The 288,358-nt window shown below is 38.5% G+C and overlaps 3 protein-coding genes across 9 annotated transcripts; 2 read left to right on the top strand and 1 right to left on the bottom strand.

The window, feature by feature from the left end:
• The first annotated feature begins 96,946 nt into the window (after nt 1-96,946).
• HTR2A (5-hydroxytryptamine receptor 2A) lies at nt 96,947-123,178 on the top strand. 7 transcript variants are annotated; one of them, XR_014589303.1, is made up of 7 exons: nt 96,952-97,358; nt 97,828-98,483; nt 102,485-102,685; nt 115,796-115,879; nt 118,139-118,938; nt 119,536-119,604; nt 120,295-123,178. XR_014589303.1 is itself a non-coding variant. In XM_083854827.1 (6 exons), exons 2-6 carry the CDS (start codon nt 98,084-98,086, stop codon nt 120,301-120,303), a joined length of 1,494 nt encoding a protein of 497 aa, XP_083710953.1. In that variant the 5' UTR covers nt 96,952-97,358; nt 97,828-98,083; the 3' UTR covers nt 120,304-123,178. The 7 variants fall into 7 exon arrangements, 6 of the variants coding, with proteins under 6 accessions (XP_083710952.1, XP_083710951.1, XP_083710953.1 ...); XM_083854827.1 differs by lacking the exon at nt 119,536-119,604; XM_083854828.1 differs by having other exon boundaries at nt 119,536-123,178.
• Nucleotides 123,179-133,977: 10,799 nt separating this feature from the next.
• ESD (esterase D) lies at nt 133,978-144,690 on the top strand. Its single transcript, XM_083854453.1, has 9 exons — nt 133,978-134,039; nt 135,361-135,436; nt 136,353-136,441; nt 137,940-138,038; nt 140,692-140,816; nt 141,137-141,256; nt 141,433-141,531; nt 143,262-143,429; nt 144,465-144,690. Exons 2-9 carry the CDS (start codon nt 135,369-135,371, stop codon nt 144,543-144,545), a joined length of 849 nt encoding a protein of 282 aa, XP_083710579.1. The 5' UTR covers nt 133,978-134,039; nt 135,361-135,368; the 3' UTR covers nt 144,546-144,690.
• A 1,776-nt stretch (nt 144,691-146,466) lies between these two features.
• On the bottom strand, nt 146,467-261,802 carry LRCH1 (leucine rich repeats and calponin homology domain containing 1; the record flags this gene model as incomplete). The annotated part of the gene is made up of 19 exons (XM_083854422.1): nt 146,467-149,055; nt 166,440-166,517; nt 168,013-168,150; nt 171,546-171,655; nt 181,730-181,805; nt 183,039-183,086; nt 185,094-185,207; nt 185,905-185,941; nt 188,823-188,906; nt 189,965-190,027; nt 191,527-191,647; nt 192,769-192,874; nt 195,805-195,889; nt 197,759-197,886; nt 199,072-199,208; nt 199,702-199,807; nt 204,964-205,090; nt 207,952-208,096; nt 261,568-261,802. The coding sequence occupies 19 exons, from the start codon at nt 261,800-261,802 to the stop codon at nt 148,942-148,944; spliced, it is 2,052 nt and encodes a 683-aa protein (XP_083710548.1). The 3' UTR covers nt 146,467-148,941.
• Between the last annotated feature and the right edge of the window lie 26,556 nt (nt 261,803-288,358).

The following is a 288,358-nucleotide window of genomic DNA, read 5'->3' as shown; positions in this document are numbered from 1 at the left end:
CTGGGAAACCATGGGTAGCATAAGCGAAGCCTTGTCCAGGAAAACTCAGTGTAAGGGTCACCTTATACCCCTAAAGTTATCAGCTAAAATATTAGATGATCTGAAAGAATAAGGTCATACAGATCTCTTGGGAGCTGACCAACCTTTAACTTGTCATGAAGAATAACTCTTCTTTATTTAGTTGTTCCTTCTTAGATTATCCTACCTTTAAAACCCACTGCCTTCTCATTTTTGTTCTCCCAGTGCAAAAATAGCAGTAGTTATTGATTTGCAGCCAATGTGATTTTTTGTTTGGATTTTTTTGTGCATTTCATAATGCTTTATGTGAAGAGGTTATGTTCCAAAATTAGGAGTGGCAAAAGGAAGAGGAAATTTCACCTGGACAGCAACATCAAAAAACACATGAAAAAAAATACTGGGGAAAAATGTTGCACTGACAATTGGGAAAAACCAAATTTGTAGATTAAGTACATGGGTCTGAGGTTACTGGAGTGCTGGAGATAAGAGAGTTTAATGTTTCCACTAGAGGAGAATCTATTACTTTTTGTAGATGAGTTTGAATAAAGAGCTATTTAACTTTGCTAACATTAGAGACTGGGTAGTTTCTACTTCTGCAAAACCGAAACCTCTTGGCAGGATTCTTTTGCTGACTTGTCAAAAATACTCTTATTTTAAAAAAATAAAAAATGAGAGTTTTTCCTTGATTTTGTGAGCCTGTCTATATCAAACAGTAAGTACAGTGAAAAATGCAGAGTTTGGTTTTCACTAAAGACATCAGAAGCACAGAAGAAGAGTGGGGGCATGGAGTTCCATCCTTTTCAGAAGAAGAGGTAGATGTGGACCATCGATTCTTCCAGGGACAGAGCAAATACTTCATGAAGTTTCCTACTGGATTCTTCTAAGTGAGATTGAAAACAGCATACTTTTTGACAAAATGTCAAGGGAAATATAGAACTGGGATATATGGCATTTGGATATTTCTTCTAGAACTGCATTTTCCAACTAAATTTCTTACAGAATTCATTGCAAATATAGGACAGAATACCAACTTTCATCACACAAGCTAGAACTTTAAAATCTAAGAAACAATTTGAACCTGGAGATGCTGAAGATGTTTAAATCTTTTACTGAATATAGGGGTTTAAATAACAGCCAAGGAAAACATGACTTTCCTTATAAAAAGGTACATGGAAATAAAAATAGGAATCTCTTTGCTTTGAAAACCTTTAAAACCAGCTTCAATATTGATGTGCATCTTAATTTGTCAAATATCTGCAAAACCAAAACAAAAAGGGAAGAGGTTAAAATCGACAATATATAATATCCTTGATAAAGTATATTGTACAGCTAAACATGATGCAAAAGGAGTAGTAGAGTAGATTTTAAAAATATAATTTTGACCAAGTAAAAGCTTTTTTGAGGTTCTTCTAATGTGTTCTGCACTTCTTTACACTTCCCTCTATTATTTTCCACAGGGTAGAACAGAGCTGTCATGCAACACAAAGGAAGTGGGTTAATAACAGCAATTATACAGAATGTTTGAAATAGCAGCATAAGGAATGATCATGTCATTCTTTCCAAAGTGTACTGTACGAGCCTTACTTGTGGTAGAGCTCAGATCTATCCCTCTGAAATAGGCAGAAAGTAGGACAAAGCTTTGTGAGGAATCAGCCCAAGTGTGTGAAGGAAGTAGGATTTGCAACTTTCTTTGAAACAATATGTTCCTATGAGCCTTTTTTGTTTGCTTACACAGCAGAGATGTTGAAAAGACAGGATCTTAATCCAGTTCCTGGAAACACAGAGCAGTGGGAAGCATTATTGTATGTTCTTAGAAGTGCTGCTGAAATCAATGAGTACAGTCTGATTCAGAGCTGACATTTCCTGTTATTTGTTAACTGGACAAACTGCCTTTACAAGCTTTTCTCATTAGCTGCTTCTTTTCTGGCATGCAGAAAAGTAGCTTCTGCATTTTTTGTCTTTGCTCTTTCCTTCTGATTTTTAAATATATTTATTTATTTAATTCATTGTCCAACACAGACACTCTAAATCTCTTTGCTCTGACATGTAGAGCAACAAAATCACTTGCTGCTCAATGCATTCTGATGACATTATGGATCTGCTGCATCCAATAGCAGTAACATGTTTCCTCAGAGTTCAAGGTATATTCCAACTTGTTGGCAAACTCTGCGTTAAAAACAATTTAGGCACATAAATAGAAATAATTATATTAATATTACTGTACTATGGATATAATTCTTGAGCGTTGTAGATCAGCAAAGATCTAGTGATGACAAATCAGGGAAATTATGCTGATTTATTCCTTAAGCATCAGGCTCTACTTAGAATGATGACAAACTCTGACACAAATTAGCCATTTTTTTCTGATATATACCACGGAGTACTATCTTGATGCAACAATGATTTCTGAGCTATATCATTGCTCATCCTTCAGTGGATTTTACTCAAAACGTAAGAGAATTAATTTTATTCAGAATATTCTCTACATTAGCAGTTCTACCATGTTCATCACAAAATATTGCCTATGCAGGAACCCTACAGGAAAATGACATTATTGTTGATACTTTTACCAAGCCTACAACAATATTCGAGAAACTGACACAGACTAATGAAATGTATTTAGCCCAAACATCAGAAATGAGTCCACATCAGTCATTAAAGAATACCACTGGGAAAAGATTTATGGATTAGTTTGTCTCCATATGTCTCTGCATTGCCTGTGTATATAATACAGTTTCATTTTTTTAGGGAGATTGTTTTATTAGACACCTGACTTTTACATGCAAGCTACAGGTATTGAACCCATTTTCTGTCCTCTTTGGTAAAGAAACAAATGTTTCTCATATTTAGACATGATCGAATATTCCCTCTGAAAACAAGGATATAAAAGTGGAGCTGGATCATCTCAGGCTGCATGTTTGAGTATCCCTTGTCCCATGTCTTGCATTGCCATTTGCCAACATTGAATTACCATTAAGAATGGGTTTCCCAGCACTTGGTATGCAGATCTGGAAATACCATAGAAGGGCCACTTGGGAGGGATCCAGGCATCTAGAGATACAAGGGATTGCAGGGACAGTTGCACCACACTGCAACTTGTGCCTAGGATGTGTACCCAAATTCCTTTTCCAGAGAAATGAGGGTGCAGGAAGGTAGGGCTGGTTGCCACTCAGATTTCTGCCATTCAGCTGGGACATGGCTGACATTTGCATTGATGAGGCTACACTAATGACAGCACAGCCCCCGAGACTGGAGGGACCAGCTTCAGAGGGTTAATTTGCAGACAGGGATGTGAAATTCCTGCCTTTGACAGAATAGCCTGCCCTTACACTCAGTGGAAGAAAAGGCATCTCCAGAGAGTGAGACATCTGACTTTTTTCTTCTGCACTCTCTCGGCACCCAGTTAGAGGATAGTTCTGTCAGTCAGTGACCAAAAAAAAGTTTGAACATTTGAGACACATGAAGATTTGCCAGGAGAGTTGTCTTATTGAGGAGCTGACAAGGAGGTCTTTGTCTGAAGCACCCATTTTGGCTTCAACCTAAGGGTGTTGCAGAGTTACTGTGGGTGGCCAGAGCTTCTTGGGTGCAAGCAACAATGTGGAGTCTTTGGCCCTCTGTTGCTGAGGACAAATTTCTTTCTTTACTCCCAGCCTGCTTCCACCAAACCAAGATCAATATACAAAAGGAAAAAATTGGGACAGAGCAATATCTCCAACTCAAACTACTGTGTTTTTTAAATAATTCAGGTGATAACAAAAGGTACTCTTGGCAGATAATATTATTGTACTAGACTGGTTAATGGTTTGATTTTTTTATAGGGTTGTTTGGTTGGTTTTTCAACAGGATACAATTTTATTAGCATCGAGTACCTTGAATGTAATCTACAAGGCACAAAATAAATAGTAAAACTGACTGGTTGTAAAATTGAGTTAGTTTGAATGTTCTTCAGCAGTATGTAAAGTTTTTGTTACCAGAGCACTCAACATCAATACAGAGGCAAATAATCATTTAGTAGGCATTTAAGCATTTAAGAATCCATGGGCTAGTTCTATCTTTGGTAGGATCAATAAAATCACTTGTACTGCATACGGCTTCCTCCATGCAGCAATTCACATGAAGGACTCAGCAATGGGGAAGTTCTCCAGTGTGTCTGGTTTTAAATGTTCCTATTCCTGCTGCCTGCCCAGGAAAAGAAGTAGGAAGATAGATGAAGGTAATTGAACAGTAAGAGTAATGACACTGTAATTTAGAGTAGTTAAAAGGTAGTGGAAAGGATGGCATTAAAAACAAATATTGAATGTATACACATCTGTAGAGTTGTAAGGAAAAACAGTGCTGTGGCAGGATGTGAAATGATGCTTCTGTTGTCCTGAGCTTTCCAGTGAGGCATGGGATGAAATCCTACCTGGAGCTGAGTAAGGTCCCTCTGCCTTAATTAGTATTCTTTAGTACAGAAAAGTACTATGCAAAGAAAATAGAATTATATTCTCCTATGGTCTTCCCTTTATGTCTCTAAACTACACCCTATCTTATGATATTTTCATTATCAACTATCTGATAGCTGGTAGGGAAATGCAGTCTATCCCTTACAATAAAAGGGAAGTAAAAGCTTGTTACAAGTAAAAGCTGTCTCTTTAAAAGACATTGAGCATTACAGCTCTAAGATTTCCCTTGGCAACTATTCAGGCAGGCTGCCTAGTGGTATCCACACTCCTGGATGAGGGTTATGGGATGCCTGTGTGGAGCCACGCAGAGAGGACATCTAAGCTGATAAGAGGTGCTATGGCAGTAATGTCACTGTTGCCTCTCAGTATCAGATGTGCTAATGTTCCTGCTGGAAAGAGGTGCATGTCTCTTTTGTTTTTTTTTAAAGCTGAATTCACAGCTTCACAAAGTGCAAGAGTTTCTAAATAAAATTATTTAAAGTGCCGAAATCCCCAGCTGAACCCCCACCAAACCAGCAGTCTTGCAAGGTAGCCGTAAAGGATTTTATTTCCTTTCTTCCTTCTCCCCAGCCCAGAGATGAGGGATAATCATTCTGAGCACACATGGGAGAGCCAAGCAGCACCCACCAAATACAGCCTCATACTTGAAGCAGGTTCAGATAATTTCAATTGGAGAGGGAAATGAACTCAAGACCAGCACAGCCTCAGCAGGTGTATTGACCAAGAGATGATCAGACACATTAGCAGGACGTGAGAAAGAGAAGTCTGGCTTCTTCTAGAGCAAAGAAGCTGCTGCACACTTCCCAGCTGCACTCTGAAGACACCAACTGATTTAAGTACAGGTGGAAGGTGGAATATGTGTAGGAGTATGTGTGTGTCCTTAGCAGAGACACAATTGTGTAGCTTCTTAGCACTATCTTGAGGAGTATTCTGCTCATGCCCAAAAAGAGATGTCTAAATGTCACATGACCTTTAAAAATGAAAAAGTCTGGGCAGTAACTAAGAAAATGGGAGTTTAATTAGGACCCAGCTTAGACATATACCATTTCTCTATGTCCTTTCATGCCTCTGGTGTATTAAACTTAACGACAGTTGGCATTTCTCCATTTTAAAGTTGTTTCCTAAAGTATGTATGTATGCATATATAAATATATATATACATGTATTTCTTGGCACACTGAAACTTTCATCCTCCCATTTCAAATTTTCCCTCAAGTCTCCCTGCTTCTGGGTAGCCAAAATCCAGCAACTGTGACCCATGAGATCTTATCCCCTTCTCTACATCTTCAGTTGCTCTGTTTAAGATGTGCACATGAAGATGCAAAGACAGCTGTTATTTTGTTCCCAAAACATTAGAGACTGTTGTGGAAAAATACTGCACAGATTTCTCTCATTGCTACTTTCATGATGTTCTTTCTGCTTGATTTTTTGTGTCTTAATCTTCTCTGTTCAACAGCTTAAAATTAGAAGTGCTGGTTTTTAAAGAAAACTTAAGAATTCCACTACTGCTTAAGAGATTCCTTTTTATGGACTACATACTTTTTTAGCACAGTATAGCACTGATGCCACAAGTTATTTAGTTAAAACATTGAAAGTAGAGAAAACAATGTAGGCTCAGTTCTATTGCATCAAACTCTAGGATCTGAAGCACATTCCTCCTAATCTCTCTGTAGACAGAGGATATGGAAGATATGTTCCTGGAGTGATTGATTTTCCCCTAAAGCCCAAATACTCTTGGAGATGCCTGCAATTCATTGTGGATAGCATCAAAGCGTGGGATGCAGCACCCTCAGTTAGATGTCTTGCATTAGAGGGAGGAATGTGGATTTTAGGTGCCCCTGCTACTCACTGCTCAAGACAGCATCCCATGTCACTGGGGTATCTCACTAAAACAGATGATCTGTGGCTTGCTTGCAGACCTAGAGCCTTTGCCCATTTTTCTGGTAGTTATGCTACTGTAAACATAACAACAAATGGAAATAAACAATTAACTGCAGGAACACAGCAGACTTTCTCCCTGTTGGACAGCTAGCCAAATCTTGTTCTAACTGGTGTTAATACAAATAACTTGTTTCTGTCGACAGAAATTGCTCTCAATTCAGCTTGATATAATTATAAAAGGATCTGTACTGTTCTCCAGGGTCTCTTCAGGTTTAGAGATTTTTAAGAAATCAAGAGCTGTCATTATCATTTTTATATAGTTTTTGACATTATATGCTATGTCAAGCTAAGAAACACCGCACCACCATAGTAGTGGGTAACAATATGACAAAATTATTTCTTACATAGCACTACAAATGACTGATTACTCATATTTTTGGGATTTAAAATTATAAAAAAGACAAGTGTCTAGAATTTTACGAGGAAATCAAATAGAAGCTGTTAGGTATAATTATTTTATATTCTTGAAAGGAACACAAAATCTCCAAAGTTAAGGGCTCTATATACAGAACAGAGGATTTTAAAAGAAAATAATGAAGAAATCTACTTTTTAACCTTGTATCAGCTGATGTCCTGCAATTATCTTCCACTCATTGGAGTCTGTGAGTCTTGCAGCCTGATTATAGATAGTTCTGCTGTTGTAGAATTTGCATTCGTATTTTGACACACTTTTTTTTTATATAGCAGAAGGAAGGTGTGAGCACAGACTCCAAAACCAAATGTTGATGCTGGTGTGTGCAGGAACATGAGCACCACAAAAAAATACTGCTGCTTTTTCTAAAAGACATTCAGACTGCTTGAAGATACAGAGCTCAGATCCAGGAAAGCTGGATACCATCCTTCTCAGTTCTGCGTATTGTTGGGAAACTTTACTCAAAACAGAGGTAGGGCAGTTTTAGGGCATAAGTTTAAGGATTACTGCAAAATTTAGGTGCTTAACCTCTCTCTAAAATTCATCTGTGCAGTGGAGTACATTTACAGCAAGACCTAGTATTGTTTGCATAAACAAAAGTCAGCCACAATGTTTTTGTGACTCTCCAGATGGATGTCTAAAATGTCTTGAGGCCTTCTGGGTCTCCTGATTTGGAGGAAATTGATAACGTAGGTATTTACTTAAAGAAAAAACCTTCTGGTATTTGGGTACACACCAAGATCCTAAGCAAGGAGCAAATGTCATCCCCTAACACAGGTGTGCTCAGTGTCTGGGGCAGCAGTCACAGGCAGCTGTGCCAGAATCTCTTCTTAGAGATGGTTGCCTCCATTCAGTTTTTGACAGTTGAATTCAGCAGAGGCCTGAGATTTGAGCTCCCCTGAGGTTTGGGTCTCCTGATGTACAGCAGTGCCAACACACAATAATGGTTTGTTTCAGTTTTGCTCTTCAGTAGGGAGAGTTAAAAATGAGCATAGGAAGGTTTTTGATAACTTTAGAATACTAATTTTATTCATAGCAACACAGAGGCCAATGAAGAACATGGTGACAGCCTGGAACACCATGTGGTGTTCCTTGTTTTTCTTGCTAGAGTAGCTGGAAAACAAAGGTTAGGCTGGGCTGTGACTCTCTCATGAGTGCTGCAGCAGTAGTTCTTGTGCTCCACCACTATTTGTTTATTTTAGCACCAAAAAGAAGACCAGAACAGACTTTAAGAATATTTCTTCTAAAACAAGAAAGGGAAGACGTAGCAAAACTGCAGCCTTCAGCTAATTTATGTTTATAAAGTCATGCGCTATATTTCATATACAAGAAGGGGGAAAAAGACCTCTTTGAAGGTAAACTTCTGGTTAGTAATTTCAACAAATGAGAAGAGGTGTTTCAGGGTGTCCAAGACAGTCATAGGGATTTGGCACATATTACAAGTGCCATCCTGCAGAAACAGCTGTAGAGGATACAAAGAAATGTACCAAAAGGCACCAGAAAGCTAACCTATCCTGTCCTGGTCACCATTATCCAGCAATTTCTTCTTCAGTGAAAATCAAAACCAGATTGTTCTGTTTGAGTTCTGTGACCTGCAAGAGGGCTTTCTGAGAAAAGAGTCCAAAATGTGGCAGTACTGAGGGCTGGGGAGCAGCCTTTCAAGGGTATCCTTAGAAAGATTTGCTGCAATTCTACTCTTCAGAAATAGTATAAATGCTATGTTAGCGACTCTTAGGTGTCACTCAGACTTTTTCATACCTTGATTACTATGTTTCACGGCTGGAGGATGGTTCAGTTTTGCAGTGCTCTGTCAGATACTTACTGGCATAGTAATGTGGAATTCATATTGAGCTCCTGAAGTCTTTGCATTTCCCACTGCGTTTACAGTACCCACCCATCAAGAGCACTAATTAGAGGGAAAACATAGCTTATACCAGTCTTTTTTTTTTTATAGCACCCCTAAGCACAAACTTCCTATTCCTAATGCCCTTTTCTCTCATTAAAATCCAATCAACTAAAAGTACTTTTTATTAAGTGGCTCATGAACTAACTTCTTAAATTTTCGAACAAAAGGATTTGAAGGCTATGGCCTGCTTGAAACATTTGCCAGCAGTGTACCTGGAGAAAGAAGAGGTATGTGTATCTTCAATTCACAGGAGAGATATTGGGAAAATAGCCTCCAGAAAGGATGGCTGGTGTTTCAGAGCCTTGGTACCTGCTGTTCAATCCCACCATGAATCCTCCACATTGATGTTTGCAGCTTTGGAAGAAGAAAGTGAAAACAAAAGGCCAAAGCAATGACAAGGAGGAGAAGCATATTTAAAAAGTGAGAACCAGAAAACAAGCAAAAATGAGTCTTTGCTGATACCAGGTGCAGAGTAATTGTTTCAGGAAATTCTCCTGTCAGAAAAACTCTGCCACAAATGACAGGAGAATGGGAAGGCAACTCCAGTACTGGCTAGAATATTTGCATTCTTACTTGTGAAATAGTCTCGCATTCACCTAAGTAAAGCATTCATTTAAACTGAAATCCTGTTGCGGAAATGTGCAACACATGATCAGCTGGAAGGTGTCATAGGACTTGGCCTGCCATTGCTGATACATCATCTCAGGGCTTCAAAGAGATTTATTGTCACTTGTGAGTGAAGAGGACAGACACACTGAGACACATTTCCTATGCCTCCTCCAAACCTATCCCCATAAGTGCCAGTCTTCTTCCTTAAATCCAATTTGAAGCACTGATTGGAAATTAAAAATATTTTTACATTTTTTTAAAGAGATCAAAATAATTTTTCTGCGAAAATGAGGATTTTCATGTTCCTGCTTGTGGGATCAAAGCCAGCCTTGTCCTGGACTGGGTGAGTTTGTTTTCCCCTCATGCAAGTTACTATTCAGAACATTATGGGCTCCTGAGTAGCTTAGCTATCACGTGGTGATGTTGATGGAGAAGAGATGTCACTCGAAACTCCAGGTTTTAGGTTGCCTTCTAATAAACAGCACGTAAGGCTGGTGCAGGCTCGCTCAGGAAGGAGAATACAGCTGGACCAAAATGCCTGTCTGTGAATCCACACGTGCCAGGCAGCCTGACAAACAAGGTCCATTATTAAAACCAGAAAAATACATGGAGACACGGCCTGCTGTCCTGCTCACAGAGCATCATGTCTAAGTAGCTGCCCTTCCAGACAAACGCCCCTAAGGGTGAACAACTCCCCAGAGATAGGCAGCCCTCTCTCTGATATGTTGCTTGGCATTTGGCATTTCAGTAGGAGCAGAGGGTTAAATGACACTCAGAACCTGCTCTGACTCCAGATTATGAGCATGGAGAGAAAAAAAGGAGGAGAGTTCAATTTTGCTTTTATTAGATCCTCGCTGCCTTATTTTTTTTTTTTTTTTTTTTTTTTTTTTTTTTTTTTTTTTTTTTTGGCCAGGTTTTTAAAGGCAAGAGCCTTAGAGCAAAAGAGGGAATGAGTCACAGCAATAGCTTCTCATTAAAATAATGACAAGACTTATAAACAGAGGGAGCTCACTTGGCCAGTGTTCCTGCCATCCACAACACTAAGCCATAAGAAATGAAACAAGAAAAAAAGTCACATAGTGTGCCTTGGACTAGGTGTTCAATTAACCTTAAACTGGAAATGCTAACATTTGATTTAAAAACAAGATATACACTTGCACCAGTTGCCTTGTATGTGCATAAGGTAAAAAAGAAGTGAAATCAAGTTTTAAGCTCTGCAGTTTGCACCTTCGTGTGTATATGCACTGGGTAGTAGCACCTCTGTTGGACTACATTTCCAAAGGCGAGGAGTTTGTCACTGTTTTCATTCCTCTCTTTTTAATACCAAGTCAATTACAGAGGTATCTCCTGGGTTATGGTAGGTGCTGAACACTTCTGAAAAAATACCCTCTCAGTAAAAGCCATTATTTGCCAGCCTGATTCCATAAATATCAACCTGCCAGAAAAAAATGAATTCTGCAGGGCCTCATCCTAAATCCTGCCTCCAGAGAATATTCCCTGTTTAGTATAGAAGTATACATGAATGATCTTCATCCAAAGAGATTAAAAAGGAAATAAGATGTTAATTTGCAGAAAACATCTTATTGCAAAGCTGTTCTAGGTCTACAGTGTCAGCCACAAATTGCAGGGAGAATAAGATCTTTGGAACTGAGAAAATAATACTGAAATTGTTTTTAAACCACAAACACTCAGCAGGGTTCAAACCAGACTAATTTTCAGTAGTGTTCCTAGCTAATATTTACAAGCTTTTCAAACTGAAATTTTTAATTGAAAGGAATGAAAGCTGCAATAATAACTTTGAAACATTTTGATAACATTTTATTTTAGATGTGGACTTGCAGTTCCTGGTATGATTGACAAAAACTATGGACATAGCAGTATTAACAGCAACTAGTTTTAAAGCAAAGATTTGAAGAACAAGTTTTTCTAGCAACAACTGCATGTAATTGAGTAAGATCTCTACCCTCTCAGACTGATAATTTTAAGTGTTGGAGCAATTCATGTTGAAGCCAGCTTTGGCAAAAGCATCTAGCATTTGCAATGTATCTTTTTGTCTCATAAATGCCTTAAAAACAGCAAAAGCTCCTTCAGCTCATGGTTAATGTAAAGAAAATGAGGAAAAATGTTCCATTCATTTCATCTCCTTTGTGTAAAGGCCAAGGTTTAACAGACAAAGAAGAATTATGTAGAATTTAACTATTTTTATAACTGGTAATCAGAACAGCTCATCTATACAAAGAATCTTAACAACAGAAAATGAACAGAATGTTAAAAGCACTAAAATCTGTAAAGAAATGTAAGGCTGACACAAAAACAGCCCAATAGATTAAATGACCCAAATATGTGGTCTGTCCATTAAATTTATCCACTACAAAATGGACAGCATTTCTATATGATAAAACATGACAGTTGAGCAATCATTTACTCGTGGCATTGCTCAGCATGCAATAGAAGTACAAGTAGAAAAAAAAAAATTCACTAAGTAGCCTTTGCTAATAAACAAGGCATTATTATCCTGGCAATGGAAAAATTAATTGCAAATAGTTGAAGTGGGGTTTTAGGGGTTGGGTAGGGGGCTGCTGATAGACTGTAACAGAGATATTTTTGAGCCTGCAGGTAAAAGTAATTTTCTCTACTGTTTTTTTGAGAGAGATGTTTCAAAAGTAGTAGCTAAAAATAAAAGGACATCATTATTATCAAACACCATCAAGCTGACAGACACTTCTGTATTAAGATGCAAATAAAGTCTTCATGTCACAGATGATGACTCCTGTTATTTTCAGTTCTTTGCCAAACTTGAATGTTTTAGGGCAACAGTTTTCACAAGAAGAAAGTGCCTTAGTTTGAACACATTTTTTTAAGCTCTCTGTAATGCCATTTGGCCTTTTCAAAGGGAGGGATAAAGGAAAATCTCTTGTTTTGCTCATCACAAGTTTTACAACACATTTTTTAACTAAGCCCTGGCACTGCCACACGACATGTCCAAGATGACATTCATCTCTACTGACTTGGTACCAAAGCTATTTGTGCAATCCCTGTGCAAGTTCATTGACATCTTGGCTTCAGTTCCAGCCAAGGCTGATGTGTTCAACACCTTATTTGTCTTTGCAGTATATATCTCCCAGACCTCTGTGCTTAGTGGAAGGCTTAAGTTGCAGAGGAACAAGCAATGCAGATAAATTGGATGCTATTTGAGAGAACATGAGCAATAAAAGACTTTTTTCAATTGTATTTGAAAGACTGTGCAAACTGAGGGAAGTCTTTGACATCTGAAAAACTGCATCCTCTCACCAGAGAGTGGAAGTCTTCATCAATATACAGACACGCAATGTTGTACAAACAGTCAAAAGTCTGGTATTTTCTAAATGTGTTTGCCATTATACTCATCACCATTTTATGCTATTGTTTTTGTAGTTTGGATTGGTGAAATCTTGCAGTAAGCATTGTGCCATTCCTAGCTCTCAGAAAGGCATCCAAGTGAATGGAGAATGTGCATGGAAAACAGTTTGATATGCTCATCAGCTGAAACTGAAACGAAATTCAAATAGCAAAATTCAAATAGTGCTGTTAAAAAGGTAAACACCTTCTAAAGAAATTTTAGTTCCAAGTGGTTTAATATGAAAGAAACTATGCTATTATTGCTAAAAGCACACAACTTTGCTCTCTTAAATACTAAGAGAAAAAGGAATGTTCATCTCCTTTCCCCAGGTTCAAATTTTTCACAGCAGTATGTACCCTCTCCTCCAAAGGAAAGCAGGTTGGCCATCTAGTATCATTCCAAAGGACAAGAGACAGGTCAATGCTGAAGATTAAAAAACCACCAAAGCCCATTACACAGTGGGAAAGAACAGAAAGATGGATCTGGAGAAAATAAATGCGGAAAACTGACCTGAAGGCCTCCATGTGATTAATCCCAATTGCGCAACCTTCTGAATTGTAAATCCAAGAATACATTTGAACACTTTCTAAAGCTGGACTTTGTCAACCAAAAGATCTGATCTATGCAAGTAGTTTATTCACAGGAGACAAAAAGAATTGATGCTATGGAATGAGTAATGCAGTTACTCACGGTTCTTATTATCCAGTGTCCCAAGCAGGAGAAAGTATGAAAGTAATTGATGAAAATCAAGCCCTTTGGGATGCGAATATCAAGGCAACCACTGAAGAAGAAATTTATGATCAATAACTGCAAATACAGCAGGTAGCTCAAGAAGAATCCCTTCTTACAATTCTGAATTTTAGTAACAGTGAAAATGTCAAGGAGACTGAGAAAACCTTCCTTCTACCAGTAAACTGACTTAAAAATAAATGAATGATAGAGGTTGAATTGAATAATAATTGCAGTCAAATAGTCTAATATGACTGAAGACAATATGTTCTTCAACAGAATAATTACCTACTTATGCAGTATTGTGAACAGACAAATTACATATAAAAGCTGTTTCTCAACATTAGTAATATTTATCTACATAGAAAAAGTCCCAAAGCTCAAAATGGCACTAATAATTATATGCTTCTGTAAAGGAATTCCACACAAATTAACATTTAAAAAACATCCAGCTTTTAAATTTTGGACATGCTACTTAGTACGATTTTGTATATGAACTGAAAGAACCCCCAGCACATTAAATACATTCTTGATTATTCATTATACTTTCTTAGTGCTCTTAATAAATGTGATGGCCTAGTTTGACCCAATTTGTTCACAGGCCTTATATCTAATCTCCCTTTATTTATGAACAGTTTTTCTCCTGAAGTTCTTCAGGAAATGAAATGCTGGGATTGGAAATCTTCAGAAGTGGCTTGACAAAAAAAAAAAAAAAAAAGAAAAAACAAAAAAGAAAAAAACAAAACAAAAAAAACCCAAACCAAACAAAAAAACCAACCAACAAACAAACAAACAAAAAAATAAAAAAAAACCAAAAAAAAAAAAAACAAAACCAACCAACCAACCAAACAAAAAACAACAACAAAAAAGAAAAAAAAAAAAAAAAAAAAAAAAAGAAAAAAAAAAAAATCAAAAATCTGAGCTACAAAACATACCAGTTTTGTGTGTCTCTATACTGAATCCTTACATTGGTTTCTCAGTCAAAATATATCAAATGGACTTGCAGGACTGAGATGGCTCTTTGTTGAAACTTAATTCCACATCACATACAGATTTTAAGAAGAAAAAGTACAATCAAGGTAATTACTCAAACCTCTATGATGAAGTTTATAAGGAAAATAGGTCAGTACCATAAGTGGATTTGACATGAAATCTGGCCTGGTGTAAATCCCACCAGCATAATTACAGAGAGGTCAGAAGATCACCAAGAGAGGCAGTTCATCACTCAACACTCACTTTTCACCATATTTGAATTCTGCAATATGCTATTTTCTTGTTTTATAGAGCAAGAAGTTATTTTCTCATTTTCTTGGTTCTAGAATATTTCAGATTCCTCTACCAAACTGGGACAAAACCCAAGAACCTTAAAGAGAGCAAAACTAAACAAACAACCTCCCTCCCCTACAAATATAGCTTTAGAGTAGTTGAAATGATTGCTTTTAGATGCTGATCTTTTTCATTAAAAAAATCTTACTTTTCACTGTAATTACATTTCAGAAGGAAAGTATTTCTGAAATGAAAAAGCAGAGCACTTCTTTTTGAAGATACTGGAACAAGATATTAAACAAATGTCAAATTTTTTGACTTGGAATAAAACACTGAAAGCAATCCTCTGTCATAAAAAAATACGGTTTTGACAAAGTGGCATTTTTAAGCTAAAAAAAAGTTCTTTCTTGTAAATCACTTTCAGCTCTATGCACCTCCAGGATGCATTGCAATGAGCTGATCCTTATATGATTTTCTACATGCATTAGGAATAAAATCAATCATGGGCTGACAAACAGATGGCCTACTATGATCTTTGGACTTCTAAATGTAAAAAATAAACAAAATGAAGACCATCAAAAGGATATCTTGTACTGTAATATGTATGAGATGTAATATGTAGTATGTAGTGTGTAATATGTAACATGTAATGTAATATGTAATATTCAGAGAGCTTTAAGAATGCTTTTATTTTTGATTCTATCTGGAATACTACAAAATGATGACCAGAATATGTTCCTTGTTAAATAGATTAATTTCCTGTACTATCCCCATTACTTTTTTGATATATATTCAATTACATATCTATTACTAGGTGTATTTCAATTACGGAGGATGACACCACAACTTGAAGAATTATGAACTGAGAGCTTAATCAGCCAACTAAGTACCTGTGAATATAATTTGTAAGTATAATGAGTTAATTTTTCCTCCATACTTACAGCTTCATACCCCCAGTGACTGCAGTGCTCAAGTGGAAGTGGGAGCTGCATGTGGCCCTCTATCCCAACAGCAGCCAGCAGGTCACCGCAGACTGCCTGGGTAAGTTATGTCAGAGTGAGCTGAGATAACAAAACACTAGCTGGGTTTTTCTTGAGCAGGAAACCTGGGGCAAAAGTCTGCCAATTTCCTGCCCTTTTTGACTTTGGAACTCCAGGAAAGATGTCAAAATATCCCAAACAAAATTTTAAGGAACTCCAAATGTAACATTAATGAGGTGGTTTCACAATGACTACTGAACCATGGTGCCTCCCAGGGCAGACCCTCAATCTTGGCAGGGATGGGAGGAGGCTGGCATAAGGCAAGCTGTGCCCAGGACACCCTGTCCTCCCTTGAGCAACAGAGTACTTGGATCTTTGCCATTTTTTTCTATACATGTGGTTTACAGAATTCGACTGCACAGGAAAATTAGATGTCAGTGGCCATTTCACTCCTCATTTTCCTCTTTCTGCAGATGGAAATTTCTTATCTGATATATCTGATGCACAAAATGGAAGGCAGGGCAGCATGCTATCAGAGCTGGTAGGCTGGAGGAGCTGAAGATGTCTTGTCATTTGTCATTTTGGACAAGGGAGAAATGGCACAAAGCAGCATGGTTAAAAGGCAATTTTCACATAAAGAACTCATGAAAGGAAACCTGGCTGACAACAAATGGATTGGAGGTCGGAGGGAGCACCAGTCAGTCACCACAGACACATATTATTTTCCATGGAAATACAGCTGAAGAGGGGGAGGGGATGGAGGACCAGAGTTGGCTGAAAGCAGAGCAGATGGCTCAGGCAGTGAGAGGGCAGTGCCGTCCAGTTAGCAACAGGACAATTTGCAAAGTAATTTTAGAGTATGCTGTCACATTTACTTGTCCCAGTCATGTGATAAAATAGGAACAAACCTTCTTTATAAGTGATGCTTTGTTGTCATTTATCTATTTGCTTATACAAATATGTTTATAGCTCCATAAACCTTGTGCTGTGGCTAGTGATAAAGCTGTAAAACGTGTGCCAAAGCAAGAGGTGAATGATATTTTTAAAGCCACTAAATCTTTTCTGTTGAATTTTAATTTGGAACAGATTTCTTGTCATTGTTGTTGTTATTATTATTTTATGTTGTACATTGTTATTGTATCTTTATGACTGTGATGTATGGAGCTTGTCACTGAATAAAAAGATGTCCCTCAGCCCAAAGAAGGTCATTATTTAAATTTAAGACAAAGATTATCAACAACATCAGAGAGATGAAGAGGCTTCTTTGAGGAAACAAGTTCTAATTGGCAAGATGGGAGGGAATTTCAGATTGCCAAAAAAGAGAATCTTTTCCACAGCTTTTTATAGATATTAGTAAAGGAAAATTAGAAGTATTCTGACTGACATCAAGATAAAGTAGATGTTTATGGCATTATATCCACAGCATGGAAGAGAATGGAAGAAAGTTATCAGAAATGTGTTCAGAATTTAGCAAGCAGGATATTGGAAACAGCAGAGCAATCAAAGAAAACAGTGGTCTTTGAAGAACTGAATGACAGGTGACAGGCAGAGTAGGGCCTGGCCATGACAGGCTTTGAAAATAGACGCATCACTTAAAAAAAGTGAGATAAGAGAAACAAGATGCAAAGATATGGGAAATAATATGTAAGTCAGAACACCCTGAATAGGTAAGAGGAAAAATGTGTTTATCAGTGCTGGAGAAAAAACGTGTTGCAGCGAGTAAGACAAGCTGATAATGAGAGCTGTAAAAGAGATTCAGCCATGTAGATGGAGATTGCAAGCATGAAATTGATGCAATTGCTGCTCAGGGTGAAGTTCAGAATGTCAGGAGATGCAGAGAAGCTACAGATGACGTTGATGATCAGGCTAGAGATGCAGAAATGGGTACTGCCTGAAGGAATTAATAATAAAAGAAGGGAGTAATAAACCACTCTGGTAAGTATAGGTGAAAACTGCACGTCCATGAGGAAGTGTCAGAGAAAGAGTCTGAGATCTTAGTGTGTATCAATAGAATAAAACTGGTTAGAGACGTGGGCTGTCTTGTTGGAGATTGAAGGAAGATCCAAGGAAAGACAGTCAGAGCAACCAGAAGAAAACAATGTTTTTGGTGGAATAAGTCATGTAAACGATGACAACAAGTCAGCAAAGGTACCCCTGTAGCAAAAAATGCCAAGCTCTTCTGTGAGGAGTCACTGAGGAAGAGCTTAAGGAAATGGTGCAAAAGATGGAAACCACCTGCACTAGAAGATACAACCAAAATTTAGGAGTAAGGCTCTTTCCAAGGGACAGGGAAAGAGATAATAGTTGGAGGAGGCAAGTAAATTTGAAAGAAAAGTTTTGAGATGTATGAGATGGGAAGTTTTCTGCATGTCGAGAAAAGATGTCCAGGGAAGTGTGAGAAGAAAGAGTAAGTGTAAATGAAGGGATAAGAAAGCTGGGGTCACCAGTAAGGATTTAGCAGGACAAGGGAATTTTAGCATTGTCTTAGGTATTTGATTCTGTGTTAATGACTTACTACTCATGGGTTTGAGAGCTGCTTAACTTGACTGCTATCCAGTTTCTCCCCTGCAGAGCAGAAAGAATCATAAAAGTTTTTTAAAATGTGAATTGAAGATTTTGCTCTATCATTCTGTTTCAAAGTCAAAGTGCAGTCAAAGGAGGAAGATTATAGAGGATAGTAGAACCAATATATTTGATTACTTGTCACAATTTAAAGGTCAGTCATGATGCTGGATTGTCAAAAGATTAGATCCTATACAGGAGAAATTGAAATGATAAAACTACTTTTTTAACTCCACACAATGGAAATGACAGTGTCTTCTGTGAGCTGAGTGCCATCATTTTGGTGTTGGCTTCATAAGAATTTTTTTCTTGGAGAAAGAAATTAGGAGGGCTTGGATCAAAGACTATGACTCCAAAATCACATAAAGGCATAGATGTTTTGCTCTTGAAGACAAGTGCAACAATAAAATCAGTGGGTGGTATATTACTGATTAAAAAAAAATCCTCTATGATTTAAGGCAATGTCTGCATTTTACAAGATGACCTGGTAGATAGAGAGATCCAAACTTTAAAGTTGGGGTGGGTTTCCACCCCATGCTGACCTCTGTATCACCATCTCTTGGTCCTTGACCATATGGAAGGCTGATGAAGTAATACCTCACATCTTTTTAACTGCTATGAAGACAGGACAGAAAGAGGAAGATTCAAAGGGGAATCAGAAGAGGAAATACAAGATAAGGTCAAACTTTTAGATATTTAAATTAAAGCAGTTATATCATACATTTTTGGGTATGAAACCCTTACCTAAACATGAATATGTTTTACTATTTGAGATGCTTTAAGTACAAGTCTGTCACTTCACTGTAGGTAATGAGGGCATGGGCTTCCCTTAGATATGGTGCCACATTTGCCAGTCCTGATGGAGGTCTCTGATGTTCTGTGAAGCCTCAGAAGTCTCCAGGGCGTATGTGTGGACAACTGAGCAGAGGCCCCCCTTCTGTCTGCAAAAGGAGGGGAATGTGGATATTTTAGTCTGGGACAAAAACCCCAAACCCAAACCACATTTTGAAATCAGAATTTTTCTTTATCTATTCATTTCCTTTGTCCTTTTCCAGAAAGAAATTTGGGATTTTTTTTTTTTTATACTGTGCTGGTTTACTCTGAAATAAAATGGTCATCAGGATTCATACTTAACAGCTAAGCCAAAACATGTTGTTTGTCATTTTAATGCAGTTTTATTCTCACATTTTAGACACTTAATTGGCACTTCTGGAACATGAGTTGTCCTCAGACTGGCACATTCACTAGGTACTTCTCTAGTAGTGCCTTTTCCTGTTGTTTGATCATAAGACGAGCTCTTACAATCAATCTTACAGATGATTATTTTGGAGCAGAAGAATTAAATTGATGGCTTGGATTCTTTTTTTTTCCAACCACAAATATTTATGGCAGAGATATTTATTTCTGAAATAATTACATTAGACTCCATTTGTGCTCACTGGGGAGAAATAAGGACACAATTAATTTGACCTATTTTGCTCTAATCTCATTTGAGTAAGATAAATTTTGTCCTAGAGGTGCCTATTAAGGGAGCTTATGGTGACAAGAGCAGATGTGAATGCCCCTGCTCTGGATATCTTGAAGTGTCACACTTAAAATGTGTAAATAGTTCTACCTGTAGGCAGATTTCAGAGATTCATTAGGTCATTGGTAAGATCTGATTAACTCTGATGGTCTGGATGGCCTAAAGGGCACGGTGATCACACATCAGCACTCACCATGGGCTGGCATTGGACACAGCTAACTTCTGTCTTCCATTGTGTCACCCCATGGCACATCTGGCTTGGCAGAGGGGACATAGGTGGGCAGAGGGCACAATGTCCACAGCCAGGGACAGCTGCTAAAGGAAGGTAAACCTGTGGGTGACCAAGGCTCTTATTACAAAGGGTGCTGTCCCCTCATAGGTGGCAATGAATGTGCCTGGGACACTGAGGTTATGGAAGGCCTCTGACTTGTGAGAGAGGAGAAAGGAAGCAGGCATTCCTGATGCTGATCTGATGACTGTGAGAAACCCACTCCACAAGACCCTTAGTGTGTCCCCAGATCCTTCCCCTTTCAGTGGCTGTGCTGGAGGTGCCTTTGCAACTCTCCTGGCTCTGTTGTTCGTGTAACTGCTGAAGACCAGAAACCTCCAACAGGGCAGCAGAAGTAATAATCCTTCACAGTTTTTTTCCTTAATCAATTACCATTTACAAGACAAAACTAACAACTCCAGCTGCCAGTGGATGCAAGCCGGAGAAAGGGACAAGCACATTAAACCTTTTAGACTAAGCAGGAAACAGAGAATTTAGACAGACTTAGGAGATCTCTGCCTCACATGGAATACAGGTATTAGTGATTTGGGTCTCTTTTCTGTGTCTTTGCTCCTTTTGTATTTGTGGGCCTTCTCACTAACAGAACACAAGAGAAAACTTGTATGGAGGTACTTGTCTGGAGCACAAGGAAACATTTGGGGAAAAAATTAGGGTTTGGAGACCTGAATGGTAGCATTTGTCATGGAATTGCCCAGGGAACAGCACATTAATTGAAGCAAATTGAAGGAAAGTGTACACTCTCAGTGGTATATCTGTATAGATACAGAAGTGACTAGTACTTAATTACTTTGTGTGTTTAAAAGGGAGTTGCTAACAATGAGAAAATGTCGCCGTGATCAAGCTCTTTCCACTCTGAGATAAGCCAAGCCAACAGGGAAAAGTGTTCCTATGTAATTTTTTTGCACTCCATCACCTACGTCTGTCAATCAGAGATTTCAGATTAATTTCTTTAATGTCACACTTAGCAGAGAGCCTGCTTTGTATCCACCTGGATCAGTCTCCTGCACTGGGTCACTGTTGATGCTGCAAGAACAAGGGCTGTGTGTGTGTGCAAGAACTGCCCCTTGCAAGAACAAGAGCTGGATTTCAGCTGGGAAGGGGAGACATCCTCTTTTTGACAACTGCAATTGGCAGGGTTAATTAAAATGTTAATTAAGGGTGGGCTGCCCTCCTCAGGGCCTGCCATACTTTCGTAAGTCTTTGTCCCTGAAACTGCCCCCTACACTGTGATTTGCAGGAATACCAGTTCTGGTGAGTGAGAATTGGTTGGGACAGGGAACAAAGGGAGAGCATGGCAAATGTGTGTACATCAGCCCAGAGCCACTGAACCACTAAATCTGGAAAAGACCCTTTTATATCATTGAGTCCAACCATTAAACATGGCGTTTCAAACCAGGTTTGCTTATACCATAATTAGAAATATTATTAAAGATTTTAAAAACCTGAAATTCCAAATGCAGTTAGTGTTGCTATTCTCATTTATAATTTTCCATTTTTCTTATTATTTTAAAAACAATGGCCCAAGTGTTAACAAAGTGAGCTGAAGTTTGTTCATCCTCCCCTTCCCAAGCTTCTTATTAACTCCTAGTCCTACCCCTCTAATGGTCTCTCTTTCTCTCCCAAACTGCTTAATGTGTTAGCAGCAAATTGTGCAGATGTCACTGTGGATGTTTCCTAGGCCACCTTGGAGGTTTACATGTGCAGAGGAGTTTTGTGGGCTGCAGACTGTCATGCTGTAACAGCACTGGAGATTAAAATAAATTTACTTATAAAACATTAGAAATTGTAGAGGTTACAGTTTGATTGTAACTTGCCTACAGCTTAGCATGAGTGGGCCCTGATCAAAACTTAACTTAAATTAATTCTGTTTGTTAGCATGAACAGCTTAGCAGGAGCATAAACAGAGAAATATTGATATTTCCAGATAAAGGTTGAGACACTGGAGGGCCTCAAGACTGGCCCAAGCTGGAAGATAAGAATGCAGTTCCTGCACCCTGGCTGGAATGCAGCTGACAAGCTCAAAACCTCTTCCAGAATGATTCCCCACACTCATAGTGTACAACGTTAGCACATGTTAAGGGGGATGAAATGGGCACGGAGTGGAATGGAGTGGAGACACAGCTGCCAGGCTGTGTTGAAATCCTTGCAGGAATGGGAACTTGATGGTACCAAGTAGCTGATAAACCACAGCTGACAGCCAAGGGAGATAGCAGAAGACGCCTTGTGGTGGAAGCAACAACTATGGTGAAATCACTCTCCTTGGATGAACTTTTCTTGTTATAATCTATTTGAAACACTAACACACATCTCCATCCAAAAGGCATCCACCTCAAAGTATGACCACCTGTCTCAGGCAGGCCCTCTGTATTTTATTGACTATACTCTTAAGAGCAAAGTGAGAGAATTTTACCATGTTGGGAAAAAAAAGACATGGATAATCAACTCACATGGTATGTTACCCTTTCCTGACTCCCCAGCAGGTACAGTGATTTAAATACAGATCTCGTCATTGTGATCACTGAAACTGCGGGTGGGAAAAGAGACAGCTACAAACTGATGGAAATGTTGTCATGGCTTGAAGTCATGCCTACAGTAGGTTTCTTGAGCCAGGACACCACTGCAAACTGGTCTTCTGCAGTGGTGGTGTTTATTCCAAAGTGGCGGTGTTGCAGGAGTACTGCTGCAGCTGCAGAGCACCACCCTCCTCAGCTTGCAGGACTGATCTCCTAAATGCTCACCTCTGCTCTCTGGGCTTATACATGCCCTGCTCATTTCTGTTAACACTGCTGGAGCCCTGTTTGCTTCATGTCACACCTGGAGCACTTTGCTGCTTCTGGATTGTCTGCAAGCACACAACAGGGCACCCCAATAGCACCTGGCTTCACTCCCTGCTGCTGCTTGCCCATGCCCAGAGATACCTGTACCTCATCCCCCTGAGGACTGTCACTATGAAGTTCCAAGGGTTAAAGCTTTCCAGCAGCTCCCAACGCTCACCCTCATCACTGTCACTGTCAGCACTTGGGTGTGTTGGTTCCTATTCATGTGACGTATTTCTGAGCTGGAGACAGAGCAAAATAAAGAACAGGCCCCCACTCCCTTGCAAAGGAAGGGCAGATAGGTAAAGAAAGGAAGGGGCTGAGGGAAGTGAGATAAGGCCTGTGCAGCTAGAGCAAAATACACAGTCCTTTGAGCAGTAGAACAAACTAACACTGAGCTCCTTGAGGATTTACATTTTGAGGAAAGTATTCCTATGTGGATGCTCTGGTTTCTAACCAGAAAATAACCCACCGGTCCTTCTCTTTCTGAAATATCTGAAAGTACTTCTTCACTTAGTTCCCTATATTTGTGAGATACAGAGAGAATTAATGATCTTAGGAACTTCACTCCTCTTTCCTACATGGCTGAAATTAGCCAATTCCTTCAAAATATTACCAGGAAAAGGCAGAAATATATTTACAGCACCATTATGTACACCACATTTCCCATGGGAATTGGGCTAAAAATAAGTGGATCTTTGTTGCGTTTGGATATTTTTCTGTAAGAAATCTGGCCCACGATACTTCAGAGTTCTCTTGCCCAAAGACAAGGCTATGCAAAGGAACATGTAAGTTTTTCAAAGGCTTAATACAACAGCTTCGGAGGGTGTGGTGTGAGGGGTGTCCTACACAGTCAGTGCTCATGGAGGGACCACACCAGCTATCCAAGCTCCTTTTCTGCCTCACACATCTGTGCCACTACTCACACCTATTCTCTTTGCAGCTATGAAACCTGAACACTGGCCTTTCTCCCACATAACAGTGGTTGGTAAAACTCACCTGGTATTTACCTGGGTATTTATGCTCCCATGTAACTTATAAATGGCCCACCTCACTGGGATAGTGATGCAGAAATGGAAGAAATGGCATATGGTTACTTCACAGAAACACAGAATTGGCTATATTGAAAAAGACCTCTGAGATCAAGTCCAACCTGTGACCAAACACCACCATATCAGCCAGACCATGGCACTGAGTGCCACGTCCAGTCTTTCCTTAAACAACTCCAGGGATGTTGTCTCTACCACCTTCCTGAGCAGCACATTCCAATGTTTAATCATTCTTTCTGAGAAGAAATTCCTCCTAATGTCCAACCTAAACTTCCCCTGGCACAGATTGAGACTTTGTCCTCTTGTTGTGTAATTAGTTGCCTAGAAGAAGAGACCAACCCTGACCTGGCTCCACCCTCCTTTCAGGCAGTTGCAGAGAGCAATAAGGTCCCCCCAGAGGCTGCTCTTCTCCAGGCTAAACAATCCCAACCCCTCAGCTGCTCCCTATAGGACTTCTGCTCCAAACTCTTCCCCAGCTCCATTGCCCTTCTTTGGTCATGCTCCAGCATCTCAGTGTCCCTGTAGTGAAGGGCCCAGAACTGAATGCAGCACTCAAGATGTGACCTCAGCAGTGCCAAGTACAGGGGACAATCACTGCCCTGATCCTGCTTGCCACGATTTTTCTGATACTTTCAAGCACCGGTAGCGGAGCATTGGTAGCAATTCTTCCTGTATGGAACACCTCTCATAGTAAAAAGCCCCACAGCATGCTGGAGAATACCTAGTTTCAGCAATCTTGGGGACCTCAGTTATGATTGGGGTATTTTGAGAAATTATTTCTTTTAAAAACTAGCTGAAAACTTATTAGAAGAATAAAGACTTCAAAGATTTCATTCTAGGAATAAACTTCTCAGTCATATCCAGTAACGGGAAGCTGACTCCTCTTAGAAACTATCATTACACTATTGGTCAGAGAAAGTTGGTAAGGTTCTTGTGTCCACCCTAAAATCGTCTCTGGGGTTAAACAACAGCATTTGAGTTTCTGAGAAGTCTCATCTTTTGGGACTTCTCCTTTGTCTTTGAACTCACAAATTAGAGTTTCCAAAAAACTCCAAGGAATATTTGGAGTGACATTGAAATCTGATTTATTATGTTTGAGTGAAGATGCCATTTCCTACTAGTAATGTGAATCATACTGTGTGTGCAGTAGTGTGGATAGCCTGGACTGTGATCTTCCTTATATGTGCCAAACTCAGAGAGTTATTTGCAAGAGACAAAATTACTGGGAGAGGGAAAAAACATGGGCAGCAAGCAGTGGGGAAAGGGTGTGAGAAAGATCTTTGAATGTGTTTCCCTTCATTCTTCATGTGGAAATATGCCATTTCCACATCCCATCTATTTTTGCCAGGAATACATAAATTGTGCTTGATAGCAACAAATACCTCGAAGTTGCGTTTTCATTTCAGCACATCAATAATATACATTTCTAAATATTTTACTGTGCAGAGCAGGCATTGCAGAAAATGGTTACTAACATCAGTCAAATATGTTTACATTCATTCTCATGTCACAGGAAATCACAGTGGACGTGTCTGCACTGCAGGCAACTGCTCTGGACCATGGAGGTACTTCAGCTCAAGTCAAGTCCAGTTGAGACAGCAGTCCAGCACGACTGCAAAGAGCTCAGTGCAAACAAGAAGTCATTAATAACACAGCTTCTCACTCTGAAGGGTGAGTTGAGTTCAAAGTAGTAGAATAAAATCACCATGGTCTCTTCACAAGGTATTGCAGTGGAATCAATATGGGTTCTTGGCAGATAGAAACCACAGGACTTGAAATATTGGCCACTCCCAAGGCAGAGTCAGGGGAACATTAGAGTTGGTTTTGCCTCATTTAACCTGAAATCATTAACAGTGCAGTGTTTAGACTCAGGTAATCCTCTGTGGCATGATTCACTTGCCTACATATAATCATGAATGCTATGTTAAAAATCCTAAGGTATACTCCTGCAGCCACTTTTAGGGAGTGTGAATCATCTGTGCAGATACACTGCATCCCTCCAGCCAGTGAAGGCAGAAAGACATCTCTGATGTGGGAGTAATCCCTAGGTCTGGGTGTCTGAGGCATGAGTCAGGAATGTGAACACAGGCATCCAGTGCTACCTGAGATGCCCCAGAGTAAACCTGGATTCTCACATACTCAGGTGCTCTGGGAAATCTCCAGTTTCCTAGAGAACTGAATTGTATCCATAGAGGAATGGGATGAGTTTCTGCCCACAAGTACTGTGGCATTCTCCAGTTGGTATTCTCTCACCAGCTGGAAAGGAAGACTAAACAAATGGTTTAGATGGGTTTTGGCTGTTTGAAGGTGGGTGAGATGAATCCCCATGCATAGAAACAGCACAGATCATGTCTGCCACCATGGCAAACCACATCCTCAGCTCCACAACTGCCTTTAGCCTTTGAACCCTCTAAACCCCTTGTTTAGAACAAGATACTGGCCAAAGAAGGCTCCTCACGCAGTGAGTTCAATATAAGGGCAACACTCTTGCCTTGAGTTACACATGCATACACGAGGACAACTCACCAAGATCAAAGTGTAAAGAAAGGGAGGACTGGTTTGGAAAAGATCCAGACATTTAATTAACGAGGTTATTCCTCCATTAATTGCACTAAGTGCTGTCAGGATTCAGTTGTCAGGAGCAGAATTGGAGCTGAGGGACTTTGTGGGACACAGAAGCTGCCAGCAAATGAAATTACAGTTGGACTCATCTGGGCTCTGAAACTCTTCCCCATCAAAAAAATGCCACCAGCTGACCCATGGGGAACAACTTCACACCCAAACAGGAAATAGTAATGAGTCCTGGAGTTCCTTTGCTACAGTTCTCAGGAGTATATGCACGATAATTGCTTACATTTTATAATAATTCTGGGGGGTTTTTTCCTACCATACTAACACCTGCAAGTTTGCCTGATGTCTACAATATGCTCCTTCCTCCTGAAATGCTGTTATTAGTGCAGACCTGAGTAAAGTTTAATGGTAAGATCCCAGCACTGTGCAACACAAAACTCCTTTTTTGTTGCCCTGTTGATGAATTTTGGAGAGGTTTGATGAGGGAGGGACCAGTATCTGGCCTGATGGAAGAAAATGCCAATGACTGAGTATTTTTCTCATGTTACCAGTAGAGTCAAGAGAAAAGGCAATAACAGAATGCATATTTCTCTATGAACCCAGATTGGACTGACTGGCATGTTGGACATCAGGAAAACGCTGATGGTAATGTCAAAATGTAGAGCTAATGGTAGTTGTGTTCAAATAAAGCAGGAAGCTCCAATCCTGCGTGTTTTGTGTCATCTCCACTCTGGAGTCTGTCTCCCAATATCTCCAATGCTCTAAGGTAAATTTTTATCACAGCAAATACATTTTGACCAGTGTCAAGCAGATGCAGTATTTGCCTTAATTCCTAGCCTAGGCTTTTTTTTTTTTTTTTTTTTTTGGTATTTCAATGTGCCACTCACCACCATAGCATTCCTCATTCAGGAATAGGGAAGACTCCTGCCTTTGTCTCTCCACACCTAGAGCACATTAAAATTCCTTTGGGATAAAGATCCTGCTGACAGCCACTATGTTTTCATTATTTCATTATATATATTCATCATGCCTAATTATCCACAGTGCTTTGATGTATGTCAGGAGGCTGCATGGTATGTCCCTGCAATGATACCCGTCAGAAACATCCAGTTCACAGCTGTCATATGGTATATGCCATCTGCTTAGACAGCTGGGCACTGAGCTGAGCAAGAGCAAAGAAAAGGACAAGAAGAAGTCAGCAAGATTTGGAGGAGAGACTGAGCTTAAAAGAACTTTCCCTTCTATACAAATGCATGATACAGGCATACAAAAATATAATTTTAGTCTCTCCACCAAAACTGCAGGTTGTTCTCTCCTACCTTAAAGTATTTAATGTGCGCTTGTATCCACATCTCTTCAGAACCTTGACATTTACTGCAAGCAGTTAATTTACTTTTTATAAGTAGATTCAATCTAGGGACTATTTCAATTTGTCTTTCAGTGATAGGACTAAAGCAGTGGCACAAAAAAAAACACCTTAGAGAAAAGGTATTGGTTGAAAGCAAGTAAATTCTGGAAAAAATTAAGCATAAAATGCAGATTTTTCATGGCTTGGGTTACAAAATGGCCCTTGGAAGGGACTCAGCAAATGTCAGGTGTATACAGAAAAGACAAGTCAGAGCATTCAGGCTGCTTTACATGACTGCCAGCAATAGCAGACTCCATTGGGATCAGCAATGCAAAGCAGCAAGAGGCAGTGCACGATCCACACAGGGTGTTGCATGTTGCTCATCCAAAGTGCCTCTCACTCACTGTACAAACTTAACGGGAGGGAACTTGAGGAGGTTTTAAAATGGAGATTTTTCTTTTTTCAGAAGCAGGTTTGGGTGGGAAATGTTTTCTCCCTTCTGCTAGAAATCAACATAAAGAAAGAGTGCCCTGAAAAAAATTTGAGAACTCATGACATTTATTTTCATTTTAAAATTGACTTAATTAATATAACTAATACTGTTAGTGTAATTTGTTGAACATCTGACAAAAATAAGTCTTTGTGATTTTTTTTAATGCCAGAAATCTATGACATTGAGACTGCATAAAATCTTCCTGAACAATGAGGGTTTTGCCAAATCAGAATTTTTGGGGGAAAAAAAAAAAGAAAGAAAAAAGAGAGATAATTTTCTATCCAGCTTTACAAGGAACTTTTGAAGAAATAGCAGCTCTGTATAGAAAAGAGGCCTGCAGTTTAACCAGATCATAAACAGCATCTGGCACAGAGAGCTGTCAAAATGTAGTTCACCTTAGGGGAAAACTGTCCAGATGTAGAGATATGTTTGACTGCATAATGACATCTGTTATGCAAACCAGGATTACAAACTTAGATCTATATCTGTTAATGGGAAAGACAAAAATTAAGCTGAACTAAATGATAAGAAACAATTCAAGATTACAGGTTTAATTAAACAGGAGATAAATGGTTTTATTCCTGAACAGTTCATTGAAAAATGGGATCTGATCAGAACAAAAAAACAAATGAAAATACATCAACGTAAAGGATGTAAAAATGAGGAAAAATGTGCACTTGCAGCCCAAAAACCAGCTGTGTCCTGAGCTGCATTAAATGCAGTGTGGTTGGCAGGATGAGGGAGGGGATTTTGCCCTTCTGCTCTGCTGTGTGAGACCCCACGTGGAGTGCTGTGTCCAGCTCTGGGGTCCTCAGTGCAGGAAGGATGTGGAGCTGTTGGAGTGAGTCCAGAGGATGGTCACAGATATGGTCAGCGGGCTGGAGCCCTCACCTACAAAGATAGGCTGAGACAGCTGGTGGTGCTCTGCCTGAAGAAGAGAAACCTCTAAGGAGACCTTAGAACACCTTCAAGCACCTAAAGGGGACTACAGGAGAGCCTTAAATTGAAAGAGGCTAGATTTATGTTACATATTAGTAAGAAATTCTTCTCTGTGAGAGTGGTGAGGCACTGGCACAGGCTGCCCAGAGAAGTTGTGGATGCCCCATCCCTGGAAGCATTCAAGGCCAGGTCAAGTGAGGCTTTGAGCAACCTGGCCTAGAAGAAAGTGGGGAGTTGGAACTGGATGATTAAGGTCCTTTCCAACCAAAACCATTCTATAATCCTATGATCCTATGATTCTATGATTCTATGAAACAGTGAATGACTCAAGTGAAAGGCATTGTAGGTGGATCAGGATGGAGCTACCCTGACAGAGCTCAACAGCACTGGGATATTTGCCTAAAGCTTTGTGGAGTAGCTCATACAAATGAAGACCATAAACGCTACATGAAATTTTTTGCCAGAGGCCAAGATAAATAACTACATTTTTTTATGGCTATAAGTTAAAAAATCATAGCAATAAAAATCTTCTGCTAGATCAGTCCATGGAAAAAGAAAACACTAAACCTGGGAGGATCCATACAGAGAATGCAAACTTGAGATAGAAGACAACTATGTTTATTTTTATGGCTTACTTTACCTTTGTCTTTAATAATGGAGCAGATGAGAGGATGCTTAAAAGATATGAATATTCAAAAAGGAAAATTTTAACAGATAAAAAACAAAGATAAAAAAAATTGAAGTTTGGTATGGTGAAACTTTTGGAGCAGTTGATCTTCAGCCATGAAGTACTAGATTGTGAAATTGCAAGTCCTGCAGCAAATCTTTTCTAAATGATCCTATCCATCTCTGGCTAGTGCATTAGCATTAAAAATTGGCAGACACGACACTTTTATTTTAAAAAGAGAAGAAAGACCCATGAAGTTACAGGACTATTAGCCATGTTTCTAGTGTATGCAAGGTATTGGAACAAATTTACAAAGAAAGACCACTTAACAAATTTGAGATAAACAGAAAATGTGATACAATACAACCTGAATTGATAGAAATAGATTTTGGCAGATGAACTTGGTATCTTTCTGTGATATATTGGATTGTGTTCAAATGAAAGAATGTGATAAATACAACCCAATCCACCTTCTGTTAAGGCTCACATACATTCCAAGAACAAATTATTAGTGCTTACAGCAAAGACATGGGAAATTATTACATTTAGTTTTAGAAAAAGATCTGGCTCCAGAGTAGGTAACATCACTGAAGGAAGGTGAACCAGCCAGCAAAACGCTGTTTCTGAGAGTAATGTGATCATTGTTCAATGTAATCAGCCAATAACAGAGCACAAAAATAAATAATAATAACAATTAATGACACAAATCATTGTCAGAGATGATGTTAACAGAGAGGAAGGTTAGAATGCCATATAGGAGACAGCTGATAATCTTGAGCAATGAAGCAATAAAAATCAGATTAAATTTAACATCCCAAGGTGCTAGGTCAGGCACATAGACACTAATAAAAGGATTTGCTGTAAGCTGGAGGCTGAACTGTGCTAATGTGAGGAAAGGAGAAAGCCCAGACTGGAAATAATCATTCACAGTATGGCCATGAGTCATCAACGTGATTCAGCCACACAAAGGTTGATGCAATTGTGTGACATATCAGGAATGATGTTTCCAGTACAAAGACAGATGAGAACAGTAAATCAATAAGGATTACACCTGGACCATGACACAAACCCAGCCACTTACACTCTGTATGGTCAGTCACCATAAATATCAACGGGGTAAGAGCATATAAGCAGACCTTGTTAGCCAAAGAGGAAAGAAGCAAAAAAGGGGACCTGGAAATTCAGGCTGGAAATGAGAACTGCTCAGAGATGGTAAGATACTGAAGAGACTTGCAAAAATCTGTCTGCTGCTCTTGGCAAAAAAGGCTGTAAGGCACTGCCTTGCAAGGGAAGCTCCTAGAGGCAGAGTGCCAGGTAATAAGAGGCAGAGTAAGATGTGCTGATGATTTTGAAGCTCTATTTCTCATCTCAGACACTTCTCTATGAGCTTCCTCAGGAAGGAGTACTAGCCAGTCATTTGGTCTTTTTAACTCCACTAGAAGTGAGTGGTTCAAGAATCATAGCTGCAAGTGGCTTTATGACATATGAGCGAGTTTTAACGTTTTTAACTCTTACTGCAGGAAAGCCAGGTATCTCCCTTCTTGCTTATGCTTTGAGGATTAAACACTTCTCTTCTATGACCTGGCTCAATCTAACCAAATACTCTTGCACCAGCCAGAGACGGATGAACTGGGCTTTGGAACTGATGGAGAAGTTTTTCCTGGTTTGAGGAAGGTTTTTGCTTGCAAATTTTCCCACAGATGCCATGCCCCTCCTCCCAGCTTCTCAGCAGAAAGTTTGACACGAAGCTGCCACTAAATTGCCAGTAATTAATTTTATGTTGTGTTCCCTGGACTAATTTTTACTGATTTTGCTTTGCAAGGAGTTCATTTTAGGCTCATGAGTGACAATTCTTGTCACAAGGAGCAGATTTCTGATTAATTCTTTCTGCTCTAGATTAATTTGCGTGACAATCATTTGTGACAAAGATTAATCTTTCAAATGATTACTGTGACAATTTTCTCCACAGAGACAAGCCATCACACTGGTGCTGCTTTACTCTGACCTTGTTTTGTGACTTTGGGAAAGTTATTGTTCCCTTAAGGTTCATTTTACCTATCTATAAATCTATGTAAGTCATCTGCAGAGTCTACTACATATCTCAGGACATGGGAACTTAATAAACTCTGAAATGATCAAAGGGAAAAAGATGATTGGAAAACAATCTGCAATCTTCAATCAAAAAAGGTGATAGCTGTAACTTCACAAATATTGTCATGAAAAGTAAAACGAAACATAAAAGAAAAGAAAAGTTGCCTGTATTTTTTCTGGAAGATTTTTATTGGTGTGCTTCTAAGAATTTCGTTACGTATTTTACAAATTTTCACGAAATCCACATTTAAAATTTCATGAAAAGAGTTGGTGAAGTGATCAAAGTTCTGCTTTAGCAAATAAATAATTTTAATTATGCTGAGGAAAGTTAACCTGCTTTTCTTTAGCAGAACTGCAGTGCTGCCTATTCAAACAATATTTTGAAAAAAATATTAAATTTTAATTTAATTTTAATTTAATTTTTTAACATCTTGCAAACATTGGTCCACATAGTCACTTTTGATGTCTGCAGAATCTCTTCTTTACATTAAAAAAACTCACTATGTAGAGAGACAGGGTTATTCTTAGAAAACACAGAGAGGGTGTGAGCAGCAAGATGGAGAAGGCAATATTTTCTGTTAACAGGCTCTTGCTCTCTCATCTGTTGTTCATATTTGAATAAACGCATGCTGTGCAGTTACCTTTCCTGTTCAAATGTTGGTGTCTAGAGGAGTATCCAATTGCCAACATGTGTTGGCTCCAGAATACACTTCACAGAATGGCAAAGTGTATGGGATCCTTTTCTAAAAATTATATCCACAGCATTAAGGACTCTCCAGTGAGGACTGTCTCTTGCAGGCAAGGAACTTCTCACAGGTTTTCTGCATCTGAGTTTCCAAAGTATTTCTATTTTATAAGAGGTAGATTTCATCAAATTGCACAGTGGAGGCAGCAAGACCTAAGCTCAGATCAAGACAAACTGAAAAGAACCTAAAGGAATCTTGCCCAACCCCAAGCACATGCTCTTTGCCTCTCTCACTGAAAAGTCATACCCAAGGTGAGGGCTGGAGGGGGTGATGCCCTGGCCTGGCCTTCAGGAGGCCCCTGCTGGTGTTGTGCACCCCAAGAGGGCAGGGCTCAGCCACACTTACTTTGGGGAATAAACTCCCATGCAAGACCCTCATGGTCAAGGTTGTCTTTAACCCTAGGGAGGACCTAGATGCAGATTTCCTGCAGGACACACCCACCAGGGTGGCTGATGACACTTCCACTTGCAAACCACTGCAGGACGGCTTGAGCTGGAGCTGGCTGCAGGTCCAGTCCCAAGCAGCTCAGGGCTCCTGGTCCTGGATAGGGAGAAAATGGTCCAAATTCAAATCAGTATCCATCCCATGGGCAGAGAGGCACTGGCATGAATGCAAATGTTTCACATGCCTCTCCATAAATCTCAGTAGTTTCAGAGTTTATCTGAAACCTTTAATGGAGAGGAGAGCCTTCTCTGGGAACCTGGAGTTAGGGATAAATGCTCTGTCCCTATAGACACTTGTTAGCACTGCTGTCCTGCAAGTTTTTTATTGGAATGAGGTTATTGCTCCCAGCAATACAGTGTCACAAAGCTGGACAGGTACAGCAGTGGACCACACACTGAACAGCTCCAAAAATGTGGTCAGTTTTGTGTTAGCTGGTTGCACAGTCTCTTCCTGGGTTAAATATGCTCCTGCAGCTAATGGGACTGTGATGAAGTCAGAAAAAATCATGTCCAGTTACAAACCATGCAAATGGTATAATAATAACAGAAAATATTGTGATTTCTATGATAGATCTGACACAAAAAAAATTCCCATGTTTTCAGAAAATCAGAGGCTAAAATCTGAAGGAAGCTATTTCTGTATCTTGGCTGAAAGTTAATGAGCTTGATGCAAAGCGTGAGCAAAGAAACATGGTGAGAAATTAAAATCTTTCAAGAATCATTAAGAGCAGACATCTGGGTTTTCTAAAGTTCATTTACACTAAAACTAATTTTCCAATGTAAAGCCTTGGCAACCACCTTAAGCAGTAAAACATTTGATGCTGCTGATGTAACCAAGGCACTCTAAATGAAAACTTTTCTTGTGAAATATTGTCTTAGCCCTTAATTCAGTTTAAAAAAACCAAGCAATGTATCTCATGGATTTGAAATTCGGTAAAGCATTGTAAACTGCAGTTAAACAGGAGATTGCAGATTAAATCATGGTTTGACAGGAAACAGCTATGTGGGATATGATGGGAAGGAAGGAGGAATTTCCTTCAAGAGGAAATTTTGATGGTATGGGGTTACTGATGGAGCTCAAGAACCAGACAGAAATAGCAGTGATCAGAGCACTATGTCCAGGTCCAGGGTGACTTTCGGGCTCTTTCTGAGGCAGTCACTGAAAGACAACTTCAAAGCTAAGCTGGATTGAAGTGAGATGATTCCAGAAAAGGATAGAGGTTTATCACTTTCACAGTCTTAGGTAACAGTGACACACCTCTTGGATCTTGAATGGATGTTGGAAATTCTCCACTTAAAAGCTTTTCAGGAAAGGTGCTAAATGTATAGTTAAAACATTTGTATGATCATATCCTCACATAGGCAGTGTTTATATGAGCTGTAGTTAATGAGTGCTGAATTAAGACTTTGGTCACACTGCATTGCTTAACACAGACTCAGTGCCTTCACCTGCAGAAGAGACTGGCCAGTCATGCTGTGGCTGACATCAATGCTTAGGCTCCATGGGCTCCTTCCCAGAAGGTGCTGATCCCAACTGCCAAGGAGTGTTAGAGTTTGTATATGAAGCTGAACAACATACACCCTTTACTGTCACAGTGAGTGTGCAAAGCCTGGGGCAAGGAACACCCTTCGCCTTAGCTGTACTTCAAGCAGTGTTTCTGAATCTGGCAGTTTAGCTGTTCAGAACAAAGGCTATTTGCCTTTATAAAGGAGAATACTTAAAATATAAAGAGAAAGCTGAGACTGGCCAGACCTTTTAGCCTATGAATAAATTTTACAGATCTTCAGTGACCGGAAAAGAGAAATCTGACTTAACTGTCATCTAGAAGATAGGCAGAGCAAAAGTCAGGCCATGGTCATGCCACGCAGTCTTTCTTGCAGCCTGTCTGCTTTCACTTTGCAGCAGATAAAGTGTCCTTCTGTAGCTGTCAGTGATTGTATAGAGAAATAATTCCAGTCCCCTTGCAGTCCCTCAACAAAAGACTATCACTCAGAAAATCAATTACTTCAAGGAAAAAGCTGTGGCTGTCATAGGAGACACAAAACAAAGACCATGCTATGTCAGCCAGGCAGAATTTGCACAGCCCTGGCTTGCCTTCCCCAGCTGCTGGATGTGCATTTTCTTAGGCTGCCCTTTGATTCCTTGACATTCTGAGGCTTTGCAAAAATATATGCCAAATTCAGAAGGAATATAATATTTGCTACCTTTTCATCAAAGTTTATGAGAATAAGTCAATATCACTGATGATTAGGCTGGGTAATATCTCCGTAAGGAAGAACCACTGCAAGAGACAATAGGATGTGTGGATTTGTCCCATGGCAAATGCAGTTCCATTATGGCAGGACTCAGGATATGTTTGAGGCTGCCCTGAAGGCAGTGTCCAAACATTTGTTCTCTAAAGCAGCCGAGCTGTGCTTGATTTTTGCCTGCAGTGCTTGGAGCTTATCTGTGCCTTGTAGACCCTGGGCAGCAAATCCACCAGCATTGGTTCCTATATTGGCTGTTCCTGGCCCTTTGACCTTCCCTTTCTTTTCTCCAGCACCCTTAAATAAATAAAGACAATCCCAAAGGAAAGAGAAGCAGGACAGAGACTGCTGAGCAGGGTGACTCTACTTCAAAAGTAATAAGGGAAAGCAGAACAGTCCTTCGTGACCTTAAAAGACGCCATTGTTCCTTCCCACACTTCTCTTTCCTGCCTCCTCTAGTCTCCACACTGATTCTCTGAGGACCTGAATGCTCTAAATGAAACCAAGGCAGTATTCTGGCATTCTGGCAAATAGAAAGATTAAAATAGAAGAAGTCTGGTAGTTTTATTGTTTGTAGTGTTTTTTTGGCTATTTGCTATTTGGCTCATTTTGCTGATCCTGTCTACAGCACAGGCCTCATGCAATGCTTCTGTGAAGAGGTTGGGGTTTATCTACATCAAATAAATTTGCCAGCAGGCAAATATTCATGTAACTGTACCTTGAAGTTGCCTAAGTAATTAACGTAATTAAAATAAATTCAGAGCAGTAGGTCCTTACCTGCAAAAAGTTAAACTTCTTTTTTCCTTTTCAAATCCTAAAAAGGAAGCATGCTGAAGAAAAGCTTCTAGGGTTTTTTTTTACCCACTTACATTAAGTCTAATAAAAAATAAAAAAGATGAAATAACTACAAAGCCATCTCAGGAATCCTAATATTCAGAAAATCTTAAAGCTCATTTCAGACCTTTGTACTCATATTACTCTGTGGGCTTTGTAAGAAACTACTGTAACTGAATTCTGCAAGAGAACTCATGAAAAGAAATGTGATTTTGCAATACAAAAAATCCCTAAGCAAGTAACTTTTACCCATTCCTTCTCAATTTCCCATAAGTTTCATTCACATACTTTTGTTTGTACTCATGTGTACCAAGACACCTGCCCCCAAGAAGTTTTGGACCATTTGTATGCAACAGGGAGGACAAAGGACATCAGCAGCTGTGGCCTCAACATGTATCTTGGGTTTTTAAATTGTCTTTTGTATCTTCTGGGAGTGGATGCTGTGTTGGATTGCTTGTCTTGTGATTTTGACTCACCCTTTGTAAATGTTTGGCAAAATTCCTGAATTTCCCAACTTTTATTTTCCTTTCTTGATAAGCTGTAGTCCTGCTCTTTATCCACTTGTCAGCTTTAACTTTAGTTCAGTTTGTTCACATGGAACAACAGATAATGAGCTCCACGTTGATTAATACATTCCTATCCTTTTAAACTTTGCTGTTTCCCCTGGTGCTTTTGCACACATTTCCATTCTTACTCTATTCACACCATTCTTCTTATTTTATAACAAATTTCTACAGTGCTTATGGAGTCACTCCCAACTTTGGACATTAGAATGGACAATTAGTTACAGGCCCCCAAGATAACCAAATTCATTTGGTGAGCACTGAGCAGAAGCCCTCAGCTTTTTTTTTTTTTCAACAACCACTAAAAAAATATATTGGACATGATGACATAAAAAGTTGAATCTCATGCCTCACATAGCACTTTTTTTTTTTTAACATGCATACAATTTTTTAGATAATTTGCCCGTGGTTAATGCTGTGAGTCCTGTTGTAGACTCTTGAAAATGCATCCACGCCTTCTGTATTGGATTTTCTAGTGCAGGCACACTGCACCTCAGTTCTAGTGGAGGCAGATCACTGCTGAGGCACTTCTGCACTCTGTGATTCAGCCCTTCTCTCTATGACGTACAAGCAGGAGTCTCAAACAGCTCTTCTTAACCTCTGGCAAAAATTGCTTTCTCCTAACAGCAGGATCATAAGGAAACAACAAAATGTCATTATCAAAATTATTATAGTAGGATGACAGAATGCATCTCCATAGTAACAAGTGGGGCTAATGCCACCCCTTGCAGCATCACAGGCAGCCACACAAAAGTTTCTTTTCCTTTCTGAAAGAAAAATTCATGAAGGATCTCAGTGGCTGCTCAGCCCTGGGAGGTGGAGAGCCAGTAAATGCCTCTTATGGCCTCTTAAAGCCTGCCTGCACTGGGTAGTCAGATATCCTCACAGCTATGAGCAACACCTGATGCTCCTTAAAATTGCTTTAAAGGAAGTAGCAGGAGAATAGTTCCCTGCATGAGCCCTCTTCTGTTCATCCTCAACAGAGCAAACACAGTCATATCCCCTGCAAAGTACACTTTGTATTTGCAGTCAGTTAATTTTAAATAATTCTGTGTTTCATTTTGGAAGTGAAATGTATTGAGTGGCCAGGTGAGGATGTGGACAAGAAACTTTCCTTATCTCCCTAACTACATCCTTTATAACTATCAACATTTTGACAATTGTAGATGTACTATGTTTCAGTAGAATTGAATATGGATAATTATTTGTTCCTTGAAAATCCTGCAACAGGAAGAGGCTAAAGTTTCAATCCTTAATTTAGCTGAGGTTAGAATTTTGCTCTTTTGGTGCTGTTTAATCTGTTGTTCATCTCTAAGTTAGACTTTCAGCTAGTATAAATCGGAGTAGCTGAAATGATTTCAGTACATCTGTGCCATTTTCTCCCCTCAGTACCTTGTCCTTCTGCTTGTCATGTTGGCTTTGTCTCAAGGTTCCTATGTCTACAAATGCTCCTTGCAGTTCCCATGACAAAGCTGAGAAATACATGCATGCATTTAGAAGGAAACTTATCCCCAGCATGCACAGTTCTTCACTCTGAACAGCACTACCAGCCTCCGGGTGGATATTCTGATCCTAACACATACAAACAATTTCCATAAATGTCACTGCTAGGTACCTGACTCATCCCCCTAGGAACAAAGCAAACTTCCCAAAGTAAAGCCAGGGTGATGATGAAGACTGGCACAAATTTTCTGCTAAGTACTTTTCTTTGTGCGTTTCTGTCATTATATGTGAAAGAAAGTATGCGGCCTTGAGACTTGATTCTCCCTCACTTTGCTAGATACCTGCTGGGGCTAATTCATGTGCAGCCATGGCATTATGTACCTTGAAAAGATGGTGTGCTCAGGTCTCCTTAGGCTCCCAGCTTTTCTAGAGAGTGTGTGAGGTAAAATGATTAATGGGAGTCTGTGAGCTCTTAATATAACTCACATTCACAGTTTATGGCTTCTCCCCTGTAATACAGTTTATGGCTTCCTCCCTTTCCATGCAGTTTTTCAGGCAGAGAATCCATGTAAAGAAGATTTACCCTTCTTTCAACATGAATTTTGCAGACGTAAAAGCCAATCATCTGCTCTGCATGTGCAGAAATGTTTTCTGATACACATCAGACATAGCTATAAAAATAATGGAAGATATCTGAAAAATGAAACTGCAAGCAATGCCATGTAGACATGGAATTTGGTGACTAGAATACTAACAAATGTCTGATATACCTAATCTGTATTTAAAACAATGTTATAAGGAGATAGTAAAATATCTATATAGAGATTTTTTTTTTTAATGTGGGATCTATTGATAATGGACAGGTTTATTTGCTAGGCAATGATTTTCACCTTAATAATTGTCTGATTTTACTTTATGGCATTTTATGACTGTTATTATGGCACTACTTCTGGAATTAAACTATCTGATGTTCATTCCTTCACACCACTGAGTGCAGGTCATCATTTTCAGTAGGAAAGCGGTGATCTTAAAGATGGACCCTTTTCCATTACTTCTATCCCAATTTCCTGACAGTAAAATTATACATGCTGAGCTTGAGTCTCTGTTTCTGCTTCTGCCAATTCACACTTATTGAACCCACTGTCCAAGTTTTACCTAATTTGACAGCCAGTTTGGCATGGGCAAGTAAAAAGCTTTTCAGATATCATATGTCTGAATATGTGAGAGTCACCACTTAGTATTGTCTCAGGGTACGAGATGAAGAATTCACATATGACCCTTTCTGCCTGGAACCAGCCCACCCACCAGTGCATGGTACCTCCAGCAGCATCACTGCAGTCATTGACTTTGTACTCACCTCTCCATAAACCCAAGAGCAGGCAAACTTGAAGAAGTGTATGTAAGTGAAGTGTAGGTAAGTGAAGACTGGAGGAAATACAGGTGGTTGTGGGAGGGCTGAAACAGAGACAAAGGAAAAACAGAAAAGACATGGAGGTGAGCAGAGAAGTAAGAATATAGAAGCATTGTAGGGGCTGGATGGAAGTCAGAAAGATAAGAACAATCAGATCTATTGTTCTGGGTTTGATTAAGGATTTGGGGGAGAGAGGGTCCCCTTTTCTTGAGGAAAGGCATTTATAAAATGAAGCTGGAAACCTTATTGCATCCTTATTCATGTTGCTAATCTGATTCTTCCCTCAAGTCTGCCTTCCCAGGAGGCAAAGTTTGAGAATATGTGGAACAGATCCCGAAATCTTCCTTTCACAAAAAAACTCATTCTATCTGAAGCATTGTATTTCCTTTTTAAAGCTGTGATTCCACCACACACTCAGGCTAGCTCCCATGGCTGGTCCAAGAATGCTGACTTTCATATAATCTTGATATTGTACTGCTTTGTTGGATTTTGTGCTTGTGACTCAATCAACCAGTAATTTATCATCTGTTATTGTTAGCACATTTTAGTATACAAAGAAGAAAGAATGGAAACAGCTTCAAGAGAAGGGAGAGAGCATATAGTAAAAATAAGGTAGAATAGAAAGCAAAATAGAAAAGTAAGTAAAGTAGAAAAGAAAAGCAAATAAAATGGAAAATTGCAGCCAGGCTAACCCTTGTTTGGGAGATTCTCCAAGGAAGCCTTTTATGCAAGCATGAAGTGTTCTCAGAATAATCCATCAGGAGCTTTTTAGACATTCTGACTGATGGAGTTACAGTGACATTTAAAAAACAGATGCATGGCAGATCTTCTTTATACTGTTGATTTAGGAACTAAAAAGCTTCCCAGAAAAGGTCCTGAACCAGAAAGGCTCAGAAAATTACTGGAAAAAAAAAAAAAAGTAGAAATAGATAGGGTCTGAAAAAACATAATGAGCAAATGTAGAAGATAGAAACAATGATTTAAATTAATTATAATCTGTGACATAAATTATTAGTGCCTGTACTACTATTTTAGTAATATAACCACAATTTCTGAATGAATTTATTTCTCCTAAACAAACACATTATGTGGATCCACAAAACTCTGTCATCTAATTATAACTTCAACTTCTCCAGGATCTCTTATTTGGGAATCTGTTCATTGGTGGTAGTGGGAACCATGATGCAGTTTATAGAAACATACTGAAAGGGGAGAGGTGAAGGAAAGGCACAGAAAGATTTCTTGCCTCAGTGGTATAAAACAAATGAAGTGGTGGAATCTGCTAGCAGGCAACAACCTAGGCCTGGCTTCTCATACTTAAAACTTTAAATTTTTCTCATCCCAAGTTGCTTCAAATAAATAAAATTTGAAGGACATGCTGTCAAGCAATACACTCTTTACTTCTCAGCAATCTCTGTGTGATGTGTATTGGCCAGTGCCCTTGGGGAGTTTTGGAGCAAGGCTGGAATGATACCAGCTCATTCCCGCCAGCCTGGGAAAAAACTGCTCAAGAGCTGCCTTCCTAGAACTGTCTCCCCCAATTCTGAAAGCAGGATTTGAATATCTGTGAGCTTAACCCAATTTTCCTGACAGGCTGACAAAACAGAGAGGGCTTTGAGCCCTATGTTGCAGCCCTTGGGATCAGGCTAAATTCAGTCCCACTTTTGGGTTTAGTTCAGGCTTTGGCTATTTTCTGTGTGCTTTTTCACTCTCCCTTGATCTCTGTTGGTCATTCCTAAGAGTTCTCTGTACCTCAAAGGCTACAGATCTGGCCCTATCTGACCTTAGGGAGCCTAATATGAGAGAAAATTTTTATTTTATGTACCTCAGTGAGACTGACAGTTCTTTCTGCTTTTTTCTTTTTGGTTTGTTTTGGGTTTTGTTTGTGTTTGGCTTTTGTTTGGGGGTTTGGGGTATCTGGGTTTTTGTTTGGTTTTGGTTGGTTGGTTGGTTTTGGGTTTTGTTTGTTTTTTTGTTTGTTTGGGTTGAGGTGGGTTTTTTTTGTGGTCTTTGGTTTGCTTTTTTTTTGTTGTTGTTTGTTTGGTTTTTGTTAAAACTTTTGTCTTTATTCTCAGTTTAAAGAAGAACTGGATACACAAGCAGGTACTGAATCACAGAAGGGTGGAGGGGAAGGAAGGAACACTAATTGAAGATTGTTCTTGAACACTCTGTAAATCTTACTTTGCATGTTAATGTGGGACTTTGGTGAAATAAAAGCTATATGTTGCTCTTTAGCACCAGGAAAGTTCCTCCGTTTCTCTGTCATCTGCACAAACATCTCAAAGTGTCTTGGGAGTGTCCAGAAACATCTGCTGGATGAAAGGAAAAATAGTTGTTTCATGGCATTAGGAAAATAATCAAAAAAATCTCTCCATTTGTACACTGTCTATTTTGTACATAAGTCAAAATGACCCTGTGCTGTGACAAATCTGGAACAGAAAGTTAAAGATGTCTGATGGTATTGCTGGACCTAATTCCCCTCCAGATTTTGCAAATGTGCAAAGCTGGTCCCTCCTCTGTTCAGCTTGAGGGACGTGGACTGCTGAGCTTCCTCCTCCACTTCTTTCTCACCTTGACTGACTTTCCACCAAGAAAAAAAACTTTCCTTATTACACCAGGGATATTCTGTGTAACAACCTCTAAATATTCACCTTATATATGTCCTGCAGTAAGTGCTTAGCAAGCTCTACTTAAACTCCTCCAATAGCATGTAATATTAAGCCCGTATTTTTTCAGTATGACCATTTTCCCTCTTTACTTCTTCCTAATTTACCTCTGCTCATGATCCAAAAAGGGTCAAAAACTGCTCAGCCACTTGGCTTCATAATTTACTGTTTATCATGAGACTCTTTAGACCATGCAAAAAGAGGATTTAGCACCAACCTACCTCACAAGTTTTTCAGCGCCATTTTTGAGGCATGGCTTCCTCACTTTTTCAGACAGAAAAAAGGAAATATGGATGTTCTTCTAAACCAGCACTCACATTCAGTGTGATAGATCCACTTTGTCCTGGCATTATGCCATTTTAACATGTGGGATGCAAGTACTTTGCTGCTTAGGCAGACCACTGTGAAGAGGCTGATTCCCAGCCAGGGACACAGAAAAGCTGGTCTCAAAGGCTGTGTGCCTGTACTTAGTGATGAATAGGAAATGAGATTCTCTAGTCTATCAATCTCTGATTTGGGTTACTTTCCATATCTCTAGTCACCTCGGGCATGTTTGAAGAGGGTTCATTATAATGAAATGTCCCACTTGCATTGACAGTATTACTTTGCAATAGAATTACAAGGGTTAAGGGTGCCTGGGTATTCTCTTTAATGAGTCTTCTCAGCCCATCTGAATTTCTGCAAGCTGATCAACTGGTCTGAAGGTCATTTACATCAGTGTGTGACACAGCTTGTAGAAGGACAGCAGCAGTAACTGTTAAATATTGAGATTATAAGAGTTTGTGGAGCATTAGGGGATTTTTTTTCTTCCCAAAGAGAGAAGGAAAAAAAGCCTCATAATCTCCTGCTTCTAATGTAGGCTGGTGCTGGTACTCACTTTTGAAATGAGTTAGAGGCCCTCAACAAATACCTCATGTGAGTAAATGAAATAAAGCTTCCTCCTGGCTCCATAACCTGCCCAAGGCACACTTGCAAAAAGTGACCTACAGAGCTGCTGGAAGAAAGGGACCAGATATCTCTTAATGGGAAAGTCTGCTGAGTTAGTAAACACCTCTGGTTATGATAAAACTGTGAGCCCTTTGTTATTTTTTTCTTGAAGATTCATGAGGAGACCTCTTATATATAATAAATGGGATTGTTTTTACTGAAAGATATTGTAAACACTAAATATATTTCCCCAGTAAAAGAAAGAGCAGCAAGCCACCAATACACATTATCTATCAATCTTGATTGCTCACACATCTGAAGTGCTTCCTTTTCCTTCTCCTGCCTTTGGTGCTAACATGTCTTTGTGTATTATTTCAGGTGACAGAGAATTACTGTAATTCCAAAAATAATTTATTATCTCCCAAGAGCAAAGGTCATTTTAATTTGGAACAAATAAATGTCAAATAGTGGATGATGTACAGGATAATAATTCATGGGCAGCCAGCCAGAGGAGATAGCTGTAATTACATTCAAGTTCAGGATGACACAGAGAGCCGGAAGATGAAAATCTGAATGTTCTTAGGCAAGTTATCAGAGTTCATTTTGCTGCAGGATGTGCTGTTATCTGATCCCCTAATCCTGCCTGTGCCCTGAGCTGATCTCATAAAAGAAGAAAACCTACAGGAAGAGGGGTCCTATAGATGTCCCTCTTATCTGAGAGCCCAGCAAGCACTGGGCTAGCTCTGCGGAAGGCACATGCTGGTCCTGGTGAGCTCAATGCCCAGTGGAGCTAAAGCAGGTTCCAGCAGAAGTGAAGCTTCTCAGGGTCTCTGGAAGCAAAATCACTAAGGAGAGAAGCATTAAGTGCTCAAGAGGACCAGAGCTCTTCCCAGGACAAAACTTGCTGGATAGTGTGGGACACATAAACACACCCTTTACTTCCCCTGCCCTGCTTTTTTTTAATTTGCTGCTTTAATCTATTCACTAAGTTCATTAAGACACCCAGCTGCAGTTTTGACAGACAGGTATTTAAAAGAGTCAGTGGAGACCAAGGCTTCCATGCAGCTGACAGTCTTTGATTAAGCCAAATAATTCTCTTGGATTCATTTACTGCATATGGATTCATTGACTGTGTGCTCAGATCATGAGTCAGGCATCGTCAGGGCCACTTGGGATAGCCCCAGGTATCTGAGACACCTTGCTGGACCTGCCTCCCTGCAATAGATACAGTAGGAGACCTTCATACCTTTGAATTTACTTTTGTGAAGCATGACTAATGTCAGGAAATAAGCTCTCAGCACCCAGCGCATAAAAAGCATTTCAAAAATATTAATTTTGTCTGATGTATTATTCTCCTTTCCCCCTACTTCTGCAAAAATATCTAATATTTGTCAGGGCCACAGACAGTCTCCAGAATGAGACAGCTGATTTGCCTAATTCAAAAAGGCAAACGTTGTGTCTTATAGCCCTGTTACTACAGCTGTAATAGATGCTATAATTAGAGCTATAGAAGGTGATGAACTGGAAAATGCAGGCTAAGATAGGGCTTGCTCAGATATTTGGAGGTTTTTGGATCTAGAAATAAATGAGCAGCTCCTTACTACATTACCTCACTATACAGAGAAATGCTGTTTGTGAGGCTTGTTTGAACATCCAAGATTTCTTCCTATTTAAGGATGTTCTAAGCTAAATTTTCATTCAGCCCCATTTAGAGCCACAACTTGAGTAACCTATTAATTTTAAGGAGTAGTTAACAGAAAAGAAACAGTAAAAAAAAATCATCTTTACACATGTAGTAACAGGAGATAATTCTTTAGGTGCACACAGAAGATTTTCAATAAACCTGATGACAAACTCACTTTCAAATTGTGGAGGAAAATTAAGAATTTATGTCTTAAGTGAAGCAAAATCCAACTTTCTGAGAACTTGGTAAACACAGATTTTTTCCTTTTATTAGAACTCTGTATATTACATGTTTGAACTATTCCCAGGACAATAGAACTGCACATGAATAAGTAGAAAACTGCAAATTGCAGAGCAGATGTTCTGCTGACCTCCTCCCACTGGAATCTGCTAGCTGAGCTGCTTGGCTTATTCTCTCTTTCAGCCATCAATAAATCAGCACATCAAGTAGGTGGAAACAGGAAACTTTTAACTAAGTAGGCAGAAATTTAATTGCAGAATTCCCAGCAAAGTTGAGATAGTTTAATGGAACCACATGTATTGCAGAAGGATTGCAACTTAATCCCTAGCAAGTTTTTATAATGTTCATCATTATTCCCTTGGCATTCAGCACTTGGTAATATGACACTAGAAAAAAAGGATTTGGGATAAACAGGGAACGAGTATCTTAATGGTGAAGTTCATTAGGCTGAGGAATAATGTTCTAGAGACATAGTAAAAGCTTTATTATTTAGTGAGATAGAAATTGCCTAGACAGAACAGTGGAAAAATGCAGACAATAATTGTGAGTTCCTTACCCTGGCACACCAAAAGAAAAGGAAACTTTTCACGTATGTGAACATGATAATCATAGTAAATGATTGTAATCCCTAAATCCTATGATACACTTGTCAAGTGATATAGTTGTCAACTAACCATGTGGCTAAAAGTTGTGTTGGAGATGTGACTATGTGATGCCATGAATATTCACTGTGTAGCCCTAGGAAGTATCACAATCTATCCTGCGTCTCTTCACTAATATTTAATAAACTTTGTAGTATTGCAAATGTGGAGGAGTTTTTACTACTTTAAGATTCATGATAATTTGTGTCACTATTGATTCAGACCATATTAGCAAGAATATGGTCTGAATCAATGTGCCTTTTTAAATGTGCCTTGAGGTAACTAATCTGCTTTTGCACTGTATGTTAGGTCGCACAATAAAAAAGTGTTAAAACCACAAAACCACCACAATAAGATTCAGTGCTGCATAAGAAAGAGATTTTGTAGTCTGAAGCAAAGTTGGCCAAGGCTTCTAATCATGAAGGCATTGCAGAGGATCTATCACCTTGCACACAAGCAATCCTAAGGGGGTATATTTAACAGGTATCCTATTTGCATACTCATCAGATATTGCCCTTTTGCTTTGCTCACTGAGCTTCAGCTGACTCGGCACATCTGCTTTTCCTCTCGCTGCGAGCATTTTATCTAACAGGGTGTCAAAGCTTGTGCTGCTGAGGAAGACTCAGTGGGAATATTTTCAAGGTGCTGAGACTTAATAAAATGTTTTTGAGAGAACCGTCAGTTGGTTGTTAATTTAGGAAGTTTTTATTATGAGTAAACTGATTACAAATTGAAGTTTGCTCTTTCAGTGTCAGACATTCCAAATTGAGATTGTGTGCTGGAGGACTGTAAAGATTATCAGACCACCACATTCAAAAGGATTTTCTTTCTCAGAGAAAGGGTATCTTTGTTTGTTTCAAGGGGGCAAACCATGCCTATGACTCATCTGTGTCTCCTTCTCCTTCCATCCAAGAAATTCAGGCTCCTCATTAAGTGGAGAGGAAGAATTTTCATGCTGAGCAGAAGGGGATTTCAGGGCTAGGAAATTGACTCTAAAAGTTGTTTTCTTGTCAATCTTTTATCCTCTTCAACAATTACAGGGCATGGAAATAGCTCAGGACAGCACAAGCAATGGATTTTAAAGCTGATGTTGCTGTAGCTGCACCAAAGCTTCCCCCTCCTGTCAATTGAACTGTGTAGAGAGACAAGTACATGGAGTGTTGGTAAAAATGCCAGAACTTGACCTAGAATTAATTCCTGTATTATTGGCTATGAGAAAATATAAAGAGCTCCAGAATTCTCTTGCAATTAATTGCTAGATAACTGACACAACACAATTAACATCTTTCTTTTATTAATGCCAATTTTTCAAATCTGAATGTTTATATCACTGACTCCAGACTTGCAAAGCCTGTGTCCTGAGGCATAGGAAATGAACAAACTGTTAATAAAAAGGCAATAAATCCTCCTTGCTGGATTAATTCTGTCTTTCTGTATATCTCTGAGATGCAACAGCAAGTATCTTTCTCCCCTTTTGTACCGAGCTCAGTACTTCACTAGCAGCCTGCTACAGATCTTTCTGTGGTGTGACATGAAATGGGGGCACTGAGAAGTGGTTAAACCTCTGTCACATCCTGTCTGTTTGTGCTCCTTTTTCCCCAGGAGGAGTATCCAGGTGAATTGTTCCTCCATCCTTCCTCTATATCACCTCTCTGATGTTTTGCTAAGGGGATGTGTTAACCCCACTGCTAACAGGACTAGAATGAACCTCATCATGGTTTATAGAGGAAATCATACAAGGATTAAGCATAGGGTTGGATTCAGTGCTAGGAGATGTACTCCTGAGATTTACAGTGAGGAAGACTGGAAGAGACCACCTGATCCAACCCGATGTGTTTCCTGAGCCAGGAGCTTTGATACTGTTACCTCCATACTAAGCTGGATCCCTTCGGCCTGACTAAACACAGTCTTTGAGAAGGGCATCTATTCTTGGCTGCAAAAAATGAAATGACAGAATTTATCATCTCCTTCGTACCCAGTGGCCTATCACCTTCCCTGTTAGAAGTTTGTGTCTAATTTCTGCTTTGAATTTGGCTTCACTTCCAGCCACTAGCTCTTGATGTGCCTTTCTCTGCTACATTAAAGAGCCATTCAGTAACTGGTATTTACTCCCCAGGAAGGTTCTTACATGCTATAATCAAGCTGTCTTCTGATCTGTCTGATAAGATAAACAGATTGAGCTCTCACTGTTCTCTCTTTTATTTCCCCTTCCAGACATCAAAACATATCTGTGGCTTATTTCTATATTCTTTGTAGTATTTCAACATCCCTTTAAAAATGTTGACATCATAAGGTATACATTATTCCACATCAGTCCCAATAATGTCACACAGAAAGAAAAGTCAATTTCCTCCTCCTACTCACTATTCTGTTGTTTATACTGACAAGAATTGAATTAGCACTTTTTGCTTCTATATCATACAGGAGCTCCTGGTACTCCATTTCCTCTTAGAAGCCAATGCTATTTGCAGTCAGTGCTTTCCAGGGTACAGAACACCCTTCTGCAAGAACGGTTTGCACTGCCTGCTTCAAAATGAATGATTTGGTTTGTCTAGGGTTTACCCAACCATACCAGTAGATGAATCTCTTTCTAGTTTTAGCAGTCTTGTTATTCTTGCCAGTATTTCTTGCCAGTAGTGCATCACTAGGGATTTTGTATTAGATTCCTAAAAAGGTGAGACAATTAAACACCATGAAATTTTTCACCAAACTCTACAGAAGTTCTTACAAGTAACCCTGTCTGATAAAGACCCTCAATGACAATTTTTTGAGATCTTTGAGAAAGACATATACGAAGTTACTCATTATTTATTTTGTTGATACCCTAGAGAGCTCCTTTTTTCTTCACCATATTGTGTGATACTAAACTAAACAATTTGGGGAAGTCTGAATGATACACATCTGTGCAATTGCCACTGCCAGCAGAACTTGTAATCTCATAAAAAATATGAGAATGGGGTTGTCTGAAAACAGCTAGATTTTTAAGGTATATTGACTGCCATTAATTGCTTACATTTACTGTGTACTTATTCTTAGGTCAGCTGGTATGCTACTTTGCCTGTAGCAGATATACTTAAATGTCTGTGAAACTTGAAGGTCATCCCACTGCACATTTAAATATTGGCACGGGAGAAGCACTTTCAGGATCTTGCACTTCCACTAATTTAATGGGGAATTACTCTGCTTACAAATGTAAAATATAATTATAATCTCTTGATTGGAAGTAGTGCAGGACTGACAGTTACAGGAATATATGTATATTCTGCATCCATTAATGTCCTGATTTCAGCTGGGACAGGGCCAATTTTCTTCCTAATACTTGTGGTTTGGATTTAGCACGAGAACAATGTTGATAACACGCTGATGCTTTAGCTGCCACTGAGTATTGCTTACACTAAGCCAAGGGCTTTTTCCATGTATCCTGCCCTGCCAGTCAGCAGGGGCACAAGGAGCTGTGAGGAAACACGGCCAGGACAGCTGACCTGAACTGGCCAAAGGGATATTCCATACCATAGAACATCATGCCCAGTATACAAATTTGGGGCATTTGGTCCACAGGGGCTGATCACTGCTGTGAGATGGGCTCAGCATTGGTCAGTGGGTGAGAAATTGTATCACTTGTTTCTCTTGGGTTTTATTCTTTCTCTTTTTCTTTTCCATTAATGGTGGTGGTGTTATTAATAACATTAATACATTTCACTTAATTTCAATTAATAAACTGTTCTTATCTCAATGCACAGGTTTTACCTTTTTCTGATTCTCCTCCCCATCCGATTGGGCAGGGAGGGAGAGTGAGTGAGCAGCTGTGTGACACTTAATTTTTGGCTGGGTTTAAATCACAGCAATTAAACAAGGTAATGCAACATCCTGCAGCAACATACACTTCATAATTCTAAGACCTCACTCTGCACTCTCTGAACAGAGTCTGTAAAACCTTTTTTAGTATCTTTGCATTTTTAGCACCATTATTAAAATTCCCATCTAGCACATAATCTATACCAGTGCCGAGGATTGTTCCAAAAATATCAGTTCCTTGATACTGTCCTCTAACTCAGAAACATACAGGCTTCCCCCAATGCCTGCCACTTTCTGTTGGTTGCATATTCTTCTGAAGTATTTCCTTCCTTTTCCATGCATGAAAAAAAAAAATTCAGGACCCATAGAACCTTGCAATCTCGGACCACTTCTTTGAAGAAGGTGATGAATGGCAGCACATCACCTTCAAATACATACTAAAATTATCAGACAAGTACTAAAATCTAATACCTCTATGTTTTGTGCATGAACCACAGCAAATGCTGGATATTTAACTTAGCTTACCATCATGTGACAGAGATTTTAGCTAACCTGCACCACATTGCCACACAGAGTTTTTAGCATACAACAGGAGCTTAGACAACTGATGTAGGTGTAGACATCTGAACTGAGCGTTTTTATTTTCTTCTTTATTTCCTTATATTTATTTTAGAATGTTGTCATCTCATACTGAGTTAATTGCCAAGATGGGCTAATCTTCTGAGACAAAAGTGGTCTCTGTAGTCCCTTAAAACTTTTCAGTCTCATAGTGATGGTGTGGTTTTTTCCTTTTAGTTGAACTGCTCATTCTCAACATGTTTTGAATAATTTTAATTCCTTTCTTTTACCCTCAAGAGTAAAGCAGTGTTAATTTTATCCTTTTTTTCATATCTACCCAACCTTGCAGTAGCACTGCAGATGTTGAGGCAAAATTCTATTCTTTAAACATTCAGTTCTGCCTTTGTGCCACAGCATCAATTGTAGCTCAGAAAAAGACATTTGTCATTAAAAGAGAAGTTTGGGCTTCAGTCCACAAGGCCACCAATTTAGTGAAGCTTTCTTCAACACAATTGTTCAGTTGTCAAACCATAATTTTCAAATTATCTTGTACAGCAACATGACTGAAGAAGGGTTACATCTATTATTCACTTGATTAACTTGATCTTCTTGATGCTAAAAACATCTTTGCAGTTTCTCATACCAAGCCTCAATCTTATGTGTGAGAATCTACTAATAACCCATTAGACAGTGCACTTTTTCACTCATTAGACCTCCTTTTTTGTACTGTTTGTTCCCATTAGTGAGACAAGAACAAAGAGTTGAGCTTTGTACTTGAAATGGCATGAAGTGTCCTGTGCAGCCACTCATATTTCCTGCAGATTTTGATCCCTGCCTTTATCCTCTTAACTCCCAAAAGAGTTATGTCTTCTGTATGATGGGATATCTTGATCTAGACACCTCTGCTGAGCTACAAGAGTGGAGACACCCATTTGAAACTTTTGTGTTTGGGTCCCCACATCCTGAAGTGTCTAGTGAGCTCCTGGAAGGTTAGGATGTGAGGCGGAAAATAAAGTGAGACAAAGAGTAAGTTGGGGATATGCTAACACAGGTTGTGAGCAAGACCTGGTTTTGCAATTATTATCACAGGGTTGTAAGGTTTTGTGATCGACCAAAATATGCTGCAATACTGGGATCTCCACAATACAGCTGTGTGTAAAAGGCAAGCTGTCACCATCCAGATGAAAAATAGACCTCGTTGTCTCACATAAAACAAGGTGTAACACTACCTTTTCATTTGCAAGCAGATTGATTGGTCATGTACCTTGAATATGCCATGTGCACAAGAAAAAAATTTCAGCACCAGGCCCTGAAAGATGGCACCTGCTTTGACCTCTTTCACCTAAACTCTACCTCTGGAAAATACACTTTAGCAATATAACTTCTGTTTTGGTCTTGAGCAAAAACAGGGTTTATTTATTATCCCCTGATCCTGTATTTCTCAGAATCAATGGGACTAGTGATTGGCAGAGTTTAATCCATGATTTTGTGTTTATATTTCAGTTGTGCAGTTCTGAAATTATATTTTAATTCTATGCCATATCCATCAAGCAATTCTGTAGTAAACTGCAGGTAAATCTCTATTGAGGGCTATTTCCAATGAATCGCACTAACCCAAATATTTATTCAGCAAGTTCCTCTTGACTCTAATGTAGAAAAGTCTCTGTTTCTCTGTCCCTAGGAAACAAAGTACAAGTCAGAAAATGCATTTGAGGCAAACAGAATTATTTGATCATGATCATTAAACAATTGGTTAAATAGACAGATTTGACCATTTGTTCTTCATTTCTGTTTTACTATCTCTGTAGTCATAAAAGTTGTCAGTGTACTCATGTAACCTTCCTTGTTACAATGAAAAAAATGGTGATTCTGAGTTTTCAGTTGGATCCACACTTGAATTTTGCCAAAATGGCAAATTTACATCATAATTAAAGTGCTTCAAAATCCCCTTACCTTTATGATTGCAAAATAGGTTCTACATCCCCTATAGAAATGGATGCTAATTAGGAGAACTTTTAACAATTACACAATCAAAGTTTACAGGCTTGCTGGAGGAAACATGCCTACGTGAGAAGGCACTGATTTACATAAACTCTCTGTCAAACATTTTTAATCTTTTCTTCATTATTTGCAGGACTCTGCTAAATCAGACCTTAGGATTTTCACTTTACTTTCCAGGGGAAAAAGCAGATTTATTCTCTGCATTTCTCACTGAGATTGAGAATAGTACTGATTTTTTCTCACTTGAGTCTTAACATTCTTTGAGGATTAAAAAAATTAATGAAATCCTGATTGCCAGTGTTTATATATGCCTACAATTGGGCCTCATCACAAGTATTTTTCACAGATTTAAGGTTAATAATGCATGATTCCAAGGTAACAATCATGACTTCTTACACCCCAGCCATGGTGCCTGGGAGAAGGAAGGGACTTATCCTTGTGTTCTACCCATTCTTCATCTTTCCTTCTTTTCTTCTGTGCTGGAAAAACTGCTTGTTGTTTCTCTTTAAGTCACCCCCTGCTCATTTTTTGTTATTTGCACTTACTTGTCTCTTTCTACCCTTCATCCAGACCTGCTGGCTGTAACGCTTCTCAGGCAACATGAAATTGTGAAAAATGGATTCATGCTGTTTCACACCTTTCAGCACAGTTTTTAAACAAGAGAAAATCAAAACAAAAGCTCTTTTTCAAGTTAAAAAAAAAATGGAGTAAACTAATTAAATTTCTTTCGTATCTTTTTATTGTTCATGCAGGTTCTTTCTCCTCTCTTAACTCCCTCTCCTGAATTTCTCCTTTCTATCTATAATAACTTTTATTTAAAACTTAGGAAGACAAATTGCCCAAACTGCTGGGCTTGTTCATGGGAATGACTTTGCCAAAACAAACTATTTTTCAGCCTTTTCAGAATATAAATTATTCAAGCCACATTTCAAGTCCTGGCCAAAATCCAGCAGGATGTTTTTAAGAAAGTAGTCAGATAGTTCCTTTCCTCTAAGTAAACTCCAGTAAAAGAGAAAAAGAGAAATAAAAGAGACATTTGAAAAAAAAAATACCTCCAGCAATACCTCTATCACTCTGCCTGAGATGATTTTCATATGCCAGCCCCTTCCCAGAGACTTATAGACAGAAGGCCATCCCTTTCCAAACCCTTGAAGGTAGAAATACTGAAAAATCCACTCTTACTCCACGATGATGTATTGGGTTAATTATGGTACAGTGATAAACTGTGGCAGACACAAACTCTTTGTCATAGTACATTGCCACGTTGTAATACTTTCAAATTATTCTTAGGCTTCCTTGTGCTACTGATGCATTTTATTATAAACTCTTCCTTTTTTAAGATTTATGCTGCAGTTCTGGCCTGTATCGTGGTAAGTGACACATGGTTCCAGGTTCTGAGAGAGTTCATGGTTTATGAAAGAATTTATGCTTCAAGTCAAATATTTCAGTTGTAAATTCTGCCTCAGCATCCTTCAGGCACCACATAGACACACAGCTGTGTTCTCACCACTGCTGTAGCCTTATTTCTTTCTACTATAACCTTTTGAACAGAGTAGAGAGATGTGGCAGGCCACAGCTTCTTACAAGCAAATAGCTGATCCTGCTGGGTGGAATGAACCTGTGCACCCTGCTGTCCTTTTTGGGAGTTTTCTCCTGTAAAATTAAAACCTCTTATAAATTGTACAAATTTGGCATCAAGGAAAAAAAATCTAGAAGTTTGGCTTTCCTGCTGTTTTGCTGAAGTGCTGAATGATTAGCTTTCCCTGTGGCAGTGAAAATAGTGTGGAAGCTGTCTAAACTTTCTCAGGGAAATCCCTGAGGTGTTGAAAGAATCAAAGGAACCCTCCACAATCAAGAAAGAAGATCATGAGCTCTGCAAGCTCATTCCAAAGGTAAAAGGAAAGCACCCCAGTGCTCACCAAGGAAAGGATATTGCTGTGAGGATGCTCACAGTAGATTTGACCAACCTCAGTGCAGCCAGTGAACAAACCACACTGAAACCTTCTGCTGTGGCTGACAAAGACATAAAGGGCTGAGGAATGAGTAACCAGGATCTGCCCTAGCAAAGAGCACAGACATTAGGCAGGGTCCCTGTCCCACCTCCCAGCACCTGAGAAGATGAAGCACATTGTCTCTGAGCACCCTTAGCAGGAAGAGTCCCTCCACTCACAAGCATCTAAAGCTTTCTGCAAACATGTGAAAGATGGCACAGACAAAACTAAGGAAAGTGCAAAAGAAGGTGCTGTGTAAACAGCAATTGCATCCTGATCCTTTGAAAAGGCATAGCAAAAGTCCATCTCATTCCTTTCATCTCTGTCTTACTGATGTTTATGAGGCAATGGTCCATAGGTTGTTTTGTGTTTTCCCTTCACTCATAGTTTTGATCCATTGTAGCAACTACCCACATCCCCCTGAAGAGCTGACTGGGACTCTTAAGAATCCTCTTCCATGCTCCAGCATGAAAACACCATCTTTAAAATACTTCTGTCATTCACAGTTTTTAATTTAAAGTTTATCTAGCTCTTGTCCAGTGATCTGCGTCCTCCTCAATACCTCTCAGATCTCAGAGAAGGCCTGAAATCACGAATCTTGGCCATAGAATAAAAAACCTCTCAGTCCTTCTGGGCATCTGTCTGAAATACAACAGTGACTAGAGAGATTCTGAGTACAGAGCCTAAGCTGCAAAACCTCTTTACAGGAATTCTCTTCCAATCATGGGGGAAAGTGCCACAGTGCTTGTAAAGCAAATACTCAATTTGCATTGCTGTCCACAATGCCAGTAATTAACTCACTGGCTAATTTGTTGTTAGATGCAACTAATGGATTCAAGATGAAACATGTTCTTGTTTTAAAATGAGCTGGTCTTTGGTATACTTCCTTCTTGCACAGAATCTGAATAACTTTACACAAATGCCCATGTTTATAAATTCCTTAAAGGCAAAAATAAAATTCTGCATGCAGAGATATTCCCACCTTTCATAAGATCTGACATGTTTCTATTGCAGCTCAGTTTTCAAGTTATATCTATTATTGAATGCTATGGATCCTCTTTTCCTACTCCAGTAGAAAATTCTGAATGGCTTTGAAACACAGAAAGCAATGAAAGGCAATTCAGTTGCCATGAACAACCCAGAATTTGTCTCCTCTTACTAAACAGCAAAAGTGGGTAGCAATATGAATTTTAAAGGTCAATAATACTCACAGTTAGGAAGGGGCAAGACCTTCTGAATTTACAGGAGGAAGCTCTTGATCCCACTTTTCACAGTATGACATTTATTTCCTCCTCTTTCCTATACCCCTAAGATGATTTTACAAACAGCCACACAATTTGAGCTGTATCAGCAACCTCCCTTCTGCCCAAGGTCAGAAGGAATCTAAGGGAGCCCTGAGTGGGTTCAACCAGGATTATTCCCAACAGCGTATGGATCAGGTGGTTCAGATGTGTTGACAAAACACAAAGAACAATTACATTTGTGCCAGTCTCACATCCCATTGCAAGAGCTGGCCATGAGAGGTTTTCTCTTTAAATGCCACTTGTGCCTTACAAATTAATTAACAGAGGAATTTGCTTGCACTTCATTTGTTCTCTTCTTTACGTAAGTGACCTTAGAGGGTTGCATAACCCAGCACAACACTGTGATTCACTGCAATGCTCTACCATATTTAGTCTTATTAGCAGCTATTTGAGAAATGCTGCTGCTCACTCTGGAGAGACATCATTTATAGTGCTATATAAAGGTCTCTATATTTTTCCCTCATGAAAAGGATTACTGCAGCATTCTTATCTGTAATGCAATCCAGAATAGGGAAGACTCATTGATTTTTGAGGAGGCGTTTTCAATATGGTGACCTGTTCCATACTTTCATTTGAAGTCTAATTATAGAACAAAAGACTAGGATGGGAAGTGCATGTTGTAGAGGAAAAAATCAAATGCACATTTTTTCTTGACATTTACTGAGAAAGAAACCTTGCCTGTTTTCTAAATGTTAATGAACAGCACACACAAGAAGAACCAGGGCATTTCTTCACAGAGTTAAATACCTACCACGCTTACACCAATTTCAGCAACAGTATTCTGAAAAATAGGGTGAGGGCTGAATTTTTGCTCCTAATGGTAGCTCTCTTACTAGAGAGGAACAATCAGAAGACAGATCTTCACTGCACGAGCATTTTAACATCAAAGTCAAGGAATAAATCCCTTGTCACTTTGTCCTCCTGCACTGTGACTGTCATTTTCTGGATTTTGACAAAGCTAGTCCTAGTCTTGGTGCAAGTTGAAGAGGAAAAGAAAGCTTGGTGCTAATGTTAGGCTATTTGCCAGAAATCCCATAATTTTTTCAGCTTTAACCTGTGCATTTTATAATTCCCTTTGCCTCCCAAAACTTGAGACAATTCATCAGATTTGACACTCTGCCAACTTTAAGAGGAAATTATTTTTCTTGGAAAAATTAAACCTTTGATTCTGGTTAATCTTGGGGTTTTTTTTAATGGGGAATACCCATTTCCTGCCCCATCAGAGCAAACCTCAACCAGCCCCTACAGACTTTATCAGAAGCAATATAATTTTCAAGCTGTGAGACATTAGGAAAATCCTGGCAAGTGAAGAGAAAATTTCATATAAGGCACCTCTTAACAAAAGTAATATTCAAGGGCATTCCCAGGAAGAAGCAATCGTCTTTGGATATTTGGATCTTTGTAACTTTTTCCTTTTTCCATGGAGAAAATGAAAAAAGGAGGTGTCTATATTGCATATGTATCTATATTGGATTCTTTTAAAATAAGTATTTTTATTCTTTATGATTGAGTTATGCCTTTTCTTCTGCTATATAGGATGCACATAAAACCTAAGAAGCCACTGGAGTTGCTTGGTAGTTTCATGAAAGTTTTAAAATGCAATATGTATGCTTCACAATTATTAAATTTTTTGTATTATTTCCAGTGTCACTGTTATTTTTCTGAGTCTTGTGGAAGAAAGAGAAGGAAGCTAAAAGAAAGGGGATTTTTAATTTTTTTTTTTCTATAGGGTAGGGGATAAAAGAGGTGGATCAATTCCTAACCATTTAAACTTTGGATCCATGTGCAGTAAAGACTTCAACAGTACTGTCAATACTATGATGATCAATTATGCTACTGTGTGATATGATACAAAGGTGTCAAATACTGCTGGAGGATACACATCTTGCTTTTTTAGCCCCTCCATCTTCAGGGGGAACATGCTTCTCAAAACCATATATTCTCAAATCAGCAGGGCAACAGGGTTGTCACTGTCCCGATCACAGCTTTGCAGCCACCTCCACTGCAGCTATCACTCAGGAGATGTTCCCATGTGTTTCCACCCATCAGACAAGTACCAGATCTCATCTTCAGAGTGTCAGGAGCTTCCTGCAGTCAGAAGATTACAGTGTGATAGCAGGTTTAGATGAGTCAGCCCGGGGGCTATAGAGATGACAGATAGGATGGAACAGTGCTCAGTCACGACCTTTCAGATCAGAGTCCTCTGAAGCAACATCCATTTATTGTAACAGCTGCCATCTGTGGACATGTTGATTCTGTTCTGAGTCCAACAACCTCCCCCATCACAGTTTCCTTGTGCCCTCTGTCTGAAGTGGAGACAGGAACATCAGGGAATCGAGCAAACAGGACTGGACATAAGGAAGTATTTTATTACTCGGAAGTTATCACAGAGCTGAAACAGATCCCTGAAGCAGTTGTACAAACACCACACTTGAAGGTTTTTGGAATTTGTCTGGATGAAGCCAGAAGTGCTAATTCTGGATTTTTTTGAGTGGAAGGCAGGGCTTTTTGACTTCCTGAGGTAATTTTCCATTTTTAAGCTTTTGTGAAATGCACCTCAGGTGTCCTGAAGGTAGCCAACACCTCTTTTCACACTAATTTATAATGGAGTTGGAGCTACTCCAAGCTCTGATCATGTGTTGCCCATCCAAACCTCACAACACTGGGCTAATGCTTTCCACTAAAGAACAGGGCTCACAGTTCTGATGACTGCTGTGATTTCAATGATGAACTTTTCTTTGCCCAGTGCTGTGACTACTCTACTTAGCCAGGATTTACTTGCTGAAGGTCTTCTGGTTTAGCAAAAACTTTTGTTGAATTTCATTGTTAATTCAGTCCCCCATCCCAATGTCCCTTAGACCTACATATCAGACAGAGCAATCTATAACAACAATGGAAAATAAAATGACTGTGGGGTAGTAAAGAAAAGGTAGCTACAACAAAAGTTGTAAATATAGACATTTGAGCAGAGCTGAAAGAGTAGTTAGTGTCTTTTTGTCACACTGAAAAAGATGGAGCCTTGCAGAAACCTGCTGTGACCCCATCGATTATGTATTTTTTGTGGACTGCTAATGAACTGGAAGTATATATAAATTTGCAGATAACATGAAGGATAAAAGTGTATAAGCACTCCGGAGGACAGTTCAAAACTAAAATTAATCTGAATAAACTGAAAAAAGAACCCCAAAGCGTGAAATCTGAAGGGTAGAATTCTGCAAAGAGAAGAGCGAAGGAGATACTGAATAAATAAGTCTAAAATGGGAAATGATGTAGCAGGGAGAAGTCCTACAGAGCATAATGGATAAGTAAGAAAATAAGAATCAACATGTGAACCTGCAGGGTAGAAAAGACAGGTCTATATCTCTATTAGCAGGGGAGTGACACATAAGACACGGGAAGTAATTATTCTGCTCTATTTGTAACAGAGTAAGCCACAGCTGGGACAGTGGGTACAGTTGTGATCCTTGTACACTGAAGAAATGTAAAATTATTGGAGCCTACAAGAGGGACAAGAAACTTAGAAAATATGATTTAGGAGGAAAGAATTGCTTATGAATTTTTGTTTATGCAAAGGATTGCTGTAGAGATAGTGATGATTCACTTTACTTTTTGCAATGTCTCCACCAAACAGCTACTAAAAAAAGTTAAGATCTGATTCCTCCCCGAAAATGGATGGATGGACTGTATGACACCTTTGATGTCCTCCTCTACTCTTCCAGGATACAATGAGTTGGACACAACTGCATTGTGTTCTGAGGAGTTATCTTGTTAATCCTCTTGGAAATCCCTTAGCCAGTTTTGTGGATAATTGTGTGAGAGCAGTGTGAATGAAGCAATTAAAACTGAGGACCAGCAGGCAAAGAAATATTGCCAGAAACTCCTGCTCTGATCAATTCTACTGGCTATATTTAAATCCTGCTTCATCCGACACCTTGCACCAATATCCTGTGTCATCTGCAGGACACATCTGTATTTCTGGGAATTGCTTAATTCAGGCTCTCCAACTCCCTTCTCCTCACACAAGCAGCACATCCTGCCACGTACACTCTGTTACCCCCCCTACAGAATTCTTTTGCAGAACCTAAAGTGGCCTTAGAAAAGTGGCATGTTGTAGGCAAAAGGTTTTCAGCTTTTTGAATAAGACTTTATTGCTGGGTAGTCATGGGAACATGGCTTCCTTCAGTTCCACGTCTGTATAAATGAGTGTCTCATTGTTCTAGTTCATGAGCAATGAGCTATGATTTGAGAGGTAGCACAGAGGGTGAGAAACCTCAGGAAAAAGCTCTTCACAGAAAAGATGTAATCTTAATACTTGCACAAACCTCATTGCTGTGTTTTCTTTCAGCAACTCAGAGACTTTATTGTATTTTATAATTTCAGTACTTGTCTTAAGATTTCCCCACTCCATTAGGAAGAAAAGCATTATATCTTTCTGCAGATTGGAATGTGGGTTGGAAAATCAAGCAATGTCCATGACTGAGATAATGATAGCAAATCTTTCTACCTGCAATGCTCTGCCAGCATGTCCTACCCTTCCAGGGCCTACTGGTGATGTACATCACTTCCACTGCACTGTGTAATTCTGATCCCATGTTAAATTTATTTCATTACATATTCTGTACAGTCTGCAAACCCAAAAACTGGTCTGTGAGAAAACATCATTGTCTAATGACTGTCCCAGTGAAAAATAGAGGATAGCATCATCTATTGCCTGCTCCAGGTGTTGGAATCCTACATCCCTTTATAACTATCCCTGTGATATAATTCTGACTGCTATTACCCGAAATGGAGCCCTTTTTCTCTGAGTATTCCCCCTGCATGAACTATTCTATGAGATTTCCTGAATAAGTTGGACCTTCACTGGGGAAACCAGACAGACTCCAAACACTGTGGTGTGGATAATTTTTGAAGTGTGGCTTTGTCTGTTGTTGATATTGAGGTTCTCCTCCTGGGAACAGTTTGGTGAGTGTTGTACTGGTAACAGGTATATATATAGCTAAAAATAATGACTGTAGTTGTTGCTTACAAGCTACAGTTTCATAGTAGCCTGTAACATTTAAATATATACTAGCTGTTACAATTAATTACTGTTACTATTGGTAGATATATACCTATACACATATTTACTTTTCTGGCACAACCTTTGAATAACTTCATATATACATTTGCCTTATTAGGAGTAAGCATATTTGCTGTAATAATAATAATAATAATAATAGTAATAATAATAATAATAATAATATTTTGCACCAGTCTGTGATAAAGATATTTAGAAAATGAATCTTACATTTCCTCATATGTTATAAAATCATAACAGTGTCACAAACTCAAACCCAGTGTCAGAGTAACTTTTTAAGTTGCAACTGTTGCCAAAAAGCAGGACTACAGAAATTACTACAATCAATACCAACAGACTCATAATTTTGACCTTTCTTACTTTATTTTCTAACATGCACCAAAAAACTATGAATGACAGCAGTGGAAAAAGTTAAGCATCATAAGAATACAGAGTACAGCCTCGTTACTGTCCCTACCACTGGCTGTAGCTCTCCTGATGAGTGTGACCATTTGATGCAGTGTAAATATTACAGAACTGATTCTCAAGATGGGATTTGAAGGGAAAATAGCAGAAGAAATGTAAGTTGAGGGGTGGAGAGAATTTTTCTAAAAAGCCTAGCAGTTCTGGTAAAAAGAAGCTAAATACTGTTGTTTCAAAACAGGCAGCAAAAGAGGAGAGGAAACGGAGGCAAGCATGAGAGATAGGAGAAAGCAGAAATTAAATAGCAACCATTCAAAGGCACAAAAAGGACCTTCAGACTAAAGTACCAAAAAAGTATGGTGGGCTGTTGTGATCATAGGCAGGAGGATCATGGCTGGTAGGGGGACTGGGAAAAATACTGTCCTTCAGCCCTTCTCTTGTTCCCACCATCATCCTACCCTGGGAACAGAGCAAAAAAGTCTGAACCTCTAGGCCAGTGACTTGTTTCATTGCACAAAGCAATGGTTGTCATTTACTGGAAAGACCTGGATCTATGTGGAGTGGAGATTTGCATCAGTATTACTGAACATGACACACAAAAACCTTGTACCTCTCTAGAGCTGATGTCAAGTAGCTGATTTCTCATCACTGTTAGAGACACACAGAAACTAGCTGTTCCATCAATAGGGAGCAGCTTTTCTTCCTGGACACTTTGGCTTCTTTCCCTGTCTCTAGTGACATATTTGCACATGCTGGAGCTCATTATACTGCTTGTGGGTTTTGATGTAGTTTGGCAAATAGATAATTGCAATTCAGAATTTGTGCCCATTTGTTCAGAATCACTGTCTCACCAACAATGCAGAATAAGGGCTTGCAAAAATTAAGGAAGTTGGTAAAACAGGCTTTTATTTCCAAATTCCTCTGTCTGGATGAGAGGAGTCTAAATGCACCCAATATACCCATTCGTGTATTCTGGTTCCTTCAGCATTATAGCCCTGTCTGCCAGGACATGTCCAAGGCTTTCCTCCTTTTCAGTGGCCAGTCCCAGTGTACCACCAAGGTGAACCAGAGATTTCGCAACCCATGACATGCAGAAGCCCACTCTTCTTGCCATCAGAAAGGTAGTGATAGACTTCAGTCGCACAAATCTCCTTTCATTGATAAGAGCTGATTTTAATTCCCACTCATCTGATGCATTACCCAAGCACTTCCTGCAGCCCAGGCTAGTCCAGACAGAATGATATTTCCCCATGCTTTAAATGAGTTCACCTGGAAGAGCTCATAATAAGAAAAAATACACTGAGTTGCATTCACTGAGAGCCTTCAGCTGCTCTTTTTTCAAATTATTTCATCAAAACTAATGAAAAGTTGATCTGATTTCCCCTAGCTTCACCTCACTTCACTTCATCCCTGAATAGTACTAAATCATCAGCAGATACTGGTTTAAATATGAATGTTTCTGGAGGGAAAAACTGTTTTGCAGTGTTGTCACATTGTATTTGTGGGGGTAGATATGAATGATGTGTGCCTGCCTGTCACAGGAGTGCATTCCTGGCTCCTCCTCCAGGTCTGTGAGCTTCTGTCCCCTCAAACTCACTCACCCACCACAGAACTTCACAGTCACCACATACTCTGGAATGTTAATCCAAGAAAAAAGATTCAGAGCTCTTGCTGTCCACAGTCATGACTCCCTATACACTCAGTGAGGGGTGGTTGTTGGGGCCCAAAGCAAGACACAAAATCCCAAAGATTTGAGCATAACAACTCACACTCACAACACCACCAACTTCTCTCCAGCCTTGCACTGTCAGAGTTACCAGTTCTACAGCACTGGGGAAAAAAAAAAAAAAAAAAAAAAATAGCTTAGTAGGTCTCTTGGGCTTAGATTTGGGGGTAGGCAGCTATGTTTGGTATTGTTAATACAGCTGTGGTTGTCAGAGCAGTCACAAAATGGTTGTTTTTAAAAGGCAAGAACCAATGTTCTGAGATAAGCCTTATGATACAAAATTGTCTGGTTAAATTTTTCTCTGTGTACAGGGGAAGCTGATGGTGGGCACTAGCAGAAAATTGTTTTAAGGATGTCATATCAAAATTCTAGCAGCACATATATTTGCAAAAACCACAAGGGCATAACTTGATTTTGTGGACAAATTATGTAACTGTCTGCATTCTTGCTCAAACAGAGATTTCAATCATATACCTAAGCCCTGCTTAAAATTATTTGCATATGTATTTGTCTTTAGAGGCAGCCATACCACTGTGATAGGGAATACAAATGATGTTTTTAATTTTATGGATTCCAGTTTCATTCAAATTGGACTTAGCTGCCTGCGCACATCTCAACAGATATAAATTTTGCTGGCAGGAATAAACGCAGCTTAAAACTGTGTGATGTGAATTTGGCTTCTGCTTCTTTTTGCTCGTTGATTTTTAAAAAACAACAGCAACTCACAGGGTGATCATTAGACATATATCTACATTATTTATTAGCTTCAGCTTTGAAGTTATCTACAAGGACTCTCAGGTACATAACAAACATTTCATCCACATTAGAAATATCTACACAATATTCCTCATCAAAGTAGAGCTGAATTACAGCTTTATGGAGGATACCTTTTCCTTCTTTCTGGACAGGAGAAGAACTGGGAGAGGCATGGAAAGGTGGGTGATTGCTGGTAGTCTCCTTGTGCTAAATACTACCATAGGGAGGTAAGTTCAGCAGACCAGACACGGGTGGACCATGCTCTGTCCCTCAGTGCACGGACTATATGAGACTGGTCTGGATGGGTCAGTGCACGGACTATATGAGACTGGTCTGGATGGGTGAGGAAATCCATGAGCCCACCTGCAGGTCTCTGAGCCTGATCCTATTCTAGCCCTAGGAAGGAAGAGGAGTCCTAGACAGAATAGGGTTACTGGTCAGGGGAGGACATCTTATCTGACTTTGAGAGCTCAAAAGAGTCAGAAGCTTTTGTCTGGACTTTTCTTTTTAACCCTTGCAAAGGGTGAACACCCAGTAATAGGAGAAAATAAATGATGGCAGGAGAGAACGAATCCTTATTGTGATTCTTGTTTTTCCTTCCCTGGAAAGCTCAGGCAGCTCCTACAGCTGGGATGTGAGTCATATACTGCACTTCCATTAACGTTGTCATGTCTTTTCTAAGGATGCTTTGCATCACTACTGTTCAGTAGTGGAGCCTCGATCTCTCTGTTAAACCCAAGCCTGGGTGTTTCTGGTTCATAAGCAAGATTTCTAAAAGCTCAAGAAGTGACACTCATTATGACAACTAGTCCCTAAAATAAGGTTGTGAAAACAGGTTTACCACTCAGCTCTGGGTGTATTAGCCCAAGGAACTATTTACATTTATTTACTATTGTTGAATGCCTCTAAGAAAATTAGGTTATCACTTCATACAGATTAATCAATTACTTTGCTTCAACCTACACACGTCAGATTTCATTACATTCTCATATACTTTACATCAGTGACTATTTGAATGAGGAAAGTACCAAAGATAACAGAGGAAGAAGTGTGTGTTGCTATATGCAATGAAATTTTATACTGAATACCATGATATTATTATCATGAAACTGAAAGATCAGTGTTACATTGCCTTCCTTTTTTTATACAAACAGAAACTTAAATATAAATCCACTTAAAATTTAGTACAAAAGGTGACCACTAGGAAAGGAAAGCAGAAAAAAAGAAAGGAAAACTTCTACACAATTTTCTAAATGTTGCTAAATCTCTAAATTATATTTGTCTGAATCATGGTCAGTCAATATCACAGCAGATGCTGCCTGACAATTTCAATCCTGTTATGAACAATATTGCCAAAAACATTCAGTCTTCTGTATTGTACAAAATCTAGCACACAGGGATAGTTGCTCCCAAATCCTTAGTTATCATCTCACTTTTGTCACATATATTATTTTTGAGACCACAGGGCAGAAATTAACAACAGAAGTTCGTGGTCCTTCTCCACTATGGAACAAAGTAATTTTTTTGAGTGTTTGCCCACAGTAAAGGATCATAATGATTCTGAAAGCAACACCATAAATAACAGAGAGGTGGTAAAACAGTGTCAAGAGGCTTTCATTTTAGCCAAAAGTAGATCAATGTACTTAGAACTTTAATATTGATCAAAAGACGAGACAACAGATTTCACTGGTTTTTAGCAGGTCAGAAGAGTAAAGTGTTCAAATTATTAGCTAGATAAAAGAGGTACACTTTGTAACACTGCAAACCACAGGAAAATAGATACTGATCTTCACATTAGCCCTGAACACAGTTTTCCTGAGCCACTGTGTGAGCAAGCATCTCACATCTCCAAGGAATGCTGTCTGCTCATTTAGCTGCAGAAGACTCAGGCATATTCCCAGTTAGCTTCTTGCTAACAAGAGGTTAAAGAGATCTTGCTAACATTGTACATCATTGAGGACCTTGAAACTGGAAGTAGATAATCAGCAGCTGATAATTTAATAGATTCCTGAGCAGTGTCTGGAAGTTCTCTAGGAGGGAGGCTCAGCTTACAGGTCATCCTGTCAACTATTTTTACCCTAAAATAAAAGACCAACCAGACTAAATAACCTCATGGAATGGGCACAACAGCACTGATTTCATAAACTGCAATATCCCAGAAGGAAGCTACTAAATGCATCTACAGAATTCCATGAGATGGAGATATTATGACACTCTTAATACCAAAAATCCTTTTATACACACTTCAGAAAAGGGCATTTATAGGTAAATGAAGGCTCCTTAAGACAAGCCTCTTCATTGTTGGAAATCTACTGTCATCAATATACTCTAGAGCAAACAAAATGAGAAATTATTAAACCTTCAATTAAGCACTGTCAGATATATTTTAGTTACATGAAAGCAATACCATGCAAGATGAAACATTAGACAGCTAAGAGAAACAGAAGATATAATGCCTTGGGAATAAAGGAAAAATATTTCATATAGAGTATTATGAACTTACAAATGTTTCAGTCAAGAATAATATGCAATGTATGAGATGGTCAGATTCAATCCCTGTCACTGATAAGTGCTGTTTTCTCTTTCATATTCCATACTGAGGTTGCACAGTAGTGCCAACAGACCACAGAGGGCCCTTGAAATGACTACAGACCACTTTGCAAGAGGTTGGTAGCCCCCATAAGACAGGATGAGACATCCCATTCTAGCTAGACTCCTTTTGCTTTTTAAAGCTGCTCTAATTTATCTCTACAGTTTGCAGGAAACCGTCAAAATTCAGAAGACAGAAAGCCCTCGGGATAAAGAAATACTTTCTCCCATCAAATTCCATTTAACTTTGTTTGAGTTATAAACTGTTAAAAACCACAAGATCCCCATTAAAGCTTGAAAACCTAAAGAAAAAAAATATTTTTGGCAAAGTGACAAAACAAGTTTAAAAAGAGGGAGGGAAGAGGATTTTGTGGTTTAGTGCTCTGCATGACAACCTGCTCCTAAGGAGGCTGAGGTTAAGGTTAAGGTTATAATGATTTCTTTCAAGTTTTTCTTAAAAAAAAAAAAAAGTTTAAATTTATAACCACCTGAACAGTCTTGGTTCTGTAATTAATTCTCCAGATCCATCATGATATAGTCTACTTTTATTCCTCTGTGCTATTTTTTCCCTTGTTGTGATCAGATTCATCCCACGTAGTGTAATGATATTCCTTGCAGAGGGGAAAGAATAGTGATAGCACATGCAGCCATGATATGATTTTTCCTTCATTTATTGGGCCCTTGTAATGCAGTGCTGATCAGGTCTTTTTCCCCCACTACAACATACAAGGAATATTGGTGAACTCTTATGCATTTGATGAATTTTCTTTTATAATTTCTGACCATTTTCCCCTAACTTCCTGTTTTTGGTGTGTCACTGAGTTGTTTTGTTTAATTTAGTTTTGTCTATAAACTTCCTTACAGTCAGAAAAACTATTGTCATTTAATCAATGCCCCTAGCACCATAAAACTTTTATTATTGGTGCACTTTTTTCACAAATAATATATTTTAAAATGTTGCAGCTATCTTAAGTGATGAGCTATCAGAACTTTTATTGTAAGATTACTTCCCCTTTGAGATTTTACAGATGGAAGTTTTTTGCCTGACAAAAATAGCTTCTTTTAAAAAAAATTTAAAATTCGCATTTCTTCCTTATAATTCCATGCCTTTGTTTCTATGTCTTTTTTAAGCACCTTCACCTGGTTCACTGCTTGTAATACTCAAAACTTGGCAGGCAGTAAAGTTTTCATTTAATCAGCATATACACAAGTTAAAGCTTTAATTTAAGTTTAAAACTCTTAATTTAGCTCCTCAAATATTTTCTCCCAAGTACCAGGCACTTTGACAGTGATGTTGCAGGGGATCAGACACTTCTAAGTTCTAATGAACAAATAATCTGAGCTGCATAATTTAGCTTCAGAGCATACTAAAATCAAAATTCAATTACAATTGAGTATGACTGCAACCTGCTACAAGTGTTAAATAAAGTAAAGGCAGATAGAAGATTATTACAGGCAATTTTAAGATAGATAGTGAGCCCTTAATTTAAGAGATTTTTTTTTTAGCCCTTTCCTTTCTTTTATCAGTGAAAGGAAGATGAATCAATCATGAAACCTGGCCAGAACAACAGAACCATGTAGCTCTTAGATAAATAACGGTTTCAGAATAGAATTCAGCATCATAAAGTGTAGCTTTTAAATCAAAATTTTAGAAAAGGTTGTGGACTCCCCCTCACTAGAAATATTCAAGAAGAATTTGTATGCAATCCTGTGGATTGATGAGCAGGGAGGATGGACCAGATGACTCACTGTGGTCCCTGCCCAGCTGTCCCTGGTTCCGTGAACACAACCACAGGAGTTCCAAAAAAAGAAATCTCTCTTCTTCTAATATGTTCTAATATGTTCTGAAATGCACACTTGAAATTAGGAAATCACAGACATGGCTTCATGTTTGAACCTTTTGAGAACTTTGAGACCATTGTATGGCTCTGACATGCAAAACATCCCTTCACTTACAGCACAGGCTGATTGCACACAAGTGAGAAACTCCTAAAAAGACTGATGAAGAGCAACTGCTGCCCTACATGGATATCAGATATTTTACTGCAAAGGTTTAGTACACAGTGTGTGCACAGTAGAGCTTTGAACCTGGGAATAAGTCCTTTTACTTGTAGAAGAGAAAGGCCCTTGGCAGATGTCAGTACACTGTCTCAGCCTGTCCTTGGTAGATGAGGGAGCCAGAGCCAGGAGAAGTGATGGGCTCCCTTCATATTCAACCTCCAGGCAAACCATTTTAGAGACAACTGGGGTGGAAGATGACATGGAGAGGAAAAATCTGAAAATTGCCTCATAATTTTGCTGTCAAATCAAGAAACCCATCAAAAAGTTAGGAAGAGCTGAGGGAATTATTATTCCGTGGGGACTTTGCACAACTGGAGTGGAACTGTCTGTTTCTGGAGATGGCTCTCATTCCTCCAAACCACACTGGTGTATGAGGGGAAGGCCTCTGGGCAGGATCTCAAACAGCAGTTTAAATCTACAGAGGACACTTAAAACCAAAGGATGTGGCACTTTCTTATAAATTGTTTACAAAAATTATTCCACTTGCCATAGCAATGCAAAAAGCAAAGAACCACAGTTGAATTTGTAACACGCACACAACTTTCCATGTCTGAAGAGGTCTTTGTGCTCAATGTTCATCCAAACCAGACTTAACTACTGTCCGTAAAGCAAAAGGTGTTTATTATCCCAAGATACTGTGGACTGGAGTGACTGATTATATTAAAGCAGGAATTTGCACATTGATTGCAATTGATTTAGGAGTAGTTGATGACACTGCTTTGTCATATGACTGATGACACAGTAGAGATTGTGATAACAGTATTTTATCAATTAATCAAGATATAGTCCTTAAACTGAGTCAGAGGAACAAGCATTCTTGGAATTAGTATAGAATTGACTTTGCATGGTTCAATAGAGAACGCAATAGCTCCCATAAGACCTTAATGTACTTTACAGAGACACATTTTCTTAATTGCTTGTAGGCATATAAATGATCATAATAAATTCCTAACATGAGACAAAGGAAAACTGTTGAAACATTTAGCCAAAGAAAAGAAAACAGCCACCACAGATCTGTACCACATATTGCATATATATATTTTTAAGCAGGTCCCTCTAATTTGACAATGAAATTAATAACATTATTCCAAGTTTTCAATAAAACATTTTATCTTCATAAGACAACAACTTCAGGCATCCTTCACAAAATATTAACTTGCCATTCAATTGAGAAAGATTTTAAAGCCAATGTAGAAAATGGCAAACTTTTTCTACAGCCACTGATGATGCAAACCATGGATATTCAAAAACATTTATGATAAACTGTTTTTTACTGCATTATCAATATTCCATGATGTTCAACTAGCTTCAATTTGGTCGTGCATCATCTGTGACAACATTATGACTCTACTGCTAATGATGACTTTGGGATACACCTTTCTGCCCACAGATAAATGGAGAAGGATAACAAATGGCTTCTTGCCAGCTGCCTTCATCTATACAACACAGCAAAGCATTCAAAGCATAAATCCACAGATGGAACTGTGGGCTATATAGAAATTATTTTGAATTTTTTTTTTCTGGAATTCCAAGTTTCGTAACTACTGAAGACCTTCAGTTTGGTCTGTTTGAAAGCAGTGAGGTAGCCTGCACCGTGGATCTTTCCATGTCTCGTGATTGACAAAATATTAAAATGGTTTTCTGTTAAGAGGACCTCCTACAGAATGGTGGGATTTTCTGCCTTGAAACTTTTAAGTTATTTTAAAATAGTACTTTTTGAGAAGAAACAGACATATTTTTGGTGGCTCTTATTTCTCTCAAAAACTGAATACTTCTTACAACCCTTCCAAAATTAGAATGCTCCATATGTGATGAAGTTTATGAACTCATTGAAAAGTAAAATATAATAGAAAAAACATTAGGTTAGTTCATCAAGAATGCCATTTCTATTTAAAAACATGATATGACAAAGCAGGTAAAAGTGGAAGTAAAAATTGTTTAGAGACATAAAATGAATAGAAATTTCTCTTTGAATTGAGGAACAACAGTATGTCATCTATATTATCTTATCCACTTTCTTAAGAAAATACAATTACTTTTTAAGGAAGAGATAAAGATTCGTGAAAGGTTGAAACCTGACAAAAAGCTAGATCATCAAAATATATATGTATAAAAAAAAATTTGTGTACCAAACAACTCAGTGAGTGATTTACACATATTTCAGGAATTTTACATTAGAAAATAGGTGATATTCAAGCTTAAAATCTTCTTGTTTCAGTTTATTAAACCATATGGGTCAAGAACCACTTTATTATGTCCAGCTTAAGTTACACCGAGACTGGTTCTTCCAATTTTGAGGGGATTGTTTCAGTGAGCTAATTTCTTTCTAGCTCTTAGATATCCATTCCATAAAGCTGTAAGCTCTACCCTATTCTTCATTTTTAATCTCAGTAAATGTTTCAGTAAGATATTTTCTCAATCAGAAACACATTGTCTGTAGAGTCAACAACTTTTTAAAGAAACCCCATTTATTTATTCTGTAATGTATCCATGTTAGCTTTTCATTGCATATAGGAAAAAAGGAACGTTTGTGTTGACAGATTCCACACAATGTACTGACAGTTAATGGAATGTGAAATGTGGGCATAAAGGCAAACTAAATGAAAATGGCCTTTAACATGTGTGTTTGTTTTGCTAGCACATGGCTTGAGAAAATGTGCATTCATTTCAAATAGTTGTGCAAAAAATCATCTGGTGTTGTGAAACAAGTTTTAATCCTTGTTTACAGGTGTTGAGATTTACCTTTGCCAGTTACACCACGGTATAGTTACTGTTGACACTATAATGGACACACAGCTGTAGCAAGGAGAGGACAAAGGAATGGCATTTGTTGTAGAAAATACGATAAAAACACCAAATAGGATAATTTTCATTTTCTCCACTCTCCCTGCTTATCTTTCCTTTCATACATGTTAGCACACTTCTTGTATATAAAGACAAATCTATGTGTTTCTTTGAAATAAAAATAAACAAATGAAAGAACTCGAACTTGGAGTTCAAATTTTAGTTCCTCCAAAGGTGTTTGCAAACTCCACTCAGGTAAGAGCTCCATCTCTGACTGCTCAGGACAGAGCCCAGTGCTGTGTGTCAGATGCAAGGAGCACAGTCAGGTTGGTGTGGGGAGGCTTTTCTGCCTACCTCCCTGCAGATTCCACAGGATTCTAGCAAGAGTGGCAAGAACAGGTACTCCCTGTAGTCATCCTTTATGAGAGACTTAACTTGATGGCAGACCCATGGCAACAGATTTTCCATTATGCCTTTTATGCAGCAAAACAGCTCTGGTACTAAAGCTCTTCTTACAGCTGGGCTTAACTTTGTCAGAACTCTGACAGGGAGCAAAATTATTCTCCTTGACAGAGCAAGGTCCCCAAGGGAGAACTCAAGTACATGCATGGAGGGAAGTGATTAGAACTCATATTTCAAACCTCTCTACATAAGGAGTGAGGGATTCTCTATTTGTAGTTGTATGCTTTTTTTTTTTTTTTTTTTTTTTTTTTTTTTTTTTTTTTTTTTTTTTTGCCTCCCTGCAGAAAAAGAAAATCTGAAATACATCCCCAAAGCCTGACAATAACTACAGTTTGAACTTACTCCGGTTTATAGAGAGGCAGGTAGCAGATCTGTGACTTCACTTCAAGCTAAGGCCAAGTTCTGTCTAAGGTTTCCTGTGCAGCTGTGATTTGGAAAAAAAACAATACCTCCCAGAACTTGTAATGAAGATTGTTGTTCTCTGTGCATGTCCACTGAGATTAATTTGATCAGAATTAGTTGTTTCATCAAAAGGTTTCTAGCTAGTTGTACCCCAAATTTATCCCATTATAACTTAGGAATTTAATTCAGCTGCTCAGCTGAAGAAAAATTAATAGGTAGGATGAAGTCATCATGGCAGTGATGGTGTAAGTTAAGAGCTTGAAGCAGGTGTGAGAAGCCCAGCTAGCATCCAACAACCAAAAAAACCCCAATTCTTAGCCTCATACTCAAAAGAAAAATGAAGAGTACTTGGAACTGTATGATTTACCATTCTCTAACCAAGACAAAAGAAGAGAAAAAAAGGAATATAACAGTTAGCAGAGGAAAAGCAGCTGCTGGGGTAAGCCAGCCACTCCCAGCCTGAAATGAAAAACTGGAAATAGTATGAAAGTGATCAGAACAAAGAACCTGTGACACCTGGACCAGAAAGCTGAATGCACACACAGCCTGTGTGTTGTATACTCATGAACCCCTTAGCACTCCATGTACCCCAAGTACCCACTGCTCCCTGCACAACAGACAAGTCAGGTGGTATTAGAAGGGAGTACTTATCACTGTTTAGTTTTGTGCAATTTTGTTTGTTCCCAGTAAGTTCTCTACCTTCACTACCAACTGTTTGATTACTTGCTGTCTGGGTATATCCCTTCAACTAAACCATGGCAGTGAAGCAGAGAAAAAAGGCTGAGGGACCAGAAGACGAAAAGCTTAACTGAAGGCAGAGTTTCTTTCTAAAAGGAAAAGTCATAGGTGAGAAAAAAGTAACTGTAGGACAGTGTTCAGTCAGTGGAGTGTAGTTTTAAGTGCAAATTAAAGCTCAGAGGAAAGTGTAACTCTGAAAGTGGGGTTGATGCCAATTAAATAGAAGTGCAGCATGAAACTCTCTGCAGAAGAAACAATGGTTCCACAGCTCTGTCGCTAAAGTCTGTTTCCTTCCTTAGAAGAAGCCTTTCCCATTAAAAAAGCCGCATTGCCTTGTTCTCATCTCAAAATAACTCAAAATTTTCTTCCTTTGGTTATGACTGTTCAGTTCCTTGTCATGGCAGGAAACCAAGTTAAACTGAGTTGCTGTTGTAATTTTCTGGAATCAATTTGAGGTCCATGCAAGCTCATCAGGGAGAAATATATAGAGCTCCATGGGGTATTAGCATGGACTCTGTGTGTAAATCCCTTCTTCTCCACACCTATCCCAAAATAGTGCCAGAAACAAGACAAGAACACTACCAGTACTTACTACTATTGAATCTATAACTTCAATTTCTCAAGTAATTTACAGAGGATTAAAATGCTGCTAACAGCTCCAAAATCCAGCCTCCAAAATTATTGCTGCCACTTTTGACCATATGTGTCCTAAAGATAACTTCTTTTCTTCTATGAAAACTATGATTAGGAGACTCAGTGAACCATATATTTTTAAAATTACCCCACAATTATTTCTCTCTGTTTGCTACTTTGCAGCTCTTACTGTTTCCTGTGGCATGAATCTCCATTCCCTGTCAAAGAATTTTGTTATAACTTTGCTTTTTAAGACCCTGACTGGAGATTGCACCAGGATATACATCCAGGTAGAACCAGGGAGCACTTGTTGGTCTGTTTACCACTCTGTCACTATCTCTGTTAACAAAAGAAGGACATTACAGAAAAAAATTAATATTGGGAGGTTAGAGTAGATTAGAAACTGACTATGAGTCAAGAACATGCTGCTGGAAGAAACTTCAATCCAATTGTGTGATGTACAAACAGAGGTTCATAAGTGGCAAAGGATGAAATGTTTCTGTCCCACACAGCACTGTTGAGAACCTGTCTGGAGTACAAATTTGTAAAAATGTCATGAAGATGACAGAAGAAAGTAACACTGTTTCTTAGAGCTTTAGAAAACAGACTGATGAGAAATGATTTTCAAGAATTTTGTTGCTTCTATCAGAGGAGAGAGACCTAAAGAAAACAAGACACAGAGGTCAAATGTTTTCCACATCTTCCAAAATAAACAGTTTTCATAAAGGACTGCAATCAGTGGTTTCATTTTGCACCAGGCATGGAATAGAAGGTTCTTTGCCACAGAAGATAAATAATCAAATATAAGAGAAAAACACTTTCCAAAGGTGGTGATATGGTGAAACACGAATACTAGAAATATAAGGCACTTTCGAAGTGGTGCCAAGAACACGCACTTAATCTTCCCCAGAGAAGGAAGGTGGCTAAAAGGACTTTTTCATGACCCTAACAGGATTAATATTTTCTTTAATTTGTGCACAACATAAATTCTACACACACAGCTTTCAGAGTATCCCACCAAACTGCCCCCATAGCCAATTGAAAAATGTTACTGTCATCACCAGAAACTCCTAGAGGGATTTCATTCATCGAATATCTGTTGGTATTAGCTGCCAAGTAGACAGCTGTTCTAGTGGTGAAGTCCTCCCTTTCATGGTTCTGCTTCTTTTGCTGGAAATGTTTCTTGCTATTCTAGTACATATTGTAGATAATCACTTTTTTCTCCTCATTTCTGCTTATAGAAATTTGCTGTCTTCATAGAACTCAAGCATCTTTTGTTTTATTTTACACTGTATATAATATAGATATATTCTCTCTATAAACCATATGTTAAGCTGATTTTTACAATGGAACAGCTGCCTTGGATTTGGTGGGATGATTCAAAGAGCTCTCAAGGGCACTCACTCTAAAATCACTGGAGCAGGTTTGTATTCCTCTGATAGTCGCCGGTGAATGTTCAGCAAGCACATACCTACTCATGATATGATATGAGCCAGGTGTTAAGAGGAAAACAGGATGGATATTTGAATGGGGAGGTGTTATTTCAGTGACTGGTACTGAAAAGAAATTATTTTTAAGCAGGAAGTATTGATTCAATCCCAACCTAGATTTTAACAAAATTGTGTCACATGTACAGTATTTTCCTGCCTTAGCCTCCTGACTGAAAAAAATATTAAATGAAAAAATAATGCATAATGTACTCCTAATGATTTATCCTGTAAAATTGTGGTACCCAAGCTCAGCTGAGATCTATAGTCATCATCCTAAACCTCTTATCACCTATAGTGTTCACACACAAATTATATTCTCTCCAATCTCATAAATTCTAATTAGCTTTAACTCTGACGCCTTACAATTTCTGATTAAAGAGATCATAGTGTCTCACTTTGCTGCAGGATCCCTCAAGAAGGAAAATAGAGCATTTGAATGATAGTCTGATATAACATTAATAACTGACAAGCATTTTGTTCAGACCTGATATCCTTAATTAAGAAAATTACAGTTGTCCCATTTGGAAGTTCCTAAGAAATAATATGACAGATAAAAGTAAAACATTTACAAAATGAAAGCAGCCCTTTAGCAATGTAGTTTTGATGACTACCCTGAAGGAAAAATTCATATCACAAATGTATTTTGTACTAGTGCAGTTCACCATAGAGAAATTTAGGAGCTGGCATCTGAATTGCATACTTACTGGTTTTAACTGGAAAAGTGCTGAAGGGTTTACTGCATTGCTAGTATGACATGTTGCCTGCAACCTGGGGAACCCACTTTTCCTTGAGTTACTGTTTGGTCTTCCTTTATCTAATGCTGCCTTTAAAGATGCAAAAGCCAGTTGCTTCTCACAGTTTACAGTTTGTGCCATTAAAGACAATAATCTGCCATACTCAGTGCATTCTTCCCTTCTGTCCTAGGCTTGTCCTTTTTATCCCCAGCCTTTATGGCATGACTACCAATTTGCTTTGTACTTCCTGCTGGCAAACCCTTGTGCTTTTTTTCACTTATGCAGGCTTACTCTGCTCCTCAGATAGGCTTTTTGAGTGCCACCTTGGAAATTCAGCTTGAATTTCCCTGGGCTAAACTCAGTTTCACTTTGACTGTACATTTCCAAATTTTTTTCAGCATTACAGCAGTCTATCTTCTTAACTCCAAAAGAGACTTATCCTATGTCAACAACGGTAACATCCATTTCCACTACTGTAACTTAAAGCTAGACTGTTCGCCATGTCTATCTGCACTGAGGCAAACCCTCCAGAATGATTTAGTGTTCTTGAAGACATGTAGGATACTCTGTACACAAATAATGATGTGCAACATGTTGACCTGGTTTTAAAAGTATCCTTTCTGTAGGAAGTGTTGACCAGAAATTTAGGAACCAATATATTTTGCTTTATATAAAGCAAAACCTATAATGCATGGAATTCTTTGCCATCACCTTCCTCACTTACTTGTTTTTCTTCACTTCCTCTCTCTTTCTTTCTGGTGGAAAATAGTAGGGGAAAGAGTGAATAGGAAGCAGTGGAGTGAATGGGGCAATGTCTCAAATTTTCCTCCTTCTAAAGAGTCTCGTTTTCTTGCTCTCCCTTCCTCTGTCTATTATAAGCACAGTTTTAAAATAAGAAGGAAGAAAGTAAAAGAAGTCCTGAATCTTTTCTTTTTTATCTTCCCTCTCCCTTACCACTAAGAAGGGGAATAAGCCAATGAGATGCACATAAGAATGAAGAGATCTTCCATATTTTTAAGACATTCTACTCCAAAAGCTTCCCAAATTAAACCAGCTTACTGAATTCTGATCATGGATATCTGTAAGGTGATAAGATACAGTGATTTTCTTTTAAGTAAAGTGAGCAACTTGAGATGTTATTTTATGCCTGAAGTTTGACTTTGATACTCATTAAAGATCTTCCTCTTCCAAAGGTGACAGTGAAACAGCAGCTGCGGACAGTTTAGTTACAGCTGAATCTGCAGTAATGCCTTCTCAGGAATCCCCCTGTCTTAAATATTCATGGAGTTTTTACCCTCTACCTGTCTTTCTTCTCAACTTTAATTTGCTCTCAACCCTTTGCAGCATGACACATCTCCCCATGGAATTCACCTCTGTATTACAGAGGGATATTTGGCTTCCCTAAACTGAGAAATTGCATTTCCTCTGCTGAATCAGAAGATGCTCAGATCTGTGTCTGAACGGGATTTATTGTGCATTCAGTGAAATGCTCTGTGAAAGCTTCCTAAGCTGTAGAAGAGCAAGGATCAACAAAGAGTCCAGCTTCAGGAGAGCAGAGCAGAAATTCCACCCCATTTTTCACGGGATGGGTGGCTAACACAGCCACCTGCTTGTGGCCACATCACATATTCTGCCAATGGGGCCCCACACAGCTCCTGCCATCTTTTTCCCCTATGAAACCTCAGTCTGTGCCAGACACCCACAACACCAGACAAGCACAGGATGGAGACCTGCAGCTCCAAACCACTGAGCAGTGAGCTCTGGATATTTATGGTCCCCACTGATGCAGCATCTCCAGTGTCGGGCAGTGAAGGTGTCAGGCACAACACACAGCTGGGTGAGTAAGAGAGGGAGGTTTGTGCTGCCAGGCTAAACTTTAAGGGGCATTGCAATTGCTCAGCACTATGCAAAGTGTGAATCAGCATAAAGTAGGTAAGAATTATTTTTGTTTTCCTCAACCCTTGAAGCTCTAAATTCTGTTGAGTGCAGCTAATTATAGGATAGTTCTTTGCATAGAGAAAAACATGTTGTTGCAAAGGAGTGCCCATATTTATTATCATCTCTCGACAGAGGTTTAAAAAGCCTGCTTATAAAGTGTTTTCTAGTTTTCCATTTAAAAATGTGTCTTTGTTATCAGTCTATTGCATTTCTCTCTGGCAAAAAAAATTATATTAACTTTCCCCAAGCTGTGCCAGTTTTACCCATCACAATGATCAGTGAGCTCTTTCCCTGCCTTTATCCTGATCTATGAAATTTTCCACACAATTTTCTCTCCCAGTCCTGGTCAGGAGGGGAGCAAATTGCACAGCTGGACTTGGTGAACTTGACATGTAGCCAACAGCATGTCTACTGGAAAGACTGTGTCTGCTCTCAAAATTGTGTAAGGTGATTATCACCACATACCTGCTCAGAAGCAATTAATCCCTGCAGGTGATGACCAAGGTGATCATGCACGTACTTGCTAGTATAGATGAACCCATTGAGGAACTACATGGAAATAGCCAAGTTTATCATTTATTCTGAGCTGAACACTCAATTCCCAGCTTACCTCAAAGGCAGAAACTCTGTTTTAGTTCACCCTTTATTCGATAAAAGTTATTTTGCTTTTCTGTCAAGTGCAGCAAATTATTTAAGCCTCAACTTTACTGGAAGGGCAATTTAATTAATTCGTGGAGTTATTCTTTTAATTGGATTTGGGTGAATCAACTTTTCTGAAACTCAGAAAGGGGGGTTATTGGCTTGACTTCACAGATGCTATTCTTACATTTTAGCTAGCACCAGAAGCAAGGTTATTTCTCTCTGAGGATGTCAGTCTGAGACAGTGGCATCCACTGCATTTTTATTGTCTTACTAATATAAAAATTCAGGAAAATTGAATGGTAAAATCACACTCTCTCCTTCTGGATGTATTTTTAAATGATGGAAATATTAATTAGACTGACACCAAATTGATCATCAGGCTATATCCTTAACTGTCAAGGAAAAAAAAAAAGTCAGTTAAAGGGCAAAATATTCACATTTTGTTGAAATATTCTTGTCAACTTCATCATGCAACTATGGTGATTGATCCACCTGAGCTCAGGCTGATAGATGACACCAGAGTGATGTGCACAGAAGTGGTGTCAGTTGCATTTTCCGTATCAAAGTAAATTCAGTAAAACAGTGAAGAACACCCAGACTAGTCTACACTAAACAGTGCGTTCCTCCTGTATTCTGGCAGGACTAGGTAGTTGAGAATATATACAAAACTAGGACTGAAGCAAAAAAAAACTCTCAATAACAAACTTCTAACCTAAATCTTGAGATGCAAGACATGCAAGACACTATCAACAAGATATGCCAAAGGAAGGATTTTTCTTAATCTCTTTTTGTAGCAGTGAATTCTTGAGTCATTGGGAAGCACAGATCTATTATAGTCTCATCTCCAAATATTAGGAGCTTCTGGATGGTGCCGTAATGTAAACAATGCTCCTGCTTTCACTCCCTTTTCCTGCTCATTGCACAGACAGTGGGCAGTGTGTTTCTGTTTATGTACCATGTAAAAGCCTTATCTGAGTTTGGGACAGAGCACATGGTCCCTGATGGCCCCAGGGGTGGTGTGAAATGAGAGCAGGACACAATTCTTTCCTCCAGAAGTTTCTAAGTCTGGTAAGACAAGAAATACTGTAAAAAGAAACAGAATGAAAAGGGGTGAAATAATGGCATGCTGCCTATCCACTGCCAGAGCTGGAACTCTGCGTCTCTTAAAACCCTGCAGGATGATTTTACACCTGCTTCTACAGGATCAGCAGTGAACTGTGTCAGAGCAAGTCCCTCACAAGGGGGACATTCAATTCTACCAAAGAGATTTTGTATCTGCACTTTTTAAAAACATGAAAACCCAACCCCACAATAACATAAAGTTCTTCTAACAGCAATTAAGACAAAACTGGAATTCAGGTAAGGCAATGAATTTGCATTCTATGACTGTACTTGTAAACACCAAGGTAGATGTTGACATTCAATTCTCTCACATTTATATTCCTAAGAGAAATTATACATTCAGTTTACACAGATTTATTGCCTTAATTGCTTAGCAGGTCTTGGTATAATATTTAAAAGGTTAAAAAAAAAGTGTTTTTAATATATATTGTGAGGTCCTGAGCCTCATGAATTGCAATTATAAAGCCTTCCCTCAAAAACAAAGAGCAGTCTAGAAGTGAATGTGCACAAATGAAATGGCTTCAGAGATGGGAAGAAGAGGTAAGGGCTGTTTTAAGATACCTGCAAAAAATCACATTTGTGGGGGTAAATGCTGTCTTCTCTGAGGGTAGAAATATTGGTGCACAGTTGCATCTGAAGTCTTCAGGTATGAACTTCTAATTGCCTTTCCTAGGCAAAGACCTGTGAGGGAAGGGAGCTTGTGGTTCTGTTCCTAGGGAAGTCTGATAAGATCATCCACTCCCAAACACTGGGACTAAACTAATGTTTTCCATTCATACTTTGTAGTAATGGGAAAATTAGGGGGGTTACTAAAGAAAACTTTTTTTGCACAAAGCTTTGCTCTCTTTCAAATGTTTTCAGATTCTGAGGAAAAAACTTTTGATTTTTCTTAATCAACTATATATTCCTATTTTCCCAATGAAATGTCAGTATTTTTTAAAGAACATTTCTTTCCCAAACACTTCTAGTAGATATCTTATGCCAGTGACTTATTATGTAACTGATGATAATTTAGAGGTTAATATATGATCTTGTGTAGTGCAGGTTAGCTCTGCTGAAGTCCAACAAGCCACAGTCAGGCAGAAAATTTTCCAAGATACTGTGAAGTTTGTAGCCCTGCACCATACTGTCCTCTCTCTGGTGATGTCAGCCTCTCAACCTGCAGTGATTAATGTACTGAGTCTTACACATCTTCCCCATTCAGACCAGGGCTGCATGCACCACAGGCCATGTGAGCACAGGCAGGAGTGTATTCCCTCTTCCTAATTCCTTTGCACATTTCCCACTTGCAGAAGGCCTGAATAGCTTATGAGCTGCCCACTGTGGCTAGATAGGAAATTGCTTCAATCAAACAACTTCCCACTCTGCGATGATGATATGTGCTGTGACTTCAGTGCAGGACTCCTGCTGCTAATTTAGCTTAATATGAACTTGCAACATCACAAAATCATTTGGCAATAGCAGTATTAGGATTCCAACCAGAGCTGTTGCCATGACATGAAGGGGAGTTTAATCTTCTAAACCAGAGAATGATGTTTTAGTTGGAAATGCTATTGACTGTGAAGAATTTAATCTGAAAATAAGGATATAGAGTTTTTCAAATTACAGCATGTCCATCACCAAACCAGTATGACACTATACTGACTGTACTGTAGTTTTTACAAATCCTACCTTAATACCATAATCAGTACCTTTATTTTGAATTCAGGTTTTCATCTGATTTTGATGGGAAAAGAAATGTCAGAAAATGTATTCTCTGTGCTTCCTCAGACCAATATCGCTCTGAAAAAAAAAATCCCTGTGACTGTACAAGTAGAAAATAAAGCAGCATTTAAGGTTTTGTTGTCATCTTCTAGACTATCACATTAGAGTTGGATGATAGAAATTAGAAAAAAAAACCTCTCCAGACATTGAATCTATGCAAAACACTTGCTGTCATCTGCCTGTTTTCTAAAATCCTCATTCACAAAGTTTCCTGGGGTAGATTTCTCCAGAAAGGGAAGGAGGTAAGATAATGAACAAAAATTGTCTTTTTGCTTCAACCTGTTTTTAGTCTACCCTTTTCTTTGCTTAGACTTTGCTATTTTCATTTATTCTGCAGAGGGTTCTACAAATACATCGTATTTATATTATCCCTTCTTGTATACCTTTACTAACAATCTAATAAATTGAATCTTGCCTGTTAAGCCCCTACACTCGATTATATAGCACCAGATTGGGGTTTGTTTGAGACCTGGTATGTCCTGTTTCCATTGTACAAAAATACTAAATAGTGTATGTATGCAGAGGCAGACCCCATCTTCGATCCACAGAGCTTCACCAGGTAGGAATGAAAAGCAAACTGGACACTCCAACCAAATCCAGGTGAAAAAACTCTACCAGCTCTCAAATCTATATAGATTCCAACCTGCTTTCATTTTCACTAAGGGGCAACTTTGGGGGACAGCCTTTTACACAGATGAAATTTAAAGTTCAGTCTAGAATTTTCATTCCCAACTACTCTATGCTGGATTTACTTAGGAAAAGAGAAGATCTCACTGTACGTTTCCACCAAATTGTCACTAATGCTAACCTAGTCAGCACCTCTTCACTCACAATAGGTCCTCCTCAGATTGCATCCACTGAGCCTGTCCTCTCTCAGGGCATGTCTAACTCTTTATCGTTGCTATTTCTCAGTGCCTTGTGTCCTCCACTTTTCTTCAACAGCAGCACTGCCATCCCTACGTGGGTTCCAGGGTGGGCCATTGCTTGAACAATAACACCATGAGGAGAGGATGAGGTGGAATCTCTCTTTCCAACAACGCTGTAGCCAAAGCTGGTCACAGAAGGCATTGCCTTTTCCAAGCCTGACTTCTGTCTGCTCTTCTGTCATCCTTCACATCAGACTAGCTAGAGAGAAGAGACTGGGAATTCTAAGTCCTTTAGCAGACCATTTAAAGTGATAACCTTCCCTTTAAGCAAGTGTTCTGTTTTATTATAGGAGCTCTGTAGCTTGACCAGTTGCTGCTGCAGACAGAAGATTTATACATCTTAAGCAAGAAAAGAGACTTGCTTTTCAAACTAAAAAAGGATTTTTAAAATTTTATTTAAGACAAAACTTAAACTATTAAGCTGTTCCAGTGTGGGTGTAAAATATACCATCAGATCCAGTATAGTATTTTGTAAATAAATCTGAGAAACAGAGACATGGGACTTCTTGCAATTTCAGATCAGTTTTTGAAAGCAATTTCACAAGGCACTTCTGTGGCAGGCTGTACATCCACTCAGAAAAGCAGCACAGGGAGTGAACAAAGGAGTGAAAGCTAGGGTATCCAACTGTACCGAGTTCTGCAATGAAAACACATTCAGTAACCCATAAAACATACTGATAAGGCTGAAATCAGCAGGTGCAACAAATATAGATAACAACATTCCACAGACCAGGCACCCCATGGGCATAATCTGCCCTGTAAGTCTGCCCAAGCACAGGTTCTTCTTTATTTTTTTCCAGGGGTCAAGAACAATTCAACATTTCTTGAGGTTCTGAGACATAAAGAAGCTGCCAGAATTACCCTTGGGGCCAATGCAACTTTGTTTTGCTCATTTAGTTTTATGTGTAGGACAGGGAAGCACCAACAAATATTTTCCTGCCAGGAGCAGGAAGGGGGATGGTTACTGGTTCAGCAGCTTGGATTGCTTCACACAAAGGAACTACCCTTGCTCCTGTGCTCAAGCAGTCATGCAGTTAACACTTATGCAAATGCCTGTCCATATACCATGGGACCTCCAGCTGTGCAAAATAAGATTGCTTGCAATGTCCAAAACCCTGCCCAAGCACATGCATCTGGAACAGGGGGTGGCCACACCACAATGACTAATGAATCCAGACTATCAAATAATCAAGGAACTTCCGGCCTTAGATGTGTTTGGGAAATCCTACCACTGTGCTCTGGGAAATTATATTCACTTTTTGTCCTGGATGCCTATGCGTGCGGCAGTGCCAGACTTAAAATGGGAAGGGTCAAGTTTGCTTAACCCTTAAATACTTGTTTGCTGGGCACTGTTTTCAGCAGGAAGATCTGGATTACGCATTTAAAGAAAAAGAAAAAAACAAACAGAAATGTGACTAAAATCCTATGAGTAACAGAGCAGCTTAAGAAATGTGTAAAAACTGCTCAGAAACAGAACAAAACAAAACAATCATTATTTTTGCACTCTAGTCTGTCCCTAGTGGGTTGTTTGCAAACCCCAGTAGGTTGCTTGATACTTCTCTGGCTGTTACCTGCTGGGATATTTCTGTGACCATTCAGCACCACAGAGCTAAAACCAAAACCAGCTGGCATATAAGGCTTCCTTATGCTAACTGCAATAGTGAGTATTTTTCAGAATATCTGTCGTCCTGGAGGAACAGGCAGGATCCATGAAGATGAGGTGGTTTGCACAATTTTATCCAAATATTGTAGATCCAACTGCATTTCATGCACACTGCTGGGCTTCTCCTTAAGAGGCTTGTTTCTGTTGTATCACAGTGCTCCCCTTCTAGTGCTATAAACTAAAAGAGGAATCCTTGAATAGAGATTCCCCTTAGAGTTTGGAGTCCCCTAGCTCCCCTGAGGGGAGCCTTTTTAAACTTATTAAAGCTCATACCTCTGGCAATCTGTTTTGTAACAGTGCCATGTCAAGTTATGCCAAGCACATGCTGGTTAAAGACTTTTCACTTTAATGTCTCTTCAACTCTGCTCCATCTTACCGTGCCACATCTTACCATCCCCATCAAGCTGCAGTCTCAGTACAGAAGAACTTCCCAGATCATTTTCTGTCTTTCAAGTTACAAATCCAGCTTTCCCATGCTCTCTGCTGCACCAAGAGGATTACTTTCCTCACCCTCCACACTCAGCAGGAGATCAAGTCAGTTGACAGTGGTTCAGGACCTTTTCTTTTTCTCCCACTATCCCTTAGCTGCCACTGATGTATCACTTCTTGCTACCTATTTGGCCTCCCCAGTTCATTGGGCTTCTAATGTAATCATGGCTATACTTTCTTCAGCTACCCTGCTCAAAAGCACCTACTTCCCACCAATGCCCAGCCCTTCAAAGATTTTTATCTTGCTTTATCCTCTTCACCTGTCACAGCCCCCTCTCATGCCTCACTTTTCCCAGAACCTTTTTAACACAGGCAGGGTTAATGATGAAACGAAACAGCTGAGAAATGGGAAGGGCAAAAGCTTTTTTTTTTTTTTTTTCCACTTTCCTTCTCCTGTTTTTAAGGGAAAAAATGCAAACACAATTTAAAGGACTAAATATGGCTGAAATTACACTGGAGGGGACAATCTGTTCCAGCTCAGAAAGTGGTGGGAAGAGAGTCCAAGCAAAAGCAAATTGTCTATCTCCTACTGTAAAATGAAAGGACCATAGTATTAATTGTCTTCAATTCTGTATGCAAGGGTTTTGCAAACCTCTCCTGGCTGCTGAATTACCATCAAAGCTGAAATGCTAAGATGTATGCCCAGTGAGAAACTGTAAAATCAGAACAGCACAAAAGATGCGGGGGCTGCAGGAGGGAAGATTTAAAAGGCTAACTATGAATAAAACTGAGCTTAAACACATCTGCAAAAGAAAAGGGACAGCGATTTTCTTATCAATATTTGAAGGGTCTGCACACCAAGGGGAGTTACCTCCTCCAGGAGATAGGATGCAATTAGGAACAGTGGATGAAATCACAAGGTGAATTTAAACTGCCCACTGTGAAGAGGGAAAAAACAAATCCTCTTTACAAAGGAAGATATTTTAGGAAGCAGGCATCCCATTGCTTCAAGTGTGGAGAACTGATCCAACAGAAACACATTGCTTGCTTCAGTCCTATACTGCCAGGGGCGCACAGTAGCTGACCAAATGGTGGTTTTGTATCTGTTAATTCCATGTTCTGGATTAAATGATCACAAATTCACTATCTGTATGTATCTCTTAAAGCAGTTTACAATTGTATTCCCAAGATAGAGTTGGGGTTGTTCAGCCCGGAGAGGAGACCTTATAGCACTTTCCAGTACCTAAAAGGGGCTACAGGAGAACTGGAGAGGAACTTTTTACAAGGATATGTAGCCACAGGACAAAAGGTAAAGGCTTGAAACTGAAAGAGGGAAGATTTACCTTAGATATTAGGAAGAAATTCTTTCCTGTGAGTGTGATGAGGTGCTGAAAGAGGTTTTCCAGGGAAACTATGGATGCCACATCCCAGGCAATGTTCAAGGCCAGGATGGATGAGGCTTTGAGCAGCATAGCTTAACAGAAGGTGTCCCAGCCTGTGATTGTCAGTACATAATCTTTAAGGCCCCTTCCAACCTAAATCATTCTATGGTTCTGTGGCTGACTCTCTGTTCCATGTGCCACAGCCTGGCACCACTTCACTTTCCTCTGTTGCCAGCACAAGTGTTCCTTCAATTATTAATGAAGGAGTGGGGTTTTTTGAAGCTTTTCTTATCCAAATATATTAAATCTGTCTTGGAGTTGTACTACTGTGTAATTAAATTTAATGCATTTGGGTTGGAGGCACAAATAAGGAGGATGCTGCAGTAGCAGCAAAATGATGGGATTTTTCTCCAGCTGATGACACACACCAGAGCATTTCCAATTTTCAAATTGTGACTCTAATGGTTCATTCCTGTTCTTTAGCAGGAGGCATGTGTGAGACAGAGACACAAGGGGCAAGTACTGAGCTGCCTGTTTTGTAAAAGTCAGTAGCTACACAGCATATGTGAACCGAGATCAATAGCTCACCCCAGCAACTGGCTGGGGGACATTCAGAAAGCAGACTTCAGGTGGTAATTTGCTATTTAGTTTGGACAGTACAGAGCTTACTGATCTCCCTTGTCGGCACACAAGGACATTATGGGAACTTGGAACAACATGTCTAAACATATAAAGAGCAGCAAGAGGATGGAAAAATTAGGAGTCCTATCCTAGACAGCTGCAGGCAGGAGCTTCACCATTCCTCAGCTTCATGTTTGCATTTTTCTGGAACTCAGGAAATTTCCAGTCTGGACAGTGAGGTGAGTAGCACTGACTTACTTATCTTGGAGAACCACCTACAAGTCCCAGTAAGCAATGTACCCCCATGCCAGGAAGCACTTTGAAGAGTGCAGCCCATAAAATAGGATATGGATCACATATTTTTAGATTTTCTGAGATAGTTCATGCATTTTGACACAGGAACATCTGTCCCACATTTTCCAGATTACGTTTTCGGTTCTCTATTAACTTTACACTAGTGGGAACATTAATGAACAATCACTGAATTCACTGTGAGGAAATAGAAATTCTTGCTCTTACAGAGTCTTCCTTTATTTGTCTTGGCTCGTGCCATTTTCTTTGTTCACGTATCACCAGCACAGGATCAAGCTGGATGCACCATTTCAGCAGCCTGATATTTAAGCACATATTTACAGGAAAAAGGTATTTTCAGGGCAGCTCCCAGGATTCGGACTCTGCCAGGCTGGCAGATCCCAGGGGTTTCAGCCATTGTACAGGGCCACAATACAAGGCTCATCTCCTGTCAAGCATTTGGGTGGATGCCCGATTTATTTTCAGAGGCAAATTTTTGGCTTGAATCTTGCATTTTAATGCCATGCATTAAATGAAACACTACACAGAGAACATCAAGGAAGAAATTCAGCTCTCTTGTGATGAACTGATTCCTCCTACCATGTGCCAGGTATGTCTCATTGCCTTGAAATTTTCCATCACCACAGAACATTTTGATTTCTGTTTCCCTTATGGTGGGCTTCTTGGGCACAAGGTATAAAGCGAAAATGGCAGAAGTGTCCCCCTTACAGCAAAAGTGTCTCTTCAAAGTCAACATGCTTTAGGCACTTCTGTCATTTTCACTCTCAAAATGCCCTTCACACAGCTCCTGACTTCAGTAAACAGTATGTTGCTAAGAAGTGAGTTGTTTTCATAATAACTCCGTGAGGCAACCAGGAAAGGAGATACATGTTTCCCACTGCCTTTTCTCCCTTGGGTTGTGCAATCCCAAAACGCCCTATAAATAAAACCAGACACATATAAACATACAGGCTCCAACCTCTGCCAAGCAGTCCGTGATGAGACTTCCAGGGGCACCCGGAGCCTGCCTCTGCAACCCAAAGATCACAAATCCTTGTTCTGAATTTGCTCCTCATTTTAACCTGTACAACTAATTATGACTTCTTGTCCACACATAGTTTTTACTGAAAGCACACATGTCCATTCCAAGCCTTCCTTTACAAAGACAGGTTCTTGACTGTTTTCTCTCAGACTGTCATGGGATTTCCATTGTTCCAGGTATTAAAAGTCAGTCTCAGTCAGGAGAATATACTGGCAGAGGGCCATGGGAAATGGCAGTAAGAAGATCACTAAGGACCAGACTCTGGACCTGGCTAAGATAACCTGTTTTCCTCCTGAAAACATGCCGGAGTGAACACAGGAGATTTTCCATTTACATTGCTTTACCAGGGATTTGAAGGACACTATGCTCCCTTGCCAAGCTCTTCTTTTCTTAGCACAAACAGGGACATGGATCTAAGTTGGAGTAGTGCTTCTACAGTATGCCCGACAAACATATGAAAAAAAACCAGTCTAAGAAATCCTGAAGAATAAATGGGCATTAAAATTAGTACTCGATAGAACATGAAAGCCAAGAACACATTAAAATTTTAAAGAGGACCATGGACCATGAAGATTCTTGGAGTTCTGGTTTTTTTGCAAATTTTGCACTTGAAGTAACAAACTTCAAACCATGGATGTGGGAAAAGGTCATTCCCAGGCTTACAATGGAGTTTTTGTCAAAGACTCATCTGACTCTGCATGCCTGATACCTGACTCATGAATCTGCACATCAGATCATGATAGATCTTCCTTCCTTCCCCTTTCTGTCCTTCATCCATCAAACACCAAATCCTTCTCTAGCTTCCTATATACCCTTCACTTTCTGTTTTGCAGGTCCTGCCACTTTTCAACAGTCCTTGCTCCTGCTATCTCTTCACCTTATCAAACTGAACATCTACTTTGACATATGCATTTTGAAGTGCCTTCCATTTTTGCTCTCTCACCATGTGAGAGCTGTGGCACAGGTCCCAGTTAGTCACTGCCTGCATGTCCCAGGAATTGCTGTCTGGGCTTTCCAGGCTGCCTCCCATCCTTCCTGTGGGCAGTCTGAGGGTGCTCATGCATCCTCCCTGCCCTTGCAGCCATGGAACTGGCAACCTTGATGACGTCTTTCCTTGATGTTACCTCACAAGGGATAGCTGCCAGGGCTACACCATGTGCCAGCAGCTGTTCTCATGAGGAAACTGCATGTTTTGGAAAGTATTCTGATCCACATTAGTCCTAGTACTGTGCCCAGACACACACGTATCTTTCTTGCTCTGGGTTGTGCCAGCACATCTCTTAGGACTTTCTCACAGATGACCAGGGCAGAGCAGGAGCTAACTGGGATTTATTGGTGTGCATTAGCTCAGTGACCCTGCATGTACCACAGAAAGCTGCTGTGCCCTAAAATATGTTAATAGGTGCTATAAAATCTTGTGGCTGAAAGAGAGGGGATAACTTCCACCATTCAGCACTTTCATGCTTCTAATGGTAATGACTGTTCCCTCATTCCTTTCTCTCATCAGTAGCTCTCAAGGAAGCATCATTAAGATGGCATATTCCAGTACAAGAAAGACATCAGGCTCGGTTCATTTAAAAGACATATTTCAATAAAGCTAATTTAACATTCACATCAGAGCTGCCCACAGGGATTCTTGTGCCTGCCCTGCATGGCTCTAATACTCAGCTGTAGCTCCTGTTTACACAACATGGGTGTGTAAGAGCTGAAGATGCCCAGTGAGTGTAGATTTTCCTAAAAGACTCTTGACATAAGTCAGCCTTTTATTGCACTCCACAATACAGTGGTGCTCTGACACATGTTAGAATGATATAAATTAAGTTACATAAAACAATCATTTCTTCACTTGCAGTCCAAATTACTGTACTTGCTTCCCAGGTGGAAAATGATAGTAAACTTGATATTTGGATCCTCAGTGGACTCAAAAATGAGTCAGAAGAAAATTACATCTAAAATGTTTACAGAGATGTCAAACTTCAGTGGAAAAATATTTTATATTTTAGTAGTATTCCACTTGTTTCTCTAAGTGATTCAGTGCTTAAAGTAAATACATTTGATTGCCTTAATTGTTCTAAAGAAAAACATTTGGATTCCAGTGATATTTAGGAACTAGGACTGAGATAAACCAGAAATGAGTGTCTATTAAACTAGGTAAATAATAACAGCTCCTTTTACAAATCAAGCTATTGGGCTTTGTGATCTCTCTAGGACCTTCACAGAAGAATTCTGCAGGCTCTGAAGAGAGTATCTGTTCACATGTTATATCTAAAAAAGAAGGTGGGAATTAGCTCCATCACTAAGCTAAAAGGTCACTACATTTCCCCCAGAACATCCTAAATTATAGTAAAACAATTCTGTGAGAAACACAGTATTTTAAATACTGGAAGTTACAGCAAAATATCAGCACAGTTGTTGGAGTCAACTAGTTCAGACAGCACAGTCTCTAGATGTAAAAGACAATTTACATAGGTGGAGGTAGCACAATTCTCATACTGCATTTTGTGTATCTGTCTTGGCTTCCACTGTTTTAAGAACCAGACACTACTATGAAGGTACAATCAACAGTAGCACATGTGAATTGTCACCCTACATGAAATGAATAGAGGTTGGGATCCAGCTCAGCAGCCCACTGAAAAAACTGGCCCTAAATTCACTGCCACAGCATCAGTGGAAGCAATCACCTGTCCATGGCGGGAGCTGTTTCTCTATTCACCTGCAATTAAGGTGCACATCCACGTTAAACAGGCAAACTGGATCCCATAATGTAGTGCCAACCAACATTCCAGGCAAGCCATAGTGACTTGCCATCATGACTGATATTTAAGGGTTCCATCATGACTGATATTTAAGGGTTTCCAGTGCGTCTGTGTTACTTGTTTGCACCTCCTTGCCAGTCCACATTACCCAAACAACCTTAGTTTAATGCAGGACTGTTATGCACGAAGAAAACAATTTTGCTTATTTCACACAAAATTAGATCTACTGGGGAATGTCTTTTACAGAACTCTTGTTTACATCCATTAAAGATTTTCTAATCAGTTAAATATAACTAAACAAAACCTGATGGCAAAAATCTTAAGTTTGTCAATGAGGAATAATTGCATATTTCTAGAAATATAGCAGATATTCAATAACAGACAATTCAATTCATGCTAATTCATGTACTGCATAATGTTTTCCACTTTGATGGTTATAAATTACACACTGTAACTTAATAACTTGGGAAAATGTGCCATCCCAGGAATAACATAGGAAAAACATAACAACAATCACCTGCCAGATGTAATAGAGAGTTGTAAAAAATAGCAGCTACATTTATTTATGTATATATATGTTTATATATGTAAAACTTCTGGGCTGCAGCTGTTTGATTCTGCCAAATGTATGGAAAGTAAAAATATTTTAATCATTCTTGTGGTACTCACCTAATTCACAGCTTTGTGATACTGTCTGCCACACATCCTGGGCGAACCCAGGAGCCTCTAGAAAGTACAAATATATTTGAGTTAATCGCTCAATTGCCACCACACAATGCTGCAAATCCAGAAGAGATGACTCATATCTTTGGGTCCAAAATTGATTCTTTTTCTCCTAAATGCTTCTCCATCCATCAATGTCCAAGCATAAATGTAAGAAAGTCCTTATGGATTCATTTTACTCTTGCATTTCTGTTTACATGCTACTTGAGAACTAAGAGTAAAAAAGTAGCCCAGAGAAATAAGGCCAAATCATAGCCTGGAACACACAAAAATTGATATTGGTTTTGTCTTCCTTTTGTTTTCCCATGTCTTTGTTCTGATCATCAAAGTAATGTAAGTTTTTTGAAGAGGAGGAAGGGAAGGGAAGGGAAGGGAAGGGAAGGGAAGGGAAGGGAAGGGAAGGGAAGGGAAGGGAAGGGAAGGGAAGGGAAGGGAAGGGAAGGGAAGGGAAGGGAAGGGAAGGGAAGGGAAGGGAAGGGAAGGGAAGGGAAGGAAAGGAAAGGAAAGGAAAGGAAAGGAAAGGAAAGGAAAGGAAAGGAAAGGAAAGGAAAGGAAAGGAAAGGAAAGGAAAGGAAAGGAAAGGAAAGGAAAGGAAAGGAAAGGAAAGGAAAGGAAAGGAAAGGAAAGGAAAGGAAAGGAAAGGAAAGGAAAGGAAAGGAAAGGAAAGGAAAGGAAAGGATAAAGTGCCCCTACCATCTTCTGCAGTGTCTATCACATGATAAAAGGTTTTTAAGCTGTAAGGTTCCCCAGAGATCATGCGGTCTTGGCAGAAAGTTTCCCCCCTACACAAAGCCACCTTTGCAATATGGTGTATTGGTTTTGGTCAACCCATTAAAGAGATGTAATTTCACTGGATAACAGCTGATGGGAGACAGGCTTTGGATGATGACCAGTGTTAATTGTGGGCAGGAAGTGCATCTTTAAGCAGTAGGCTGAAGTAAATGAAGTGGAAAAGGCTCACTGCTGCTTGGAAGTTTAAACTGAGGAAAAAAATAGTGGAAGAGATTCAGGTATTAATGCATGGAATATGGAGCTTTATATAATGGAATTTGCAGTGATGTGTGTCAGTATGCAGTAAAATTTTACCTACAAAAAAGCTGGCCAAATTGTAACTCAGCTGACCATAATGCAACATAATATTGTCTCAGAGCAAGCCAACCTATCAGCCAGTGAAGCTGAAATGAAAATATTCAAAGCAAAACAAGTTTTAGTAAATCAAATGTCTGCAGATGACTCTTGTGGTATAAAAGGTCATTGCTGGGTACAGAGCAAGACATAGAGAGGAACCTTTCCCTTCAGGTTTCACTGAAATAAAGCATAGATTTATAGAGAGGTTTCTTTAAATAAGGCTGCAGAGTTCCTTCTTAAAGCATCAGAGACCTTTCATTGCTTCAGCATAAAAGCTTAGGGACACTTCCCAACAGTTCAGCCTCTGGTGGGAAATAAAGTTTCCACAAAATCAACTTTCTATTCAAGAAAAAAAATCAAATCAATTTTGCCCAAAGCATTCAGGTTTCCTTTGGGAAAATCAAAACAAAATATTTTCTTCACTACATGGGCCTGACCCAAACCAAATGTTTCAGTTTATTTTTTAGCTGAACAAGAATATTTTATTTCAACTCAGTTCAACTTTAAACTGCCTCTGGGTGTGCTGTCATGGTGGATATAAATTGCCCAGGAGAATCTGGGAATAAGATAATTTGCATCCCAGCTAGTTAGCTGGCTCATAAGAAAATATTATTAATTCAACAATATTAAAGCATCATATTTAGAACAACAAGACTGAAGCAATATATTTGGATTCTTCCAAACCAAAGTCCTTCATAGCTTTTCCTTCCATAAAAGAATTTTGATACGGGGAAAGAAATATTTAAACAGTTAAAATCACACATGAGAAAAATAAATAATTCTGACCCTAATTTCCAGCCAACTAATAATTCCATCAGTTTTATGCCAGAGTAATTCCATTGAGCTCCACTGGAATGACACAACCTAAAGGTGTTAAAGGTACAGTGTTTCTAATCTGACCTCAGTGCATGTGTTTAGGCAGATAAAAGATGTGTCTTAAGGTGCTCTGGGTTCTCTCTCACATTTAACTTCCTCTTGGCAATGTAAGTATGCACAGGAACATGTTGATCCTGAAATAATAATGTGGTTAGAAAAGATGACACCCCACAAAGCCTCAGATATATGGCACATCTTTCCAAAACTCATGGATGAATGATACAATCAGGTTTTTAAAAGCAAGCTATGAATTCAGCTTCAGCTGGGATTGAACACAGATTGAAACTAGCATTAGTGTGTGGGATAGACATGAAAATTTAGAGAGCTTCATTTATATACATATATATGTGTGCGTGTGTGTGTGCATATTTTCTTATTACTTAGAAATTATAATTAAACTGAATTATTCCATCTTTCCCTTCAGCCCCAACTTCTAGTATTCAGTTGTCATTCAAAAGCAATCCAGAGCAAATTAATACCGACATTCAGTTTCACAGCCAAGACCCCTACAGCACTGCACCAGTTACTCACCTCAGGTTTACAGTCATCAGGACACAGGGCTCTGGTGCTGTAACACCCAGCTTGTTCAGGATCATCACCTGTGAACAGCAAGGTTGAGGGATGCTGTTCCAGCATTGTTTTCAGAAAACTCATGTCAAGCTGTTCTCACCTCACTGCAATGCTATGGGTCTAGAAGGCTGAGAGGTCCAGAATGAGCTTAACTGCATCAAAAAGAGAGGAGGGTTTTTAGTTATTAGCTCTGGTTTGTAATGTTTAGCCTCTGATTCATATCCAACAGCCCCTAATGAATGCAAACAGAGGCACCAAACAGTAGTGATCTTGACCAGAACACAAATTATTCACATTCTACTTGCCTTTTAGATATCAGAGTGATTGATTAACATCTGCAGTTACTACTACATTTACTGATTACAAAATCTATGCAGAACACCAGAGAGCAATGGCAAACTCAGAAACTGGGGAATTTTACACCTGAAACAATCCTGAGAACACCAAATTTGAATTATGTAAACTAGGTTTTTAACTTCTCCTCTTTCAGGGGAAAATTATTGAAAAGCAGCATTTCTAGGAAGTGTTTATGTGCACCATGCCAAGCATAAAAACCCTGCCCAAGAGAAGAGAATAACGTCCTACAAAAAATTTCCAAGCAGAGCCAGGGAACAGGGGAGGGGCTGTCATGAATTTGTTACATTGGTGCCTTCCAGAAATTAAAAAGCAGCATGCAGTCTGTTCCCATGCCAGCTGTGTTTCTAGAGACTGCTTTCTGTCTACTGCAGACCACATTATTGCCATTTTAAGGGAAGATTTCACTTAATTTACATAGGCTGAGGCAGAGCACAGCTGTCTGCTTTTAGCACAGTCGCGCTGCCTGCGATTGCAGGTCGCAGCGTGAGAGGCTCTGCTGCTGTCGACTTGCAAGTTCCTTTCTTTAAAATGGAAGATCATGGGACATACAGTTTTCCAGAGCTTTCCACCTTTAGGAAAAGCAATGGTCAAGGCTGGTTTGGACATGACTGATCACTTAGGAGTTGTTGCACACTGAATTCTCAAGGTAGAGCTCAAGCTTGGTTTTGCAGAAGGATGAGAGCCCTGGTACCTTCTTTTTGTTGGGCTCTGCAAACAAAGATTGGACATTTCCTTTGCTTGATACCTGCAGTGATACTGTCTGGAAGGAAAACAATTTTCAGGTTCTTGGGAGGGGGTGAGATGAGTGACTTTTGCAGTCAAAATAAGATAAAAATTCTGAGATAAATAATACAATAAGCTCATGATCAGTTGCACATCCAACACACTTCGCTAGAAGACATACGATCACGGATTTATTTCTGATATATCTACCTACACAAAACTAGTTTCTGATTTATCCATGCTTCATGTCCAAACTTTAAAACAATTTCAATATGCCTGTGGCCCAGTTTCACATATGCCAAACTGCTTTCTGTGAGGAGAGCTAAGATTTCAGAAGGCACTCAGACCTTGTGGTAGATACTTATGCGCTTACAGCTACGCCAAAGTAAACAGTGCAGTCCATAAATTAGGAGCTTATGACTGTAGCTGCAAAGGTCTTAGGCAAGGCTTGCACTTCACTTTTATGTTCTTGATGTCCAGAGAGGAGCTGCAGTTTTAAATGAGTCATTGCACACCTCCAACCATAGTGTTTATCAAGGTCCAACTCAGGCCAAGTTTGGAAGAAATTAACTTCTGTAGATGGTATGCAAATATAACTATAAGTCAATTATCTTACTTCATAAATAGTGAACAGCCAGGGCTCATTGATCTCTCCTGCAGGGCAGTGGACTGTTTGCCAGGGTCTTTTCTTTGAGTCATAGCTCTCAAGGTGACTCCTCAGAGCTGAGAGATTCCTTGACTCAAGAGATTCTCAGTAAGTGATTAATAAATCGCATGCTAAACTTTGAAATCTTAGCTAAGTGACACAAAGGATTGATTGTACACATATAATTCTTGAGACATAAATCGTTGACTAAGTCTGGGACTAAGTTTGGAATAAGGCACACATAAACTTTCTTCTGAGAAGGAGCTTAGAACACAAGGAGGTCTTTTCTGAATCTCATGACTCAACAAGAGACTCTCTTACTCCCTGTTTTGTCTGACCCTGTCCTCTATGCCACAAATAATCAAGTGCACCTTGCCATCAGATCTTATGAAATCCTTCTCACATTTACCATGAAGCTTGGCAAAATCACTGGGTTATATCAATAAACATATTGCTACCTCTTTCCTAGGAGTGACATCCATGACACACCCAAGACTGCTATGCTATAGCTGTCAGAGCCCAGAGATAGCCTTCTAAGAAAACAACAGGACACTTGGGTTCCTCACAAAGGTTGTATGTAGCCCTAGCCAAGGGGTCTTGTGCTCTGTTCTGCACAGAAGCTGCATTCAGCACAAGTGGAGCCCACCCTCTGCATCAAATATGCACTCTCATGTTCATGGGGATGGTTGCAAAATCCTCTGGAACATGGATGCCAAATTCACTTGGTGAACACAGTAACCCATCTGGTTATTGTATGAGAGAGGAAAGTTCTTCTTCTGGTTTCTGGGTGAGACTGCCAGGGCTGAAACATTTCTTGCTAAACTCAACATAATCACCTTTTTTTTACCAGTTTGTGCTGTCTGATAGTCTTCTGGCCTCACCTATGGGACTGGGAAACTTTAGTACTGTGATGACACATTTCCAAGTCCCACATGGGCATTAGTGGGAGCTACTGCCTTGTCTGCCCAGTCTTGTTGGGTTCATCTCTGAGTAAACTGCCTCCAAAGAACTTTACTGTGAAAAGCTTTCTGTAGCTGTGTCCCACTGATCTGAATGGTCTTCAGTGTGTGCTCTGAGACTCACTTTGGTATGGTTTGGGTCCATGAAGAGATTACCACACCTCAGCTGAGCTGTAGTAACGCTACATGTGTTTGAAGCTCCCTGGGATCTGCAGCAGGGTTAACGGTGCTGCACACAGAGCTGAGCTGTGGGAGCCTGAGCCTGCCTGTTTAAAGCCATTGCCCTCAGCATGAAGGAAGTCAGGATGTGCAGGTGAGCAGCAGACCCATTCAGCCGAAATTTTGACAAATGTAAGCCTCAGAAAGTCTGGGAGATGGGGTTTTTTAGGTGGCAGATTGAAGAGTTGGTTATTTCTTAATGTGTGTCCTGGCAGCAGAGGTACAAGGCAGAAGCAGTGTCAGGCTGTTTTGTTTCCCCTTTGCTGTATGCACACTTTGTTCACAGAACTGCTTCATTTGGGATGCCTGCTTGGGACAGCCTGCTGGAGTTAGCTCTTGAATCCAACTCCTGACAAATGACTATGACATCAGAGTGACTTCAATTTTTTATAAATATCTATTGCCAATTTGATTCACACGTCAGCACAGACCTGGAGTTAAAACTGAAGGGGACTGAATATTACGCCTGCCTTTTAAGGCTGGTGGAATTTCCCCTCTTTATGGAGAAAACTTCTCACTTACATATTTCACTAGTATCTACCATGGCAAGCCTTAGGTTTTGTCTCTCTCAAGCCTGCATCCTGTAAATCCCTGTAATTGCATGCAGCTGTTTGTGAGGCATCTGCTGCCAACAGAAAGTGTGCATTGAAAAAGCCCCCAAGCAGAGAACCTCTAAAATAAGTGCTGAAACACTGCTGGTTTACCAAAAAGACCCTCTCTGCTCTGCCCTCCCCTGCCCTCCTCTGATGTCGCTACCTTGCAGTTTATGACATCCAGAGAGTGGGAGGTCTGACAAGCCAGGCAGCAAGGAAGAAATTCCATTCCTGTTGCAATCAGTAATTCCTCCGTGGAGGCTGCTTTCTCGTGAGTGTGTGTGCGCGCTTTCTCTTGTGTCACTTCAAGAAGGGCTCTGATATTATTACTACTTTAAATATAGCTTGCCCTGGGGCGGGGAAATGCACAAGGAAAGAGCCGGCAAGCAGCCTATCACTCAGAAGAAAAGAGCAAGCCTCGCAGCACAGGAACTGGCTTCACTCAAGTGTGCAGTTTAGAAGTAAAAAAACTATTTGAAATATCACCGTTGTGGAGGAGGCTGAAGAAAAAAGACACGGAACTGGCTAAACACGGAGAAGAATATGGTAAACCAAGGGGCAAAGTCCATCTATTTGCAGTTTGAAAGTGGGCTCTGAAGTGCAATGTAAGTCTTCCTTCAATTGTATTCTTTTATAACAGTATCTAGTTGTTTAATTTTCATTCCGAAGCCATGCTGGGTGAAAAAGTACAATTAGCTACAAAAATCAGCATGGACCAGAATGTGTACTCTCTGATATGAGGCTGAAAATGATTCTGAAATACAACAGAAGACAGACATTATCAGCCATATTATGGAAGATGCACTATAAATAAGAGCATATTTAATTATTTCAAGAGAAAGATGCTGGAAGGAATCATTAATCAACTTTCTTAATAGAGAAGCAAGAGCTTTGCTGTTTAATATGGCAAGCTATTTTAATACTGCTGTGTTTAAAATTGTGTGATTACAGTTACCAATAGCAATAAGATGTAGCTCCAGAGGGGAGTTCTAGCAGTTGCAAAAGTTTTATATCTTTTATTTCTCCCACATTTTTGGTCTCTGAAGCCTCAAGTCCACATTCTCTATCCTACAGCCCGGTTTTACTTTTCAGCTGGATTTTCACTATGCCAACACTGGACTTCCTATGGAACTGAAAACAAAACATTTCAGCTTTTGGAGTAATTCTGGTATGTTTTTCTACATCACACTAGTTGCAAAAATACAGTCGACAAAAGATTATGCTCCCTCAACTTCTGGCATGGAGAGCTGAGGAATATAATGCCCAATGGTGACAAAGGGTGATAATTTCCTGTTTTTCACAATTTATCTCTGTGGTTTTGGACTTAGCAATGGATATTCTTTGTGATGGAGAGAGCTCTGTGAACCCAACTGCAAACTCCTTCATACAAATAAATCATGAGAGAAGATTCTACAGAAATGTTTATGGAGCTGGAGAAATTAATATATCACATCTCTGCAACTTGACTGTGAACTCTGACAACTTAACCAATCTTTCATGCGAAAGTAACATGAGCCCACCGTGCTGCCCTTCACAGAAAAACTGGCCAGCTTTGCTGACAATGATAGTGATTGTTTTAACCATTGCTGGAAATATTCTTGTCATCATGGCTGTTTCACTGGAGAAAAAACTACAGAATGCCACTAACTATTTTCTAATGTCACTTGCAATAGCTGATATGCTGCTGGGTTTCCTTGTCATGCCTGTGTCCATGTTAACCATACTGTATGGTGAGTATTAGCTGTGTAACCTTCTGCATGTATTGACAAGCCTTAAACATTGCATGCAATAACATCTTGTTGTTATTATGATTTCATTCTATTACCACAGAAAATGGTTATCACTCCATATAAGTTGAAATATATGTCCCTGCTTAATAGATGGAACAGGTGAAGTACTTGAATCTTTTCCTACTTTATATTTCCAGTTACAGGCCTTTTAAACACAGTCCATAACATTAGTTTATTACTCAGTTGTCAGAGGAATTGTCTCAAAGTGTATATGAAGATGTTTTGTTCTTTCTGTTGCTTTCAGGTTTTTTCTCTGGGTCATAATTTTCACATTCCCAATGAGAATGTAGGGTCCTGCCAGTTACTTTGCTCTGCAAATGTGCACTGAAACACTAATGATTACTTTTAGATTCCAAGTAGGCAGCCCCCTCAATTATTTTTAATGAAGTAATACAAATGTAAATAATTTTCTTGCCACCAATACCCTGTTTAGACATCTACTTGCTAGCAAATGCTGGAATAAATATTGCGGGAGTTAAGAAAAGGATGGGCAATAATTCTGCCTGTTCAGTAACATTTACAAATGCAAAACTATAATTTCTTAAGAGAAGTTTTTTAAGTTAATAATGACTCACAATTCATGCCCTTGCAGGTGATTATTAGCAGATCATTCTTCTCATTTTTACCAAAATCATTTGCAGCACAGCTCGTGCAGGAACAAGCAGCACCCTATATGTGTTCAGCACCAATTTTGTCAGGCTAAACTTCAGAAATTAGTCTTCCAGTGCTACAACTGAACTGCTACAGTTCAAAGAGAAGCTAGACATTGTCAGAAGGAAAGCGAGATTGTTTGGAAAGATTTCTATTACTTCACTACTTCGGGACTTAAGGTCCAAACATGAGCCTGTGACTAAAGGGAAATTTAATCCAGAAAGTGGGAAGTTTATTTTCCGTTTTCAGTATCTCTACACGGGTCGCCCCCAGTAGCATTTGCAAACTGCATTTGGCATCAGTGATGGTGCAACACTGTGATTTACCGTATTGGGGTGTGATTATCTTTGGCGGGAGAAACAGCGTGAAACAGAAATTGTCCGATGGGTGAGATTTGAGCGGTGCGCGATTCCCTGAGACAAGCAACAGGGACTCCTGCTGGCCAGGCTCCGCTGCCGAAGGAAGAGGCGCCCGAAATCCGTGTCTCGGGAGGGATTAGGGGGTTGGGGGCTGGATGCCTTTCCCGCTGGAGTCCCCGTCCCGGAGAAAGGCTGCGGCGGCCGGGGCATGGGAGCCGCAGGGCACCCCAAGGCACAGGGGAGGGGCTGTGTTGGCTTTGCCTCCTCCCTCCCTCCCTGCTTCTTCCCTCGCAAGACCAGGAATGTAAGCAGCATAACTTGGGGTGAAAAATCATCTGGTGGCAAAAACTGGTACCAGGAGAACCATGTCGGTGTGGTGCAACCTCCAGGATGATCAGTGATGGCATGGAGGGACACCTCCCCTTCCACAGGAGCATTTTCTTGGCTGCTCAGCTTCAGCCACATCACCTGTGCTGACAGTGTTAAGCTCAGACTGGAGGCCTTTGCACACACCTGCTCAGCCGGGACAGTTCCAAGGCTGTGGAACGTGAGGGCTCCACCAGCCCTTCTGCAGCTCCTTGAAGGGGTATGGTGATTCCTTTGCTCTAAGGAGAGATGATTTTCTTCAGAGCATCACAGCTACTGTGGGCAATTCTGGTTTGGGTGCCCAGCCATGTGTCTGTGCCAGTCTGCACCCTTTGGGCTGGGAAGGGTTCTCCATCCACTCAGCAGCCCCAGGCTCTGCTGGAAAAGGCAGCACCCAGTAAGTCCTACCAAAGTGGATGTGTCTATAGAGCAGAAAACTTCCTAGAGGATGTTATCTATACCCTTACTAAGGGTGCACCTTTTTGCATCCAGAGTTTCCTCCTTTCATGCACTTTCTCCTTTCTTGAATGCATAGTCTCTAAGGAAGTTTATCTGCCAGATGCTGTTTTGTCCCTGCCCCTTCCTGGTTTATTGCAAAGACAAGAAGTCTAGAAGGATATGACAAACGTGTTTCCAAAGGTCACTGAAGCAAGAGAACAGATATATGTTGTCAAGTGTAAAAATACTTTAACAGTTTTCCCTGTGTAAACTGGCCGGGCCTGGCAGAGAGATGCTACTGGGAAGTCATGCCCCTGAAAGCCAGCCATCACATAACACACTCCAGGGATCAGATTTCCCAACAGAAGAGCAGAAAACATGATCAAATACATCCATAAGTGCTGTATGGCTTGTCAGGGTCAGCTGGTACTACAGCAACCCAAGAACACCAAGAAATAGGTCTCCTCAGTACTCACTGAGACTAAATGTAATAAGGCACAGACCTACATCCTCCACCTCTCCTTCCATTCCTGCTCTAGCAAATCTTGTACTGTATCTCCAAAGGAGACAGGCACTCCTCAAAATACTAACATATTCTAACAATATGAGCTTTGGCATTTCCCCATGCCACATTATCACGGGCAGCTTGGGTAATACGCTCTAAATTAAATCCCTACAAGATAAGGACCCTGATAAGTGCAGAATTTTCTCCAAGAACAGCTATTACTGGTTCCCTGCAGGAATAGATGAGCTTTTGAATGGGGGTCCTGCAGGGCTCTGCTTAGCCTGGGTCTGTTCAGTGCTGTTCTGAACATGTATAGTGTGTGGAGTGAGAGCTTACACAACTTTCCAAAAGCACCAGGCTGGGAGAGGTTACAAACACTCAGAGGGACAGGATGAGAATCATCAACAAGAATCTGGACCCCTGAAGAGAATGTCTGAAACCAAAAAATAACATTCAGTGAGGATAAGTGCGAAGGTAAAAAAGCAAACCAACCTCTGCTGGTGAAATTTGTCCAGGCTTCAAGAATGGTGAACAAGATCTGGTTGTCAAAAGGTATCATTAGCTAAATGTGCTTCACTAGCATGATATTTTCATACAAAAGGCACTTACCATTCCATGTTGTATAAGTAAAGACATTTCCTTCAAGATCCATGAAGAAATCTTGTATTTCACTTAGCATCAGGAGCCCTCTGCAAGAGTACCAAGTCCTGTTTTAGTCACTGAATGATGGACAAGATGCAGATAAATTAAACAGATTCCAGGGCAGAAAAATAAGAAGGAAAAAATTTTAAAAGCATGATCTGTAAGAAAAAGATAAAGTAGTAGGCTTTTCTTAGACTGGAAGACAAAAAAAACCAAAACCACAAAACTAGGCAAGCCATGATAGCCATCTCCCACGAGCTTTGAGAAAGGAAAGTAATCAATTAATCTTCATAGGTAGTGGAAAGAACAAAGAAAAAGTGAGGGCTTAATTTGCAGCAAAGAAGCTGTAGGTTGGATATTGGTAAACACTGATGCATATGCTTTGGATTACATTCCCTGGAAGAACCTATCAATATTCATTGACAGAGGGAATATCCTTATTTAGGTGTGTGGTAGAGGCCTAAAGACAGGTGAGATAAATATCACTGGTATGCAACAAAATAATTTTTCTTTTTTAGCTTCCATTAAATCCAAAGTTTTACTTTCAGAGTTAAGGCAGCTTTGCATATCAGCAGGTGTTGATAATGCAGTAATTACATGGATAAAAAGTCCTAAAGCAAAATTGAGAACTTGCAGATTTACAATGACAAAATTGCTTCTCTTTTTATAGATTTGCTGCCAAAAATGTTTAATCATAGCACCAAGCACTAGCATTATGCAAATAGAATTAAAAAGAAAAAACATATGCTGCCTGTAGCCTGGGAAAGAAGCAGAGTTAACCCCAAAAGCTACAGTTAGAAGACTGCAAACAAAAATATTTTCTTAAAACAGTGTCAGGCAGCTTCTAAACGTATCACTTACTACTGCTCAGTACTTACTACTTATTACTACCCTCCCAGAAGGATATATGTGCTAAGACACATGTCACAGCAAAAGATAGATGCCACATCTTTAGCTGATGCCAACTTTCTCTTGTGCAGGATACGAATGGCCTCTACCTAGGAAGCTCTGTGCCATTTGGATCTACCTGGATGTGCTCTTCTCCACAGCATCCATCATGCACCTCTGTGCCATCTCCCTGGATCGCTACATCGCCATCCGGAATCCCATCCACCACAGCCGCTTCAACTCAAGAACTAAGGCTTTTGCCAAAATAATTGCTGTTTGGACCATATCAGTTGGTAAGTGAGGCAATATTTCAGCATGCAATTGCAGATTTCCAGCTTTTGAGAGGATTTGACATACATACTGCAGTCTAAAACTTTATTCTCTGCCTGCAGTATTTTGCTTCCCACAGTCTAAGAAGTGCTGTAATGTAGTGATTATGCAATGGAAATCAATGACAGTGGGACATGGAGGAGAACTGAGCAGCACTGAAAGAATATACATTAGTATTAGAATGACTGCATTCAAGTTCATTTTAAAGATGTGTTGATTTCCCATACTGGGAATTTTCCCATCATTACCTAAACATCTGAAAAGAAAAGAAATATATATGTCAACTAAAAAAAGTCTTTCCCTCTTTTATCTAAGTCGGTTGTTCCCAATTTCTTATTTGGGTAATTTGCTTAGAGATTTTTCCCATGGGCAGATTTTCTCTGCCTTTTTCGGTGAGTATGGTGGGGAATTTATGCATCCTATTTAGGAGACAACAGATACTGTGTACAGTGAGAATGAGAGGAGTCTCTCCAGAGGACAGTTCGGAGTTACAGTCTAAAATAGGTGCTCTGAATGACCCAGTATACAAATCTTTGTGCACTGGCAAAACCCAGAGCCTCAAGACTAGGAAGGAGAACACTGGTCTTTCATTCCCATGGTGGCAGCATGTCCAGAACAGTCTTATGGCACGGGAGTTGGAAGAGTTTGGTGTCTGGTGCCATCCAGGATTTCCTCACACACTTGGGATGGAGGTTTTCAAATGCTTTGAAAACACAGTTTTCAGTGCTTGTGGTTTTGTAGACCCTTGAGCATTGGCAGTTCACTTATTCAGAGGCAGGAAAAAAAAAATCACTCTATTACCCTGGAAGAGATGTGAGCTGTCAGCAATCAAAGGTAATTAGCTCCTTCCCTGGCTATTACAAATTATTGCAAGTGGTAACTGTAATCCCTTACCACTCTTCCCAGAGGAAGGAAAGGAGATGATGCCTAACATGCTGCCAGCCTGGCACTCTAAATTGTCTCCTGACCTCCCTCTTGATCCTGGCCCACAGTCTGAGAAAAAGCAGTCTAGGATTGTTAGCATTTAAAATAGCTGCAGAGCAAGAAATTGTGAGAGTCTGCACTCAATAGGACAGTTTTGCATTCTCCATGACCTGATGAGGTTCAATAGTATCTGGTTCTGGGGGGCATTCAACTGAGCAGATGTAGATGTCTAGCACAGGCCAGGTGAAGTCCACTCTAAAAATACCTGGCTCTCAACTATATAGGAAGCCTATAGCAAATCAGATGTAGATGTCTTCATTGAGATTAGATGAATCATATCTTGTCTCTTCTACAGTCACACTTTTTAAATCCAGTAGAAAACATATTACCTACTCTGTCCAGTTTCTCCAATTTTTGAAACTTCTAAGTGCAAGTATTTTCAGTGCATTTCTCTATACAGCATAAATAAGTCAAGCACTCCTTAAAATTGTGCATGCTGTGTTTGTCTGCACTTGTGTGTGGTGCCTTGTGCTTAGTGTGTGTGAAATTACTGCCCTGGTTAAATGCAAATTCACAGAATGATCAGAATGAGCATTCCAGTGTTCCACTCTGCTCAGCATCTTTTCTCAGACAGGGGCTTACTGACAGAGTATCTGAATTAGCTCACTATTAAAAGGAATCCAGAAAAAAAGGTGTTATTTTAGCCCTATTAGTTAGAACATGGTTTATGTCCTGTAGCAGGAGAGTTTATTTCTTTGATAGCTTGATGTTTTGTTTAAAAAGTTATGGCTTTTCTTTGCAGTAATAACTAGTAACATATCCATTGTAAAAACACTATTTCCGCTCTCTGGAGAAACTGTCTTCTAACAGTGACGAGTCACAAATGTTGTTATTATTATGGCAAGTGATAGCAATGATAACAACATAATAACAACATCCTCCTGATCTGCCACCATCCAGCTAACAATATATAGGAACTGGGTTTCTGAAGGTACTTTCTGTATCATGAACTAACAGGAAATGCTTTCTGAACAAAGAGGTGCTCCATGTATCATTTACCAGGCTCTCAGTGTTACTTAGAGTGACAGGACTATAAATGATTTAATTCTTTGCATTTTCAAACGCCTATGACTGAGAACTCTCACTGGGATGAGTGAGCTGAGGATGGTGAGACACTGGCATAAATTGCCCAGAAATGCTGTGGATGTTCCATCCATGGAAGTGCTCAAGGCCAGGTTGGATGGGTCTCTGAGCAACCTGGTCTATTGGAAAGTGTCCCTACCTGTGGCAGGGCAGTTGGAATGATATTATCTTGAAGGTCCTTTCCAACCCAAACCATTCTGTGTTATTTGGCATAGGTAGAGCTGGTCTTGAGTGCAACACACCCTCCTCCACAGCACCTGCTGTGGCTACCATCTCACTTACAGATTCAGATCCAAGGTTTTGCTCTCCAGCCTCAGATAGATATCCTCTGACTTCCCCATGTGCCTACAGTTTGCAGCTGAGCTGGTGACTTGTGAACTCTTGTGAAGTATGAGATGGAGGTAAAAAGCAAGAGAAAGAAAAGAAAGATGTTGTGTTCCCCTCTGCAGATTTCATTTTAGCAGAGGAAGAGAGGGGAAACAGCCAACAGTTGTGTGTTGGCACCACATTCAATCAGTTTCACTGACCGTGCAAACAGCTCAGGCTGAACTAAACAGCACTGATGAACATACAGGGCTGTCAGATGCTGCCTTCTACCACTCTCAATACGAAAACAAACCATTTAATCCTACCACTTGTCTTTCATCCTTCTGTCTTTCAATCCATTCTTTTTCTACAAAAGGATCTTTCTTCTATTGCCATTAGAATTTAATTTCACTGACAGCCTTAGACAAAAAGTATTGCCAGGGATTTCTGGAAATCCAGGAACATTATATGAGCTGGATTGCCCTTATCCACCTGCTCACTGACTCTTGCAAATACTTCTAGCTGATTTGTGGGGCCTGAAGAAGTTCTTCTAGTGCTTCTCAACCCACCTAGATTATAATTTCTAGTGTACCAAATTAATTACACTTTTGTTCACCAAATTTGTAATTTTTCTTTTATTCACTAAATACACAAATAAATTCAGTCAATTTTAACCAAAGGCAATCAGTGATCTTCCTTCCATTGGCTTCAGTGACATATGAAGCATTTAAAAAACAGCAGAAAAAAAAAGCACAGATAGTTTAATTTACTTGACTTCTGAAATCTTGATTTTCTCAGTTAAAAAAAAAAAAATAGTGCTAACATTTGTTTTTGCATTTAGTGGAAGAAGAGCATTTAGCCAGAAGCCTTTGTTTCACTAGACCATGTAATGCCACAGGCAATTGGTTTAAAATAGATTCTAATTACTGTAACAGACTCTAATCGTGTCTTTAATTCTTAAATCATCCAGTATGCACAGTGGCTAGATAATTAGATTATTCGTAGCTGTTGAAGGAAAAAGCTCATTAAACCCTGAAAATTATTCCATTTGTTTTAAACCACAGAGGTCATTATTGGGAACAGGTGTAAAAAGCCAAAGGATTTCCCTCTGCTGGAAAGAAGTAGAATTTTGAATAGAGCTGGAACCTATAGACTTGTGAATAGAGCCTATACTGAAAAATACATGAGAAATATCTTGGAGTCCTAAATAAGCCTAACAAGCATTGCTCTGCAAGAGGTGAAGAGTGCATCATTCCCTCCTTGAAAGGGTAGCATAAAAGAATTACAGGCATGAATGTTAAGTCCTTATATATAACATCCCTCAGTTCTTATTTATCTCTATTCCTCTGTTAATGGTCTAAGTAATGTGAAGTCTGATGAAGCCCAAGAACTCTAAGCTGAGTTTTCTCTTATCATTTCTCACTCAGCCTACACATCTGTTCACTGCCTTCAGGCAGTCTCTGCACTCCCCAGTCACTAACAACTTAGATTTATTCAGTACTTTTCATGCAGGAAAAAGAAAAGCCCAACATGGATCTAGATGAAGCTGGTAAAATATCTCCCACCACATAACTCTAAAATTTTGCCATTGCTTTTGAGGCTTTGAAAATAAGAAATACTGTAGTACATGAAACAATGTTCTCCAAAGTGCAGGGTGAAGTTAGCTCCAGGTGTACAAATTCCCAGTGCAACTGAGCCCCCCAGCTAATTTGGCAGTGTGACATTTTCTGCTGGCACAGAGGCTTACACCTCCTTCACAGGCAGCCTGCAATTTCTCTGCATGATTTCTTGCTGCCTTACAGCATATGAAGGGCCAGGGAAGCAGCAGGGATTGGGAGAGTTCAACCACCAGTGCCTCTGGATTGTGTTTTGCTGACAGCTTTGGCCTCTTTAAGCTCAGTATTTTTCAGTCAAGGGCAGCTTTCATTTCAAAATCCCTTTACAGTCTTCAAAAAGCACAAACAGCTAATAAGCCGCAGGTTGGGAGTCCCTGTCCTGAATCTACTACACACCCATTTCTTCCTGGTGACATAACTTGCCATTTCAATCAAGTCTAATTAACGGATGCCTTGGCATAGGAAAAGATCATTTGTTAAAACATGGAATATATTGCCAAAATATATAAAATTGCAAAGAACTACACAACAATCTGTACTCTGGCATATAGATTTAAAGCTTAGAACCTAAATTTGGAGGTCTTGGAGCTAAACTTAAAATATCTACTACACTACCCTCTTTCCCATCTAGTCATTCACTCTGCTTCCATTTTGAAGACTTGACTTTGCATTCTTAGCAATTTTTTATAATCATTTCCCCAAGGAACATTTCTCTTATTTTTATCATACTCGTGAAACGATCTCTCAGAGAGTGAACATACTGTTTGCTCACTCCAGCTGGAGGATCTCAGGGGCAAACATTGTAGGTTTTGTGTTTGGGCATCCCTGGGACCTTTACCATTTGTGGATATAGATTATGCCATAAAAATAAAATGAAATTATTGCATACCATATAGAGAAAATTGCATCAATTATAATGAAGGGTGTTGGCATGAAATTTGGTTAATAAAGAATTAGAGCTTCAGAACCATCTCAGAAATAGAATCTTCATGGTATTTCTTCATAGAGACACAACATATGAGACACAGTAGTCAGCAACAATTATGTTAGTAGAAAGTTCATTGCCATACTAATGACTCCTACAGTAGTGGCAACTAATGAGAACAAGCCCTTTGTGTACAGTTTGCTTGGGGGAAGATAATGTTCAGTCCCACGGAAAAGGAACATTCAGCACAGTGATGCACATTTTTGAGTTGACTAGCACATATAGTCTGGTCATGAGGGATTACTTAAGATGGATCTGAGAAAGACCCATAAATATCCTATTTACTTTGATGTAAATTATTCCCATATTTCCCACGTAACAGAACCCTTTGCTTGATTTGTCCTTCCCGGAAGATTGAACACATCCACTAGACCATCAGCTTGCCACACATATCTCTCTCCCATAACTGTGAAGGTTTAAAAACCTTGCATTTTGAACTTGTATATGTTTGTTCATCTGACAAGAAGGTGTTACTAACACATTTTTCTTTATGGAAAAAAAATTGCTTAAAGGGATGTTAATGATTGAACTGCTTTCTAAATTCTCCAAATTTGGAAACAAAGTGATCAAGAAATAAGACACAGGCATGTGTCCATAGGGACACATTTGCAAACCAAAGACACTGAGCAACCCAGCATTCATCTGGATGGGCGTGAATATATTATACCAGTAAATACGTGTAATCAAAGGAAGAATAATTATTATGTATATATTTACCGTGTTATTTACCATGCTCTTTATGCAATTACATCAGGATGAGATGAAGGGTTTTGCCTGTGAAAAAGGCACACGCTCATTTTGTGAGCACTCCTTTTGCAAGAAGCAATCTGCCTTTCAGGTGAAAACAGGAATGAGGAGTGGTCATGACATTATTTTGACATTGCATTTCTTTCTGCTTTGTTTTTAATTTAAAAGGCAAGTTATAAACAGTAGAGCTGTATTTTAATAGAAAAGAACCTGCTTACTCAAGGTGCTGATGAAAGAATTAGTTGTCTTTTTCAAAAAAAACTTCTTTATTTTGAAGATCATAAGGACCATGTTCTTCTTCCTCTTGAAGCTACCAGCAAAGAGGCATCAAGTTCATTTGGGCCAGGCCTGTTCTATTATGAGGGGTTTTTTAATGAATAAGTAACTATTGGTGGGTGCCAATATGACCTATAATCAGCCAGTCTCTCTGTGTAGGGTACATCAGAGTAAACAGAATATTTTAAGAAAAAAAGCAGCATCTATAGTCAGAGGAGCTGGATTTCTGCATAGAAAATGCCACATGAACACAAATGACAACAAAAGAAGTGTAAAAGGAACTATGTTGAGATTCATCAATTCTGTCGTCTGTACACTGTGACTGCATTTAATCACATTAAAAAATGGCACTGCTAAAGTAGCACTGTGTTGCATAAAAGAAAATGTCAAGAAAAGAGAAAATTTCATTCATTTTACAATTTTTACAATTATACAGAACAATTCCATAAGTTCCTTTATTTATTATATTTAACTTAAGCCAGATGTTGTGTTTTACAATGTTAAGAAAGGTTCATGTTTCACAGAATTCTTTAAAATTAAAGCCTTACATTTATGTTTATCAGCAGGAACATTGCAAATTATTGAGCACTCAGGCTGCAGTTAACTTTGCCCACACATTACTTGGCCTGTGCCATTGGCATCCCTTCTAAGCAGAAACCCAGCTAATAAAAGTCAAGGGTTTTGTCAGAACTTCAGCCACATATTCCTAACTACCTGAGACAAATTTAGAAACACCTGTCAGGTTATTTTGCCTATTATGTCCTCCAGGGCCATTGTTGGAAAATAGCTTGTTGAGCTCCTTTGATGTCCTGAAAGCAGGCTGTAGCATCATGATAAAGGCTTTCTTTCCTGCCTGATCAAAATTGGAATCTGTGTATTTCACAGCATTCAATCCTGCCTTTATGTTGGAAATAAATCACACCCACTGGGAAGACTTATTTCCTTTTGGCAGAACATAGCCCTTGTTACAACTTTTTGTATTTGATCTGAGTTTTGAAATGTCAAATTGACCACTATTGCCAGGATCATAGACTGAGCTGAGCTGTGAGTATCCTGAGAGAAAAACTGTGTGATTTTAGGTCCCAGATGCACTGAACGAGCAGTGTAAATTTCCCCTCACAAGAACAGAAGTATTCAGAAGTTTTAGACTGAAAGTTCTGCAGTTAAATCCAGCCCTGCCCTGCATACTACTGCAGGACATGAGGAGGTCACTCCTGCATTTCTTGTTGCAAGGACAGTTCATGTATTTGTTTTTCATTTTCAAGATGTGACATTTAACAGAAAGATAAGCCATGGGATCATTCTGTAGCACCCACACCAGTAGATGGTAAATATGGGCAGATTCAGTCCCTTCAGATACACACCCTTTTTCTCTCTTCTTCAACCCTGTTATCTTGTAAGTGTGACCAGGGCATTGACAGGTCTAGCTGAGTTCAGTCATAGTGAAGGGCATTAGCTGCAGGGTGGACAGTGAAACATAAAGCACAGCATCCTGACTCATCATCTTCAGACCTGTGCAGGTCTCTAAGCTGCTTCTCATTCTGTTTTTCCTTCCAAATTATCCATCACACCAGGACATATACCCCAGTAAGTGTCCAGCCACTGCTGCAGTCTCCTTGTATTATGTATATAAGAAGAAGCTGACAAATTGCTTATTAAACAGCTTCTACAAGCAACCACAAAAGCAGGTATGGAGAAACAATTAGGACATGGTCTGAGGTCTAGAAGATCCAGAAGAATTACAGTTTTTGTTATCTGTGCCCTTCAGATGGAGTGTGAAATTATTGTAAAAAATAAATTCAAAATTTATCTGATAGCTACGTTCAGTCTTCTTTTAAACTACACAATGAGGTCAAGTAGCACTGCTGAAAAAATCTCAGCGATACTAACAGAAATTTCTGTTTAGTTCAGTGGAAGATTAGGGCAGAGTTAAGTAAATTATCAGCATTCAACAAATCACACCATGTAATAATTAAAAGACAGACATATAAAAACTGGGATATTAGGGGATCTTGTCACTTTAACTGCATTAGGAGATATCACATTATTTGCTCATAGTAGTGGAATATCTAAGATCTTTCCATAAGTTCTAGCTTATTTCTGCTTTAAGTATTTTTTAAGCATTATTACTGTGCATGTAGCAGGTATATCACACAATAAATTAGCCCCGAGGATCCTTTAGGAGCTTCATAGCTAAAAAGAGAAATGGATAACATCTGATCTAGGAAGATCCTGTAAAAAATGTATGTAATTTTCTTCTTTTAAAAGCACTATTATCCCCAAATCTGCTCTCCTAGGGGCCTTAACAGTGCACACTGTGAGGCCATCTGACATGGAATACGGAAAGGTCATATGCTAAAAAGAGGGGATATCACTGCGGGCTGGAGTTGATCCTACACAAGACTCTTTTCCTTTGCAAATTAACATATTTTCCTAGGCCAGTGCCAACCATAAATTTGTAACTTCTTTTAAATAGAAATTAAACCATTGCTACCAGGACCTTAAAAACACCAATGGAGTATAAACAACATTAATTGAATATGCAGAAAGAAAGAGGGTGTTTGACCTGCTCTGCTGCATTTTGCTGAGCCACAGAAGCAGCAACATTAAATAGAAGGAGGAGAACCTTGGTCCCTATGTGCAGACATAGGCTGGAGACCTGTGGAACCACTTGCAAATTTTCAGATTAAATATTAAGCTCTTTATTGTAAGGCCAGTCACTTTTCATCACTTCTACTCACCATAGATGAAAGGGTTATATAGTTGTCATTAGCCTATGTCCCCTGAAGGAGCACATCAAGCCCAGTTCCCTTCCAGCTCCCAAATGGCAGCAGAATTGTAGCTGCTGTCTGCCTTGGACTCAGGCTCTACACAGCCAGCATCCCCCAGGCAAGTTGCTTCCTCACCTTTCTTTCTGTATTTCTAGCTGTTTGTAGACTTCTATATGGTCTTTAGTGACTGGGTAACCATCTTAGACAGAGAGATAACAACTTCTCTCAATTGGAGAGCTCTGTGAGAAGCCAAAAAACACCTTGGAAGAGGCCTCTGTCCAAATCAAAAATAATGTCGCTAGTTGAAAAGCAAAGACAGTATTGAGGAATAGGCTCCACTGGAAACTGCTATGCAAAATATTGTGTCTTCCTCAAATACTCAGGCCTGGAAAATCCAACATGAAAATTAAGAGGAACCAGAGTGTAAACAAGTCCTGCAGCATAACTAACAAAGAGAATTTGAGGAGCACTCTCCTCAACAGGCAGGAAAAGCACTAAAAGCCAAAAACAAAGAAACTGTTTTCCACTGTTGGATTCTTGCTGCCTTTAGGAAATAGGGCTGTGTGCACATTTTGAGGATTACATCAAAGCAGAAAGTGACTCCATCAGCAGCTTCCTCTCTCATAACTCAGCTCACTCTGAAGCCCAGGGTTTCTAAAGGGTCGGGTCTAAAAGGTGCACCTCTCCTTCATTTCTTGCACTATCCTCCCTGTAATTCTCCTCTAATCCTGTTAATAGTTATTTTATTATCACAGTTCTACAAATTAATTTGGAGACACATATCTCTGTTCTTGTTAATAAATAGGCTTCAGGACTGAGGACATAAATGAGAAACATATTAGGAAACACAAACTTCTCTGATTTTATTTTTCTAAAGTGAAATAGGTAATTTATGGTACAAATTTCCACTTATCATACTTTTCTCACATAGAAAGAATTGAATATATCTCATGCTAGGCTAAATAATATGTTTCCTTATGGATTTTCTGAGCTGTCAAGAGCAAAGCCATTTCAAAATTAATAGAATAATCCATCTGTTACCTGGCACCCCCTCTATGTGACATTAAATTTGTTTTCCTTTCACTTGCATTAAGTAGAACATATGTGACCAAATAGTGTTCCAAGGGAAAGACACACAAAACCAGCTGCATGTGTGCCCTTGACTAAAAATTAAGTTTTGTCTACCAGCAGTTGTAAGGAAAATGCCTGGACCCACTCTGATTCCATTCCTGTGAGTACAGCCTCTTGGGGTGCAGAAAGAACATGAAGCTCCCCAGAACTGACTCACTTAGCTCTTGAGGAAATCCATGTGAAAAAAAATACTACGTGGAGATTTGTGAGAGAAAGTTCCTCATCCACTTCTGCCTCTGCCAACACATGTACCTACCACCAGGGAAGAGTTCTGTGCTGGCCTCACATGTGAGGAGAAATTCTAGCCCAGGACTTTGGGGATACTGTCATTCTGACTAGGGAAGGTGGAAGATTTTTAGTATTCATGCTAACTAGATGTAGCCTCAGATGGTGATTCCCCATCCACACAGAGGTTTTCAACATCCCCTCTTCCCAGGTGGAAATTTCTGCTTCTGCACTGCCACCCATTAGCAACCTGCACACATTGGAAATATGGCTGGCACTACTCTGGCAGCAACAAAATTATCACAGTGAAGGGTTTGTCATGAGTGGAAAGGAGTCAAAGGGGGAATAACATTTTCAGGTGCATGCAGAGAGTAGCTAAGTGTTTGCAGGTCTGGGAAAACAATGATGTAATGACAAAACAATGAAATGTAGTGATGTACAACCATAATGCTGAGTGTCAAATGCCAAACAGAGACATGAAGCCAAACTGAGCAACTCCTTCATGGATGTTTAAGTGGAAGTAGCTGTTACTAAACTCCAGCTCCTCATATAAGATCCAGACAAACTATCATCCTTGATACTCAGAGGAGGACATGGTCCCCCTGCCACAAGTGGCTCACTGTGGCTCGTGCTCCTTGAGCAAACAAACACCCATACAGGGTACCAAGGTAGTCCAAAGGAATAAATATTCTTTTTTTGTGGTCAATTAAGTAAAAAACATTCAAAATAATGTGATGGCAGTATGCAATAAGGAGATTTTTATACAACATGAAACTGAGAGTATGCATTGCAATGCCCTGGGATGTACCAGGTGAGTTATACGTGGACATCTGTTTGCTGTTTGAATGTGTACCAACAGGGGATATTTTCTGAGTACAAATAGGCACCAGATACCAGCATGGGCTTTTCTAAAGAAATTAGACAATATGGCCAGATTGAGCTGCTTGAAGGAGACACTGGCCTTCTCAAGCAGCAATCCTTTCAGAGGTCCCCAGTGTCAGAGCACATCTTTGTGCAGTGACCCATAAGCTAGCCCATGACCTGGTATGTCTGAATCAATGTGACTGCTAAAACCTGAGATGAGGAGAGGTTTTTGTTTTTCATGAGAAAATGAACAAAGACGACAAAGTTTTTGAGAAACTGTAATGACATTTTTAAAAGGTAGTTCCTAACCTTTGGACATTTATTAAGGCACAGAATAATACTCAGTTGTATTAAACAAAATTGAAATGGATATATGCAAGGTTAAAGCATGTGACTGACAGTTTCTGCTTAAAGGAGACTTCACTGAAAGAACCTTGACCTTTTCAATTTACTTCCCCCTCCTTGCCTTCACCCCAAGAACCCCAGTGTGCCACTCTATACACACATTGCAAATTATGGCTGTGATTTATTGATAGTTTTAACTGCTCAAGGCAGCTGCAAACCCAGTTTACCTGTCCAGTTAAAGTAGTTTTATAGCTGTTGTATACCTCTGAAGCCAGCAATGTGTACCACTATATCAACCTTTGTCAATTTCACCAGGCTTCTTGAGACAACCAAAAGGAAGCCATTGCTTTACTTCTTAACCTTTGGTGTTTTCAAGAGCCTTTTGTCATTCTGAAACTGTTCCCAGATTCCTGAGGTTCAATGCAGAATTTATTACTCATCTTTATTGTTTGGGATCTGTTGTGCAGTTTATTAAAATTCACAGTTTGAAACAGCCACATGTGTATAAATCAAACCATATAAATAAACCACCTTGTACCAGAGAAACATAATATTTAGGGCTTGTTCACGAGGGAAAATATTCTAAATGGGAATGTCAACTGGAAATGGAGTGGCTAATGTACTCTCAGTGCTTGAATGGATGCTACTATTTTGTGCTGAATGCTTCCTTGTGCCTCAGTTTAGTTTGTTTGAAAGCCAAGAAAGATAAACCATAAAAAAGCCCTCAGGGGATACCAATATTTTTTTCCAGACTGACCTTGAGCTAGTGGGAGCATGGAATGGGCAGGGTGTGGAATAACTGTTCTGTTACAGCCCTTTCAGGTTGTTTCCTCCAGATTTGCTGTTGGCACATGCTTCACTTCCCAAACACCTGTTTGTCCCTACCTGGTAGCTCTGCATGGTCCTTTCTTGTGAAGCTGATTTTCTTCTTATGACGTTTGAATGCACAGGCACCATCTGTGTCTTCTTAAACCTCCAGTCACCAAGAGCAGGGAACTGGAAAGCAAGGACAAGTAAACTAGTGAGAATACATCTGAATCATCCAGGTGAAACAGATCATTCATATTCAACTTTTAAAGAATGAGTTCAGTCAGTTGCAATAATGTTAATGCAACTTTAGACTGGGACTTTTCATTATGAGTTTACAAAACAAACGATCTTGACCAAACGTGACTTGTGGGAGATATTCTTGGACATATATGATGGTTCCTAAAAACCCCATCAAAATAGTGAATGTGAGTTGCACATGGAAGCTCCTTTACTGACAGTTTAAATATTACTGCTATTGCATTTGATCCCTGTGTCCTCATGGAATTTGCCATACTTATGCTGCAGAAGCCTACTGTTGAGGGGGGACAAACTCTGTTCCTTTCAGGAGGGAAACAGTAAATTTAGTCCCTATAGAGATATGAAAAGAGAAAACTGGACTGGACATTAACTTTTTCCATGCAGGAATCCCACAATATCATTTGGGGGATGCCCTGCATCAACTTAACTTGGGTTACACAAAAAGCAGTTTACAGCTGTCAGTGTTCTCTGTATACAGTTTTTGAACTGTATACAGGCCACTTCCCTGGCTGTAGGGGAAAGATGCCTTGAATGGTCACTCAGAAAAACTTACATGAAGTAGCAGTGCCTGCTACAGCTCTGCTGGTAGAGCACATTTGTGCTTGTTAAAGGAATGTCAAAGAAATGCAGGAACTTCTGCTACATACTGAAGCCCATTTCCATTTTTTAAAGCCAGAAAGATGGATTTAGAAGCCAGTCTCCAGAAGCTGCTAAGAACAAAACAAAGCAGTTGGGGAATTGCTTCTCTTGTTTCAGGTGAGAAGTTGCAACAGACTTTGGCCCTTTACTTGAAAAAGCGTGCAAATTATGCTAAAATTTTCCTCTGTCTAATGTGGCTGCCTCTGCTCCCATGCCTCCTCAGGCAGCTGAACCATAAGGTAGTAATGAAAAGCATCCTTTTACTCTGTCAATACCATTGTTTATTTTATCTCTGCAGCTCACACTAAGACTTTGAATTAAATGAAAAAACAGCCTCGCTGTTATCAGCACAGGGCAGAAGCAGACAGGAAACTTCTGGTATTGCTCTGACTAATGCTGTGTCTTCATGCAGCTGGAGTATGATGCTGGGAGGTGCTGGATGCCTTCAGCACCCCTTCAAAACATCCAAGAAAAAGAAAATTAACTTCAAAGCATTCCTCATTTCCCTGAAGATGTAGAGCACCCCATATTACTCAGCCACGACTGGACAGTCTGGCTTCTGATGGTGACCTCTTCCTCCGTGCTTTCAGAGAAAGACTCAGATGTTTTCAGCCAGTAGCTAAAAACACTGGAGGTTTCTGTCAGCTCAACTCAAGAGTAGCCACAGTCTGCATGAGTTTGCATCTCACTCACTGGCTTCTCCTAGCCCAAGTTCAAGCATTTAGAGCTTGTGCAGGAGAAACAGAAAGGGTAATACCACAGGCTCTCCACCAGCTTCTGCCCTGGGGAGATAAGAACAGCACTTTACTAAAGTGGCCTGAGGCAATACCATGACTCAGTTCAAAGTTGAAAAGGCAAAATAAGCTACAGCGTTCCTAGAAAAAAAAAAATCTTTGTAGAAGGTCCAGAAGACCAAAAGGAATGAAGCACTTGAACAGAATAATAATCTATTATTATTATTATTATTATTACTGTGTTTATTATTATTTGGTATTGAGCCTGTACTCCACAGCCTTCCTGTAGGACTGGAGCTGTTATGCTGGGCACTGGATACATATGAAATGAGGAGACAGATCATGCCTTTAAAGGGCTCCCAGTCTGAGTAGCAAAGTGGGAAGAATGGAAAGAAAGAGAGATAGAGGAAGGTCCCATCAAATACAATTGTTTCAGGACTCATCTGTGAACCAGTAACGACACTCCTGAGCATCCACTGAACAAAGTAGGGCATCCTCACATTATAAGAAATTCTTCTCTAGTCAATGTTTTTATTTCTCATAAACCAAATACAGCAACTGGGATTTCTGTTCCAAAATGCAAATGGAATTGAAGCTCCCAGATTATGCTAACTTTCCACAGGAGTCAGACTCCTCACTGCTTTTATCCAAACAGGGCTGCATTATCACTCCCTGCTTCATTCCACTTCTGCTATCTTCACAGCACATAATCTCTTTCATTGTCTTTACATCACCACTCTTGGAGAGACAGCATCCATTTGGAGGGGAAAAGACATACTGAAAAAAACCCCAAAACCAAAGAAACAGCAGCTGTTTGGTTTTACCCAGACTCTAGCAGCATTTGCAGAAATCTCTGGGGGAATGGCTGAGTAGGCTTGAAACAGACAGAGCAGTCCAAGGAGAATGGACTTTGTCACCTTGTCTTGCCATTCATGACAAGCCAAGGATACATGTTCCAGGGCAAGACAAATTTTGCATGGCTGTGCACAGAGAAGGCAACCTCTAGCAGCTGGAAATACAGTGAAAAGACTTCTGCAGTCCTGCAGGATAAACTACATCTCAGGGTGCCTCATATCAGTGTCTCTCAGTGCTTAATTTGTTCCCGTTGTTCATCTGGCCATTGCCACATGGGAAGTTGGGTTTTGTTAGCATTTAGCCTGTGTTGACTATATAGAGATTACAGCAAGAAAAGAGAAAGACACAATGAAAGATTACTTTCAGACTTATGACAACAAATGGTCTTTCCTCCTAAAATTAGTATTTCCTAGCCTATTTAGAACCCAGAAACCTTTTAATACTCTAATGAAAAACAAGATCACTTTTACACTGCTCCAGAAAAGAAATATGTAGTGTCATCTTGGTCATAGTACATAAAATCCTTTGCCAAGGTGGCAGGGACCAAGGAGCAAGTCTGGAGATCATTACAAGGGGCCCAAGATTCAAACTTATGCTTTCCTGGCTACCAGGTATCATAAGACAGTTGGAAGGAAGCAAATGTGTTCTACCTGTGGCTGAAGTAAAGTGTACAGCTGCAATCACCTTAGCCACAGGTACAAAACAGGTAGATGTTTATTTCTTCTTGGAGGCTGGAAGTGGTTTTCATTATTGTTTTTAACCTCTTCTTTCTCTCACCCACCTTCAGGTATCTCCATGCCTGTACCCGTCTTTGGACTACAAGATGACTCCAAAGTGTTTAAGAAAGACATTTTTAAGAAAGACATCTGCTTACTTGCAGATGAAAATTTTGTTCTAGTAGGCTCTTTTGTGGCATTCTTCATCCCTCTAACCATCATGGTAGTCACTTACTTTTTAACTATCAAGTCGCTGCAGAAGGAAGCTATGTTATGCGTGAATGACATTGGTCCTAAGACCAAGTTTGCTTCATTCAGCTTCCTCCCTCAGAGTTCCCTGTCCTCAGAGAAACTCTTTCAGCGCTCCTTGAACAGAGATATGGGGACTTCAGGGAGGAGAACCATGCAATCCATCAGCAATGAGCAGAAGGCTTCCAAGGTCCTTGGCATTGTCTTCTTTCTGTTTGTTGTGATGTGGTGCCCATTTTTCATCACCAATGTGATGGCTGTTATTTGCAAGGAGTCATGCAAAGAAGAGGTCCTTGGAGGACTTCTCAACATATTTGTTTGGATTGGCTACCTTTCTTCGGCTGTCAACCCACTCGTATATACGTTGTTCAACAAAACCTACCGCTCAGCTTTCTCTCGCTACATCCAGTGTCGCTACAAGGAGGAGAAGAAACCTTTCCAGCTGATTTTAGTGAACACTATCCCAGCACTTGCATATGACTCCAGCCAGCTCCAGCTAGCACAAATGAAGAGTTTGAAAAAAGAGGCAAAAATGGTGGCTAAGGATTACTCGACGGTCACGATAGGAACACATCGTTCAGATGGTACCTCCAAGAAAAGTATTGGCCCAGGGAATGAAAAGGTTAGTGGTGTGTGATGGTCAGCAGCTGCCATGACAACCACTGTGCGTGTGCTGAAAATTTCACCTGCTGTGAGAAGCTCTGATAGTGTAGGAAAATCGGCTGTGTTCAAGAGACCTTCCAACAACATCATATACTCCTCACATTATCCTGTGGATGAAAAGCAGGGTTGAAAGTGTATCAAATGTGCAATTTTTTTCATACAGTACTTTGGCTGTTTTAAGCACAGGCTTTATTAAACTTATTTTTTTAATATTCTAAAGGATATATTTCTTAAAGAAAAAAATGCAATTTCTAGTATTATAATATGGGCTGTGAAGAAACCTACGCATTTCTTTTCTCTTTGCAAATGAAAGCTAAGCTGTCCTTTGATGTTCTTGCAAAGTAGGCTCCAGCTAGTTTGTCTTGCTACAGTTGAGTTTTCTTATCATTAACTGAATGAGCACTTTACGGAATTTTAAATAAAATGATGGTTCATTTGCTAATATATATTTAAAATAAATCTTAAAGTATTAAACAAAATCTATTAAAACTGCTATAGATTAATTATATGGGCCATTTTTTTGTTAATTGGTCTTATGCCATTTTTTCTTCCTCAGTAACCAGCCTGAAATATCCCTGGGCTTTTCTGCCATTTGTTCTGTATTTCAAATAAGCAATCTTCACAGGTAAATTATACTTGAATAATTCTCTGTTTCCACTACCACTTGTAATCTTTATTTCAGGCATTGTAGTTTATTTGCATTCAAAAAATTCATGTGTTCAGCTTAAAAATTGAAAGTAATGTTTTCAAAATTATTGGTGTTAATTCCCTGCTCCCTCCCACTGGTGTTGACAGGGAGGTGAAGTGAGAGAACAATGGAAAACCAGGCACAACATTGCTAAATAATTTCACACCACTTCCGGATTCATGACTGTTCAATTCCAACAAAGTCTGACTTAAGTAATGTCAGAGGAAGCTTTGTGTGAGTAAAGCCTTCAGTAAAAGGTTGAAGCAGATCCTTTCTTATCATTTTTCTTTTGTTAAAAAAGGCCGTTATGAAGAATGTTCTGGTTTTGGTTTAGTGCTTGTAAAGCCGGAATTATTAGAAAACTGTTAGTTGCTAAAAAACCTTTTCCCTTGTTTCCAGTGTATTGCTGTTAAGGCAGATTGCTCAGGAATGGTCAGAAGATTGCACTACTAGGACTCAGCCTTAATGAAATATGTATGGGCAAATGGGGCTCACTTGAAAAATAACAGGACCTGTAAACAACACTGCATTTCACCTGCAGAGATCCAAGGGCAGAACACATTGCATAAAGAACATAAGATACATTGCTTGACAGACATGGCTAGTCATGAAACTCTTTTCTTTCAGGCATCATAGCCAGTGTCACTGAAGACAGTGGGACTTCGCTGAAGAGAAGAAATATAAATGCTGCATTCACATGCAAAGCTTAAATCCAGTCATTTGATTCATTCCATGAATTTGCAGCCATAATCTCATCAGAACCAGGATGTATTCCAGTTTCTCTGGAAAAAAACACTGCCCATCCAGAAGGAAAACTCCAATGCTTTCTCCATCCTTCTATTGAAGTTGTTCAGTCTTTACAGAGTAATTAAATTTCCACTAAGTCTAAGAAGGAGAGAGACAGAGAGAAACTGAACCTTATTCTAGCCTGCCAAGTGGGAGTCTTTGGAAGAAGAAGGCCTTTAGCTTAAGATACTGATCTATGACAGACAAGGACTTAAAAATTGGCTGTGTATTTGACTGATTTCCAAGAAACTGACTTATTGTCATATATATTGCATAACTAAATCTGCTAGTTTTATGAGCCCTTTCCTCTGACATGGGATAAGTAGGAGCCACTGTGCACTGGCCACACAAAAGCTCTGCATGCACATGACTGTCTCACCCCACAGACCTCAGTCTCCGTGTCTGGGACAAAGTGTCATGCTCTAGCCCCACTCACATTAATGATGCCAAGCATGTCATCTATCACCTTACAGACATTCAGTTTTCCCCCCAAAACTGGTCATTTAGGATGAACCGATAAATCAAGTAGAATAAATGCTGTGCTCACCAGTGCTTTATTTGTTCTCTCTGTCTCTGGGTACATTTGATCACCACAGTCAAACTGAACAACTTCAGCAGAAGCAAAAATGAACTCGCTGCTCCTACCTCCCTATGCACACATCCTGCTCCTACACAGCACTGTGTGAGGGGTGTCACACTGGCAAAGAAGGGATTCCAGGGGGAATCTCCTAAATACAGCTGAGTATGAGGACGACCATAGTAGTAGGTGGGAGCAGTGATTTCCACTCTTTCCTGCCAAGTTTGATATTCACCCTAAATCTGGTACTTTGAACTAAGGACAATGCCCATCTTGTATCCCACAGGCCAGATGTCTCCACTCCACAACAGGTGTGATGGTTTTGAGGATTTGCCCTTGGAAACAGGTATCTCAGGGAATAAGCAGGCAGTGATAAAAGCAAAGGTGTTTTGTGAGAAGAGGTCTGAGGCTCTAGATCTGCCACCAAACCAGATTGCCTTCATATGATGAATATTGACAGGGACTGAAGGTCTCTAAACTTGCATGTAAAGGGAAAGGAAACAAAGAGGCTACCACCAGTGGAGGGAATTGCCACATTTTTTACCATTTATGCCTGACCTGATGCAAGTTTCTCTGGTCTTGCAAAAGAAAGAAGTAGGTGGGACAGACAGCTTGGGTCTTACTGCCCATTTGTGCCAGGGAGCAGAGCCTACCTGCATCCTGTGTTATGCATATGGCACCCTGCACTTGTCCAGAGGTCAATTCCTCCCAAATCTCCTAAGGGTCCAGTTGCTGCTCTGCACAGTCTCCTTCACCAGCTTGCAGCTGATAAACTGTTACTGAACATCTCACATTCAGTGCTTATGGTCTCCACTTACAGTTGTATTTTGCCCATGTGGCAGAGCAGATCAGCCCTCTGTTTCTCTTTCATTTCACCTTCTATTCCTCGTTGACAATGTCAAATTGCTCAGGTTGCAAATACTGACAGAGAATGTTTCGCTACAGTCACAGCGGGTTTCTATGACTGGCTTGAAGTTTCATTACAAGATGACTCTGAACAATCTTTTTTTTTGCAGCTTATTAAAATAAAATCCATGTTTCGGACATAAGAGAGTTGACGGCATTTCATTAATTGACAGCTGGAGAGAACATAACACTTAGATTTTGCTTAGAAGCAGGGAAAACTGATGCCTGACATTTCGATTCTGGAGCACTCAGAGAGATGGTTTTATTGAGTGATCAGCAGCTTTTGCCTAAGAAGCCTCTCAAGGCCAAGAATGCACAGCAGATAAAGACCAATATCTCTAGGTCTTTATGGACATTTTTGACAGCTTAGAAAGGCCTGATTCTGCCACCCTGCATCAAAATATTAATAGATTTCTGTGCAGTTTGCCTTAGTGAGGGTGACAGTCAAGATATGAATTTGTTCTAGCCATCATGCCAAATCTGCTAGAGGTTGTTCATCAGTAGATAGAAATTAATGGGCTCATTATACTCCAGACAGATGACAAAGTTCAGCTGTTTTAAACTAGGATTTACAGTCCTTGGCCCATGCTTGGAATGAACACCATAGTTTTAATATGACCAGCTTCAGAGCAACATTTCCATCTTCCAGAAAACTGTGTTTTCATTATGCATCAGACTGGAATGAAATTCTTTGTAATTTTTCAGGTTAAAAAAAAGAAGAGGAGGCATTCATATAGACTGATTTAGAGGTTAGGGTCTTCCCCTACTTCACAGGAAAAGCATGCGGGGTCAGTCTGTCATATCTGCATTGAAAAAAACCACTTCATCTGAAAAAACTATTCAGCATCAATTTTTCAAGTAGATTGACATTTTACTACTGTTAAGACTGCATCTGAAAAATGTCCAAAGACATGAAGCTCACCATGTATTTCCTAAGCTGGTGTGCATCCTTTTTACACTTCAGGGTAAAAAATTCCTATGTACCTATCCCATCCAGTCAACCATGCACTGTACTTATGTAATTATTGCCAGACAGTGAGATGCATTCTATTTTGAATACTTATATGTTTGCTTATGTAAATACATAGAGAAAAAAAAATTGCTGTATTTTGTAATGTTAATGTAAAATGGTATTTCAGTGCTTTACTGTTCTGTCTGATTGCACTGCTAGTAAAGCAGATTAAAATATTTAAATGCCATCAGTTGTTTTATAAACTGGAGGTTTGTCTTAAAGAGCTAATTTGGTTTGGTTTTATTTCTCCCATAAATATTCAGTACAGTGTCTGCTGAAGGCTAAAAGTAATTTTAAATATTTTGCTGGACAAAAAGAAAGAGCATGTTACAGAATTTAACTATCTCAGTAAACTGGTCCAAAATGAGCCATCGTAATAATTCTCTTTTTTGAAGGACAGCCATCCTTCTACTGAAGAGGTACTCTTTGGGTAAGTACATAGAGCATAATAATTTTCGGTCTCAGAAACAGTGTATTTGCAATATAGAAAGTCAATTAAATTAATTTCACTAATAAGTAGATCTGTAAGATTAAAATTAAGGAGCTGTATTGGTTTGCATGGTAAGGCTTCAGAAGTGAGGAAGCTACAGGAGTGGGTTCTGTGAGATGCTTCCAGAAGTTTCACCCATATCTGACAGACCCAATGCCAGCCAGCTCCAGGATGGACAAACCTCTGGCCAAGGCCAAGCCCAGCAGCCACCACTATGGTGCCAGTGGGATAATAGATTTAATAAGAAGTGGGGAAAAGCTGCACCATTGCAGCCAGGGAGAGCAGTGAGAATATGTGAGAGGAGCAACTCTGCAGACACCAAGATCAGTGGAGAAGGAAGGGTAGGAGGTGCTCCGGGTGCTGGAGCAGGGATTCCCCAGCAGCTCCTGGTGCAGAGCATGGGGAGGCAGCTGTGTCCCTGCAGCCCAGGGAGGTCCATAGGGGAGCATGTATCCCCCTGCAACCCGTGGAGAACTCCACGCTGGAGCCGGTGAATGCCAAAGGAGGCAGTGACCCCGTGGGAAGCCCGTGCTGGAGCAGGCTCGTGGCAGCACCTGTGGGAAGCCCCTCCAGAGCAGGTTTGCTGGCAGGGCTTGGGACCCACAAAAGAGTTCATGAAGAACTGCAGCCCAAGGGAAGGATGCATGTGGGGACTGTCCCCAGAGGGAGAGAGCTCAAGGTGGAGCAAGGGAAACGCATGAGGAGTTCTCTCCCTGAGGAGGAACAGCAGAAACCATGTGTAATGACTGACCAGAGTTCCCATTCCCCATCTCTCTGTGCCACTGTGGGGGAAGAGGTAGAGAAAATCAAGAGTGAAGTTAAGCCCAGGAAGAAGGGAGAGGTGAAGTTGTTTTAAGATTTAACTTTTATATCTCGTTAGACAACTCTCATTTGATTGGCAATAAATTAAACTAATTTCCCGAAGCCAAGTCTGCTTTGCCCATGACAATAATTGGTGAGTGATCTCTTCCTCCCCTTATCTCGACCCAGGAACTTTTCCTTGTGTTTCCTCTGCCCTGCCTGGTTGAGGAGAGCAGTGGGAATTTGATGGGCACCTGGTGTCCAGTCCAGATCAGCCCCAGAGCAGCACAAACAGCGCGGCGCCGCTACAGAAACAGAAACAACCCCCGGGTCACAGAACCACAGTGCCATCTATTGTCGCTATTTTCTTTCACAAAGAACATTGAAATAAGAACCCCAAGTGGGTTTTAATAGTTTTTATTTTCCCTGTCTTAAAACCAAAATAAATGTATTCCTCCAACTGATCTTACAGCATACAAGCTCTTGTTTGCAATGGCAACGCATATCAAAGTAATACAGCTGTTAATAAGTGATCCCTTCAAAACCTTGCTCTAATCCTAAGATTTCATTGAGCTTTATAATGTGTAGAAAAAAGCATACAAAGCTGTATTTTTCAGAAGCTATCAGACATAGGGAATCAGATTGTTTAAGCTGCAAATATGTGACATATCACATATGGAGGTATGGTGAAATGTACCAGATAAGATCCCTGAACTGCAAATCCGCTTAGTTTTACCTCAACACTACTAGACCTCTGTATGTAGGCTCTAGTGCATCATAATTCTTTATGTTCTTTGGAAAACTCCCTGCCAGCTTTACCTGTTTCTACATAATTTGCACTGATCATTGAAAGAGAATACACTTAGTTTATCAATATCGCACTTCAAGACATAAAAGCAAAGATGTTTGGAAAAGAAGACGCTAAGTTCCATCTACAGATATATTCTCTGAAGGGACTCAGCATTGCATATACATCAACATAGTCCCTTATGAAAGGCTCAAAAAACCTCAGAAGTTAAGACAGTTTCCCATCACTACCACCAGTTGTCACCATGAAGGCAGGACACCTGCTCTTCCATAAATATTTCTGCAAGTGCATTTGCAATTGATGTAAAAAAATCTCAAAGAGTTTATTTGCAAATTCTTAGGTCACAATTCACTGACAGTACAAATATTAGCATTTTGTGAGCTCACTTTTATTCTCCCTGTTACACGGTAAGTGTTCTGTAGCAGTAGAAGAGATTGAGAGTCTCAGAATCATTAAACACTTCTTCACAGTTCTCAGGAACCCAGTAGTAAAAATTATATTCCTGGAACCACACAACTGCCACAGGAAATGGAAGCAAAGAAATCATAGTTAAAATGATGGTTGCTGAGTTTCCAAGCAAATTTACAACATGCTTTTTCTGTAAAGTCTCTGCTGCTGAATAATCTGAAATGACAAAGATGATCTATGTCTCTTTGCAGAAAAAGCAAAAAATGTGCAAGTTCAAAAACTTTTTTTTTTTTTTTCATGGAGTCATTTAGACTGGGAACTGCTGGTGACTCCTAGTTAAATGTCCAGGCCTAAGCCAGTTGAGCCAGCTCCTAGAGGCAACAGAGAAAAAGAAGCAGCCTAAAATTAGTATTTTAAGCAAGTGGAAAGAATTATCCTTTGGAAATGTCTGCTGAAGAAAATCCCAGTCTTCAAATCCCACAAGTATAAAATATCTCCATTGCCATCTAACAGCAGATGCAATGTGGCCACATAACTTTGCTTTTCATAACTAAATACTTGGGGCTTATGGGGCTAAGGCCAACCCTAGGGATAGGTGTAAGGAATATTTTTCCCTCTGTAAGGGGACTATTAACAGTCCATTTGGGATCCTTGAGGGAAACCAGCTTCTTTGCTGAATGGGTCTTGAGGAACAACCACCCAGCAGAAGGTAAAAAGATTGAACTGTGCCATCTTCTGATCTTATTCTGCCTAATAAGCCAGTGGCTGATGAAAGAGGAACATACTGTTACATGTTAACTGAGGTTTCACCTTACAAATCTACACCAAAGGATAAAAAAGGGGAAAGAAGCATGTTAAACAGATTACGGCAGTCACTGTCAGACTACATTCACTTTTATTTATTCTTACATCTGTTTTCAGGAAGAGACAACTGTTGCTGGGGACTTATTTGCTGATGGGCAACTGAGGTACAGTGAGATAAAATGGGCAAAAGAAGCCACTCAGGAAGCTAAGAACAGAACTCAGAACTTAAAGGACATGGATGAAGGTCCCCTTCCTGTAAACCTCTACTTCCCAATGCTGGTGAAACAGACTTCAAAAGCATATCTGGAAATCTGCAGTTCTTACTCAACCATGAAAAAAAAATTCTAGCAATGCACAGTTATTGCAATTGAGATTTATGTGTTCGAAATGAGTCAGGTTTACTTTAGGTTTGTAGAACCAGCAAAAATATGGATCAAAAGGAGTTTATAAAGGCACTTCCTGAGATGAAGTACAGCAGTTATGAGACCCTGAAAGACCCAAAGAGACAGATTATCCTAATACTCCTCTTTGATACTTCCCACAAGAAAAAAATGACAGCCATTTGGGAAGCAGCACACAGGACCTGAAAAGTCATTCAAGGCAGGATACCTACTTCAGAAATTTTTTGAAAGAGATGGAACTATTCAGGGTCAAACAAAGGCAGAAAAATCTCAGGATTCAGAAGCAGACTAGTCCAACAGTTACTCCACCAAAACATTTGGAATTTCTGCCTGTAACTATGCATAAAATAAAGGATGAAGTTTCCACAGCAGCATAATCATCATGGCTGCACTCTGGAAGTCAACATTTCTGTTCTTCACATGAGAAGGGTAGAAATTCTTCTTCCCCTCTTCCTGTCTTGTAGACAGTGAACCCTTCAAGTGAGAAGGTTTGCTTCAACAGATTTTTCTACAGTGCTTTGCCCTGTGGACCTGGTCACTGTCAGTGATAAGCTCTTTCCTTTTTTTTCAACGAGCTGTATTATCAATAGTGACCTATATTATCAATAGTCCCTTCCTTATTGCAACTTCAAGTTTTTTTCCAGAATTCCAGAATATCTTTCTAAACTGAAGTCTCTTCTTTTCCCAAAGATCCATTATCCCTCTCTCTTTATCTTTGTTACTGCAGGGAGTAATATAAACTGGCTTTTTCTCTCCTACATACCTCAGACTGCACTCTGTCTCATCACCCAGGTCACTGATAAAGACACTAAACAGTCCTGTCCCTCATATCGATCCCAGAAGGGTGTCACCCTGACAGCTGGACTATGGACTGCTGATCAATACTCCCTGAGCCCAGCAATGAAGCCAGCTTTCCACCCACCTTATTATGCACTGATCGAGCTCATATTTCTCCAATCTTGTTAAAACAAGGAGAATATTAGAAGTTCCTTCAAAGCCCTTGCTAACATATACAACGGCCACTGCTCCTGCTTTGTCTGTTGAAGCAAAATTCTCTTCAGAAGGTAATTAGACTGGCCAGGTGTGCTGTGCTCTCAGTAAATCCATCTTGGCTATTCCTACCCACCTTCTTGCTTTTTGTATACCTGGAAATGGCTCCTAGGAGGATCTGTCCCATTACTTTCCTGGCAGTGGTGGTAAGGCTGACCTGCCCTTTTTTTTTTTTAGACACTAATTATAACTAAATAATCCCTGTATCAGTGACTGAAAACTTGTTGCCTTCAAGGTTTATTACTTTTTTAAATTTTCAGAAGACTTACCTTTTCTTAAAATTCAAATCAACCAATTTTTTTGCCAATTGTCTTTGGGCAATATAAGCATCTATTTTTACTTTTTCATCTTAAATTATGTTTGAAATCTTCCGACCCTTTCATTGCCTGCACTTCCTCTAAGAGTCTTATATATAATTGAAAAAATATTCTTTCTGCTGGGGATCATGTTGGTTGTTCCAAAACTCATGTAGGCATGTTACCATACTCACCTTTGGCAGCAATAAATTACTGCCTTTTCCTCAGCTTTTCTAAAAGCCATGCTCTTTAAAGTAATCTTTTGTTGTAATTTTGCATGTCTTACCTCGTTATAGAAAACAGATTTAAATAATCCTCACAGGAAGAATTTATGATACACATGAAAGTTCCTTCTGCTATTTCAATCCTAATTTGATAAATGACTTCAATTCTGTGGCCTGAAATGTCCCCCCAGACCAAGAAAGAAAGTCTACTATACTTTTATTACTTCAAGGCTCATGTAGGGATCAAGGTATGCCAGCTGGTGTTGCTGATCTTAACTTATTCCGTAAGACCTAAGGAAAAGCCTGTCTCTCTTGGAAAGACAACCACAAGCCTAAACAAATGGCATTTATGCCTCCAGCTCTCCTTGCATCTCCCATTACTAAGACAAGCCCTAATGTTCTACTGTATTATTTATTGACTTAAATTGAATTTAAATTTGTCCTTTGGCATTTGCTAAATCAGACCTTTACTATTACATTTCTGTCAGCCAATATTTTTCCTTAGCTGCAATTATACATCAAAGTTTACTTGAATATCTGAATTCAAAATACCAGCCTCAAGGGCTCAGTAAATACATGAGAAATTTAAAACTGTATAAGGAAAAATTTCTCAAGCAAGCAGACTCTTCATAGGTTCAAAATAATCTGTACTAGAAAGAAATAGAAAAAAAAAATACATAATACAAATATGTGCAATTAATTTAGTATGAAAAAACAAGATTTCTTTATTTTTAATTATAACACATTAAGAGGAAAATACTTCCTGCCAGAATTATCAGAAGCATATTCCTCACTGGATTTAATAACAGTTGTAATGTGCTTAATTTTCCATTTTTCTGAAGTGATAAGAAAACATTACTAATATTTCTTACATTACTGTAATAAAAGAAGCATGATTGAGTATTTTTTCCCTTGGAAAAGTTGTAAGCGCTTTAACTGCTCCAGGGACAAAGAATTTTTCAAAAACACATTACTTCTTCTATTTCCTTATCACAAATGACTTGTTTCTGCAACTGCAAATCTTCTGTGTATACATTTTCCGCAGCCTCTCTGCAAAGAGGATTTATGAACGTGCTCAGCCTCGCAGCAGCTCAGAGCTATTTGAGGCCATTCCTGACCCCCAGTGCAGTGCTGCAGGAGCACCAATCCAAGATAAAGCCAAGTGAAAGAGGAGCCAGGGGAGCTATGTAACCAGGATTACAGTGCAAGCAAGACCAAAGGACAATGCTGTGTCCCTAAAAGACCTAGGGACTCAGATGACTCATTAATGAACAGAAAGGAAATAATGAAATCAAGAAATAGAACAAAGCAGAAAAAAAGCCCTCAGTGCACACAGATAAAGAAAGTGAGGGTGTGTAAGAAAGAAAGAAGGAAAAGAAAAGAAACTCAGATCTAACTTCAATCAAGGAAAAAATGGTAAGATAGATGGATGTAGAAGGAAGGGGAAATAATAAAGATAATCAATAACAATACAGTTGTGCAGAAAATTTTCCCTTTCACTGCACAAACTTTCTGCCTTGAAAAGCTAAAGACTCGAAATAGGTTGTGTGAATACAGCCAGCATGAAATAAACTGAGGGACGATACTGTTGCCAGCATATATGTTTCTTGAAAACTACTGATAGCATGACATAAGACAGTTTAAGATAATTTAGATAAATATCACATCAGAATTCTAAAAGACTTGATTATAATCAATTGCTATAAAGAACACGGGAGAAGTTCTTCACAGGAAAGAACAGCACACAAATAATCTCTTGGCAAAGTCAACAGTGAAGTGTGAATTCAGAGCTCCGAATAGCCAAAGTGATGATGAGATCACACACAAAAAGTTGAGAAAAAAATGACTGAAAAGCAGGCAGAAGGAAATTAGTAACCACCACTCTTAATTCAGACTGCCACAAAAAGTATTAGAACATTAGAAAAGTGTGTACCCAGATGCATGGCTGAGGAAAGGACAGTATTTACTGCAAAGAAAATGGGAAAGGAATTTGATGCCATATGCTTAAGACATACAGCTTGTTTGGCTACAATGCGGAAGTCTCTTGTTGGAAGCTTTACAGAAAATGTGTTTGAGAGTGTTGAAGCTAATGTTTCCCCAAGTACAGAAAAGATGGTGAAAAGGCAAAAATCTTTCTGACAGAATGCAAAGACTGTCTTACTGATCATAAGAGAAATTCTAAGTAGATGATGTGAAATCATATCTCACCACTGGATGAGATCAGTGGTAAGATGGTAGAAAGCACTGTCTGTGTAGGGGGAACATAGAGAAAGTCATAGAGAAAGAACAGTATGTGCTGTACTGGAATATAATAAAGTAATAATAAAGCAAGAGTACATAAGCCAAAAGATTTTCCAAAGTGAGTGTCTGTCATTCTTTTCTTTTAATGTCCTCATTTCTACCGGTTGCCCTGCTGTACCATATGAGAAGCCTTTTAATGACAAAGGAAAGGAAGCCTGTTCCACATCTGGTATTTTTAGAGAATCTGAAATGATAGGCAGAATGCAAACAAAATGAATTCACATGTGAGAACTGCAGACGCTGTCTGAAACGATACAGAAATGGAATTAAGGTTAAACAAATGTGCATAAACAAAGATACTAGAAAGATCTATACCACAGCACAGAAGAGACTGCACCAGCTTGGCTCCCTCTGCCTTAACATTGCTCTTAAAACTACCCCGGTGTGTCAGCTCTGTGCCATGAAAACAGCTCTCTGAAGGGCTGAGACACAGCCCTCACATAATTTACCTATGCATTTATGTTCAGTCATTTTTGACTGAAAAGACATGAAAATAATGCATGCATCCTGACATGGAGGTGTGGGGAGGCCAGGCAAACTCATCAGCAGGCTCTCAGGTGAATCCTTCTGAATATATCACTCTCAAATGGAAATAAATAGGGCAGAGGTTATCTCATGGACTTGGATAGGAAGAGCACAAACACATCAAAATCTGCCTGAGTATCACTGCCTGAGTTAGGCAGATTTCATACTGACTATAGATAAAAAGATAAAAACAATTGCAGATACCAGGGAAAATGAGATGTGTGTAACAACAGCTGTCTGTATATATAAGAGAAAAACCAGACTGGCTACAGTTCAGTTCAAATAACTAACTGGGCATTATCTTGCTAGTGAGAGACATTTAGGGAGCTACAAAATGCACACATAAGAAGAGATGGAAGGAACAACCTAAAGAATACTTGAGCAGTGAAGAAACATAATTTAATTTGATTGATGGCAACTTAAATACAGCTTGAAAAAGAAAAGCTGAATCGAGGAGGTTTAAACAGCTCAGAGACAGACTATTTGTACCAACTACATCCAAGTACAGAGGCAGGATAGGAAAGCTGCTCTGGAAGACAGGATGCTAGGCCCAGGTCTGGGGTCCAGCAGCTGTGGTTCACATGGATCTGCTGGGGAAGAAGAGAAAGTAATGAGGAGACAAAACTGTCAGTACTGTGCATTGCTAGAATTAGGGATCAAAAATAAAGAAGGAATTGGAAAAGTCAAGACTGCAAAATGTTATAGGCAAAAATAGTTACTGCCAATGCAGTACATGGTACAAGACTAAAAAGTAGGAGAGAACTTTGCTGAGGACATTTTTTGACAACTGATAGGCATGTTTAACTGCAAATTGCTAAATAAAGAAATAAACAATAAAAGCCCAGCACAAAGTGGGATAATTTGGGTTATGAATACGATGGAAGCACTGCCAAGTATCTTTGTTACTTTGTGGTCTTGCAGGTGAGGTGTAAAATACTCACACTAGAATTTACATTCACTATAAAATCAGCAGTTTGTCTGGTGGCCCCTGCTATGAAGAGCTCTGAAATCCTGAGGGGAAAAGTAAAACATTTAGAATACAACGATGCAGTGGTCACAGCTCAGGCCACTTCAGCAACATTTTTCCCCCTTGAAGCAGCCAAGGGACCATGACACAAACAGAAACACTATGTGAATAGTTCACTATTATGGACTCTCTGGTGGGTTTCCTGAGTCAGTGGGTTGCGAGCCGATGGTCACGGTCTCCCCATCAGAATTATCTTCTCCTCAATTAGAGCTGATTTCAGCACAGTTAATGAGTTTTCTTCCTTGTTCTAGGAGTTCTGCCAAATGTCCTTGTGGCCATGAATTCTGCATCCTTTGTGCCCTCTATCAGCAGCACAATGCTGTCCCCAGGCTTTGCCACCTCCCCCTGACCTGAGACCACTGAGACATGTCACGGCATAAAATTTAACATGGCAATTCAACCAACACGCCGTCTATCTTTCTAGCACCTGGTCATCAATTAGAGCTTGTTCGCTGCTGTCTCACGGATTAAATCTCCTTTAGGAGTGAAGCACTGATTTAGAAAAATTTAAGACTTTAGTTAAAATAAATATTGCTGAGGTAATGTAGCTAGGACTTCCCTTTTTGTGAACAGAAGCCAGACTGAAGAAACTGATAAATTATGGAAGGAACTGATAAATCAGGGAAGCTGTCAAACTAGGCTTTTGCATCCTGAATAATCAATAGACCCCATAAATACAATACAATCATAAATCAAACAGTCCTGGAAAAAACAGGATTTAGCTGTCACTAACACTAAAGGTTAAAAAGCCAAAGAGAGGAAGACCCATCTTACTTCATCATTTTGGGACCCCACCCCATAAAAAAGACCACTGACCCATTTCAAAGAACAAACTCCCCATGCTTGATGGCTTTTTGGGCTAATTACCATACGGAACGGGGAAGGGGATGTACCAGAGTTATGAATATGCATTTGTGTTTTGGGTATTCAATACTCCTGTACATAAAAGACCCTGTGATCATCTGTGGATTGTGTGTGTGTATTTGGGAGCGATCCCGCACGCTGCCCGGCGTTGTAATAAACATACACTTTCTAACTTTAAACTGTTAGAGAGTCTTTGCTTGTCATAGTTGGATATTGGTGTTATAAATGCAATGGGCAAAAATCAGATTAATAAAGAAACAATTTATTAGAAAAACAATCCCAACCACCGATAAAGAAAGAAAACTACAAATAGGACGGGCAGCGCAGCGCCGGGTGGATGAGGGGTCCGTACTCTAAGGTACAGATTTCCCAAATCCACACGGAGCGGATCGCAGCTCAGGGTTTTATAGGGGTTTTCGTGTCCCAAGGCGAAACAGGTGTGGGGAATAGTCCAGCAAATAGTCCAAATAATTTTCGGATGGGCTTCCCAGATTTGTCAAATAGTATTCCGGGAAGGTTCCTTTCACATGCGGATGGAGCCCGCTGGTCCATGGTTATTTCAATGTGTATTCCTCGGCGGAGAATTCTCTTTTCGTCCGGGGAGGAATTTCTCTGTCTGGGTATGATGCCGATTCTTATCTGGGTTGGCCAGTGTCTTTGTTCATCCTGATGGCTCCTGTCCCGTTCTTTGTCTCAAGACTGGCAGAAGCCTGGCTTGGAGGAAAGTTTCTACAGACTGTACCTTTTCACATTTTTATATTAACACCAACCTAACATATATTTCTACATTCTTTTACCACGAATTTTTACCCCAATGCCACATTTATCACATTGGTATTAGATCAATATCCATAGTTTTTTTTAATAACTCAGGAGGAACCTTTTTGAAGACAACGTTTCCACATTCACCGTTTGGCGGCCCCAGGCGGCGGCAGGCGGGGCACTCCCGGGGCCGCCATGGCGGGCGGGGCAGTCCCGGGGCTCAGGCGGGGCCGCCATGGCGGGCGGGGGCGGTGCGGGCCGGGTCGGCCGCGGGCCGGGAGGAGGAGCCGCCTCCGCTCAGGGGCCGCCCCTTCCCGCCGCTCCGCCGCGGTAAGGCAGCGGGAATGGCCGTGGGAGCGGGCCGGGAGCGCGGGAGGCGGCAGTGGCCGGACGGGCAGGAGGGGAGGGAGGAAATGGAGGCACGGGAGAGCGCTGTGGCGCGGCGGGCAGAGGGGCCGTGCGGGAAGAGGAGCCCCGGGCCGGGCCGGGCCCTGTGGCTGCCGTGCAATGGCCGTGCCGCGGTGCTGGGCCGGGGGTGGTGCCCTGTTAGGAGCCCGCAGGGTGAGGGGTGGAACGTCTTCGTTTTGGCGGTTTTTTTTACCTGGTCCGGTGTTAGCTGGGTTGCCCTCAGGATTTTCTTGTGTGCCGGTGACAGGACCCCAGGGAATGGCCTGAAGTTGTGTCAGGGGAGGTTCAGGTTGGAGATTAGAGAAAGATTCTTCACCCAGAGGGTGGTCGGGCACTGAACAGGCTCCCCAGGGCAGTGGTCACAGCACCAGCCTGACAGAGCTCAAGGAGCGTTTCCACAATGTTCCCAGGCACACGGTGTGACTCTGGGGAATAGTTCTGTGCAGGGCCAGGAGTTGGACTTGTTGATTTTTGGGCGTCCCATCCGACTCAGAATATTCTGTGTTTCTGTGACCCTGCGGTCTGTTCACCTTCTATCTGCCTGCTTGGCCTTACTGCCCCTGCACAAGTGACAGTGCCCACTTTTGTGTCAGCCTTCCAGAGCTTCCTTAGCACACTTGTGCTACCAGCTGTTCTAAAACCCCCATGGCTCTCCTTTGCTTGTATTTTTCTTACTGCTTGCCGTGGAAATAAGCCTTCTGCTCCTCTGTTCCTGCTGTCCCTCAGACTGTTACAATGTGGTAATTACCTTCCACCAAAGATGAGAGTAAGGCTCAGCATTGTGGTGGTTATTGGCTGGATACTGTCACACACAAGAGAAGGAAAGGTGGGACGGGTTTTTCTCATGCATGGTAATTGTGGAGGTGACAGCCTGGCACAAGGAGCTCCAGGCTAACCACAGCACCTGGGAATGCTTGTTTGGTAGCCAAGGAGCAAGCCACAGCCAGTGCTGAGGGAAAGGTCATTGGAGATGTGGGTCTGTAGGAAAGCAGGTAGGCTTTGCCCGTTCTTCTCACGAGAGTTCAGCCTTCTCTGTCCCTTTTTTTGTGGGGAAATTGAAAATTAATGAAAGATCAGAAAGTGAGTTCAAGAAATTCTTCTGAGAAACAATAACATTAAGCAAAGATACTACAGGTTGTATTCAACTCTTCTGTTCTCAAAAATTCTAAGACCAGGATTGTTTTATTTTCAAATTTAACTTTCTCTGTGTTTTTTTGTTTGTTGCTTTTTTTTTTTTTCCCAGTTAAAATCATGGCACTGAAACAGGTTTCCAGCAACAAATGCTTTGAAGGTTTCCAGAAGGTGTTTGAACATGACAGGTAAACACCACTAAAGATGTTTAGCTTGGGGCAGTGGATTCACTGCTGTCAGTGCTTTCAGTCTGCAGTGAAAAGAGCATGCTCTCACCAATATCCATATTTCAGTCAGGGGTAATGTCTGCTGCTGCTTTGGCTGTGCTCTTGAATTTCTGTGTTAATGTTTAACATAATTTGGTATACTTAGTGCTGCAGAGTTGAGGTGGAAAGCTAGTATTTTTACCTTCATTACTTTGAGCTGTCCTGTTTGCAGCACAGAGAACCACTGTGGATGCAAAGTTCCAGTCACACTGGATATCTCACTTCTGTGCACTGGAAAAGTGCTGTGACCAGTGACTCAGTGAATAGATTCTTGTTTGATGAAGGTGTACAAAAACCCAAGCTTTAAAAAAAAAAAAATTGATCCAAATAAAATCATCAGTTGTGCTTAGATAAGTGTATATTGATAGTTTTAGGCTTTATATTAATTGAGCAACTAATTGCTCTGTAGACTTTGCAGATTGAAAACCTCCCTTTTTGGCACAGGCTGTGTGTTTTATATTGTGCAAGTCATGTGCATGTGTTCTTCAGTAAAAATTATTTTGCAATTTGATAGCCAAAGCTCAACCTAAATATTGCTGGGATTCAAAATTTGATTTTCAACCTGTTCTCAGTTAGCAGCACTGTGAAAATGTGGCTCATTTGTAAGTCTCTGTTTTAGGTATATTCATTACAAGGTTGAAAAGTTGGCTGTTGCCAAATCTAGAGTCTAAGGCTGAGTTTAGAAATTGATTTTCCCTTCCTTTAACTTAGTTGTTAGAATTCACTGACCACATCTCCCTTTGAATGAAATGCACTGATCCACTGGTTCTTTTTTTTTAATGTTAGTGACCTTGTTAATTAAGTAGTGGTGATAACCAGAAGTATTTTATTAATACAGTGCAGAGCTAAAATGCAAAATGAAATTTGGAATCTACTTGCCTCCAAAAGCAGAAACTGGGAAGTGTCCTGTGCTGTATTGGCTCTCGGGTAAGTAACATGAGTTTTAGTTTCTTAAAAAATACAATCTTAAACATTTTTAAACCACTGCACTACAGTTACTGAAAACTTGATATGGAGGTACTGCAGTGCCAGCTCTTGGATTCTACAGAAACTCCTTTTCTGGAAGGCACACTTGGTTTGAGAGTACCATGATATATCAGGATGCAGCTTGGGGAGCAGCCTACCAGATTGTGTTCTAAAATGCTCAGTGTTCAAATGCTTTTGTTCTGGAATGTTCATACCTTTTGTTCCAAAATGTATATGTAAAGGTTCTCCTGTAAGGCCTTCCCACTGGGACACCTTCTGCTTTCCTTTCTTTTTAATAACTGCTTCAGCTAACAGAGTAGGGATGTGAAAAGAGCTCATGGAAGCCAGCACATTTGTCCTGTGGACTCTACCTTATTCCAAGTACAGCTTTGCAGGAAGTAACTGGTGAACTTGAAAAGAGAGGTGCTGTCAGCTGCCTTAGCACAAGCATGTCTGGTGTGAAGTAAATCTGTGGGATCAGAAGGGCCCAGGGCTGAAGAGGCTTATGCAGCAGGAGTGAAATTGTCCCATCAAAAATTAATTAATTTTTTTTAAAATTTTATTCAAAATGAAAAGCAGAAACTCTGCTCTGTATTTCAGGGAGTTGCTTTATTGAGACTTGTGTTTAGAAAGTTGGAGACCAGACTGTTAGTGTGGAGACTTGTATATATTCATTTCACAAAATAGCTGATTTGTGTCATGACAGTGGACTGGGTAAAAATGTTTATATTTGACGATAGGAACATCAAAATTGTCTGAAGAGCTCTAAGCCATTCAACACATTTATTTTACTGAGTGTAAACTGTATTGTCTTGGGCATTATACCAGTCAAATTAGGTTACTGGCAACATGTCCTCAGAGAAAACTAGAATCATTAACTCCTCTCAAATTGCATGGTGAAGAAAAATTGAAATACTAGTATGAAATGTAATTTATTTGTAATTGGACTTTATTTGGACCTGCTGCTGTACAAAAGGCATGTATTGCTGTAGGTTTTGGAGCCAGGGTGCTCACAGGCCCTTTATCCTGTCTAAAGTCTGTAGAATTTGTCAGACCACGTGTGTGGTTCTGTAATGCAAACAGCTGTGATGACACCACAAAGAAAAATATAGTTGCAGGATTAGAAGTTACCAGTGTCAGCCTCAGCAAATGCCTGTGGTCAGTGGGTTTAAGTGCACAGTACTTGAAGGCACAATGCATTGCATGAGTGGTGCTTGAGGGGATACAGGGTGCACTCGGATCTGGTTTGATCATGTGCTAGTGTGACTACATGGGACAGTGCAACTGCGTTTCTCTGGATTGTTAAGTATTGTTGAGCCTAATGAAAGCATTTTCCATGCTTATGGAGATGGGATTCCTTGTTTTTCAAAAGCTTTTCTGTCAAAAAGAAACCAGTATGCCCTGAGCAACAGGTGACCAACAATATTTTTATTTCCCAACAATATTTTTATTTCCCTAGGGCTGACCTGCACAGAACAGAATTTTATAACGAAAGCAGGGTTCCAGCAAGCGGCAGCTGAGCACGGCCTTATTGTAGTGGCCCCAGACACCAGCCCACGTAAGTTCAGCCAGAGACATGGTCACAGTCATACACTGCAGTGCATCTCTGTCCTCAGAGAACGGGCTGCTGCACTGTGCTGAAAAGTGTGTTGCCTCCTCGAGTCAGAATTTGACCTCACTTCTGCATCTTGCGTTGTTCACTAGATTGCATTGTATGTGTTCTTAATAATGGGCCAGCGAGGGTTGACATTTGAAACTCTTATTGTTGTGGCCCTAAAACTAGAACAAAGGGGCTCTAGATTTCAGCACAGATGAGGAGAAGGAAGAAAAGTGAAACAAGAAATGTGTTATTAGAATTCTTGCTGACATTTTGTGTGCCTTGTTGACACCCTATAAAACCCACAGAACTGTGTTGCCACACAAAGATGCAATGCTTGCTCTTCATTGTATTCTGTCTTCTAAAGCAAATTAAATAAATGCCTTCAAAGGATTACAATACTTGAAAAGCAAACTAGAAACCCTTCTCCTGTGCAGCCACAACAGACTACTGATGAATGGAATTTTTAAATGATGTATATTATTATACTATTTGTATATATTATTTTATATAAACTCAGCCTTATTTATATAAGGCTGAGCTTATGGTATGGGAAATCTGAAAAGGTGGGTCTGCAGTTATTGGAAATACTGGGGATTCAGTGCTTTATGTTTTGTATTTGTTGGATTCTGCCACAGTCTCATGAGTGCTGTAAACAAAGGTGTCAGCTTCCTAATATTTCCCAAGCTTTAGTGGGTTACATCTGACTACAGGCAATATGGGAAAGAAGCAATGCTCTTTCCAAAAAGTATTTTTTACATCTAGGTTTTGAAGTTGTGTCAGGTCAAAGAATGTAAATACATGTTTCTAATGAAGAAGAGGGACAGAAGAGCAAAACCTGTGAATGAATGAACTCCACACTTTGTTGTTGCTATTTTCTGCAGGCTAGAGATGGGCATCTAAACTTTGCATTGTTCATATTGGGTAGTTGTACTGGAACTTGTTCTTTGGTAGTATCTGTGTAAATGGTCTCTATCAATGTGTAACTGCCTTTGCATAGGTCATTGCTTTGTCCATTTCCTTTAAGTCCCTCGTGGCAGCTTCTCTCTTGCCTTTTAGCCTAGTAAGGATTGCTCTACTATTTAAACGAGTTTTGGTATGAGCTTCATATTATACTCTTAAATTATAGCTCAGAGACCCCAGATGTTCTTAAGTCTGTTTGAGCTGTCTGGAGAAACAAGTGAAAAGCAATTCAAATATAATCATGAGCTGAGAGGTATTGAAAATGCTTACATATGCATTTTAATTGTGTAGTGCATGAGAATTACCTTCTAGGAGCCAGGAGATGTATCTGAATGGGAAAAAGACTGCATGAAATCATTTAATACTTGTCATTACAGACCCTCTGTCAGGGCTTGGTAGATGTTACTTTTCCTGCTTTGAAGGGGTTTGTTTTTCCAGACAGGTATACTGAGCAGTGTTATGCAGATTCCTTTTCAAATTTCTTTTTTTCAAGGCTTCCTGAAAGTTTTATTTTTTAGCATAGTGGGCATTATACCAAGGATTTTTTGAGTTCTTGTCTATCTCCAAGGTACTGAAGATGGACTTTTTATATCCAACATGTTGTTCAAGCACCCCAGTCCCTGTGATTACTGGACTGTTCCAGAATCACTCGGTGTTCAAGGGCATGTCACCTGAGCAGAGTCAACTTTGATCCTTGTACAAATCCGATTTCACACTGTTGGGGGGTGGCAGCCATCTCGGCACAAATTCTGAGGGAGTCTTCAGTTACACGTGGGTTTGCAGTGTAATCTGACAGTGGTAAAAGCCCATGTAATTTTGGATTGCAGAAATTAGGAAATAATGGCTTCTCTTTCTCCAAAATATTCCTATCAACTATACCTTGAAATATTACATTCTGTTCTGCAAACCAGGCTGGTAAATCACAGACTAATCAAAGGGAGGACTGGATGGGATGAACTGACTTTCAAGAACACATCTGCAAATATAGTTTGAAAGTGTAGCCTCAGAAAAGAGGATACAATCCTGCAGTTATTCAAAGAAGAAATTAAGTTTCATGGAAATTATAGGTGGGAGCAATGAAATGAATTGCAGAAGAGGTAGAGGTGTAGACTTGTGAAATTATAGGAACAGTGATTTATTCTTCTGAAGAATCTTGAAAGGGGAGAGGTAGCAGGCATTATTTAAAGCACATAAATTGGCTTGGACACACCATTTGGTGATACATGGTTCTGTCCTTCTGGGGAAAAGGAAATTTCCTTCTGTTTCTCCCACAGTTTGTTGTACTTGATAGGATGAGGTCTAATGACTGAAATAAGCTGGTAGCACCAATTAACAAGTGCCAGCTTTTTGATCAAGTTCCTGGATAAATTGGACAGAGCTTTACAAAACTAATTTAGGAGACTTGTATATGCTATATTTATTTAAGAAGAGATGCTGACACTATTTAGAAATTGGATGTATCTGTAGGCTTTATGTGTCATTTTGAACATGTTGAAATAATATTTTTAAACATTGTACTAATGAGTTAAAATCGGAATTGTCTTATAAGTGAAGGGGTAGAGATGTGATTGAGAAACTTGTGTCCTGAGTCTGATTTGTATGGCAGGTTCTCCAATTCTGAACATGTAATAAAAGAGATTTTTCACACTAGGTGGCTGCAATATTGAAGGAGAAGATGAAAGCTGGGACTTTGGCACCGGTGCTGGTTTTTATGTGGATGCCACTGAAGATCCTTGGAAAACAAACTACAGGATGTATTCCTACGTAAAGGATGAGGTAACTTTGCTGCTGTGTTCTCCTGGTGTTGCTGGCTGATAAAGGGGAAATTCAGTCAGGAAATTCCCACAGTTTGTGTTACAAGGTTATGGGAGATTTCTATAGAGATACTTTGAGTTACTTGTTATCAGCTGAACTATTTCCTTTTGATTTCACCTTCCCCTTCAAGTTGCTTTCAGGCCATGATCACAAAAGTCAGGCTAGAACCAGAGATGTGCCTTTGGTTTCAGTGGCATTAAAAGTTGGTTAGTTGTGTGCTTTTTTCTTAAACATACTCAAGTTGCTTTAGCATTTTTATTATGCTTTTGTTTCCTTTACAGCTGCCTAAACTAATAAATGCCAATTTTCCAACTGACCCTGAACGGATGTCTGTTTTTGGGCATTCCATGGGAGGTCATGGAGCTCTTATTCTTGCTCTGAAGAATCCTGGGAAGTACAAAGTAAGATCAAGTATAGCTTATATGAGGTATACTAATGCCTGTATAGATTTCTGTAGATGTGATGGAATAAAACATAATACTGAGTTCTTTGAGGGTATTAAATGTATAAACAGTTTCATTTGCTGCAGTTCATTGTTACATAGTTTTGTGTTTTTTGCTGCTGTCTTTCTGAACAGTCTGTGTCAGCATTTGCTCCTATCTGCAACCCAATTCAGTGTCAGTGGGGGAAGAAAGCCCTTGGTGGATATCTGGGACCAGATGCAAGCAAATGGGAGGTATGTGTTGCAGCTGCAGTTCTTTAATGACAGATGAACAAGTCATCTGTAAATACATCACAGCAGGAGCCTGGGAAGAACTCTGGAGTGCCCATGAGCTGGTACTGTTGTTTTGGTACACCCCTAAGCACAGGAAAGCATTGTTTGTTTCTGGCAGGAGTGACTTGCTGGTGCCTTATGGTGCTTATGAAAATGTAATGAGATATAGGTCTCTCATCAAATCAACTACATTCCTCTCAGTTTTATGAAGATGTCAGAGTCTGGGCTGAGAACAGTTATGAGCAGTGTATTTTTGTAGCAGCCTGAAGAGAGAGACTGCTGCAAACTGTTCAGACTGATGAGCCTCATGACATCTTGCAGGGGACAGCCTGTGGGAGGCCTCCAAGAGGAGCCTGTTGGATACCTGGAAATTGGTATCCTGCAGAACAGCATTAAACTAGACAAAGTTAGGTTTTAGCTCCAAGGCCTTAATTTTGAGCTTTAGTAGTTGTATATGAATAGCTAAAGTACAAAAATGTTTGTCTGCATGGTTGCTGCCTTATTTGGGCAGCCCTTCAGTATTTTTAATCTCAAATTGAACATTGCATTTTATTTCTGTAATTAAGTTATAAGAGGGCATTGTGACCATGTACTCAGATTTCCTTGTAAATAAGCACAAGCTACAGTTCATTCCCTTGTAAATTGGATTAAAGTATGTCTTAGGAGAACTTCCAGGTCTGATTAAAACTTTACAGGATTGCAGAGTGTTCTCTGCTTTTCTAATTGTTAATAGAGTAGTTTGTGTACTTAGAAACCACCAGTTAAATTTGCTTAGACTTAAGGTAATGGATTTGTTGTGGAATGAAACAAAACAACAAAACCCCTGTTTTCTGTCCCCTTGTTTTGGAGCGTTTCTGCAAACCTTATCCATAGATCAACAGCAATCATCAGGAACAGACTTAGATCTGCCTTTGGCACAGATATACAACCTCTGATCTCTCTATTTTAGCTTAAAATTGCCATGTAAATATGTTCAGGATAATTTGATACCATGGCCACAGTGCTGGGCTGAGCCCAAGCTCCGATTTCCATGGTAGTGTAATTTCTGGATCTGGTGGCGTCCTGGAAGGATGATGGCTCTGATGCCTTGGTGTAGGACTTCGGATTTTGCTGTCCATTGGTGATTGGTCTGCACAGCCTTAAACACTTTGCTGTCTTTATTTATTTTGAGCATGTAATAAGCACAGGACCCCATGGGTAACATGCTTCCCATCACAATTTCATTTTGATTCATGTATGTTTAGAGTTTTTAGTTTTTGTTTCTCAGTCGAACCAAATTTTCTTGGTCAAATGATCCTGGTAACCTTCAGGTTAAATGCCTTCCCACGAGCACAGTTGTATTACACTGGTCTTTTGACTTCTAGCTGCCAGAATAATTACACCAAGACACCAAGTTTCTTCAGCAGGATCTAGTTTCTGCACAAGGGTGTGAATTATATTGCTGTTCTTCCATCCTGTAGGAATTCAGCCCTGGGCTGGATGGGCTGTTTGGTCAAACTTGTACATTTGCCCTTTTTAAAGCAATGGCTATTACTTTTCAGTTGCCTGTTTTTTTGTTCTTCCAAAGTGCAACTTGGTGTCCTTATCAACACTGCCCAGGACTCTCTCTGTGCCATTCTTTTCCTGCAGTTGACAAACTGAAACCAGTTGAACAAATGTAACTGACTGTCATTTCTCTTTTATTTCTGCAGGCATATGATGCTACTCAGCTCGTGAAGTCCTACTCGGGCTCTCGCCTCGACATCCTGATTGACCAGGGCAAAGATGACCAGTTCCTGTCCGCGGGGCAGTTACTGCCCGATAACTTCATTGCTGCCTGCACCGAGCGGAAAATCCCAGTGGTCTTCAGACTGCAGCAGGCAAGTTGCTTCTGCAGTCCTTGGTGGTTGGATTCTTGTTTGTGGTTTTGTTTCTATGCAGGAGGCAGTGGAGGGAGTGTCTGTAAGGGAGCAGGCATGCTCTCACTGTGGCTCTGTCCCTGGCCACCAGAGGAGGAGAGTGAGAAGTGCGACTTTCCTGTCGCATGGGCCATCACCGGCCTGATTCAGCCGCACTTCACCACTAGATGCCGTCGTGCTTCCAGCTTGGACAGGCTGATCCCGGCATGGGGACTCGGGCTGCTCGTGCTCGGCTGAAGATACAGTATTAATCACTTTTAATGAGTATCTCAGTCACTGTGCAGCCAGAGTGACAAATGGCCTTCTGCTGCATCCCTTATCTGTGCTGTGGGTTTCGTGTTTACCATAAAACTCCGTGATTTAGTTTGTTTGTGTCTGTGTAAATTAGGGAAGGGGTGGAACTGCTTGACATCCTAGATTCATGTAAAGACTCAGGTGGAAGGATTGTTCTTGCCTGTAGCACAGTGACCTGGTACAAGACTGTCCTGAGAGCATTGGAGTCTTTGCAAAACACTGGCAACTTCCACCCAAACCCAGTGAGGAGCCCAGTTGTGGAGAGTTGAAGGGCTGTCCCCTCTGGTTTATAATACACCTTGCACCTAAAGATAGAGTTAGTGCTGATGAAGGGGTGTGGGCCAGAGGGTGGCATTTCACTCAGTGATGGAGCAGTAACTGTGTTTTACCAGAACATTGCCCATGAGGGCAACTGTTCTCTCAGATTGCATCTCACTGCAGCTGACCCTTGCTGTTACCCATTTCTGGTTTACAGGCCCAGATCTGGGCAGGTTAAGGGACTTTCTGTTTGTTTAACTTCCTAGTGCTCATTTATACTTAGCCTGTTATGTACCCTTTGCCATTTTTATATACATTCCAAGTATTTCTTAAAATGGATAAAAGCAGGAGAGTCATCACGTTTCCTTTAAGAGAGCTTAGCATGATTGCCTTATCATGAGCTGCATGTTCTCTGCTGATTTCTTTATCATTGTTCTTTTCTAGGGTTACGATCACAGCTATTTTTTTATTGCTTCATTTATTAATGACCACATCAAACACCATGCAAAATACCTCAATGCTTGAACCATTTGGATGCAAATGCTGATGAATCAAGATGAATCAAGAGATTGTGGTGAACTAAACGAAAATCATTTGCTGAAGTAATGTTTGTAAAATGGAGCTCTTCTGATTGTACTTCTAAGAAAAATAAAAGTCCCACTTAATTTAATGTGTGTGCTTTAGAGTAAGTATTGGGAATGTTCGTGCATGCTGGGAAAACTCTTGGTGCCGTGAAATTACATCCGCTGCATTTTGGGTCAAAATGTAAGCCAGTGGATGAGTAACTTTCAGACCATGAGTGTGGGTGTGGATGTGGCACCTGCAGAGAGCTTCTAGTGCAACTGTGCAAAGACTGACTAACAACAGTGTGCCCATTCAGGTAATTAATTAGTGGGGTTTGCTTCGTCCTTTAAAGGTGAAGAAAAGTGTTAGTGGCACAGCTAATCAAGCTACTTAATTAAGCTGAAGTGGTAGGAGTGTTTTTCCTTGGCCTGTGTAAGTCCCTTCCAAGGACCAAGTCTGGTGCAGAGTGCAGACAAAAGCCTGCTGTGCACAGTAGTTTACTGTCCTGTGCACTATCAACCAAATGGAGTTATTTCATGAATGATACTTTTCTATAGAAAAGACTTCTTTAAAAACATGTGAAGGACGCTGTCTGTACTAAAATAGATTTTTTCTCCACTTGCTTTTGATTCTTGGAGTGTGAAAGACTTGCATATCTTAGATTTGACAGGACTGAGAGAAGACTGCTAAATAGATCTGAAAAAAGCAATTGCTTTCTAGATGATCTAATATCTCATTGCTGAAATCAAGTATGCCTATTTTACAAAAGATGGAAGAATTTAGTCTTGACAGTTGAAGATCTAAAATAGCTCTTGGTGGTATAATTCTGCCAGCTACCTTGGACAAGAACACGGACTGTTCCAGTAAGCTGCAAGTCATCACTTGTAAGCTCAGCTTTCTCAAGGTTTAGCTGGACCTAAAGACCTTGACTTGCTCTTGCCAGAGGAAATACTCCAGTAGATGTAGGATGGGTTTCCTTTTTTAAGCAGTGCTGAATGCTGTCCTGTGTCTCAGGCTCCTGCTAGATTCTAGGTTACAGGGAGGCTGGTGCTGGTGATAGCCTTAAATTATGCATTGACTTTTACCAATCTTGCATCTATTTATTTATGAAGTAAGCTCTGAAGGCTGGGAAGATACAACTGTATGCAGTGCAAGGAAATTACTGCAGAAAGATCCTCTGCTTCCAAAATCCATTATCAAATGTGAAAAAGTACAGCCCATAAAGTTACTGTTCACTAAGTTAAATACAGTCTATTAGAGAAATTAGAATCAAGGAGAATCTGTACTTGGATGACTTCAGAAACCTGCATGGGCAAGAGAAGGCTGGATGCTGTGAGCTGCTCCTTGTTTCTGGAGGCAGGGGCAGAGCAAAGCAGCTGAGCACTGCCCTGGCACACTGGGGTACCCCTAGGGCTGAAGGCTTTACTGTGTTTACTGCTTGGATTCAGTGCTGTCAATGAATCTTCAGGTTTTGCTTGCTGAAGCAGAAGGCTGCAGAGCAATCTCTGCATTTCAGAAGGAGAAAAGGCTGCCCTGTAGAGAGAAGTGGCAGCAGTAAAATGAACTACTCTCACACACCAATGTGAGCAGGAGCACACTGAAGGAGGGGTCTCCCTGCATCTCCTTGAGCCCAGCCCTGGCAGCAGAGGGCAGGTAACTCCTGCCACTGACAGAATGGCAGGAGGCCACAACAGGAGCAGCAAAGCTGCAGGGAGAACATTGCAAGCACCCAACAGCTACCACATGGATCTCATGCCTACTTCAGCTGCAAATTTCCTTTATTTGCACCACATCATCATCTTCCCCATCCCCAAAACCCATCATTTCCAGTGTTAAGCTCTCCAACTATACCATCCCTTTTACAAGAAATCATCAATCACAGAGATAGCCATTAAAGGGTTTCTGCAAATAATATAGTTTAATTGTAACTACAGTAAAGATTTTCTATATACATTATGTTCACTGCAGAGGGTATTAGAGATTTGCCATGCATGTTTTATTGCACATATAAATATTGTACAAAGGATCATGAATATTCTCTTTTTAGCCGTACAGGTTAAGACTGCATAAAAAAAGCTGTATTACAAAATACTTAGAGCTATTTATTTACAGCCAACTTCAAGCAAATACTGAAAGACACTATCAGGAGAAAAACAAAATTTTAATTATGAAAAACCAAGATTTGTCAAAATAATAATAATTACAAAGCTTCATGTTGCCATATATACATTGTAAAAAAATACTCAGGAAACCTGCATTTTATCCCTCAAGACGCAGAAATCAATATTCCTATTTTTATATTTGATCCTTGAATGCTTTTAAAATTTGATAAACTCTGACTTGAAAATTTATTTTCTTTACATTGCTCGTGCTTTTTGACAAAACAGATATTTGTGCAGCTCTGTAAAATATTAAAATACATTTTCATTTAGTGTTAAAGTGCACAGTACATTTTATAGGAAACAATATGCTAGCTGCCGATCAAATTACAATTTCAGGCAATGTTCCCTCTATAAAATGAATGTTTTTGCTTTGGTTGAAGTAACTGGATATTCCATGCATACTGCCTGTCTCATTGTCTGCGAGCCCACTTTCCTCCTCCTCCCACGCTGCTGTCACTGCCTCCCAGCCCCTTGGCAAGGTGTGCTGCTGAGGTTCAGACATGAACATGGGTGGGTGGAAATGCAGCGCCTGTGAACGTGTCTGCAGCTGCCTCGGGAGGGGGTAGTGACAAGTATGCATCACTCTGCCCAAAAGCCTTCATACAACAGTTCTCTCCACATCCTCTTGCTTAAATATTTAGCCCTCCCACCCCCTTGTCTCTTTTTTTTGCCACTCTACATTTCAAACTCCCTGCTTGTGTGTCCCCAGCCAGCTTTCCTTTTCACCACATGCAGCTGCCCCATCCTGCTTGCCCAAATCCCATCACTGGCTTCTTGTGTGAATGAAAATGGGATGTTCCAGAGAGCAGAAGAAACGCTGTGCTGGAACTTTTTGATGTCTTAATAATAAATTATGCTTTTAAAAATGTCTTTGAAAAATGTAAAGTGGTGATAAGGAGAAGAACTTTTATATCCTATTGCTGACATGGAAGTAGAGGTCTGATGCTGCAAATGTGCACTACAGAACATTGTGCTTAATTCTGTGGATACTTTTAAAGAGAAGCACTGTACCCAGGCAGGTTGAATCTGGAAGATTGGGTCTTTGAGACTGCCTTTGGCAATTTCAATCATTTTGCCTCCTCTTGAAGGAATCACTGAAGAGAAGTTAATTTTTTGGCTACCTGGTGAATCTTATTAATGTTCTTGTGCTATTTTTTACTATTTGTTCTGTAGTGCTGTAATCTTTAAAAGAAATCAAGTTACAGTGCAAAATTACATTTCAAGACACATGATCCTAATGCACGTAATTCATTTTGTTGTGGCAAAAGTTAAATGTCTTGTGCATAGTAAAATAAGCAATCAAAAATATTTGTTCACATTTATTTTTCAAGTTTACATATTTCCTTTTGTTTTTTTGTTTTTAAACATCTATATACAAATAAAATGGGTGTGCTCTCACTTTCAGCCAATTTAGTCTAGTGAGGGAAGAGGTGTTACTGGAATGTAGGAAACTCAATGGAATGCAGACAATTTTTTACCAATGTTCCACAGATCCAAGAAATAAAGAATGCCATTCCAGCTAGCTGTTCTTTTAATAGAAGCACCTATTTTGTTTGCTTTTTATCTTACATATTAGAAAATACAATTTATGGAGATCTAGAGCTACTGCACACCAAGTAGAATAAAAAATAACTAAGTATTTATATTAAAATAAAGTGTTTAACCACAAAAAAAGCAGTAATAAAATACAGTTTCCTAATTTACATTTTGCATCCAAAGGATGAATAACAACTCACTAATAAATAATATTTATATAAATATTTTATGTCTGGATATTTTTAAAAGGCAATAGCCTGAAGCAACTGCAGAAAAACCTAAGGTGGTAGCAGTCTGATTTACTCTCCCTTCTCCCTCCCCCCAGGTGATTACAGTGATTCTTACTTTAGTAATACAAAGGTATCTTGCTGCAAGACAGCTGTGTACTCCACACGATTTTAAGTGGCAGAGAGGTGGTTGTTTTAGTAAGTACTGTACAAAGTGAGCTATAAAAGGAGTGAAGCGCCAACTTCCCCTAGAAAATGTTTCTGTTCAGTTTCTGCTTTGTAGTTTGACACATGTACAGTCTGAAACATGGGTTTAAAATCGTAAGAATACTCTCGGAGTACTGAAGTTGTTTTCAATGCAGTTTGAAAAAATGGGCAGTTTTTTGATTGTTTCATGGCACAGTGTAGCTGGTAACAGCAGAGAGAGTAGTTTCATGTGAATAAAGCTTGTTTCACTGTGGTTACATCTAGCAATGCTTGAACTGTTATGCTCACTTTTACCAAGCCCTTTTCTTCTAGGATGTGATGTGGTAGGCAGAGCTTCTCCTAGAAAAAGACAAAAAAAGGAGTAAAAATTAGAATATTCAATACTCGCTGCAGAACCTCACTTCACATGATCACATTTGGAACACAAAGCCCAGCAAGCAGGAATCGTTTCCTATTTTTAATTAAAAAGAACTTCCTGTGATTTTGACAGAAAGTCTCTTTTGCTCCCACTACACCCAAGAGTTAGTGAGAGATCTATTAATATTCTGGGCCCCAGAAACTAAGTTGTTCTGCGGTCATTACAGCATGTAAACAGCTAAGAGTGAGGGCCAGCAAGCACACACCGAACTTTCACCTACAAAGCAGGATAACACGGCATTTGCCCTGTTATGACATATATGAGAGATGGGGGATGGAAAGCTGACTTTTTTTAAAAAAAGCAAACCAAAAAAACCCATTTTCCTGCTAAGCTCTAGCCAGGTCCCAGGCTATGCACCTTGAAAACTACACACTAGCACATACAGGGAAGTGTGTGCAATGTTGTGCATTCAATGGGCAAACTGTTTTGTTCTGAATATTTGCACCTTATTTGAAACACCCAGGAATCAACTTTATTCACCATAAGGACACAGCAGTCATGGCCAGGATGGAACACTGGCTGTCCACAGAGGCTGTTACAGCAGAAGACAGTCAAGCAGTAAATACTGTATCTCCTACAGGGAGAGGAAGACACCCACCCATGAAATAATTAGAGAAAGCCTTAGAGGGGCAGCCTTGTGTCACAACTGGCCCTCTCTTTAAAAAGTTTCTCAGCGTAACTGGGTATTCATGTTAAGAAATCAGTGTAAGTGGGCAGCAGGTCTAGAATAAATGGAAAAGCCAGACTACATCACATAAACCATAGTTACAACTGTGAGACTCACTGCCACAACATGGAAGCCAAAAGCGTAAATGGGATGACAAAAATATACAGGTAAGAGAAAAATCCAAACAATGCTGTTAAACACAAACACATGGAAACAGTGTCTGGCTCATGAAGTCCCTAAGCTGTTAAGTCATTGCTTTAGGCATGAAAAAGGCAACACCTGTGTGATCTAACCCGTTCCTTCCCTATGCATCCATACATGACCATCAGCAGACCTGGAATATTGATTTTTTGGAAAGGGTGGTTTTGATATTCTCACTATTGATTATCTTGGTTATTCAACAAACTTCCAGCTTTTAAAACTACTGATGCATTTGAGATTGTTTTAATTAACTGCCTGTCTTCTACTGAATATTCCTCCTGCATCTGTAATGCTAACTAAGGTTTCCTTATTTTATCTTAATGCAATTCATGGTCCTTTTCCACACTTCCTCATATTGATTACTTCTTCAATTTAAACCTCACTGATCTCTTCAACCTGTCTTCTCATGACATTTTTTCAGTTCTAGTCCCTTCCTTGACTCCTGTGGCCCCTTACAACTCAATATAACAGAACTGGTATACACAAAAACAATTTGTTCAGTCTTTATTACATTATGCACCTATGTTTAATTGTTTTTATCTCCTTCCACTCTTGTCCAGTCCTTGCTCATGAAACCTCCTCTAGTGGGCCACAGCTCCAGAAAAGTATCAGTCCTAAACAGCTGTTCCACTACTTCTGATGTTTATGACTTTCTTTTGTTAATGAATATTTTCCTTATGAATAACCAACATTTAGCCAGTTTAAATTTCCTGTCAATTTCCTCACATCCCACTCCAGCTTCAATGAAAGGAAAAACTGCAAAATGTACCTGTTAATTACTAAACCTGAAGATAAGAGCCAAACTTCATTCACAATCACAGCATCTGATACTGGTAACTGTAATTTATCTGTATTTTGTTTGCATTTTATATTTTACTAATGAAGCCTTTTTAGTATTTATTATGTTTTAAAGCTTTTTTAAAGACCCAGAAACAACTTCAAACAGATAATTTTCAAGGAGCTTGGCTGAGAAGGTCAGCAGGAGATGGACAACACTCATTTCCCCTTCATTTCCTCTTCATGGAAGACAGCATATATAGTAATATTCTTACTAATGCTGAGTTACTACTTCTACTGAGTTTATTGATTCTGATTCACATTGACCAAACTATTCTGTTCCTGTTGGCCACTCTGCCCCCTCTCTGCTGCAACCACTTGTCTAGTCAGGCCAAGGAACTACCCCCCATCCTGCAGCCATTCCAGGTCATCAGCCACATTTCCATTCCAAACCTACCTACCATAAACCGATCACTTAAGTTAAGATGCTTAGTTCTGCAGTTCATTATTGTTGGTTCTTCTGACTGAAATATTGACCTGCAAGCTTTCAGAGATGGTTTCCCTCGACTTTTATTCCTCTAAAAAAAGTGTCTTTTCCAGAAAATAATATAGTTTAGGATGCAAACTCCTAAACTGATACCAATTAGCACTGGAGTATACATAAGGTAGATACAGTGATATCAAATAAAAGGGGAAACCCACCCCCCAATATTCTTATACTTCAAAGGTGCGATTTCTACTAGACATTTTGCCAATCTACTGTCCTGGGATCCAGTTCATCTAAAAATCCACAATGGTCTGATTTTGAATTTTTTTCCTTTAAATAATTATATTAATCTTACTTGAGAATACAAATCATACACGTGAAGTGAAATGTTATTCATTCCACACTCTTCTACTTCTTTCCAGGGTCCTTGCACAGTAGGCTCCTGTTTCACAGATTTGGTGGTCCTTAGCATGGCAATATTTCATTATTCTTCCATGCTAGACAAAAGGTATTTAATAAGAAGGCCTGCTGAATTCAGTATCTGAAAACTAAGGAACTGGCACTACATGGCTGAAGAGTATGGACTGAATCCAAAAGTCCAACTTTAAGAAAACCTATCTCGCTAGATATTTATGTTTGAAAAGATTCTACATTTTGCTATTGAAGTCAGATTTGCAAAACCACCACAGTCAAGGATGTTTACTTAGGAAAAATTTAAATTCCAAACCCACCATATTTTTGTGGCACCTTGGAGCACTCACTGAACTGTTCTGTCATGTCCTTGCTAGGATTTTTGCAGTTGTTTATAAGCACATTTGCACTAAAAGCGTAAGGGAATGCATGCCCCATTTCCTATAAAAACCCCATCCAATATGTTTTCTTTCTGTTTTTAAAGAGAAGTGTTATCTAATTATTTTAAATACAGCATAGTAATTTAGTCTGAAAGAAGCAACCTCTCTCCACCTGCTGTATTTACAAGATGCATACTCCAATCAGAAAAGCTGTCCTAGGAGGTCTGTAAAAACACAGGACCATACAACTGTGTTGTAGGAGTGAAAAGTTTCCCACCACATAACTTTTTAATGCATCATTCTATGTTAGTGCTCAAAACATACACACTTGACAGCCTTCTCTTATGAAGCACGTGGAACTTGCTAAAATTTTATAATTCTGCAGCTCAACACATGGCTACAATGAACTTTTCAAACTTGACAATGAGACTGATGCCATCTCCTAAAAAGACAAACTTCTCTTAATGTGTCACAAATCAATTCTGATATGTAATTCCTAAACACTGTCTTTCAGGCTTTGTAAATGACTTTCATCAAGCCTGTGTCACATACTTTTCAAATCAGAGTTTTTGAGTCACATATTTACTTCTCAGACTAAGTAAAGTCAAATCTCACCAAGGATGGAATCCAAAGCACAAATGACAGCCTTCCATAACAGCAGTAACATCTCAGGCGTCTCCATATTAAAGTTCAGCTGCTGTCTCTGCTATTCCATGCCCTGCTTCATTCCCTCACCAGATACAACTGCTCTCTGGAAACTAGTGACAGCAGAGCTGTGAAGTGGCACACCATGGAGATTTCAAAGCTTACCTTAAATCCTAGCATTTTGAAGCCAATGCCTGACCAACCAAGAGGAGAACTTGCCCCTGACTCTAAGGAGACTCAACTTCACCCACTTCTCCCCACATTTAATACAATTTCTGTCCCAATTACAATAGTTTCAAATGCATAATACTTCTGTATATAAGTATGAATTCCCTCTCTAAAAACATCCCTGCTGAAACCATGACTGAACAAACCCCAAAAGAATAAATTGAAGAAATGGATACTAATTCTACAGACCAGCCTAAAACAATTGTGGTGGGAAGGGCTGTCACTCCTCTCATAGCAGCACCAATCTCTTTATTCTCTATCCATATTCAAAAATTAAGATCTAATATATTTTTACTGCCTTTTTTCTCTCTAAGAACACAAAGGAACTTAAATCACTTGTTGCAAGCAAACCACCTTCTACAGACACACAGCCATTTTGAACGGATAAAGATGTTTTCAAAATCATATGAAGCAGAAGAACAAACTCCTCCTGAAGGGAAAAAAAGCATTAAAAAGTGCACAAAAAGGAAGCAGCAGCAGGAGGCTGAATCACAAAGCAGCACAAAGAGACAGTACCACAGGTGTACCCACAAATGTACACGTGTGCATGTGCTTGCCAAAGCAAGTTTCTAATCCTGGAACAAAATGTCTGATTTAGGATGGAAGAAAGCCAAAAATACACAATGACATTAAGCTCTCAAGAATACATAACACACTTCACATACATATCCATTTTCTTTGACATTGGATGTCTTCAAAGTCAAGACAACTGTTTGAATTAGTTTATGGCAGGGCAAGCAGCTTGGCAATTCAGATAGACCAAGTATTTATAACAAAGACATTGCTGCTATAATATCAGATTGGTAAGTGGTAAAATGACCACATCATGGTAAGAGCAGGGCCCAACTGTCTGTATTTGTTAGGAAAAAGACAGAGAAATGGAATCCCATGATTTGGCAAGAGCCTCTCTCTTTCTTCCTTGGATTTGTAGAATATGAGATTTCAGATCTACAGGGAAAAATATTAATAAAAAAATGAACACTGGAATGTGCAAATTCTGAAAGTACAAATTAAAAAACCTTAGTCCATGTAATGCCCATCATTTCATGTTCAAAGCCAACTATTTTGAAGTGGAAAGTCAATAAAAGAAACTTTAGGACCCTACACTTAAGCAAACTTATGTGCAATACTCTCAGCCTTTAGGTCAATACACTCATCCTTTTAGATCAAGGCCGATTTTCTTTCTAAAGATTTGGAAAAGAAAGCTATAGCAAATATTTACTTTTTAATATGTCTAAGGCAATTTAAAACTATGTCCTTTAATATATTTTTTTTCTTTTCCACTATTACCGTTGATGTCTATATATGCCCAGATGCAACGAACTACCATTTCAAGTAGAAATGAAAAGAGATATAAAAAAGCACAGTCATTCAGACTATACTGCAGCTGCAAAATTATGTATTTGGAGTCATAGCCAGTTAGACATCTCGATAGGTGTATCTTCTGCACATTCAACAAACTGTAAATATCTGCAAAACTGTAATTGCTGATGATGGGCTTTGAATTCTTCAATACCTTATGACCTTGAGCCATAAAATTTAAAAGTAGACCACATATTTTATAAAATCCCTCACAGTTTTATTCTAACATGCTTAGAAAACAGTGATCTGAAACTTCAAGGAACAAAGATCTTTATAAAGACAAGACACACATGAAACAGTAAGAGAAAACAGAATCTTACAAGGGAAATACCAATTACACCATGAACTTACATATTAAATTCTGAGAAAGTGATGAGTGTTTTGTATCATCAAAGCAGAATAGGTCATTACCTTACAGTATTTTTCTACTGCTCTTTCTGCATAATACAGTTTGTGTTATAGAAATGAAGGAAATGGCAAAGTTTCACAAAACCAGCTGTACCACTTTTTTCTCAACCTGCATGTACAACTGGGTTGGTTTTTTTGTTTGTTTGTTTGTTTTGTTGGGTTTTGTTGGGTTTTTTTTGGTAACAGGAGAAAAAATTGTGAAAAACAATGACATGGCAACTCTTTGGTAACTTATTAATGTGTACTGAGTAGAAAACTGTATTGAGTATTTGCTCAGATCTAATTCAGTCCCCATTCACATAAACTTCAACTTTCAGAACATTTATTAGGAGCACAATGGAATCTATACACAGCTTTCAGCTATAAAAACTTGTTAATATACAAGAAGCATTTGAAGGACTGTTATAGTGCATTACACTGCACTTGAAAATACTTCTTTTTTCTGGATCAAGGAAAAAGAAAGCCAAATCCTCACATCAAAATGCCACTTGTGATCCAGTGCAAACAGTTTGCTTGCAAAAATATCGACTACAATCTGTATTTATTATTTTATTACAGTATGGATGGGATGACCCCCATAGGACATAAGCGTTAATATGATGGGCATAGTACAGATTGGAAATAAATTTATTAGGAAATCTCTGATGATCACTGCAATGGAAAAAAAAAATGAATGGGAAAAGAAACAGAGGAGCAAATACAATTAGTGTTATTAATGAATATAGGGGTGAAATACAGTGCACTTTCTTTTTTTTATTTTTTACTCAAGGCAATCAACTTCTTATGTGACTGGCTATGAGCAGTCAGTACCAATTATACCTAGCTGGATATCTCAATATTGACATCTCCTGAAAGAGGAGGAACCATCAAAGTGTTGAACTGTTTGGTTCACAAGTACTAAAGCCACAGAACCGCAGCACAGAAACAGGACTCTGAATTTAGCGAAGAACCTACTGGAGTAGATTAATGATGTTTTAGTTTCCAGTTCTCCATTTAGTGTAAGAATTACTGACTTCAGAGATGGAAAGACAGATATTTTTCATATGTGCATTATGTTTGAAATATATTTTGAGAAACTTTATTATATTCCAATTTAGAAAATATACGTAATATTATTATATATAAGTAATGTAAGTATTTTCACTATTTCTTTCCCTTTAAGAGTGATAGATATTTGGAAGTGTAATCAATAACAACCCCCCAAAAATACCAAACTGGATAAGCTTCATGTATGGTAGTACAGCTGTGCTTGTCATGAACCAAGTATGTTTGGTGTTTTTCACCATCTGTTTCAAGACAGCTTCACTATCTCTACCAGAAACTGCACATAATGCTACAGTTTAAATACCCAATATTGTTATAGCTGAGAACACACAGAAAGTGATCCCTAAGTAACTAAGCGATGACCCTGTTTGCATGGTAAGCATATACCAATTTAGGACTTTGGGCAAGTCTGAGAGTAAAGTGTCACTGTGACTGGGGGAAGTTCACTTGGTCTACACTGACACGGTGTAGCAGTTCAGTTTCTAGCCCAGTGTCTACTCTGATAAAGCATTCAAAACCACTGAAGACATGAACTTCCATTTCTGCATACTGAAAACACAAAGCACATTGATTACTCCTCTTACCACCCTCCAAACTGTTGGATACAGTGGATAATCAGATGTGCTATTAGACAATGGACAGACGTGTATTATAGGATGGTAGCAAAACCTTTCTCCACATGATTTTCTAATTTGAAAAGATGTACTCATACATGTAGTTCAGCACTATATAAGGAGGGTACAACACAAAGCATGGACAGGAGACTTGTCTACCACTTAAGGGAGCAATAGCAAAATCCCAACCCTACAGAAGACATCACTTCTGTCTCAAATGCCAACACTGGATTTGGATTATAGAGAAACATTATTAATAGATTCTGAACTGATTCAAGCAAGATGTCTCTCAGTTTCATCAGAAAAGCAAAATAATTAGAACAAGACAACAAAACTCAAAACAAAGTTCTGCTCAAAGTAGAAGCTTAAATGTGAAGCTGTGACTCAATAAACAAGTGTCTGCTGTTGGAATTGCTGAAATGAGGCACACAGAAGACAGGCCTGTGTAGGATGAAGGCACAAGTCTATAGCTACATACCAAATAAAAAGCTTTGAAACACTCACTGAACTCTCACCTGGTCACAGATGACATTCTTTGCAATCAAGTCGTTATATGTATGCACTGGAAACTTCTACACATCAAACCCTTTAAAAATTTTGATTTATCCATCATCTGAAATTAATTCTTCCATTGAAAAATATGTATCTAAGTTACATTGTATCTATGTATCTATCATTTACTACTTTTTATCTATATCTGTCTATATATATGTATCTATTTATATCTATATATTTAAGCCACAGAAACCAGGAATAGAACTGCATTTAAAAGTTTTTTAATAAAACGTTACAAGTATCTGTGGAGTGAACATATTTATAGAGCAGCATTAAATAATAACCGTATGGCCAGGATAATCAGTAACGTACAAATTTTTATCCTAGTTATACTCTAAAAGTCTATAGCTAATTTTATTATATACTGTACAGGGGAAAACTAATGCATGTATTTTCAATACACAAAACTGAGGTCCTTTGGTTAGCTAGCCTGAGACTGAGTTACAAATTTAGGCAACAACATTTAGGCCAATATTGCAAATCCAATATGGGTTTATACTCAAGGGTTTGTATTTTTCTATCAATTTTTATTTGTACATTTCATGTCAATTAGGAGAAAACCCAAAAATTGTCTTATTTTAAGTTTCAGAGTTGATGAACAGAACACAGAACTGGAAGGGAAGTGGAGGTCATCAGCCCAGCAGTCTAACCACAGGCAGAGTTCAAATATACCAAAATAGCTCCTGGCTAATGTATGTCTAAGCTGCTCTCTAAAACCTAGGATGGAAAAGCTAGAGTCTTCCCAGAGGATTTGTTTTCCTAGCTACATAGTCTTTGCTCCATTGGTTACACAAACGAACAAACAAACAGTATCTGCATTTTCACAGGTGATAAAACAGAGAAGATGATGCGACTTGCTTGATGCCACACAAAAGAATGGCAGGTAAAGGAATCTAACGGCTTATTCCCAAACTGCCTCACTGTACTGCATGATTTTCATCCAGAAACATTCTAAAGTCCCTTGGATTCTATGGCTTACTCACACTTGCTGCTAATTTACAGTCACCTTTGGGGTCTATCGTAGCAAGTGTTTATAAGGAGTTCAACACTATTCTGTGTAACAGAAGAAAAGGATTATTCTACCATAGCAAAACATAACTACTCCAGTATGGAATTTAATCAGAACAGTAGAGACGAACAATAATCTCTCAAGTTACAGTACTCTTGTTAATATATAAGAATTTAAAAATCACAGGAATTTGAAAGACAGTTCTCTAAGTGCTCTTAACACACTACGTGCAGAGATAATTGGCAACCACTCAGAAAATACCATCACCTGCTGGAAGTGCCACCTGAAGCTGCTTCAGTATCTGCAGCATTCTTGGATTTTCACAAGTAAGAGGCTCAGCTCTATTTAGCTTGTGATACTCATCTAGCCTACACCCAAAACTGGAACAAGAGGAGCTTCACTGCTTTAACGCATTCAGTAAGTAGTCTAGGCAACATGAAAGAAAAACTATAAATAAAGAGGTACATAAGTTCTTAAACTACAGCTGGAGGGGATAGAAGACATGGAACTTGCCTTCAAGATGCTACTCCTCTCTACAATTTCAAGAGATTAATAAAGATATTACAAGGAAGGGAAGCAAGGGAAAGGGAGAAGCTTGTAAGGCAAAGGAAGGAAATCAAGTACCTGTAATTTGTCAGAGACAAAGCAGAAAGTTTGTGCGCACATGCGAACAGGTTATGCTGTTAGCAAATTCCAGTGATAAGTAATATACATCAAGACTATAAAAAGTATATGGAAAAGACAAAAGCCTATTAGATCCCAGGAGCGAAAAGCAGAAGTTGATTGTGGGGGTTTCTCCCCGAGGGCGAGCAGAGTGTCAACAGTCTTTCGAATGTGACGAATATCCGACTGCAGGATGTCATACGGAGAGCAGAGGTCAGCCTATCCCGAAGGGCAGCCATTAGAACAGAAAAAGAGTGCAAAAAATTAAAAATACAAAAATAGAAAGATATTGATAAATATATTATCACAATATTCTAGCATAAACATGTAGGACTAGTTTCTTCCTAGTATTGCCTTAGTCACTAGACATCTCAGCCTTCTTTTCTCTCCTCTAAATACTGAAGCTATTGTATAACATCAGAATGTTAAGACAGAAGAGCTCAGGCCTTCTAATCCTTCCAAAATTATGCCCAAGTTCACAAAGGTGAGGAAGCTCCTGTGATCCACTCACTCCAATGAGGTCTGCACACCTTTGTCAATATGGACCTTATCCAAATGCTTAAATGGAACCAGCTGAAAAAACTAACTTATAAAATAGCAAACAGTGGGTTAGAAAGCTGTTAAAAGCACAAGCAGCAGTAATATGAAGTCTCAAGAAAAAGTACTTACAGAAATCATTAGAAGTATGCAAAATTCTCTAATATAGTTATCTAAAACTTGGTATTCAAATATCACCTCAAATGATACCCTGGGATAGAAACTTTAAAAGTCATTATAGTACTAACTATACTTAATTTTAATAAAGTTTTTAAACTGAAGAATTGGGCACTAAATTCCCTATGTAGCATTTTTTAAATTATTAGCAGATTGGATTCCCATAGCTTTTTTGGAAAGTATCAATCAACTGATGTGGCAACTTACTCTAGAATAGCTATACAATATGAAGTGTAATATGTAATAGTATCAGTATGTTCACACAATATTTAGCATTTAAATCAAACCAAGCAACTCTAGTACTTCTGAAATGCAGTCTAAGATACACCATTTTACATTGTAAATAAGGCCTTACTGAGATAATTAATACTTACTGAACAAAATTACATGCAGTAAGAGTTTGAGAGAACACTATTCCAGTGAAGCTTTTCAGCCTCACTTCCTTAATGAACTGACAGTACAGAAAATAAATCAAGACATGGAAGTTCAATGTCTGTTCTCTGTTAGTGCAAATTTTCAAGACCCAGTTTGAAATAAATTAAACTTTAAAATATTTAAAATGTCTTTCCATCCTGAAAAGTGGCTAGTGAAACTGGAAGTCAAAACTGTCAGTCATTCATACACAAATAAAACAGTGACACTTTTGTTTTGTTTTGCTTACCATGACTGGTTCTAGTTTTACCAGGAGTCAAAAGCTGCAAAATGTTGTAACTTAGGCCAGCAGATACAGAGCAGGAAACCAACCTGCCTAGCAACAACACTTTTTTTGCAGTCATTTTTTAGAATTTTTAAATTCAAAACTTTAATGTGATAATAAACTTCAATTCAATTCTGTTATTTTTCTGTTATTATTTAGACAGCACAAAACATGCTGATCTTGTTTAAAAATGGAATAGAACTAGTACTGTATTCAAGAACACCTACATCCACAAGCTGCTTATCACAGAAACAAGTTTTAATGCAAACTATTTGTGACTAGCAACTACATAATATACTGCATTTATACAAGACACCAACAAATCCAGTAAATACTGGATTAATTTTGGAACAACATCCAAGACTCAATTCCTACTTGTTGCAAATACATACCAAAAGTAAATATCTAAGATATATTCAACTTACATTTTAAAAAGAGAATGCCAGAACTTTATAACAAGGAGTTTTCAAAATTTTTGCCCAAAAAAACACCCAAAACAATGCCAAGAGTCCCTACTGCAGTCAAATGAAGAAGAGAGTAATTTCAGAGTTTAGAGACTAAGAGCTGGTAAAAGGTTGACTTTTTGCAGATACTGATGAAGTTACTAACTCAAGATTCACATCCTAAGCAGCATAAGGAGGAGCCAAAGCATACAAAAACAGCCAACACATGCAGAAGAAACTTTCTACAGAAACTGCCATGATGTGTTTTAGTTAAATTCAGTGAAACTTGGGGAAGTCTTAGGAATGTCTATTTTTGTGTGTTCTCTGACCACGGATAATTTGGTATTATATTCACACCTTATAATGTAAAATATTTCATGTGTTTTAGATTTCTGGAATGTAACTGTAGATGAAAAATATATAGCTCTTCTATAATGGTAGAAGTATTTCCACTTATTGCACTGATATTGTGCAATAAAAATACAAAACTAAAACATGACATCATGAAACTGTGAAAAAGCACATGACTCTCACATAAAGTCTCAAAGATAATCACCCATCCACTCATCTGTGATGAACACTGCCCCTCTCATTTAGGGGACTGAAATTATTGCTAGTAAGAACTACAAAGACACACCTGTTTAATCATTACATTTATGGACTTGTCATCTATGAAGCTGTATGATTAAATCATACAGCTGTCAATCATGCACACAGAATAAACACAGTAAGACAGAAGTGGGACAGCAAAAGCATAACCAGCTGCTTGTGTGGACAAACCACCCTCATTGTGCATGCCCCCGCAGTGACTGAAAACAGACAGCATTTCAGAACTGACCTCCTCGGATTTACACTCTAGTAAAAAAAGCCAAGAGTAAATTTCCAGAAGTGCATTAAAGAAAGAAATTTGTAGTGCATGTGCACTATACTCAAAACACAAATGAAAGGAACCTCAGAACTCTGCTTTCAGAACTGTAATTGAGAGTGTATTGAACCACTTAACTCCATATCGTAGGCCAAACAGTGTCCATTACTGAGTCCAGAGGGAAAAGGTGGAGAAAGGAGTCATACCTGATAAAACTTACTGCAACTTCATGGATGTCTCATGATGAAACTATGGAGAAGTAACCAATTATGTGAAGTGATTAGAAAACAAGCATAAGTGGCAATGATAATATGCCTTGCAATAAACTGAAAAACATGATTACCAGTTGAACAACTAATAGGTGGATAGAAGGTAAAACACTTTATAGTCACTGCCTGGCTGCCTCCTTTACTTTCTTTTGCTACTTTTAGAATACAAAAGCTTCCTGTTTTGTTTTTCTTTATTATTGTTTTATTAATTTCCAATTCCACACTAACTCAAGTCACACTGATTTTTGGAATAATTCTGTCTGAATATATTATTGCCATATAGTGGACCTCAGTATCAGAGGAGAGGTTGAAACACAGAATGAGGTCCCATTTGCAGAATTTGAAAGTTACTCAGAAGGGACAGAGCTTAACCTTTTGTAGTCTGCATCTTCACACAATGACTTGAGATCCAAAAAGCTGTTCCTTATCATCACCCTCTTTTCTGCTCAATATTTTTACACAAGGTAAATGACTGAAAATTTAAGAGACATAGCAAAAGTCTCTCACTCCTACCCAAGATACTATTTGTCCCACTAAACCATGCTGCATTACTGCTGATGTGCTGGAACACAGATACTTGGTAAATCTGCCGGAACATTTGGCTGTGAAAGATTTCATTTTATCACTACTTTTTATAAATAGAAATAACCATTCTAGTACTAATCATGACAACTTCAGCCTATCTTTTTTTTTTAATGGTATGAAAATTGACATGGTATGTTATGTGGGGCAAGTCTTTCTTTCCTTTTTTAACAAGGTAAATCATATTTCTCTGACCTAACCCCGTGAAGGGTCAAAATATGCTCAAGTGCCTAAATTGTTATATTACATTAGTGTAAGCTGCTTACCATAAAAACTCATTCCTGTCTTTATAAAAAGCTAATTTCAATGACACGGTAAATACTTCATTTTCTTTTTTAAAAATGCTTAGAAGATCCTACTTCTGATACCCCTTTATTTGTTCATAACTGAGAACCAGAAAAAATGCAGACCAAAACTTGTAACTTTAGTCTTTAAAACATATTGCATGTACAGCTTTGTTTTGGTCTAAATCTTACTTATATTAAAGTATTATTCCACCCACCACAAATGAATTATTTTTAGCTTTTGAACAAAGTATTGGTTAACACTATTAAAATTGCATAATACCCTGTAATATGGGTTATCAGGAATAACAGCTACCAAGAATAAAAGCTCAAGTTTAATTAAGTTATTAATTTGCAGATTAAAATAGGAAAGTCTACATCCTCACTCCTAATATGAATACTGATTTAGCAATGACAAGTTGAAGAAATCTGCATTAATGTTTTTGCCTTTATTTACATATATTATATTGTTACTGGTTTCATGAAAGAGCAGTTGTAAAGAAAATATTTCCATAACACCACATAAAAGGTAAGGTGATGATAATTCACTTTTCTGACAATTTTTAGTATCTCTGGCATGAGATGTCACGAGGAAGAGTAAAACTGCAATAGAACCATTACATCTGACACTTTGGGGGCCACACTTCCACACAAAAGAGAAGTAAAAATTCAGCTTTATTTTTCAAACCCACAAAGTATGAGAGTCTAGGTGCAACATGGATGAACTGAGTAAGCAGTGAGGGTGGTATTATTTTGTAATAACAGGTTCATGTGACATTAGCAATGTAAGTCCAGTGAATGGCATCATCCAAGTACTGCATGTCACTAAAAAATGCAGCAGGACCTCAGCCCTGCTTGCCACACATCTACTGCCACTTGCTTATTCAATCAGTATAAGCTAAAAAGTAGAAATGTTTGTCACTGTCACCACTATAGAAGAAATGAGGTAATTTGACAGGTTTTAGTTAACAATGTAAAATGAAGTATTCTTTAGCAATTTTCTAAGGGACAAAGATTGCAGCTTTTTGTCATACAACTCCTGAGGAGCACAGCAGATATTTTCTGGATCTTCATACTTTCAGATACTTACCTAACAACATCTCTTTCTTACATCAAACAAAAATATTGTTTTGTCTCAAGAAGTGATCTAAGAGGTTCTCAGATAAGGTGCTACAGCAAAGCCTAGTGGCAAAAGTGGACACAACTTGATTGTCCTACGATTCTCACACTTTTGACAGTCTCCTAGTGCAGCCAGAGCATTGCTGTTTAATTTCTTATTAAGGGTCAGACTTCAAACCTCCCCTTTTGCATGTGATCCAGCACATTTCTTCTGCAATCAGAAGCATCATGTGGCTGTTAACAGAAATCAATTTCAGTGTGTGCCCCACTGTACTGTAATTCTCACCTGGCAGGTAATGGCTTTCACAGTCATCTACATACCAGTCATTATAAAGAGACACTGATGTTCCAGAATTCTGTATTTGGAATTCTCTGGTCAAGATGCCAACTCTTGATACTCAGTGTAACACATTTAGACACCAGTTGCATCGTTCTACATTTGTAGGATATTTCCCAGGAACATTCTGGGAAAGTAATTTTGATCCAAGAACTGAATTCCGAAAACCACAGAAGTAAGAGACCATGCACATCAGCACAACACAGCAACTACTTAGCTATTTTCTTATTTTCATTTTACATGATTAAACAGGAAATTATTCCAAACCTGTAGAGTTCAAGAAACAGGACATACTCTATTCCTTAAATAATTGAAAACAAACCAAATTATGACAATTTTGAACCCCTTTTAAACTCATGCAGCAGAATTTCAAGTCAATTCCCAGGAACTAGACATGGTCATAAGTACCACAGAAAAGCCCAATACCTACAGGTGTAAGGACACAAAAGTAGAACCCATCACTTTCCCATATAAGGTGCTTGTTTTAAAAAAAGAAGTCGTTCACTGCACTCCTTTTCCTGCTTTCTCCAGAGATAGTCAGGCGCTGCAGAACTCATCCATCTGAAGCAGCATGAGCACGCCATCTGTAGTTCTTTAAAAACTTTGACAGCTGACTGTCATACTTGCTATTACACAACTTTACATTCCTAATCCATGTCCCTGCAACACACAGCAAAGTTCTAGCATCTACCAGCTAATCACACAACACGATGTGTTTTCACAAAATACAGCAAATATACATTCGCAAATTACTGATGGCTAATCAAACGGATTATCCTCAGAGTACCTAAAACTTACTGTAAGTTTATAATTCATTTAATGTTTAAGTGAATGAGATTTTCCCTTCAAGAGAAGTTAATGCTTATTTAGATACATAAAGATGGTTAGTTTACAAATCAGACTGGTAAGGTGTGGCTTTGTGCCCAAGCCTCCATGCAATTCTTCAGCAAACAAACTTCAATGAAATTTTTAAAAATCCTAAAAAATGCAACAGTAATTTTGATGAAAATATTAAAAAGGAAGGGTAATAAATATATATATGGAAATGCCTATTCACAAAATACCAAAAAGATATTTCTGCAGAGAGCTTACTTATAGAAATACAAAATCAAAGAGAAGGAAAGATTTCCGAAAGATCTCATACCAGCAATGAAAACAGATCTTAGCCTTTTCTTTCCCAAAAGGCTACAGCCAGCAAAATCTGACTTGTACTCTATTCACCAATAATTTATGATGCATCAGAAGAATTTTGGGGCAGCTTAACAAATACTCCATGACTAGAAGTCCACAATGAGATTTTCATCTTCTCTGAAGTGAAATTTTACTTTTAATATGAAATCATTCTAACATAATAAATTACATAACTACAAGAACTAAATGAAACATCACAACTTAAGAGGCCCAGCCAAGATTCATTGAAACTGTAAGGAAGTCTCCCCCTCAAAATTCCTACAAATAGCAAAAATGATCTGTCACTTTTTCTGTTCTCCAAATCAAGTGCTAAAATATAGATAAAACAAAGAATTGAAACTAGAATTCTTTCCCAATGTGAAATCTTGCATTACCATCTGCTCCCCAAGGGAATGGTGGTGGAAATCACACAAAATATCTTTTCATTTCAGCATTCTTGAAACAGACTAAAAAGATCTCAGCCTTCATTATACTGTCATATGTAGGCACCAGTGAAAATACATAATGCAATTTTCCTGTGTTCAGGAAATGAAACATGACCTTAAATAACACTTTAAATGACCTTATATAACACTTTACCTTCTTTTGAGGGTCATGTATTTGAAATTTAACTTTTCCTTAATAGGTTCTTCAGAACCACAAGGGAGTCTTTGAAATAATCCCAATGCAACTCCAGTACTCATTACATTAGTTATGAAGATGAGAATAAATTACATGATGAGTGATACCATTCTTAAATGAAAATCACAAAACACCAAGCACTGCAATTTCCCTGTTTTCAACTACTGAAACACTTGTAACTACATTATAGAATCTTACACATACATGCTTTCCATACCTAACATACAAGGCTTTTCTTCAAATCACTGCAGATATGTTTCAATAGAAGAAATGAGTCTGTTATTAGTCACCAATGCACCGAGTACTTTACATAGTAAAAAAAAAAAGGAAATATTGCAAAAAAAAGAAAAAATTAAAAAGAATGAAGTTCATATTCTAAAAGCATGAGGTAAAAATGCAGTTATGCTGTGCAACAAAAAGAATTAGCAAGCTTTTGGCTACTTACATAATATATTAGTCATAATTCCTTATTTATTTTCCATGGCAAAGAAAGAGGTATTAGAGATAATAATAAATTACTCATTTGAGACAACACTTGCAACTTTTAAGTGCTATGTAATAAGCCATTTAAATTCATTAAAGTAGCATTGAACCACATTATTTAGCTCAATTTTTAAATTATGTGCCTTTATTGCTTGAAACCTGTAGTTGAAAAAGTTATCCTTCAGTTTTCATGTAAATAATGTCTTTTCATTTTTGAATATCTAGAAATGACAGACTTAATTAAATTACCTCTGGTATCCCCAGTTTTCTACATGCATCCAAAAAGTTTTCCACGTTTCTCCTGCATTTGGCCATGCTAAGTTTAGGCTGTAGAACAGAAAAAAAAAAAAATGTCTATGGCAAAAAGAGTCATGAGGAACAGACTTAACTGAAATTAACAGGCTCACTCCTTCAAAATTTTAAGTACTCACAAATTTATAGTAGCTATACACAATATTAATGTCTCTGAAGAATCAATGTGCTATTACTTTAGAATCTCAAACACTTCTATAATTCCTTCCTCACTCAGGACTATTCACCAAAGACTTACAAAAGTATCATGTTACTAAAAACAAAAACCAAATCTTAAACTCCTCACTATTTTAATTGTTCAATATCAGATGTGAAACAACAGTAATTCCAGAATATCCACTTAACCAAGAATTCATTGTAGTAGCAAGGAATTCAAAGAACTGATTTTCCAGGCTAAAGTAATTTGAAGGCTGTTTCAAGGCAGAGAACATCAATATAAAGTTGAAACAAAATGAAGAAAAAAATTAAAATATGTGTGTTTTGTTAAAGAAAACATAAGATATTTATTTTTTTAAATCAGCATGAGAAGTTTTTACTCCAGAAATTCAAGTTTGCTTATTTTGGCAATGTCATATTTTTACCAAAGATAGAAATTATTTTAAGTCAAGGAACAGCAAAAGAAATTCCACCAGAATATCTGAGAAAATACATTTTTCTTAAACCTGTCTTTTTGGAAGTTCTTACAGATTGCCTCCAAAATCCACAAGGTATTCTCAGAATCAAGTATCAGGGTGTACATGGCAAATTTTTACCAAAATGTACATTAAAAGGAAAAAGGCAAATAGTCTGAAAACACACAAAACCTCTTCAGAATCAGACTCTTACCAGAAATCTGCAACAATGATCTATTCAAGAAATAGACATAAACAAACAGAGAAGACACAATAGTGTTTTCTTAAGCTTCAAAAAATGCACACAGAGTTTGTCCTGAAATCTTCAGGTCCTTAGATTTAGGCAAGCCAATATTAAATCACTACAGTGCAAGTTTCTGTTCTGTCTGCAGTTAAAAAGGAATCACCTCTACACTGCACTTGGACAAATACGCTAATAAGTGTATTAAGCACTTTAGTAACGTGACATCTGCTAAGCCACACACTGCTGAAGCCAACCTCACATTTTTTCAATCAACAAAGGAAGGGCTAGTTTTCTTTTTTAAGGGTGTACTAGAATAAAAACTTGTAATCAGAGCATTTCATACTGTTCTGAACAGAAATGCCATTATGAAATACCTGATCTTGTTGCAAGGTCAGGGACAAGGCAGGAAAATTTGGTTCATATATAGATGTGCTTGTATACATATACACGTATACCTAGATGATATATATAAATGTATCATATATAAAAGTGAATGAACATTTGAATTTGCAACCATATAAATGTTGTCCTGAACAGCAAAGATCATTCATTGAAAACAGTAACATGGTTTATGTCCCCAAATACCATTTGGGAATGAAATAGTTTAATTTTAATCAATTAAACATTTCAGTGCAGCAATAAACATGCAACTTACTACTGCTGGTGAGGGTACATGAATACTCCCGACAGAGCGAGGGCGAACGTGATTCACCAAATGGCACAGAACGACACCATCCATCAGAGCCGAGCCCAGGTCTTCGGGCAAACAAATCTTTAGTCTTGTCTCTATGTTCTGCAAAGGAAGAATGCAGGCACTCTTTGATACAGAAATGGATTGAATGGGACAGAAAGGGAATAAATACCCTCATCTCCTGTGCAGTAGGCACATAGCCAGTTTTGGAGTTTTTATTATATAAAAACACAATTCCTTTATATAACTAATTCTTTAGAAACTAAACCATAACCTCCTTTATGCTGTTCACTGAACTACTTAAAGTTCCTTAAAAGAACTCAACACTGCAATGCTGCTGCCACAATATGCATCCATTTTTATTAGAGAGGTATAAAAACACATCTTCGTGCAATTACTCATATGACTGAACTTCATATGGCTCCTTCCTTTCACCATCCCCCAAGTCTTCCACTTATTCATCTTAAATTTTCTTTATTGGCAGCACATTGAAACAAATACATTGTGTTAATGACTGAACAAGCAGGAAAAAAAAGGCAATTTTTCCCTAGTAGCCTAAAAATTACTCAGGAAGCATTAAAGTGAGCAGAAAAATAAGGAAGGGAAGGCAAAACATTCAGATGTAAAAGAGAAATTCTGGACACTTGTTAAGAAAAACAGAAGTCTCAATGAACAGAATTTGATATTGCAAAATAAAATACTTCTGAAAATATTTAAGAATTAAAAAAAAAAAAACCCAATACATTGTTAAATATGATGAGTTTCCTGAATTATGCTCCAATCTTGAAAATATTCCAACTCCACACAGAGATAATTACTCCCATTATCTTTAAATAGATATTTCTCAGTTGAACCTCTTAATGTCATTACTCTCTATTAATATGTTACCTCAACCTATATTGGTTGAATATGAATAGATAATTATTTTTAGCACAAAAGAAGTAGGTTGGAAGAGATTTCTGAAGGTCATAGTCTAACAAATTTGAAGTGACACCAGAGCCCTGGTTAGTTAAGTTTTGGATATCTGCAAGGACAGCCCTCAAAGTCTCCAAGCAACTTTATTCAGTGTTTCACTGTTCTTATGGCAAAGAATTTTCTCCTTATAACTACCTGAAATGTCTTTCTCTGGGATTTGTGCAACTGTTTCTCATGAGTTCACTGTTAATATTTGAAAAGCCTGGCTTTACACCTTCTCTTTTACTACCCTTCAGGCAGCTGAGGACAGTCTTATGATATTCTCAGCACTTTAAAGCAAGAAATCCAATCTAAAGAAATCCATCTATTCACTTCTTTCTCATACATGCTTTATTTGGGTGGCCTCACCGTGAAATAGCCTCTACTGAAGCACTCTGGGGTTTCATTATGTTTTCCCCTTTTTTTTTTTTTTTACTAGACACACTACTCAAGTACTTGCACATAGGTCTGACAAGGGCAAACAGGACTGTATCATGTTCACTAATATCATGTTTCGTTTTCATCTTGGTTTAATTCACAAATCAGAAAACATGTTTGGTATATAAGGGCATAAAAGAATACACTATGAGACTGTTTTTCCAAAACTTGTTAAAAAAAGATTTATATAAATTAATAAATTAAATTATTTGTTAGAACACTAATTTGTCTATTGGGAGACTATTCAGCAGAGAACAGGATACACTTTTTATAGGAGCACAATGCATCAACTCAGCTGGAGTTTGTGGCTCTATGGAATCTCACTAAATGCTAACTTACCATTCAACAATTCAAAAGCAAAATTCACTAATATATATTTATTAAATAAAGTACAAACTTACTGGCTTATATGTTCTGGGCTATTTTCTTGTGTAGTACATAATCAAATGCTCTGATGCTTACTGAAGTCATTAAAGGACCCAGTATATCTAAAAAAGTTTTATTAATTTGAAATTCTCACTGTGTTTTCAAACATGATCAGTCTTCTAAGCTCACTGACTTGTAATGAAACTTCTCACAAGAAACAAAATAATTTGCATTCCAGGACATGATATTTTGGGATGAGAGCAAAGAATATAGTGCGTGGAGCTGAAGATCAGTAACACATTAAACCAGCACTACTGGCAATACATAATACTGCATAGAGACATCCTTATTACTTCTCCACAATTATGCCTGACACAATGAATAACCTTGTGCTACTTTTCACTGTGAGGATTAACTGAAATAATGCACAAGGCAAAAATCTTGCAGAAATTATCTATGATTACCTTTAGGAACTTGGGGACTTGTGACAAACTTGTGGTAACTCTTCAAAGAAATGTTAAAAAGATGTTTTGTTGCTGCTAAACAGACTAGGCTCAAAATAACTACAACTATTGCAGTTTATTACTGCTACTTCCCCATTACCACATTTTCTTCCCCATTACCAGTAAGTGTCTCATCTAATTCCTGCATCTTGTCCTTTTGGCATCATTCAAGTTTTAGAATTGATAATACACTACATTTGATCAACTATGTTAAATCTTCAACAAGACCTGTTCTGTTAAAGAAAAAAAATCAGCAGGGTAAATTCAGGTTAATTCATACTTAGAACAGGTGAGGGCCTGAGGTAAGACAATGCAAATCTAGAAGTCTACATAGTTCTACATTAAAAATCTCACCTAAAACATTTTTTGATAAAGAGAAAAAAACTGTTGCTTTAAAATTAAATAATAGAAGATACGTTATTTTTAAAAAAATGGTGGTTTTTTTTCAATTAACCATTTCATGAAGCTAGTGAGATAAGAACAAATAATCTTATAATTCAGCAGTGAAAATCACATATGACTTTCAGGATTTGCAGTGATACCCTCTGTTCTGTTAATGGGATATAACTGGAAACCTTGATAGGTTCAGACTTGCGACACTCCTTGCAGCAAAGGTTGCCATCTCTTTTTTTTAAAGCCCAACCAGGTGTCACACAAACATTGCTACTGAGGTATTGCATAATACAAATCCTATGCATCAATTTTTCCATCAGGCTCTAGCTTTTACATTCAAGACAATGTATCAGGAAATCACCTTCTGTATTCAGATTCTCCACTGATGAAACATTGATTCAATTTCTAAGAAAGCTGTTTCAAACATCAGTTATCTACTTTCAGCTTTAACTAATAAATTTCACTATGCCTTTTACATGCAAAACTGAAGATTTCTCCAGCTGTTTGGAAATAGTTCCTAGACTTCTCTCTCTCTCAAGTGCTCACTTCATCCTTTCTGATTAAATTAAATAAATCATTAATTCCACCAGTGAAAGGGATGCTGATTAACAGGATATTATTCAGGTAACTCCCATTATTATTTCTCATTTTTACAAAATCTTTCCCAAAGTACAGACATCTGATTGTGATAAAGAATTTCAGCAATAGTCTCATCAATGTGATTTGCAGAAGTAACATTGCCTCATTTAACCTCTTATATTTTCCTCCTTAGGCAACTTTCCCAAAGAAAAACTAAAAAAGACATTCCATCAGCATAAATTAATTCTACCAACACTCACATACCTCACGTAGCTGTTCCACAAGCTCTCTCTCTTCTCTCATCTGCTCCATTTTCCTTCGAATCGTGAACTGTGGATCTATTGATTCCAAATTTCTTTGTGGTCTTAAGAACACTGATTTTTAAAAAGAGAGATTTTAGTTTAAGAACAAACATTGATTTATTTATTTCTAAATTAAGCTAAATCCTTAGGCACTGCCTCCAGCAAAAACGGATTTTTTTTTTTTTTTTTGTCCTCAGGAGGACACAAAAATCTGATCTTGGATTACAATTATGAATGGCTGCTTTTTGGATATTCCTCTGGACAGTGGCCTGAGGCATCAGTGGCACAGATAATTTAACATCCAAATCCTAATCTCAACGGTCAAGTTTTGTCAGATGATTAAGCACCAGCAGTGAGTGTCCCTTAGAGAGTCTGATCTGTACAACACTTTGTATTTAACATGACAGGAAACATCCCTTACTTTTAAGTAGAACTCTCTCCTAACAAGATGCTCAATTGCGTAAAAAGCTGTGACAAGCCTCCTACACAGAACAAAATGCTTACTAGATAAGGTTATGCTAAAAAAAAATCCCCAACAAACCCACAAAACAAAGATGAATGTAGGAAGACTCAGCCATCAGTAAGTGCCTGCACTAAAAAGTCCTATTGCAAATGTAGCACTGCACAAACTCTTGGCAGTTCTCCTTCCCACGAGTCCTGTCAACTCTATCACTTTGCCCACAATACAGTTTCTTGAAATCATTACATGACATTTCCGCAAACATACACCTCTACCCTTCCATTTCTGTGATCAGTGACTGCTTTGAACAGTTTGGAAGAAGATGTACAGTCAAAATGTAACTGCCTCTGTTTGTGACTTTGTTTGCCATCTCACACAAGTGTAGTCATGAGGAATCATGCTCAACTGTGTGTAGGCTCACCTGTATGCAGGCTGTTTAAGTAATGAGATGACTGATGTAAGTTACTTCTCTAGCCAAATGGACAGACAGACAGCACCTATGGCACTCCAGCAAAAAGGCATTCTTTCCCTTAGTTACTACAAAAACCCTAAGGCAACAAACTCCTTGAATATCTTTAGGCTATTTATCTGAGGCATCGAGACAGAATAAATCAGGGCCAGTTACCAAACCTGCTTCCTTCCACTACTTGACTCATACAGTTCTAATTTAACTTTTCTCAGGGAACTGAAATTCACTACATTGCTGCTAAGACAGCCATATTAATGCTATTTGTTAAACAGAACTATTTTTAAATAGAACACCTACTATTACAGTTCAATATAAGTAAACTCTATTCTTCATAATGTCAGAAATCCCAGGGGCAGAGTGGGAGAGCATCCTGTAGAAAATGTGCAGGACTGAGAACTACAGAGAGTGACTGCAGCTCAGTTCCCTTCTCCAGGTGGACAACACATCTTCATCAGTGTCACCACTCAGAAGGATCTACACAGAAGTGCACACATCATAAATAAAAACATCCTTCATGCTGACCTGCCACACAATGCATAGGAGTAGCAGAGCCATGCCTTCAGATGCAAAAGACCCAGAGTTTTATTGATATTTAATCTTTCGCTCTGTAGATAGCAAACTGAATTGAATTCCACATCCAAAGTAGAGTGTATGAACAGATCCATGCTTCCTAATATTTTGTAGAATGGTGACATATGACTATAACTGTACATGCCCAAAAGGACAGAGGCTGTTAACACTGATATATGGTGAAAAACATCTAAAAATGTTATTTATAAATTGTATCATTTAAGATGGCTGCAAAAAGAAAAAAATCAAATCTCAAAATTTTCAAGAGCACAAACCCTTATCAAGGACTTCTATTAACTCCAGAACTGTACTGTATTAAAATTTCTGCATTAGCAACTCTGTAATAATTTACTGGAGACTGTTTCTAAATTTTTAAGAGGTGAAATAAAAATGTCCTATCATATTAATTAGAAACAGTAGCTGCCATTACTAAGATTTTCTAGTTTATTGTACAAGTCTAGTAATTGAGCTTTGCTGCCTCGCATGGAAGAAATACCTAGATAAAAATCCTTCTTGAAGAGTAAAACCATGGTTTAAATGGTACTTTAAAGCCACTGCAGCTTTATTAGCAGTAGTAACATTTCAAATAATTATCTACAAAAACAGCAGTACAGAATTATGTGCAATTTTCATAAAATCAGAGTATTATTATGGTTTACATTCAGTTTGGCCACAGCTACCCTTTTTTTTAGGACTTTGTGAAGTCAAAATTCCAAGATTTACTTCCTTCCAATTTCAGATTACAAACATCCCTTACTGAAAGGTATCGGCATTACTTTGTCAATTCCACCACAAGAAAAAGGCAGGCTAATCTCAGGCAGTGAGAAACTATAATCAGAAGCTTTTCAATAAAATAAGTTTAATTAACTAAAAAACCTTCACATTCTAAAGCATTAACTACAGTAATTTTAGTTATGTAGTGATTTTTTAAAAAAGTGTTCCCCTAGAGGAAGTTTTGGCAGTTCTAAGTGTTGCTTGCTTCTCAGCATTACACAAAATCTCCAGCAAGGGGAGCCCATATCTCACACACACCTGAATGTCTACTTTTCACTCTATGAGTTCTGTTTTTTGAATCCATATTCAAGCCAAGTTATTAAGTAGAACTTGTTCCAATCATTTTTTAAAAAAGTATTTTGCACAAGTGTCAACAAGTTAGATGAGTAATAGTTAACAACATAGTATGTACTCAGCATACCACTGTCAAGGACAAGCTTCCTGGTGAAAATTTTCATTTCAGCACTGAATTTCAATGCACATTTGTGCACTATTAATTGTATATCAAGGAATTCTCAGTGTACTTAGTGTGACAACATCACCCTTCAGGCAAACCACAAAATAATTTAACCTGACTCTAAAAATAACAAACAAAAAGAAGGTTGGACTATGACAGGCAGAGATGAAGTCAGGCCAAAAATTTATAGTTGCATTTCTATTTGATTAACTTATTCTGTCTAAGTTTAAGTAAGAAAAATGCAATAGCCCCAGTTAAAAAAAATATGCTATTGTAAAAACAGTTTCTGCTGTACCACTCCAAGATAATAAACGCTAACATTTGCATTTGGCTTAGGATTTGAGTGACAGGAGGCTTCTATCTGTTCCAAATGCACAAGCTAGTCTGTGCCACTCCTTTCATTTAGAAGATTAAAACACTAACAAATATAGGTTAATATAGATCAAATTCTGCACTGATAGAAGGAGGTTTCTCTGTTACAATTTTCTAGGTTTCTCTGTTATAATATTAATCCCTGAAATGTTAACTTAGCTTCACACCATCATGAACTGAGTTCAGTTTTTTCAACTTATCACTATCAGAATTTTTATATTCCACACTCACTTCCCTTATGGAGCTGATTCCTTATGTATGTTATGTTTTATGTTTTTATAATCAAGAACACTGAGGCAAATACCCTCAACTAAAGAACTGAACTAAGAATGAAATGCCTCCTGTGAAGAGGCTTCAGTCCTGAATTCTTGGATGGTACAAGTGTGATTTCCAGAGTGGCATCTGAATAGTCAGACAGGAAAGTTTCCTTAACAATAAGCTAAATGTTTGCATTTATCATTCAATATTTGTGGTCTTGGTTTCAATCTGATGCTTTTGACAGTTTCAGTACCTTTTAATAGCTAAACACCTTTCCACTTTGGGGCAACTGGCAAAACATGGCCCACTTTGCATATTAGTGCTGTATCTCAGTGTATTATGACAATAAAACCCTAGAGAAAAACAAAACAAAAGCAGCAATAATGGAAGTCCACTAATGTACCTGACTGTGAAGAGCTTATTAACAGTTTCTATTAGGCAGAAATCACTATTTTTGCTTAGCTGATTGTTGCAGCTTTGTTTCTTTATGGATTCTTCTATTATGCTAGTTATGCACCTGCACCAATAAATGCAGACGGAAGCAGGATATTTTAATAATCAGTAATTTTCAAAAAATAATAAATTAAAAAATGCAGAAGAGAAAGCAGCAAAAATTAACTGCTGTTTGAGTACAACCTTTACAAACTCTTGAAAATAAAACAAGTAAATAAATCTACACTGAAAATAATTCTTGGAATTAATATAATGGGAAAAGTTGTTTTGTCAGAGTAGAAAAGAGTGAAACTTCACTCATTGACTTTTGACACTACATATTCCAGAGCAAAGTGAAGTGAGGAACTGAGTCTTATAAACATCCCCTGGAGAGTATTGCCTTTTGTCCTTAGCCACGTGGGGCATTCACCACATACTCATGTTTCTGAAAACACAAAATTAAGTAAATTATATATGGAACACCTACCATTGTCACTGTCTCCTTCAGATGGGATACTGTAGCTAAAGCTGTCCCATGTTTGTGCCTGTGTAAGTGTGTTGAAGGAGATAGGAGGAAAACTGAGGGATGGGTCTGCTGGAGGGGAGTGATAACCAGTCCAACCATGGTAGTAACAAGGACCGGAGTGGGGATAAAAGTGGGCAGCAGCATTTCATATATGGCATTAGGATTGTATGGTAATGGCAAAGATGCAATTCAAAGGTGATTCATACAAAATGCATAAATTTTGAGAAAAGAATGAAAGATGGTGCAGAATAAAAAGAATGAAAAGTTAAATGTTAGTACTTGCAAATCATACATTATATGTGCAGTTAAGGCTGTTAAGCTTAGCAAAATCATTGCAACGATAGCACTTCACACAACTTGTTACAACTAAGTTTTAAGAAAAAGTACCCATAGATTTTATATTGTAGCCTGATAAAAACCTTAACTATGAATCAAAAGGTAAATATACCTGCTGTGAAGTTTCAAGAAGGAAACTTTCACAGAATAAGAATTTTTATATATTTGTGTAACTACGTAATAAGAACACTTCTCACAAACACAAAGAAAATTTACACATCCATATGAAAATATTATTACAATTTCCCAGCTGATTTTGGAAGTAGCAAGTACATTATCACTTGGATTCTCATTTTGTTGAAGGATGTTCAGTAAGTACAAGTACCACAGATGTTTTACCTTCATTTTAATTCACTTAAAAATAAATGAAGTGCCTTTTTTTTTTTCTTATCAACTCCCCCAGGAATAAATTCAACTCTACAATGGGTCCACCATGCTATGTAAGTACTAGTCTTCCACAACTTTTACAGGCTTCCCAGGTCAAGAACAGGTATAGAATACCTCCAAAGGCTGATCCTGAGTTTGTTCAACAAGCTTTAGCAAACTTTCACCACAGGCAGTCTCCTAACAAACACAACATCATTAATTATTCCACTGGGATTCCTGAAGTACCCAAAATTGTACATTTCCACAGAAGCTGCAACAATCTGCAGACTATTTACCAGATGACTGTAAAAGCATGCCATGCCTACAGTTCATGACCACCCATGAACTCTTTATGGAGCTAAATTAGGGCAGCAATACAGTCTCTGTTCTCCCTATCCATTCTGCCTTCTCTCCATTAACTAATCCCAACACCACCTCTTACTGATCCTTGGATCCTTCTGCAGAATTTTTTATTCCTTCTCCACCACATCTACTCTCTGCTTCTGTCTCTTGTCTTGATTGTGGCAAGGATTTCTGCCCAAGCTTTCCTCAAACCTCCATTCTACAGTGTTTCAGAACTGGATACTGACATCTTTAAAATATCTCCTTCCTGAATCTCTTCAGCCTATCATCCATCCTTTCAAAGCTTCACACTGGTTTCCTATTTTCTGACAGAAATTTAAATATCTTTTCTGCCTTTTACAGTGATGTTGCTCCTTAATGAGCTCCTCCACAATGTTCCTTACCATTTCTGCAAAAATAAAAAATTAATTCACTTATTTCTTGGTTTTTCTACATGTATCTCCACATTTATCTACTGAATCCTACACACAAGTAACATTCATGTTCCTCAGACCAACCTGGAGATTATAAACTACATCTGCTCTAAATGCTACACCATAAACACCAAACAATTTAAGATTGCTGTGTAGATGTAAAAGCAACTAAAACCACTTAAAGAAGACCACTTAGAAGAAGTCTGAAGTAAAGTTTCAGTAAGCACAGAAAGTCCCTCTTTTTTACCACTCCAAACTAATATTCAGAAGGAACATAATCATGTAGGATTTCTCCTTTCCACAATTTTGTAATATGTATTAATATGATGACTCAGATAGTGTTGCATAAAACTTCACCTTAAACTTTTCTGGGTTCCACAGCTCTCTCTCTTTCAACCTTCCCAAGTCTGGGTCACTGCTTCTGGCTACTGGGACACCAGATCAGCTGAACTCAAGAGTCAGCACAATTTAAACTCTGAGCAGAGTCAACAGTAGGTAACAGAACACAGATTTACGGCAAAAGATAAAGAGTCTGACTCTGGTAGCACTGGGATTCTCAACTGCTTTCCAAAGTACACAGGGAATGCAGTCAGAGAAGAGAACAAATGGAAGGAATAAATATCCAGAGACAGAAAACCAATAATGAGCACTCAAATGAGAGAAAAATACTGTCAAGTTTCAATGATCATTGTATGTTCCAATTAACTTGAAATACAAGCATGTCTACCACAGATCCTAACACTGTGCTTCAAGCTCCCTACAAGTCACTCAAACTGAAGGCCCTACATGCACAAGTAATGTGCTACATGAACAGTGGTAAGGAACAACTTCTCACTTTGGAATTCAAAGTGCTTTGTGACTATGAGTTTTGTCAGTGCTTGCTTCAGCCTCTGACAGTAGAAATTTTTTTGTTTGTGTTGCTATCACTTTGTTCAGCAGAAATTAAGACACATAGTGACCTAGAAATTGCACAGCACAAAAGGAAAAACAACTCCTGCTTGCAAAATGTATTAGAAGCTGTTCAGACTTGAAGGTCTGGCATATTAAAGATTCCAAAAGACCTTGGCAACTCTCAATTTCAACATTTAGCACCACTTTGAACATTTTAATCAATTCATGGGTGAAGGAGGGAGAATTTAAATTTATTTGGTATTCTGTGTGATTCCTTTTTAGAGAGCTCATGCACCTCCCAAGAGGAAAACTACAGCTCTACGAAAAATGTTTCTTTTCAATGGTATTTAAGGTTTTCAAAATTAATGTGAATTTGAAAAGTCTATAATCTCTGAAAATACTTAAAATACAGAAGGAAATAATGTGAAAAATTAAAAAATCCTCTGTCTTTTTACATTCAAAGTAAACTTCTGACCCTCAGAAAAAATCTTTCAAGAAATGTAAACATTCATTACTTTTCAAAACATTTTCTTTAGGTACTTTGGGTTCTTTCTGTCAGCCATCAGGTATGAGTTTTCCCAATGTTTTGCCTAGCTTAAAAATGAAGGTATAAAAGGACCTTCAGTCCTGAACACATATCAGTATGTACTAAAACAGAAGTTTAAGCCACTGTGGTTTATCCACTGGAAGTACTGACATTTGTGTGTGCACTTCACAAAACTGGAATCTTTACCAGAAGTCTAGAACAGTTTACTTTCACCTTTCCAAGAGACATAAATCATTATGAAATTATGAGGGGGATGGAAAAATCAAAAAGAAGGCAACATTCATTTTAAATACATGAAAATAAACACAGTGAAAATAAGCTCTCAAATTTCAGAAAAAAATACGGTTGCATATATTTTCATTGAAAATTTGCCACAATTTTTTCCACAAAGCATGATGGACACATTTTAGTTCAAACACTTCAATGTTCTTTTAGTGCTGCGCTTGGATTTAAAAGATTTATAGGACGAACTAATTCAAATGGAAGCTCTAACACAGTTAAATAGTCTTAATGACTTTTAACTATTTAACTGTGTTAGAGCTTACATTTCCAGTAAGTTTTAACATTTCCCCTAAGGCCATTAAGAACTGAAACAAAAAAACAACTTAAAATACTCTACAAACTAGGCTGAAAAACTTTCCTGGGTCACAGAAATGCTGGACCTCTGCACTAGCTCAGGTCTATGACAATAAGGCAGCATATAATCAACAAGTACAAATTCCAGCCAGAATGGTTGGAATGGTAGAGTGGTTCAAATGCACAAAACTTGTACTAAGTTTTAAAGGAAATACAATGAAGAAACTACAGACCTGCCAAAAAAAACAGCTTTAAAAGGAAAAAACATTCAGGCTTCACAAACATGCCAGTATTTTCAGTCATGTACTACTTCTATCTGTAAATATTTCTTATGTATTAGCAAAACACCAGAAGATGAAGCAATATGCAGCTTTACTATGCCTTTGCAAGGTTTCATTTTGCTACATGGTGCTACATAGCTAATATGCTGTATTTTTATCTGAAACTGGATGTAAAATTTTACTATTGCAAAGTTCCCCTATCTTACCACAGTATAAATTTAAGAGAAAATAAATTCACATTATCAAGTTTAATGCAACCAACACGTGACCAAAAGACACTATTGGCATGCTCAAAGGTTTTAGAATGTATGAACTTCAATTAGTACAGGGCAGAAAATCAGCAGGTTCTAACCAACTGACTTTGGTATTCAATGAGGCTATACACAGCTGCAATATAATCAGGGGATGAACTGTAGGACTTGTGCACATCTGATCTTGAATCGTGGGACTTGGAGGTTTTGCTGCAAAGGACTGCAAGCATTGCAGTCCAGTCTTTCTAGAAATTCTCTCAAAAAAAGAGTCACAAGGCTATTTTGCCTGGACCTATTCTAGTCATTAAGTATAAGAAACTTTGGCACGGTATGCCAAGATTCAGAAGTGCCTCTTAAACTAACACTTGAACAAGTAGTCAGGCTTGTATATTCTTCCACAAAGCAGCTTCCAGTCCCCAGCAGCAGATTTTACTGCGGGCTCAGAACACAGCCCACATCCTGTGAAAGCAGCAACATGCCCTGGGCCCCTTTGCTTTCACACATCTTTCTCCTGACAGTGATATTGCAATATTGCAAAAGGACTATGCAATATTACTCAATGTTTCATTTTCAACAAATCCTGAAAGGGCCCATTTGCTCATCATTTAACTCATATTTTAAATTTGTGTGGAAATATTAAGATTTCTAAATCATCAGGAACAAGACAGACAGTGCTTAACATTCCAGCAACCAAAGAAACTAACTGTGTATCACAACTGCATGAGAAACTTAAAGTATCTTCCTTCATAAAAACAGCTAACACTTAAAAAAAACCCCAAAACAACAAAAACCAACTAAATCTATGGGTACAATTTCATAAACATTTTCACAACGTTTCATCAGCAGTTTCACAAACTGCTGCCATTATTACCAAGTATTTTGCTGTAAGGCTATTGTTATTGTTATAGTATTTTGTAGGGGTTTACCATCATTTGATTAAAAGCATTTGTGGTGAATGAGAGAAACCAGAACTATGCATACTAGGTCTTAGTATGCTGAAACATACTGAAAACCTACAGCTACCCATTAGAGGTGACATGGCATGATTCAATATTGACTACTTCTGCACAGAGAAGACAAAAAACTGAATTAAATTGTGTAGCTAATCCAGTTTTTAAAGGAAGCTGTTATCCAGGCCCTCAAATACATCTCTAAATTTGGGAGCCTTTTTGTCATTACTTGCTTTTAGGTTTAGTTAGCTTGTTTTTAAATAAGCTGCTGCTTCTTAAAAGACTGGTGGTTATGCAGATACAGTGCACTGCAAATTCATTGAACTCAGCTGCTGGCTGAAGTAAAGCTGTAATCTTTCCATAATGCTTGATATTTACTCAAGTGTAACTACTGAGAGACTCAATGAAGTGAAAATTTTTCAGAGCAACGCGTTTTCCAAAATAGCCTAATTATTCACATATTATTCAACAAAATCTAAACTGTATCCACATAACAATCAAGCAAAAAATCTGACTAATTAGTATGTTAGCACAGATGATAAATATGTATATGCATATAAAATATGTGTAGTTTTATCCAAACACATATTTTTTTAATATACATATAACTTTATACAACACCCACTAGTAATGGACGAAAATTGATCCATATATAATGTGCCAAATAAATACTTCTTACAAATTCAATATTGATTCAAAACTAGAGAACCTTAAAATATTCTAAGCTTCTTCTAACTGTTGTACAGAAAATGTGAGATTTCTTACTTCTTAAGGGGGAAAAATAGAGCTATCTAATAATAACAGAGATGTCAAAACCCCCAAACCAGTACACACAAACTGGTTTCCCACATTACCTGATCGTGGCTTCAGGCCAAAAGGGATTGTGGCATTTGTAGTAGGAGACAAACTTGTTGGACTTTTATCCTTACTCTGTGTAATTCAAGAACATATCTCAAAGTTAGAATAAAACCTAGAATATATCTCAGAATATCTGACCAGGCAAAATGCAAAAGTTAACAAGAACATAACATGCTATAACTATTACACCATAATCTGATCACGATATGGTCACAAACCCATGGTAACCTCCCTTTTTTATTGCACTCTATTTCTCTGCTAGAAAAGATGAGTTTCAGACAAAAGACAGCAAGATATTCTCCCTAATTATAAATATGCTCAATTATTTCTCAGTTTTCTCCCATGTCATCACTTGGTTCCATCAAAGATACATTTTTTGTGGCAGAGTACATTTAAAAAAACAAAGCAAAGGCATTCTTTTTCCTTAGACAGATTTGTTTCTTACACAGAATTAATTACGATTCTGCATGGTATTTTCCATGCAATACTGAATTTCTGCATTAAAAACAGAAAAGAGGAAATTAATCTTATGCCTCAGAGCAGGATCGCCCCTGACCCTGAACTAGGCTAAGATTTGCAGCAGGAAGAATGGAGCAGCAACACACAGGAGAGGGGGAGGTATAATCATCATACCACTAATGGCAACACAGAAAGAGTCCTATGACCGAACTCCGTAACAGGAATCCCATTTAAATAGTGATTCCACTGAGAGCTGGGAACTACAGAAGTCTCATCACCAAGACTGGTGGACAGTGGCTGTGTGCACATGAATTTTGCAAGATGCTTATGCCCAATGTAATATAGAGAGAGAAGCCCTATTTTTTTTCAAAAAAACATTATGAAGGTAAATAATCCCCATAAGGAGCTCCATACAGTTTTTACTTTTTTAATGTTCCAATGAGATTTGCACTAGAAAGCTACAAGATCAATAAAATCAGATTCCTCTCTAAAAATTAATCAAGGACATGACACAACTGTGCAAAAAGAAATTGCACTGAAATCAATAGAAAATCTTGTTGAACAAGGAAGAACTTAAAAAAAAAAAATTTAAAAAGTGTGTCTGAATGGAGAAAATGTAAAAGTTTAAATGTTTTATACTAAACTCTGAAACAAGCTGATAAGAAAGTGTATTTTTATGCCCTAGTAAATCTCTGAAATGACAAGATTAAACCACACACCAAGCAAACCACATATTCATTTCTGATGAAAACCTCAGTCATATGTTCTGTGGAATTCAGTTATGCTTCATTTAGTCTATGAAACATTGATATAAAACATATAAGGGACAAACAAATGACATCTTACCTCATTGTGAGAGCTTTGTCCACTTCTGTTCCAAACAATTAGATCATTCTGCACATTTGGAAAGTAAACAAAAAAAAAAGAAAAGACAAAAAAATATTTCAGAACATAAATTAGTGATACACTCCAATGGGACATTTTAGTAATTATACACATTAATACTTTTTTTCACTGAAACAATTAATTTGCATGAATCATAAATACTTCTATTTCTAGTGAAGAACATTTTTTAAAAAGCATGTGGAAACTATCCACACTGATTTGTCATTAAGTTTTTTCCTTCAATACAAAGGGATTGTAACTGCATTTTTAAGATTTTACTGTTTGCTAAAATGCAGCATATTTTTAAATTAAACTATCACAAAGGTTTTCTTTGGAAATATAGATTTTCAATACAGATTTGAAGAGAGACGTATTCTGTAAACAATTAAATTCATAACTGCAGCATAACAGACCTTTTGTTACCACTTCCGGTACAGTTACATTGGAAACATACACCACATTGATAAATATGAAATAAAATCATTAATTCAGCAGCAATCACAACTCAACAGAAAGACAACTGGCGTAAGTAAAAGTAAATTATAATTCAATCCTAAACAATTTCCCTAGGGCAATTTCTTTTTTTTAATTGACAAAAAATGAAAACAAAGGAGAACACTTGGAACACTAGGTCCCAACAGCCACAGAGCTTTCCAAAAGTTAGCAAGATGGGAAGGAAGATTACACACCCATTTTGCTTCATGACCTTCCTTGGCCCCTTTTCAAGATTAAAAAAAAATTCTTCAGCCTTAGACATCTTTCATACTATTAGCTTAACCACCGCATTACCTAGAATAAACAGAGAGAAATCTTGCTCATCTGATTCCAGTTCTACCTGGGGACTTGTGTGCTTGAACACTTCTCTATTTTTCTAGTCAGAATTCTGAATTTGTACTGAATTGAATTCATTTAGCAACACAAGTGCTTACTTAAGTACTACACAGAACACAGCATGACTAAAACCTTGCTCTTGCAGGACATGTTTCCATTTCACAGTGTGCGTCGAGGATTTTCACCTGCATAGGACAGTCCAGATCAGACCCCTGCAAGAATTTAGGAAGATTTTGCTTCTTTTGGAGAGGTGAACTAGTGGTATATCTTTGCTAAACACTTCATGAAAGTACAGGGACCAGTTTGACACTGAATTAGCCTTATCTGTTTATCTCAACAATGAAGAGTTGCTGCAAATAAAGTGTGGTAAATCCAATGTACAATAATATAACAAAGGAAATTAACCAACTCCATTTTTTTATGTTTTAAAGAAAAAGCAAAGAAAAAATTAGGATTAACAAAGTCACAAGCTTATCACAGGAGTATTTCATATTGTGATGACGATTATACATAAAAATATTTGAAAAGCATTAAGATAAAACAAAAAAAATATTTCTGGATAGAACAGACAATATAAAGGTACTGCAAATATAGACAGCATCTTTTGTCATTTTGTTCTCACAATTTGCTTGCAAATTGCAGTCACAAAATCCTTGTACAGCTAGTTCTGAGTATAACATATGCCCCAAATATTTTTATTTTTTTTTTTGTAGTTCTGCATTTCTGGATCATTGAAGTGTACAAATCTTAAAATATTTTTGAAACTTTAAAAACTATCATCTCAACCTATATACAGTCTGCTTGCAATATTAAATACAATAAAAAAACCTGCTGTTAAAATTAAAAAACTTATGTAACTACAAGAATATTTGGAGTATAGGGAGAAAAGGAGTCAGGTACTTTATTTTCTTCAAGATCTAACTTTGAGATTACATTTTTTCCAGGGGAATGCAACCCCTGCAACTACTATAATTTTATTGGATATATTTATTATATAAGTTCTTTCCAAAGGGATAGGTGTTAATCAACTTTCCATTTACAGTCAAACCTTGAGATTCATCTAAGGCAAAAAAAAGCCCAATCCCCACACTGGGCCTAAAGCCATTATCTCCACACACCAACTGACAAAATGCAATGATCCATTCCAAATGTTTCCACATTTATTGCATCTAGACACCTCCATACCTGGCTCAATGACCATTTTTCACCCTGTTCACAAGTTATCGCTTCAGGCTTTGCTTTCTCCATAATCAACTCCCTCCTCCTCTGGAATTCCAGTTCCTCTTCAGCATTTTCTCTCTGTAAGACAAATAACTCTTCTGTCTATACTACTGGAATAGAATTTATTTTGTTTTTGCATAATATTATCTTGAAGTATTTTTTACAAACACTGTGATGAAAAGCAGACAGATAAGTAACTAGATACTATATAAGTGCATTTCCAGCACAAACAGGTGGATAATGTAAATCTAAACCAACTACTTCATAAAAAACATCAATTCACCAGACAGGATACAAAACAAATAATAGGCAACATATATCACACTGTAAAACTCAAAACCCATACTTTAGCTGTACTCTCTGTAACAATAGTGACAGTATTCTGGAAAAACACTGATTTTTATTTTACGAAATAGTTTGGGTTTATCCTTCATGAATAAACTGTTTTTCCACACCACAAGATGGAGATAGGGGGGTCAAATGGTAGATGATGATGCATAGCCCAAGTGGCATACAGGGACAGGGTGGGGAAACTAAAATGAAAAAGTAACAGATAAACACAGAAAAATTATATATATATAGACACCCACAAACAAAAACAAACAAGCAAATCAACCCCACAACAATTCCATAAATATGTTACAGAAGAATTTGTTTTGCCCTTCAGCCTACTTACTTTTTACCTTCCCTACTTGGCATAATTGATGAAATTGTGGACTCATTTTCTGTCTTTCCCCCCCCAGAATATTTTGTAATTATACACTCATTGACGTACCTGACCAAGAGAAGACATGTCCATCTGTATTTGACCACTATACATAAAGACAAAGGCAAATATGTAATTCATTGTGTAGCAACTTGAACATGATGCATCTAACAAATTATTTTTTTTCTAAAGAAGGTATATAAACACACTTTACTGTAGACTCCTGAAATTCTAAAATTGTTGCTGGTTCTGTGGGATACAGATTCACAGCATTGCTCTCTGAAATATCCATGCTTAATCTGCAAGGTTTGAAATAAAAACATTGCATTGGGCTATAGCTTTGGTCATCACTCTGTTCAATATTTAATTGCAAACAAATACATATATTTAATACTTTTATAGTTATAATTTTAACCTCTTCAATGTCATCTCTTAGGAGCTTTTGGAAATGCCACCTTCAGTTCAGACTGAAGCATCATTCATAGTCTCATCTGAAAAGTACCACCCTGAGCAATGGCTTATATCAAAACAAAAGGACCTATTTACTATCAACAACCATGTTGTTATCTAGAAGCCTGCAGATTTCTGCATCTAACCTCTAGAATCCAGTGTTCAAATGGAAGCCACAGCCCTGCCTAAATATTTCCACTTAATTTACAGTGGCTGAAAATAATGCAGTGAAACAGAAAATGAAAGAAAGCTGGAAATATAGGAAAGCAAATATAGAAATACAATGCAAATGCAGAAAATATTAAGAAAGGCAGCATTTTCTTTCTGGGAAGAGAGATTTCAGATTCAATCTAAGTGCAATAGGGTTTGAAGATTTTAAATTCTGCAGAACACTAAACCAACAATAACTGGACAAGCATTTTACAAGTTTAATAATCACACCCACTAGCAAAAACAGCTTGAAAGAATCCCAGTCACTGCACATTAGTTGTACCAGCATCACCAACTGCTTCAGCCCCTACAGTATTTCTTCCTAAAGGGCCTTCGGTTTGAGATAAGGATGATCCTGGATAGAGCTAGCTATTTCAGTTAGGTTACCTTGACTAGGCCAGAGTTATATGGATGCACAAAGGAAACTGGAAAAAGTTACAATGTTTGACATATTCTAGGTTTAAGCTAAAAGCAAATGCCAATTTTGCGCATCTTAAACTAAGGAGCAACAGAAGCATTTGAATTCCCTTCTGGATCTGAATAAATACAAAACCTCTTGAGTATGAAAAAAAAAACTTGCACTGCTTTATATGAAGCAATCATATAACAAAATGCCACAAAACCCAGTAATTATTAAAATAAATTTTAAAAAATTATGAGGAACCTGTGGCCCAGAGGACAAAGTCTAAAGCATCATTTGACAAGTACTGGGCACTCAGATGTATCTTTGCTGCTTAGGTCTGGGTGCTGATAGACAGGAGGCGTATATTGAAAAGCCTGTATGACACTCATTAAATACAAATGCTCATGTTTTAAGGTTAAAAAGAAAGTACTGCCACAAACTCCCTCAACATGCTGCAAAAACAACAGTAGAGAAATATAGACATACATGATATGATTAGCCACTTTTAAAAGTAATTTTTGAAATTTACTGTATTGTTACTAATGAAAGTATATTTGTGTGTAAACAAAAACCAGATTTTCTGTATTTTATTGACCTTCTTAATTTAATAGAAGTACCTAAGCATGTAGAAAGTATTAGGGCAATATCTGGAAACAAAAAAAAACAAAATGACAAAATTTATCAGGCTAACAACTAGAATATTTTTGCTGGTATTGTTTCCAAAACAAACATTTTCCTCTGAACTACAACACTCTTCTGACAAAGTCATAAGCCTCATATGAGATGCAGAAGTAATGGTACTGGGAAGCTAAAGGAACTAAAGAAATTTCCTAATTGTCTATTTCCTAATTTTACAACACTTTATTAAGCAAAAATATTTTTGATTCAAGTATTTAGTGTATGATTCAAGAATTCAAGTATTTTTCGCATGATGTAAAATAAAGCCAGTTGTCTCTCTAGAAATATTAACAGGAATCAATTTCTGTCCTAAAAGTACAAAAGTCTTCTAGATGAAAAAGCAGTTCAAAAAAGGCATTTAAAGTAAAGAACAGTGTAGTCACAAAAGCAAGTAGCTATCAAGGGAGGAAAGAGAATCAAGCATACTTAAGGCTGAAGTGACAAGGAGGTTTCTAATCTTCAGAGAAATGAAGCTGTAAACCACCTACCTCATAGAATTAAGAATTAAAATGAGTTTTGAAATGAACTTAATTTCTAAAGGTGATGACACTAAGAAAAGCAATAGCAAGCATCTGGACAGACAGAACTACAAGCACCACTATTTTAATATTTTTTCAGTAAGGCAAGGACTTATTTTCTTCTAAATACTTATTCTTTTGTTTAGCCACAGTTCCAGAGCCATTCTATGTGATTCTGGCCACTTAAAATGGGCATCTGAATTATAAAAACTTGCCTTCTGTAGTAGGGGAAATCTAAATAACTTTTTTGCCTCTTCTTCTTTCTCCTTTGGATTTCAGAAAACTAAAGAAACTTCACCATTAATTCAGGCACCTCCTTTATGTGCTTCATTGAATTGGCATGAAGATGGGCAAGAAGCCCTTCTCAATCCAACAACATATACCAAGCATGAGTAAGAGGAAGATTTATAGTCCCTAAAAGAAATGTGACAATCCTAGACAAAACTTCAGATAATCACATTAGTGCACATGAGATAAATGGTTAAGGGGTGTCCCTACCTCTGATTTTAGGTTTCTTTTTTACGTTCTTAATTTACTGGGAATTTTGTCTAGATACTAGAGAGTGAATGTGAGTTTCCTTCTAAACTACCTTGCACACACTGGTATGCTAACAAAGCACTTGGTAACTCCAGAGAGCTTCCAGAATTCTAAGCTAATTCACAAAAAAACTTAAAAATAGATTGCATTCTATTATTATTATATCATTATATCAGCTATTGTAAGCATACCTGATGGAATCGTGTAATAAATCTACTGCTTCTCCTAGTTGTTCTAGTACTATATCAATAGTCTGTTCATCTGGTAAATTTATTCTATAACAGAAAACAAAAACATTCAAAAAAAAAGTACAACAGCAATTATCAAGAATAGTCTGAATTTCAATGTGCAAGCTTCACCTTCCTACTGGCATGCAAACATTCTAGGGGGAAAAACAGCTTCTCTGCACACTGGAATGTGCTGAATTTATGGAAAGAGCTTTTTCTGAAAAAACCTCTCCAACACTTTGTCCTTAGCAAAGCCCCCCAAGCCTAATACATACATACATAAATGTGATGAAGTTAAACTTCTAGCATTCAATTAAACAGAACGACTTCTAAATTTGAAAATTTATTTACCAATATGTGACTCTGAAAGGCACTCATCCCATGCATTGTTTCAGCACAAACAGCAAATACAGTGAAGTTTTATAAGGGCCAGCTTGCTTTCTTTTGCTTTTCAACATTTATAATTCTTTTTATGGAGCAGAAATATAACCTCCCATTAGTTCTGCCAGTAAGGCTCTGTCAAAAAGCACTTATTCTTTCCTCCCTTCAGGTCTGGGTTTTTTTTCAAATATCATATAGGACTACACTGTTCTGATGAATGACAACTCCGCAGTACAGTCATGCTGAATTCCCTTTCCTTATGCACTTATCTCAGCAACTGATGTTCATTTGTTCTACTCTGGAATTAATATCCATAAACTAATGATTGCTTCAAGGTTAAAATTATGACAAGCAAGAAGAAAAAAAGATATGTTTTCTAATTAAATTGATTTTTTAAATGTATATTAAATTTAGATCTTACAAGTTTTGATGATATTTTTTCAGCAATGCCTTTTATAAACAAAATATCAAAGCACCTAATTAAAAAAGATTGCATCCTACATAGACAAAAAATCATTGGGGCATACAAATTAATTACATCTAATATAACATCCACTCTATTCAGAAATAAAATATAAAACACTGAGCACCCACAAAGTGCAAGGTTTATGCTATTGTCATGCCTCCAAATATACAAAATTATTAAACAGTAAAGTCATACCAGTCCTGGTCAAACTAATTAAATGACATAGGTAATTATTAATAGATTCATTAAATATACTCACATTTCGTCTGCTTGCCATTGCGTGTCCTCTTCTATTCTCAATAATTCATCACACTCCGCTGCTCTGCTCTGTAAGTAGACAAACGTGGTAATGAGAACTGAACTTTGCAATTAAGTAGGCAGATAAATTTTGCTTTCCGACTCAGCACTGACCTAATTTATGTAACATTTTAGGTTGGCTGGTTGAAGCAATCCAACGCTTCTGCTCCATTCCTCACTCTACCCTCTTTTAAGATACTGATTACAAGATCTTCTATTCAGAATATTTTATTGAGGTCAACAGCCCTTACCCTCCTTTAACTGTAAAAAGAAAGTCAAGCAGCATAAGAATTCTTTGTTCTATGTCCCAGATTCCATTTGTGACTTTCTGGCATATAGAAACAATGCTTCAATTAACCACGCTCCCAACTCTCCTCCTACTTGCTCTTCTACTGCAGCCAGATTTGTTTACAAAGCAAGGAAATTCCAAACATGCAAACAGTGGCAATTATGTACTTCATGCATAATTATTAACAGGATTCATATTTGACAATTTTGACAGTCATGAATCATTTGTTTTTTAAAAGGAACAAATTGGAACAAAAGTTGCATCCAGGAATTCATATCAGTCAGGGAGTTATTTTGGGTTCAGTGTAGTCATAAACCGGATCCCCCACACCTATAAGTATGAAGTGCTATTTATTTGAAAACTTGAATCTCTTTTATGTTTCCACTTGGTGCTTTGCAACTCTTTCAACCCACACAGGCAGGAGCACTGAAGTAGTTCAGCTGCCAGTAAAGACAGAAGCTTTCTGAATGAATGTGTATTTGTACTTGTAGAGAAGGAACAGCAGAAAACAGAGGCTTATCATGTATTTGGTACATCAGCTGCATCATCCTACACCAATAAATTCTACCCAATTCTGCTGTATATGACACCGAAGAGTGTACCAGCTTCTCTAACACTCTCCAATGATGGCTCATTTCTCAGAGACAATCCCTAGAAGAATAAATAAAGCCATTCCTTTTCATCTTTCTTCACCTTACAGGAATAAAGACCATGATGTTTTCCTATAACAAAGGTACATATTATAAGACAACAAAAAAGCAGCACTTATTCTAGAAGGTGATTTAATATAATTTGTCTTTAAAGATTCCTCAACTGCTACTATAATGTTTAAAAAATTAAGAAAATGCATTTTACTACCATAGCATTACTTCAAAACTTTAGCCATCACAGCTAACACAAAGTCATCTCACATTTTAGCAATGTAACAAACACAACAAATCACTCAATTCAAAGTATAAAGCAAATAGCACAGAACAAACCTGTCATTTTTCTTCAAGCCTTAAACTAGTTAATGGATAACTCTCACATATCCTAAATAGAGTTCTGGGTAAATTGTACTAGATCAATTGCAATAATTTAAAACCTACCTGCTTATTTTTTCTTTCTGTATATTTTTAAAACAATTAATATCAGCTGCAATCTCTTATTCCTTAAAATATCTGCTGTTTATCATTCCTATTTATTCTGCACTTATAAAAGTAGTGAAAATATTTTCCCCCACTTAACATTGTCACAAACTTGCCTTAATGTAGCTCATAAATTCAGTAGTAAGAGTATCCGATTCATCAAACTGGTTTCCTGTTTCTCCTGACTGATCATTGACAAACACGTGTGAAGGTCCTTGATGGAATTCCACTAGGAACAGCAATGAAAAGAAAAAAGATAGAAGAATGATTTCAAAAACAAAGTTTAAATTCACATTAAACCTTTCTAACAGGTTAAGATTTTTTCATTGTAAACAGGGACGCCAATTCATTTCTAAGTTGTTATAAATGCATTCCCTGGACATACACAGCTGGGTATCAGAAGCACCAGAGCAGGCATTGATGGAGCCTGTTTTGAACTACACCAAGTCTGTCTTGCCAGTACCAATACAAGAGCACAGCTGGACAACTGTGCAGTGTTTTAAGACATTCAGATGTCTTAGGCAGTGACTTGCAATCGAATGCAATTTCAGAGTTACCATGCTGTAACAAACCATCAAACACCAAGCAAAATTATTCAGAACCTGTCCCAATCCCTTGCCTACATATATTATTTCCAAGGATATGATCCTATGATTTACCTTCTCCAGTTTTCTAATAAATACTGTAGGATATAATCCTGTTATCTCTCTTCATATTCTACCAAATTCTCATGAGTATCTCAACAAAAGTTCAATAAAGTGAGTAACACTGAGGGTATGCCATCTCCTATTTATGTGGTTTACATATGCAACTTGCTGACCTCATCCTGCCATTTATTATTAGTATGTGCAGAACTTGTTTATCACTTTCAGAAGTGATTCAGCAATTCAGAAAAATATTAAGTTACTTTAAAAAAAAAGGATAAAATTAGACCTCTTACAAAATACAAAGAGATTTATTCATTTCCAGAAGTGATGCTGACCAAAAAAGCTTCATATACATACTAACTCCAGCTATAGAAATAGGCTCTGTCGTTGCACTTTGCTAAATTATTGAACATTGATATAAGTTGTTGGATAGCATTGCTCAAACCAACTTTAACTTTTCTTCCCCCAGTCAGAATCAGATCTCATTAACTCTTGAGACAAGGTACAGCAAGTTTTTTGGAATTTCTACGGAAAATTACTAGACAGACTCAATTCAGTATGGTAAAGATTTTCTAAGCAGCATACTTATATCATTTTTACACAACCACATATGCATGCCCAAAGCCTTCTGGGTAAGTAGGCAGGCATGGAATCAACAAGAGAATTTCCCTATATTTAACATCCATGTTTTTTACATTCCAACCTTTTCTTGAGTTAGCATGGTGACCTGAATCATCCTTTATAATATGATCTTCTTCCACAATGTCTGACATTGGAACATTAAAGCTGATAGTATCTTCATCAGATGGCTAGGAAAAAATAAAAGAAACACTAGTCCCAGCTCAAACCAAGAATGATAAAAATGCACATGTTAACAAGAGTGCTCACTAAAGAGCTGCAAATTAACATGGGAGAGGATACCAGAACATCTAACACGACCACATCCTGCTGTAAGAAGTTGTAGTCACGCTGAATACATCCTCACAGGAGATTTGCCAAGTAGAACAATTCACATGTCGTCTTTTCCTGTCTTACTCACTACACTAGTCCTCTCCTTGCACTGACACCATTGCACTGTGCTGCTGCTTTCTGTGCTTCTCTGGGGCAGATGAAAACAGGACCTCCTTGTAGCCACCAAAGTCTGTAGAAACACTGAGCCTCATATCGCAGAGTACCACACACTTCAAGGAAAATATTTTGGAGTATTGGTATTGAAAAAAGGAACAGACTATTCAATTTGGAAACAAGAAAATATTCCTTTAACAGGCTATGTCTTACTTTCAGAACCTACACAATTCTGCAATTAATTTTCCAGGTGTTTCCTGCCACTATACTACTAAACAAAAACTATCCAAAGCCGCCTTGGATAATACAAAAGTATTGCTCCTTCACAGGTGAAAGAAATACTGTATCCAACTTCCTTCTTCCACAGTTTTAATTTTTATTCAGACAGCAAAAGAAGACAATAGACATATAAGAATCAAAAATACCTAACATTATTCTAAGACAGAATTGAGACGATGCACTTAGAAAGATTCTTCATGTGTATTCCTGCTGGTACTAATGCATCACTCATATTGGTACTAAAGCACAGAGACCATTCTAATCTCATTCTAATGAATTTTAACAGAAGGAAAAATAAGGCCAAATGAAGAGGTAAAATTAATCAAAATGCTGTATTTTTTCACAAAAGATGAGGTAGATGGCACACTGCCTTAAGGCAGAATTTGCCCTCAAGTTGCAATGATCAATTTTACAGAACACTACAAGATATCTTTCATTTGAAATGCCCAAATGGCTATAGCTGGGAAAACTGATGCTGTAAGGACCCTACCAAGTCCGAAAGAGAAACATGAACAGCTCATTTCATCAAGTACTCCCTCCTCTGTATTCACCCAAAGTCAATTACCAAGCTTCTTGAAACCCACATTAGTGTTCAAAGAAGTGATTCATTTCTGTCATTAGGTTACACATGAAAAATGACATTGTAGTATTTTCTGTAAAAGAACAGAAAACTCAATAGCCACTACTCTCCAGACTAAACAGTAGTTTATATTCGTTAAAAAAAACCCCTCAGAAACATGATTTAATTATTGTTTTGTGACTGATCATTTAACGTTTATCCAATATTTGGTATATAACTTTCTGACTGTAATTAACAACACATATGAACCTGTACTTGTTGTATTTCTTGCACAATTTCCATGCATTGCACAGGTATTAAAGGTCACATCAGAAGGAAAGTGAGTGGTGAACTTACTACCAAATGCATTTGGGATTACTGATCTCAGCATTTATTTCTCCTTAAAAGTAGAGCAGCAGTCAGGTGGGAATAGAATGAGTAAATAGTTTTCATATAAAAAAAAAGCTTTGTGCTATTAAATATGTATTGGCTCCCTGTTGGCAGTCTTCAAAATATTTTTTGCAGCATTTCAATTGCTATATTTTGATTATAGGTAACATGATCTATTTTCCAACTGTGATATTTATAGCTAAAGAGGAAATTCTGGCATAACAGTTTCATTAACAAGCCAACTGAGCTTCAGGAAGTGTAGGACTGACAAAACAGTTTTTAAGTGTCTCTGAACAGACTGAATGTTCTTATAGCAAGAGGTAAATCATTAGAGATTTGGCTAGAAATCGTAACAATTCTGGTTCACTTCCATCTATCAAGAAATTTCCCCAAACACTTGGAAATTCATGTGGGTTTTTTAAAGTACTATTGTGTTTAAAAGACCAGTGAGTAAGTGGATTCATGTTCAATTTGCTTTTGAGTAACTATAAATTCAGTACCTAAGCTTGATTCTTCATAGATTTGTTTCAAAAGAAACAAAAACCCTTTTCCTGCAAGGAGGAGAAAAACATTAAAGAATCAGAGTAAAATTATTTTAAGTAGCAAGAAGGTCATCCTTTTATTGTGAGACATTTCCCATTAGGTCAGACCACAAATTCCATTTTTGTATGTTTCAGAAAGATCATCATCACTGATTTATACTGCTAATTATTTACTTATTTATCATTATCTATTCAGTTCAAGTCCACATAGATTTAGTGCCCTGTTCAGCTAAGCAGTGCCTCAGAAAAAAACCTCTGTGAATCAGTTCTAATTGCTTAGGACAATAATAGTCCCACAAAGCTCTCCTTTCTCTTTGCTCAGTCAGACAGCAAAGTTCAGGAAAAGATCTGAAGGTTTATTTTCCGCATTTCCTAGCTGTCAGAACATTAAAACACATTAAAATCTGCAAAGTTTCTAAAGTTTCTTCATGATAGCAATCTGCCATAACCACATCACAGAACATATTGGGACTGTGCCCTGTAAATTCTCAACAGGAAAGACTAATCAGGCAAAGATGTGAGAAGTCATCAGCTTGTAACCTTTTAGTATGTTTACTTTGTTGAAGACAGCAGACATGAATTCTGGTTTGTTTCTCATTCTCTAGATTATGTAAACTGACAGAAAACTGTAGAGAATTTTCACTATTGGCAAGTCTGTAACCATTTGGAAGCAAATGTCTCACTGGCCACTCCAAGCAGTGTACAGACAAAAAAAATTTAAAAAAATAAAACCGCAGTCTCCTTTTATCTTTGTTTTAGCCATTTCTTAGTGTAAAATTTACGTCAAGGATATGGTTGCAGATTTTTTAAATCTAAAAACCTTTTCACATTATTACCCAACTTAAAACACAGTCAAAATATGAGTATTGGGAGAGGAGTTTGACACAAAAGGCAAGTAACTTACCTCTGTTGCTGACAAACGTTTATCACCATTATCACTACCAACACCTGAATCTGAGTCCTTTTTACTTGGGTAGATGTCATCAATGCTAGATGTGAAAAAAAAAAAAAAAAAATAAAAACCAGTAAAAAGCTATCATAGGATTTACATTCAATTTCTGTTCTGGTCTCACTTAACTCAGAGCAAATTTCAAACTATTCTTAGTGGTAAAAGTGAAATAGCCTAGTACAATAAAACAGTAAACATTTACAATCTAGTGATGGTAAAATCGATCAGATTGCATGACTAGTTAGCCTAAGGATTAACAAAACAACAGAAATCATCTGCTATCAGCTTGCTTTTTTCTATACTGTGGGAAAAACTGCTTAGTTACTAGGTAAGCAGCACAGGACTAAAGCAATTTAGCCATGGGAGAGGAAACCAAAATAGTAAAACTCAAAGTGAAGTCAAGTGATTTAATTGTAACCATTGATCCATTAAAACAGAACTCGTATCTCCCTCAGGCTTGAAGTAATTATTAACACAGAAACCTCCTTTTGGTGCCTTAAAATAGACTTTGGAATTTAGGTTTTTGAGAAAATTACTGTTATAATGACAACTGCTCTCTATTCTGGTTTCATTACCCAATATGACCTCTACTCATTTTAAAGTGCACTATTAGATGCAATACTCTCATCACCTTTTTTTTAAAAATATACCTTATTATCCCTTTATTTGCTATCTTGAAAGCTGTGATACTGAAATCAGATTGACACAGCAATTTAAGAAAGGAGCTTTATCAGTTTTCATATGAAAAAGGTATCTGATTCATTAATCCTAATCTTAAACTACCTTTTATCAGTAAACACTGATGATTGTTTTGCAGAAACTCCTTTGGAAATCCACTCTGTACCACCCCCTTACCCTAATCTGCATTCTTCAATATGACCAAAATACCAGACAGGACATGACATACCTGTCAATTTCCTTGTATACTAAAAGAACAAAACAGAGAACCAGTAGGTGTTTCCCAATTGGAATACCTACTCTTCATCCTGGATTCTTCTCACCTTTGACATTTATCTGATAGAAATTCACAAAGGGATCTCCAAATGTACATGGAGGAAGACAATTTGATTCCAGCCTTATTGAGATGACTGAAAGGGGGATTCCGTAACAGTTCTTGGCTTTTTCCTCACAAGGTTTTAGCAGTAACACCTGTACTATTATTCATATCAACACTTTGTTTCATTGAGTACTTCCCTTCAAAAATATCATACTTTCTCTGATTAGTAATATTACATTGCCATTGGTAGCAAAGAAAGACTGGGCTAAAAGCTGATTTCCAACCAGCTATGGAGATTCTCATAGAAAGGAGCTGCTTTGTATCTGGTTCCTGACCTTAAACCATGGTACAAGATGCCATTTCCTACAAGTCTGATGCAAGAAACAAGAGATTTTGCCCCATTTTGCTAACAAATCAGCACAATTCATTTTAAAAGCATCTCAATTTTCATGTAGTTCTCTTTGTTTGACAGGTGACTTTGGATGAATTAAAAAAGATTAAGCTGCCATAAATGTGTAAACATATAAATCACATAAAATTATAAAACATAAATCATGAAACAACACATGAAATTAAAATTTGGATAGATAGATTGAGCCAACACCTAATGTAACTACCATCTGATTATTTTCAATATATTCAAGGAGTCCACTAGAAAGAGGTTAGATTTAAACTAAGGCTCACTTTTACACTCTTAACTAATGTGCTGCTATTTTCAATCATAGTTGATTCTTAATTTTCTAAATTCTTACAGGGATTTCATTACAATAAAAGCAAATGAAATCTCTGTGCAAAAAAAAAAGTACACTCTGAACAGCATCTAAAGAAAGAAAACTGTGGAACCTAAAGATAAATACTATTTTATTGTTTTAAGTGTTACATGAAAAAACCAAGTGAGACTTTCATACATACCTCTCTTCCACAGGTTGTGGCAAATGCTGTGGCTCTATGGCATTAAGATACAGTGAGTCTGCTGTTTTAATCTGACAGGCTTGTACAGTCAGATATTTGAATATATGCACCTTACCCTTTGTACAAATCTGTGGGACAAGGAAAAATTAGGTTTAAACTAAAATAAAAAAAGTCATTTACTCCACTGTTGCTTAGTGTAAACCTCTCTGAAATTCAATATTACAAATTGCACTTAAAGGAAAATAGATTTTATCCTTTTTTAAAATTAATTAATAAGTATTTCAATTATATACTCAATTATTTGTGTGTACCAGCATAAATATCCTCAGAGACTAAGGCAGAAAACAAGAAAATCATGTATTCTACTTTTTAAAAGTCCAAATGAGCTTCTAACTCAATACATTAAAATATATGGTATGGCCTATTACTAACTATAAATTGAGTAATTAATTATTTTTCAAAATTAGTGTATAATGAGATTTAATTAATTAGTGTGCTCTTTATATTCTTGGTCACATTGTTTTTAGTAGTGTCCAAGCATACTTATGATGCAATTCAGCTTCATTTTCTTCTTTAAGTGTACACACCTCTTGCTTTGTATTTTTTTAGTTTAAAGGCAGCATCATGATTGATTATGAAAGGCATTTCTCCAATGTAATAAAATTCTTAAGTATTTCAACAGCTGCTGATAGAGAACAACTGTAGCTCTCAGAGATGCAGTCTGAGTCTACTGTCCAATAAGTTAAAAACAAAATTGTCCTTAAGCAGCAAACACAGGTTGCATTCATTTATCTTTATTACTCAGAGCAACCTACAGCTCCAGAGAGGAGTTTTATTTCTTTCACAATCTATAAACTTACACTCTAAAGTGAAATAAATTTCACATGGATTGTGTTTTAGACCATCTGCATATTTTTTAAAGTTAGAAAATCACTGTAGAACCTTCTAGAACTGGATTCTTTTTAACAGAAAGAAAAATTACCTGGAAGTTTATCACTACTCTTTTTCCAAATTATACACATATTCCAAGGTTAACTTCCATATGCAAATAGAAATTACAAAAATAAACAGCTAACAGAATGGACATCTAGATGTGTGCTGGTTTAAGTGCTGTACAAATTTGTGAACAGAGGGTATTTTTAATGTCTTATTTAGATACATCCTATGTCTTATTTAGATGTCGACAACTATCAACAGTCTGTGAAGACTGAAATTCAGAAGCCTGCAATTGCAGAAGGTGACATTCTAGAGTCTAAAATGTGTTAGCAGCCATCTAATATTAAAGCACAACTTAAATTATAGCTGTTACTTACTTGTGCTGGTGGAGATTGCAAAGGATTATTCTCAAGCAGTAATACTTGTAACTGCACCATTTTTCTAAAACAAATTGGAATCACAAGCACTTTATTGCAGGAAAAGTCAAACTTTACCAAGGGAAGCTGTACTAGCTCTAAAAGTAATAAAAAGGAGAGAAAGTGTTATATCTGTTTTTATTTTTGGCATAAAATAATAAAATATTTCTGAACAATCCTTCTTTTGCATTCAGAAAAAATACAAACTCAGTGAGGAATAAAATCAACATTTACTCCATTTTATACTGGGAAATAAAAGAGTGTTGTTGTTATACAATTGATAATAAATTCTAAAACAAATACTTTGAAATGTTTTTTTTCCAGAAACTCAGCTGACCCTTCCCATACTGCATTAAGGCACTTGTTCTACTTAAAAGTTGCCTAGAATTATAAAGATACATTGAAGAAACCTCACACACTGTTCTTCAATGCATACCATTGAATGTTATATTCTGCGGACCCAAATGGAATAAATTTGAACACAAACTACTTTTTAATCATATCTATTTATATGATTCAAAATACTTTCACAATTATAATAAGAAGAGCTACTGTAAATATTTTTTGTTGTAGTTGTTTATTTGTTTTTACCTTGGGGTAAAACTTCGAGGTAATTTCTTCTGACATTCAGCTCTTTTAAAGATTTCAGCTGGCCTATCTGCTGTGGTAAAGCTGTGATTTCATTACAGCTGACATCCTACAGTAAAACAGCAATAACAAATAATAATGAACTTTCAGGTCCTACATGTTCCATTATACAAACATAGCTAATTTCCTATTATCATTGTGACATTTTATTAACCCGAAAAAATGCAACAATCTATGTCCTGTAGTCACAACGAAAAAAAAGATAAAGAGGAAAATGTTCGCATATTACTTAAAACCAGACCAATTTCTAATTTAAAGAACAAGTTAATTTTGAAATTCATTTAATTTCTATTGAAATATTCAAAACTACTTACTTAAGAAGTTCCAATTTTTTGCTCTTGTCTTTGTATGAATAATTCAGTATAGTGACTATATAACTAAATATGTTAGGATGAAATGTAAAAATCCAAGTGTGTGGATCTGAGTTTTTAAAAAGGTTCTTGTTCTTCAAGATGGAATATTTAAGCAAAATAAAATAATAGTAATACAGCAATAGCATTCTGTAATGTTCAATAAAGGCATATATTTGATCAGCATAGCACATAGTAGGCCACAATGCAAAGGGACAGAGCTTTTTTAGCATTGCTTAACTATTTCAAGCAAGAAACTGCTATGAATGTGCATGAAAGCTCAACTTCTTGGATTAAGTCAGTCTGCAATGAAGCAACTATTCAATACTAGCTGTCATTTTTGCTGCCAAATGGACATGGAAACCTCTGCTTAAATCCCAGGTAACCTGCAAATTTGAGTAATGTCCCAGTTATGCTATCATTTCTGAACTAAAAGAATGAAATAGTATTTCACAGTATGAAAGCTAAATAGGGTTATGCCCAATTTTCCTGAAAAGCCAACAGAACACTCCTCACTCTCTCAACTGTTTCAAATGGATTTATAAAGTATCTGGGAGCTCTACAAAAGTTTGAGAAGCCAGATTTCCAAGTCATGTCTTTGAAGATGCTTGCTTTAATACCAAAAGCATTATATTAACTCCCTATCTTTGAGACTAAAATTTAGTTAACAAAAAAATGTTAGCAAAACCAAAATGTGATCTGGCAATGCTATTCCCTATATCCAACAAGTTTCTTCTTGTAATAGAATCTTACTGCTGCCAAGACTTCCTTCCCTTGTCAAAACACGGTCAGGAAATTACTGTAGCTTTTAGACAAGGAAATTAAATGAGTGCATGTTTGCCCAAGTTGTCACAAAGTTTGGTTAATTGTACTGTTCCCAGATCATTTATTTTTAAAGCTTTACTGTCCTATTTTTAATTTACTTCATAATTAGATACTTGATTTTTAGAGCACAGAATTTAAAGTCACCTTGTGGCAAAGAAATTCTAGACCAAGTGTACTTAGGCACACACACCAGAACAAGGAAGGGAAAGAGACAGTAAATTCTAGAAGCAGTATCAAAAAAAGAAAAAGAAAGCTGGGAGTGTGTAACCTCAAAAACAAAGTCCACTTCCACTTACAGCCTTTCAAAACATCCTCAATAAGACTGATCTGTTGTGACAGCATGTCAGCATTCACAAGATCTCTAGAGACAGCAGTATCCTTTATCCTACTAAACACTGGAGTCCAACTTGCTTTTTTTTATTACTTTGTTTGAATAGCCATGGAAAACAAAGACTTGTCACATTTGTAGTTATGCTCTTGACTATTATTAGACTTCATGAGTGTGTATGTGACAGAGACAGTCACATACACATTAAACTCATTACTTTGGCAGTAATGGAAGCAATACTATCAAACACCTAGGGTTTCCAAGCTAGCAATTTTTAAAGAAATTACGCAACCAGCAGTTTGGAACTCAGCTTGAGGGAGATTTGGTGGGAACTGAAGTGCAAACACTCAAGTTCCATGGGGAACCAGTATTTCCTGAGATCAGACTTCTTGTATTAATTCTATTTTGTTCTCACCATGATAGGCCATTTCCTGTCATGACAAGGGAATTTGTCAAAAGCAGAGAAATGTAAGGTTTTTATTTAAGATTTATTAAATGAAGGACATTTAACATTAATTTCTGTGTCATGCAGCTCAGTGGCATGAAAGCAAAATCATCAGCTGTTTCCCTTTATTTATGGTAATGTTTAAATGGCCTTAAACCAATCAAATTCAGCATATATATTCAGCAAGATAAACAGAAAAAATAGTAAGGTACTCTGACTCCAATTAACATATTTATTCATACACACAGGGAAGTTTATCCAAACCATTCAAATTGAGGCGAACTTCCTCCTTACATAACTTTAAACTCAGGACTCCTGACTGAGCCATTATTCCTAAAATCACATGGCTTCAGTCAGAGCTTGTGACATAGAAGCCATGCTGAACAGTAAAAAAGTTACACAGCACATGAACCCTTTTAGCCAACAGCAGGCAGCAAGTCCCACATGGTCAGGCGGCTGTCTCTGATTAGATGAATGAGGTAAAGGACATAAATCCCAGAGTAATTTGAAGGCTTCCAACATGAGATAGGAGCATTCCAGAGAGGGAGAGTGCTGTTACCTGAAGAACACAGAAGTGCAATACTGCCTAATTACTTTTCCTTGGCAGAAAGTAAGCTTCAGATTATCTTCACACTAATTTTGCGTTCTCCTGGCTGACGGTAGAGGCATAACTGAGTTATAGATTTTTTTTTTTTGCAGCAAACAAAAATAAATTTCCTAACCAAATTTTTTTGCCAAATGATGGCAATGTATTCTGCAGGGAGAAAAAATTATATTACAAGCACTAAAGTAAGTTACCTGTCAGAACTCTAAATTTAAAAGAATACCTGGAAGTTTTCTGCATGTAATATCAAAGTTATTCTGTGGTACAGATATGAAATTCATAAAAATACATATGTGTAATAGGAAAACCATTACCTACCCTGTTTGGAGGATAGAAGGGAAAATGCAGAGTTAATTGGAAAGATCTAATTTGCAGCAAGTTATACTTGTATCATTCTACAGTGACTATAGGGGTAAAGTTTGTATTAAAAAGGTAGATAAAAAGAACCCTTTGCTATGTATAGCCAGATCTCACTGCATGCAGCTTGTGAAACATTTGGGGAACCTGAGGTTGCTTAGACATGTCCTATTGCACAGAGCCAGGTGGCATCTCAGGGTTTCTCCTCTGACCCAGGCCAGCGCCAGCACTGTGTACATACCAAAACAACAGCACTCCCTGCCAGAGGGCTGGGTGATGCCTCTTCTTGAATCTCACACTATTCAGGCTGGCATTGCTCTCACACAGCTGAGTTTTTTGTGCAACAACTGCAATATGACTTAATGTGTTTTGTTTCTTTTACTCATTTTAGAACAATGATCTAACTGCTTTATATTATACATGCCAATACAGATCCCCACTCTCAATCCTACCACTATTTGCTTCTCCCAACACATCACAGTTATGTCATTTCCAGTTAAATAGTGCCACTCATTTCCCTAGAAATGTCCTAAACACACATGGTGGCATCAAACTGTGTAATCAGGTCATCTGAAAAGACTCATGCTCAATTTAACAAAAACTTGTTTTTCATTCAGCCCCCCCCTGCAATGCCTGCTAAATAACAAAGAACAATCATCAGGCCTTTTTCAGTTCTCATGTATCTTCTATAGGCTTCCAAATTGACATGTAGCTAGAGCCTCTCATATGAAACACTTTTAGAGCAATAATTGTTTTGTTCTTTATAACAAACAGTAACACTGAAACTATACTATAACTGGAAAGCAATATGAAAATCCATAATTCCAGAATTTAAACACATGATATGCTTGAACTGAACAAATCCAATCTGCTTTGGGTATATACTCGACATTGATTTCAAGCTTTTAGTTTTTACTAAACTTTCTACTAAATTTAACTTAAATTATTTATAAAACTGGAACCATTGGTCTTTATTGTGTCTATTTTAAGCATAACAAAAACAGTGCTGTAACCTAACACATTTTTAAGAATAATTAAATCAGAACCATCTGTGTAAACCTCACTAAACCCATCACACACAAAAAAAAATTTAAAATATTTGATAAGATAAATTAATAATGCTCACCAAACAAAACAAACTTGCTAGTCTTGAACTCAGTCACAAAAGAAAAGGTAACTACCCCCATCATCCTCATCAACAGCCGTATCAATTGCAATATGCAACAGAAGCCTGATACCACAGGATGCTGCTCAAGAATATCAGAAAAAAAATGCCCCACAGTTGCCCCTTCATACCACTTATGAAGAATCAATAGCAGGGCTGGGGCCTCAAGCAATGTTGTTAATTTCTGTAATGTAATTTACTGGAGGAACTACTATCATAAAGACATGAATATGATAATAAGGCACTTTCAGGTAGAGAAAAGATGTGCAAGGTAACTGCTGTCAATGGAGATACCAGCAGCTGTATGGAGGATCAAATCAGTCTGTTTTACTACGCATAAATCAGCAGTGTCAAAATGCAGTTTGTCAATTTGTATCTCAAAAGGTCAAAATGAACAGAAATAACCAGAACACGTATGTCATAAAGAATTCAGTCTCAGCCTACAATTATAGCAGAGGAAGATAAAGGGAGAGAAAAGGAAGCATTTTTATATATGTTTTCCATGAACTTGTGCAATTAAATTAATTTAATGCTATAGTACCAAATAATATTTTTTCAGACTATCATTGACTGGACAATATATTCTAAATGATCTACTACCTGTAGAAACAATATTCATGTGGACAGCTTTGAAAACAAGAGGAGTATAATCATTTTGTAGATCTGTTTAGATGGGTGTTCCAGGAAAGGAAAGTTGCATGACAAATGTAGTGAAATAAAATGAAAATAAGCTGATAAGAGCAGTATCACGAGTGGAATGCAGTGTGGTAAGCAGATAGCAACAACACAGAAAGGAAGCAGGAGGGGAGGGTGCTGTGGGGCGTACAACCTTACAGTGAAACTGAGAGCCAGGGCAGGCAGTGAGCAAAAATGGTGGAGATGAGGAACTTTGAAACTGAGCTTTGAATGAACTGAGGGCAGTGAAGTTGTTTCAGAGTCCTGAAGAACATAAAGAAAACTCTTATTGTGTTACTATCCAACACACTTGAAGTTAAAAACTTAAGTTTTGCCAACTACATTATACTATTAAGCACCTATTCAAATATAGGTGAAAAGTGAATTTTACTGTTTCTATTAATACTCAAAAGAAGTCAAAATAAAAAGTGAAAAAAAAAAAGATCAGTAACATACCAATTCCATTAACTGTTTTAGCTGACCTATCTCTTCTGGAAGGGAACCTAGCTTATTGTTACTTGCAATTAAGACTTTTAGAGGAAGACCACACAGGCAAGCTGGCAAAGAAGAAAGCTGATTTCGACTGCAACAAAACAAAACAAAAATATTAAAACCATCAGTGATGTTCTACTGTACACTCACATAAACTCTGAGAGTTGCAAAATTCCTTCATTTTCGTGGGTCATATTTTATGCAGATAAAACTGAGGTTTTCAAATGGCAATCATCAAGAAGACACTTGCACACCAGATATACCTGATTATTGACTAACAATATTGAGAAATTTACCACTCTGGAAAAAAATGCATTGTATCAGTTTAACAACATTGTAACAGATCTGTTTGTCACAAAGAACAGCTGTTTCCCTTCCTAATGAATACAGGAAAGTCAACTGAGACAGTATTTTGCAAGTATTTAAACATTCCTGTGGTTTTATGGGCCATTAAAATGGATGCCTTTTGTTACAGCTGAAAGACAAATATATAAATTACAGACAAATGGTTATTTTGTCAATTAATTTAAAGCACATTTACAGCTGAAGACTACTTTGTACCTCCTGTTCTATGGTTCTGTGCTATTAACCCAGGTAAATACAGCAAAAACTTCTGGGACTATCAGTAGTTCATTTCCTCCCAAGACTCCTAAGCTAGAGTTAAAGATGATAAACGTCATGACCCCTTGTGATGTCCACAAGATTAAAAATAGTAATTTGTGGCTCAGTTCCCAGAAGAAACTTTATGCTCATCAGAATAGCATAGTAATTACTCTCTCCTAGAATATTTAAAATTTTTCTTTAAAATAAACACTTTCTTTCTTATGATTATTAACCTGTAGTAAAACAATGAACAGTAACTTAAAGTGGCACCCAGTATAAACCATTTTTATTAGTTCCTGCCTACATGCCTACTTTGCTTCAGAAAGCAAAGACAGATGGCTGAACTCTGGAAACACATGGAAAAAAATGTCCTGTGTAATTTCAGTAGGAGTTGCAATATTGAGGTGAAACAAAAACAAAAAAATCAAAATTCCACAAGTTGCAAAGCATTTGTTCAATTGCAATCCAGCAGTGTGCCACAAAGCTGCATACAGAGATGAATATTCATGCTCCACACAACAGTCTCAAAATGTTGTACAAGGCAAACTACCATCCTATCTCTGTTGCATATACCAGGATACAGACAGATATCAATATTCCAAAGAAAATAAGAATTAGAAACTCAAGTACTAACCAGCAGCAGCTGAAAAAATACATCAATGCTTATTGTGAAGCCACGTTTCTTAATTCTAGTGTCCTTACAGAAAACCAAGACACAACTTCTCAGAAAAATTACTTGGAAATATTTTTTCAAGTTCTAAAGAACTCAAATTGAGGATCCTTAGACTCTAAAACAGTAATCCTACGCTGCAGATCAGACACAGATAAAAAATAAGTAAAAACAATTTTTAAGCTCCACAGAACTCAGAAGCAACCCACTCAGAGATAAGGAACAGACCATAACCAGGGCAAGTGAATAATAAATCATCATTAGTTTCAAAGGAATTTCTTTAAATAAGACATGAATGGTATCCACTAAGGCCCAAAGACTATATTTAGATCTCTTGGCATCACTTTCCAATGCTATTCAACATATGGGCTCTGCTGGTAAAAGGCAAAAAGACATGCATTTTAAATCTGCCAAGAAACAACTTGGTTAGAAAGTCAAGAATGTATTTCCTTCTTCAGACTGTTCACTACATTCAACTAACAGGAGGAAGGGAACATTCAATTGAAGAGGGAATTTTAAACTGAGAGAAAAGTCAGTTACTTAATCAAATAAAAAAAAATCCTTTTATTTTGTCCAATTTACTCTCATATGTGATACAAAATTTATTCTAGTTTTGTGATGACTCACAAATTCTATCACTACACAGAGTTCTAATTCATGGCTTCACAACATTAAGTTCTAACCAAGTTAATTCTGATTCCTAAATTTACCAAGACATTTTATGTATATTTAATAACTTAATCCAGTTTTTGAATTCTTTATGTATATTTAACAAACGGTAATTCAAAATCTCAAGTCCTATTTCCTGTATGTGTGCATATACTCAGGATACGACATTCCACTTCAATTTTTAGAGCCAAAATAGTGTTCCACAGTAGCCAAAACTGCAGTACAGTAATAATATAGACTTGAGAAAGATCTTCAGTGTTGATAAAACTGATGATCAAACCTTCATTCTCTGAATTTAAAAGGCCAAGAGCCACTTCACCCTTACTCAGACCTCATTCTCACAAAGACCAGACTCTTGTATCTTCACTATTACAGTATTTACACCCTTAACTGCAAAGAAAACTCTGTTGTTCCAACTGAAAAAGGGCTCACCTGCCCTCCATCAAGAGCACGTGTGCATTCACCAGCACTTGAACTAAATGCAATTCTCTGTACTGATTAGTATTCACACAGATTTCTCCTGGAAAGTAAGCAAAGATGTCTAATTCTTTGCCACTTTCTCCTAAAAAAGGCAGTAGCTGTATTTCTTTCATAATATGACTATGCTAGTGACAGATACAATATCACATTCTTCCATTCCATTCCCTATGGTGGAAAATATAAATCCTCTGTCCATCTTTTTAACCGCAAAATGTATGTCAAGCTTTACAAAATTTGTCGTCAGAAGTGAATTAAAACAATACAACTGATGAGCTTAGCATTCTGGATCTGCTGGAAGATTAAGGGACAGAACTGGATTAATAATGCTTGGTTTTCTTTCAGTAATAATTTTTACATTTTGGCATTTATAATGCCTTCATACAGAGCTGTCTCTGCAGCCGATGAACTTTTGCATTACCCTTTTCAGTAACATGAAAAAATGCAGTCAGTTGTTCCAGAACCTTATAAAGTGTATACAAAAAAAGCTTTACATATTTGCAAACAAAAAAATGTGGCAAAGATAAACTTACCTCAAATTTAAGTAAGTCAGCATTTGCAAGTTTACTATGGCATCTGGTATAACTTTGATACAATTGTGGTACAGATTTAGTGTTTCCAGTGACACAAAATGGCACAATTCCGTAGGAACTTCAGTTAACCTATTCTTGGATAAATCTGAAAAGAGGAAAAAGAGAGAATGAACACTTTTTGAACCATTATAAAGATGTGCTTTGAAAAGATGCACTTTATTAAAGTAAGTGAATAAATATAATTTACAGAGGGACAGCCAATTAGATCAGTATCTTTATTATGCAAAGTAAAGCTAATGCAAACTTTTACAATTTTGAAATGGAACAGGCTGCACATAAAAGAGCAAACATTCAATTAGGATTTATTTGGTCTAATAAAAAGTAATTATTTGCAGGACTCAATATGCTGAGGAAATAGTTGCAGGTTCCAAAGCTCATATAACATAGCCAAAGATCTAGCCAATACACAGTTAGATGTGTGCAAATGACAGCATTGAGAGAAAACAAGCAACCAGGACTGCATCTTAAATTTCTTTCAATAGATAAATAAATAATTCAGGTAATTCTTCAAACTGACATTTCCTGGGTCAAAACCATTTATAAATGAATGCTACACAAAGAAACAGTGGTGGTCTTCAAGGATGGATTTTATATAAGTACATACAAGACAACAGTGATGGATTCCAATCCCCAAGACACTGCTTGTACCCACAGAACAAAAGCTTTTGACTTTTTATCAGTTATTCATTCTTCATTTCCTATTCTAAGCAGACAAACACAAAGGAAAACAAGAAGGAAAAAATGTTACTGAGCTCTGTTGCTTAACTACCGCCGTGTGAAGAATGAGGTGTCATAGTACTGATGTGAGCTCAAGTCATAAAATAATAATGCGTGACACCTTCAACTGAATCAAGTTGGATTTGAATCATTGTTTAACAATAAGAACAAATAGAACAAATATCTTATCCTCAGCAACTATACAAATGTTTCCTACCCATGTCACCAGCCTGACGTGAAGAACAGTCACCCGTTAAGCGGAAGGAATAGAAATGTCCCTATGCAAAAAGTGAAATGTCCGTCCATAAGGAAAAAAAATAGAACTTCATGATCTCCTCACTTCACTGCTGCTATTTTAAGCCTAGTGCCTGATCCTCCAAAGCTTATTTCAAAGCTTAATTAAACTAAAAGGAAAAGTCAGCTAAAATATGGATTATTTCCATGGCACTGATGATCTGTCTCCTGTCCTTAGGACCATACATCACATTTTTGCTTTTTGTGAACAAACAGGTAGAAATCTGAAGAATTTTTTTAACTTCCTTTGAAGTTTGCTGTGCAGAAGCACAGCTTGAATTCAAACCTATCACCAGTCAGAAGGACTTATAAGTTTCGTTCTTATCTCCTGCAATGCAAGTGAAAATTCAGCACATTCTATTCTTGTCAGCCTCTACTTTGCTTCATCTCATTGCTTCCTACAAGAAGTTGGTTTCATTATTCCATCCCCTACCAAGACAGTTGTGATGGCCTTCAGGTACAGTAACTGAGAGCAGCTCTGCTGACCCTAATGGTAGCATGACTGAATTGAGCTCCTCAACCAAAATTATTCACTTCTAAATTACTATACAATAGCAACTCTAATTGCTCTGCTTTCTCTTATCAGGCTTTGATGGTGGTTAGATGCAGCATTACCTCAGCTTCTCTTCCCTTCGTTTCTGACATCAAATTAAAGCATTCCCTGTTGAGTGACTCTTACTACTGTTTCAAAGCAGGAGAAAGCTCTTCATTGTTGCCCTGCTTTAGTGCTTTAATTCTCTACTGTTTTCTATTTATCTTGAGAACACTTGTTTACCAGCATGGCATTCCAAAAAAATTCTGCTGCCTTTCAAGCTATGTTTATTATCAGATGTTAACAGAAGACTGCCATGCTGTAACTTTTTGAATCATGCCAGGGCTATTTGTATTTTACAATTTGATTGCAAAGAAAACCTTACTTTTTTTAAATCATGCTTTTCTGTGGTGACATTGCCAGGAACATTCTGCTCACTTTCTCCTTTAAAGTGGAAAGAGCAGCAAAGTCCAGATGAGTGAAGTGAATTCTCTGTCTACAGTGAAAACAACCTGTATGTTACTCTCCACTGGATGGAGAGTAACAACCCATCCTTCACCTGATCCCTCTCCAGTGATACACAGATCTAAATAAAATGTTACTTCTTCTCAAGCTCCTAAAACTGCAGCCTGCCACCTTAACTCCCTCCTCATGCCTGTTCTCATTTATCTTCACATCAAATAAAAGACTGTTGCCACAATATGACTCACTCTTGAAAAATTCTAGTATCTCAAAAAAGCAAAATAGCAACTAGATTGACTCCACTCCTAAAACAGACATTACTTACACAGTTAAATGCCTTTAATTTTTTTTCCCCTCATTATTTATTGCTGTCTTCAATGTTTTACCTCTGTTAAACTGATGAAAGAAAAACAAAAACCACACAGATCATAACAGACAAATCCCTTCCTGTCATCCACAGGACCATGGGTTATAGGACACACTACATGCACAACAAAGGAAGTCAATTATTTGTTGCTGTCTAGTTATCACAGTAAGATAATTTCAACACTTCTATCTACTGTTGCTTCCTAAATAATGATTATGATGACAATAAAAATAACCTTTAAAAATCTAATCTATTCACAGTATAAGGCAGAGGACTAAAAACTGCACATTTCATTTACACTGTTGTAACATAACTTAAAAGAGAAAGCAGAAATTTGCCACTATAATTTAGAGTATCATTAATAGGAAATCTGAATGTCTTTGTGGAACACAGTACTGGAATGGAATCTGACATACAGAATGCCCATCCCATTTTTAACTAGTGGTATAACTTCTGCCGAAAAATAGACCTCCCTGATCATATGGAAGTTAAAGAAGAAAATAGATTGCTTTTATACAATCCTAGACAAAGTGTGAGCCTCTGAACATGATGCAGCTGTGAAGAAAGCTCAGCAGCTTTCTGAAAATTCCACATAGGAAAGCACATGTTGTAAGAAACTAAAAGGAAAACAGCCTGCAAAACTGTTTTATGCCGTACCTTATAAATCCATACAAACATGTAGAGAAACCTCTGAAGTTTATATCATTATTTTGATACTACTTTATACAAAGGTACTTTTGCCTCAAATTTCTGCATCTTACAGTATTAAGTCTACATAAAACTCAGAGTTAACCTGAAATACAAGTTCTAGAATAAAATAGAAGGGTTAAGTCTTTAGGAAACTGCAGAACTATTTGAGCGTACTGAGAAAAACACTTTGTATGTATTTTGGTTTTGTCACCATTCATAAACTTTCTGAAAAATATTTTGCTATGGCATTCTTGGGTTATTCAGGGAAAAGGAAGAATGCAGAAACTACACTTTTAAACAACTTGTGACAACACTTTTACAGTACAGAAACAACTAGTTGGCAAACCTTTAGTTTCTTCCTGCAATTCTTTAACTCTACAATTCCCAAATTGCTAAACTACACATCCCCTTACATCACTAATTTGAGGAGTAACACTTCATGGTAATTACTAATAATGAAGTTACTGGACAGACTGGCTTTTGCTACAGTAAAGAAAATGAACAGAGGTGTGGAATTTGCTGGTGTTTAAAAGAATTTTGAACAACTTGCTTAGACTATGCAACACAAGGGAGATCTAATAAAATAATGGATCTATGATAGCAGAAGGATATTTCATGGTTGCCAAGACAGGACAGGTAGGTGTCACCTGAGGTCACTATTTCCTCTACCCTCCATTATGAAATTTGTAATGAAATTAGAAATACAAAACAATGGGGCAGGGGGAGTCCATGCCATAGAGTGAGCTTCCTGTTTTAAATTAAACACACCATTCATTCATTATTTGTGACACCAAGACATTTCCAAACTACAGCTGGCTTTACTTCATCTTTCCCTGCCAAGAACAAGTTTGTTAAAACTCAAAAATAAAGTAACAGAACACAAAAAAATAAGCAAGCCAGTTTAGAAAAATATTAGACGGAATCTTGATCTTTAAAAGAGTCAGCAGAATTCTGGCACAATGACTTGTGGCTTTTGTATGAGAAATGTTACTATGTTGGAAGCCAGACAGGAACTACACAAAATAAACACTTCCTTAGCTGGGAGTGAACAATAAAAAGCAAAAAAGTTCACACTGGTAAATAAGCATTTAACAGAGGACTCCGAGCCTTGTTTGGTGAATGGCACACTGCATGGCCAGGAACCACACTACCCTTACAGCAGTAATTACTGGCCCCCATCCCTGCAGCAAAACCTTTTCATTCCTACAGCTCTGACAACCTCCACCACAATGAAGTGCCACCACTGAGGGACCTTCCTGACTTCACAATTTACAGCCAGACAACCAGGTGCCACTATACATATATATACTATATACACATGGTATAAAAAATTGCATTGCAGAAACCAAAACGGTTTTGTCAAAATATCAAAAATAATATTCGAAGTCAGATAATGACATTTCTTTCACTAAAGCTACTGAAGTGCTCCAATTTTACTACTTTCCTGTGATTAATATATTATTAAATATCAGTCATTTGTATACTATTAAATTTAAATTGCACACTCTTCAAGGGAGAGCTAAACAACTTAAGACTTTAAATTGTAAAAATAATTCCTTAAACCAACATGCATATGGACTACTACATCATAAAGCTTGAAAAACAACTTTAAAGAAAGCAGTTTATTAAAAAGAAGTGATTTACACATTACAGATGTTACACAAATTCACTATAGGTTTATGCTTCTAGCACAGGAACCTGCAACAGACAAAAACTGAAATCATGCTATAAGAATCAATCCACCACTGAACAGGGGAAAAAAAAAAAAAATATATATATATATATGAAATATCTGTATTTGCTATGAAGTTCTGAAATGAAGAAATTCCAAGGGAAAAAAGTTGCCCAAACAATCTTAATTCCAGCCCATTGAGATCCTTTTTTTCCTGTAGGATTCAGCAGTTACTGAATAAAAGACATGAATCATTCTGAAGAAGTTATTTGCATTTGCACTAAGATACCATTCAACATATTCAAATGAGATGTCTGAAATGCATTTGCCAAGGAATTCAAACAATTCACTGTAAAAGTCTAAAAAAAACCCCAGTAAGTTCACCCCTAATTTCATTATGCAAATAAGAAGGTTAGAAAACACATTACGAAGTCTATAAAGGCACAACCACATGGAGCTCTTCCTCTTATACTGTAAGCTCCCCACAGTTTTATCAGGCTTTGGGGAAGCCTCTATCTCCTCATTAGCAAGGTACATCTTCATTGGAAACTGAAACCACAAATGATGGCACTGTATCTTGGACACCTTTTGGAATATCTACTTAAAGTGCACTTCAGATCCTTGGCAATGCTGTTCCCCACTTTGGCAAAGAAGGCAAGCCATCTATGATCATTGTAATTGCACCTATGAGAATCAATCAAATGTCAATGCTCTCTAATGAAGCAATTACTTTGTTCCAGCCTTCCCCATAAATGGTATGAAAATCCACCATTCTAGAGACAAATGCAACACATTAGTCACGAAAACACTAACAGAACTATGAAGTGCTATATACTTTTAAGACATGCCCTACAAGCTGTCATTATCTCCACATTCACAGCAGGATACCTACTCGTCCTCTCCCTCTGCCAAAATTTATGGATAAAATCCTGGGTGTACAGCCAGCTTTTACTGTAGTCAGCAACTTTTGGGACAGTGATGCTGCACCAGTGAGGCAGCAAAGACCTCCACTGCCTCTGGCATCAAATGCATTCTGCTTTACTTATGATAATTATGCCAAAAAATGCATGGCATTTCTTCACTAAGAGACATTTCTATTTCAGTTATTTAGCAAACAGAATAACAAATAACAGAAGACAAAGAACATCCAGTAAAGTAAAAACAATTCTGCTTCTGCTTATGAGAAAATAAGCATGACATAGTAATGCATAGGCTCAAAGCTTTTCCTTCTGAAAATACAACTTGTATCAGATTGAAAAAAGGGCAGCTCTAATGTTGATTCCTAGCTAAGGCATCACTACTGATCCCATAGTATGCAACAATAGCATCTGAACATTGATCAACACTGAGTCCAGATGCACAACTGCTGACTCAAAATATGTAGAAAGTGCATCTGTCCCAAGCAGAAAGACAAATGCATACAGATCTTGCAAGACAAGTATTTTGAAGACATTATGAAGCAACTCTGCCATCTCATAAACTTGTAGTAAGCACTGCTTTTGAGCACTGTCAGCATGTAGTCCATTTCCATCTATCGCTCATTCATTCATTCAAGAACCAACATTAAAAATCTCCACCTGAAAGCCACAGTTAAATTAAGATTGCACTAGAGATGTAGGAAAATTCAAAATGACCATACACATACTTGTGTTTCCACTTTTCTTTTAATCACTAGATTGAACACAACAAAATTTTCTCCTTTACCACCGTGCATAGTACGCGAGCAAGTTAAAGGGCTAATACAGAGAGGAACTAAATACGGTATTTAGAGGAAAGGGGGGGAAAAAATCGGACAGAGTAAAAACAAGCCAAGAGCAGCAAATCGTAGAGCCTGACAGAGATGTCACCGCTAGAGGGGGCCCCGATCTCACAGACTTGGCCAACACCCTGCAAGGGTGTTTCGCTTTTTGCTTCAGCCCATCCTCAGCTGACGAAGGGGGCAGAAACAGGAAAGTTCCCTTTAAAACCACCCTGGGCACCCCTGTGAACCTGTCGCCCACCACAATTTTCAAAATATTACAAATTGCTGCTCAGTAGCAACCATTACTGCAGAAAACAAATAGATACACTGATTTCCAACAGGGTTAAGCCCTTAAAAATAAAGTCTATTCTGAAATAGTCACACTGAAGTACTTTTCCCCAACTTTCATTCAGATGATGCAAGAACATAAGGCATCTTCGAACCCTCTGTAGGGTACAGCAACAGCAATGTTTGGCCAAAGTGATGATACATTTGACAGAGACCCTGCCTGCATTCTGCCCCAGCAATCCTTATTTACTCTATTCCATCCATCACCCCACAATGGAATACACAACTTACTTTTCCACAGTGATTTGCAATAAAGTGCAGCCAAATGTAAGAAACACGCGTCCCACGTTTTTTCTCAGGTAATGCACTAACTAGCCTGGAGCAATCCAGCAGCATGAATTGGCTCTCCCAGTGATCCCAAAATTTTGTGCAAACATCACTTTAGGTTTGTTTCCTCTGCGTGAAATAAGAGAGGAAGGAGGGAGCAAAGGGCTAGCATATTCTCATTGTTATCCTCATGGCACACTCCAGTTCCAAGGACATGAAAGGAAACTTCTCTGCAAGAAACATGCTCAAAAGAGTATGACAAGTCTGAAGGAATAAAAAAAATGAAGGTTACAACAGTAGTCTGCTTCATTATTGTACATGCTTTTAGAGGTGACAACATATAAAATTTAAATTTCTCCTTAATCATCTATTTCTTCCTCTTTAGGATAACAATGGTTTGGGGGTCAAGATTATCAGAAAATAAAAACTGTTGGGAGATTAATCTGGTGTGAAAACATAACACTCCCTAAAAACATACAGTAGAACAGGATTATTACTGCAGATCTCCATGAGGATACAAACAAATGTGGACTGTGGTGGATTGACCCTAGCTGGCCAACAGGTGCCCACCCAGTAACTCTACCACTCCCATCCTCAGCAGGACAGAGGGAGAAAACACAAAGCAAAAGCTCATAGATCAAGATAAGGACAGGAGAGATCACTCACCTATCATTGCCATGAGCAAAAAGCAGACTCAGCTTGAGGGATTTGATTTATTGCTAATTAACAAGAGTAGAGTAATGAGGAACAATAACAACTAAAATCACCTTTCCCTTATACCCCTTTTCCAGACGAAACCTTTCTAATGATTCTCCTATTTCTCTCCCAGCCTCCGTGTCCCTCAGTGGTGCAGGGGAACAGGAAATGGGAGTTGTAGTCAGTCTATCAACACTTTGCTTCTGCCACTCCTTCCTCCTCTCACTCTTCCCTTACTCCAGGACAGGTTCATCCCATGTGTTACAGTTTTTCATTAACTCTTCCAACACAGGTCCTTCCCACAGGCTGTAGTACTTCAACACCTGCTCCTGTGTGGGTTCTCTTGCCACGGGAATCCCCACAGAGGCACACAAACACTTCTATTGTGAGACTGAAAAAAGTATCTGGCAGCACACGTGTTCCATCAAAACAACGACCTTTAATAACACATGGTATGAAAACCAGTTCATGGCCCAGGAAGAATTCCTCCTTTTCCCACGCCTTCCACACAAGAGGAAGGACACAAGTCATTAATTTTCACTCCTCGATAAGCAACCAGCTCTAAGAAGAATCAATGGACTGCATCATGCCAGTATTGTATGCATCAGACATAGCAGGACAAACATTTCAGATGTTTTCTCAGACACAGCAGCAGTAAGAAAAAACCTTCATCCAACTTCATCCAGCTCTATGAACTTTAAAAACCGCCACCTATCTCCCATTTTTAGCCTTTATAGTGGGTTGACTCAGAGCACAGGAGAAAATACCTGAAGTGTTTACATCATACACTATCCAGCTGAATCTTTTTACGGTATGGAATTACATTTCTGTCATCTGCCTGAATTGTTCCTATTGACACATGAAAGAAAATCTTACAGTGAATACCCACAAATGAGGGCAGGGCTTTCCCTGCCCTCTCTGTGGAAAGAAAAAGTGTATCTTGATACTGGAAAGTCCTCAAGATTAGCTTTGGCCACCACAGGTACACTTTAATAATCAGCTTGGAATGATGAGAGATCAGGTAAAACTGTGGCCTATAAGGGAAATTCCAGGTATATAACAGAGGTCTGACAGAACTAAGACTTGGATTATGAAATTATTTTCTGAAAGAACATTGGCCACTACTTTCCTCAAATGCAAAGTAAAAGCTGAAAAACATGCAAATTTCATATGCATGTATATAAATGTGCAGGCACACAAGCTTATTTCATTCAAACAACTTCAACCTATCGGAGAACCAGGAAAGATGTGATACAAAACCAGGAATTACATTCTATCCCGAAGAAGGCAGTGGATCCCCACACAGACACACTCTCCCAATATCTGCTAGTACAAACCTCTTGTTTCAGCCACAGAGATCTTCTTTCTTAAAGCTATCTACCTTGGAAGTCAACACTTTCCACCTCCATGGAGGAATTCCACACGATGTTCTCAAAACCAGCAGGATGTAACCTAATGGCCTAGAACCTTTTCCAGCCTACAGACAGCACTACTAAGAAGAAACAAGCTGAATGCAATGCCCGGGTTAGTTTTTCACTCCATTCTCTCTTTATAGCTATTATTTAATTTTTTCCTCTCAAGCTGTGAAGAGAGGACACTGTTTATGATATACATTATCTGCCTCAGTGACTGGCTCAAAGAGGAGTTACCTCACACTTACCATCTGGTATAAGTAGCACATAAACCAATTTCTGTGAAGTAGTTCACTTGCCTGCCCTTTGAGGATGGCTATTTTTCACACCTGACAGACTTAAATACTACATTTGCTTATTTTAAATACATTTTACACATGAACAGTCTCACTGTTCTGTAAGAAAATTTGCTACAATCATGGAAACGAACAAAAGTTATTTGATCTTTGGGTATATCAAAGGCATGAGGACAAAGACACGAGCAAGCTACCTGATGCTAATTTACAGTGGCAGGGAAAGCAGAGCATTACTCATCTAATCACTTCCCTTTCTGTCTGCCCTTCTCCCACGGATGTCAGGGTTAATTTCCCTTATCCACATTATTCACGTCCTTCTCAAGCAATGGTTCTTGAAGTCAGCACAAGATAATTGTAACAGTTTATCAACACAAATCTGTTTTGTACCATGAAAGCTGACTTACACTATTGAGCACAATCTTAAACAATGAAGTAATTATATGGCTGTTACATAGGAGGTACAACATCTGAAAGAATGGCTAAGCAATATTTCAGACTTCTAAACAGAACAGAAAACCATGACAACATTATCAAAAAGTAAGGTACCAAGAAAGAAAAACACTGGAATTAACAAATTAAGTTGTAATAAATAATCAAAAATCACATGGCTATTCCTAGATAGAGGGGGAAAAAAGGAAAAAAATAATAAAAATAATTCCTTGAACTGAAGCAAAATGAGCACAGTACATATTTTGTCCATCCTTAAAAAAAAAGCCAAACAAACTGAAAACCATGTAGCTGGAACCACCAGAACTACAGACCTGTAATTTTTGTACTAAGATCTCTATCCTATGTAACTGTTCCCATGGCTCTTTCTCAAGTTTAAGACAATGTTTCTCAACCTTCTAATTTTTCTTTCCTTCATAATCAAAGAACCTTGCCTTCTTTGGGGAAAACAAAACCAAAAGAGATATCCAGTATGCTGCTTGTTGGTCAGGGAGGGGTCGTATGGGTTACGTGCAACTTCTTTTTTTAACTTGTTTTAACAAGTCATAGTTTACAACAGGATTTCAATCTAACATCTTTACCAGATGAGACACATCAGATACACAGACTCCAAAAAGACTTGGGAGGGGGAAGATAAATTCACACACACAACCTCTACTTACAAACAACTCAGGGCCGGTGACTGGGCAGGCAGAAAACACCATAATATGGCACCAGATTTGCCATAATTCTTGCTGGGGGATAGAAGTGGGAATAAGCCAGCAGGCACCAATGGCACTTGTGGGCAGCCTGAAATCACAGGTAAGTATCAGTGCTACAGCTGCGTAACAACTGCATGGCAATGTTTATTTTGAAGAGACAAAAGAAAGTCTCCTTCTGGTATAACTTCTTCCATTTGGTGTTTCTGGGGGGGGGGGTTCATTTCACACACAGTCTTCTGAAATGCACAAAATAATTAAATGCTTGTCAGTATAGCCTACTAAGCCTGGCCTACAATTTGTGCTTCTGGTCTAGATTAATTTCTACTTCCTAATTTATTTTGCTTTCAAACTACCTTTCAGGAGGTCAAAGCTCCACCTTACAGACTAAGTATAATTTTCTGTAAGAATGATTTTGGGCTGAGTACTCTTTCTGAAGGAATTGTGTTGTGCTTTTGCTTTTATTTGTATCTTACCTTGCACATTTCTCTTACTTTGATGGCTCATGCTCTCACTGTGGTAACACTGGGTTATCACAGACACAGAACAGGTTGCATAGAAAACACAGAAGGAACAGTAAAGTGTTAATTCACACATTCACAATGTCATCTCTATCAATAATTAAAACAAAATGTAATGAACTACAGACTTGGAAGTCTTATCCTGAAGAGGCTACAACAGCTCGTTTATTTATGCCCAAATGAGACCCCTGCAGGTCGGTAATGAGGAGTCCTGTGAAGAGCTGGTGGACAGCATCATTTCCCTTCAGTTATTGTAGCTTCATGGTTAGACACAGAGCAATATTTAACAGATCTAAGACTTAAGAACTCCAGTAACTGCAGTTTTATAACACTGTTGTTATATTAAAAAACAAAACAAAACAAACCCACCCAAAATCTCAACGTTTTACTCAATCTGCCTTCTTCCTGCTGATAAAATATAATAAAGCTTTAATGAAACAGTGGGGGTTAAATTACCCTTGTCGGAACACAAATGTCTTCATTGTACAAGCTGTGAACCTGCTCAAATCAGTGACAAATATCATTTTGATACATATGCTGCTGCAAATCCAGGTCAGGTTTTGTGAAAAACAGTAAGGCTAAAAGCTTCAGGCCTAGAATATGAAAGATTTGGGGAATACATCTTAAACTGTGGCAGCAGAAAGTGCAAAAGATTTTTTTGGGGGGAGGCTAAGAACTTTTTCTTGATTTGTTTATCCAGCGCACACATTTTAAAATCTTTACTATGAGATGAACTGCTAATTTTTAAGTTTTCCACCAGAGGAGGTGCTGAATCTGTTTTTTCAGAATACTGAACCTGCTAACCTTATACTATCACTACTATAATTCAATGGCTAAATCTCTACTGATATCATTCATTCCAAATATGCAATTTAGACTTAATTCAATTTTTACATCACTAATGCACAGCTAAACTCACTGATTCAGTAACATACTTTTAACTGTACCCTCTAAACATTCTGACTCAATAACTGATATTTCAAATGTACACCCAACGAGTTCACTAACACACAAGTAAAGAGATCCACTGGTGATTTAGACAATCTTGTGACTTTCCAGACAATGCTAAAAGTCATCCTGTCAGGACTTTGAATCTTACCAAATTTATTCTCAGGACTCAGTATCTCAATGTCAAGTAGTTCAGTGATGCTTAGGAAGAAGAGGTTCAGCTACTGAGAAAACTGTGGATTTAATTAAAAATTTGCCTGGCATTCTCACATTACAATTTCTTTTCTGCATCCAAAAAACAACAGTCACTCATTTTTATCTAATGCACTCCCAATTCAGCCTCTTTTTACCCAGGAAAAAAAAAAAAAAAGGGTAGAAGGTCACAAAGTTTTATTTGGCACATACTCTCCTCAGCTCACATCCCTTCTCTCTCTGTGTCATCAAAACATTTAGATAGGAAATTCATTATTTTGGGAGGAACTTCTAAAGAGATTCAGCAGCAAACCTACAATTATAAATGCATTTTCCTTCAAAAAAAAAAAGGGCTCTGATTATGCAGAAATTATGAATCATTTCAATGAGCAGTTTTTTTCTCTGCAGAGATGACAATATCACACACCCCATGTGTTTCCTATGCTTACTTAATGAAGGTCTCATCTCTTAAGTTTGTTTATTCAAGATTAGCAGATTGCAGAAAATCAACTCTAACACAAAAGCTTCTAATGTGGGTTGTGCTGAGCTCTCTGCCAGCACACCTGCAGATATACCGAAGGTGTTATTCAAGACTATTATTCCAGAGTTATATACTCTGTGCAAGATAGGAAACAACTGTCAGTTGGTCTGTTTTCTGTACACAACAGGATTTGATTTCACATAAAGCTAATTTTAACCCTTGACTGAGAGTTAAAATTGAAATATCTATTTTATACCATGCTCTTGTAAAAAGTGGAAAAGGTTAAAAGCTTCTAAAAGGTTCTAAAACTTTGTTAAAAGGTTAATTTATGCTTTCAAATCAAGCACCTTGAGATTTTAAAATGCCAGAAAGCTTAACATAATCTGTGAAGGTCTGCTATATCACCTGAAATCTTTTGCAGGAAGTATTTGTGAATAACAAATTCCCCTACAGCTTTTTCCATTGCCTGGCATGCAGGAAGCTTTTTTCTTGATTCTACAGCTCACTTGCTATACAACCACCCACATGGATATTTAATGCTAAAGACAAAGACTGTCCTTTTAACAATTCCTCCCCCCACTTCTTCCCAGTGATATTCATGAGAACATTATTTTCTCCCAGTCATTCTTCTAAAAGACTAATTAGCAAGCTGGCTTCTTCTAGTTTCCTCTTGCTGCAGTTTGCCTGACCATCCAAGTCCTTTTCTGCACCTGTTCCAGTCTCAAGTCATCTTCCTTGAATATGAATGGGACAGAAATCACCACGGAAGTTTTATATTACACCACTGCCATGCCTAAAATCATTAGGAATTTCTAATCTGCATTGAAACATGTCATCCGATAAAGCCTCAAGACAAAAAAATCAGATGGTTAAAATTTATCATACTGGTAGCTTCACAAGTACCACATCTAGGCTTTCTTCCTTTACTAATTATCAGTGATGAAATCATAACTTAGAGCAGGCACTTCAGTTTGTGACTCTCAATTTTCTTCTGGAGCATTCTTCACAGAGCAATGTTTCCAGTGCTAAATGTATCTTGAGTGTTGTCATAAATCAGTGTTCTCACCATAGGGAAGTAAAAGCACTTAAGAAACACAACACTAGGTGGAAAAAAAGAACAAACCCCCACCCCACCCCTCCCCCCCAAAAAACAAAACAAAACAAAACAAAAAAAAAGTCAAAAACCAAACCCTGACACTAGAAAATACTTCATTTCTATAACAAAGTTATATGTCAGACCTAAGTTACCTACCTGAGCTGAAATGACAGAAAACAGAAACAACCAATGCCATAGAAGTAAAGAAGGGAAAATACACCATCATCATTTTTGCTCACAAGCAGGCTGTAAACCACAGCATTTTCTACTACAAGTTTGTAACAACGAAGCATTAGGCAAGTATCTGCAAGCATATCTGGCATTACAAATCTCAGCTGTATTTCCAAAGATAAAAGTTATGATGCTTTAGACAACTATGCCAATAGCCAAACCAGAGGTTTATCAGTAGATTATTTGAAAACATGTGTATTGCCATTTGTTCTAAGTTTCCCTGGGTCTTCTTTTCTCAAACATCTGAAGAGAATCTTGCCCTCCAATACATCAGCCGTATCTTAATCATGAAACAAAAAACATGCTCTTGACATTTTCCACCAGTAAAGCCCATTTCAGAGGTTAAATAAACCTCAAAAAAAAGAAGAAAAATTTATTTAGTCTTACTTTAAGGTTTGTTTTAGATGTTAATAAAGGTCTAAAGAAATGCTTATTAAAACAAATCTCTTTCACCACATAAATGCTTGAACCAAGTATGGACAGATTAAACTTACTTTAATAAAGTATGCACATGTTATTAAGAAAAAATTATTTTATATAAAGCATATAAAACTTATAAATACATTTTATGAATTAATAAAGTATACTCACTCATGGGTCAGTCTGCTGATGTGAAATGACATCAGTAACTCCCCACCAACAACTGAGAGGTATGCACTAGCATTTACATTTCATGTTGCATCTTTTTCAATGTCACAGAATCCATGCAAACAACCTCAGCAACTCCCACCAGGGTAGACTCATTTGTCATCTCACAATTCATTTTTTATTGAAAACAAAAAAAAAATTGTTTCAAGGACGCAAGGTAACTTACAAGTCTGGACATTGTAGCCAAATTCCAAGAACATTATTTATTAACTATATGCACACTGGATTTATGTTCAAATATTTTTCAAAGAGGAAAACAAATGCACAGAGGAAGGAGGGAACTTATCCTTTCCTTGAGGAACAATGAGCAAAGCATCGTTAGTGACTGTGGCACAAAAGTGGGCAATGTGTGCACACCAGCAGCTCCTGAACAAACACAGTGACTGTGGAACAGGACATTAGCAGGAGCAGGGAGAAGCTGGCACAGACCTGGACCAGCATCCTCTTCATCAGGCAAAATTGTAACAAAAATACAGCCTAGTCCTGCTGGATCCTGTTTGCACACATTGGAGAAAAAGTAGGAAGAGGGAATAACAGTACCCAAGATGGAAAAGCCTTATTTGCCTAGTTCCAGTGAACAAGTGATCTTCAGCATCATACAGGCCACAACACTCAAAAACATTTCAGGGCAGTGAATCAAAGAATGAGTCAGTTATTAACAGATCTGTGAGGTCACTGCCCTTGACAGAAAGGAAAGGAAGGTAGAACCAGAGTTCTGCTCCCTTTCTTTTAGCAGATGAATGGCCAATGTAGACTGTACTCAACAACTCACTTGCCTTTGTTTTTCCAAGCACATAAAAACAGAGATGATTTTTCCCAACTTTTTAAAATATAAAAGTTAGAAGATAATAACAGAAAAGGAAGATTTTCACCTCCAACTGCAATTCTACTTCAGATGAGCAATGCATACAGAATACTTGCTTATGCTACAGTAGGTTAAGAGTTTATCCTCCTGTATTATTTCATGCTACTTGAGGCATAGATTTAGAAGAATTAAAGACTGTAGTCAAAATAGATAGTGCTGAGATAATGTAGCTAGGACTTCCCTTTTGCTAACAGAAGCCAGACTGAAAGAACTGATAATCCTTAGAAGGAACCAATCAATCAGAGGAGCTGTCAAACTAAGGCTTCTGCATCCTGAATAATCAATAGACCCCATGAATACAATACAATCATAAAACAGTCCTGGGAAAAACAGGATTTAGCTGTCACAAACACTAAAGGTTAAAAAGTCAGAGCTGAGGAAGACAATCTTACTTCATCATTTTGGGACCCCACCCCATTAAAAAGACCACCGACCCATTTCAAAGAACAAACTACGCATGCTTGGTGGCTTTTTGGGCTAATTACCATACGAAGCGGGGAATGGGAGGTATCAGAGCTATGAATATGCATTTGTAGTTTGTGTATTCAATACTTCTGTAGATAAAAGACCCTGTGATGATCTGTAAATTGCGCGTGTGTTTCTGGGAGCTATCCCGCACGCTGCCCGGCGTCGTAATAAACATACACTTTCTAACTTTAAACTGTTAGAGAGTCTTTGTCCGTCATAGTTGGATATTGGTATTAGATCAATGTCCATAGTTTTTTAATAAATCATACTGATAGTGAAGAGAAAAAATTAAAATTAGTCACTGCCATCCATTTGTCAGTTCTTGAATGCTTAAAGACAATGTCAAAGCTGAAAGCAAGAGTTTTCCTTCTAGGATAATTAATTAGTAATAGGATAGTCTAGGATCACCATGTAAAATGCATCTGGTTTAGATAAAACCTGAACAAATTAAGATTCCAACATAGATACATGTTTTAGAGGAAATAAAATCCTTCTACAAATAAGATCGCATTACTTTAAGGAGATACAAAGAAAGTTGGTCTAAGGTGCAGAGGTTTTTTAAACATTGTAATTACCATACTTGTTCCTCAGTAGACACTATCATAGTCTAAATGTACCCAAATAGCTTTGGATTTCTTTAAAAGGAAGTAAATTTCAATTCAGACACTGCATGACTGTTACAAGAACAGTTTGACATTGACTGGAACAAGAAAATAGGAGAGGAGGAAATTTCAATCCTTGCATATGCTACACTCATAAATAAGCACAGATAAAAAAAACCCTCAAAAGCACAAATGTCACTAACATACTAACTCTTTAGACTATAATAGTCTAAGTATTATTATTATACATGTAATATTATATGCATTTAAGTGATGGCATGAAAAAAATCTCCTTAAGCACAGAAGTAATTACTTGAAGTCGCTTAATACATATTTCATTTCTTTTCTTTTGGCATATGAACATAAAACAACTGATAAAAAGCATTATCACTGAGTTGCCTCAAGCTGCTTCTAGATGTAGACAGGGGAATTTATTGCCAGCAGGAGCAGTCTACATTTTTTAAATTGTTTCTGCATTCTCTGTATACAGATTGTCAAATTATTTGCATGTGGTAGACTCATGTCATTTCCAGCTGCTCTTTGGTCCTTACCGTTTTGCACCAACAAATAACAACTTTCAGTGCAGCTTATTGAAACTTGGCCACCGAGCAAAAGTATCCTCCAAAAACCACAGCCAAGCATGCAAAACCTCTCTCCCAGTCATTAAAATGTATAACAAACAAGCAATATAACCTTGCCTGAACAGCCAAAGCAAACAACTCAGTAGCTTTCATTCATTGTGCTTTAGCAGCTTTCACTGGCCAACTCTGACAGGCTAAAAGCCCCTTTTAAGCCTCAAAGTTTGCTTAAAACTAATTAAGCAGTAGTGTAAAGTGCCTTTTGAGACTTCCATGAGTCCTTCATATATTTTCAGTAAGTCACATACTGATTTTAAGTCTTATAACAAAAAACTTGTATCTTAATAAAGGAATTCCAGTTTCTACACATAAGACTGCACTACAAAAGCAGCTGGTGAAAATTTATCAGAGCTCTTCAAAAATTATTTCCAGACTTTTGTATAAATTTTTTAGTTGTTCCTAGAAGTTTTCTTAAGTACTTTTTCTTAAGTCTTTAGTGCTTCCAAGAAAATCCAGCTGTACAAGGAACTATATATTCTTCAGTTTCATACAGCTTTCCAACGTTGACTTTGAAACACGACTAATCTTACACTGACTTAGGAAAATAGTGTTCCAATAACTTATGTACTGATTATAAATCATATTTTTTCTGAAGTTCACTGAGCGCTAAAATTCCCCTAACTCCACTGCAATGGTCAATGAACTGTAAAGTTCACTACGAAGTTAACCAAATCTTTGTCTGGGTAGCGCGAATATGAGAAGGATCACACAATCTGACAGGTAACCAATACAGTATGCCAATTATTAATTCAATCAAAAATTCATGAAACAATAGAGAAAATGCTCCTGATTTTAAACTCTGCTCTTACAGCATGACAGAGATAAGTTGGTGATCATCCTCTTTGGAGGAAATGAATGAGGTAGAAAACATTCTAATCAGCAATCTAGTACACTTCACTCAGAAAGAAAACATTGTGATTTTACACTGTCTTTCAGAATTAAAAAAAAGTTTCTTAAATTCAGTTAAACCATCCACAGCATTTCTCATCCAAATTTCTACACAAATCCTCTCCAGTTTGCTTTGGCTACATTTCTTGGCTGAACCCTCTTGACCGAGGTTATGTGACCCCTAATACTATACTGCCATGGCAAATTCCCAAATACACGAGCCAGAAACTTTGATTCCCTAAGATTTTCTTACCAGCTACCCAAACCATTATTAATATAATGAATTAATTCCATTTTAATTTCTCACACAACTTTCAGCCTATTTTCTACAGAGAATTACCCATCCACCAGCAAGGAAAATAGTATTTTTACATTTTCCTTTATTGAATTATTTGAAGAATTATTTATTTTTTCTTATCAGGAGTTTTAGACATGTACAGTATCAAAAAAAGGCACCAAATGACTGAAGTAAAGTTTGGAAAGGCCAAGGAACTGTAAAGATTAAGGTATCCTCTTCAAACTCAATGGGTAGGGCTCACAGGATATATTTTTCATAATTACTTTGTAATTTGGTCTGGAACTCTGGTATGCCCCTGGCATTTAGGGACACACATATGAGAGCAAGAGATCATAGGACTTCATCATGCTCTTGGTCTACGCAAAATCTACATTTTGATAGACATGTGACAGTAAATTACAGCACTCCATTTTCTTTTTCATACCAGCACTGTTCTGATTCCTCTTCAAGATAGTTTTTAACCCACCAGAGATTACTCGTATCTTCAACAGAGCAATATAGGCCATGAATATTTTCCTAGAACACTGCAAACTAATCTAAGTCTGAAAACCAGAACATTTGCCCAAAATAAAAAAAGTCAAGAACAAATAACCAGCATCTTTTCTTCTAGCTTTTACCAGTAAAAATAGAGCTTCACAAACACGCTATTTTATGGCTCCAAGAACAGCTAAATCACAGGCAGATCAAAGTGGCTGTCCATATGAACACAATATACAAAATTCAGGAGTTCAAACATCTCCACTGCAAATCACAATCAGCAGCTTGAGACTACCAGTAGATAGGAACAGTAGATAGACCATCATGATACGTAGTTTTCAACTTAAACTTCTGAAGTTATTGCCCAAATCTATTCAAAGTGGTGAGTTTATGAGGGAAAAGTGTTGACTGTGCTATTATTAGTAATACTGCAAATACATTTATTCCCAGACAATTGAACTATCCCAAATGTTGTTTTGAATGCTTAAGCATATGAACCATAGCAAACACTCATGGCAAATCAACAACTCAACGCAAGTAAAGAAAACAGAAGCTCCTGACAACTGCTTAAATTCAGTACAGACAAAGTGTAAAAAAAAAAAAAAAATAAAAAAAAAAAGAGAGAGAGAGAGAACCACCACATCTGGAACTTAGTAAGATACAACAGAAGTTCAGCTTTGTTTTATACCATTGTTTACACAGTACTATAATTAATTTAGCAAAATGTACTGTGTATATCCAAAGCATACTGCATTTTACTCTACACTGAATGAAGAACTTCTTAAATAAAAACTCTAATGTACTATTATTCCCTATGGAAAACAAACTTCATGTCCCTACCCTTGCTGTCAGGAGGTGAGAAGTTGTTTAGATATAATATTCATTACAGCTAAACTCAGCTGAATAAATTCACGTTACATTGACATCAAACATGCCCAACCATCTAAACTGCTTTAACTAGGAGTCCCAAAAAGAATGTCTGAGTTAATATAAATGTCTATGTAAAACAAACTTAAATAGAACTGAAATTAACATCACAGAAATCTAATACAAATTTCTCAGCATAAGTTTAACACTCTAAATTAAAAAATAAAATAGACTTTAAAATAATGTTATGAGAAGAAAGGGCATGTATTGCTTTTTCTTACTATCCCATCTTAGTCTGATCTTAGAATTGAGAAGTCCTAATCTACGTGATTTTCAGCAATGTCTTTTACCACTGTATTAAAGAGGTTGTTCATTCTCCATGCATTTAGTTCTGGAATTTTTAGAAGTTAGGACTGCCCCAACATTCCCTTTATTTGCAATCATTCAAATCAGTAAGAGGTCTTGTGTCCATACATGCAAGCCAGTAAAAGAGGAGACCACAAGGCCTTTGTCTTTATTCCCCTAGAGCTACAAGATGAAAAAAGGACATTAGAGGAAGGAATGTGAAGAAGGTATGATAAAGTTATCAAGGTCAGATCAAAGCAGTTTTATGAACTTTTATCTTTCTAAATGAGCTCAGCCTTTAAATTTTATTTTGCAAGCTGTAAAGTAATTCTACCCTGACTAAAGTGAGAAATTGAGAGCAGCTGTTCAAGTGTACATACATATATTTCTCTATATTCCTGGTAAGTCAATAATGCTGCTTGCATTCTGTCAGTCAAACAGTGGCCTGCCAGATTATGACCCAGTTAACCATTCCAACCTTGCAGGTGATAACACTACACTTCTCAGGCCTGTAAAGACAGAAGTCAAATGAAGTGTTGTCAAACAACACGAACACTGCACAACCAGTGCTACAGGGGAAGATGAATGGAGCATAAAAATAATGCATATGGTGGGTGGAAAACTGATTTAACACCTCAAATAATAGCATTTAAGGCATGGGAAAATAAAATCTTCATCCAGTGCAGCACACTAGAGTGACATACAAAGCTCCCCAAAAATGCAAATTACTAATAGAAGACTTGCAGCATGTTTAATAGTTTTCCAAATCCTAGAAAGAGGCATTCAGTAAGCAAAGCTGGATGGCACTTTTGCCCCCTTTTTCTTCACTGTATGTTACTTTGAGGATAGAGCTTTCGAGTTAAATAGGATTATCAAAGAGCAGCACTCAGCAGTGCTCATTATGAATTGCAAAAGTGATTAAAATATTTGGAAAAGGAACAATGCATAAACAGACTAAATGCAAACGACCATGTCACCAAATAAACCCACAGAGCTATGGATCAGCTTTGAAGACTGTACATGGTTCTCCCAGACTCTGTAGCAAAAGAATATGGCCAAAAGAAAAAGGCCAAAGAAGAGAAAAAAAAAAAAAAATCAATGGAAGTGTCAAAACAATTTTCATGAAAAGAAAGATTGAGCTGTTTAAGACTGTTTGGGATGGAGACAATCTGGAAGAGATATGAGAGTCAAAGTTAGGAATGGAACCAATTTATTCAGTAGGGAATGCATATTCAACTGTCTCTCTGTGTCCATAATACAAGAAAAAAACCAAAACAAAACAAAGCATGGAACTCTTTACAAGAGTATCCCGGAATTCATTAACACAAACTTTCTGAAATAAATAGTCACCAAGGACTTAAAGGTGACACTTCCGCCTCATGAAGTCCCTCAGTTGCAATTTTTTTAAAATAGGCCATATGTTCTGGGAGGTAAAAACACAGCCTGGCTAATCAGTTCCCTTCTCCAGGCACACATGGTGGGCCACTGACACGGGCTCCTAGGCTAAGCAGTACCTATTGCTCCAAGCTCTTCTTTTTCATCAGCATATAAAAAGCTCAGATGAAGTGAAAGGCTGCAAAAATTCAGAGAAACAGCTTTTTTAAAACTGCCAATTGACAGCCATACAATATGATGAATGACCCCACTGATTTACTGTAGCCCCTTTGCTGCACAACAATGGACAGAAAAGCTATTTATTGACCAAATAATCTGTTGGATTGCCCAAATCATACTTTTGTCATTTCACTGTGCTATCTGCCCTGCAAACCTGCTATACAGCACTTTTTACTTCAATGTCAGCTATTTTAAGGTTAAAGTGGACATTTAATACACCTCAATATACTTCAAGACTTTCAACACTAAGTTCTGTATGCATGACTACTTGATATTTCAAGACAGACAAATGAAAATAAGACTTTTAAGGGAAAATGGTTGCAGCCCCTCTGTCACTGTAATGATGGTTTATGAGTTTGAATGGACTGTACATGCATTCTTCTAAAAACAGACTGGAAAAGAGTTTCTTCACATCCCAGCAATATACTGGTCATTCAATAAGATAATGAACAATATTGCTTTAGGGGCACAAGAGTATATAAAGCCCTACAACCTCTCTAGAAGAGTTGTTAACTTTATACGAATAACGAACATGTGTTACACAAACAACACAATCATCTCTTTTCTGAAAAGTTATTAAATCCAGACAGACACACACAGAAGATGTGTAACACACATAAGATTGCAGGCAAAGTTGTCAGCAGACCTAAGTTTTACATGAACTATGCTTTCCAATAATAATCATTCACACCATACAGCATTTCATTCAGAACATCACTAAATTGCACAATATTGGTTTTAGCAGCAGACAACTAGAAACATAACAAAAAAAGAAAACATAACCCATCTGCCTTCCTTCATAAAAACTGGCAGATCCCTGTTAGAATTATTTTTCCCAACAGATAAAGGGCAGGCAACAAAAAGTGCTAAATAAGACACCTTTCTGATAGGACCTCACATGTGGCAATAAATGAATCACAGCATCGATTAGGTTGGAAAAGAACTCTGAGATCGTCAAGTCCAACCTATGACCAAACATCACCCTGTCAACTAGACCATGGCACTAACAACCACATCCAGTCTTTCCTTACATAGCTCCAGGGATGATGTATCCATCACCTCTCAGAGCATCCTTTCCAGCATCTCATCACCTTTCCCATGAGGAAATTCTTTCTGATGTCCAACCTAAACCTCCCCCGGCACAGCTTAAGACTTGTGTCCTCTTGTTCTGTCACCAGTTGCCAGAGAGAAGAGGCCAACTTGGCTGCAATCTCCTTTCCAGCATTTGTAGAAAGCAGTAACTTCCCTCCTGAGCCTCCTCCAGGCTGAACACCCCCAGCTGCTCCTCATAAGGCTCATGAAGTTATATGCTGAAATTCCCATCCTTGTGAGATTTCAGAACAGGAGCAAAGTTGAGACAAAAAAACCACATTGCTCGAATCTCTGGTTGACCAGTTGAGACTATTTCTCCAAAACTCTCCATAAATGGTCGGCGATAACACAAAACATGCTTTATTCAATTAATCCAGCAATTAATTCATTACACTTGAGAAGGTGATGACCCTGAACCTGCATCTAACACCTTTGTGAGCACTGGTTCACAAGCACAATGTGACAGAGAGCTTAACACGGGAAGCTCAATTCCTGTGAAGAACCAAAGGTACATTGAATTTATTGTGTCAAATATTTGACTCTCAATTACAGTATTTCATAGCAACCACATTAATAATATATTCACCATTCTGCAAACATGAGAGAGTTCAAGTGTAACTATTCCCATTTGCTTTCCCCTTTGGCTTGAACATTGTGAAAATTTAGTCACACGATGTTCTTCTGTCTAAGAAAATCATGACCTAAATAAAATGAACTGGCTAGACAGAAAAACAGTTGTTTGGTAATTCTGAGCAGAATCAATCAATCTCCTCCTTGCAACAATTTATTTTTTTTTACAGCAGCAGGTGATGAAAATGCAAACCCCACAATGGATTTATGAAGGGTGATGAATTTTTGTAGAGCTTTTCAAGAAAACAGGGTTGGGAAAAATTTCAATTAAAACCAGGAACAGCTTTCAGCAAGGTCACCTACTGACAAAATCTGAAATAATTTTAATTCAATTCTTGTAAAATTTATTTTTTGTAAAATGGTTCCTAGCTTGTACCTATGATATTAATTTTTACCTAGAATTATCTTAATACAGGCTGAGAGTAAAACTAATTCTACCTGGAATGGAACTTGATCAACCTGGAAAAAATTAAACCCAAACTATTGCCGAGTGACTTTTTACTCAAAAAACACATGATGTTGCCTAAGAGATGCAGAAATATATGTCACATAAAAAGACTGATTTTAATAAATGTCAAAACATTTAAAGATACATGCCTAGATGCTTTAGGAGACCAAATTCCACCTTCAGTGATTTCAAAGTCTAAAATCACTACGAAAGCTGGTGCTTTGAAAAAGTCCACCTACATATATAGGCAATTTCCATATAACTAACAGTTGAAAAGACTTTCAAATCAGAGGAAACTCAATTGAACTCAGCATGTCAGAACATTCTGCATACTAAGGCACAGGGGAAGAGAAACCCCAGTAGATTACTTCAGTAATTCATTACCAAACTACAACATCAAAAGGCCACAAAAGCAGCGTGCCTGATTAAGGCGTTGTCAAATCAGATTGCTGTAAAAGCATTTCCAGAAGAGCAAAGTAGACTAAATCATTTTAACAGAGCCAGAACCATGCCACAGATTTTAAACCATTGAAAATCTCAGATATAAAATAACCACAAGATAAGTGCTTAAAACAAAGGGTCATCTTGAAAAGGGCAAACATTTGTGCTTTGTTTATAATGGAGGAGAGGAAGAACCTCATAGTGGCAAGAGAGAATCACCAAAGCCTGACCAGAGGATGGAGAAATCACGCCACATCCTCCTCCATCCATCCATCCACCCTCCTCAATGTCTTGGGGAGCAGCCTCCCCACAGAGTGACATGGGCAGCCACACTCCAAGCAGCACAGTGGCAGCTGGAAGGGCAGGAAGTGGAAAAGCCCATGGCTTGGGTGGGCTGTGTGACTTGGGATGGGGAACACACCCCACTGCCAGCCTACAGCTCAGCAGATTGGTTGGCCCTGCTGGAGCATCGATACTGCCAGGAACAGGTATGTGCAATTAGGTGAACCCATGTTCCTAGAAGAGCTGTTTACATTGTATTAATAAGTCAGTAAACTGCTTTTTGTAGTTTCAACTGCATGATCTAAGCATTTTTTCCCTGCAACAGTCAGCAATATGAGTCTTTGAATATATCAATCTTTACATTAATTTCTATTGTTTCTTAGCAGCTGTGCATAGATAATACAGACCAAACATGCTTTTTTGTAGGAAGAAAGAAAAACCCAAACATTTCTGCAGAGATGACTCATTATTCAGCTGCATACATTTAATTTAACAAGACACATCTTTCAACTAGACTTAGACCCAGGAATAGAACCCAAAAGAGGCATTCAGTACCCTTCTGAACTCTCCAAATTCCTTCACCTCTGAAATCCATGGTGGAGCTCCCCATCAGTTGAGTCCTTTAAAATCTAATGCCAGCCTGTTTTCACAACATATTACATCCAGCATAATCAGAAATCTCATACATACGCATGTTAGTTAAAAAGAGTTCTAAAAGGAAAGGAAAAAATATGCTGAAAATAACCAGAGAGTAACCATGAAACTTCACACTGCAGAATAACAACAGCTCATATACAAACAAACAAACAGAAACAGGTCAAACCACTTGCATTTTTACAACTTAATTCCAAGCTGGTTTTACAGCCTCAAGTTTTCAGGTTTGCTCAACACTGCTGAGTAAGGCAGCAAAATTTTTACCTCTAGGGAACTAAACACAAGGTCAGCCTCTAAAATACAGGTCTTGCCTCAGCAAGTTTACCTCAGCAAAACAGAAGTACTTGTCCTCACTGTTTTGCCAGCACTGCCCACACACAGTTACCATGATTAAAAAAATGGTTCAACCCATGCCACTCCCACTACTATTTTTCTCTTAACTGTGAAAGCGAAGCCTCAGTCTGGCCAGGTAGGGCTTCAGGTCTTCCGAATCAAAATGTCTCTGTCCTGAAGAACTACTTCATTACACACATAATATCAGAAGAGAATTGAACATGAAAAAACTCCTTATAGAAGGAGGACGTATGATACTCAGCACCACCTTTACCCAATTATCACATTCACAAATGGAAGCTAGGCATTGTAAACAAGGCAGACTGATGCACAACCCACACCTCCCAGATCACACAGGGCTTTGTTTCTCAGTCATCTACCTCAGAAGTGCCTGGCAGGAACAGAGGTTAAAACCATATTAAAAACAAAATCATGACTCGCAGGAACAAATCCTGATCTAAAGAAAGAAAGAGCAGCTGACCGTGTAGTTACGGAAGTCATCAATATTTTTGGTAGTTTGTCCTATGTGGTCCATCTTACAAACAAAACTAAAGCAGCAGAAGAACAAATAAGACCAAATTTAAATTGGTTTTGTATCTTCTGGTACAAGCACAGTGCTCAACCCCATCCAACATTCTGTCAGGCAGTTTCTTTGAAATGCACAACTTTTAACAAATGCTGGCCGATAATTTCTCTGATGCAAAAATTTTAAATGGCTGAGACTTGAAAAACAACCCAACTCCCTTCTGAATTTCCTTTTTGCACTTCTAACATTACAACCCTACAAACTCACCTGTTTCAAAATCCTTCCAGAAAAAGCTACACCTGAATTTCTAACATGAAGACCAAAGGGCAGGGGGACAAAATCATTCAAGGCAGATGTAAGGAGGTATTTCCAAGTTTTATATCAGACTGGTTAAACTAAAGAAACAAAAAGAAAGTGAGCAGCTTCCATAAGCTACTAATAGTTTACACATTTGTATTTTGAAAGAATGACTGGAGTAAAGAATTAGTTGGAAAAACCCCGCAGAAAGTCATTTATCCTGCACAAAAAGTGCAGTCTTTCATGATATATTATATACAACCACTTTGCAAATCCATAAGCAGCACATAAAATCGAGGTGTATAATCCATTAAAACATATATGCAGTATTTTATGATTTACAGTTGGGGTATGAATTGCACACCTACAAATCTTTTTCCTTCAGCTCTTCCCAACTAGTGCAACTGGCTCCCAGCAAACTTCTTATGAACGTTCACCAAACAGTCCCAATGCCAGTGCTAGCTAAAAAAACCCCACTCAAACAAAGCACATTTCTTCATGGTCAACTATATTTAGTTATATTTTTATATGTACAACTATATTTAGTTGTACAACAAAAATACAACATACTAAAGGCTTTGAAATTCTAGGATTTGTGTGAGGCAAAAGAAGTTGATGAAAGTCATGATTTAATTTTTTTTGTTTTTTTGACACTATTCCAAGTATAAGACTCTCATTTCCTGAGGAATGTCATTAAATTGTGGAATTCTTGTACCACAGTAGAACAACTTCATTTAAGAGAACTATAAACAAAACTGAATAAACAATTTTTTAAAAGTAAACATAGTACCATAAAGATTCATCAGCATTTTAAAAACAGTTAGAAATAGAAAGATGCTAAATATTAACCAAGAATCAAATACAACTGAACAAGATATCCGCATAATTTATTTCTAAGAGGTCAGTATGGTTGTTTGCTCTATTATTGATTGTCTTCAATAAGCATTCAATAAAGAAAACATGTAGAAGAGATTGAATGTACAACATACACAATAAAATGCAACATATGCAACACACCCACAGGAAATGCTGATGGGAAAAAATTGCCTAATTCTTGGAATTTTGCAACTATCTCTGCAAACATACTCTCAAGTCAGTAGGACAGACTGGATAAGTAAGCCCATCAATCACACTCCCCTGGTTATACCAGCAGGGTTGCCTCTCTACACTAGTTCATATTCATTACATTCAGCTTTAGTTGTGTTAAGTTATTCAATAGCCTCATAGTATAAGCAACATACTTAACTCAAAGGATACAAAAGTTTTGCATCCCATGTTCACTTTCTGTCTTCTTCCATCTCATAAAATATCACACTACACTCTTTAGGGACTTCTTTTTCTGTTCTACATATATTAAAGAATTTGGAAGATCTTGACAGGGTTCTATGGCAATGTTAGTACCGCAATGCTGCGGACTTGCAAAAAAACCCCCAAAACCCTAAATAGAGATTGATAGCATATAATAGGAGAGAGCATTACTGGAAAAAATTTCCAGTCTTTCTTGGCTGGAAAAGTGGCACCACATAATAAATAAAAACAGTGTCCTCCTTTAAAGGAAAACCACATATCATGCTTCTGATGTGGCTGTATTATTTTTTGTTGGGTGCAATTCTAACAGGCAACTGAATATCACAATTACCTAATATCTGAAAAAGGATGACCTATTAACACCTTAGTGTTAAATACTACTGTTCTGAAAACAAAGGGTGACCCATCCTAGTCAGGAATGAGATCAGACCTGGGACTCACATACCTGCTAGAAGATGAAAAATTCCAGAGGGGAAAACCTAAGCTAAGGCTGTAACTCATGAGCTGCGTGCTCACGAGGCAGAGTCCCTGAGGGACAAGTGACTGCATGAACTACAGGAAGGTGAAATTGCAATCTCAGGTAAAAGCATTCTCTGGTGAGTGCATCCTTTAGGAAATGAAAAGAAACAGCTCCAATTGTCCATGGCTGTCAGTGCCATTACTAATACAGCTGTGCAAGAACCTGGTCAAAAGTCAAGTTCACTTTTCTAAAGAGTTGGGTTGTTTTTTGTTTTTTTTTTAAATATAGCAACAGTGCCAGCTTGACCTCAGTTTTTATTTCCTCATTGTCTTTTTGGGTCCTCTTCTTTTTAGCCAGCTGGCCAGATAGCAGCCACTTCCACAGCAATACCACAGCCTGTCTTCCATCGGCCATCTCCTAACACAAGGATTATGTTTTGGGTGCCTACAACAATCACTGCATCTACTGCTTTATTACTGAGCCTATGGCTTATACACCGGTCTTTTTAAGACCTAAGAATTCTGTATCTTTTACTACTAGTAAGTAGAAAAACAGTAGTTTTTACACTCTTCATAGAGCAAGAGAAAATGCTTTAACTTCTCAACCTAACAATATCAGACATTATTTTAACAACTGAAAAAGTGATAGGTGATACAATTCCCTCAGTTTTTGTTGGCTCTTTTTTTTCACCTCCAGTCACACACGGAGTCTTTCAAAGTCATAACTAATGCTGGGGAGTACATTCTTTTCACCCAGGAATCAGGACAGCATGCAATACAAACCTAGGTAAACAATCATGCTTCTTGTTGATAAAATGTATCCAAACACTGAAGTTACACCCCATACAGAATGGCAGGAACACTGATAATTTCAATTTCTTTGCTTTAAACTGCAAATGGCAAATTACTGGTAAAATTTGCCATCCCTGCTAGGAGTTGCCTTAAATTAGTAGGATGCAAGCAAGACATTATGTATCTTGGCAGTCAGATACTTCTACAATGTTTCCAGATCACATTTACTCTCTGTCAAACCATAACAAACAATGCTTTATGTCTTAACTAGAGCTGGTAAAACTTATGCGCCTTGCAATAGTACTTGGCAAAGTTGTAACACTTTGTTTATTACAGGGAATTTAAAACTAGAGGGAGGACCCTGATGCCACACATAGGATCCTGTCACAGTATTCACCAAATGAATCTGGAGATGACAAACGAGTCAAACTCTCTTCACTACGGCATGAGAACACAACACTCAGTCAACTAAAGGAAAGTAAACAGTAAAGTGGAGCAGGACAGCCTTACATTTCAAGCTAGAGAAGGAGCAGATGACTAAGAACTAAGTATTCTAAGAATTCAGAACGTGCTTTCTAAGAACACTGGTTGGCATAAAGCTGGCATAAAACAAACTGTTCAGGCTTCTGAGATTAAAAGCACATCATAGAGGCTCTCTACTTCAGTCATTGTGTTTATTAACACAACTGACCACAAATGTACCATGCAGCTTTTGTTAAAATAAAACCAGAACATTATAAGCAGTAAAGCTTTCTGAAGCTCCCACTACACTACTACTAATCACACTCTGTAGTATGGAAACAAGTTTCTCTCATACAAGCAGTGTTCCCTATATTCAGTTATGGTGGCAACAAAATAAATGAAAGGAAATTATACGACTGCTGCTTGTTCCTCTTCAAACCAATATTTAGAGTTGTCCCTGAAAAATTCAACTACAAAACCATTAAAACCATTAAGAAAACTCACCTCTAAATATATCTTGCAGATTTTTTCCCCTGATATAAATGGTTCTTCATAAATCTGCAGTATAGCAGGTCAGTCCTTTGGATGGCTGAGTTAATCACAGGTAATTGGCTTCCTTGTGGTAAAAGGGACAACTGAACTGGGATTGCATGGAAGACAGTTGTACCAAACAGAAAATTTATTTCCTGAAGTTTACACTGGAAACCAAGTTTTACTAACAGTACTTCAGGAAATATTGGAAAATAAGGGTTAGGAATGGGAGCAATCCTAAAATGCAGTTGACTACCCATGTTTATGCCTTTACTAGTGTTGGTGTTAAAACAGTTTTGCATAGTTTCTCATATGTTTTTGTATTAAAGTCATTCAATCTCTCTCCCCCACCATCACTTTTTACTTGCTTCTATTAAATAATTTGATAGCAGTAACAGAGGACTACTTAAAAACCAAACCAGAATACTTAGCTGATATGCTAAAAACACACTGTACATGTAAATCAGTACCAGTGTTTATTCACCATTACAGAAAGAAAGCTGTTAGGACTCTGCAGGCATTAAAATCCAAAAGTGAAAGTACCCTAACTTTCAGAGGTGATAATCACCCAAAGGACGTATCAAATTCCAGCAGAGCTCAGGGTGTTAACCATTTTTTGAATACCAGGCCTCCAACACTGAAAATTTTGCTCTGCGCTGTTGGATGCAATCCTGATATAGAAAACTTGCCTTGAGAGCAACATCAAACCCTGCAAAGGATCCCTCACAGAAAACTGGCAACTGAAGCAAAAAGTTTATTTGTTAGGGGTAGGCAAATAAATGGGTTTTTTCTGACTCTCTCCCCTAGAAGCCCTCCTCTCCTGGCTGCTGAATAAGAGCTATTGCTCCCCAGCATCTTTCCAAGCACAGGAAGGTGCAGCAGTAATTCCAAAGGACAGGGACACATTATAGGTAACACATCTCACCACAAACACACCAATGAATAGAAGGGACCAGTACTGCACTGAACACCTACACAAACACAGACACCACAGACAGATCCATCCTGTGCCTAAGGATCAATACTAAGAGATAAAAACCCTTCACTATTGTCTCCACTAGCTTTTGTCCCTCCACTGTCTCTCACTCATTCTACTTGCTGGCTACTCCAGCCTGAAGCTGGGTAGAAGATCACACACACACATCCCACAGACATTCACAAGGCAGAGGAATAGGAAGAGAAAAACAATTTTAAAAGGAGTTTCATAGGTTAAGCCATGGTAATAGGGCAACAGGGCTTCACTAGGCAAATGTAATGAATAGCCTGCTTTAAAATGTAACTGTCCTCTTTTATCCCTCCTTTCTCTCCTTCTCCCACACTCCTTCCTCTCCACTTCACTTTGATCCTTTTCCACTTCTGATTCTTGCCTTAAATAACCCATATCAGACCTGTACAATCTCAAAATAATTTTACTCTGTCCCAAGTGCCACTCTAATACATCTTATGAACCTTTTTCAACAGCTACCCCTCCCCAGTTTGCCTGGCATTCCAAAGAGTTTCTTCCAGTGAATCACCTCAGCAGGTTTTGCAGGAGGGATAAAGGCTTCACTGGTCATTTTTCTGGTTTTAGGGGCAGCTTAACAGATTAAGTGGCTCAGTTTTCCACCTTATGACTATTCCTCTGGTCATTATCTGACTATCTGAATAGCCAGTAATCAGATATCATTACACATACCTCAAAAAGCAACAAGCTTTTCAGACAACTTAGTTCCTATATTGTATAGCCATGCTCAGTTAAACACATATATTTTCAGTACACTGTAGTCATTGAAAAATAGGAGGCCAGAAGAAAAACTTCATGATAGCTTAATGGAGCTGCAAATTATACCAAACTCTTAAAACAGCTGCAGGTGAGGGCAAGGCTACTCTTTCTCACTGTAGTACAACCCATCTTTCCCCCTCTCCTAGTTCCAAACTTTTGTCCATCTTTCCCTATTCATTCCAGCACTTGTTCTTGTATCTTGCTGACACATTTTAATGAGTCCTGATATATCGGTGTATCCTTCTTTATTACACTTGCTCTCATATTTCTAGTACATAAAAATTGCTGCTATGTCTATTTAACAAGGAACTGGAGAGACAGTGACTTCTTTGAAATTAGCTTTTCAAAGACATCACACATCGCTTGCTTCAAGTGCAGTGGGAGTTGTATTATCCATATTTAATAAGTAACACAAGCCAGCAAAGCCAGAATAATAGAGAAAAGCCAGATTTGTCTGTCTTACCCTAGCTGTATGTTCTAAGATGACATCTTATTTTCCTAAGGGAAAATTATCAGGCACAGACACTGTAAAAAGATTCAGAGAAGGAAAAAAAAGTACAGTAATATTGGAGAAAGCAACAGAGAAAGAGTGAAAAAGAGAGGGACTCTCCATCTTTACCACACACAGTTCTAAAAACCAGGAGAGGAAGCCAGCTTTTGCCTGAAGAATCCCAGACACTTCCAGTTTATTTTTGTTTTTGCTGAAGACTGAAGAGTTCCATTGCCCAGCATTTACTAAATGTAAATGTTAGGATTCAGCAAATATGCCTACACTGGCAAAGTTCAGATTCCTGGTTTGTGCTGGTGCCAGTGCACTAACAAAAGAGTGCAGACCATAAGCTAGTAGCAGTATAGAAGATTTTTGGTGTGTCTAATGATATATGATCTAAAGGTCTTTTTACCTATGATCCTATAAAAGGATAGAATAAAACCTTATGATTTTAAGATTGGTTCCAACATTTTCACACCATTTTTAAATAAGGCACTATTTCTTTCAGAATTAAAAAGTGATTTGCAGTGCTTTATGTAGAATCAAAGGCTAGGCATTCATTTAAATAGCCAAATGCTTTTCCTCTGCCTTTCTGGTGTGCTCTTACATAGAAACTATATTCAATAATAAAAAAAGGCTCAGTTCTACCAAGAATTTAGATATCACACAGTAATTGCATGTCAAAAAATGGGTTTATATTAGCATTTACTATCAACATCATCCAGAAAGTGTCTACTCTGTGGTAGCCTATTTAATTATGGCCAACCACAGGCTACTAATTTGCTAAGTTATTTATAGGTTTTCTTATCTTCTTTTATTGTATGGCTTTATTTGCTTTTTCCCCTTTGCCCAATAGTCACATCTTCATTCACATTCATTTCAGACAATTTTGCAAGGAACACACAAGCACTGCCAGTGTCAGGGACATCAGCATAATCCTTAGGAACCTATATTCTTTCCTACCACTCTTGTTCAAAGCCTTGCAAATTAAGCACCTCAACTATAAAGGCACAGAAGAACTCTAATAAGGCACCAAAAAAAAAAAAAAATACAAACCAGAAGAAGGTTTTAAACTTATTTCTAGTTCCCAAATAAAAAATTCATCTGGAATATTTCTAAGTATGTTGTAGAAATATACTATACTTTTAAATTAACACAGAGTAATAATCTGAACTTTAATATAAACCAGCTATTTAAATCAAGGATTTTTTTTCTGAGTGTAGAATATTCATATAAAGTGTAAAAAAAAAAAAAAAAAAACAAAAACAAAAACCACCTCAGAGTTGAGGTTGTAACATAAAAAAAAAATCCTTTCTAGAGTCTCTGGACTAGGTTGCAAAGCTCTCCTTTAGAAAACTGCTTAGCATAGAGAATTCTGGTTTCTTTCTGGTTGTTGCTCCTATTCTCAGCAGTCGTAAGGGAAAGAGGGCCTTCTTCAGAAAATCCTCAGGTTTCATGTCAAGGTCTGCAAATAGTTTCCTTGGGATGCCACTTTCAAGCTTTTATGCAATTAATGTTTTTTGATTTGGAAACCACTGTTCTACAGAAACTGCCCAAAGCAAAAAATTAATACAAGATGTCTTCTGCAGTGAAAAATCAGAACATCTCCATCCAAAAATCTCTTCCATCTCCAATTCCAACAGATCAAAAACACTTCCAGAAAGTCTCTCTGACATGGAATTTTCAGCAACACAAGTTCAAAAGGAAAAGGTTTTTCCATCCCTTTGTTTCAGTAAGAAATTATAAGTAACATCTGAGTAAGTTTTTACACAGACCCGAATGTTACATATCTGATAGCATTGTTAAACACTTTTCCTACCTTAATCTATTCTTTCCAGTCTACATACATCATACATCTTGATTTGACAGACACAGGAATGTCCTGGCTACTACAGTGGTCCCCATTTCTGCAGCTCCACAGCATCAGGACTAAAGAGGCTTGAGGCATTTACTGCCCACCACAGTTAGGGACACACCTGTATCAGCATTATATTATTCTTCGCAGACCCTGCACAATCTTGGAAATAATGATTAAAACTTATATGGGCATAACTACAGAAATCATAAAATTATGAGTGAAGAGAAGGGTATTTTTTTTTTCTTGCTAAATTGTACACAGACATACTTAGAAAAACAACTGCACAAGAACTCAGACAAAATTAAAGAGTATGATAGAATTAAGAGGTGCTAACACTCTTCTACTACTTATTTTATCTTTTAAAAAAATAGGTATTTTAAACCAATAATCAGCTGCATCCTTTACATAAGATTACTACACATTATATAGTTACATTAAAAAGTAGCTAATGCTAGATTATTACCTAAACACAGTAAAGTGTTTACATATGAAGAAATTACTGTAAAAATAACATAGTTTGTATTGTGAGTAGCGACCAAAATCAGAATGAAATACATATAATGTTTCTTAAAATAAATTCTGCATAAATCACAAAAACTTAAAACTGATCCTGAAAAGATCCAATGATTACTCTAATTACCTCTGATTTTAAAATTATGGATATAAAAATGTGCTTTTCTTTCTTCCAGCTACAAGAAGATGAAAGCCCAAAATTTCAGTCCATATGCCTGCAGTGTGTACATATGTTAACATCATGTTCCACATGTCTACAGACATGGGCTTGTACATAACTGCAAATGAGAGAATACAATGCACAAAGACTGGGGCAGTTCTTTATTCAAATCCATCCTTGCCTGACAAACCCCATCATACAAAACTCCGGTGAGCAGTAATTTCACTAGCCAGTATGATTTGAAATATTTTGCCTGCAGATACTTACGGAACTCAGAACAGGTATGTCTATGTGAGTAGTTACCCTAGAGAACAATGTTTAAGGAAATACATTCTCCTGGCTTAACTGTAGTTTTCCCTGGCAAAGAAAGGTATCAACCAAGGTATATGACCTATGCTACCAAGGCTTGGAGAGGCCTATACCTGATGAAGCACTACTAAAAAGGAAAGTGAAGTTCTTGGAGGATGCCTTTTTCAAGCTGTTATACTTCAGATTTTGTTTTTCTGCAAAAAAGAGAAGGTGGGCTCAATCTTCTGTTCCCCTCGTTTCTCCTTGGTGGCAGAGAGAGGCCAGACAGCATCTGCACCAAAACTCAACTCTTCAGTAAACAAACTGTTTTCATCACTGTAAAATGAAGTTAAAGCAAAAGAGGGGAGAAAAAAATTTCCAAGTGGTATCCTAAAATCCAGAATTGCCATCTTACTCTCATATACAGTACAGCCCTATTTATTCTGCTACTCCAAGTTAGCTATTAAAACACGGTGCAGAACAATAAATTCATAACATAACTTACAAATTTTCCAAATTAGCAAACTGCATGAAAATAACTAAAAGTGTAAAGGTAGCCCAATGTTTACATAGTAGTTTTATGAGACCAGAAGTCAAAGATTCTTTAACAACAACAAAAAAAAAAAAAAAAAAAAGGAAGCTGCAATCTAAAAAATTACCTTTGACCACAGTAGAAATCCAATGGAAAGTGCCTAAAAAACTTTTAGATTAAATAGTCTAACAATAAACAATATTATACTTAAACACTAACTTCCTCCAGTTAAATTACTGCCAGGTACACTAACTGACAAACATTTCAAATGAATATTGAGGAACATAGAGCAATGCCGCCGCCCCCTCCCCCCCCCAAAAAAAAAAAAAAAAAAACAAAAAAAAAACCATACATGCTATTGAACTATAGAAATACAGCATAGTGGGATATAGGCTCAGTTATTATACCCACTGTACTCCCTTTTCCCTTCAAATTTACAGCTTACTACATTTATGAGAACAATACAAGACTTGCAGATTTAATCACACTCAAGTTCAAAAACATTCAATGCACCTAAGACAGTTAAATCATAACTCTATTTGCTACTATTTTGCCTAATAGTCTAATAGTTACTCCTTGTTTCTTTACTATAAAGGCTAACAGAAAGCACAAAACCCCAAACAACCACCAAACAAAAAAGAAGGCATTCAGAGGGCTAACGTTATTTAGACATTATTCAGAAATTTGTCACTTCTCAATCCACTTCCTGCCTTCTCCATTCCTCACCAACTTCTCCAGTTATAAAAGGAAAATTCTCACTAGTTGAAATCTGCTATTCTGAAGGTTTATAGCCCTCGATGGTTGTTATGGGAATAAATTAAAAAACCAACTCATAAATACTGTTAAATGCTGCCTTGATGTTTTATGAGGAAGAAACATATTGGTAACCACGTTACAGAGTAGAAAATTTAATTAATGGAAGAGAGTTTTGACAGAACAACATTCTAAGACATCATTTGATTAAGTGCTACTGTTCTTCAAGAAAATATTGTACAAAATAATAAACCCAAAAAACCAAACAACAAAATCCAGCATAATACCAATAGTGATGATGAATAGAACAGTCCTAAGTGCTCATCATTACACACTGATACATGGCTGAATCATGAAAGTAATCTGGTATCATCTTGCCACAGGTGAGTTCTCCTATAGATTTTCTTCTGCTTAAATACAGAAAACAGCTTCCTTTTAGCAGCTAGTTTCTGGTGATTTGTTGAAGAAACCAAAGACAAGAAACCAAAGAGAAACAGGTATTTGTCATGTATCATAAATTCTGTTCCTCCATCTGTGTGGGAGGACACCATTCACACCTTAAAACCATATTCAATGAAGTTATATAGTAGACACACTGCATATAATGAGAATATATTGGCAGATAACATAAATATAAGGAATAACTTTCTAACATTCAGATCCTGGAATATAAGAACAAATTCTCCTAGTATTTTATTGTTTACATTCCTGCTGTTGTGGATTTCCCAAGACAGTTAGAAAGACTGAAAACCAAGGTATAACATTCAAGACCATACACACTATCTAGTGAACAAGAAAGACCATATTCCAACAGCTCTAACTGCTTTATAGTCACATTATTTACAGATTATTACAGTCATGGTGACACAGATAAACTGCTGAACTAACTAAACTCATGCTGAGAGCATGACAGGAGACCTTGCCCAGAAAGTAGGTTGAACAAGCCTGTGCTGAGGTTTATGCAGATGAAGGAAGACTGGTAAACTTCCTTACACTCCTATAACCTAGTCCAAAGTATCATTTGTTTTAGAACGTTAGGACAGAGAAAGTCCCACATACATCAGTCAGAAGGGATTTTGCCAGGAACTCCACTCATGCCCACATTCATATTACCTGCATTTGCATACCAAATTTTCAAAACAAACCCACCCACAACTTATTTTGTTTTGCTTGCATGTGCAGCTTTTCCTTTACCTATTAAACTCATTATCTCGACCCACACTTTTAACCCTTCTGACTCATTTCTCCATTCCACTGTGGGGGAATGAGCAGCTGTGTGGGTTTTAGCTACCTACTAGGCTTAACCCAGTACAAGTAAGTAAAATTTACTGCCATACAACTTTAAACAGTTTAGTAATTCTAAACACAGGCATTCCACAGCTGCCACGAGAACTCAAAGGAAAAAAAAAAACACCACGCTATCTCAACATAAGGAAGTCTGTGTCTCTGAGTATTTTTACTAAGAACTCCAGTCTTGAGTGCTACAAGCTCCTCATGAGTATCTTTCTAATGGAGAGACCCCAATGTACACAGAATAGGATTTAAAACTAAGACAGCATTGCATTCTCTTTTAAAGTGTTGTAAAAGCACTTCCAAAATGTACTAACCTAGGTCCTCTCTTCAGTATTTCCTTAATAAACTAACAATAAGTGTCTACATTTGGTAATATAGATGCAAAACATGTCAGAATTTATGTCAATACACAACCGGAGCAAAACTCTACAAGTAGGTCTTTGGATAAATACATCAGCAAACAAAAGGGGTCTGAATAGTGTATTTTGCATAGCTGCAAAGCAAGGTTGTAAAACAAATCTAATCACCTTGAGTATTCCTTCAACCCCAAAAATGCTGGGAATTCATAACAGAAGGAATACCTGGGACTTCAAGACACTTGGGAATGCCTCAGCTAAATGAAATATGCTTCAGCAGATAAAAACAGATTGAACAAGTTTAGACTTGACTCGGCTTTGCACTGGTTGTTGGACTAGATGATCTACAGGGGTCCCTTCATAGTTATCCTGTGATTCTATAAAATTTAGATACAAAGTTAGAATAAAATTTTTATTAAATTAACTACATATTTTGACTAATATTTACCATTTATTTACAAACAAATATTCTCTTAAAGAAGGTGTTTTTGTGAAATTGTAATTAGATCTTAACCAAAAGGTTTTAAAAGGACAATTCAAATGCCAGCGGAATCAAAATTATTACAAGTGAGAGAAAAACACATACAAGAGATTTAAAACAAGTGAACAAACACAGCTCTGCCATACAAGAAAGGCAGTTGAAGGGTTATGTTTCAGATCACAAAATGACCTGGAACCTACACTGCAATTACTTATAGTATTTTAAATGGATTAGATAAAAATCCAAACCACTACTACTCTACCTTTATTCCCTTAGATTTGATCACCTGGACATCTATAGCACCAATTCACCTTAAACAGTAAGACTGCTTAGAATGCAATCCCTTTTATGTCACTGACAATTCTAAAGCTGGTCCTTCTGTATCCATAGCACCAGTACATAAAATATTCTGATGTCATCTGCATTCCACCAAGGGTGGAGGCAGACAAACACTTTCTCAAAATGAGTTCTTGAGAAATCCACATTCATAAAACAAAAACATCCTGTTTCTATAAATGGAATTGTCAAGCAATCCGTTCTAGGACAGATATCCAGGGAAAAATTCTTAATTATAAAGCAGTTTTACCTGTATTTGATTGAAAACCTTCCTCAACATAACATTTTTATGCTCCTAATTCATATAGCAAAACAGGAAAAGAGACGTAAGTGAAAAATTATCGCAAGGAGAAAAGTCCACTTTGATATCTTTAAAAAGACATAAGCTAGGATTTGTACACTATTGAAAAAAATCATACTCTATAGCCTCATATACTATCTGCTAGAAGAGATTTTTTATTTGCTCACACCTGAACATCAGTCATTTTAATGTGGTTGTAGAATGTTAATCCAACATCTACTCAGAGAAAACAAACAAAACCCTCAAGAAAATCATTAGTGTCTCATACAAGAAATTAGTTTTATTTCTTCACAACCCACCATCAGTCAGGATTTTCATACTTTGCTCCCTAGAATACAAAGCCATTGCTGATAAAACCTGCGAGTGATTGATGGTAATGCTGCTATAAATAACAGGAAGCCCAAGTTATAGATACAGAGGGACCTGGAGCACATGGTTGGTCAGACACAACAATCAAGGTCAGATTTAACTCTGTCATATGAAAACATAAAATACAACAAGAAAGACTGCAATCATAGAATCACAGTCTTGGCAAGCGATAGCATAAGCCTGGAACAAGGACAATCACGAGCTCCCACCAAATCTAAAGTGCAAATTAAATTAAAGTTGGGTGCATTAACACTGACTATTGAGAAATAAGTTGAGCACACATTACCCCAAGGAAGGTATTTACAAAGCAACTCACAAGTTGCTATGTCCAGTTGTTAATAATGAAATAAAAGACAAAAAACTGTTAAAGCAGCCAAAAACCTGTAAGGTGTCATGAAACTGCAAGATTTGAGATCTGCAATCATATTTCACAGCAGGACACCAAAGGTTCATCTGTTTAGGATTGTCTCACAAGCCCTTGCAACAGTCAGTACAGCAATGTAAGAGAGGAGCAACCTCAACTCTGGCTCACACTGCTCTGAGGGTGGTTTCCTCCCCATGAACAGGCACAACAGGCAAAGTCATGTTCAGCTCCTTAATGCCACAATTCCAGCCTGAACTAGTAGTTTAAAATCCACCATCATTATCATTTAGGTTGTTACCCTATTTACATGGGCAGTAGCTTTCAGCAGGAAGCTAGATGGACAATTGCAGTGGCATCCTAAATTACTGTAATAGGAATTATCCCTCATTAATCAAATACCTAAGTTCATTAAACATAAAAACCCCTGTATATTTATTAATTAAAATAGTAATAAAATAAAATAATTAATTAAAATAATTTTTAAATATTGTATAAAGAACTGCAGAAGAATAAACGTCTGCTACGGTGCATTAGCTGATCTAGGGAAGAAAAAAGAATAAATGAGCAGAAGCTGAAGCTAAAATACAAAATTGCTCTGTAATCTCCTCTTTGTTTCCAAAGGAAATATATAATCAATCATACTATTATCACTGGCATACTTTAAAATTGAGACAGTACACATGAGCCATAGATTTCTGATCTAGATACACAGACTCGGGGAAATTGATGGCCAGCATTTGGCAGAGGGACAAACTATATCAACATAAAAGTCTCTTTTATTAAGACAAATCAATTGCTTCAACATGTTTCAGCAAGGATAGTCCACTAGCATCAGAATGTAAATGGCAGCACAAAATAAGGTGAGAGATCTGTTAAAGAACAACAGGACTGACTAAATACTCTATGAGCATTAGAGAAATTCTTCTAAAAGCAAGCAGCTTCTGTTAATAAGGCAAAAAACCCTGGCAGGTCACTATCCTCTATCATTTTCTTTTTTTGCAAGACTCCTTCCCAATGATTAATTTACACTGTTCCACAGGAAAAGCAAAGTTATGTTCACATAAGCTTAATTTAATAACTTAATCATAATAATTACCAATAAAGTAATATATTTCTCCCTATGTTCTGTTTTTTCACACATATTCATTGGGTTATCCTCATGCTATCACTAGTTCATGCACCAAGGAAGGGTTTAGAAACATATGAAAAAGTAGACCTCTATCATGAATAAAGTGCAGCAGGTGAAATGTTTTTTTATATATAATACACTCAATATATTTAACATGCACAATGACATAATGTAAATGCACTAAGACTGAGCACAAGCAATACTTGCTTTTTTCAAGCAGAAGAATACCTCCTGACTGTAAATATTTTTATTTCTATGATGAGAACATTGAAAAACAAGATGGTTTTGTTAAGAGAAAAAGAAGATAAAATTTTAGACACAGACTAATTCCTTCAAATACTGTTAACCAAGAATGTGATTTATCTTCAATAAGTACCTTAACAAAAATAACTTTTAAAAATAGCAACATTCTATAAAACTATTTGGCTGAAGGCTACAAGCAAGAAATGTAAGCAGGACATACTACATAGTCATCAAAACATTCTGTTTTACAGGGATACCTGTATTTAGGAAAACTAGCAAGGTTTCTGCTTAGTCCAGTAAGCAAAATTCAAGCTTTCTGCAGACTGAGCACAAGTATTATATGATCTGGAATTAGTCTTTTTCATAAATAGTTTAGAACAAGAGGATTTGTATTTTAGAAACTGTAATTTTGGAGGTAGATAGCTCTCTGAGATGCTCATGCTTCACTATCCCCTTCCAATACCATGATTTATTTCTTCATTTTAGAGCAGTAGCACCAATAATGAAATCTGATATCTGTCTTTGAAAAGCCATTCACTGGACCGATCAACTCAAATTTGTGTGATCACAAATTTGATCAGAACTCATTTTACTTTGCCCATATTTCCAGATTACTGTGTTAAAAAGCCTTACACTGCAAAGTTAGAATACAAAAAACCTAATATTGATTTCTTGGATCATTTTAAAATGAGAGTTCTACGGATGTTTACAAGGTATGCCTAGAAAAACTGATTCTCATGCAAGATATTGACTTCACACAAAAAGAAAGAAAAAGTGTTTTTTTAAATTAATTCTATTCCTGAAAACTTTACTTTCTTGCAGCACCATGCAATACTCCTATTTAGTCCAATACAAAAAATTGGGGAAAAAGCTAACAGATTTGTGAGGCACAGAGAGGGAAGCAACCTCCAGCTTTTTTTGCAAGTTTTCGGACCTTTTATTGGTATAAGATTTTTCAGATTCAACTAGCCTGTTCACTATTCTCCTGACTACTGCAAACTCCTGGTTTAAAACTCCATCCAAAGTATGCAGAAATCATTCAGAAACTTACATTTATAAGAAGCACACACTTCCACATCTAGTAACCAGTACATTCATTTCGTGGGAGAGGGCAGTGTTAGGTTTGGGGTGGATTTTTTTCCCTTTTAAAGGTAAATCCTGCAGCACTGAATAGAACCACAAGGAAACTTCACAGACTTCTTCTATTGCCTACAAGTACAGTCTCAACTGCAATGCTTGAGTTTCACTGTTCCCACAGAAAAAAACTGATTTATTTCTTCATTTTAAAGCCTTTATGCATAGAGGCTCAACCTTACCCTGTCTCTTAGTTCCCTTTAACAAGTACTTGTAGAAAAGCCTCTTTTTCTTCAGGCTACCAATGCTTCATAGATAAACATGGCTTCAATTTTTCTGATAAATGGCCTGCTGGAGGGATCCCAGAGCCACATCTCCCACAGCTTAACATTCAAGTGCATAACTAAAATGCTTCAGTGAGACTTCCAATTACTGCACTTCTGTTACTACCACACAGAACTGCTCAGCACCAAACGGAGCTCTGAGATTCCAGAAGCCATTTTTAGCCCAGGGCACCAGGCCAAAAATAACCTTTTCAGTTCTCTAGGAAGCCAAATGTACAAAGATACGAAAACTGGCAGAAGGAGTGTAGCACTTCTTGCCAAAATACTGATTTTTTTTTTTATTGTGTAAAGTTACTACTCTTTCATATTATCTGATTCTTAACTGATTGCAAATCTACAGTGATATTCTTTTTGAGACTATTTCTGAGTTATATGTCTGTGCCAGATGCTACTATAAAGAGAGTTTCTGCATTCTGTTAATACATTTAAAACCATTCCCAGGACTTAAGATCTTAATGGAAGCTTTACTGCTATTCCAGCATCTTCCAGAACAAAATTAATTCAAATGCCTCAACATCCATTCTTCAAGATATCATACACTGACAGGAAAAAAAACAAACAAAAACCACCAAAAAATACCAGAGAACCAAAGGTGGATTCCATTCACAGTTTTGCCTCTGATCTGTTCTGAGATCTGGATTAAGCCATTCAAAATTCCTGCTTCTCAGTTTTTCCAGTCTATACAACCAGGAATAACCTGCATCATTATAGAACAATGAAATAACTCATTGAGCAAAGTTTGCACAGTAATTTTTTAATGCAAACATAGAGCAAGATCTGTGCTGGGAAAAACTAAAAGTAGAAATCTTAAAGTCATTACATTAATGACCTAAAGACTTAAGCTCTTCAAGTCATTACATTAACAATCAATATAATTACCTAAAAGGCTTTCAAATTACAAGAAATTCAAAGGACTACTTTCTCTACACTGAGATGGTCCTGACTGATTGGCTGAATGTCAAAGTCACACACAGCACAATTCAGCAGAGCAGTAATAGCAGCAATACCATGACACAAAAGTGACTCATGTTCTATACCATGACAGTGGCTGTCTTATCTCTAAAATCCCTGACAAAAATGTTAGCAAACTGAAGTTACTGCTTATCTTAAATTAGTTCATATTTTCTTTCAGATCATAAGATCCACACCACTTGAATGAAAGATTTTTTTTGTGGAGTCTGCCAGATTACCTTCACTTTTTATGGCGAATTTGAGACACCACATGGAGGTTAAAAACAAACAACAACAACAACAACAACAACAAAACAAACAAACAAAAAAAAGCAATTCTGAAGATGGGGAAGAAACTTGCCAATTTTTTTTAATGAAAAACAATTTTAGACTCTGCAGCCTTTTTTGTCTCTCCTAAATAAAACCTCAGAAAATAACATTTAAAACTACATATTGCTAAAATAACGTAATAGTTTTCCGTAACATTTTAAAGTTCATACAGTGAATGGAAACATCCATTATAACACAGCTACAATTCAGTAAATCAGTCTTAATTTCTGCACATTATGACTAAGAATCTACATCATCATATTGATGCTGTATAGAAACTAGAAGGAACTGGTACTGATGGGTCTCAAAATAAGACAAAGTATGGAAACATTTCAGAGGGATGGCCCAAGGATATTCTTGGTCATACACCTTCCTTCAAACACACTAGTAAGCAGGGGCAAATAAAATACCATGTCTAGCAAACCTTGCAAGTGACAGGACGTGTGTGAGTGAAGAAAAAACCAAGTCAGTCACACAAGGCAATGTGAAGGGCTGCTAAGCAGAACACAAGCAAGGAGCAGGCATTCAAATCTTGGGATCACAGACAAAACTCACCGAGCAGTTTTCTTGAACTGGGATGAACTGAAGAAACAACAACAAAACAAGCAAACAAGAAGCCCTAGCAACACAACATAAAATAAGCATGAGAAACCCCAGGTTAAGTTGTTCCCCTTGATCAATCACAGCTGGATTTAGTAACCAGGGCATCCTTGTCCTGTGCCAACTGCTGAGAAAGCTCCTTTCAGCTCTGACCAGACACCCATTCCAGAAATCTTCACAACTGTCTGCATTTTTTTAATTATATAACATATGAATGACACTATGTTCTTCCTCCTTCCCCACTGAATAGACAGACAGTGTATTTGTTGTTGATAGCCTTGCCCTGCCTTAGAAAGACTGAACTGAATCAATTCAGTTAAGTCTCACTATTCTCAAAATGCAGTAATATAACAGCAGCAATGGTACTACCTGTCTATAGCTCCATAATCTCTATTTCTCCTGTCATTAAGTTTTTAAATAGTTAGAAGTTCAAATAGCATAAGAAGTCATTTTAATAATAAAAGCTTTGCTGACCATAACAATTTCATTGTCTTTAAAATCTGACATAAGTTTCTTACTATCCATAAACTATTGCACTTGCATCTTGCCTTATTCTGTAAAGGTTATCCAAGGGTATGGTCTGCTCCACTTCTTTCCTTGGCTTAACCTCTGATTCAATTTTATTTTCCTACCCCATTTCTTGCCCATTTTACAAAACTTCATCATTTTCAGTGATTTATCTTTGTACACACATTTTATGAACCTGTTTCTTTCTGTTCACCAAACAACAGATTTAGCTCCTCAGTCATGCTTTTCTCTTCAGTTAAATGTGGTGGGTTTTTTCCTCCATCTTTTGATTTTTACTTTTTGCCTGTCTTATGTAATGCTACACAGGAGAGGTGTCCCTTCAAACAGCACAACCAAAGATGCAGACTTTAGATGTTAAAAAGCCTCAAGCCTGTTCACACAGCGTAAATTGAAGTCAAAGTTTCATTTGCAGACACTTTGCTACTTTGAAACATCCTACTTTAGAATATAAGCTAGTGCTATAGTAGTATTTTAGTATTCTTTACAGTATAAGGAAATCAAGTCACTGCATTGACTGCAAGTCAATGCTATGTTTAAATATACTTCTAAAATGTACTTTGCTGAATTTTATTTCTGTAATTCAAAAAATTATTTCCCTTAAATCCTCCACAGACATATTAATGCCAGCTGCTCCAGCAATGTCACCTCCTACCAGAAATATTTATCAGACTACAATAGTAGAAAACACCTAGTTTATATAGTTAAATCCAAAACCTAGAAATTAAATCTCTTACTAATCTAGTATTTTAAATCACCACAGTCCTGAAAGGATATAAAAATATTACAACTGCTGCACTTCACACCAAGAAATAAAATCACCCATCTACAGAAAATCGACATAAACACCTTATCTGTTCAGCAGCTCAGCTCACTGCTAACATGGTGCTCAGCTATTTTCCCCATTCTGCTTCTCATAAAGACCAAGAACTCTATTCTGATATTTAAAACCTCCAGCTACTTCCAGTAATTTCTCTAACCCTTCCTAGAAGAACTACCTTACATAATCCTTATTAACTTATCCGTTAGCTTTTAACTAAATCCACATAAGCTCAGCTGAACATGAAACACTTCATGCAAATTCAAAAGCAAGTGCAAACCTCAGGCTCCAAATTAAAGTGCAAAACTAACCCCCACTCAGCTCTGCCACAATCATCATCTCACAAGTTTTGACTTTTTGTATTTTTCCTTTAAGAATATTTCTCCTACAGCCTGGGATAAGAGGACAAAAGACTGTTATTGTTATTTCTATTTTTAAATAGTTAGGAGGTTTACAGGCATTAGGGTGTTCTGCACCATACAAGGAAAAAAAAGAATAAAAAGCTGGCCAGCAAGACACCCTTAGAGAAAGACACTCGGGAGAAAGCGTTAGAATTTCATAAATGAACTCCTCCCACAAAGACACATTTATGCACAAATTTAGCAGAAAATAATTACTCCTCCAGAAGCTTAACTCCTCAGTACCATTCCAAAGACTGCCTGATGTGTGAATAATACCTTGCACAACGTGGTCAGCAGAGAGCAGTCAGAAGTCAGGAGATGTAACACCCATTTCCAGTCCTGACAGCTGAACACAGGGATAATGTTTCTGGCTCTTTCAGTTTTACACTTTGGAGGACCATAAACGGGACTTGCCATCCTTCTGGTCTCAGCAGAACAAGTTTAAGATCTCTCTGGTTTAGAAAGTGCCATTTCAATTATTTAAATCATATTGATTTTAACTGTGAATTAGCAATCTAACCAGCTTGGCAACGTTCACAAACGTGGCAAATGCCTGCTAACAGGCAGCAAGAGCACAGCAGGCAGAATGATGAGCAGTCAGCCTAAGGCCAGCAGAAGTTACTCATCCTTCCCAGAATGGTCATTCTGATACACAAAACATCAGTCTCTCCTTCTTGCTTCATCTTGCAACTCTGCAAGCAGCAAAATCACTGGGTTCTCCTTATGCAGGCAAATGGATGCTAAGCTTCCCAAACTTAAATTCAACAGTTAGTATTTTAAAGTATGAATTTGAAACTATTATTTGTAGCATGAAGTCTGTAAATGTCATGTATCTTCTCCATGTTTACCTGATTCTCTATGCACACAATTCCAATCATTATGAACATAACTGGCATTTTTCCTCAGTTTTATAGATTTCAGAGAATTATCCCAAACCATTACATGCATTTACCTTTTTTTACTTCATATATTTTCTTTCAATAGTTCATAGGTTTTCACTCTCTATAACACTTCTGCCTTTAACAGTATCTTTTTTATCTATTTCCTTGTTCAAACCTATATTGCATTGGCATTTGCCCCCTCCCAAGCCACAGCTCTACTGTGCAAATACTCATTCTACTTTGCCATAGCTGATTCTGCCTCAGGCTCTTCCTCTGACAGAAGTATTCAGTTTTCAAAGCTCTGTTTATAGTAACTGTGTTAAGATTCATAGTTTCTCCTGTTTAAGAGATGTCTAAACCAAGATGCCTTTTTTTGCTTAAGACAAACAGACCAGGAAAGGACTAAAAGGAGGCTCACAAACAATATATGGACATTTGGCTTCTACCTCCCACCAGGCCAGTGAACACAGGAGAATGATCTGCAGAACTGCGTGTCTAAAAGCATTTGAAAAGGAACCTGTTGCACCTTGACTTTCAGAACAACAGCACTTCCAGAGCTCTCAGTCAGTCTTTTCCAAGCAGACTGGCCAAGGATGCATGAAGTTACAATATTTCTACAAAAGCTTTCAGCTTTTATTCATTTATATGCTCAGCATGTCCAAACATGGCAATTCTAGTCAGAGCCGTTTAAAAAACTGCCACACTAAAGAGGAACTTCACTTTGGGGGTAAAGGTTCCATCCACAGCAGAGCCGACTCCTGCTGATATTGAGGGGTTTCACTTTTCCTCTCACCCAATGGTTTTTAGGCTGGCATCTCTCCTACCTCTTAGCACGTGCAAGAGTTTTGAAGCCTCTGTACAAAGCAAGCAAGTCAAAAAGAAAAACAAACAAACACAAGGGAAAGACACACACACACACACACGGAGTCAGCGGCAGAAAGCCATTGATCTGCTCAAGCCACATTCTGAAACAGTAACCAGGCAATTGTGTGCTCGTAATTTGTTCCATGCAACAAAGACAGTCAGAGCTAATTCACTTTATTTTGTGCTGAGGAGAGTCTAACAGACCTGCAAAGTCACTGGCTTCATTTCAGCTCTGGGGGCATAAATCTCCAGACAAAAGAGGTAACTTTCAAAAGCACCACTAACTGGACTCTACAGCAAGAGAACTAATAGACTCTTTTCAATAGAAGTCAATAGCCTTGATGTTTATAAGACCCACAAGCAAAGATATAGTCAGGCCTCAGAAGAATAAAAGGGCCAAGAGGATTTAAATGGTATTCTGCAGTTATAAGTTGCAATGCACATTAATGTTTCTAAAAGAACTCTTTTAGTCTGATAAAGCTCTCGCCCAAAGCATTGCTTATGAGTAAAAACCAGAAGCTGGCACAGAGATGTCCACACAGAGCACACCATTAGGTGGTATCAGAAATTGTTAAATACATAATAATGTTATATATACTGCTGGTTACATAATAACAAATACGAAATTGATTTATTTTCATTTTTAAGCCATAAGAAATGCATCTTCTAAGTTTTGGCTGCAGGGTAATATTCAATTCATTGGTGACAATAAGTAAACATATTTATTGTCTCTCCCTGTCCTAATATACTTAAGATATTATTTATGAAAAAAAAAACAGTAAGTAAGGTTAGAAATCTTCAAATAAACACAGGAGAGCTGTAGGAAGGGACTGACTTTTGAAATGAAAAAGAAACAGAGCTCTATTCTTTTTTTAGCCTTATAAAGACATTATTATCAATATGAGTTTAGATTAAATGAGCAAAATTAAAGGCTCCCAGCCTTATCCAAAAAACCCCACAATTTAATCAAAAGATTAATTCAAAGTTATGAATAATTCAAAGTAATTTTCAGAGAGAATTCTTAAAAGGAGAGGGACATATCAAATATCTTTTTCTCTAGTGGCCAAATAACAATTAAATTCTAGAAAAGAGTCCATACAGTCCATTCATACTTCATATTTGGAAGTGTGCAGCAGCACAAACAAACCAGTCTGGATGTGTGACATCCTGCCCAGTACAACCTGCACTTAGAGCAGGTGGAACCAACTGCACATCTACTGCTGTAACCAGTGAAGGAAGGATTACATTAATAAAGTAGGAGAAAATAGGTAAGAATAAACTATGGCAATCTAATGTACACAGAATCACAGAATGGTCTAGGTTAGACTGAACCTATAAATGTGATCTAGATCAACTCCCCTGCATGGAGCAGCAACATCTTTGACTAGATAAGGTCCTCTGAGCCCCATGCACATCACATTTAATGTTTAAAAAAAAAGGGGGGGGGGAGGAACAAGAAATACTAGTGGTCTTGTTATCAGCAAAGAGGAATGAAAGGAACATGTTTCACCTGAACCAGCACCAATGCTCACAGTGATACTGTGATTTTCAACAATCTTGAAAGAAAATCCATTGTCTGACAAGTACAGTCCACTTAAAAGCACTTTTAAAAACAGCACGTAGGAGCTCTTTTATCAAGAGACCATTTTCTTGCATTAAAAAAATACATATTCCTTCCAAAATTTCATACTGTCCAAAGCAGCAATCAAATTCTTCAATTTGTAATTATTTCCTAATAAATCTTTAAATTACATGCAGGATTATTTTCTTCTCTGCCAGGTCACTACCAGCAGCAGGAAGTAATCCCTCCTCATGTGCCTAATTCACCCAACAGAAATGGATGAAGCAGGTATTCACCAGAAAAGGTTGAGGATGTTCAGAAATACCATCAAAGCCCACAGAAAGAGGCTGAAGCAATTACCAGTAGGCAGCCATGGTTACATCTCTGGGGCCTTTGTTTGCTCTTTTATAAAGTAACATGCTTCCAGCATTCCCAGTGGTTTGGAGGAATATAATTGCATGCTATTACTTAAGAACTATGTGATTACTGTGCCACTGCCTTCTGCATAACCCAGCCTGTAATAAAAGTGATAAGAATAGCATTTATTATTTTTGAAATGGTTTTTGCATTGCATCCACACTGATGTGGCTTAAAATGTCTGACTAAACTCAAGACACTTTACATAGAGGTTTTATTTTCTTCTAACAGTACTGAACACCATGAAAACTCCATTCTGTGTGCAGAGATACTGCCTGAAAGTTCCATCTGAACAGGTCACTCAGCACTTGAGCAGAACTTTCAACGACCGAGGAAGAAATGTTCCATCACGTTTCTATAACCAAGATGTATTTAACACAAAGAAAAGTCACAGAAGAAAGAACATAACGAGAAGCTGCAGGAATAGAAAGTGACAAGTTCAGTTCAGACTCTGTAGTTACTACAGAATGTAACAGCAGTAAGAACTAGAAAAATCAAACTATCCATTCCAGCTGCTAAAGGCAAACAAGCCACGTCCCTTTCAGAGGTGCGTCCATTGCTATATAAAATCTGACTTCTAACTTCAGGAAAAAAATAAATGCATGAACAGAGAACTTAAAAGTTGATCACCTTTTTCTTCTCCAGACCTATAAAAAGCACTCAGAACCTTTCTAGAAAACAAGTATGATACCATTTTATTTAAGAGTAGCTGTGGATTATCACTTTCTGAATAAAAAAAACATTTTCAGTCTGTAATACTAAAACACTGTCAAGTGCAGACATGGTTTCAGTTTTCTGGAAATTCCCTGTTCCTCAGACCTCTAAACTCAACCCCCCCACTAATCTCCTCTACATCAAGGAGTACCTTAATTTTTCAATGAGACTGGCAGTCCCCTCCTCTCCTTAAAGAAACAGTAAAAGGCTGTCCTTCCCTAATAACCAACGTTTCAGGACTTCAGAGACATGTCAGCACATCAGATCCAAAACTGTAAATCACTCATTTCAAGGATCTATTCCAAGCAGTACAAGAAAGTTTTATACTATGCACATTTATGGAGAGGAAGCAGGAAAGAAAATTCCCATCAAGAGTTTGCCCCGAGAGTTTCAGAAGTCTGGCCTTAAGCCAAGCATCTCTTCTATTTATATATTTGTAATGTAATGTAACAAATTTTAAAAAATGGATTTTTTTTGAAATATATCAACACACAACTTTCAAGGCAGTTCCCATTAAACAGTTACAACAAGCTGCTACAAACAAAACCTTAAAGCAAGTATAGATTAACACAGTGTTCTTCCAAAAAGGGACAATGATAAAAGAGCTGCTGTTGTCACAAGATTAAGACATGGGTTGATCTACACTGCTGCTTATCCCAAACAAAAAGAGAATGAAAGCACAGTTCTACATTCAGTTTCATATTGAATGTTTCCCATGTAAACGCTGACAAAAGCACAATAATGCTTGAAGATAAAGACTACTTTTTTCCTAGAAAAACAAAACAAAAAAAAAAAAAAAAAAAAAAAAAAAAAAAAAAAAAAAAAAAAACCACAGGTGAACAAGCAAGCATGTAACAAGCAGGTGCTACCTGTACACACTACACACAGCTCATGCCTGCACAGCACATACTTACACAACACACAAATACTGACATGCAATCACTACCAATCAAACAATTTTCTTCCCAGGATATAATCTCCTCAGTATACAATTTGGTTTTCCAACCGTTTGGTTCAATACTAGGTCAAACTAAACAATTTCTGGACTTCCAAACTATTTATCTTGTATTGTGGCATGCCTGCTAGACTTCAGCTTTAAAAAATAAATGAGATAAGAAATGCCTTTCTTGGGATGAAAAGTTGAAAGTCATTCTTCTAACCACATTACAGTTCCTCTACCATGCCTATCCCTTTCACATCTGCTACTGAGTCAGCTAAATGGTAATTCATGCTATCAATTCATGCCAGTTTCATTCATCAAGCTTCCTTTGCCTTTTTTTTTTAATTGGTATGATGATATAGGTGCTCACACAGACCAATGTGAAACCCATTCAGCAACAGCCATCAAGTAACAAAGTTAAACAGCAATAATACACCACACCTACCACACATCTGAGGCACTAAGTCTGGGACAGAGACAACAAGCAGGCAGCACATGTGTCTCCAGATACAGGAAGGCATAAATGCCCTCATGTGCAGGAGTAACTGAGAATTTAGATTCATGTTATCACACGTCTGCATGCAGGTATAGCACCTGCTGTTTTGTGGGACAAGAACAAGTGAATACACGTCTCCTGCTCTGCTGCCACAACACAACAATCTCCAGCAGGCAAATGGGGACACAAGGGCATGCAGAGGCCATACACTGAAGACCTTAGCAATACACTGATATATTCTTCTAATGTGGGTTTGCACCATTCTACCCAGTGACACCATGTAAAGGAGGGGTTAGGTTCCATCACCTGGGATAAACAGGGGCAGGAAAACTGGTATGACCCTTTGAGGTGGGTCTGTCTCCTTAGGTGAGAAGTAAGTGTGTCTTTTTCATGTTAGAAGAAAGGTGTGAGGGCAAGTTAACCCAGACTGAATACCTGTCCCCTCATCACTCCTGCCCGCAGGGATTTGTCAGGCCTGTCCCCCCCACGGATTTATGTAATGATGGTGTCCCCCACTGTAGAATACACACAGTGCCTGTGAAGACAGGGATTTCTCTCTACATTAGCCCTGGAAGACAGCATTGCATAGAGCTGGCACTTGTACATGACTGTAAGGACACTGAGGGGGGATGTCAACCCTAGTGCTGAACAAGTAGCATTTGTGAGAGCAGCACGCTCCCTGTGGCATCTGCACGGCAAACAGTGTTCCTGCGGACACGCATGCATGCCTATGGCATGCAAAGAGGTGACACGTTCAGAGGCACAGGAGCATCTATCCCAATGTGATTACACACTGACTTGCATCCCTCCCGTGCCAGGCGGGTTCCCCCACGAGCACAGGACAGAAGCAGCACCCTGGCCCTGCCTGTGCCTTCCTCCCGCGTTTCAACCAAAGGTGGGCTGGCTGCCACCGCAAACCTCAGCGCTCAGGGAAGGGTGGCAAAGACACGCACATTCCCCAGAGGGAGAAGAGGACAGGTGCGAGCAAGAACTCCCCACACATTCCCGCAGTGTGCCACGGGAGAGGCAGCTCTGCCTCGCCGAGCGCCGAGCGGGGGGATGGAGGGGAGCGAGCACAGCTCCAGCCATATGGAGGCAAACACCTACCTCATACACCAAGGCGGGGGAATAAAGAAAGCACAGGGTCCACGGCGAGATGGGGGTGGGCTCGGCTTCCGTGCGGGGACGGGCCCCGGGGGAAGGCGAGCGAGAGGGCGGGGAGTGGGCGTTCGCCTCACGGGGAGGCCGGGGGGACCAAGGTGCCCGAGGGGCGGGCGGGGGTCCCGGGCGGCTCGGCAATCCCACCTCCCCGCCCCCGGCCGCTCGCCCGGGCTCACCTGCCCGCACCGTGTCCGAGAGGTCGTGGCTGTGGGCGGCGGCGCTGCGCGGGAACTCCTTCAGCTTCCTGCCGCTCAGGTTGAGCCCCCCGGAGTGCGCCGCCTCCTCCAGCGCCCGCTCCAGCCCGCGGGTCAGCGGCGCCTGCAGACCCAGCGCCCCGCCGCCGCCCACCCCGGCCGCCGCCGCCAGAGCAGCCGAGGGGAAGGGCTGCGCCTCGCCTCCCAGCGTCGCCATCTTTCCCTCGCCGCCGGGGGTAGCCGAGAGGGCCGCCGGACCTGCCTCCCTCCCTTCTTCTCTCCCTCCTTCCTCCTCCTCCTCCTCCTCCCACTCCCGCTGGCGGCGGCGGCAGCGCGCGGCCCGGGCGAGGCGCGCCCACTGCGCATGCTCCGCCCCTCCCGGCACCGCTCCCCGCCGCGGCGCCACCTAGCGGCTCCCGGCGCTGCAAGTGCCACTGGGAAGGCGGAGGAGGAGGGGGCGGCTCTCCATTGTTTCCTTGCCGCAGCATTCCTTGGAAAGCCGGTCCGGGAGGCCTGCCCGCCGCCTGCTTGGGCCCCTTCTGCCGGCAGTGGGCGGAGCTGTCCCCCAGCAGGGCCCGGGGGCGGGGCTGGCCTGCAGGTGTGCCGGCGGCAGTGGATGGGGCTCGGCTTTCCTCGCCGGGATGTTACAAGTGCAGCGGCTCCGGCCACCGAGCGAGGCCCTGGGGAGCACCTGCCCTGTGCTCCCTCAGGGGCCCGTTCACTCCTCTCTGTGGCTCCCGGGCACAGCCTACCCCCAGGAGACCCTCGAAGGGTTTATAGTGACCAGCCAAGCATAGGAACCGCCTTCCGTTCAGTTTCCTTTGGGATGACCTTTCTGAGCGGGTGAAGGTGCTGGGTTTGGTTTATTTTCTCCTTCCTCTGTGCAGCTTGAGGAAGCTGAGCCCAGGAGATGGAGAGGAGCACAGCCGAGTGTTCCCGCAGGGGTTACAGAGTTCAGAGATAAGACCCCCCGACCTGTGCTTTACAGACCATTACATTTCACTCACCTTGAGCCGTGATCGATGGTTGACATTAAACCAAAGCCTTCCCAGCTCCAGGAAGTTCAACCACTGAGTGCTACAGGAACAAGGAAGACCTAACTAGCACAAGAAAATAACCCCAAGTTTCTGCAGAACACAAGACATCAGAGCGAGTTTAGCAGTCACAACCAGAAAGAGCACTGGGGAAAAAAAAAAGTGTTAAGAAAATGGGAGGAAGGGCGTTAGAGATGAACCTTTTCACAGAAAATATAATAGCATCCTTTAAAAACTGGTTCTTTATAAGTAAGACACGTTCTTTCCAGTATCAGCATTTTTCATTTATGTTTTATGTGCATTGTATCACTGCAAAAGTGCCAGCAAGCAGCATAACAGTGTTTTTAAAGAGATGCCTTACATTAGGGAAAGAGCTGCAATGTAGATGGGTAGGAGGGGGTTATTTTACTGTAATTATATTTATACTACACCTAAAATACAACCCCTGAACTTAATCTCCAGTGCAAATTTGCCTCATACCTACTACTGCCAATTCTTCATGTTTGATGCAGAGATCTTAGCTTTTGGCATGACTAAGTCAGTGTACTACCAGTTCAACAAAATTTTGGATGCACCAGAGAGTAAATCTTGACAGCATTCCTTGGAACAGCCCCTAGCTGAAGTTAACCAACATTTGTGCCCAGATATCACATTGCTTTTGACAAAGCTTGTTGGTGGGTTGTGAAGATCGTATTACCCATAAATTTCCACCAGTCACAGCATGTTTTGGTTTTGTTAAAATGCTTAATTCCAGTTTGCATTGCTGCTGGAAAGCATAAAGAAATAGATAAATAGCTACATTTTCTCAGCAATTTAAAGAAAACTGTTAATAAACAGTAAGTAATAAAAACATTATTCAAGTTGAATGAACTGTGAATGATAACTAACTGCTAGGCTCCCCCTGTATTTTAATATGCAGTTTCTTAAAGGCAAATTTAATGAACTAAGTACTATATTCTTAGACATTTAAAGAAATCTGAAATACTGTAGGTTTTATAACTCAGTAAATGACTGCATGGGAGATTTCCTGTGTATTAATTTACCCAACATCATGGAATTTATTTGGAAATTTTAAATATAGAACTAAACATTCAGGCAGCATAGATTAAAAATTCCTCTTCCAGCATCAGGTCTTTAGAGTCAGGAATCAGGCCTGTCTTCTGGTGAGGTTTATAAAGTTTTCTCACCAGTGGAACAAGATGTCCCTTCCCCCCCTTCCTCCAATCTAAAGCTGATTTTTTATTAAAAAAAAAAAAAAAAAAAAAAAAAAAAAAAAGTTTTATTTTTCTCTTCATTCACCTAACACCATCTAACACCCTAACACTAATCCTGGGAACTGATTCACAGCATGTTGCTGAAGGGAGATGAGCAGTGATACCTTTCTCAGCCTTATTTGAAGGCCAGCTTGTCCTCCCTTGCAGGAGGCACCCAAAGCCCAGAGGAGCCACCAGGTCACCCTGCTTGCAGGCAGACAACGTGTGCCCCCCTTGGCTGCCCTGCTGGGCTCACATGGATGAAGGGCCTGTGGCTGGCAAGGGCAGACAAGTCAGCACAGCCTTCTCTCTTAAGACATGCAACATCAAGACAGCTAAGATTACAGAAAGGCTGGGGCTACGCAGGCACCTGGCCTAGCAGGGGTTTTACTTTCTAGCAGTGCAAGGGCACACACCAATCATCAGGGATCAAGACTGACTTAAACTGCTTTTTGATCTGAGCAGCTGAGCTGCAATGCAGGCATGACCTGTGCTTATCAGACACTGAGTTGAAACTTCTGGAAATAATACTATGAAAACTGTCCATGTTACCAAGATCATGGAAAGCAAAAAAACAAAACAAAACAAAACAAAACAAAACAAAAAAACAAAAAACAAAAAACAAAACAAACAAACAAACAAACAAAAAAAAAAAAAAAAAAAAAAAAAAAAAAAAAAAAAAAACCCTGCATAGCACTGAGGTTGTACATTGCCTTCACTTTCTCTCCTGTCTGCCTTAGCAATGCACCAGATCTAACTCTGTTCCTATAGATACAAAGAATTAGAAACTGGAAGCACTACAGAAAAAAAAAAAAAAAAAAGATCAATCACACTGGCACCAGTTTTCAGCATTTGGAAGGTCATGCTCCATATATTGTCTTTGATCAGATCACTAAGTGGGCACATCCTGGCACAGCTAAACTAAGCTAGTGGCAAGCTGTCACTGCAAGTAGCCCTTCCATTCCTTGCCCCCACCAGTTCCTATGTGACAGTAGTTGCATTTGTGTGACTCTTCAATAAGACCTAGAACAGCTTAAAAAGGGCTGCTAGGAGCAGCTCTAGGAGGAAAACAGTGGATACTCTTCATCAAGTTGATAAGTGTAGTAGAGGAGAGAAGAATGCAGAAGGAAGTCTTATGGATGGTATCAGAAGAGAGGTGACTGTTCTGCCAGTTGGGTGATGCATAAAGGTTGTGACAAGAAAATTCATATCAGAGATTCACAGAAAGTACCACAGCTAAGGGGGACATTAGCCTTAGAGTCTCAGAGTGAATTTCTGTGACTCTAAATTGGCAGAAAAAAGGCAAATGGCAAGGCCCATGTGGTCGTGAAGACATTCAGCTCATGCTCCATGTGCTCTAAAATAATGCAGAAGAAGGAATTGTGTGAAGTAGCTCAGACACAGGGTACACCAATGCCTTCTTCACGTGAATGTCGCAGGTGGACAAGATGTCTGGTCTGGAGACAGAAACATCACACACATTAAGTAAAACATCAAACAGAAAGTGGGTGGCACTCAGCCTGCAAGGCTGCTTCTGTTTGGTGCCACACAAAACAGCAGCAACTCAGGACACATTATACATTCTTCATAGCTTGACAAACAGTGCCAGGACAAAGAAAATTACTAGAGGAATCTCAAGAGGAAAAGTATGCATATGAAGCATCAGGTGGCACTGAATGAAAGATGCTCCTTTCAACTAGAGCACAGACTCCCTACCTGCTCACAGCATTCCTGGGACAAGCAGTTCACAGCAGACACACCAGAAGGATTAGTAGCCTACATGGAACAGACACACCAGGAGAATGAGTAGCCTACGCAGAGCAGACAATGTGCTGGAGCTTCCTTGCAGCAAAGCTGGTGAAAGGAGTTTGAAAAGCAAGGAAGCTATATCAGGAAATAGCTCAGAAAAAATCCATCTACAGAACACCTACCTCTCAGAATACTCAGGAAGGAAAAAAAACGGGTGAGGGGAAGAAGAGAACAATTAATTGATAGGAGACAAGAGATTGAGGGGAGCTTATATATAAAGCAGAAGTTCAGAAAGTAGATAAGCAAGATAGTCACTGCTCAGAAGACAAACAAGGTTCATCCTTACATAAACTCAAGCAAGCTCACTATATAAGGAACAGAATTCTTTAATTGCTACAGAAAAAGAAGCACTTCTTGGTGCCTGCCACTGATTATGACAAGTATTGGGAGCTCAGGAGAGCATCCTCCTCATTGTGTCCTGAGACCTAGCAGGTGGGCAGGCTGAAAACACATCCTGAGTGATGGTAGGACTCCACTGCCATAGGATGGATCTCAAACGACACCACATACACTGGGCAAATTGGCAAGGTTCACTGCCATTGTCATGGTGGTGATGCTCTGTACAGACACTGATGCAAGAAGATAGAAGCTGCAAGACATCATGACTGCAAGCTCAGTTCTCATGAGAGGTCATGAAAAAAGACCTAAATGCAAACTAAAAGCAAATTGAAACTTAGTATCACTGAAACAAGTGGAAATGACTCAAGAGTTAAAGGCAATGCATTTACAGGTCTGTACTTGAAATACTATTTTAGCTTACATTATTAGTTGTAAACTGGCAGAGTTTCTTTCAAGTTTTTCAGACAGCCTTGAAATATGCAATGTGATAGAGTGATAACTATAGCCCTTCTTAACTTGTATCAACTTCAACAGAGGTTCAGGGGATTGTAAATGTGCTGGGATCCTTGCTCTTGAAACAGGATAAGCTGATAGGTGTTTGAACTATGGAGAGCAGAACAAAGACGTACCTGAGCTGGAAAAGGATTGTCTTCCAGGATTTTGCCTTCATGAAAATTTAAAACAGCATCTGGTAGGGGAGGAAGCCATTAGAGTGAGATACAGCCTGTCTTCTAACAAAATAAAGAAGGCAATTGGTTATTATCAATAGCAATGGGACAACATCTATGGAGACACATTGTTGGCAGCCTCACAATACCTCCAGTGTATGCTGTTGAAATAAAACAGTTTATATGTCTGTTGCATAAAAACTATGCAAACCTGATTTCCTACCCACATCAGACTATTAGCATAGGCACATGAAACAAAAATAGAAATAGTGAGTCCTCAGTCTATTGCAAAATTCAGAGATATTACATACAAGGAGATAGAAGACATCAGCCAGCCAGCTGAATTAAGGTTTCTAAGTGGAGCACACAAAGCAAAGACTTTGTAAGACCCATGTTAATGATTATGGGAAAGACAGCAGGTAGAATGCTTCATATGCCTTTAAAGAACAGCAAAAACACTGGGACCAAAGAGAGCTACTGCCTAGTAAACCATTGTGATATAGAAAAGGAAAGTGAAGTCCTAAAGACCAAAAGCAGCAGTGGAAATGGAAAACAGCTCAACTCCACATGCAAGCCCAAATATATTCCCTGCAAATCACACAGACCATCTATCTCTTATAAACAAATCCTTGAGACACCTAGAGCTGTGAATCAACACCAACCTGGTGGTTTGGTTTGGTCACTCAGCTGACTTAAGTCAAGTAAATGATTTCAGTTGACCAGCACTGTGTTTAGGTTGCATCCTCACTCATTCCAGGCATGTTGCTGATACTAGTCGACTAGCAGCAGTAAATTTGGAGGTGAAATTGCAAAGAGGGTATATCTTCCACTAGGAAAAAAAATACACCATGTGTGCTGTTCTTGAATGGAGAATCATGTCCAAAAACATGTTAGTAGCCAGATATGGTTTGATAACTTACACAAACATGGATCCATTGCAAACACCAGCACTTCTCTGTCCAGAAAGTGTTCCATCCAGAGGTATCTTTGGTATTTTTGTTTTTCAAACATGTGTCCAGGGCCACTGAAACAAGAGTTGTTTGCAATAACAGCACCATCAGAATAAGACTTTTACTAGCAAAGAGTAATCTCCTCCTTGGTTGTCCTGCTAGCCCCCAAGCATCAATAAGGATGGCAAGATGCAATATTTTATGAAGAGTGGGTCATGTGCTTTCAGGTTTAATCACTTGGTTTAAATCACTTTCCATAGAAATGAAGCTGCATGTGTTTTATAGACAGATTTTGGCCCATATGGTAATGTTGCCTTGCTACATGGCCATGGGAAGTGCTGGCCTAGGAGGGGATACTCAGTATACTTTGTATTTCAAGAACTGTGGCTGCATAGCTACAGAGAAAATGCATGTCTTGGAGAAACCGTGATTGTTTTCTATTTCATATGTGATGCCAGAGCAGCTGATAGTGTCTCGCAAGCGATCAAAAATAACTTAAATCCACATTTGCTATGTTGCAAGTACCATGGGGCAGGTCTTGAAAATCAGTGGCAAAGAATCAAGATCAAAGTTTACCATTTAATTGCAACTTATATCCTCATCCTTTCCATAAAGATCAAGGCATTCAGCAATTCATATTAAACTTTCCAAAAACAATAATTTTGCATAACTAGCAAGAAATATATGATTTCCTGGTTTCTTTGACAGAAAACCAGCAAGTTATCCTGTTTCATCGTAACTCTCTAACACATGTAAAATAACTGTAATAACTCCATACCAAGTAAGTTTGTAAGCAATATTTTAGAGGCATTCTATTCACAGTTAGTTGCAGAACACATCACTTAGTTTAGAGCAGTCTTAATTTCTTCCAGCACATAACAAAGCCTCCAACCTGTAGTCACTGGACACTAGTTCCCAGCTTGTGAGCTGGATCACTGGAGCCCAGCATGGGCTGAACTGGGGTGCAGTGGAAGTGCAGAGGTGCGGACCTGAAGAGGTGAGACAGCTCTTCTAGGTGTGACTTTGCTGCTATACTTGCAGCAGGAAACACTTCCCAGCACTGCATCACAAGCTTGCAGCATCTGTAAGGTGAGCAGAATCCTCACACAGCAGACCCTTGATGCCTTCCAGTGAAGTCTGCTGTGATCTTGCAATCACAGCACAAGGATGTGAACCTTCCACCACTCCAAAATCTCGTGTGCTAGGTACAAGTGAGTGACCAGACACAGTAGGAGCTGTGTGAGAACCACAAGCAGGACCAGTGATCAGATGAACCATGCTGGAGAGGTACCACTCTCCACTGCAGCCTCCCTTCAAATTCCATGTAACTTGTCCCTTGTCCCTGTCACTTTTCAAATTGCACCATTGTATGAGAGCATCTCAATCTTTGCCAAAGATGACACTAAGTGATGGATTGTTGTTTAGGGGAAGTGCCTCTTATTTTTATTTAAAAAGTGCAAGAAGACAATTACTGGCCAGAATCTCTTGCATTATAAGAATCAAATCATATTTAATATATACAGGCCTGCATGTTTGGTGACTGAGTGCATACCATGAAGTAAGAGGCATAATATCAAGAATCTCGATGGAAATAATAGATTCCTCTTGGGAAGAAATACTATGCAGTGTTCCTAGTAAGACTGTCTGCAAAAGAGCTCAGAAATAGTTCACATGGGGTAACTCTGGGTTCTTGTAGTGCTGGCAGACAACACTCCTCCCTTTACCTTCTCCACTTTCCAGACACATACTGTCAGACTGGGCAATGCACAGCCAGTGGAATAACTTTCTTTCTCACCGTCAGGACATGGAAAAATAAAGGCAACCCTGTTAGCTGCAGACTTTTATATCCTGCATGTAGTGAAGGCCAGGAAAGTGCCCAAGCATGGCTGCTTTCTCTCAGTGGTTTGGCTCCTGAGAGATGCCAGAAGATCTTCCCATGCTGCAGAATCTGATGGGAGTGAAGGGTGCTCACCTTCCTGCAGAATCTGTCTGTAAGGGACATCCTTACATTCTCAATGTGCACTCATTTGAGGACCACTACATGAATGTCCTTTCCTGTTTTCTCCCAGTTTTGTTTGAGCCATCTCCTTTACTTTCAAGCGCCTTCAAGTGCTTTCTTAATGTCTCACACTATTTTTAACAATAGGAGCTGAACATTGAAACAGCAGAGCTAAGTGGAATGTATGTAGAGAGAAGGGGAAGGAAAAGCAATTCTTCACCCATCCCCCCATCTGTGATATGTACATTTCTGTTAATATGTAAAACACAGAGCAGCCTGTACAGCCTACATTACATGTAGCAGTTAAAGTAGGGATGTTTTTTCCATGTGTTGCCTATGACACTGAAAAACACCCAAGCAGTAATGCAGATTACTGGTCTTCAGTGATTCTAAGAAATGAAAGAGAAATAGCAGGATTCCCTGAAAAAAAAAACCCACAAAAAAACCCCAAAAAACAAACCAAAAAACAAACAAACAAACAAACAAACAAACAAAAAAAAAAACCAAAAAAACCCAAACCAAAAAAAAAAAAAAAAAAAAAAACAAAAAAAAAAAAAAAAAAAAAAAAAAAAAACAAAAAAAAAAAAAAAAAAAAAAAAAAACACCGCCCAACAACTATCTTGCTGCCTTTCCCTGAACTCATTTGGGCATACATTTAGGCAAGGGTATATACTTTATTTGATTCATGAGAGCCTAAACAGCTGTTTAGAAAGAATGAAAATAGCTAACAAATCGAAAGAAATGTTCTTAGCACTCTGAAGAAAAATAAAAGAATGAAAGTGCTAGGGAAAGCATCCATTCAAGGCTTTCCATGACAGGTAGAGGTAGAGGATAGAGATTATTTCTATAGAAAAAGAATGGAAATAGGAACTAGATGTTGAGACCAGTGCTCTACTGGTTGGTTGGTGTTTGGTTTGGGTTTTTTTTTTTTTTCCCTCACAAAAAAATTCTTGATTCTCCATCCTTGCAAGGAAACAATTGATTTTTCCAAGACATTAAGCTTGGAAATTATTAGTATGATTGCTACTATAATGCTTCTATATTGTAGAAGCTTCTACAATGCTACTATAATATCTTGTGCTCTGATAAGATACCATTCTCTGTAATTACAGGCCACAAAAATGAGGCATGTTTCATAAACAATTTCAGAAGTTTTATTCTGATCTTATAAATGGTTTTTCTTTTTGTACATACAACACAGTTCAAGTTCACACAAACCAGCAGCAAACTCCTCACATCTTTCATCTATGGCCATCTCCTTGTTCTTCAGGCCAGCAAGTCCTTCTGCAGCAGCATCTCTTACAGGACAAGTCACAGGGCTCCACATCTCTCTCAGCAAGCACTGCCCACCAGCACTGGAGCATGGGGAGCTTTTGGTCCAGTCCTTGAGTGAGTTTGGCTTGTTCAGAGCAAACTTCTAAATGCCTGTAGGACCTCTCCAAACTGCCTTTATGTAGATGTTTATGCCAAGTGTGCCTAATTGTGGACACTGCTGCTTTTTAAAACTAGGATTTGGGATACCCACATTCACATGAAACTCATAAAATGTCTTTCCTGTGCTCTGTTGGAGGTACATGTCCTAGGCACTTATTAACAGCAACAGTTTCATTGACAGACAGTGTCTCCAAATTACTTGACTTTTGTCAGTTCATAGATATTTAACCAGAGAAGTGAAGAAGACTGATTTCAAAACAAGTGTGTATTTAAATCCTAATTACCAAGCGCACCTCATATTTGCAACATACCTGCAATAAAACCTCAGAAAACTGGCCAGCACTCATGTTTTTAACAGAACACTACCCAGTACTAAGTCAAAAGCCTTAATAAATCTAAATATATTACAGTACTTTTATCAGCTAACTATATAAATTCCTCAAGCGTGAAATCAGGCTTGCTTTACAATAACTCATTTTCACTAAACCAGATTGATGGCAATAATTATATTTGTATATGTCAGTTCCTTTGAAGCCCCATGTCATTTTTCTGTCATTTTGCCTACAACTGATGTAAGCTAACGAGCCTATAATTAGTGGCTTGTCACACCCTCTGAATTCTGGCACAGACTCAGTATTTTCCCAGTCTTCCGGAATTTTCTGATTCCAAGGTGTCTTCTGAACATCTTTAACTGCTCCTGATGTGTTGAAAGTCATGTATGATTCAGCAAGGATACAAGCACACCCTGCTCTATTCTGAAGAATACTTTTCTGAAATATTTCTGCCTATTTTGCATCACTGATACTGTTTTTTTCTTCTTTTACTAGTGATGGGCCTCAACCATTATCATTTTTCCTAGTAATTGAATGATTTCATATTATCCTTGGCTGTCATTTGCAGATTTTTATTTACTTATTTTTATCACATGATGACTTCTTACTTTTATGGATTGGTCCTTTTTTCACTAGAGAAGTTGTCTTTTCAACAACTGATTTCCTTCTGCCATTGAATCATAACTGATGTTTAGTCCTTTGTTGACAAAGGGGAAAATGTGACACATTTCTATCTAAATAATTGTCTCTAAAATAAATTTCCATTTTTATTTTTCTATTTCATTTCCCATACACTTTTTTCTTAATTTATCCTGCGTCAGGAATTTAATTTTCAGGATAACCAGTACACATATACTACTGGTGGTCTACATGCAGCTCTTGCCTGTATTAAACATAGTCAGATCATGGTCAGTGACTCTGAGGCAACCAAATCTTTCCATGGTAACTATTAATCCTTTTTTATGAACTGAGACTGCAGTGCAAATCCTGAGCCAACAGGTAAATGAAAATCATAGAGATTCTATGAATTCCAAGAGTTCTTACCTTTTGAATATCTGTTTTTTACAACAAACCTCCATGTTCTTCTAAAATAATGCTATTGGGAGAAGGTAGGAAAGCAGAGAAATTTTTTGCCCGTTCTTCCTTTTTTTAAAACGCCTGAAAACACTGTTTCCCTGCTCCCTGATTTTGCCTTCAGTGGAATGGTCAGCACCAGGGCTGGAGCTGACTGGCTCAGCAAGTGCCAGAGGACTGTAGGACATTGCAAAGTGTTTTGCAGGTGATTGTCTTCTCAGTGGTCCTCTCCCCAAGAGAACAGGCAAGGATCAAATCTGTCTGTGGATTAATCAAAGTCTATGGACCCCTCATGGATTCCCCTCAGCTTTGCAGGGATGCAGTATAAGCAGCCACGTTTTCCTCCCAGTCCTTCTCAAGTTTGACCTCTTATGCTCCCAGCCCATCCAGATTCATCTTTTTCCATTCCTGGCTTCTCATTCCCAGGCCCAGCCTCCTACATTTTCTCACCTAGCCTGAATCTCCCCTCATTTTCCCATTCTGCCCTTGCTCTATCCTTGTCCAAAATTGCTCACATGTGTTCAAGCTCTAGTCCTGATTTTTCCTATATTTAAACTAAACTTATCTCTCCTTACTACCACCTGCCAGAAAAAGAGGGACATTAGGAGGCCAGGAAAAACAGAACCCAAGGCCATGACAGCCCAGAGCTGCAATTACACAGTCCAGAAGGAATGGTGTCCAGCTCAGACAGACTTTTCAAGGTATTTAGCACACAGCTGCAGCAGAGATTTACAAAGCGTGCTAGCTGCATTTTTTCTGCCCTAAGAGGTCTGCAACTTGGCCATATTTGGGTCCTTTTTCTAGAGATACAAAGTATACAAAACTCATCTACAGTTAGTTTCACGTCCCTGCTATAAGCATAGGGACCAACTGGAGTTTCCAAATGAAAGACAGAAATTAGCATCATAAAATAACACGTATTTTCTAGCCACATTCTTGGAAGGGGCTGAACTGTTTTATTTATGTGCTTAAATTTCAGCTAAATGACCAGATGCCCAGCAGGGAAACTTTTATTCCCTATTGTTACCATTTGGCAAAGTTATAAGCATAGGGAACAGGAGCTCATCATGGAAAATATTGGACAAACAATAGATGGTGCCACTATTAATACAAATATTTTTATTTTTAGATTTCCTATAAAATCTTCATTAGTTATGCAAAGAATTTGATATACTATTCTTCACTGCAATTACATGAACATTTGACTGAAACCTCTGGGGAATCAACGAGAGCTAATAACACCAAGAAAGTGCAAACCAACTGCTGAGATGGATACAGTTGAGGAGATTTTGGAGGCAGCTTTAAAATAACAAATAGCGTGTCATGAAATTGGACCTACTGGTTAAAAAATACTGGTGGGAGGGTGGGGGGGAAAAGAGCAAAAAATGTACCAGAAAGCTAAGGGAAATAAAGCCTCAATATCTATTAGTTAAGTTTATGTGTCCTTCCCCACTGTGGTAACCAAGTATCTATTTTGACTGCATATAAGAAAACAAATAACAATGAGAATACTATAAAGTTATCGGCAAAAATATAAATAGGGAATAGGAGATAAGAGAAACTTGAAGAAATTGTCACCTTGGGACAATGCAGTTTACCCTAAGATTTATATTAATTACACAGATGGACAGACAACAGTGAGAAGGGATGGAAAGTCCCCTTTCTGTGGTCCAGTAATCATTAATAATAAGAGCATTAAGACAGCAGATGTGCACTGATACAGTTCTCTTGTGTGCTCAAGTACATCAGAGCTGGGAGCCGACTAAGGATTGCACTGGCATGGCCAAGTGCAGCCTTCATGTCATGTTGTGCAGACTTAGGTTACTTTTGTCCTCATTTTTGTTACTGGTTATTTACCTGTCTTAGAAATTCAGCTACCTTTTTACTATTTGCCTCACACCATAATACATGAGTTCTTGACAGCAACACAGTGAGGCTGGAAAGTCTCATTTAATAGGCAGGAATGTGGAAGAGCAAGACCAAGATACTGCAGTAAGAGGCCTTAAGCAGGAATTAAGCAGTCATTTCTGTATTTTCTTCTCTCTGACCTGAAATTACTTGCCCAAAGACACAGAGTAAGTGGCAGAACCCAAGTCTAGAATGTCCTACCCTAAGGTTGTAGCAACCATCTTCCCTTAAAGCACAGGCAGTCCTGACACTGCATTTCCACATTGAATGACAGTGTTTGAGACTGTTCAGCTTCAGTTTGAAGGATATTTGGGAAGAAACTTCTCATGAGAGCGTTGATTCATCAAAACCAAAATCTTCTCAGTGGAAAAGAAGAGAAAGGAGCATGGCGAGAAAATTTGCAGTTCAGACCCACCCAAGGATCAAAGTCATTTGGCCTAGGATGGCTGCTGCTGTAGCTGGGTGATTACAGGCACCTCAGCTGGTTTTGGCACTTCAGCACTTCTATTCAAGGTCAGTTCAGTGCATCTGCATTGCACTTATGGCTCTGAATGCAGCACAGGCATATGCTCTGAAAGTGGGTCATAGCTTTCAAGATGATGAAAGCTAAATCATACAGCAATTATGCACAGGATCTAATCTGTTGCACTAAGACTCTCAGCGCACTTTGACTCTTAAAATAAGAGCCTTTAAGTAGACTGTGCAATACTAGTTCAAAGAGATTTGTGCATTACCTAGTCCCAGTGTAATTATTTTTCAGTAAAATTTTAGGAAACCATTCAATCTGCAGCTATTAGCAAAGGTCAGGTGTCTAGTTTGAAAAAAAATAATACTAACTGGGGACAAGTCTGTGGTGATATTCGGTTTGGCTGAACACGTCTCTACAGATCAGATCCCTGCAGAGGTGCTGCTTACCTGGATTGCAAGACAACCCCAAGTGTCAGATGCTGCTCATCCACTACCTGGCTACCCCAGTGACACAAAGATGTGAGAGTCCACAACCTCCCTCTCTGCAGTGACAACTCCTTTCTCACTGCATTTCCACCTTCAGAACTCCCAAGGCAGGTGACATCCCACCCAAGGCAGCAGTGTGGACGTCTGTGAGCTGAACACCTTCTGCAGAAAAGAGAGGCAAGAGAAGTGGGCTTTTAACACAACAGAATTGCAGGGCACAGTTTATAACATACAAGATTTAAAGACATTAGTTTTAGCTCTGAGTCATTACTGCCAAAACACATGGGAAAAAATGCTTAACACTTCTATTTCCATAATATGTAATTCCACTGTCTGGGTCTTTTAACAGTAATGTAGGTTATGAATAAGATAGATTCAGAACAATAGAAATGCAAGCCTGGGTACTGATAATCTCTTGTTACTTTTTAACTAACATGGGAACAACAGCATTTAGTTCCTCAATGAAAATTACTCAGAGCCTGTTTTTTTCCCAACAAGGCACCGTAAAAGATGTACTAGAAATAGATGTTCCAACATTCAGTACCTTGCAAAAGCTAGTTTATGTTCATGCTTTGATATAGCTGAATGCATTAGAATTTGAAAACTATGACAGAAATTTAAAAGCAGTCATCTTCTATCATCCTTTCAATGCCTGGATATATATATCTACATATGTTTAATTAGTGTTGTTATTGTAAAATTATAAGATGTGACTGATTGGGCTCTTTACACATTGCTACTGATAAAAATTTCCTTAAAATAAAAGGTGTCAGATGCTTTGAGAAAAATATCCAATATTTGTTTGCCTCCCGTGGAGCTGTGGGTTAGCACAAGCAAGAAATAGACAAAAGAAATAATGCTCATGCTGCTGTTGGCCAGGATCAACAATATTGCTTCCAGATTTGAGACCTAGGACATCATTTCCATATTCCTCTCCATACAAAAGACAACTGTGGTTCAATAACCCTCACTAATAAAGAATTTAATTCCTTTATTTTTTTGCACAGCTGCCAGTAGTATGGGAAAAGGGTTATTTTCATTATCGAAATTTTTTCAAGGTCCAAGACAGCCATAAACTTGCTTTTTGTGATGACCTCCATATTGCATAAAAATATTAGCTTAAAATATAAGATAAAGGCATTTCAGAGGAAATGGTCTCTGTAGTTCATGGATCATTGAAATCTTAAGTGCAATAAATATTCATGGTACATAAAATACCTCTGACCAGGATCAGATGCAAGCTTTAAGGACGTTGTGAATTTAAGGAGAACTAAAGGGCTCAGGTAAGAAGTAGAATTTTTGGTGAGATTCCACTACAATGCAATGCATCTATGGAGAATTTGCCACACACCACATGAATCAAGTATTGCCAGAAAGGACCAGAGCAGCAGCTTCAAGTCCTTCTGCCTACCTACAGTTTGCAGTTTCATACAGCTCTCTAAATCCTTATCTTTCTTACACCAGTACCTGTGCCAGCTTTGCATGTCTCCAACATGCAGCAGCAGATTGGTGTTTAATTACCTCTGGAGTGCTGCAAGGCAGGTCAGTTGTAAGGAAAACAGGACACTCTGCCCTCTGAAGAGCTGAGTGTGATCCATGGTGCACACCTTATCCCCTGGGGATTAGGGTGCTCAGGACAGCTCTCAAGGCAGGAGCTACAGGACTGAGAAGCAAATAAGGTGTTCTTGGGAGAAAAGGGCCTGTCCACCTCCAGCTTTATAGCAACTGTCATAGGGTTCTAGCAATACTGGGGGTAACTGGAGTTTAATGATGTTCTCCAAAATCATTACCCCAGGTTTTCCTCATCTACATCTTCTCAAGGCTCATTTGGTAGCTCATGAGGAGGAAGAGAATCAAACCAACCCTTAGGTAGACATGGCACGATATGATCTGCTCCTGTATTTAATGCAAGTCACAGCAAACATTACCAAGGAACAGCAGAATTCTGGTAATTCTCCAGCCTTAAAAGCCTCTAATGTTTGCTTTTAGCTGCAGTGCTGAAAAGAGCCATTACAATGACAGAGTGACTTGAAAAGCAGCTCCTTACAGTGTCAGTGACAGCTTACTAAGTCCTATTTATCTTGCTTTCACCCCAGAGTTATCCATGCAGCCATGCAGTGAGCCACTCGGAAATGGATTGGATTTTATAGTTTGGGGTTTTTTTACTTTTTGTTTTTGAGGCAAGGAAGTCAGACTGAGTGTTTGGACTGGACAAGAAGATAGGAAAAATTATTTAGGGAAGAACAAAGACCTACCATGCTGGGTGAGAAGGCAGCTGCTGGCTTAACACTTCCACACGTGTCAATGCCACATGAGAGATCAGCATTGCTGGCTGGAATACCTAGTAGCTCCTCTAACAGATTCATTTTATCTTCAGAGTTTGGAATTTTTTTTTAATCTGGATTTTTATAGCACATTAAAATCTCCAAATGAGTGGTTAGACTGCCTTATCTTAGCATTATATACACAGGACACAAAAAAGGGGAGCAGTCTGTTTTGATTAACAACTAATTTGATATTTCTTTGACCAAAGGCATTGATCTGTAGCAAACATTGCTGCATTTATAATTCATAAGCACAGGGAGTGCCAAGTCCCACAACAAGGACAGAGGTAAGATTAATTATGTGCCATTGCTGTAAGTTTCCATATGGCACCATATTTTCTTTAGGTTGTTTTCTGGTAAGTTTATTCTTTACTCTGAATTTTCTTGGTTTGCAGTGTACACTTGTGCCATAAGGAAATTACTTGTGTATTTCATTTTAACCCTTTGTAACCTATTTGTATTCCTGACCATCACCTCAAGTGTATCTAATCCTTAGTCTTCTCTTTGGCATGAATTTCCCAAGCAATTTCCAGGTTTTATTTTCAAATAGACATGACCCTCCTTAGAATAGCTTCAGCTGGCTGAGTTTTGGCTAAAGACTGCCTCTGCCTGAACACTGCCCTGCAAGCATTTGCTAACACACAGGAGGAAAGCATCACCTCCCTTGCAGCAAGAATGCCTAAGACAGACTTCCTGAAGTCAGGAAAGGCTTCCTGAAATTTGTTCACCCTTCACTTTTTTTTTTTTTTTTTAATGCATCGAGTAACAAAAGAGAACCAGCTGCTTTGTTTTGTTGAAGCATTTCTGAACTCTAGTAGGTTTACAGGTACACATGAGAGCTACTGCCAGCTCTAGCTTTCCCCCAGGGCCTTGTGCCTGTGGCAGGAGCAGCCCTGCAGGAGCTCCCACAGCTCGCAGTGGGCTGCAGGGGGTGAGCAGTGATGCCTCCTGTCATGGCTACACTTCAGCCTCAGGGGTCTCCCTCCAGATTTGTTGCCAGGCTTCAGCATGTTCTCAGCTCCAAGCACCAAGATCACTTCCAGCAGCAAGTTGCCCCTTGTAGGCAATGATTAGCTGGGAAATCAAAGGTGGTTCTTTTGGCAGTTCCTTGGCACTGGTGAAAAGTGGATACTTCTTGCACTGTATATTTTGCATACATAGCTATGTATATATATATGTTATAATAGGTTTATATATAATTTATATATTCCTTTCCAGTAAAGACTCAGAACTGAGAAACTTGAGCTGTAACTGGATCAAAATAATTAGACTTAATGCTCTTAGAGGTCTTTTTCAATCAAAACAATTCTATGATTAAAAAAAACCCTCAATTTTTCTCAAGCTGCATTTTGAATTTGATTTATTATCCTTTTTTATTATTATTAAGTCTTTTTGAATAAGCAATGGCAACAGGACTGAAAATATCTATATATCCATATCTATCTAAACAATATCTTTATATTGGTTTAAAGTCATGGTTCAGTGAAGCATGTTGTGGTAGGAGAGATAATTTTGCCTTTTCCTTGCCCTTTACCCTGCTTCTTTAAGCCAACCACAAGTTAATTCAACAAGCTGAGATGTACTGATTTGCTTATTAAATCATTATAAGCCCATGTTGAAACAATTTCAGCCACAGCCAAAGCTGAATCAAGGGTTCACACCTAAATTTTGCAGGCTGCAAAACATGTCATTGCTCAACAAACACCTACAAAGTGAGAATGTGCCATGGTATTATTATGCCTCTATGAAATGGACTACCCAGATGCAGAAACTTAAAGGCCTCCCTTCGCTTCCACTAAGTGAACTCCACTGATCTCCATGAATTTACCTTACCATAAATATGAACTGAACTGTAACTAAGATCATTGTATGCAGAGGCAACAGGTCATGTCCCAGCTCAACCACTGAAAGCTGCCTTTCTGACAGCTTGCATTGCTCATCATTGCTTCTTCACCCTCTAAAACTCCATCACTGAAATGGGCAAGTTGAGAGGCCACTGAGAACATACTCCAGTCTACAAGATGCAGTGAAAAATTACATAAAGAAATGCCAGATCAAAAAATATGAAGTCCAACTCCTTCTTTAAATCATGGTGCTTTACTTAGAGACTGGCTTCCTTTGTAATAAAATATTCCTGAAGTTCATTCCTCAAGAGCTCTCTTTTTTTTCTCTCTCTCTCTACTGTTAGCTGCGTATGGGCTATAGCTCAAAGATTTGGGTCTTTATTTGCATTCATCATTACAGTGGCAAAACAACACCGATCTAATATCTAATTTTACTAAATTAAGATCTGCTTGCTGAAACCCCCTAAATTTTGCAAGCCACTGTGGAGACATATTCTTGTCTTCTTAGCAAGCCCACAGAAAGTGGAAATTGGGCCACTGATAGAGACCAGATACCATATACAAAGGGTGGGCTATCTCATATTGCATCATGATATTTCCAAGTGACAGAGGAGTCACAGATGTCTAAAACTGGCCTTTGTTATCCAAACCCAGCAACAATGCTGGAGACAACTGGTCAATTCCTCATCCTGGAGGATCCCAGCCTATAAAAGAGGCTGTCTGCAATGTCAGAATTTCCTTGGCTGACTGAAATGCTGCATCTCTACATGAGCAGCAGCAGCACCAATGCATTTTGGCTGTGCTGAACAGGCCCTGGAGAATACCCACCATTCTGGAGTAGGGACGTTTTCCAAGCTCTGTAAGCAGCTGGGTTGAGAAGTCCTCCTTTCACTGTTGCTGGCATGAGCTTGCAGGGCAGCCTTCCATGTTAAATGTAATGATATGCTGATTTCTTTAAAACATGGCAAAGTACTTCAGGTCCTTCATTGAACTGGACCCTGAGTGACCATTCTCCTCATGGCACTTGCTCTCTACTTTCTCAGCCTGGTGCATATGCCAGACAGATAAACTGTCTATAAGATTGTTTTCTAATGCAATTCAGACAAAACTAGCTTCAGTAGCTTAAAAAATATCATAAATAGGCCTTTGCTATTGAAGCCTGACACGCTTCATCTGAAAGAGGATTGATTGGGAGTGAATGCACAGGCAAACAAACCATCTGTCAAGAGATGGCAGGGACATGGTAGGGACACAGAAGCAGACAGAAGACTCTGTTTACAATAAAAGCAAGGCAGAAGCTTTTGGTGACTCTGTTGCAAAACTAGGGCCACATATATCTCTTCCCCTGGGAGTATGTGACAGACTAGGAGCAAATCAATGCCATCTAACCTGACATCTTTAAGGAGAGATGTCTATATTTCAAATGGCATCTCTGTAAGCAAAGGAGAAAATAAATTATTTCTAAGGCACAGATGATATAATTTTATATGCTACCATCTGCTTCATCCCAATTCTCTGTCTCTCTGTCTCTCACCATCCTTTTTGCTCTACCTAGCAGGGTAGCCAGAGCTTCACATTTTCCCCGCTTGCATATAGGGCACAATACTGACCAGGGAAAGAACATGAAATACATCCTGAAACATCTTCCTTATACCTGCTGCCCATCAGGAAGGTCCAAGTATTTATTGATAGCTTCCACCTATCCCACTTCACCATTCTTGTAGTCCTACATCCCTTCACCCTCTGTAGTTTTTTATCTTGCTGGATTCTGCCTCTTCAGCACTTACTGATGTATAGTGAGAACCAGCTGTATTTTCAACAGTCACTCACAACCTGGTTTTCATCTTTCAAAGGTGTCTGTTATCGCCCCCTTTCCAGATTATGCCCCTCACCCCCACTTTATATTGCCTGTCTTGAGAAGTGGATTGATGAAATTGCAAGTAAACGTCTTGCCTTTGCCTGTTAGGTTCAACACATTTATTCAGGGTCACTTGTAAATAAGAAATGAGAGGAGGGATGAGATGGGTCTGAAGACCCAAGCAGTTCCTAAAATGGTTTGGAAAAATGCACGTGTGCACGTATATTAAGGGCTTGGTATATTGCTGTCCCTATTTTGGCTCACTCTTCCACCTGCTAATTAATTTTAAGAGCCCATTAGGGAGCTCACAAAGCCCAAAAAGAGCCTGATTTTCCTGTCACCTAATACACTTGTCTCAATATCTGCTCTGTTCTACAAACCCTCTCCAAACCCCAGCCCAGTGGGGGCACCCACACACTCAGCAACTCTGCAATATTTTTACCCCAACAAGAACCCTACATCCTGTCAATCCTGCACCACCCAGCTCATACCCACAGCTCTGGGCCTCTGCCCCACAGGTGGTGAAGGGAGGAGAGGGCAGCCAAGTGTCACAGCTGCCCCTCCTTGCAAGCTGAGGAAAGCATCTAAGAAGTGTTTTCAGCTCCTCTCCTTCTTCCCAAATGAGGTGATGAAGGGGAAGAGGAGTTGTAAGGACCAAAACTGACAGGACAGGGAGGAAGATTTCTTTGGGTTTCCAGTGGGTTTCTGTTCTCCCTCGTCATGGCAAATCTTGGGGAACAGCACTTCCTCCCCAACCAGAGCCACCCAAGGAAGGGAGCAGGGTGGTGGAAGGCTGTGGAAAGGGCCTTTCCTGAGAAGGAGAAAATGGTGTTCAATACTAAGGGATCCTCAGAGCTATTTGAAGATTTTCTCTTCTCCTCCAGTGAGCACTGGCACCATGCAGTCTTGGATCAGGCAGAAAAGGTGCCTTTTACAGAAATAACTGTGAAATGATAGGAAAAGCTGAGGTCTTCACTGAGGCAATGGTGTGTGGCTTATACATACTCGGAGAGTACAGCTTTCTGGTGGCAAGGGATGGGGGATGAGGTCCTCCCTGGAAACTTTTCAGAGCCAGCCTTCCAGATGTGCTCCATCCCACTGGGGCAGGGCACTGACTTAGTGGGATGATGCCAGGGTCTTGAGCACCCCATCAGTCCTCTGCCACAACAAACACCTCCATGCAGTTGTCCTGAGCTTGTGCAGCTCAGAGCTGACACTTTGACCATCACAGAGTCGATGAAGCATCACTGAAATAATGGCTTCCTGCTCTCCCTCCCCTTATCCTCCATCAACTGTACACTCCCTCCTGAGCTGCTTCTCCTGTGCTGCATGCTCCCAGAGACTCGTGGCTCCCTTGTGCTGGCAGATTTTGATCTGGCTCTTCCAGTTCTGTTACATTCCCTTTAGAAGCACAATAATCGCAGCAGGGGCTGTGGCACGATCTGTCACATGGGTCGGCAAACTGTGGATCCTCAACATCCTGCTGGACAGAGGCTGCCTCTGTCTCTCACAGGGCAGAGAAAGCCACTCTGGGTCTCACCATTGCTATGCAATTCCTTTGCATACAGCTTTCATTTTTTTTGGACCATATCCTGGTGGGTACATTTAAGCAAAATTCTGTCTGAAGCTGATGGGAGTTTTCCCTATAGAAAGTGGGATTTTTCCATAACTTTCCACCTATTTCAAAGCAAACATTTATTCAGCCCAGGCTGAACCAGACTGGTCAGGTTAGGGAAACTCTGACTCTTCATGTCCCTCTAAAGAACATTCCTGCATACTTTCTTATCCCAGAAAAAAAAAAATTCTTTCTTCCCCCCAGGGGCACGGGAGCATTCTTACAAAACTAACAGAGAAAAATAAAGGTTGTCTTTCTCTCCTTCTTCTCTCTCTCTCTCTATATATATATATATATATATTTTTTTTTTCATTAAGAAGCATGAACTTGTTAGCAATCATGGTGCTTCCTGGACAAGAACACAAGCACCCCAAGCATGTCACCATTGCCCCATAGTTGCAGAACCTGATCAGATTAGGGCTGTACTGGCTGCTGGGATAGAAGGCAGGATTACGAGGTACTGGAAGACTTCCAGGCAATTTTCTTGGAGAAAAATCCAGCATGACTGCAGCACTGCTCATTTGTCAGAAAAGATCAGCTCTGCAGATGTCATCCTACAGTGTAGGTCCTTCACCAAAAGGATGAAGGTAAAAATCACCTACTTAATCAGAGTGAAACATGCATTGAAAATGGCTGGAGATGCATTACCATGATTTTTCCATCCCAGAGAAGGACATGACATCTCAAAAATAGCTCAAGTATATGCAGGCTGCATCTGTACAATGAGGTGGTGGTTCTCTATGATGTAGCCTGACAGGAATGGCTGCTGGATTTCAAGGGTGAAGTCTGAGAGTTGGTGGTGAACAAAGAGGGCAAGTGACTCTGGCAATCTGTCACCACAGTAAACATAATTCCTCCTCCCATATACCCAGCACATATAACCACCTTGCTCCTTCCAGCTCAGGGTGAGAGAGGAGGCCAAGATTGCCATTTGTGGGGGGGTTTTTGTGTTCCTGCTGATGAATCTACCAGAACACCTCTTATCATGTTTTGCTAAGACTCACACAGAGCCCATCTGCATTTTGTGCAGAGGAGTTTGTTCCAACATATCAGAAGTGCTCCACAGCCTCCAGGAACCCAACAGTGCCTCAAAGACCCTCCTCCAGAGGAGCTACAGATCTCCAAAGCAGTCCCTACATGACATGCTGGCATGCCTTCTTCCCTGCCCCCCTCGCAGCTCCTGATTCACTTGCTCACAAGCAGATTCATGTTTTCCTGCTATTTTTGCACACAACAGTCATCCTGGTTGTGTGCTGGGATGCATGATGCACACTAACATGACCTGACATCCTTCCTCACATATGTGCATATTTGACTAGACCTTGGGTCAATGCAGGCAAAATCACACAGACTGGTCTTTTGAGTGTCAGGTATGCATTCATCTACAGGGATATTCTATTAGGATAAGCTCATGTGTGTATTCACAAGCCATTATGTGATGCTCTGTTATGTCTGGATGAATAAGACATTCAAATTAACTTAAAGGAATTTAACCATATGGCACTGCAAACCATAGTCACAGGAAGGAAACAATAAATAGAAAGATCACATCCAAATTTTTCAGTGATGACCCCTGATGCTGGGTGCCCAGCACCCAAGTTTTTCCTCTCATGTTTGATATGTTTTTGTTTCCCTATTTTGTTTGCATTGGGGACTTTGCTATTTACTGTATTTTGAATATAAAGCTCCAATTAATGTCAGTAGAACTTCTGCTTACAGATAAGGGAGGAATATTAAATAGATCTGCAGTGCAGAGAGAGATGATATTTTAGTTCCTTTCATGCATTCGAGTTAGAAAATAACACTGTAGTTGGTTGGTGCCTTAAACTCCCAGAGATTTCAAAGTACTCTGCTCAATATCCAGGCAGAAAACTTCCCACCACTGAAGGGAGGCTTCTCCTGGTGTGGGGATCATTGGCTAAGCCTGACATGGGAAAGAAAAACTAGCACACTACAGGTGAACTAGAGTAGAAATACAGAAGGTCTTCCACTTCCACGCCTGGGTTAAACAGGCAGGGTTGCTCAGCGTTGGCAGCTGCAGCAGAGAGACAGTGGGGGGCTGAGCTGAGGGCACTGGAGCAGAGTACAACAGTCCATCTCAGGTAGAGGTTTGTAGAGATGAACAAACATTTTTGCCTTTAGGGGAATGAGCATGGAAGCACTTATCAAATGTCTTTTTTTTTAGATCTCCAGTGTCCCTCACTGAATATATCAGGGAGTAATTCAGATGTTTTTTCAAGTGCTGAAATTGAAATAGCATTGTACGTCTATACGACTAGAAGATGAACACTCATTTCCAAACACCCTTATTGTCAATCCCTGCATTAGTGCAATTTACTTGAACTGAAGAACTTTGTCTGGAGCAGGGGATGTGCTTTTAAACAGTATCGCCTTAAGACTACCTTCACCCTGGATTACAAAGCACTCTCTGCGTGGTTAGTTGTGGAAATCTCCACCATAATGAGTAGTCGGATCTGTTTTTGTCTTCAAACCTCATTTCAGGAAGTAATCTGAGGCTTTTTGTGCCTGCTCTCACTCACAGCAGAACACTCTTGCCTTCCTTTGAGAGGCAGAAAATCAGAGGAAAGCAACATTTTGGTGATAAGCATATGCTGGCAGGAACACTGCTACAAAACTTGCAACAAAGACTTAAAGAAGCTAGTGTCATAGCAATTAGATTCACAGCATCTATCAAATTATAATTCCAGCAGCGCTGAGGGTAAGAGTGCTTGTCACTCAGAGCCAGCACCTCTTCCCACCTCTCCAAACATTTTTTTTTTGCTGGTGCAGTTTTGATGGATTGAAAGAGAGCTTGATGTGGCCGAAGTCACTCCTTTAGAAAGTTAAGACAAATACAAGTGTGTTGCATTAGTTGCCTACAAATATCCTTCTATCCATCTGAGCATCTGCCTTTAGTACTGTCATCGAACATGAGTCAGCCGTGAAAGCTCAGGAGCCAGGGAGATGGAGGGGCAAGGGGCTGGGCAGGGGAAAGCAGCCGTGGCTGTGCCGGAAGAGACGTGATGTAAACTGTAACCAGCGCGGATGCAGAAACTGCACCCTGAGAAGGACGGCTGCCCCAGTGCTGCTTGCCAGGGGTCTTCAGTGCCCCAGCCCTTCTCCCTGAGACTCCAACTCCTCCAGCAGCCTGAGGAGGCGAGGAGGGTCTGCTCAGCTGTTCCTGGGGCCCAGCGGGGCAGGTAATAGTGCAAAGACCCGAAGAAAAGGATGAGTCGTCTGCTAGAGTAGAGAAAGAGAAGCTGGTGAAGGCACTGTTGCCACGCCTCAGCAGCTCCCCTGGGTCTCTGAGCTGATGACATGCCTTCCCCTTTCGGGCTGCCTTAGCATAATTCTGCAACTGGCTGTTTCTTTGCACCTACAGCCTAGGGAGAAGTCCAAGCAAACAACAGTTAAAACAAAAGAGCAAGTGCAAAGCAAATGGGGAGGGCTTAGGAGCAGTGCAAGCGCTCACCATCTCACTCCACCAGAAAGGAGAAGGGAGCAAGAGAGGAGGAATCGAGAAAAGCATAATGAAATCACAAGGAGTTGGGACATTTCTGGACAAAACATGTTGCCCAGATGAATTATAGAGTACATCAGCAGGTTTCTACTTCTGAGAAGTTTGTTTTATTTTAGCAGCATTGTCTGGATCAGGGTTTTAAACCACATTTATCAGATCCTTGAGCAGCAGGAAAATAATGAAAGGGTTTGTTTTGGTTTTTGGGTGGTTTTTTGGTTTGGTTTTGTTTGGGTTGGTTTTTTTTTGGGGGGGGGGTTGTTTATTTGGTTTTTGTTTGTTTGTTTTTGTCTTTAGTTTGTTGTTGTTGTTTTTTATTTTGTTTTATTTTAATAAATGTTTTCATTTTGTTTTATTTTAATAAATCAAATTGCCTGCTGGTTTCTGAGCCTTTAGGGCCTATTTAATTTACAAATGTTATCTTATCCAATGGTTCAAACCTTTTAAAATCATCTTTTTTAATAAAAGCTCAGATTTCCCCAGAATTAAATTCCAAGTAATGGCAAAATGCCGAATATTGTCATGGTTGTGATAAATTAGCAAGCTAAATTTAATAAGAATTTTCTGATACAGAGCAAGTAATTAACAGCAATCTGACTGATTAAAGCAATCATTTTTTATATGCCGTTGACCAAAATGCCATTGTATGTTCTTTTTATGTGCCCTAAGTTTGCCCTGACTGTATTAATGTATGCACAGACCCCTAGTATTCTGAAATTTGGGAGTTAATCATATGCTGAAGTAGAATAATCTGGTGAACTTGTCATATGGCCTTTTCCTTTAAATTACTTTATTTATATTTCTATTTATTTTTAATTTAATTTAATTTGTTCTCTCCTTGAGAATCCCCATAAAAAGGTATCAGATTGGAGTATATGTATAGAGAATATTGTGTGAACTCAGCCTGCATGTCTTACAGACTTCTGGGAAATATCTTTTGATAAGCACGTAACTATTCTTCAGCGGTTCAAATTTTTGTTTTATTTTTCAGCTGAAACTCTTTTTCCCCACAAAGCAAAGCAAACCTTTTTGTTCAGCCAGAGGACAAGTGTCTTCCCAAGGCAGCCTTTTGAGGATGATGAAGAAGTCAGCCCATTTCAGAATTTTATGATGTCTTAAAGGCAACCATGGGCACAGCCCATTGAGTTAGTGAGGAATCAGAGAGCTAGGAAGGAGTAGGGGACTAATGTTGTGTGACATGATACCCACTGACCCTAATTACCAACTTCAAAGCAGCTCATGGGTAGTGGAGTTATTGCCACCCAGCAGACAGATGCTTCTGACTTATCTCAGCCCTGGCTACAACCCCAGTTGATGTCAGCATCATTTTTACAAACTACAAGTCAATTTAAAATAATGTCAATGTGCAGGGAAGGAAAGACAGGGGAGAAAGGCCAGTGGAGCCACTAGTGTTAGTGGGAGGATGGCTAGAACTGGAGGGCAAGCTCGAGCACATTGAAATCCTTTGGGTAAGGGAGGGGCAACTCCCTCCTACACTGCCCTGGGGGTGAGGGAGGGCTGGAAACACCCAAAAGAAAGGACACACAGGAGACCAGGAGTATGACACAGATTTTTAGAGTGGTGTCTGGGGGTTAGCAGTGAACAGGGCCAAATGTCACAGCAGGAAGTGTGACACTCTAAAACTGGGCTGGCATTAAAGGAGGCAGCTGAGTTACACAGTCTGTTTGCAAATTGAGTGAGATGAATAAGCTTCGACTGAAGGGAGAAAGATTATTTAAATCATTTGTGGTAGGATTAATGCTTTTTCTCACAAAAGTTCAGGACATAAAGGCAAAATACAGCCTAGTGCTAAGAGGCACTGGGAAAGGAACTGTCCATCCAAGCTGCAGTCCAACAGGGA

Source organism: Zosterops lateralis (assembly GCF_965231275.1).
Source record: "Zosterops lateralis genome assembly, chromosome: 2".
NCBI lineage: Eukaryota > Metazoa > Chordata > Aves > Passeriformes > Zosteropidae > Zosterops > Zosterops lateralis.
The sequence above is the reverse complement of the archived record's forward strand: the minus strand, read 5'-3'. Positions and strand labels throughout refer to the sequence as shown.

Bases quoted from the DNA above. Each gene is read 5' to 3' on its own strand.
- HTR2A (XM_083854826.1), top strand. From the start codon at position 98,084: ATGGATATTCTTTGTGATGGAGAGAGCTCTGTGAACCCAACTGCAAAC. The intron at 98,484-102,484 runs GTGAGTATTAGC...TCTCTTGTGCAG, and splicing joins CATGTTAACCATACTGTATG to GATACGAATGGCCTCTACCT. The intron at 102,686-115,795 runs GTAAGTGAGGCA...CATTTTTTAAAG, and splicing joins TGTTTGGACCATATCAGTTG to CCAGAAAGATGGATTTAGAA.
- ESD (XM_083854453.1), top strand. From the start codon at position 135,369: ATGGCACTGAAACAGGTTTCCAGCAACAAATGCTTTGAAGGTTTCCAG. The intron at 136,442-137,939 runs GTAAGTAACATG...TTATTTCCCTAG, and splicing joins TGTGCTGTATTGGCTCTCGG to GGCTGACCTGCACAGAACAG. The intron at 141,257-141,432 runs GTAAGATCAAGT...CTTTCTGAACAG, and splicing joins AGAATCCTGGGAAGTACAAA to TCTGTGTCAGCATTTGCTCC.